General features: G+C 32.5%; 10 protein-coding genes across 14 annotated transcripts; 3 read left to right on the forward strand and 7 right to left on the reverse strand.

The window, feature by feature from the left end:
* Positions 1–20,229: 20,229 nt before the first annotated feature.
* Positions 20,230–56,429, reverse strand: LOC143912608 (5-phosphohydroxy-L-lysine phospho-lyase). 2 transcript variants are annotated; one of them, XM_077431902.1, is made up of 10 exons: positions 56,290–56,429; positions 55,869–55,991; positions 55,667–55,785; positions 35,467–35,701; positions 33,223–33,316; positions 30,979–31,190; positions 30,663–30,882; positions 28,690–28,934; positions 21,175–21,364; positions 20,230–20,811 (listed from the first exon to the last, which is right to left on the reverse strand). In XM_077431902.1, exons 2-10 carry the CDS (start codon positions 55,928–55,930, stop codon positions 20,698–20,700), a joined length of 1,491 nt encoding a protein of 496 aa, XP_077288028.1. In that variant the 5' UTR covers positions 55,931–55,991; positions 56,290–56,429; the 3' UTR covers positions 20,230–20,697. The 2 variants fall into 2 exon arrangements, with proteins under 2 accessions (XP_077288028.1, XP_077288034.1); XM_077431908.1 differs by lacking the exon at positions 56,290–56,429 and adding an exon at positions 56,148–56,176.
* Positions 56,430–75,449: 19,020 nt separating this feature from the next.
* On the reverse strand, positions 75,450–99,934 carry Dora (zinc finger SWIM domain-containing dorado). Its single transcript, XM_077438605.1, has 21 exons — positions 99,901–99,934; positions 98,345–98,890; positions 89,082–89,333; positions 88,833–88,996; positions 88,431–88,741; positions 88,156–88,351; positions 87,767–88,042; positions 87,413–87,694; positions 85,515–85,679; positions 84,542–85,441; positions 84,158–84,469; positions 83,880–84,086; positions 83,695–83,802; positions 80,260–80,525; positions 80,053–80,188; positions 79,806–79,968; positions 79,184–79,725; positions 78,891–79,096; positions 78,392–78,622; positions 78,171–78,320; positions 75,450–78,084 (listed from the first exon to the last, which is right to left on the reverse strand). Exons 1-21 carry the CDS (start codon positions 99,932–99,934, stop codon positions 78,018–78,020), a joined length of 5,514 nt encoding a protein of 1,837 aa, XP_077294731.1. The 3' UTR covers positions 75,450–78,017.
* Positions 99,935–100,565: 631 nt separating this feature from the next.
* wuho (tRNA (guanine-N(7)-)-methyltransferase non-catalytic subunit wuho) lies at positions 100,566–102,111 on the forward strand. The gene is made up of 2 exons (XM_077431943.1): positions 100,566–100,650; positions 100,744–102,111. The coding sequence occupies exon 2, from the start codon at positions 100,769–100,771 to the stop codon at positions 101,858–101,860; it is 1,092 nt and encodes a 363-aa protein (XP_077288069.1). The 5' UTR covers positions 100,566–100,650; positions 100,744–100,768; the 3' UTR covers positions 101,861–102,111.
* Positions 102,112–102,310: 199 nt separating this feature from the next.
* On the reverse strand, positions 102,311–112,893 carry LOC143912587 (uncharacterized). Its single transcript, XM_077431881.1, has 14 exons — positions 112,437–112,893; positions 109,876–110,080; positions 109,604–109,800; positions 109,271–109,520; positions 109,003–109,195; positions 108,739–108,875; positions 108,170–108,650; positions 107,848–108,080; positions 107,451–107,749; positions 103,851–106,212; positions 103,512–103,759; positions 103,337–103,433; positions 103,087–103,256; positions 102,311–103,011 (listed from the first exon to the last, which is right to left on the reverse strand). The coding sequence occupies exons 1-14, from the start codon at positions 112,562–112,564 to the stop codon at positions 102,834–102,836; spliced, it is 5,178 nt and encodes a 1,725-aa protein (XP_077288007.1). The 5' UTR covers positions 112,565–112,893; the 3' UTR covers positions 102,311–102,833.
* A 1,620-nt stretch (positions 112,894–114,513) lies between these two features.
* LOC143912664 (zinc finger protein 830) lies at positions 114,514–124,393 on the forward strand. Its single transcript, XM_077431963.1, has 4 exons — positions 114,514–115,210; positions 115,966–116,051; positions 123,911–124,080; positions 124,157–124,393. Exons 1-4 carry the CDS (start codon positions 114,787–114,789, stop codon positions 124,305–124,307), a joined length of 831 nt encoding a protein of 276 aa, XP_077288089.1. The 5' UTR covers positions 114,514–114,786; the 3' UTR covers positions 124,308–124,393.
* Positions 115,408–118,469, reverse strand: LOC143912655 (ATP-dependent (S)-NAD(P)H-hydrate dehydratase-like). The gene is made up of 2 exons (XM_077431954.1): positions 118,168–118,469; positions 115,408–116,958 (listed from the first exon to the last, which is right to left on the reverse strand). The coding sequence occupies exons 1-2, from the start codon at positions 118,444–118,446 to the stop codon at positions 116,206–116,208; spliced, it is 1,032 nt and encodes a 343-aa protein (XP_077288080.1). The 5' UTR covers positions 118,447–118,469; the 3' UTR covers positions 115,408–116,205.
* A 1,701-nt stretch (positions 124,394–126,094) lies between the features above and the next one.
* On the reverse strand, positions 126,095–211,433 carry jus (EB domain-containing julius seizure protein). 4 transcript variants are annotated; one of them, XR_013260648.1, is made up of 8 exons: positions 211,225–211,433; positions 202,168–202,378; positions 136,386–136,520; positions 132,113–132,253; positions 131,830–131,944; positions 128,661–128,848; positions 127,960–128,083; positions 126,537–126,713 (listed from the first exon to the last, which is right to left on the reverse strand). XR_013260648.1 is itself a non-coding variant. In XM_077431974.1 (7 exons), the coding sequence occupies exons 2-7, from the start codon at positions 202,250–202,252 to the stop codon at positions 126,568–126,570; spliced, it is 810 nt and encodes a 269-aa protein (XP_077288100.1). In that variant the 5' UTR covers positions 202,253–202,378; positions 211,225–211,433; the 3' UTR covers positions 126,095–126,567. The 4 variants fall into 4 exon arrangements, 2 of the variants coding, with proteins under 2 accessions (XP_077288100.1, XP_077288106.1); XM_077431974.1 differs by lacking the exon at positions 127,960–128,083 and having other exon boundaries at positions 126,095–126,713; XR_013260649.1 differs by lacking the exons at positions 126,537–126,713; positions 211,225–211,433 and adding an exon at positions 126,783–127,870.
* Positions 211,434–222,468: 11,035 nt separating this feature from the next.
* Positions 222,469–223,895, reverse strand: LOC143917185 (reelin domain-containing protein 1). Its single transcript, XM_077438619.1, has 3 exons — positions 223,691–223,895; positions 223,406–223,619; positions 222,469–222,559 (listed from the first exon to the last, which is right to left on the reverse strand). The coding sequence occupies exons 1-3, from the start codon at positions 223,893–223,895 to the stop codon at positions 222,469–222,471; spliced, it is 510 nt and encodes a 169-aa protein (XP_077294745.1).
* A 6,543-nt stretch (positions 223,896–230,438) lies between these two features.
* On the reverse strand, positions 230,439–236,057 carry Tbcd (tubulin folding cofactor D). The gene is made up of 17 exons (XM_077431893.1): positions 235,621–236,057; positions 235,034–235,193; positions 234,848–234,971; positions 234,527–234,777; positions 234,291–234,451; positions 234,010–234,217; positions 233,712–233,938; positions 233,335–233,604; positions 232,956–233,256; positions 232,615–232,881; positions 232,208–232,534; positions 231,977–232,136; positions 231,611–231,896; positions 231,373–231,541; positions 231,151–231,290; positions 230,918–231,073; positions 230,439–230,846 (listed from the first exon to the last, which is right to left on the reverse strand). The coding sequence occupies exons 1-17, from the start codon at positions 236,005–236,007 to the stop codon at positions 230,718–230,720; spliced, it is 3,723 nt and encodes a 1,240-aa protein (XP_077288019.1). The 5' UTR covers positions 236,008–236,057; the 3' UTR covers positions 230,439–230,717.
* Positions 236,058–240,980: 4,923 nt separating this feature from the next.
* Positions 240,981–257,482, forward strand: LOC143919815 (alkylglycerol monooxygenase-like). Its single transcript, XM_077442357.1, has 10 exons — positions 240,981–241,055; positions 243,830–244,205; positions 246,503–246,630; positions 248,563–248,714; positions 248,809–248,912; positions 249,190–249,352; positions 249,432–249,583; positions 251,634–251,768; positions 254,528–254,641; positions 256,881–257,482. The coding sequence occupies exons 2-10, from the start codon at positions 244,005–244,007 to the stop codon at positions 257,148–257,150; spliced, it is 1,419 nt and encodes a 472-aa protein (XP_077298483.1). The 5' UTR covers positions 240,981–241,055; positions 243,830–244,004; the 3' UTR covers positions 257,151–257,482.
* The last annotated feature ends 30,876 nt before the right edge of the window (positions 257,483–288,358 follow it).

The following is a 288,358-nucleotide window of genomic DNA, read 5'->3' on the forward strand; positions in this document are numbered from 1 at the left end:
CTTTTGGATCAAATTAAAAATAGAATTCCCATATATTTATGAACTTGCAGTGAAAACTCTTTTACCATTTGCATCAACTTATCTTTGCGAGACTGGTTTCTCAACCATGAATATAATTAAAACAAAACATCGTAATAGTGTGGATATTTATGATCCATTGCGTGTGGCATTGTCTTCGATTAAACCACGACTGGATAAGTTATCTAATGACAAACAAGCTCATATGTATGTCTCATTAGTTTTTTTTTATTTTCATTTTTTATCTTTGTCTAATTACTGTATACATATTGTACTTCTTTGAATTCAATAAAATAAATTTCACTACTAAGATTTTATTTTATTTTTATTTGTTTACTAGATTTCAACCATATACTTAAATAACCTTTTTATTTTAAAATATGATGCTGGTCCGTGAGAATTACTGAAAAATATATACTGGTCCACCAGCTGAAAAAGTTTGAGTAGCACTGCACTAGTATGACATCAAATAAAGCTTAAAAAATTCGGGTGTGACCAACCCATGACTGTATCTATGTATTTGAGGAATATAAGAAGGTCACAAAACAAAATTCGATATTGAACCGTACAGACACATCCACACATACCGGCAGCATTATGAAATACTAATAGCTATGACAGCATTTTCGATACAAATTGAGCGCAAATGTATGGAAACTTACTCATTTAAAATCACTATCAGTATTATACACAATAAATATCAAGAAGACTAAAATAATTTAAAAGGTCAAAATGAAATGATGAAATATTTAAAAAAATACTACTTCCGGTTTACGAATTCTGACCAAAACCTTATCAGCTCCAAGTTAGTACATAAAGAATACAAATACAAATTTTCATCTTGATAGTTTTAGGGGTATGGACAGAATCGTGAATACAACATTTTTGACCTTTCTAAGAGGAAAAAATCCCACTTCCGGTTTATTAAATTTAGTGATTTTTTTTATAATAAAAGAATTATAGTTGATTTTTTTCGTGAAGAACACATGTGCTTAGGGGTCGAAAAAAATCGTGGAAGAAAAATCGAACAAGAGTAAACTACCACTTCCGGTTGAGGAATGCTTACCAAATGTTATACATAACTTGGTATTAAGCTTAAACTTCTAGATATGAAATTTCAGTTCAATAAACCAAAAGGTTTCTGAGAAAAAAAATAAAAAACCTCGATTCTCTAGAGTATAAGTACTACTTCCGGTTCAGATAAAAATATTCAATTAATATAAAATTATAAAGATTATTATTTTTATTGCATGTAAAAAAATTTCAGTCCGATGCAGTTGGCGGTTTGGGAGATAATTGAATTCAAAATCTTAAAAAAAGTGGACACCTATAAGGAGAGGTACCATTTCCAGTCAACTTAAAAATTTACGTCGTATCGATAAGAATTTCAGTAACCGATACTAAGTTTCAGTTCGATAGGACTAACGGTGTTCAAAAAATCCCCAAAATACACAGACACATATTTTTTCTAAATCATGAAAACGTGATCAGTAATCGATTCTGAGTTCGAATCAGTCAAAATTTCGAGTTCGAATTTTCACATGATCACAAAACTTCATCTATTGTTACTGTAGATAAAGTAAAAACACGTTCACTTTATACCGATCGTATTATATTTTTTAACACGCGATGCAAAAGTCATTCTTTGTTGAAAACTTGCTGAAGAGGTGGCTCTTTAATCTGCCCGTCCCGAACGAGCGGGTAGCTCGAGTGGTTCCCACTTACCCTTAGAAGTGCTTTCAACTGTAACAGTCTCAGCACAACCCCTGCAACTGCAACGAACACGTCCGACAAATTTCCTAGAGAATCTCTTACGTCAATCCGATATTTTGCTAGTAAATAATTTATACACAGGTCAAAATGTAGAGATGAGAAGGCTACAGTTCCGGTTTGTTGTCTCTGATGTGAATCGAGGCGAAATGCGCCACGTAGACCGACTAATACGGCGTTGCACATATTAGATGTTAGATATACATACATATATACATTGTGTAGATATTTCCAGGATGGTAATTTTGAGATGCACTTTGCCTACAATCGCTTGCAGCTCTTGCATGATTTATATGCACGTTCGCCGCATGACCGCTACTTATCTTCCCATGAAATACTTCCAACTCACGTTAAAACTCATATGATCATGTTGTTATTATGCCAATAATGTAAATTTGTGTGGGGAATATCTAAACTTACTCTCGATACATTTGTAACATGTTCGCACCATAATCGATCGTTTTTGATATCTAAAATATCAATATTAATATTTTTTATTATTATAATATTAAATTCGGCTCATTTGAAACATTTTATCCATGGTTTTCAAGATTTAAATTAATTATATCTTACTATTATAATCCAATTCGTTGGTTTTATATGACAGTTGCTTAGACAATTGCAACTGCAATTCATTTCCGAAAACCAATAAAGAAACCTTTGTTAGTTTCTCTGAAAATCCTTGATTGATTTTTTTGTACGTTTTAATTCACAGTGATCGTGAGTCATACAAATGTATCTTAGGTATCCGATTTTACGTTAGATTCGATTACTCTTGGCCTTTCATTACTCAATCCGAATTTCTTCGAATTAAGGAGCCCTCCTCTCCCTCCAGAGAGTTCAATTAATTATTTTTTCCCGTAGCTTTGCGGAAAACTATACGGTTAAATGTGTTAGCAGGCTGTACTGTGCAGTAATGAAGATCATTCGTTTGGATTAACTGCGCCTGCTGTTGAGGTAACGCGATCAGCCCGCGGGGGACCACAGTTTTCCTTCAAGGTTTTTCCATTTTCCTGACCCCCATACCTTTTTCCATTCAACCTTGGAATAAACCACAAATTTCTTTGTTTAAAAAAATACATATATAATTTTTTTCTATATACAATTACACCCTATACAAACTCATACCTCTACTTACATAAGAGACCACTTTCGTAATGCGAAAATTCAGTCAACAACTAATATAATACATACAATTATGAGAAAAAAACATAAAAATAAATATTTATTGTATTTGTTAATGTCCAAGCGTACATTAAATTATTTCATGAACATATTAGTTTGTTCATATATGAGCAAATCTGGCCAGTTTTAGTGCACACAAAATAACAAATTGACAAACAAACTAGTTTATTCATGCACAAACTATTACGCATAAGTTTATATATTCTCAATCGTTGGTCCCGTCCTCTATGTACTACATATATATACAATGTATGCTTAGCCTAGGTAACAAATATTTTTAATACTAGTGGAAACGAGAATTATAGCAACGTCCTAATTCGGTTCCATTTCAAATTTTTTAGCTAAGTTTTTAACATCGAGTTTTAGCAAAGGTTTTGATAGCTCAAAGGCTTATAAAAAGTCAACTAATATATTCATGAACGAACCAGAGCAAATACTTGAACTATACATTATATTATACTAAATCACTACTGAACTATCACTATTGCAAAACAGCATGTGACCAAATCACGAAGCATTTTTTGAAAAATATATGATAGTACACTTTTAATTTTTTTATATTACAACAATATATGTAGATAAAATTAGCACCATAATTTAAATTAAAATCCTCTTATTATCATCTGTTGGGCGCCACTGTGCACCAGTACCTGACCGTAATACAATACCCACTATTTTTCACGGAGTTTGCTTAATTAAAATAAATATAAATGTGACTGCTCGTTTTCGGCCAGCACGCTTAAAAATACATTTCACCGGATAGCTTAATACGAGGGATAACACAAATTATTCGAGAGAATTTACTGGTCGTTCAGTAAATCACCAAGACGGTACTGCATTACGCCACTGTATATTGTATATTACATAATATGTTTAGTTTATACTTTGCAGTGAGTTACGACGTCGACAATAAGTCAGTTGTCTAACTCGGTTTAAGATTAGATAACGATACGGAGAGCAGTGGCCTCGGCTACTTATGTATGTACATTTCTCCCAGTTGGGAAATTGCCCCAACCGGAAGTAGACTCCGACCTTTAAATTGACGTTTCAATAAACGAAAACTACACTAACGATACTGAAAATTTACTTCTATTCGAACATTATATTAACATGAATGTATAATAAAACAAGAATTGTGTCAAACATCTCTTCACTATACAAACATATGTACATATACATTTATTTTTGCTTGAATTATTCCCAATTCAAATATCAAATAATAAATTTCGATTTCGAACTTTTTTTACATCGCAATTCCTTCATAAATGTTTGAGATACAAAGATAACTTTAAAGGCGTGTTTTAATATCGATCTGTCGAATAGTTTGTTAACAATTAATCAAACTCTTTAGACGTTTAGTTCTAGCAACGTTATTAGAAAACCGTTCTCACCCAGTGGAGACTAAAACTTGGACAAGTGCCATAGCACTCTCAAAAGTTTTACAAACGACAAAACTTAATCATTTCTCTAGAACATTTTTACGATTGTGCACTAATGTTACAACCTTTCGCACTTACGACATTGTCGACATTGTGCGAAAAATCAGGATGGATCCAAAACATCGGCGAACTATTCAATATAAGTATTTATTTAATACATAATTAAATGTAATATTTAAATTTATAATTTTTTTTAAACACATGATCATGATGATGATTTAAACCGCAATAAACAGAGAGGATGAAGAGAATTAAATAATTATTAATGTGTGCATATAAATACATACCTACATATATGTATGTACATACATACATATATGGAAAACAACATGTGAATTATTTTTAATGAATTTTGGAATTTTCTCTCTGATTTTTCTAATTCTGCTTAATTGGAACACGTAGCGGCAAATCTTACTACATATAATCTAATTCACAGTCAGCATCTATTTCTAACGTAACAACTTATTTGGTACTTGAGATGCTTTTCATTATTCGTTCGGTTAAAAATCTACGTGAGAGGAAGTTAAAACTTTCCAAAAAAGCATTTCGCTAGTAGAGTAGCAAAATTTACCACAATTGAAGTCAAAAGTCTGCTTGACGACACCTGCACGGATTGAATCGACTTCAATTTCCTGCGGAAAGCGTGACGGTTGGGTTCGTTTCTTTATTTGTCACTTCAACTACATACATTCTAAGCTAGGATAACTTTAACAATTGAACCGTCATCTTTCCAATTTAGAATGTGCTGCAAAATTTCAGTCCCAAGTTACATACTTTATTTAAAAATAGTATTGTGTCTTCGAACAATGCGCAAATATAATTAATTGGTTCGCATTTACAGCTTTGTGAAAAGAGTTGGTTCGAGGATGTATTGTATTTTTTTCCGTTTATTTGCAAACGACAATAGGAACGCCACTGCGCTGAAAAAAAACAAGACATAATGAATAGACGTCCTTATCGGCAGAGATTGTCAACTCATCTGTGTGTGATAAATGAAGTGTCTGCATTCACAATTTCCACCAAAGTTAACTTGATATTTAAACATGAATTTTTGATTAATCTATTACATAACTAAAACAAATTAACATTAATTTACTCATCATCTAATTTCATCTACAAATCGTGTAAAAATCAACTCTTACCTTTAATTTAGTATGTACATAGGTAGTACTACGATTACTGTTTTACTTGTATATTGAGGTGATTAAATTTATAATTAATTATTAGTACATTTTTTTTCTAAATTAATCTCCGTTTATGATCTCTGACCCCAAAATCTCTGATCTCTGAAGAGTCTCTAATTTCTCGTTGTTAACTCAATGAACCATTATAAACCACTAGATAGTACACATCCATACGTAGGTAGTTAATATTTTTATGTGATTATTTTCGAAATGAAATACTCTGCCATCGGCAAATGTAGCATGGAGGAAAGCTTTCCTTCATTCTTATGTTGAGAAGTAATCGAGTTTTCTAGGGCTTTCCATTTCGGAACGTCAACTGCAAAGTTGCCGATGCACTTTGTTGTTAAAAAGCATGTGCAGTCGTCTGGTGCACCGCACCACTTAAAATTGTCAAATTCGAAGCTCCGTTTATCGGTATATTTTGTATTCGAAGTATCGTTTAAATTAAATATTTTTATTCTACTTATGTACATTGAATTATATTCTCATATAATAATTTTGCCTTGGCATTTTAATTGGCTATTGAAAATTTCCAAGAGTATCGCATTATACTACCTAAATATAAACATTTTTGATACGGGAAATTAATTTAGAGAATTTCGTCATAAACGGAAAATGTGCCTCAAATTCTTAATTCCGTATTTCACTTTGTTTATTTTTGGAGTTGTTTACTATTTGTTTAATTCAGCTTATTAAAAATATCTAAACAAGCAATAATATGTATGTATATTTTCCCTCAATTTACGGCATAAACAAACATTTTCGCAGAAAACACGCTGTTATATCTTTCATATTTAACCGGAATTTTTTTTTCATTACATTATTTACTACATATATCGAAGTATTGCTGTATGTACATATTTTTTACATGTACACATGTGTTTGATTTTTCTAATAATTTCCTTCGAGACGTGTATCACGTTAATGTGCGCATAATATAATAAATATAAGAATATTTCCACGCTCGGTTCAACGTAATTCGAATATTTGTATTCAATTTCTCGATTTTCCGAAGCCGGAAATTCTGGATCAGACCACCCTTCGACGACTAGGAAACACAATAGGGGTAGAGAATAAAAAAGTAATAACTGTCCGCGACATCGTATGCCGATTTGACGATACGACTGTCGATATTTCGACCTCATGTCGATTCCCACCAAAGGAGGGGAAAATCCATTCTCTTATTTTCTGGAAAGCTTTACAAAACGAGCCTGTGAGGTGGCCGGAGTAGGAGGATCTGATTTTATAGTTTTAGTGCGATTCTCGCGTTGCCAAGTCGCTGACGGCGTATAACGCTAATGGAATATGGCCACCGACTTATTTATGCCGCAATAAAATGAATATAAAAAGGTCATTACGGCACGTCGGCTACGCCAATGCGACTTCCTACTGAACATTTCATATTGTTCTGTGAAAACACATCTACTGTATGGCACTAAAGGATGTGTCAGAGATAGCCAAGAGAACCACGTGGATATTTTCTGCTCCTCGACCAAAAACAACACTTCAATTTAAAATTGCCAAATTTGCTATACTATCTCATAATTAGAGGTAGGATAGTCACAATCCTATCCATTGTTCCATTGTTGTAAATTCTTTGTAAAAAAGGTTCGGCAAACCTTTAACAATGCATTTACAACCTTTGAACAATACGCGGCACCTTCTGGGTCCGGTGACTACTCATAATACTCTAAATTCATGACTAGACCAGTGGTATACCAGTGGTTTTCAGGCGAAATTTTACCGTGGCCGCACAGGTGATAATAGTGGTCCCATGGAAATGTCTGGTGGCCGCACCAAATGTAATCAAATAAATTAAAGTTACAAAAAAAGTGGATCAATTTATTCATAAAATAAAATAAATTTTAACATTTTGGTATCTATTTATTTAATAATAATGGAAATGGAAATTGCTCAATACTCCTTTCTTCCAATGCAAGCCGCATTGCTGCTTCTAAGTTTGCGTCTGTCAGCTGGTTTCTAAACTTGTTTTTAATAAAGTGCATTACACTGAATGATCTTTCGCAATATACGGTAGTGGGAAAAATAGACAATATTAATAAAGCAATTGTTGCCAAATATTTATATTGGTTTGTTTCATTGTCAACGTATATTTCCGACCAAAATTTTTGAACCGAAATATTATTAAAATGGTTATTAAGTACTTGATCATGACTAATTTCTAATAATCCATATTTTACGTTAGCCCAGTTAATTAATCTCAATACTGAAAATGATTTTAATCTATTTTGTTGGACTATGAAATTTTCATTTGTTATCATAATAAAAGGGGAAGATACAAAAGAAACAGTTTTAAAAAAAATCAATTCTTCGAACCTTTTATCAAGTTCCAGATTCAGAGATTTAAGACACTCTATTATTTTAAGTTTTTATTTTAATTTTGAAGTTGTGTCTGTCATCTTATCTATCAAATCACTAACAGAAGATAAAATTGAAAAATTGTCATTTTCAACTTCGCTATATTTTTTAGTTTGTCAATGATGACCATGGTTTATATTATTGTTAAGTTACTTTTTTGTTGTTTTTTAAATATATTAAATTTTTTTTAAATATTAGTATTATTTACTATCGTTGTCGCTGGTGGCCGCAGTAAAACGCACTAGTGGCCGCATGCGGCCACCGTGACCGCACTTGAGAACCACTGCTGTAGACGGTTTTTGAACATCCCAAGTGGGGATTGATTTCAAGTTCCATGCGACACTTTCGGGAAAAGTGGCTTTTTTTATCCGAGCAACACCGGACAATTCAGTTTAGTATGTACATACATATGTATGTATGTACATACATCCGTATCTTACATACGTATTTTAACTATGTATATTGTATTTATCTCAATTCTACCGATTGAAATCATGTCGTATTATTATATTTGACGCTTTGATAACTACTCAAAAAATATAATGTGTAGAGACAAAATTCGTGTGAACATGTAATATTTATCCGAAATATTCATGAATACATTACAACACCATTTGAGATGTCACAATATGAAATCAAAGTAGGCAAGTCTCGAATATCACTCATACAAATATCACTCAGTAGAAATTCAAAATAATCATAAAACAAGTAAAAATTTTATGACACAAAAAAATAATGACAAAATAACAGCTAATTAGAAAAACATAAATATCTTTTAAAACCATAAAGGAAGAGATGAAACTCAAAATTACCCCCAAGAAAGTGAGACAAAAGACTAGGATGCATAAAAATCGACATTAGAACATAAACAACAAATAATTTTAGCCATTTTTGACATTCGTCATATTTGACATTTAAAGTTAAAATTAAAGTCTCTTGTGAATGGCGGTCTTTGTTCGGCCCGCTCCCACAATTAGGTTTTTACATCCTAATAATTGACAAGACACCTGCATGAGTGATATCTTAAAAGAAAAGGCAATAAGCAGGCATATTTTTAAAAAGGTTTTACCATTTATAGAATATTTAATTATTTTTTTTAATACAAAAAAATATCAGTTTTTTCGAAAATATTTGGAAAACTTATTGTGCCTCTAATACTTTTTTCTGTTGACACAGATGGTTTTATTTGTTTTTATTATAATTGAAATAAAATAAAATAATAGTTGACTAACATAGCACTTTTAACGTGGGCAGTATTAGTAATTAACTGTGAGATTTTGGTGTTTGTACTAAAAATATTTACAAATGAAATTAAAAAAGAACCATAAAACTTTGTAATAAGGTATGTGTGGCTCAAAATGTTCTAAATAATATGAGCTATCAACCCTTTATGGCTTTCCACTTAGCTTCATAGCACCTGTACATATATGAATAATTTTTATTAAATAAAGTTGAACTATTTCATTTTAATTTTTCGTCCAAAATCACGTGCCGTCACGAATATAGCAATGTGGATTTTAATTATATCAAAATACTGAAATATGTAGCTGACATCATTAATTATAATTTAAGAAATCAGAAGTTTTCTCAGATCAATTCGAATCTCAATTTACACATATACTTTTATTAATAAAGAAAGATCTTTCTGAAACAATAACCATAAGGCAATTTTCAGAATTACTTATTACCAAGTAAAGTTGTTTGGAGAAAAATTTTTCATAAGTACATATATGTATGTACATACATAAATTTATATATACCGCATTCATGTTATTTTTTACTCTTCCAGTAACTGTGGCTAGTGTAGAAAGAACATTCAATACAATAAAAAAAAAATAATTAAAGATTACAAAATAAATTCGATCAATCAAACCAGACTCAATGAAGTATCTTTTCTTACAATTGAGAACAAAGAAGCAGCCAAAATGGACCTCAAAAAACAAATTCATGATTTTGCAAACAGTAAGGTTCGAAAGAAGAAATTTTTAAATAGTTACGGGAAAATAAGTTTCGGCTCAAACGAAATTTGACGCGCACGTGCCGCTTTCGAATGCTACCAAGTCACCTGTGTTAAAGTATTTTTGGTCTAGAAAACTAAGTTCCTGAGAAATGCCTTTTTTAAATAGTATTTTACTTTATTTAGAAAAATTAATAATTTACACACTTTTTCTTTGAAAAATTAAATTTAAATTAAGAAAATTATATTATGTACCTACATATTAAAAGTAATTATATTTACATACTATATTAATACTGCGTTGCAAAACCAAAAATTTGGTATTTCGATTTAAAAATTCAAGAGGGGGGGGACTTGATAATTTTTTGCTTACGGGCCCAAAATTGCTAGTTACGCCACTGATCACTACCCAATGTTTATAGCTCAGAATATTCGATGACTGGAATAATTTCAAATGAGAATTGAAAACAAAAAGATTTTATTCGCATTTGAAAGAAAAAGTGATGAAGACTGAATCACTGACGGAGATACGTACATACATATATGTAAATATATGTAACATAACGGATCACGAAGTCGGATCACGATGCTAAAAATGTTACAATGACATACATGCATGTATGTACATAAGTATAGGTATATACATACATACATATGTAAGCACTGAATAATTTTTCGTACATGTTTGAAATTTGAAAATATCACAATTTTTACTTCACGACAAACGTTCCAAACCATACAGAGTTGCAGTTGAAGTTGACGCGCAGTTTGACACCCATTTTCTAGAGTAAAAAATTGTATATGTATGTATGTATGTATATGTATTACACCTTGCGCAAGTTGCGAAGCAAACTACCGAATAATAAATATGTGATTTTAGGATGTTTTCATCTTGACTTCGGCACGGTCGGAAAACGTCATAATGCGGCACGGTTAATCTGCGCCGGAAAACTTTTCACGAGCTTCCGGTCCATTCGAAGCTCTCCCTCGTCTAATGAAGTTAGCTTTTTAAGCGCGAGCTTTCCGACAGGCTTGCGCGCGCGCACCAGCCGCCCCCGCGGGCCACCGCTTGATTTGCGACCTTAAGTTTCCACTCACGTACTCACATAAAGCAACTGGAGGGTATTCTTTTTACTTGGTGCTATGGGCCGACCATCTCCTCCTCTCCTCCCCATCGCCATTTTCTCCTCCTGCTCCTTATCCTATCACCACCCTTTCCACTCTTACCGTCGGTGGAGGCAGCAGACAATCGCTTACGGGAAAATAAGTTTCGGCTCAAACGAAATTTGACGCGCACGTGCCGCTTTCGAATGCTACCAAGTCACCTGTGTTAAAGTATTTTTGGTCTAGAAAACTAAGTTCCTGAGAAATGCCTTTTTTAAATAGTATTTTACTTTATTTAGAAAAAAATAATAATTTACACACTTTTTCTTTGAAAAATTTAGAATTTTAAAACATTTGTTTAACTAGGAATATATGTACATGTTCAGAAATACGTGCTAATAAATTAAAGTTCTTTCACGAAACTACATATACAGGATTAATTTAATTAATTTAAGGGGGACCACTAGTGTGACCGCACGAAAAAAAGGTGATTTTTGGGAATTAAAATAAAAAAACTACTAGATGGAATTTTTTATCGTTTTATGGATATATTTATAAATATAATATATATACTAAATATATAATAAAATTGAAAATTCTGCGAGTTATACGCACTCTTCCAAGGCTCCAAAAACAAAACTACCCCCACTGCTGCAGTGATAGTGACCTTCACAGTGCCTGAAATCAAAAAATTCAAAAAGTGTATTAATCTAGAAGATATTTCCCGTACCATGAACTTCGATCAAAAAAAAAATTGAAATTTAACAAAATGGCGGAGTTTTTAAAAAAAAAATCTAATTTCGCGCATAAATTAGTTGATTTTTGTCCAGCCAAAATTACATTTTTTATTCAATCGGAAAACTGGAGGTTCATGGCACGGAGAAACATACATATATAAAAGAAGCTGAAAAAAAATCAAATCGATCGGATGATTCATTCTCGAGTTATAACTGCAGCAAATTTGAAAAATGTACATAGTTTCGAGAAAAACGCGTTTAAAGTTTAAGTTACTGATTTCGTGGTTATAAATCAAGAAATATCATACCTACTGCTAATATGCTATTCCAAGCCCATACAATGCACCTTCCTCTTCTTCGAAAGACAGCTGTTGGGCTGCTGAAGCTTTTCTTCGAGCTGATCAGCCCTCTTTCGAAGCAGCTTGTTGACGATGATCTGCTATTGTCAGCGGCATAATCGTTTGCTGCAGGTCCAACTATTAATCCCCATCACACTGAACATTTTTAAAATAGAAGAATAACCGTCATTGAATATTGACGTATCAAAACAATTGGATAATTCTTTAATTTTGAGACCAATGGAGTTTATTAATTAATTTGATAGTTATTTTTTATGTATCCTTGCTTTTTCCTCCTAAGGTCTTATCAACGTTCTTCAAACTATGGCATCGTGATCCCATTCATTTCTTTACATGTAGACAGCACTCAAGTTTTTGTATTGGAACATCATATGGATTCAAATCCAACAATCCTTTGTAAGTGGCACTATCACCATCGCCAATATACCGTGTATATTTCGCTGTAACTCAAAAACTATTCGAGATATGCACTTGAAATTTTAGTATGTTATTTTTAAAGGTATAGACTATTGAAATATTTAAAAAAAAGATTTTTTAAGAATGTCACACTAGTGGTCCCCCTAAAATCTGGGTTCAAATTGTGACACACGGAGATACATGGAGACTTTTTTTTTATTTATAAATATAATCAGTGGCGCACTGTCCATACAAGCGACATTGCATGATGGCAAATGGGTCCCGCTATCTGTTAGAAAATATGGGCCCTTAGTAAAATTAAATAACTTTTTAACTATTTCATTTTACGAGTGTAAAAAATTAAAAAATATATTGCAATTTGCGACATAAAATTTGGGTATTTCAACGAAACAGATTTCTTAAGATATACACAAACAACTAATATCTGGTTTAACAGCCCAAGGATCGGTTAAATTTTTTTATAAGAGTCGAAATGTATGTAAGCTTTCAACATTTGCGTGGGCCCATTTCCAATCTCAAGATTATGTATATACATACATATACATATGTACATAAGAATCAACTACCTTCTGAAATAAAAATGGGAATAAACAAATTTCCGCGAATAATATGAAATGAATTGCTTAAAACAATTTTGATAGGACGATTCATCATCAACCAGCGATTTAAATTTACTTCATACTTTCAAAATAACATTTGACAATATAGTAAGATTTAAATACACAATTTTAAATAGTTTCCGAATATAAAATCTATTCCTAATCTAGACACATCCATATATTTAGAAATACATATAGAATAGAGGCCCCCTCCCCAAAAGTCCGATTTTCGATTAATATTAATTGAGAATATTATACATTGTTTTCTACCGAAAATAAAAGCCACTTTTTTAGATGTATTCTATTTACCTAGGACAAGCGTTAAAATAACTATACAATGTAATTTATGGATCTATTTCACTTTTGCCATTTTTTTGTATTTTTGTTATATAGGGGGAAGGGAGATACATTTATTTAACCCTGGGTGAGCCCCCTTTGATTCCTGGCAAGCTCTGATTTCAGTCCCAGACCGCCACTGAATATAATTCATATATAATTAATAAATATATCCATGATGTCATGGGCCAAAAATGTCTCAAATGAAGTTGTCCTCAGCATGATAGGGAAAGACAAGAAACTTGTTGCTGTCATCAAGCGGATAAAGATGGAGTACCTCGGACACATGGTACGGGGTCCAAAATATGAATTTCTGCGTTTGATAACCATGAGAAAAATAGAAGGTTGGAAATGGATTGGCGAGAAAAAGTTATCTTGGCTTCAAAACATGTGCATGTGGACCAATGTGAGCGCCGAAGATCTGTTCCGAACCGCTGAAGACCGATGCGGATATCTGCAAATATAATCGACAAGGTGGCCGCCAACGTCCGGATGCGGACAAGCCATTAGAAGAAGAAGAATGATGTCATTATGCGGAATGCCCCTTAGTGACATCTGTGGTATTTATAGATTATAAATTATTTTTAAATAGTGGCGACATACATTGGCGGTCACATAAATTGCATCACTTTGAAATTTGTTTTTTTCGTATTACGGGCTCCTTTCATTTATAATCCCTATTCAAATCGATTTGTGGTGGAACATATCCCTGTGAAACCCTACTGTAACAATTAAACAAAAAAGGGATGTCGTAAAAATTTTAGGGACCCAATTTTAAGATACATGGTTTTGTGAGAGATTAGGATCGTCATACATGAAAGATAATTGAAACAATACTTTATTTGTTTTCCGAACTTTTTCATTTTAATGTCAATTATCACTTCACCGCAGTCTGTTTTTCCATCGATGGGACAAAACTTTCCTCCAATATTGATTTGTACATCTCTTCATTCACAAAACCATTTTTAAAACAAAGTTCTCCAATATCGTAATATGAAAAACACCCTCAAACCGTTTTTTGGCTGTGAGGGTGCTTCACCGTTTTGACAGTATAATTTTAGTTGTATCGTTCTCCACTTTTGCATCGAACATACATATGTACATACTGTAATCCATCCGATCCAAAGAGGTTGAAATTGGAATCATCCGAGAGTATCACTTCCTGCCAAAACTGTCCAATTTTCATATGTTTTGGCCCATTGAAGACGTGTCTCCTTCATTTTATTTGAGAGTAATGGCTTTTTTGCAGGTGTCCGAGCGTAAAAGCCACCGTCTCTCAATCGTCTCTGCACAGTTTCCACACTAATATTAATTGAAAAATCTTCTAAAATGTCTCTTCTTAAATCTAAAGCAGTTTTGAAAAGTTGTAGAATAAATTGGTGGGTCAGCAAACGATCTTCCCGTGAATTTATCTTCCAAGTCAGTCCAGTGCCTTTACGTCGGTCCACACTGCCTAAAAAAAATGGAACCCAGAATGGGGTAGAGCTTTTACGACCTGAAAGTCATAAAATTCAAAGTGATGCAATTAGTGTGACCGCCAGTGTAATTGTTGGAATAGTTTTGATCAATTTGATGAGGAACCGTTTCAACAATAAATAAGCAAATCTTGATAGGGGATGACTGACTTGGAGTCAAAAATATAAATAATAAATAAACCGACCGCTGTACTCTGTGAGGTGAACTACATGCCATCTCGCTTGCACCAACGCTATCAGCGTCACAAATGCTTAAACAACGAAAGTCTTTCTACCGAAACTACCGCTCAAGTTAGTGCGTTTAAATAGAAATATTGAGATAGAAAACCAATCTTTATAAACGTGGTGAAATAAAAACTGGCCAAATAAACGCAAAATACATAGCACGGAGAAAAAATCCATAAAAAAATATATTTATGACTTTTAAAATTCGCTAGACAATTAATTAGAAGTATTTTAAAGCAATGAAATATAACAATCAATAGAAAAAACATCTGAATATTGATTCCAATACTCACTTTGAGCACAGCAATACTAAATTTTGCGTTAAAGACCGCAAAAGCCGAAAAACTGTTAAAATTGCGCATTTTTTAAACGCTCATATCTCGTAAACGATTGTGAACCAACAAAAATCATTATCATATTCGAATTCAGTGAGTCAAACTTAGTAAAGATTGATTGGTCTCCGCTCCGGTAATTTTTTTTTGTTGCTCAGTGTAATTAAGATTTAATATTTGAATGTGTGAAATTTCATTTTTATATATACACATGTATACTTACGAATATAACATGTACATATGTATGTATGTGCGTGGGTATGTACAGTTATGCGGTTTTGCGCTGTTGCGCTATGTACATATGTATAGGCCTACATACATACACACTACGCGACTTTCCCTCAGTTGTCCCACGGCGCTCAGCATCTCTAAATCCGCGGAAAACTCAGAAGGGAAACAATTGGAGTGTGGCACAAGTGTGAAGATCACATCCGTTGGTTTCGCTCGCGGCATTCCAACCTCGAACTTAATAACGTGAAATATGAACCGGCACAGAATTCGCATCAAACCCTCGCAACCAGGATACAAAACGGGAACGTTGATAGGGGAGACGGGAGTAGAAGAATGGGGTGGCTTAGAGGGGAAAGGGAGTGTTAACAATGCGACAATGACGACAGGAGGCTTTTCAGGCGTCAACCGCAACTACATAGACACACGAGTCAGTCGTATGAAATAAACCTCCTATAGAATATTTGTATGTATGTATGTACGTGTATATGTGAGAACGAGCATATATGCATACATATATCTTAAAAATCCGGTGTTTATTGTGATACCAATGCATATGTACATATGTATATGAGAGATTGGGTAGAATTTCATGGCGTTAATTGTATGCTAAGATAAATTTTAAAATTCTAAAATAATGTTGAAAATGATGATCCATTTGATGAAGAATTCTTGAAAACGAAAAATAAAAAACATTTGTAATGTCACCGCGAGTTGAAAGAAACAAGACGGGTAGCGGTACGAGGTGTAAGCAAGGGGGTTGACTAGAGCGACTCTTTTTTTTTCGTTACACCATTTCCGTAACCATTTTTTTCATTTATGTGTCGCTAAAAAAGTTCACACTTAAAGAAATCTCGAGTTCGAATTTTCGCATGATCACAAAACTTCATCTGTTGTTACTACGTAGAAAAATAACTATTTTATTTAAGTCGATAAAAATATAACATTATTTAAAAGTATTATTATGAAATGTAAAAATAAATGTAAACACAATCACGTTTTACTGTACTGCAGTTTGAAGTACCTACGCGACTACGTTTTTCCATCAAATTCTTACTACGACTACAACAACGACTACGACAACGTTTTACCACAAATGTGTATGTATGTATGTACATAAACTATTTATGAATTCCAAAATTTACCTTAATGCTATTTTTTTATTTACCCTAATATACTGTATTCAAAAAAAATTATGATTTACACAACAAATTTAATCAATTGGAGACGTACATACGTATATTTTGATATTTTACTTACCTAAATATAAAAAATGTGTACATTTTAATAAACATATGTATACATTAATTATTTTAAAAACGTTCATATATACATATATTAGAATGAACTCAAGTCCAAAAGCATCCAAATATGGTTTAAAGTTACGAACTAATTTAACTATACGTTTCAAACTCGTAACCATCTTAAAAGTAAGTTAAGCATGTGTGATCAAACGTTGCAAATTTTATCCCGTTTTGCTGTAGCAAACTCTACATGAAAAACCATTAGTGGAGATAGTCGTAAAGTGGAATTTAATTATGTGAAAAGTGCCGGCCGCTTGTGCAATAGTGGCTAAATTTCATCGCTGTAATCTAATATAACCAAACAACAGATTTCATTCTACATACCAGTAAAATGCTTTTTACAAGCTATTAAATTCTACGCATACATAAACTATACATATGAATTTTCATTTTAAATTTTGTTCAAAATTTCAAACAATAAAGCTACAACGAAGTTGAATGTCGATTTAAATTATTGTTTGTGTATATATGTTACACCGAATCCGTGAAATTGTCTATTACACGCATTCGGCAAGAGAATTGCCGAATGCGTGAAAAATGCAAGCATGTTGCCCAGTTCACGGATTCCGTAAGAATTTATATTACATTGGTCAGAATTTATATAAAACGGTCAGAATAGTAGAACTAAAATAGATATTAAATGGTCAGAATTTATATTGAATGGTCAGAATTTAAACTGGATTGGTCATAATTTGTATTAAATGGTCAGAATTATGTTGACAGATGGTCAGTTGGCACTAGTATCATTACTAGTGCGTGCAACGTTGAAGATTGGTACAAGTGGTCAAGAGGACCATCGAACAGCCAAACTTCAAACGATTATCATTCGCATTCGCGCGCATCTCGACATTGACAATTCGCACGCGGTACGCGCTCACGCACTATCTACATACAACCCTCTTCAACAAAACATTTATCAGACCTTAGCTACCACCCACCGTGACCCACGATTATCCACGCTCTTTGACTGAAATCACTAATATACACGACTTTAGGCATTCCCAATCCGGACAAGATTATTTTCTTTAACAGAGGAAGAACTAATCAGCATGAAAGACTATTGTCTATAAAGATTATTGTTATTAAATATTATTGTCGATTAGAAAAAAAAGTGTATGAGATAATTATCGATAAATAAAAAATTATAATACTCTTTATGTTTTTTTTGTTTTCCTTTTTTTGGGTTATATCTAATGACTACAGGTGTTACTAAATTCTTATTCTTATCGACACGACGTAAATTTTTTTCAAATTTTTAAAATGACCGGAAGTGTCTTCTTTTTTTAAATTTTTGAATTCAATTATCTTCCAAACCGCTAACTGAATCGAACCACATTTTTTTAAGTGTAATATAAATTATAAATTCTATAATCCATTATTTTTTAAATATTTTTACCTGAACCGGAAGTAGTACTTTTACTCTAGAGAATCTAACTAACCGAACGAACATTTCAGTTGTTCATGAACGAACCGAAATGATTACTTGAACTTTAATATGTACATATGCATGTACTATGTATAGGTATATTTATTATAATTATACTAATCGCATTTATACAGAAATTATTATTATGTGAATGTATTTTTATGTGTACTTTTATTATAAAAAGCAATTTCAATGCTTTCTAATGGAGAAATGTTTTAAATATTTTAAATTATATATATATATATATATATATATATATATATATATATATATATATATATATATACACACACACACATATACATATACATATGTATATGTTATAAATTTAAAAAAAAAATTTCATAATAAAGTTAACTGGTTACGAATATTCGCAGTCATTAAAAATTAACTTACTCTTGATTTAATAACATCTTGGTACATATATCAATAGCTTTTGTTCAAATATATCTAGACGTGAGCATCTGCCTCGTAAAATAATCACAAGACTCTTTGCTCCTTTTACGATTCGTTTAAACGTTGAAGATATGCCCCCGACCCATTTGTTGCTCCTTATCTTTGGTTATTATCAATCCAGGGAAAGACGTTGCCCGTCAAAGATCACCCGTATGTGAGTAATAATTTAGTATCTGTTACTAATCAAATTTACACTAGATTCGGTTGAATTAATTTAAATTTAATACAAGTTAAATCATATCTCAAATAAAATTTTATATTTCCCGTAAAATAAATCGAAAGGATTTATTGGAGGAAAAGTTGATGACAAAAGGATATTACATATGTATTTAGAGTAACAGAAAGCAAGGAATAATTCCTCAATTCAATAGACCTACTAGTTACTGAATTATCTAAATGAATTTTTAAGACTATCGAACTATTATCGAATATTAAATAGAATAAATACGATGCGAATACGAAATTTTCAATAAATTTTATAAAATCAATCTACTTTGCGATAATATATATGTATATATGTATAGCTAATTTGATGGTTTTTAATTTAAAACTATAGTTTTGCATAAAGACAAAAAAAATTCAAATTTATATACATATGTATTTATTATATGTAATATAGAAGAAAAATAAAACAATAGTTTCCATTGAGTATGTTAATAATTTTATGGCCAGTTTCTCAATGAAACAAAATTTCACCCAGCAAATCAATAATTGAGTTCGAATTCTGGGAAAATTTAGCTGCAGATTGCTAGCAAATTTTCCGCTTTTCTCTCCCCGTCCCCCCCTCATTTCTGTTTGTGAGGGGAGAAAAGAAACGCAGCATAAAAGTTTTTTCATTAATAGTTTCCCATTGGACGACTTTTCCGTGGTCGCATACATCCGTACCTACATATGTATGTATAATACGGGCGATTTTTGTAGCTTTTTTAACTTTCTCTCTTTCTCCACTTTTTTTCGTCCTCAATAAATATCATTTTTCACCTTAAAACCGAGTCCCAGATAAGTCTTCTTCGCTCTCGCTCTCCAATTTTTCCCGAAGTGCCGACAAAGTTTTCCCTCGAAATGGAATTCGGCGTAAATCATTCACAAATATTTCACTCGATACGTACACTGTTCTCAGCTTGATAATAATTCATCTTTTCTGTGTAAGAAAAAAAATATTTTTCGTAGATTTTTTTTCTTTACCGGTTTCATTAAATATCATGTGATTTATCATTCGTTTTTCGTTCATTTTCAAATTAATAAATTAATTTGAAAAAACCTGAAATATTTTTTTACTAACAATACATAAGTATGTTTACTATACGTTTATAAAAGTAATAAATAGCATAGTTTTTACATCACATTTAATGTAGATAGTATCAAAATAAATATAATATTGTATACATACACATACATACATTCACGAGTTAGAAATTCATTCACAAGTATATATGAAATATGGCACAATGTAATTTTTTTTCCTTTAAAAGAAGCAGTATGGTTATAACAACAAAAATTGTGTTCCATTTAAAATTATAAAAAAGATATATTATTATCATATTAAAATTATAATTACCTAGAGATTTATATACAGTATTATGACTTTAAACATAATTCACACAATTTACATTTCATAATAACATACAATTACTTATAATACGACCTTAATACATTTATATATTGTAAAAAGAAAAAATAATATATTTTCAATTATTGCTTTATAAATATTTAATACATATATTAGTAACATACAAAATAAGTCTTCTGGGAAAAATATCTGATTTTTCAAACTGATTTGATTACTTGATCTTTTAATTCTATTACGTTGTTTGGAGAGCACTGATTAGTCGACGTGCTCGTTTGAAGGACTGACGAGGCATCCAGTGCCGTAACGGATACCTAAAAACATTTCATTTATTATGCATATATTTCTTTATTATTCATTAAATTAAATTAAATTTATTCAATTAAATTATCTCCGAAAGACTCGAGACGTAATTAAAACGCTGTCGTCAAACTTAATTTTTTTTCCCAACTGATAAAAGCTATCAAACGACGGTTTTAATATGAAAAATATAATTAGCTTTTCAATGGCAAGTTATGGCAAGTTTTTCAATACGGTCTTGATGAGATTGCACGCGCTCAATTTGATAAGTTTATCTCCTGCGTTTGACAAACTTGCTAATTAAGCTCTCGGACGTGAAAGAGAAGGGACTAATAATTAAGACTTGTTATATAAATATATATATTTTTAATACATACCTCCAATGTAATAGGTGATGGTGACGCATCTGTTTCCATCTCCATACCTTGCTCCACTTCGGTTAAAATACGATCCAAAATCGACACGACTTGATCGACATTTTCCTCGCTGAAGACCATAGGTGGCTTAAACTTCAAAACATTGTTATCAGGTCCATCTGAACTAATCAATATATGCTCCTCTTTCATTCTGTAATAACAAAAAAATCCAATTTTCAGTTGACGTATATATTTCAGTAATTTTTTGGTTATTTCAATACACAATTATTTATTTTCATCAATTTACATAAATTAATAACCAAATGATCGCAATCAGATCAGAGAGCGCAGTAATAATTAGGAATAGAGAAGAGATCATAGACAGAGTTTATACGTTCTATGCAAAAATTTACGAGAACAACAACGGTCAATTTCCCGTTCCGGAATCGACACACGGCCAAAAGGTTCCTGCAGTATTGCCTAGCGAAGTAGAGGCTGCGCTAAAAACTGCAAAGAACGGTAAAACCCCAGGGGAAGATAATATTCCCATTGACTTACTAAAATGTGGCGGCCCCCCCCCCTAATTAATATCTTAGCTAGGCTTTTCAGCAAATGCATCCAGAACCAAGCTATACCAGAAGGATGGAATAACGCAACTATCATTTTAATACACAAAAAAGGCGACAAAAGCGATATCAAGAACTACCGACCCATTAGTCTACATACTTTCAGCGGTCTACAAGCTCTTCACGAAGGTTATTACAGAAAGGCTGAAGAATATCCTCGACGAGAACCAACCTATAGAGCAGGCAGGGTTTAGGGCAAATTTCAGCACAATGAACCACCTCCAAGTAGTTGGCGAACTAATCGAGCGCGCCAACGAATATCAACGGCCATTGTGCCTAGGTTTCGTCGATTTTGAGAAAGCCTTCGATACAGTTAGTCATAATGCAGTACTTAACGCTCTAAAAACACAGGGAGTGCCGGAACCCTATGTGGGACTGTTAGCTGCAATATATAAGAATGCCACAGCTTCGGTTAAAATTTTTCAGGTACAGATAGATTTAGCATAGGAAAAGGAGTAAGACAAGGAGATACAATCTCGCCCAAGTTATTCAATGCGGTGCTTGAGGGAGTTTTCAGGAACTTGGATTGGTATACAGCCGGAGTAAGCATCAATGGTCGCTTTTTGAGTCACCTTCGGTTCGCAGACGATATAGTTTTAGTAGCTCGTGATTCAGCTGACCTACTTATCAGACTAACACAGCTGGACAGGGAAAGTAGAAAAGTAGGATTAAAAATTAACGTAGATAAGACTAAACTAATGTTCAATAGTTATTGCATGCCTGATAGCATCCCCTTAGATGATAAACCAGTAGAAGTAGTAAATAATTATTTATATTTAGGTCAAATAATTGACATGTCTGGTAGTAAAAATGAAGAGATAAAGAGACGTATGAAATTAGGATGGAGTGCATTTGGACGGATGAATGCTGTTTTTAAATCAAAAATGCCACTCTGCCTGAAGAAAAGGATCTTTGATCAATGCGTTTTGCCAGTGATGACGTATGGATGTGAAACTTGGACACTGAACGCCAAGATGCAAAATAAAATCCAATTCACTCAAAGAAGTATGGAACGCTGTATGCTTGGCATAACGAGGAAAGACAGGAAGCGGAACACGTGGGTGAGAAATATGACAAGGGTAGTGGACATAGTGGATAGAGTGAAGAGATTGAAATGGCAATGGGCGGGTCACGTAGCTAGAAGGATGGACGAAAGGTGGACAAAAGAAGTGCTTGAATGGTACCCGAGAGAAGGCAAAAGAGTAAAAGGAAGACCGCAAGGAAGATGGGTGAACGAAATTAGGAAAATGTGCGGAATGAGATGGATGAGTGTTGCGCAAAACAGAGACGAGTGGAAGCGTGTTGGAGAGGCCTTCATCCAGCAGTGGATGGCGAATGGCTGTAAATGATGATGATGACATAAATTAATTGAATTCAAAAACATAAAAAAGAGGACACCTATAAGGGAAGGTACCATTTCCGGTTGATTTAAAAATTTGCATCGTATCGATAAGAATTTCAGTAACCGATACTAAGTTGCAGTTCGATAGGTAGGGTTGCCATAATTGTCAATCATTGATACGGGACATTTAAGTGCTACATAAATAAAAAATGGAAAAGTAGGTAGGTAATAGTTTATTTTAAAAAATTAGTCTTTTTAGCCCAATCGTATTTTAACGATGATTTAACTTTTTTAATTAAATCGTTTTCCTCTTTTACATGATGATCAAGTTGGGCGCAAGTCATTTTAAAATTATACTGGCAAACCAAAATTGCCTCAACTGTCTCAACTGCCAGTTTATTTCTTTCATCCGACCATTATGTTGAGATCAGGGAAAATATTCTCTCCACATTGGCATTTTGGGCTGGAATGGCAAATATATACTCACATAGTTTTATTAAACATGACTTCTGTTCAATATGCTTGGTATCTCTAAAAAACTTCAGCCATTTCTCTTCCATAATCAATTTCAGCGTTGTCTCCCAGTTTTCATTGATATTATTTTAATTTAAATAATCTTTTAAAGAAGCTAATTGTTTCCAACATCGGTTCTCCTTACTTGCAAATATTCAACGGTTCGTTCTATTTCCCCCCATTCAGGAACTTGCTTGAGAGTCATCCAATCGAAAGCATTAAATTTGTTGAATGATTGGGACCACTTATCAATGTATTCCACAGCAGTGTTAAAGAAATTGACAGTCTGTTTTTCGAAAGTTTCCACTTTGGCACTGTTTCCAGAATCAAGCTTTAAGAGAATCAAGATTTTTTTTGTCGTCATTTCAATAATATTGGATTTTTTTCTCTCGATCATATGTCGTTTTGTCTCTTCTAATAAAGACCTTGCTTCCAGGACTGTGATGTTTGATTTTTATATTTTTTTTTTATTTGAGATTCAAATGTATTGAGCTGTGAATGCAAGAAGCAAAAATAAGCTTCACTCATTGGATCATGAAAGAAATCTTTAAGGGCTTTTGGTGGTACAGATTCTTGCCGCGCCGATTCTCTCACGCAGAGCTTAGGGAGAAAACGGGACAAATACGGGACAAATTGTAATACGGGACCGAGTAGTGAAATACGGGACGTATGGCAACCCTATCGATAGGACTAACGGGGTTCAAAAACTCCCCAAAATTCAGACACACACATTTTTTGTAGATCATGAAAACGTTATCAGTGATCGATTCGGAGTTCGAATCAGTCAAAATCTCGAGTTCGAATTTTTGCATGATCACAAAACTTCATAAATTGTTACGACGTACATAGATAAAGTAAAAATTAGCTGTTTATTTTCAAAATCGATCAAGATAATATATTTAGTATGTACATAGTAATTTTACAAACTAGTGCGTGCAAATATATTTTATAGAATTTTTATATTATTTTTTTCAGTTTTCCCCTTAGCAACTTTTCCAAAATTCAATTGTACATTGTAAATGAATGATTTTTCCTCATTTATGTATAGTTATATGTACATTCATTAAAAACTAAAACTTAAAACATTTGATCTTAGCATTGAATTACTACATTATTTGCTTGTGTAGGGAGGAATATTGCGATACATATTGTAATGAGCTGGAGGTTGAAACATCTTAGAAAGGGATTAGATTGTTCTGTGTAGTCGTTCTGAATTGTTAGCTTACACATGCGTGGATTCGACTTGTATACCACAACTGAAGGCCTGTATTTATCCCCCTCCGCGAAAGCCCAAAGGTACGAATATGTAACTAAATACCCATTTTAGTTAAGTGTATACTTGCTATAAGCACTTGTGACGGAAGCGTCTCAAATTTTCCAACCGAGGCCATTTTTAAAATTGCGTTTTAATCTCCATTTTTGCCAACTTCTCAAAAGTTTGACATCCACCGTTCGAGATCGAGATCCTGCAGTTTCTTTGGAGGGTAATTCAAAAAACGTACGTGCTCTGGGTAAAAATATATCACAGTGCACTTTCGTAGTAGAGCCTTGTACATACATACATATGTACAATGTATGACTCTTCGCACACCAAATTTCTCATTGTACAGTTTGTTAAGTTGAATACATGCATAGTTGTGAAAACGTTTTAGTATTAAATACAATTTTTTACAATTCACTGCCAAATGTAGACCACTTTGTCAAAGTATTCTTACCTATACATACATACAGATGTCCAAAATACTTCTTTACTTTTGACTGCTATTTACATATGTACATATGTAGCATGTACATTCTAAATCCTCTTAGTAACCATTACATCGTTTTTTCGTCTACTATATGTACATATGTTTTTTATATGTTTGTTATATGCAGAGTGGGCTCGTTTGCGTATGCGAAGTGATTGGCAGACACAGGCGCCATTAGAGAAAAGGCGACTAAAATATTTCGATGACCAAAAAATTAAACATTAATAAACAAAAACATATAAGTCTTGTAAAAATTACCCTTATATGAGAATAACAATTTTAAAGTTTTACAAATTTTTTTAAGTTCTCTATTGAGTGTATTGAATATTTTTATTCTGTATTGCATTTCATTTTGTATCAATTTATGCATTTTAATTTTGTATGGTATTTTATTGTGTATATAATTTTATCAATTTTTTTTAGTCGTAATTTTTCGTCAAGTGTCAAAAAGTCCACGAGCTGGCTCTGGTTATATGTATACAAATAGCGTAAACGTTTCAAAATGTTTCCTCACTCACGATTTTAATCCACTCTATTATCGGGTGAAAGTCTTAAAGGCGCAGACACACGTGTACATTTTTTACTTTATCTATGTACGTAGCAACAATAGATGAAGTTTTGTGATCATGCGAAAGTTCGAACTCGAGATTTTGACTGATTCGAACTCAGAATCGGTTACAGATAACGTTTTCATGGTCTAGAAAAAATGTGTGTGTGTGTGTCTGTGTGTGTGTCTGTGTATTTTGGGGATTTTTTGAACACCATTGGTCCTATCAAACTGAAACTTAATATCAATTACTGAAATTCTTATCGACACGACGTCAATTTTTTTCAAATTTTTAAAATGACCGGAAATGGTATCTCCCCTTATAGGTGTCCTCTTTTTTTTCTCAGAAACCTTTTGATTTATTGAACTGAAATTTCATATCTAGAAGCTTAAGCATAATAAAAAGTTATGTATAAAATTTGGTAAGCATCCCTCAGCCGGAAGTGGAAGTTTACTCTTGTTCGATTTTTCTTCCACTATTTTTTTCGACCTCTTAAACATGTGTGGTCTTCACGAAAAAAATCAAGTATAATTATTTTATCAATGTAATGAAAATAAAAAAAATCATTCAATTTAATAAACTGGAAGTGGGATTTTTTCCTCTTAAAAAGGTCAAAAATGTTGTGCCCACTACTCTGTCCACAGCCCTGAACGTATCAAGCTGAAAATTTATATTTGTAGTCTTTATGTACTAACTTAGAGCTGATAAGGTTTTGGTCAGAATTGTAAGCCGGAAGTAGTATTTTTTTAAATATTTCATCATTTCATTTTGACCTTTTAAATTATTTTAGTCTTCTTGATATTTATTGTGTATAATATCCGATATTTGAACAAAATCCCACAACCGGAAGTAGAAATTTTGACTTGTGAAAGTTTCCATACATTTGTGCTCAATTTGTATCGAAAATGCTGTCATAGTTATTAGTACTTCATAATCTGTCTGTACGGTTCAATATCGAGTTTTGTTTTTTAACCTTCTTATATTCCTCAAATACATAGATAAAGTTGGTAACATCCGATTTTTTTTATTAATAGTTTTGCATATGTAAAAAGCCGTATGATGTCGTAATCCGGAGCAAAACTTACCCCCTGGTGTGTTTCGTATTTTATCTTTGAATTGAGAGGTTTGACATCGATATCGGCGATTCCCCTATTTAAATAAATTTAGGAGAAACTTGTCGAAACAGTTAAATTGTATGATGAAGTTATTTTATTTAATTATGTTGAATAAATATTAGCAGAATAAAATCATTAAAAAGTCGTACGAATTAGCAATTATATGAAGATACGCTCATCACAGCTAGAAACCATGAGTACGTACATGCCGTACGATTCAGTGTATTCTTACCATAACAAACTTCCGCCCTTTCTACGTGTGTTTTTAAAAATGTATGATGGTATGTAAGTCTTCGTACATGTTAATGTGTACTCAAAACATTAAATGCACTGAATCTTAATAGGAATGTGTGAGAAAGTTAACAACCGGCGACTCATACATATGTACATACATATTTACATACGTATTATATAGGTATACTATTGATAGACCCGATTCATTTTACTTATAATATACCCAGGTGTATTATAAGTAAAAACTTCCAACTTACCTACATATAAACAATATAAAACAGTAATTTTAAAAATTAATTTCTTAATTAAATTATTTTTAGTAGATATACTACATATGTATATACAGGTTTTTTCTTGATTCTACTACCCAAACCATACATACATACATTAAACCTTACAAAGTGTATTTCAAAATTATATATTAGACTAGTGTTATGTCATATGAAATATCATCGGATGAGTCATGGCATATTAGACTATTAATTTAAAAAAAAATTAAAAGAAATGAGTCGGTCCTGTGTTCGATCCGCACGTTGTCGTATTTTTTGCAAATATATTTTAAATATATTTAATTTAATATTAAAAAAATGGTAAAAACTACTTACTTACCTACATACATATAAATAATATAAAACACTAATAGAAAAATTAATTAATTAATTCAATTTTCAATTGTTGGCGCTAAATGCTCAGAGATGTGTTGCCCTAGAGGAAATATTGGAAGCAAACAGTATATTTAGAAGTTTTTTGTTGATTTCGCGCCCTGGGAAAAAAAATTCGGGCCTTATAACAAATTTCAAAAAATATCTAATAGATATATTTTTAATATGCGAAAAATCTATCAGAATTATTAAAAAAATACCTATATTTTGGTTGTTTTTAAAAATAATTGAATGATAAAGGTAAGGATAAACAGGTACGATTTCGGACACGGGGCCCCTAGAGTAGCCTGGGTCCTCGAACCTTACCCTGGTTCCCTCCCCCCCATCTCGGCGGCCCTGATTATATTCGTATTAGTTTTGTTGGCAGTGTTTTAGCTGTGACGCACATACATATGTCAAATTTAATTGACTATTATAGTACGGCGAGCGTTATACATATACACACACACACACACACACACACACACACACACACACACACACACACACACACACACACACACACACACACACACACAGAATAGCGATATTATATTATTAGATTATGAGATTATATATATTTGATGTACATATATCACACGTCTTTGATGGTATACGAATATTCCATCTACATATCGAAAGCCGTAATATGAACCTAGCATAGTATACAGCACGTCAATAAGATTCCAAAGTCCGTTAGATCGAAGTTTCGCATTGAAATATTGAAAGGGGGATGTATCGTTGGACGTCAAAGAATATAATAACTCACCTGGCAACTACGTGTTCTGCTTCGAACGTGGCCGGCTCCCTAGTAATCCTATCCCGTACCAGTTCAATTCCCACAAAGAGTCCCAAGCCACGCACATCACCAATGAGAGAATGTGATTCAGCGAGTTTGCAAAAAGATGACAGCATCTGTGCTCCGACACGACGCGCGTGCTCGATCAATTTTTCATGCTCGATCACATCGAGCACGGCGTTGGCAATCGCGCACGATACAGGATTACCGCCATACTGAAATCGGAATGAAATCACTTACATACATAGGTTGGAAATGGAAATAAATCTATTTACATATGTATAGTACATATGTATGTGCTTATTTGTATGTAACGGGGCTTGTAAACACAGATTAGACGGTCGATCGGCGTAAGAACAGCTTATGGTTTTCCGCAGGCGCTGCTCTCCGAGCACGTTTTTCCGCGGTGAATGATTTGTAGGGAAAACGTGATCAAAAGCTGTTTACTTTTCGACCCAGGAGAGGGGTGATTTGTTTGGCATTAACCACTGCCCGGGAATAAATTCCCCTCTACGCCCTTGGATTCCCATTCGCCAAACACGTGACCGTGCGCGAACACGTAATTATTATTCGACAATAACAGAGGGAAGCTAATAAAACGCTTGTAAAATAAAAATAACAATATAATTAAAAAAAAAAACCAGCTCCGATTATATACACACATTCGTTATATTATGTAATTGCAATCGACAATAATGTTCGAATATGAATGCAATATGGGAGTGACAACTTATGTATGTATGTAAGTGACAGAAATATATAATAATCATACGATTATGATAGTTGTATTGCGCCAATTTTTTTTTGTTTTGTTTTGATTCAATGCTCATTTGGAAATAAATAAAAAAAAATTATTTAATTATATCGAATCAATTGTACCTGAGTAGACTAAAATCATAAGAATACCGTAAATAAAATTATATATGTTTTAAATTCCTTATATGTACAAATAAAAATTCTATATTTGAATCAATTTTACATATAAACAAATCTCTTAAAACATTATGTAATTATAATGAGAAGGTTTTTGGGTCAAGAGTAAATTTTGATTTCATTTAAAATTCACATATCACAATAGTCTGATATGGTTTGAACCTTGAAAATTCGATCAACCTAAAAGACAAATTAAATTTTTACAATTTGTTTATTAGATAAACGCTATCCAGGTCAGGATTCGCATCATAAACTTTTGTTTTGAAAACTATTTTTAAACACTACTTCAGCGCAATAACTTCAGCGTATGAAATATTGTATGTTCACCAAGAAAAGAAGTAATTTTTAAAAATATTTTTTCCGATATTTTTTGTAAAAAGAATATATGTAAAGTGAGAAAGATTAATCATTTTAATGCGAAGTGGGTGGAATTTTAGCAAATACACAATTTCAATATTATTGAATTAACATATATTACTGTACATATTCGAAATACAACATATTTGCTGTACATACATGTACATATGTACAATATTACCTAAAAATCTATCGAAATTTTATTTAATTATATGTATGTACATATGTAAACCATAATTAAGAACATTATACTAATAGAAAATATAAACCCGTATGATGTGGTTCAAATAATCCGACTAACATACAATGTACATACACACGCATAAGTCATAATCTCATTCGCGACATCTTTAATGAAATTAATCAGCTCGTCAACATTAAGATAAATGTACATACACACTAGGTACTCGAGACAAAAAAAAATATCTTTCACGTGATATTAATTGAAACACGTGAACCACAATCATCATAGTAACTAATAATCTATGTACATATATCGTAAAAAAACATTATTTACAAAGTCCAAGGCAGCTCCGCACTGTCATTAAACAAACACACGCTTATCGGCCGTACCAGAAATAAAATAATAAACCTCGTCGATTTTAGGTCAAGATACTCAAATCGAGATAATTCCAATCGTCGCTCCGTCTTACCGTGTTAAAATATCTGACTCCGGTATCTCTAAAGCTGGCCGCTATCGCTTTGGTGGTGATAACAGCAGCAACCGGATGACCGTTGCCCATCGGTTTCCCCACCGTCACTATGTCCGGGATGACACCTTGGGTTTCGAAAGCCCACATGTGTGTTCCGACCCTGCCGAATCCAACTTGAACTTCGTCCGCAATGCAAACTCCGCCGGCTGCACGAACATGTCTGCAAATCATAAACACATGTAGTTGTACTACTTGAGCGTGTAACGACAATTTTGGCTAATTTGTTATTATAGCTAGCTAGCGTTTAAATACGTACTCGTAAACTTTGCTAAAGTATCCTTTGGGAGGGATGATCTGTCCTCCACAACTCTGCAGACTTTCAGCTATGTATGCACAAACCCCCCTGCCTCGCTGGGTCAAGTTGTGGCAAATTTTTTGAACTTCGGACGCGTACAGTTCACCCATGTCTTCTTCTGTGCGGATTCCGTCATAGATGTGCGTTCCGCGGTAAGTGTCCGGCACTGGTGCCTATAAATTTTATTTTATTAATTAGTTTTTTTTTTAATCATTGAGCGTTGATCGATAGCATCTCGACAATTTTACAAACAGAATCTATAATGTGAAGGAATAGTTGTATATAGTAGGGTGTCTATATGGTTTGGTACAAGACTGGTCAAGGTTAAGTAAAATGTTTGTAAAACTCGGACTGCGACTTTATATTTTGATTCGACTCCGACTCCGACTTGAACGATTTTAGTAAGATCAAATTTTCTTACCAACGTATAAGATTGTTAGTAATAAAAATAATATCAATTTTTTAAATTTAAAAAATTAAAGGAATTAAAAAAAACACTAAAAATTGACATGTCATCCAATTTATTGAATTATTGGTAATGAAATGGGTATAAATAGAAAGTAAATTCATTCATAGTGTATGTGTGTATTCATTTCAATGTAATAAAAAATGAGACGGAGGAAAACAAAATCAAAATACATGCAATTCAACGATTTTATTTGTAACTAGTGAACAGCCCGATGAAATATCATCGCATGGGTATAAAATTATTATATACCCGTATAAAACTAAAAAAAAAATCCGGAACCGGAACCGTTATTTTCGTAGACTCTCATAGATAGTTTTCAATTTTTTATTTGTAATAATTTTCAATTCTTAAAGTTAACGTTAACAAAATGTAATATTTTCCGATTATACACAAACGGTCATTGACCTCGTAACGTTGAATATTATTATTACACATAACAAATTACGTGCATATACATATGATGTGTATTTACAACACGTATTCTGGGCGAGGATATGGCGTGCGACGCGAGCTCATGAGGACATTGCGTTTGGATCGGAGGGTCCGAGGTTCGATTCCCGGCGCCCGCGGTGAATGAAATCAATTTTTTTCTCGAATATCGTCAAAATATAAATAATTTAAATTATAATTATAATTTAATTGAAAATAAATACATAAAAAATGGTTCAAAACCTCGCTAAATGAAATTATTAAAATTACGTATTTTTATATGGCGAGAAGGAATATTTCAAAAAATGTTTAAAAAAAAAAGGCGAAATGAAAAATTGGATTTGGCGTAATGTCCGAGACCATTAGCTCAATTTAGACCCATATTGAGGCTATTTGGGGTGATCGGTTCGAGTCGCGACAAAGTCGTCTCTTCGAAAAATGAATTAATCGATTTTTATCGATTCGTTCATTATGTTCGGCGAGAGCTAGGACACACACACACACACACACACACACACACACACACACACACACACACACACACACACACACCCACATACACAGATTACCGTCTTTATATATATGATGTAATTTATGTAGATTCATGATTTTTATATAAAAAATACATTAATTTTCATTTTTTATTGGATTTCCTTCAATAAGTCACCAGGGCCGCCGATATCATAATATATGTTTGTGAAAAATATATCAGAACTATTAAAAAATACCTATATGTTGATTATTTTTTCAAATAATTGAATAAGAAAGTATTATATAACATGTACGATTTCACTTGGACAGAAAGAATGCACGGATCGTAAAATAATACACATTTAGCATTAAATGTATTTTAATATATTTTGTGTAGTTTAATATTTTAATATGTATTTTTATGTAGAATAAGATAAAATATCAATATTCGTCAGCCGGACGTTCCGACTCCGGAGCCCTTCGACTAGTCCGGAAACTGGAATTTTATCACCAGTCCCCCCCCCCCTCTCGTCGGCCCTGTATGCCACTATAACTATTGAGAAATGAAACATTAATTAACAAAAAATCACTTTTTTTAGTTACCAGACCGGAGACTAAACAATCTTTACAAATTATTGAACTCAAATATGATAATAATTTTTTTTATTTGCTTTCGTTTATGAGATATAAACGGTTAAAAAAATGCACAGTTTTTTGGCTTTTGCGGTTTTAGAATCCGATTTAAAAAAATGGTAGAGACATTTTTTACAGACTGGCATCACCGTCTCTAGCTACTCTTGTCTTATTTAAATAATTATGAATAAACTTTTACTTACAACGTGGACCCAATCTCGTTGCGGAGGCCCCCCGGGTAGCTTAAATTTGTATGGGGAGATGTCAATCATTGTGTTAAGGTGTCCATGATAAGCACTGTAAAAATACATTGCAGGTGACAATACCTACAAAACTACTCTCAACAGATATACATACTTATTATAAGCGAATAATTAGATGGAATCGTCCTATAAAGAAAATTATTTTTATCTCAGTGGAGAGTCTTGCACGAGTTCCACTTTCGGTTTTTCGGTGGACGACGACGAATCGAAACAAATCAGAAAACATATTGGAAAAAAATATCATCCTCTTGGTGCTTTCATTGGCAATGAATAGATCCATCTGTAAAATAAGTCTGATTATAATCATTTTTACCGCTTAATCAATTGCCGTTGCTTCGTCGGTCTTCTTTCTTGACAGTTGATAAAACTTTCGGGACAGTGAAAACACACTAATTACATATCAAAAATAAATGCGACACATGCTAGGATTACACATGTTATATGTATGTAGATATTTTTAGTGGGATTCGGTGACGGTAAGCCTTTACGAATTGTAGGCCTTAATCGGAGCCATTTCTGTAAAGACGAGCTGATATCTTGACGACGACGATGCCCAAATACTTCCGGTGTGGTGTAATGATTAGTGTGATAATTATGAGCTGAAAGAAAGAAACGCAAAAAGAACGATATTAGACACATCTCTGTACTCAGGTTGGCACATGTATTCCACATCTTACTCTAAGCTAAAAATATTATTTCAATTAGATTGCGTGTTTCGTGCAGTTGATGACTTTTGTATGAACCAAAGTAGGCAATAGGAATTCGACTTATCATTTAATACGTATATGTATAGTATGAGATAATAGATGAACCATTATATCCAGAAAAACGGTAAACTCTTGAAGTAAAAATACACACTAAACTCTCGGCTACAGATATCAAATATTGTACACGTTTCATGTCAAAAATCTTTAGTAAAAAGTTGTTTGTGAAAACGAGAAATAAATTAATTCAAATTATAATCGTTTAAGTTGAATGTACCTATACGTACAAATGTATGTATGTATGTATGCTAGCGTCAGTGATTTTCTAAATATTTATTTATTTATTTATTTGGAAAATTTACAGTTTATTAAGTTACATAGATTGATAGTAAAAAAATATAATTATGTTAAGTAAACCATTAATAATTTTCACATATAGGTAAAAAAAAGAAAAGCTCAAACATTTAAAATAAGAAACAAAAATGATAATAGAGTAAGATAGTTAAAGAAAACAAAAAAAGAAAAAAAATAGAAATAACAGTATAATAAAAATATCAAAATAATAAGAATAATAATATGATAAAAATAATATAATGGTAAATCTATACCAGGGTTTCTTTACTTACGAATTTAATGCTTTTAACAATATATTATATTTATGTAAATTCTTTGTTCATATTCTTTTCTTTTTTTGGTAATTAATTTATCTTTTTTCTCAGTTAGACTTAAAAAAGTTAAGATACCCTGATCTATACATACATACTTGTATTAATTAATGTATATGTATACAAATATAAAATAATATGTAATACTCTCAAAAGACTTAGTCTATGAGATGAACGTTCCAATTGTTGGATCGCTCATCTCATCCTTATTCTTTTAGACGAAAATTTTTATATAAAATGTGATTCTACTTAACTTATACATAGTTGATACCATTATATTCATACATATATTTCAATACAAAAATCATCAGAGGACCAATGAAAATATGAATGTTAATATCAATCCACAATTTACAAGTAACATATTATGTATTATACATATTTACGTAGAAATTTTAATAAAAAAAGAGATTTTCAGATGCTTTTTCGTCAGATTTTCTAAGCTTTTATAAACTAACCATTAAATTTATTTTAAATTTAGCATTTAGTTCAAGTTTTTAATTGTAAATAAAAACATAATTAACTGATATTTTTATATCACCTTTAAAATAAAATATGTAAAATGGTAGTAATATTTAAGGTATTATTTCATATGCAAATAATAAGTTTTAACAGTTATTCTCTAAATGAAATTTTTTATAACGAAAAAGCGCTGATACCAATCAGAACAAATTTTTGATGAAAAAAAATTTTAGAAACAAAATTGTTGATTGCATTTTAACGATAATGAGTAAAAGAAAATGTTAGAAGTTGAAACCATGGTTCGTCCAGGAAATTCTAGGATTGCTGTAGTTTGTCGTTAGATAATTACTTACTGGTCAAGTGTGATGACATCTTCATTATTTGTATAAATTCTTGCAAGCCTCAGTGCCAAATCGTTCGCTTCTGAACCAGAATTGACGAGGAAACAAACGGAGAGCTCTTCGGGCATGGTGGCCGCTAATCGTTGAGCTAGAACCACTAGTTGGTCATGGAGGTAACGGTTGTTGGTTGAGATAAGTCCCATCTGCTTGCAGCCAGCTTGCACAACATAAGGATGACAGTGACCGACTGAAAATAATGGAAATATACAAAGTTTAGCGTAATTCAAAAAGGCTTTGTAAGAAAGTGGACCAAATTATTATACTAGTGAATTTACAATTAAAAGTTATGGAGGACGTTTGCGCTCGAGCAGTCGTGTAAATAAATTTCATGGCTGTAATTGCCAGTATTTCGGTACTTTTCTTTATCCTCATTGGAGGGAGGATCTGGAAAGTTTCCTTCTCAACGACGTTTTAAGTTTAGAAACAGCCTTTCAATCCTAAGAAAATATTTGAGAGAGAAAACTTCGCCATTCACGGGAAAATACCATACAAAATCATTTGACGCAATTCAACTCAATTTCAAAGTAAGTAAACAAAATTTCAAGGATTCAATTACTTTTATTATAATTCCATACCGTTAACAGTACAAATAGTTAGCTAATTTTTTCAGAAACTACATTTATAGGCATATATACGCATGTACATACATATAACTGTATGTTACAGTTAAAGTGTGTTTTCAGTTTAAATATATTCCAACTGGCGTTTAAGGTCAATCTTATTCGAATATAATTCAACTTGTAAATTATAACTCTACAAGCGCAAATATACTTTCAACAACGTGCACCAATTGTAATATTATATCTTTGACAGTTGAGTTTTCATGTTTTTACGAATGATTCAGAATTCAATAATGCGTTAATATTTTATCGAATTTTTCATCGAGATAAATCGATTGTTAGGAAGCCCAGTACATTGCTTAATTAAATGCTTTTTTCATAACGCCTCGAATACTAACCTTTCCAAGCTTCAAATAATACAAAATAAATCCCTAAAAATAATTTATAATACACCTACTAACTTGAAAAAACTGCATGCCATATATAATATAATATTCCGTTTGTTACAGACATTACTAACAAACTAACTAGTAGATTCTATGACAGAATCACTAATAACCATACTAACACACTTGTGAAGAGTCTCGGTGATTACAACAAAATGTCTATACCCTTCAGGTATAAACACAGATTACCTAAACACAATCTGCTTTAGGTCATCGAATTTAGAGAGTCTTTAATTAATATTATGTATTAGATGTATTATGAGCATTTATAAGAATTGTAAATAGGTTTTTGAGCTAATTTTCCTATTACGGTGTACATTAACATTATAATAATATAATACTATGATTACTAACAAAATTAAATTAAAATTGTAAAATAGAAAATGATCAGTAGATAGATATAAGATGTATTATAGTAGTAGCTATAGATATAAGATGTATTGTCAACATAATTTAGTAATAATAAAAAGCATTTAAAAATCAAAAAATTCGCGTTTTTCACTCCGGCCTGATACACAATATCTGCACACTTTTCTTTCTATGTGTATGAAGGAAAAATATCTTCAATTCATCACCAAAACCTATTGGAAAGTTCAATCCTAGATTTGCAGTAATTCTCGACATAGCTACTCATTATCTGTACTCGTATTAGGCACAGTTCAAATTCCAATAATCCACGTCAATTGTGAAAGTCGGACTCACAATTCCACGAACGCATACACGCGCACCAAAAAGCATGAGAGGATGAACGAGCTTTCCCATTTTTGCATCATAAATCCCAGTACGGGGGCATAAATCCCTAGTGCGATCGCTAATCTCCGACGGGTTTTTTCATCCGTAAATTAGATTTATGGACGTTATCGACCATCGTCCAGCGGGAATCGTCCATTATCTTCGGCGAACCTTGTTCCTGCCACGAGTTCGATACCAGACGAAATGTCCAACTACCGCTATCACGGCTAAGTACCTGCACGTGTCTTTTATTACAATCCATACTTCTCGCACAACAGTGACGCAAGTTGCATATTATAATACTTCAGATAATTTGTGTGTACTAATAAGATTCTAATTATAATAGTTTGTCAAATTGTCACTTACAAACTATGTGTTCATTGGAAACAACCCTCCAAAATCCATCTACGGCCTAAGTTAAAGTACCATGAGATAGTTGTATACCAAATTTGGTGGTCCTATTTGTATAATACGTACATACATACATAAAGGGCCGCCGAGAGAAATCCCGGGCCCTGGGGAAAATAATTTCAGGCCCTATGACGAACTAAAAAATATCTTATAGATATATTTTTAATATAATAATAATAATAATAATGATAATAACTTTTTATTCCAGGCAATAGGGAGAATAGTGCAATCCCCAACCCCCATATAAATAATATATACATATATAATAACATTATTGAAAAATAATAATAATAAAATTCTATTGCGAAAATCTATTGCGAGAATCAGAACTATTAGAAAAATACCTATATGTTGATTATTTTTTTTTTTAAATAATTGAATAAGAAAGTATGATATAACAGGTACGATTTCACATGGATACAAATAATGCATGTATATAATTACATGTACTTTTATGTAGAACAATATAGAATATCAATATCGGTCAGTCGGACGTCCCGAAACGGGACCCCTCAAGAAGTCCAGGTCCTGGAACGTTGCCCCGATTCCCCCCCCCCCCTCTCTTCGGCCTTGTGTACATATATGTACATGGGTTCGGTGATTACATTCTAAATGTGAATCACTACCAGGATAACCGTTGCTACGAAAATCGCTCGCAGGGTCTCCTGTCGCACGAAAATTCGTCTCACATGAAAATTGTCGTACAGAAAACTGCCCAAATATTGCTCAAAACTGCCCAAATCTTGTATAAAAAAGCATTTACTGAGCAATATTTGGGCAGTTTTCTTTACGGCAATTTTCCTGTGCAATGAATTTTCGTGTAACAGGAGATCCGTGCGAGTAATTTTTGTACAGGCGATTTTTGTAGCATAAATATGTGCGGTAACCCGTTTACCGTACATATTTATATACAAACAAACAATCAATTACATAAAGGCATTTTTAATAGATGCGTAGAATCAATACGCCAGCAATAAATATGCTTGCTAGTAAATCGGTTTGACCAAGTGATAATATCACAAATTGCATTACTCCCATATTTTATAACAAATCAAGCATATAATAAAGGTGCAGATCGGCAAAAAACACCAACACGTGTGTAAAAAAAACACTGACATGCCTAATCTATACTGTCGCGATCCAGGGCAAAACTCCTCCCCTAGAGTGTTTTCAGTGACATTTTCTGGATATAGGTGATCCTTGTACTGACATTCATAGGTTTGACAGTGATTCCCATATTTGAAAAAATGTAGAAGGAACTTTTATATATTAGTATAATAAATAGTAGCGCAATTTTACATCTATAAAACATCTGAAATTTGGGGTAATTAACAACCCCTAAAGCTAAGCCATTCGAATGTATTTACATAGAGTATGTTCCAATAAATCGTCGAGTATGACACATCAATTGCAAACCGAGCTCTAAATTAAGAGGTCAACGCAATCTGTGTTGTTCAACAATTTCCTCGTCAGCATCAATCACCGCTCATCATCAGCTCTCTCGACAACTCGCCCTTCTATTCATCCCACGATTGCACACAGCTGATGAATCGTCCCGTTAGTTTCAATGCGTGACTTATAAAGATATAAACTAACCCAATCACTCATACAATGATATATTATAGTATTATATATCAAACTTAATTGAAAATCGTAAATTTAAAAAAAAAACAGAATCATACAATAATTCAATATTTTATGTTGCGTAAATGTATTGTAAGATTTATTTATACAAAATGCAATTGTATATGTGAATTTCTATTCTTAAATTCATAAATATTTGTGCATGCATGTACATATGTACATGTTAGCCGTTATATTTGAAAATGGCGGTCCAAAACTCCAATTTTCAGCTCCAAAAACACTGTTTCTGTTTGACTTAATTCACGAATTGCTATCACTTATTTTAATTTGATATATCCAGAAACTTGGAAAAGCAGAACAAACTTATCACAGGCCACCGGTATTTTTAAATATTGTACACGCAAAACATTATATTTAATGTTTTGCGAAATATTTATCGAAATAAATAAAATTGGACTTACACCAATTTCAAATATAACGACTCATATGTCACACTTTAAGGACCCATACACGATGAGATACATACATATGAATCGTTACATGTCTCAACATGGCCTTATCTAAACACGTTCATATGTAGTACAGTAGTTGGCAATTTGAAAATTTGATATGATTAAAAAGCACGAAGCACAAAACTTCATCGTATAAATAAGTAAAAACAATATAAAAATATTGAACTAAAAATACGAAATAACGAATTCAAATTCTAATCATTATCATCATTTCGAGCCGATCACCATACACTACTGGATAATGGCCTCTCCAACACGCTTCCATTCGTCTCCGTTTTGCACAACTTTCATCCATCTCACCCCACACATTGTTTTCTAGTTTCGTTTACCCTTCTTCCTTGCGACTTTCCTTTCACCTTTTACATTCACTTACCACTTTAGCAATTATTTTCTCCACCTTTCCACCCATTACCATTTTAATTTCTCCGATATCTCCAATATATACACTATCCTTGTCATATGTACTTCTCATCTACGTATTCTGTCTTCTGTCTTTTCTCTTTTCTTTTAGTGCATTGGAATTTTTCTAACATCTTGGTGTTCAATGTCCAAGTTTCACATAGGTTTTTATTAGTTTCACTTTTTCAATCGGTCTGACAAACTTCCTATATTCTTGCGATTGCTTTGAAACTTTGTCATTTTGCAAGGTTTGGCCGCTGATAGAGATTTTAATTGCTTCCGCTAGTTCGATGGTGAAATATTATCGTAATCAACATGTTTAAGAATCCTAACATTTTGGAGAAGGTGATAGCTCACCCACTGTCCATGGCCAATAGCTATTGTTGTCATGGACCTCTTTGTCAAGAATTAGATTAGTATAAGTCGTAGAGTAAGCAACATTATAATAAACGAGATTTATTAAATATTGATTGATAAAAATACACATCGAGTTTCATCACGGAGTAGCGTTCCACAAAATGCTTGGTGGCAGCGAATATAATCATAAAGAACAACAACAAAATATACATCGATCGCGAATGTAACACTACATTTGTTTGACTTTTCACCCCCCCCCCCTCGTTTTGTCAGATTTTAATTGTTTTGATTTTGATTTTTAAATGCTTTTTATTATTACGAAATTATGTTCACAATACATCTTATATCTATTTTAATAGCTACTGATCTACTGATCATTTTCTATTTTACAATTTTAATTTAATTTGGTTAGTAATTACAGTATTATATTATTCTAATGTTAATCTAAAGCATAATAGGAAAAAGAGCTCAAAAACCTATTTACAATCCTTATAAATGTTCATAATACATCTAATACATAATATTAATTAAAGACTATCTAAATTCGATGACCTAAAGCAGATTGTGTTTAGGTAATCTGTGTTTATACCTGAAGGGTATAGACATTTTGTTGTAATCACCGAGACTCTTCACAAGTGTGTTAGTATGGTTATTAGTGATTCTTTCATAGAATCTACTGGTTAGTTTGTTAGTAATGTCTGTAACAAACGGAATATTATATATAGCATGCAGTTTTTTCAGGTTAGTATATATGGGTGTATTATAAATTATTTTAAGGGATTTATTTTGTATTACTTGGAGCTTGGAAAGGTTAGTATTCGAGGCGTTATTCCATACAGGTGAAGCATAGGTTAATAATGGTAATATGAGCGCGCGATATAATTTTATTTTATTTAGCGTTGATAAAGAACTATGGCGATTAAATATTGGATATATTGAGGATATACCCCGCATCGCCTTGCATTTCGCTGCCTCAATGTGAGGTGCCCATCTCATTCTTTTATCAAACGTTACTCCTAAATATTTTATTACTGACTGCCATTTCAGACTTTCTCCAGAGGGGATTTTCAGATCTGAACTTGGCTTATGTTTTCTAACACTAAAGAATATGGCGTCTGTTTTGGTTTGATTAATTTGAATTTTCCACTTAGTGAAGTGTTCAGTCATTGTTTTAATTGCAAATTCAAGATTTTTAAGAATAGTGTCTGGTTTTTTGCTACTTGTGAAGCAAGCTGTATCATCTGCATATAGGGCTATGTGACAGTTTTTTGGAATAGGTATGTCATTTATATATATGGAGAACAAGAGTGGGCCAAGCAAGCTCCCCTGCGGAACGCCAGCTGCGATTATTTTTGGAGACGATAATTCATTATTTACGCTAACCACTAGCTTTCTACGAGTTAAGTACGATTTGATGATGAGAATTAGGTAGTTTGGTATTTTGTTAATAAGGAGCTTATGAATGAGTCCATCGTGCCAAACCGTGTCGAAGGCCTTTTCTATGTCGAGACATACCATTCCGGTACTTCTCTTCATATTAAAGTTCTTCGTCACGTGTTCAGTTAGTCTTGTTAGTTGTTGGGTCGTGGAATGTCCAGTGCGAAATCCAAATTGTTCATTTATTAATTTCTTATTTACGACTTTAAGTAAACGTGTGTAGATTATTTTTTCCAGAATTTTTGAAAGCGTGCAAAGTAAGCTAATGGGTCGATAATTGGCCGGGTTTTTTGAGCTTTTATCGGGCTTAAGTATGGGAATTACGTTGGCTGTTTTCCAGTATTCTGGGAAATACCCGGTGAGTAAACATGCGTTGAATATTTTAGATAGTGAGACTAAAGCTTTAAATGGAAGTTGTTTGATTATGATGTTATCTATTGAATCTCGCCCAGGTGCCTTTTTATTTTTTAAATTACGTATTATATTTTGGATTTCACACGGATGCACCAATTTTATATTTTTAGTACTGTTAGTGGGAGTTTTTGTGATGATTTTAATGGACCGGTTGACTTTATTATGCGTTGGTATGTGATTGTAATGTTGTGTGAGTGTGTGATGTTTTTGGAAGGATTTTGATAATAGTTCTGCTTTGTCGCAATCACGCGTCACTGAGATTCCTGCATCATCTAATGAAGGAATCGAGTTTTTTGTCCTGCGAATCGCTTTAGCTAATTTCCATAGAGAGCCATCAACTGAGCTCAATTTTTCTAATTTTTTAGACCAAGCTTCATTTTTGATTTCTTTGATTCTAATTTTAATTTGATATGTGAGCTTATTAATTAATGTTTTCAATGCTGGATTTTTTGATGTTTGCCAAATTTTACGGAGTTTATTTTTACTTTTAATTAGATTTGCAACAAAGTCAGTTATCTCTAATTTGTGTTCAATGTATTGTGTCTTAGGTATGTGAAGGTGTTTGGATCGAGTTATTGATTCCGTTAGGTGTATTATGGAGCTGTCGATTTCGGTTTTGTTTGTGAGTGTGGTTGAAGTTAGAATGGTTTGGTCATTTATGTATGACTTGAACTCTCGCCAGTTAGCTCTCCCGTAATCCCAACTATGCTTGATGATTTCCTCGGGTTTCCCGTCGATTGAGAAGATTATCGGGAGATGATCAGACGACAGGGTTTGAAGGGCATTTGGTGTCGATATTTTTGGGCAGTTCTTGACGAGGACAAGATCTAGTGTGGATGGTTGTGAGTTATTTGTGGGATAGTGTGTGTATGTATCCGGATAAAGTAAGATTGTATCTGTTAGTTGAATGTATTTATAAAGAGTTGTGCCTTGTAGGTCAGTGTTTACGCAACTCCATAACGGATGTTTGGCATTAAAGTCACCAGCTACCACTACCGAACTACCAATGTTAAATATTTTGTTAAGATCGGATGCCAATAATCGTTTTTGGGGAGGATTGTAAGCGGATGCTACTATGTGATGGGTGTTGTTAATTGTTAGTTCGATGGCGGTTAGTTCTAAATTTTTTAGTGGCGGGGTTATTACGCGACAATGTTTAATTGACGATTTTATAAAAATGGCAACTCCCCCTCCATGCTGTTCTCGGTCTTCGCGATAGCAGTTAAAGTTAGGTAGGTTAATACGGATATGAGGTTTTAAGAAGGTCTCGGAGATTAAAACTATGTCAACACAGTACTCACCGATCGCCGACTCTAGTTCGTCAATCTTATTCTTAAGTCCACGAGCATTCCAAGCTAGAATGTTCAGGCGCCTCCCGTTTAATTGTTTAAACGCCTACAACTGTATCATTTTCTCACTATATCTCATAAATTTTGCATTATAGGCTCTGATTATCTTTCATATACATATGTAGATATATTTTTACTTTACTGATTACAAAAAAAAGTTTGGCTAAAAAAAATAGTTTGACATTCTTTACAATGAAATTGCCAAGTTGCGTATATTTCTTGATGGGTCATTTAAGTTGTTGCGGGTTCTGTTCCCCACAGGTCATAGGTTGCCAAACACTTTGAATCGCGATCATAATATTATATAATATTTGCAACATGTAACGTTACCATTTCTCTTCGTGTATAGGGTCTCTATACATGAAATTGTATTGTTAACTGCCGTTTCAGAAATTATAATTAGAATCCTTTTCTATGCATTGACTGTTGATGTTTATATTATACTTTCGTATAACCATGTATGTATTTGGTATCCCTTAGAATTCAAACGCTCTTTTCAAATGGAAAATGTTTGAAGCTATGTACATATTGACAACAAAAGGATATATCATATATTATGTGTTGTTATTGTACGTATTTATGTAGACGATACACAAGATATGTGTGGGAAAATACATATCATACCAACCCACCGCAGAATCTACATACATACATATGTATATCTATGTATATGTATATCTATCTTATAATGGCTATTGCTTAACTGTGATGTTTGCCCAAGAAGCGTTCGTATTAAAATAGTTTAGCGACAGTTTCAATTCAAAGCCCCCGGTCAAACAAAAAGCTTTGCCGTTTACGACGTAATATTCCAAAGTAAATACTCTAACAGTATGTTTTATCTGTTGTTTACGAGCTAATTTTACACAGCGTTATTGTTTGGCTTATTTACTCCGAGACACAATCAAAAGATTGTTAAATCTCGGTGTTTAATCAACCTATTCATGACTCTCGAGCTTCAACGCGTCATAATTCCATCAAGTTTTGCAAACAAACGAATTTCTTTTCAAAGTAACCACTGAAAATATTTATGTAAGCTCACGCGTCCTGTTCTATTCAGGCGTACTTCTGTTTACTTTCACATTACTTTTATCTTTCAGATTGTCTTAATGATTCTGTTGGTGTTGTCACCACCGCTACTATCTGCTATCACTAGGACAACCATTTATTTATCGCACGTACATATGTATGTACTTATTTGCCAATAAAAAAATTGCAAATATTTGAACAATGCGCCGCTAACGAATGTGTTTGAATAAAACAATTTAATAGAAATACTATCAACATAATAAATACTAAGTAAACATGATATTATACGCATGATATAATTTTACGGACAACCGTTTTTCAGTTACTAAACATAAAGACGGTCTTTAATAATTTCAAAAGACGGACAAACAAATAAAATTTGGTCAGTCAGTATTCGTAAGAGTGGTCAGTAACAAACATTTAACGGTCAGTAAAAAACAATATTTTTTAACTCGTGAATTCTCAGATTCCGGTATCTCGGTATGGTCCGAACACCACAGTTGTGACCAAAAGTATTTCGATACATGTTTTTTTAATGCTGTCAATTATAGTATTTTATAGTTGCCCTTTCCAAAAAATAATTCATGTATTTTTATAGGAAAGTTTAAATCGTATAATGATTTGATTTCTGTTTTCATTTTTTTCAATTATCTTAATGCTAGCTTTTATATAAACTGACCACAAACATACTGACCAATGAGTAGACAAATTATAATACTAACTGACCATTTCGATATATTACTGACAACTTATTTAATTTACTGACCAAAAAAGAGAATAATATATATATTTATATATACAGTGGCGGACTGGCCATACAAGCGAACATGCCCGATGGCATGTGGGCCCCACTATCTGTTAGAAAATGTGGGCCCTCAGTAAAATTAATTAACTTTTTATATTTCACGTATGTAAAAATTTATAGGACTTTGGGACTTAAAGTTTGGGTATTTCAACGAAATAAATTTCTTACGATATACACAAACAACTAATACCTGCTTTAACAGCCCAAGGATCGGTTAACTTTTTTTATTAGGCTCGAAATGTAAGTTGCGTGGGCCCTTTTGTTGGGCCCATTTCAAACCTCAATATTATGTATATACCAATACCTATGTAACAACTACCTACTGAAATAAAAATGGGAATAAACGAATTTCCGTGAATAATATAAACTGAATTGCTTAAAACAATTTCGATAGGAAGATTCATTATCAACCAGCGATTTAAATTTACTTCATACTTTCAAAATAACATTTGATTATGCTTCGACGATATAGTAAGATACACAATTTTAAACAGTTTCCGAATATAAAATCTATTCCTAATCTAGACACATCCATGTATATAGAAATTAGGGTTGGGGGCCCCCTCCCCAAAATCCCGATTTTCGATTAATATTAATTGAAAATATTATGCATTTTTTCAGGGACATAATTTGGGGGGGCATAGGGGGGCACTCGCCACCCTAAATTAAGGAATAGTGTGAATTTAGAAAATATTATGAATTAATGATTAATGAGATACTATAAATCTATGAATGCTACGTTTATTTCTTATGTATGTTACTTTTGGGTAACTAATAAAATAATCGCTGCTATGTGCTTTGAAAAAAAAAGATTTTATTATTTCGAAACAAGTATATTTTGGTTTTTAAGTGGTATGCCTTGGGTAAAATTCTTAAAAATTGTTCATCCTATGGAGCGAATCGTTAGAAAGGTCCCCTTTACTTTATTTTGTCTCAAAAACAGATGTGTAACGTTTATTTTTCCGAAAGTTCGTATATTTTTTGTTTTCAAGAAAGGTTTTACTGAATTGGTTCAATCACAAATGATTTTATTTCTCGAATTTTTATTTTATTTGCAGACGTCCATACTCTCACAAAACAACGAATGAGATGAATTTAAACTTCATGTGTATAGAATTCGGTCCAAAAAAAGTTTTAGTTATTTAATAAAATTGCTTTCTGACCAAAACTTAATCAAATTTAGTACATAAAGAATACAAATAACATACAAATACAGTAAACGTGAAAATTTTCGCATGTTCACAAAACTTTATCTATTGTTATTACGTACATATGTACATAGATAAAGTGAAAAGACAGTCGGTAGAAATTAAGTTAATTGATAGTTTTTTAGTGACTCAGTTAGATGGCCGATTTTTGTTGACCATGTGAAGATTTTTGGAAAAAAATCTTCGCCTGCGGCGCTTTTTTCACTTTTTACATAATATTTTAAATAAATAATATAAAAATAAGCTTATTTTTTTCATATTTTATAACTCAATAAGGTGTATGCAAAGAAAAAGTGTATTTATTACATACCTCTTATTCTGATATAAACAAGATTTTTTGAAAATTATATATATATATATATATATATATATATATATATATATATATATATATATATATATATATATATATATATATATATATATATATGTATGTATGTATATATGTAGATATAAACACATCAATACGTATATATTTAAGTCCTAAAATGATAAATCGTAGCATTTTCATAAACAACATTTAGTAATAAACCGCAAATTACTATGTCCCTTTCGCAAAAGCAATATTTTGTATCAATAAAGTCAAATTCCAGATTTTTTACGAGATACACAAGTTGGCAATCAAATGATTATCGCACGATATATCGAGTTCGATTTAACCAAGTTTTGTGTGATGTGTCATCACGTCAATCTGATAGCTAAGCCGTCGATCTGTATGGGGGTCAAATCTGGAAGTGATTCAGAATTGGCGCACAAATTTACATCCAAGAAACCAATCTAGTAAAACTAAAAAAGTGTCAACTATGTGAGCAGTTTTCATGTGACCAATTTCCCATGTGGGCGATTTTCGGTGGGACCAATTTTCGTGTAACAGGTGTTCCGTGTGGATGATTTTCGTGGAATCGATCGCCATATGAGACCCGATCACCATTCAAACTGCATAATTTACTTTTTTTCATGAATTAGTTGTAATTGAATAACGATTGCACAATCTATGTATGTAGGTGCGATGTTAAGTTGCGACATAGCTTACGACCCCGTTTTAACACTAATCGTTCGACACCATTTACTTGGCGCGTTTTTACACATGGTAAACAGCAATTTTCATAATTGTCGACACGCCCCGTTGCTTACAGCCAAATTGAACTAATCAACCATGAGCGGTGATGTTTAAACTCAAACCGGCCTCTTGCAGTAAAATAATTTGATTAAACTATTGGATAATGTGCCCCAGTAAAATGTTGTTTACCTACTCTTATATAACATTATGTAACGGATAAATTCAAACAAACAAGAACGATTTTATCGGGGCAAATGGTATAAAAATTTAATCATAATTTATTAATTAATTATTTGTTTATTGAACCGTGAACGATGAGCGATAGTGACCGTTTTACGCAAGTGTTTGTTTTCGCATGTGAGTATATGGCCGCTGAGTGCGCGCTTTCAGCCTCGGTGTGAAAACAAAGGCGCGTCAAAATGGCAACTAACGTCAACAAACCGGTTTTCGCCAGTATATGTACATCTCAATGTTTGCCCCCCTATTGAAAATATTTGTCTTGTTCTCTTGATGAGACTTTTTTTACATTGCATACACAATTAAACAGATAGCAAAGACCTTTATTCATCGATCGAAGAGTCGTATATATCAACCATTTAATATTTAGAACAAACATAATTAAACTACTAATTGTCATATGTATGTACATACATACTGGGGGGCCGTAGGATTTCAAATGTGTGTTATAACTGTAAATTATAAATTTATAAATATGTGTATTATAATTGTAATAATTACTGCCAAATAAACCTTTTAACTAGAGAAAATTTTTTTAGAGGCCGGAAATTAATTCTTTCAGATTTAGGGGGCTGTGACATGAAAGTAATTGGGAAGCACTGAATTAAACCATTCAATTCGAAATACATCATCTTCTATTACGGATCTTGGTGTAATATTATACTTAATAATAAACAAGATTTCTTTGAACATATTTCCTTCATTACTAACAAAGCATCTATGTAAATCTCTTGGATTCCTACTCCGCGCAACAAAACCCTTTAATGATCATTTTGTACTTAAATTACTATATTTTCCCTTGTAAGGTCTCACCTTGAATTTTCCTCAATTATCTGGTCACCTATTTATATATCCCATATTAATTGTATTAAAAACGTCCAACTAAAATTTATTAAATCCTTACTTTACCGTTTTCCTACCTACGCCCATACTATTTTTCCCGATATTTTAAAAATTCTATCCTTTAACAATCTTTCTGTCAGGCAACGATTCACTGATGCTGCATTATTTTTTAAGCTCCTAGATGGTTTCCTTGATTGTTCTGATTTACTGAATAAGGTTGGTTTCAGGATCCCAGTTAAGTATTCTAGACAGGTTGCACTCTTTTCACCTAATCCTTTCAAAACCAATTCCCTAAAATATTCCTATCTACAGCGTGTTTATCGTATGCTTAAGAGGGTTGGACACCAGCGCCTTGTCCATACAAACGTATTAGACTTCTCCCTTCCTCAATTATGGCACTAGAGAAATTATTTTTTAATATGCTATGGATATCCACCATTGGGTTGCATTTATCGTTTTATTTTTTTTGATAAATAATTTTTATAGCAGCTAGGAGCCACCAAACATCAATAAAATCGCCTCTTTTTTACACCCACGAAAAGAGTCCAGCGGTCAATTTTAAAAAAAGTACGCACATAGTTACACAGAAAATATCTTTCTCATACCGATGATGAATTTTTTTTTTAAATTGGTCCAGTTTCAGAGGAGAAAATAGGAGAATACGAAACCTCAATTTTGTCAATTTAAAATACGTTTTATCTGGTCGAAGCGCAACTGTCGCATTCACTCAATATATATATTGTCGCATTCACTCAATTTATACATTCACACAATATATATATATATATATATATATATATATATATATATATATATATCGAAAAAAGGAACGGCAACAAAATTGAGGTTACGGGTGTACAGCCCTCTTAACGGGGAGCTGAATGAGGTTGGTCTATTCGGTATTTCCTTATATCAATTCAGGACTGCCATCAGGAGAGTCTTGACTGATTGATCCATTTCGATTTCTATTTCTATTATATATTATTTTTCTGATTATATTATATCACTTTAGTTTATACAATTATATTATATCATTTTATGTTTAATTATGCATTGTCCTATTTATTTATGTATATTTTATTCTTTTATTTTTCATTTGTTTGTCTACATGTACTAGATATATTATGTATTTTGTAAAAATCTATAATTGGGCCCAGATGTTATTTTGTTATGTTTATTCTTTGTTTTTATGAATTTCTACATCCGAGTCCTGTTGATTTTTCAATAAATAAATAAATAAATTAAATTTAAAAAAAAAATAACCTTCACGGATACTTGTTACATGTTCAATTGGCCGGGAATTATCAATTTAATGACATATTTTCAAAAAGGTTTAAAAAGCTATTGAAAACTATTGCTAACTTCAGAAAAAGCACACACTTGAGCAAACACGACCTCAATTGACTACAAATTTGAGGTATATATGTAGCTATGAGTTATAAATTTGCGTTTAAGATGGAATAGGACCGGAAAATGCGCACAAAAAATACAGTTCGTTATAACTAGAGGTAGGATAGTCACAGTGCTATCCATTGTTCGGCAAGCCTTTAACAATGCATTTACAACCTTTGAACAATACACGGCCCCCTCAGGCTCCGGTGACTAGTTATAACGGCGAGGATCAAGATGTTGTTAACTAGTTGACAACCTCATTAAACTAACGATAACAAGACCGTTGACTTCAATACATATTATCTATAATTCATCTATTATCACATCAAACACTCGTAATTTAGTCTATTTCTGAAGAATATCTCATATCGCACTGTCCGGGACCCGGGTTGTGGGGTATCTTTAACAATTACTTTCGAAAAACAGCCGTTGAATATCAACAGACAAAACTATAATAATTGTCTAATTCGTGCGGTGCACGAAGTACTCGCTGTTAACACCATGCTCCGTCACTATTTCTCCCCTTGGAATCGGTATATCGTGGAAAGAGACGGAGCTTGATGAGTGTTTACGAAGTACTCACTCATCATACTCCGTCTCTCTTTCTCTCCTTGGAATCATATATCGTGGAAAGAGACGCGGCATATCACTTCGTTCATATGATCGGCCGACAAAAACAAAAGATTTTTTTTAAAGAAAATTAATTTAATTTTAAGTTATTAATTCCATTGATCCGAATTGCGATATTTTACCGAGTGCACAATTATGCTCACACAGGCTACTAGTACCTATTTATATAATGTTTATAGAATAAAGGTGACATTGAAATTAGTTAAATGCTTATTCGAAATTTTTGCAAAATGAATACTTGAAAAAAAGATAGATTTTATTATTTAAATAAGTTTTAAACCAGTGCTTGAATTCTTCAGAATAAACTAGGCAATATAAAAAAAGAAGATGTCGAAATTTCTCATTACCACGAAACTTGTTCTATTTTTTTTTAATTATATTTACCATGGTGTCATTACGGATTTTATCCCTGGGTGACACCTATGCCCAATTTATTTATTAATTTACATATTAGCCACAGTGACATTACAAAATACTCACAGCGTCATTGTGACCAGATATGCAAGCATAAAATAAATACTATACATATATATAAGAAAATTAGCGAGACATCTATATTCTAGAATCTAGACAATAAAATTTTAAAATCATATTCAAATAGTGGTGACATACATACATATATACCTGTAGTCGTATATGTCCAAGGTCTAGCCAGCAACACCGGGCCAGTGATCTAACCCATGACCCCTCAGTTGATTGCATTATACGCTAACCACTGAACTATGTTGCTGGTTTATATAATATGTAAATATGTAGATAAGGTAATAGTTTTTTTTTCAATAATAACCATAGATCGCTTTATCAAAATGTAAACAGCAAATTTATATGGTGAATGACCGCTTTTATAATACAGCATTACACATACTCCGAATCTTATCATAACACATAAATAATAACAGCAATAAAAACAAGAGTGAATGCTTAGATTACGCTTATCAGTGCTGTCATCGTTTCCAAACGTTCGTTAATGTCAATAAATGACTAGCATACAAATAGACAGGGCCGACGAGAGGGGGGAAAGGGTATGCGAATAACCCGGGGCCCGCCCCCCCCCCCCCCCCCAAATAATATGTACATTTTTAGCAAAATTATAAAAGCATTATTAGGCCTTTATACTCTTAGGGTTTTTTGTACACTAAGCAAAATGTTATAAATGTTTTCGAGTAATGGATTTTACCTACTTATGGCATAATAAAATTTAGGGAAAGATCTGTTCTGGTGTTCACAATGGTCAGTTCCCTCGTCACAATATCCAAAACAAATTAGTAAAATAACCCTTGGCCGATAAAAGCAGGTAACAAGTATAATTGCGAACGGTAGATTAGATTTAGAATATTTCAAATCAAAGTTAGTTTTTAGTTTCAAAGTTAGTTAGTTAGTTTTTAAATTAATAATACTTTTTGTTTACGAATTCATTTTTATTATTCAACTGTTTTCTGTTATGATTTTAATTATTATTATTTTGATTATTTTAACCCATAATAACATGTATCATGTACATATATAGGAATGATTTTTAAACGAGCCGTATGTGTGGTTGGCCAAACTGCTAGAGATAAAGTGTGTGTGGTATGCATGGGAGAGACCGGATGCGTGTTGCTATGGTCACTTGTTGAAGAACAGGCCGGACGATATGTTATAATAAATAGTTCTGACTGAATCTGCGCGTTTCACTTGGAATCCTTCACATCCGGATCCTATATGTATACGTCATATATAGAGACATTTTAAAAAGCTCTCACAGAAAAAATCATCCCAAATTCAATACATTATAACTTACTACATACCTAAATATGTACCGTACCTGCTTTTCCATAAACAATAAAAGTTGATATTTTTCGGTTTTTTATTTTATATAATAATATATGTTTAATTTTTATTTCATGTATGACATCATTATTTTTTTTAAATGAAACTATTTTTTAACGTGTGTATACATATGTTTTAATTATTTAATTTTTCATTTTATGTGTTGTTATAGTTTATTGGTGTATTTAATTAAATTCATTTGTTTCGCTGTATTGTATTTATGTAAATATATAAATTAATATGAAATATATCTTTAAATAATAGCAACGATATTAATTAAAATACCCGCATCACTTTTTTTTTACATATATTGAAAAAAAATTTACTGAATGGGTCAAGGGGGGGCGGATTTTCTCTCTACGTCCCTGCATATAGAAATATGTACATATGTTGATGTACACAACATCAACAACTTACGAAGATCGACAAAAAATCGACGAACATTCCACAAAGAAAGCTAACTGGAGAAAACGTGATCGATTTTCCGTAAGTGAAAACACGTTTGATTGACATTCCACGTGCGATAAGTAACAATAATTATTCATACCTAGCAAACATGACTTTCACGTGACATCGTAATGATGCCAAGAAGTTTTATTGTACTACTATGTAAATACATACATACATTATCGCATGCATGCAAATCGATTTTGATAATCATCTAACATTTCCACATGTCAATGTCATAACATACGACACGTGTATCATACATATATAAATGTATGTACATACATATATACATATATACATACATACATACATATATAAATGTGAACATATGTATACATACATTTATACATACATATGTTCACATTTTTATATTGATAAATTCTATTTTAAATTACGTTCTTGAAGCTTGCCAATTTGGTCGTTTTAAAGGCGATAGTGAGTATACATATGGATGTACTACATACATACATGTGTTCACGCTTTATATGTAATTTTATGAGTGGTTTAGTGGAAGTTGATGTGATGAAATATGTATGAATATAAAAATTGCATTTTGATTTACAACTATTGTATTGACCAAATCAGCGATTCCCAAACCGGGTACACGTACTAACAAGGGGTACACAAAAATAAACCAACAATGGCGGATATGCAGTAGGTCTTTTTTTCTGATGTTAACGAATTATGTACATTATTAACTTAATCAAACTCTGTATGTACATTTACAAAAAAGTGACAGTCAGTAGCGTAGCTACATAGGAGTTTCATGCAAAATTTATCCAAGACCCCCTCACTAAACCTGATTTTTAAAAATATGAGATGAAATAATTCAAATTATTTGTTGATACATATTTAAATAGGACTATTAGTATAATAATTCTACAAAAAATAAATTTAACTTAGCTCACCGATTTTAAAAATTCATCTTTCTTCGCTTAAGATTTGTAAATTTTTCGATTTTTTTCATTATGGATATATTTAAAATTAAGTTTTTATTTTAATAATGGCGTGATTAATTATCCCACTTGAATCCAAATGGCTTATATGGTCTGCAACGATACACGCCCAAATAGTTTAAGGTCTTTTTACATTTCTGGGTCGTAAAATAAAGTTGAAGGAAAATCTAATATATAATTTCGAAAGAGACTTTGTAACTATGTATGTACGTACAGATGTAAGGTTTTTTGGTATTATCAAAACAAATTAAAGTTTATATGACGACGATATCGACATCGTTAAATATAATATTTTTTCGATTCAAATAAATTTAATAAAAAAACAAATAAAAAATAAAACGTGCTCGCACGCCCTTTGCTACTCAAATGATATTTATTTATATTATAATTACAACAAATTTGAAATAATAGCAACTTTTTACATGAAATACAAATATTTTTGTAATATGGAAGGGGGTATAGTTTAGTGCGGTCTCCGTGACGGGCCCGAATGTGAAACGCCCGAAAACGCAAATATCGAAAGGTCTTAAGTCGAAAGATAAAAAAGGGTGTATGGTAAACGGTACATACTCACTTAATTTGCGCGAGCAGGATACAAGAGGAACAGGCTTTTCCTCCCGTATTAATGTGCGCGCGTAGAATACGGGAGGAAAAGCCTGTTCCTCTTGTTCCTGTTGTATCCTGCTCGCCCAAATTAAGTGAGTATGTACCGGTTATCATGCACCTTTTTGATCTTTCGATTTTCGATCTTTGCCTTCCGATATTTGCGTTTTCGGGCGTTTCACATTCGGGCCCGTGAGGTAGATCCAGTTTAGTGACATGAGCCGCCAAGGGGTACGCAAAAAAAAGTTAGATACCGATGGACTAAATAATGATTCCACGTTAATGTAAAATTATCTTCTGGCCACGAAAAGTACGGTGGATTCATTCATTTAATTTAGGTTGCCTAAAAAATTATACCAAAAGCAATCAAAAAATTATTTTGAAAATTTTTGCAAAAAAGTAAACATTTGATATTTGCACAAACAGTACGAAAATCATAAAATGATACGAAATAGAAATACTGAATCTATTTTTACTATGCAGAACTAATTGTACAATTCATGAACAAACTTTTTGTCATTGAAAAATTATTTTTCATAAATCGCTTATTATTCACAAATAAAAAAAATCAGGTTTCATAGTTCATACATTTGAAATGATTATATGTAGTTTTCGAACGATAAAAATCTAGGCTGAATTATGCATTGTTTTAACATACTTATCACGTAGATAAATTCAGGCTTTATAATTCTTAAAAAAATATCTATCAGATATCGACATTAAAATACTTACAGACAAACAAAAAATTGGTTTTGAAAACATATGTATTCATCATTAAGATTTAGATAAGGCAAATATGGACGCAATACAAAAATCAATACATTTATTTCGGTTTTAGTGTTTGCGGCCAGTTATTTGGTAATTGGCCAAGCCTGAACTATTTTAGGATTGTTGTGAAAAATTGTAAAATTAGATTTGTATTTATCACTCACCATGTGCTACGTTGTTGATACAATCCAGGTACTTTTCACCATTTTCGTCGTACATATACTGTGCTTCACCCTTGACGATCTTCAATGGGGAAGAGTCGAAAAACAATTGACAGGAACGTCTTTTAAATGAAGACAAATCATAGTATGTTAACACGGCTGTATTAATAGATACAAAAAAATAAATTACATATGTAGTGTTTACCCGATGTGTTTGTTTCTCAATCGGATCGTTTCCCCTTTAGATATTTGCTCCAAAGAACTCATGTCTGAAACTGTCAGTCGAGACCTGTTCAAATTTGAAGAGCAACGAACGAGAAAACTTGTCCTGCAAAATAAAAAATAGTTCCATAATAAAAATAATTAAACAATAGAATCGTTTTACAAGATCCGACACCTGAAATCAATTCGAAATAATTTAAAAAATATCATATTGTATTGTATGTGATATAAGTGCGTTGCCGATTGTACAGAGGATACTGACCTATCGCGAATTATCAGACTACTGAATGAAACGTTATTCATTTATGATATTTATACATTAAAATATGTGCATAAAAAATAAAGGGGCAAATATTTGGCATGTCAACAAATACTGTTATCGTGCTAAGTTGATATCACAATACCTGTTAAACTTTCAAAGGTCGACTTGTCGAAAGGAAAATTCGTAGTCGACTGGTCGACCAGCGTGTGACAACAGATAAACTTGGCTCACAATTGTGACGTCAACTTGACAACGTACGCCAACTTATATAGCAGCGTGTCTGAACTGGTTCGAGATCAATGTGACAATCTAACGTTTAACCCTTTGTCGACTAGAGCAGATTAATCACCGATTAGACATTAAGTCTGATATGTATGAGGTGACCATTCGTACTGATTTTACCAATATAATACTGGTTTTTTTGGGTGTGTTCTGGTTTTTTATCTAATGCATAAATGGACTATATATATATATATATATATATATATATATATATATATATATATATATATATATATATATATATATATATATATATATATATATATATATATATATATATATATATATATACAAGGCTTTTTGTGAAAATTACATATGTATCCTACACAAATATTGGCAAATAAGTCGAAAGTTTTTACCGGGAACAAATGCGCCTGCCAAACAGTTTTTTTTTTTATTTCTTTGGTGAACAATATGTGGTCCAGTGATAAAACGCAATTGAATGTTGAAACCAAATGTTTGATAACTGAGCATAATTTTAAACAATCTTGTATAGAATTTTATAAGAGAATTCAATGAAATGGATAAATTTTTTAAAATAATTTGTGACCATGATTCTTTAATGTTCGTTTTAAATAATTGAATTAAATTGTATTTACTTTATCTATGTATGTACGTAGTAACAATAGATGAAGTTCTGTGATCATGCGAAAATTCGAATTCGAGATTTTCACTGCTTCGAACTCGGAATCGATCACTGATCACGTTTTCATGGTCTAGAAAAAGTGTGTGTGAATGAGTATTTTGTATCGGTGACCGAAATTCTTATCGATACGAAATCATTTTTTTCAAATTTTTAAGTTGACCGGAAACGGTAACTCCTCTTATACATAAGTGTCCTCTTTTTTATAAGTTTTTGAATTCTGCTAATATCGCTAACCGAATCACACATAATTTTTACTTTATTTTTACATGTAATAGAAATTATAAATTTTATAACTTAATATTTTTATCTCAATCGGAAGTAGTACATACTTGTAATCTACAGGATCGAGGTATTTTATGATTTTCTTGGAATACTTTCGGCACATTGAACTGAGATTTCGTATCTATAAGTTTAAGATTAATTTTAAAAGTTTGAATAATTTTATAATTTTAATAGTTTTAAGTTTAATATCAAATTTGGTGAGCACCCGTCAACCCTAAATGGCAGTTTACTCTTGTTAAATTTTTCTTCCACTATTTTTTTCGACTCCTTAAACATGTGTACTCTTCACGAGAAAATTTAAGTATAATCCTTGTATTAATGTGATGAAAATAAAAAAAAATCATTAAATTTAATAAACTGGAAGTGGGATTAAAACCGGAAGTGGGACTCTTAGAAAAGTCAAAAATGTTGTGACCACACAATTTTTTTCACCCTATCAAACTAAAAATTTACATTTGTACTATTTACATATGTACATACCAGATTGGAGTTGATAAGGTTTTGGCTAGAACTCGTAAGCCGGAAGTAGTAATATTTTTAAAACAATATTTCATTATTTTATTTTGACCTTTTAAACTAATTCGTTCTTCTTGATATTTTATGTTTATAATATTCATAGTAATAATTAAGTAATAAAAAAAAATAAAACAAAATCCGACAACTGGAAGTAGAACTTTTGTCTTGTGTAAGTTCCCCTACATTTGCGTTCAATTTGTATCGAAAATGGTCTCGTGACCGGTATGTGTAAACATGTACATATGTATGTATGTACTTTGAATTTCAAAAAACGATCACCTTAACTACGTATCAGTTCTTTATTTGATAGCGAGACTTCGCTAAAAAGTTGATACGATGTTGTATTATACATGGCAGGTATTCGAATTCCGTGATGACGCTTGTATATAGAATAGACATCAAAACAGATTGGGTTTAAAAATATTGGTTGCCAAGAGACAAAAAGATCCCATCTACAAATATAAAGCTGTCGTTTAATTTTTATAAGAAATAAATAAAATTTTCAAAAAATATCTCAGTTTCTTAATTACTTGTGTCAGACGGACACGTCCATGATTTATATATATTTATTTATTTATTTTAAACAGACCATTGTGGCATAACAGGAATTCCTAAAGCGCCACAATGGTCAAAAAATATAACACAAAAAAGAAACAAAAACAAAATAACAATTAAACATAAACATAAATACATCCATACATACATAAAAAATAGCATTTAATAATAACAGATAAAGTAAAAATATCAAATAAAATATAGCATAAGGAATGCCTTGCACCTACAGCCAGTTTCAATAAATATGTAAGAAACAACTACAAATACAAAACATCCCTGTAGGCCCAAATGGAAGAGAGTTAATCAAAATTTCACTCATAAATCACAATCAATCATGAAAACAATGATGAGCGCAGACTACCAGATAAATGGGTTAGAGTAATTTCCGACAATTTACGCTCACTAAGGTGGAAAATATCACATTCAGTCTCGGCAGCAACGATTTCATTAAGAAGTCGGATAGCTCTTGGAATAGGAGCCATTCGAAAAAGGACTGTGCGGGCAGGAGGTACAGCCAACAAATGATGATGTCTACCACGCACATAGTGATTAGGGACATAAAGCCCCAACTGCTCCAGCAACAACGGGCATGACGTATTACCACGTAAGAGCAGGAGAACGAAACGAATTAATGAGAAGTTTCTCCGAAGTTCAAGGGAATTATACCCAAGCATGCCCAAAAGGAAAGGAGTGGGGTAGAGATATGGGTAATACCCATATTCTTTCCTATATAGGAAACGAAGAAATGCTTTTTGCACTTTCTCAATCATCAGAGAGTAATTTGCTTCATGCGGATTCCACACAATCGCATTATACTCTAGCTTACTTCTCACAAGCGAATTGAAAAGCAAGCGAGAAGACAAAGGATTGGAGAATAATCTTGCATATCTCAAAACAAATCCAAGTCGACGAAAGGAAACGTCAGCCACTTTTTTGATATGGTTGTGAAAGGTGAGCTGAGGATCAAAAGTGATACCCAAATCGACAATAGATTCCACACGCTTCAACAAGACGGATCTAATGGAATATCCGTGACAATAGAGCGAATGTGCACGTCCATAGCTCATAATTGCACATTTGTTTAAATTAAGTTCAAGGCCTAAACTAGAACTGAACTCCAAGACAGCGTTAATATCAGCTTGAAGGAGAGAGGCTTGCCTCTCATCCTTGACAGCAAAAAATAATTTAACGTCGTCAGCAAACAAGAGACATGATGCATTACATAAAACTCTAGGGAGTGGACCCCTGAGTAACACCAGATCGAGTAAAAAATGAAGGAGATTCATAAAGACCATATATGAATATATGAATATATATATATATATATATATATATATATAAAATGCAAGATTCAAACAGCAATCAAATCATATAAATTGATTAAATAATTCAAGTTCAAATGATAAAAGTTTGGAAATATAAAAAAAGTGGATTAAATTGTGTTACAATAACTTATTAGTTATTATATACACTTACTTATTCATAGATCTGACACGAGTTTCAAAAAATATTTAACACTTCTTATACAAGTTATGTATATGTACATACATTACTATTATTATAAAAATAAATTGCAAATAAATTAATCGCACAAGTAAGCCTGAACGTCGGTTTTGAACCAAATTTTGCTTCGAAAATTTGCAAATAATAAAATGTATACAAATTTATAATTTTAAAAGCATCACCCGAGTTTATTATCATTTGCCAATAGCCCTTAAATATACTATGTACTTCAACTTTGGTGTGAAAAAGCACATTCATATTTCAATTAAAATAAAGTTTGTGTTTCCATCCTTAAAGATCTGTCTTGAGATAAGCTTTTGCAAACAAAAAAAAATGGGCTGCCGTACGATGAACGATTATCGGTCATAGCAGGTATAAAAAAAATGCACCACTGAGAAATCAACAAGAAAAAACAAAAATAATCGAATTCCAATGTAATATATTTTAATCAGTCTGGTTACTTCCAGACACCCCAAATGCCGAGCAGGTAGTCTGACCGCTGTACTCTGTGAGTTGGATTATATGCCATCTCGCTTGCCCTAACATATTACGCGATACAACCATATATACAACGAAAGCATTTAAATTGCAATTACCGCTTTAGTTAGTACGTTTAGATAAAAAAAATATTGAGATAGAAAACCAATCCTTATTAACGTGGTGAAATAAAAAAATTGCCAAATAAATGAAAAATAGCACGGAAAAAAAATCCGTAAAAAAAAATATATTTTTGACTTTTAAAATTCGCTAGACAATTAATTAGAAGTATTTTAAAGCAATGAAATATAACAATTAATAGCGTAAATTGAGCGTAACAATCCTAAATTTTGAGTTAAAGACCGCAAAAGCCAAAAAACTGTAAAAATCGCGGATTTTTTTAAACGCTCATATCTCGTAAACGATCACCCACCAACAAAAATCAATATCATATTCGATTTCAGTGGGTCAAACTTAGTAAAGATTGGTTAGTCTCCGCTCTGGTAACTCAAAAACTTTTTTTTGTTGCTCAGTGTTATCGATTGAATAACTACAGAAAATTCTCGCGTTAATTTGATTTGATCTGGTTTTTCTTCTGCAAAAACATTTGATAATTAATAAAACGGAATAAATTAATAATTTACGAATTATTAAATCAAAATTATAATTTTTAAAACTTTAAAACAAATTCCCAAACGTGCCACCTCAGGCACGCGTGCCCTAGGTTCGCCATCCCCGATATATGTATATATATTATATATATATATATATATATATATATATATATATATATATATATATATATATATATATATATATAATATATATATATATATATATATATATATATATATATATATATATATATATATATATATATATATATATATATATATATATATATATATATATATATATATATATATATATATATACATATATATAATTTCGCTATTCCGTCTGTGTGTCTGAGATAACGTTCGCCGTACTATAAGGGCGAAATCACACAGTGCGGTATGTGGGATGTTTTTTATAGATAGTTTTAAACATATATAAAAAATGTGGTATACCTGGCACGTATACAACGACCGTCTACCACGAACGACCGGTACGCCCCGCCCCTTTAGACGTTTTTCGGTCAAATTGTATGGTTTTATTTATCCTTCCTTGAAAGTGATCGATAACGGTTTTAAGAAATATAGGAGAACTTGTGGACGTACCACATACCGCATACCACGCTGTGTGATTTCTCCCTGAAAGTCGTTTCGATTCGACATACATTTGTACGTAAGCTAGAAGCGTAGTGTTGGAAGCGTCCAACAAAACGACGTACGAATGCAATACGAACAATAACAACAGAAAAAATTTCTATATATACTTTTCGATGCGAATATTTCGAATAATATCTTAATATGCCATAACCCGTGCGATGATATTTCATCGGGCACAACACTAGTAAAAAATATAAAAGTTCCAGGTCTCACGGTGTGAAATTGGCTACTGGCCACATGCATGTGACTCACCAGGCATGTGGAAAATATGCGACTGGAGAAACTTTACGGAACAAATCCAAAATAGGTACTTGGAACGTTAGAGGACTCCTGAATCCTGGGAAAACACTGGTTGTTGAGAAAGAGATGTACAGTCATGGGCTAGATATACTCGGAATCTCGGAAACGCACTGGAAGAACAACGGCCATTATAAAACTTCAAATGGAAATACGATATATTTTTCTGGTAACCAAGATTCGTCACATAGCGGTGTCGCGGTGATCTTAGCATCTAAATTAACCAGTGCACTAATTGGCTACAACCCCATAAGTGACAGACTTATACACTTAAAACTCAACACGCATCCGTATAAACTCAACATCCTTCAAATATATGCTCCTACTGCAGATGCCGAAGATATTAAAATAAATGCGTTCTATGCTTCACTACTCGATACATTGTCAAATATCTCAAACAAAGAAATGACCATCATTCTTGGTGATTTTAATGCCAAAGTCGGTAATAATAGCAACATTGATAACATAGTAGGTAAATATGGATTGGGTATTCAAAATGAGAGAGGAGAGAAACTTATAAGTTTCTGCATTGAAAATAAAATGTCCATTATGAATACTTGGTTTCAACATCATCCTAGGCGATTGTACACTTGGATATCTCCTGGGGATCGTCACCGCTACCAAATCGATTATGTATTAATAAATTCTAGATGGAAATCATCGATACATAACGTCAAAACATATCCAGGTGCAGATTGCGGATCGGACCATAACTTACTTGTTGCTAAATTTCGACTGAGATTGAAAATGATTAAAGGACATCAAAATAAAGCAATTAAACTCACCAATGATGATGTAATTAATTTTGGCAATGTAATCAGAGAAAAAGATGCAGAATTCCAAATAAATCCTAATGTAGATGTAGAAGAGTCTTGAAAAATTTTTAAAGATATCATAATTCGGTATGCCAGAAAACATCAAACACCGCAAAATGAACATCGTAAGTCTTTTATCTCTGATTCAACTTGGGTTAAGATAAAAGAACGTAAAAGACTTAAACAAACTGGCATAACATCTACAGAATATCTTGAAAGGTATGCAATATTACATAAAGATATTCAAAGGAGTTGTAGGCGGGATAAAGCTAAATATATAAATGACATATGTGAGGAGATAGAAAAACACGCATTAAAGAATCAGGCAAGGGATATTTTTCACAAAGTAAAAATCGTCACTCAAAAATTTTCACCCAAAACTTGGACAATAGATGATCAATTTGGAAACACGCTTACAGATATTGATGTGATACTCAACCGATGGAAAGAATACTGTTCGGAATTGTACAGTGGTAGTTCGTCGACCTCAATTGTTTCCCTAATTGATGATGTCAGGGAGCCTGACATCTTGACATCTGAAGTTGTAAATGCCATAAAGAAACTGAAATGTAAAAAGTCTCCTGGCAGCGATGGTATACAAGCTGAACTTCTGAAAGAGCTTGGTGAAACTGCAAAAAAGGCGCTATGTAATATGTGCAACAAGATCTGGGTAAACGGAGTATGGCCGACAGATTGGGTCAATTCAATATTCATTCCCTTACACAAGAAAGGATCTACAAAAAAATGCGAGAATTACAGGACCTTAGCCTTAATATCGCACTCTAGTAAAGTATTGCTGTATATAATTAAAGATCGTTTGAGCAGTTACCTTGGATGGCAAATACCGAACGAACAAGCAGGGTTTGTAAAAGGCAAAGGGACGAGGGAACAAATACTGAATATACGTCAACTCATTGAAAAATGTCGGGAGTTTCAAACTCCAGCCGTTCTTTGTTTTATAGACTATAAAAAAGCTGTTGACTTTGTGAACTGGGACTATCTGTGGAAAGTTCTACTGGACATCGGAGTCCCCATGCATCTTGTAAAAATAATACATAACTTGTATAATGATAACAATGCAGTAGTTCGAATCAATTCGCTAAACTCGACAAATTTTCGAGTACAACGTGGAGTAAGGCAAGGGTGTATATTATCTCCAGACCTATTTAATATATATGGAGAGTATATAATGCGTAGAGCACTGGATGGTTGGAAGGGTGGAGTGTCCATTGGTGGAAAAAAACTATCCAATCTTCGGTATGCGGATGACACAACGCTCATAGCTAATAATCATGAAGAAATGGCCGAACTGATCCGTCGTGTTGAGACAGAGAGTAATGTGCTTGGCCTCCAGATAAACCGCCCCAAAACAAAAATTATGATAATTGACCGTCACCAACAGCTGCAAAACAACAACTCAGCTTTAAACGGTATAGATGTGGTTGATAATTTTGTCTATCTGGGGTCACTCATATCTAACAACGGCGGCAGCGAATTGGAAATACGGCGCCGGATTACATTAGCAAAATCGGCAATGTCACAACTAACGAAGATTTGGAAGAATAGAGCCATTACAACTGCTGTCAAAATCCGTCTCGTGAAGAGTCTCGTTTTTTCTGTCTGCCTTTATGGTGTCGAGACGTGGACCATGAAGGCGGCGGATAGACGGAGAATCGATGCCTTCGAGATGTGGTCCTGGAGACGGCTACTGCGCGTGCCTTGGACCGACAAACGCACGAATGTGTCTATTCTTGAAGAATTGAAAATCAAGGATAGATTGTCAACAATATGCCTGAAACGTATATTGCAGTTCTTCGGCCACATTGCACGAAGAGGTGAGGAGAGCCTGGAGCGGTTGGTTGTGGTTGGTAGCGTCGAAGGCAGAAGAGCCAGAGGCAGATCCCCCGCACGCTGGACTGACCAAGTATCTGCAGCGACGGGCGCTTCCACGGTAGCAAGTCTTCGCCTGGCCGAATTTAGAACTGAATGGAGGCAGCTGGTTGACCGCACATCATAGTCACGATCCTCAGTGATGAGGGAACCGACAGCAATATATATATATATATATATATATATATATATATATATATATATATATATATATATATATATATATATATATATATATATATATATATATATATATATATATATATATATATATATATATATATATATATATATATATATATATATGTATATATATATGTATATATATATATATGTATATATATATATATATATATATATATATATATATATATATATTTATTTATTTATTTATTTATTTAATAGTTTTGGACCATTGTGGCATTACAGGAAGAACCTAATGCGCCACAATGGCCTACATTTGAAAAAGATATAAAAAAATGATATAAAAACAAGTATACTGTAAATAAAGGAAAAAAGCAAAAGCAGAAAACATGGTAAAATAAAATAATAAAAAAAAGTAACAAAAGGAAAATAATACCTCATTCAGAGAGAAAAAAAAAATAACAAAAGTGTAAAAATTAAAAATAAAATCCATAAATCCCATTCTTTGTTTACACTGAGCCAAATTAAAATAGTATATAAAAATGTACAAAAGAGAAAGAAAAAATAAAATAAAATAAAACAAAATATGAATAAAAAATAAAATCACAGTGTGTGTGATTTCGCCCTTATAGTACGGCGAACGAGACACACAGACTAAATTATTATTATAAATTATTATTATTATTATATATATATATATATATATATATATATATATATATATATATATATATATATATATATATATATATCATCATCATCATCATTTACAGCCATTCGCCATCCACTGCTGGATGAAGGCCTCTCCAACACGCTTCCACTCGTCTCTGTTTTGCGCAACACTCATCCATCTCATTCCGCACATTTTCCTAATTTCGTTCACCCATCTTCCTTGCGGTCTTCTTTTTACTCTTTTGCCTTCTCTCGGGTACCATTCAAGCACTTCTTTTGTCCACCTTTCGTCCATCCTCCTAGCTACGTGACCCGCCCATTGCCATTTCAATCTCTTCACTCTATCCACTATGTCCACTACCCTTGTCATATTTCTCACCCACGTGTTCCGCTTCCTGTCTTTCCTCGTTATGCCAAGCATACAGCGTTCCATACTTCTTTGAGTGCATTGGATTTTATTTTGCATCTTGGCGTTCAGTGTCCAAGTTTCACATCCATACGTCATCACTGGCAAAACGCATTGATCAAAGATCCTTTTCTTCAGGCAGAGTGGCATTTTTGATTTAAAAACAGCATTCATCCGTCCAAATGCACTCCACCCTAATTTCATACGTCTCTTTATCTCTTCATTTTTACTACCAGACATGTCAATTATTTGACCTAAATATAAATAATTATTTACTACTTCTACTGGTTTATCATCTAAGGGGATGCTATCAGGCATGCAATAACTATTGAACATTAGTTTAGTCTTATCTACGTTAATTTTTAATCCTACTTTTCTACTTTCCCTGTCCAGCTGTGTTAGTCTGATAAGTAGGTCAGCTGAATCACGAGCTACTAAAACTATATCGTCTGCGAACCGAAGGTGACTCAAAAAGCGACCATTGATGCTTACTCCGGCTGTATCCCAATCCAATTTCCTGAAAACTCCCTCAAGCACCGCATTGAATAACTTGGGCGAGATTGTATCTCCTTGTCTTACTCCTTTTCCTATGCTAAATCTATCTGTACCTGAAAAAATTTTAACCGAAGCTGTGGCATTCTTATATATTGCAGCTAACAGTCCCACATAGGGTTCCGGCACTCCCTGTGTTTTTAGAGCGTTAAGTACTGCATTATGACTAACTGTATCGAAGGCTTTCTCATAATCGATGAAACCTAGGCACAATGGCCGTTGATATTCGTTGGCGCGCTCGATTAGTTCGCCAACTACTTGGAGGTGGTCCATTGTGCTGAAATTTGCCCTAAACCCTGCCTGCTCTATAGGTTGGTTCTCGTCGAGGATATTTTTCAGCCTTTCTGTAATAACCTTCGTGAAGAGCTTGTAGACCGCTGAAAGTAGACTAATGGGTCGGTAGTTCTTGATATCGCTTTTGTCGCCTTTTTTGTGTATTAAAATGATAGTTGCGTTATTCCATCCTTCTGGTATAGCTTGGTTCTGGATGCATTTGCTGAAAAGCCTAGCTAAGATATTAATTAGGGGGGGGCCGCCACATTTTAGTAAGTCAATGGGAATATTATCTTCCCCTGGGGTTTTACCGTTCTTTGCAGTTTTTAGCGCGGCCTCTACTTCGCTAGGCAATACTGCAGGAACCCTTTGGCCGTGTGTCGATTCCAGAGCGGGGAATTGGCCGTTGTCGTTCTCGTATGGTTTTGCATAGAACGTGTAAACTCTGTCTATGATTTCTTCTCTATTCCTAATTATTACTCCGCTCTCTGATCTGATTGCGATCATTTGGTTTTTGCCTAAGAAAAGATCCTGTTTGCACTTTTTCAGGCTACGGTTATTCTTAATGGTATTTTCTATTAGCTTGCTGTTAAAATCCCTGACATCCCTGACTATTCTCTTTTTAATTTCCTTATTTACTAGATTGTATTCTTGCTTATTATTATCCCTATCTAAATTCCTTTTATGCTTAATTAGGTTTTTTGTTTCCGCTGAAATTTTGCTTAATTTAATCTGTTTCCTGAATCCACCTAATTTCTTACCTGTTGAGGTTAGAACCGAACTAATTACAGTGTTCAATTCCTCGATGTCTGCTTCTGGGTTTAATTTCCCGTATCGATTTCCAAGTTCGAGTTCGAACTCCTTTTTCCTAGACCTTAGTTGAGCGAAATCTGGAGAGTTACTGCATCCTTTTATTAATTTCCTTCGTTCGCAATTTATATTAATGGCCATCTTGGCACGGACTAATCTGTGATCGCTACCTATATCTACTTTACTTAAAACACTAACGTCTTTAACGGAGTGCAGGGCATTTGTTAGGATGAAATCGATCTCGTTTCTGTCTCCTTTAGGACTCTCCCAAGTCCACTTATTGGTGTTTTTCATATATATATATATATATATATATATATATATATATATATATATATATATATATATATATATATATATATATATATATATATATATATATATATATATATATATATATATATATATATATATATATATATATATATATATATATATATATATATATATATATATATATATATATATATATATATATATATATATATATATATATATATATATATATATATATATATATATATATATATATATATATATATATATATATATATATATATATATATATATATATATATATATATATATATATATATATATATATATATATATATATATATATATATATATATATATATATATATATATATATATATATATATATATATATATATATATATATATATATATATATATATATATATATATATATATATATATATATATATATATATATATATATATATATATATATATATATATATATATATATATATATATATATATATATATATATATATATATATATATATATATATATATATATATATATATATATATATATATATATATATATATATATATATATATATATATATATATATATATATATATATATATATATATATATATATAATATATACATATATCGGGGATGGCGAACCTAGGGCACGCGTGCCTGAGGTGGCACGTTTGGGAATTTGTTTTAGAAATTATAATTTTAAGTTTTAAAAATTATAATTTTGATTTAATAATTCGTAAATTATTAATTTATTCCGTTTTATTAATTATCAAATGTTTTTGCAGAAGAAAAACCAGATCAAATCAAATTAACGCGAGAATTTTCGTTATTCAATCGATAACACTGAGCAACAAAAAATCACGTTTTTGAGTTACCAGAGCGGAGACTAACCAATCTTTACTAAGTTTGACCCACTGAAATCGAATATGATATTGATTTTTGTTGGTGGGTGATCGTTTACGAGATATGAGCGTTTAAAAAAATCCGCGATTTTTACAGTTTTTTGGCTTTTGCGGTCTTTAACTCAAAATTTAGGATTGTTACGCTCAATTTACGCTATTAATTGTTATATTTCATTGCTTTAAAATACTTCTAATTAATTGTCTAGCGAATTTTAAAAGTCAAAAATATATTTTTTTTTACGGATTTTTTTTCCGTGCTATTTTTCATTTATTTGGCAATTTTTTTATTTCACCACGTTAATAAGGATTGGTTTTCTATCTCAATATTTTTTTTATCTAAACGTACTAACTAAAGCGGTAATTGCAATTTAAATGCTTTCGTTGTATATATGGTTGTATCGCGTAATATGTTAGGGCAAGCGAGATGGCATATAATCCAACTCACAGAGTACAGCGGTCAGACTACCTGCTCGGCATTTGGGGTGTCTGGAAGTAACCAGACTGATTAAAATATATTACATTGGAATTCGATTATTTTTGTTTTTTCTTGTTGATTTCTCAGTGGTGCATTTTTTTTATACCTGCTATGACCGATAATCGTTCATCGTACGGCAGCCCATTTTTTTTTGTTTGCAAAAGCTTATCTCAAGACAGATCTTTAAGGATGGAAACACAAACTTTATTTTAATTGAAATATGAATGTGCTTTTTCACACCAAAGTTGAAGTACATAGTATATTTAAGGGCTATTGGCAAATGATAATAAACTCGGGTGATGCTTTTAAAATTATAAATTTGTATACATTTTATTATTTGCAAATTTTCGAAGCAAAATTTGGTTCAAAACCGACGTTCAGGCTTACTTGTGCGATTAATTTATTTGCAATTTATTTTTATAATAATAGTAATGTATGTACATATACATACATAACTTGTATAAGAAGTGTTAAATATTTTTTGAAACTCGTGTCAGATCTATGAATAAGTAAGTGTATATAATAACTAATAAGTTATTGTAACACAATTTAATCCACTTTTTTTATATTTCCAAACTTTTATCATTTGAACTTGAATTATTTAATCAATTTATATGATTTGATTGCTGTTTGAATCTTGCATTTTATCATAAAATTTCAAAATGATATTATCATGACGAGATTTGCAGTGAACAGCGAACGAGTATGTAAGTGCTTCGTTGCAAGGTTTGTTTACCTAAAATTTCTTAGAATAATTGTCTCTGAACTAATACAGTAATAAAGTAAAGTAAAATAACACAGCATATCTACACTTGGGTAAGGGCAGCGATGGTAAACCTTTCGGAATTTACGGATCACTTCATTTATAATTTTAAATGCCGTGGACTACTTACATATATATGAATAAATACATACATTTGAAAAATAATGATCATTTAATCTAAATTAAATAATCTTAATTTAACAAAGGAGTATAAAATTCGAATTTAATCTTATTTTTCAAGGTAATACCGGTACCGAGTTATTTTATTTTTTGGGTAGGTTATTTAGTATATATAATTTTTAAGATGACAATTATGTAATGTTGAAAATTGAATCAAAACTGATAACTTGAGTTCTACATAGTACCCAGGGAAGAGACTTTTTATGTAACTATGTGCGTAAGGTTTGTTGGGAACATCGAAAACAAATCAAAGTTTCTATGAGTACGATATCGACATCGTTGAATTTTTTTTGAATCGTCAAACCGGGAACGGGAATGGCATGCGTTATTGTGGCATTATAACTTTATAACGTATGCCGGGTAGGGATCCCAAATATTTGTCGACTTCAACTATTCGAATTTTGAATAGTAAATCAAGAGCTATTCGAATATTCGAATATATTTGAAAATTAAAATAAAGGTAATTACATTTCTACAAATCATAAATTATATTATATTTATATATAATATATTACAATTAATACATAATTTTAAGAAAATTGAAAAAACATATAAAACTAAAATGCACACATAAAAATTTATAAACTCCTTCACCTGTTATTAAATATGCACTATTCTTGTTTAATTCTTTGATTGTGGTTTCAACGGGAGTATGAACATCAATTAAAATTTTCAAAATATCAATTTCATTCTTAGAAACAGTATTGAATTATTAATTAAGTATTAATTATTATTTTAGTGCTATGTTTACACTTTCGTAAACTTGAATAAATCGTCTTATCATAGTTACCATTGAATTCCACCTCGTTTTTACATCCAATAATAATTTCAATTTTTTATTTTCTTTTTTCATTATGATTTTTTCTAAAAATGTATATTTCGCCGGTGATTTCTTAAATATTCGGTATATTTTTCTGATGCTTTCTAAAATTTCGTAGAGATTATTATCGATCGAAAAGTGATTTTTTTCAAACATTTCTGTATTTAATAAATAAAAATCCATTTCTTCTTCCTCATTATCTTCATTTTCATCACAATTATCTCCATTACATATTTCATTTTCTTCATAATCGTCTTTCCATATTGATTTTGTGTATTTATTTTATAAAAAAATATACACACGAATCATATTCGAACAGTTGATGAAATAACGAATGGCTAAAAATCAGACGAATAATTCGAATACTCGAATATTCGATTGGGATCCCTAATGCCGGGTTCAGCTAATTCTTCATTCATTAAAAGCACATTCATATTTCAATTAAAATAAAGTTTGTGTTTGCATCCTTAAAGATCTGTCTTGAGATAAGCTTTTGCAAACAAAAAAAAATGGGCCGCCGTACGATAAACAATTATCGGTCATAGCAGGTATAAAAAAAATGCACCACTGAGAAATCAACAAGAAAAAACAAAAATAATCGAATTCCAATGTAATATATTTTAATCAGTCTGGTTACTTCCAGACACCCCAAATGCCGAGCCACTGGACAGGATACGATGATATTTGGCTGATATTAATTTCACCGCTAATTGTTGTTTAAAATACAAAATTGAAAATCAACTAGAATGTAAAATCGAATAAAAAATATAAAAAAGTAGTAAGTACATATGTTAATATTATAGTATCCTACCATAAAAATACTCGGCTAACTATAAACCACACAAACTAGTGACGAGAAAACAAACAAAAATTCACGTGTTCATATATGTATGCCTTAGGGAAAAATTTCGGCGAGTGCGAAAAGTATTTCAGTTGAACTTTCAATGGTGTGTATATGGCGATAGGTGGGGATGGGCGATTGGGACAATAGTATTTCAGTCAAATTTGCTACCTGCGCGTACGAGAGTTTGTGGGGACGGGCGAGAAGTCAACCCGGTTTGTGTGCGTATCGCAGTGGCGAGTTATCCATAGTGGGTTGCGACAATAGCCAAATTTTCCCGTGTGGGTACCGCTTTCGAGCAACCTTTCCGGGAACCGCTGGGGCACGCCACACAATCGAGAAATAATATTTAAGAATTTTTGGCACGCGGATGATATATATGATTCGTTAACTCTCCTAATTCCCCAAATACATGATGAAGAATCATACAGGTTACTCGATATTGTGAATCATTTATGTTTAAAATTTAGGAAAAACCTTTGTTGATTTTGGGAGTGCGCGCTAGATTCTGATCGGTGCGCGAGGGAGGGGGGGGGGGAATTTTCCGAGCTGAAGTTACGTATATTTTCATGGGCTTCAAGATCTTGTTACTGCCCGGTCTCCTCCAGTTGATCCCGAGCCGTAAATTGTATTATAAATGTATTTTATCACTACTGCGAAATGTGCAAATATGGATAGTTTAAAAGACAAACAAAGATAGTCACTAAGAAACAGTCTAAAAGTGTTACCTTATCTTAGTGAATAGAGCAAGTAAATATTTAATCATATTTAGCAGCAGTTGAAATGTTGTAATTAGCTTAACTTTCAATGAAAACAAGATTATTTTTTAACTGTGTAGATTCTGAAACATCAATATGTATTATCAAAACCGAAGCTTAATGTCCCTATATTATTTTATATTGCATACAAATTGCAGAACACCACTTGACTGAAGTGTAATCGCATTATCCACATTTAAAATAAACTACATCACTCTTCAATCGTCACTATCATTTGATCAACTTAATAGGGTTAAATAGGAATACGTAAGAGTGTGTGTATGAATAGTTACATAATATTTACTACATATATTATGAGTATTATATACTTGTGTTTATTATCAAAAGCAGAAATGCAAAACATGTTACAAATTGTGATCCAATCATTTTATCGTGTTCAAAAATAAGCGGCCAATAACAATGAGAAACAAAAAAAAATACCAGAGCGGAGACTAGCCAATCTTTACTAAGTTTGACCCACTGAATTCGAATATGATATTGATTTTTGTTGATGGGTGATCGTTTACGAGATATGAGCGTTTAAAAAAATCCGCGATTTTTTGGATTTTGCGGTCTTTAACTCAAAATTTAGGATTGTTACGCTCAAAGTGAGTATTGGAATCAATAGTCAGATATTTTTCCTATTAATTGTTATATTTTATTGCTTTAAAATACTTCTAATCAATTGTCTAGCGAATTTCAAATGTCAAAAATATATTTTTTCTTCAAAAATATATAACAATCCTAAATTTTGAGTTAAAGACCGCAAAAGCCAAAAAACTGTAAAAATCGCGGATTTTTTTAAACGCTCATATCTCGTAAACGATCACCCACCAACAAAAATCAATATCATATTCGAATTCAGTGGGCCAAACTTAGTAAAGATTGGCTAGTCTCCGCTCTGGTAACTCAAAAACGTGATTTTTTGTTGCTCAGTGTAATTAATATTCATAAGGTTATTTCAGATTTGAAAAACATAACTGTTGCAAGAATAATAAAAATAAATTTCGTACACAAATGATTTATATACTAATATTGTATTGATTTATATACTAATATAATGATTTTTATCCGGCTTCGCTCGGTATTTGTAATATAAACCACTTAAACATGGATAATCTAAAAGTAAACATTTTATTAAATGTATTTGAATAGTTTTATTTTATTTGAATATTCATTTGTTTTTTTATTAAATTGAACGTCACAGATTTTACAAACCAAACAAATATACATACATAGTCTCTTTCGAAATTATATATTAGATATGTATGTATATATATATATTTAAGTCAGGTATAATCTTCACGTAAATAACATTTATAAGATATAATATCTATTTCGAATAGCTACTTCCTCTTGAAAACGTTGAAATGGCAACGCAGATTTGTACGTAATGTACGATTACATAATATGCAGGATGGAAGGATAAAAGTGGAATTAAAAGTTTTTAAATTTTTTTTTTATAATTTAATTTAAATTCACTCGACACCAACATTTAAAAATGGATCAAAGATCAAAAACAAGTAAAATGAGCCAGGACTAAATATGTAAAATTAAAACAATAATCAATTCAATTTCGTTTAGTTTTCCACACAACTTCCTAGTATTTAAACGTAAATAAATTTTTATGCAATGTGATTAATGCAATCTTATGAACACTATTCAATATGCTGTTTTAACACGTGTGTGAACAATTTGATAGCGCACAATATGGAGATGAATCACAAGAAAACACAAAGATGACACAATTATCACAACCAAGGTATGAGCGAACAGTTTGCAACAACAAGTGTATTTCGGGTCAGTAATATGTATATCGATAGTTAAAAGGTGTTCGTCTTTAACATTACACATAATATAATACCTTCCAAAATGACTATCAAATTTATATCCTGGAACATACTAAAAACCTCGCCAATGGAGAGCATTAAATCGTAATATTTGTCAACTACATTTCAGTCATTCTAAATAGCCTAAAAAAAAGGGTATTTGAGACAAAAATATGAAAAAACGGCAATTCTGGTCATAGAATTGTGCCATTGAAAATCCACATAACAATTTAATATGAACAGCTATTGGGGTCCCAAATGGACAATAATAGAATGAAATATTTTATTATACATTTATCTGAAGTGTAAAAATAGTTTTTATATAATAAATTATGCAATTTTCAATGTGTATATAAATATATATATATATATATATATATATATATATATATATATATATATATATATATATATATATATATATATATATATATATATATAATAATAATTTATATTCATGTGGGAAAAAACCTGGAATATTAATACGAAATTTCAACGTGCAAGCGAATCCCAAAAATCAACTGTAAATTTATGATTCATGTTGATTAAGTATTTGTTTTTTTTGTTTTCAACCTAACTAGCAGACTACAATTTTCTATCTATAATGCTATTAACACATCCATCTTACAATATATTTATAACTATAATAATATGAAGAATCATAAACTTAGGCAAATGACAAACTTCACCCGGGCTAAATGACCGTCCGTCGCAATAGTGTGCTTTTATACACATATACAAAAAATAAAGGTGACCGAGGGATGAATAGGCTGATAAATTTATATTACGCATTCAAGAACATATGAAGTATATCGAGTACGCAAATCAAACAACAAGAATTACATTTAAGTGAAAATGTTGAGCGCACACAACCGCAAACGAATGGAGAGATCATTTTATCAGTTCTGGGGACTATTGCTAGAGCTACAAAATGTTAAGTGACATCAAATACTAAAGAGTTTCAATAAGTAACCCACACTAACAGAATATGACATGTTTATGCTCTTCCACAGTAAACCTAGATTAAAAATTTCATGCACTTCGTTTCAAAAGATTTATGACATTGTTCACAATACAGAATACACAATATGTATAAAACGTTGAGTCAATAAACATTGGAGGCACTGTAATGCAATGAAGCAATGGAAAGAGCTCTTCAAATTGCCGAAAAAAAAATACGAAAAAAGACATGTCTCGAAACACCAAAATCAAGGCAACTAGACAGCTCTTTTCATTGCTTCTTTCTTCATATATTCAATATATGGATTGAAACAATTTTTCAACTATGAAAAATAGATTAAGCCTAAATTTCTTACGATATATCTAAATAAAATAATAATCAGCTCTTATTCCTCTCATTTATGATAGAAATTTGTGAATAATTGTCACAAATCCCTTAATAAAATCCTTAATATAAAAGTTTCAATTAAAAACGCCCTAAATTAAATACATTTAATTAATAAAAATGGGAGTCAAAATTTGGGATCATTATTTTTTATTAATGTGATATGTACAAAACCGAAAAACTCGGTGCTTATGAAAAAAATTAATACAAATAAATTCGATTCAAGCGATACCATAAAAACCTACGAAGAAAAACAAAATTTGATGAATTTCTTAATACTTTCAGTCGCAAAGTGCGTGTTTATTTAGTCGCAAAATTATTGATTATTAAATATCTATCAACGACACTAATGAAAACTACTTATCACGACTCCAATTATTTAATATTAACATTAGACAGAAATCAATGATTTCAAATAGCAATTTATTTTACTCTTTGAACAGAGCTGACTATGGACATTGACAAAAGGCAATATGAAAAGTCTTCAATCAATAAACGTGATACATACATATATTATTCAAACCATATGTTCTTTTAAATTGTAATTATAATATAAAACGGCATTTTTTTTTATTTTGTACAGATATTACCTTAACACACATATATTTGCACTGTTAATAGAGTATGAATGTCGTTTAAATTTAATGGTTAATATATAGGCTATGCTCATACCTACAATCTCAGTGAACATATTTATTTCTCCATGAATATTTGCAAACACATAATCTGCAAGGTGATTTATGATTATTTCGCTTATTAATAAAAATGTACAATTGCGAATGAGAAGTTTATCACCTTGATATAAAAATTGTTTAAGTGTTAAAATGTTTATATTATACAAATTTTTTACTCCAATGTGTATACAATATACCAACAAAAATATTTAAATTAAATATGTGAATGCAAATGTTACTCTTTAAGGTAAAAAAAAATACTGAGCAGCAATAAAAACATTCCACATATTTCAGTCTCATAAAAGGAGTTAATAAAAAAATCCCTCCTTCAATTATATTCCAAATGACCATTAATTATGAATTTAACTAATACATAGTGAACAACCGCAAGTCAGAGTACCACATTTATATTTTCATTCAACTCATTCGCATTGTCCAAAATGTGAATAAAAAGTATATTTAAATGTGCGTTTTACATATTGAATTTAATATTTTAATTATATTTCATTTAACACAAAACAAATATGTATTGTATTAATCAAATGAATGTTAAAATCGAATATTATGATTACCACCAGAAAAGAAAAACAAAAAAATTATAAATACCCATTTGGGAGTTTTAGTAAACACCCAAATCGAAAAAGATTAAATATTTACTCATCTTCCCGGTTTAAATTTTTTGTGGTGTTACAGAATTCACATCCAAGTCAAAATTAAATTAGAATCATGTCTCAAATACTACAGTTAATTAGTTTTACTGGAAATATGAAGAATTTCCTAAGTGATACATAAATGTAATATAAATAATAACTCAAATTATCATTCAGCCCAAATACATAAGTTTATATTCGAGCATTTATCTCATAATGATAAAAAGAGAAATATTAAATGTAAGAAATCACTCGGACTAATTAAAAATCAAGTTGAATGTACTAAATAATCAGGTATTCTTCAATTGAGGATAATTCTTCGATACCGATCCTTGCCACGGCTGGCTACCACCCTGACACTGCCTGACTCTACCCCTACCGCCACGACCTCCACGCCCACCACGCCCTCGCATTAGCCCTCGATCTGCCATTTCCATGCTTGAATTTCCTCCACCACTCTCAATTCTCTCCCGACTGTCTTTAAGCTCAGAAACTAAAATATAATCATTATTTCTGTGAGATTCTTGAAAAGAATTTTCAATCTCTTGTCCATATTGTGATCGATACAAATACGAAGTTGAACAATCAGAAACTATATTGTGAGAAGACCTGATAGACTGTAAAATTTCAAAGTTTTGCATGTTATTATAAAAGCCTTTGCAATGTTGCTGAATGTCCAGACCTTCTGGTCCCTCAGAGCACGATTGCAAATAAACAGGATCGGAGGACGGTAATTTGTCCCCCACATAATCAGGAGGAAAGGTCACTTGTGGTGGGGCTCCTACATTCTGAAGAGAAATAACATTGCTCTTAGGTAAATAGCACTCAGAAGAATCACCAGAAGCTTCAGCAGGTGTAGGAGACGCTGTAGGGGAAGGAGCCCCAGACGTGGAGGGCGGGGAGCGACCAACCCCGCTGCCACTCGGCTCCGAACACCTTTGTCATTTACTATTGGCTTGTAGTGCAGCAGTTATTTTTGTCCAGAGGTCTTTGTGACAGGATTTTGATCTAAAAAAAATTAATTAATTTCAACCGTTAACAAAGCAACTATTTATGTAATAACGTACAAAATAAAATAATGATAATATATTAACCGTCTAATACATTGCAACCATTCTTTGAACTGGTTGGTACCCTCGGGTGTCAAATGTAAGGCAGTTCTGGCTGATACAACCACGTTTGCAAAATCTTCATAGTCAGATATTGGTAGATGGTACAGCATTTGATGCATACATTGTATATACCTAGAAATTAAATTTAAACTTAAAATCTTATACACATACATTGATGATTTCCAATGAACTGCAATCCTTACATCTGCTGACATTTCTGTACCAAAGGAGCAAGAGGACCTCGCAAATGTTGCATAAAGAGTGTATGATTATTTCTCGCTAAATATTCAGCTGATTCCATTGCCAAATCATACAACACAAATGGACTAATCACTGAATTTACAGCACATAGACAAAATTGGTGAACATACTGGGTACCCAATTTTTTAGATACTCTGAGCAACCATTTCACATTCTCTCCATATGGGGGCGTTCTAAAACATGGAAAATATTTAATGGAAAATACTACGTGAATAAAAAAGAAATCTAAATAATTCGAAGTCAAAATAGTAATGATTGATAAATTTATTATCTTATTAAACATTTTTTGTTAACGATATGAAAATAAATTAATTTACTGTTATTATTGGGATAAAATATTTAAATACTGACCCAATTTCAATGAAATACTAATAGAATTTAAAAAATGGATTGTCCCTATTCCTATTAAAGAAAGCGATTTGATTTCACCTAATCAAATACCTGCTGTATTTGTTTTGAGGACGATCATCGTGCACCCGTCTGGCTTGTGCTTCTAAAGCTAACATTCCAACTCTGTATGCAGCTAATAGTGCACGTAATTGTTGTGGATTATACTGATGTGGTCGTGGTGGACCCCTTGGACTAGCAGCACGTACAGGTGCTGCAACAACATACTGTACTGGAGCTCCAAAGGGTACACCATAAACCTAAAATATTATAGAAATTACATTGAATTAGACCATAAAATCATATACAATAAATAAAAATAAAATTTTCTATAAAAATAAAAAAACCTGCATATGATGCGGTGGTGGAGGCATAGGTGGTGGATGATGAAACTGAATATGCAGTGGATGATATGCAAATCCATAAGGTGCCATTCCTAGAGGCGCGATTGGAGCTAATGGAAGTGGGGCAATTGCGGTCAGTGGTTGCATTAAAGTGGGTTCTGGTTCAGGGTCTAAATCTCTATCTACTTCTCCAGCTGGAGCGTGCCTCAAAAATAATTCATACCAATATTTGGCAACGGTAAAAAGCACTTCTGGAAATACGCCACCACCTTTAGATGCATTTTCGACGGTAAGGCAAGCCCTCTCGAGCATAGGATCACTTTGCTCTTTGCATTGTAAAACAGCACGTTGAATCTCGTTGTGATTGAGAGCATGAGCGTGTGGTAAACACGACAGAGCTAATTCAGCAGCTGCTCTCACTAAAGCAGGATCACCACCTTGAGACGCGCGATCAGCAATGCTTGCAGCCTCTGGTGGTGTCAAATGACTATCCCATGTTTCAATTAAAAATGATATAGCAGGTGCACCTATATCCATCGCTTGACCTTTTGACATAAATAAATAGTTAAAAATACTTTGCATATTTATCGTTGAATTATTCTGAATATGTTCAAAAAGGACATACCATTTATCCAACTAACGTGGGATGAATAAGTTCTACTGAGCCAATTAGCGCTGACGCAATTATGTAAGCCTAAAGCATAGAGACCAAGCTGAAATGCTGCCATATGCAAACCACGGTGAGGCAGGTGATGATTGCGACCTCCACTTGTCGATGCAACAGCAGCCTATCACAAAATAAATAGCGATTAAAATGCGTTTCTAAAATGATTCAATACTTACAGTCCATATAAAAAAAAAGCGATGCACACCTGTGTAAATAAACTAGTACTACTAGAACCTCCTGCTTTAGAAAGAACAGATTTAGCCAATTCAAACATGAAGTGCGCACTTGCTTCTGAAGGTTGATTGGGTATCGAAGGATAAGGTCGTTTCCCTTTAGTATATCTAAAGAAAATCATGAATGTTAATTCACGCATACCAATTTATTACTAAATTTTTCAATTAAAAGATCATACCTCATCATGTGGGCTTCCTTCTGTCTGGACATTGTTGTTTGTGGTGGTGGAGGAGCGCAGGAAGGTCCAGGTCCTTGTGGAGGTAATAAAACTGATGGTCCAGGGGGTTGTGATGGAGATGGTCCCAAAGACATCATTGCAATATTCATATCAAGTTCCATACTTGTAGAACTTTGGGGACGACTGGTGCAACTGACTCCCCAATCTTGCTGCGGTGGTGTAGGTGCCTGCTGACCCATCATAGGAAATCCACAATGCTCTTGCATCTACAATTTCACGAAAACAGTACCCATTTTTAATATTAGCTACATGTACATATAATATATTAAATTTACTTTAGTAGTTATCACATTGACCATAACAAGCAATTCGCTGTCCAGGCATCAGCTACATATGTGAAATTCTGATTTCTACATAATTATATTTTATTAACCCGTTGGGTGCTGACGACTCGCCTGTTGTGCTCACAAAATTTCCGTAGCCGCGCGCGATCCACCGAGCGTGTTTTGTCCCTTTCCAACAGAAAGGTACAAAAAACAAATACGCACTTGCTGTACTAACGCGGGAAGCATTCCATTTTTTCGCCTAAAGGTCTACACACTCTATTTTAAATAATGTTATTTACTGTTTTTTTTTTACATTATTCAAAAAGTATAATGTTTTGGTGATTATATTTTTATACAAAAAGCTTGGTAAATATTACTCACCAAATTGATGCTAATTGTAAATGTAAGTGAATATACTAAAATGTCTAATGGGTGATCCAAATATGATGCTATCACTTTACGTGTAAAAATTCCAATTTTTTTTCAATTTACCTGCTTACCGATAGTAGTGAGTCGATTCCTGGAAAACATCATGTAATACCTTCCAGGCAATTTTGGACTTTTACGCTACCTTTTGGAAATAAGGGAAAAACCACAAGTTCCTTTTTTACGGGATATCATAGGAAAAGTACATTCAGTCTTAGCTCAATTTTCGTTTGAGACATTCATCCATTTTCACATTTATCTGGCCTGTTTTTTTTTATTAATTCGTGGCTTCGCAACTATTGAACCAACTGCTACATATATAACTACGACCTGGACCGTCCTTGGATTTATCACTTTACGACTTGACTTACATATCTACTTGACTTTCCGCTACACATCTAAAACCTGGACCGCCCTTGGATTCATCTTAGAGAGTGCATTAATGTATATATATCATTTCGAGTATACAAATCGAGTAAACCTTCGAGTGTTGTTACTATTATTTTTTTACTTTATCTATGTACGTAGTAACAATAGATGAAGTTTTGTGATCATGCGAAAATTCGAACTCGAGATTCCTCTTTTTTTTAAGTTTTTGAATTCAATTATCTCCCAAACCACTAACTGAATCAGAATGATTTTTTTTTAAATATGATAGAAATAATAATTTTTATAACCTTAAATTTTTTAAATATTTCTATCTGAACCGGAAGTAGTACTTTTACTCTAGAGAATCGAGGTTTTTTATGTTTTTCTCAAAAACTTTTTGGTTTATTGAACTGAAATTTCATTTCTAGAAGTTTAAGCTTAATACCAAGTTATTTATAAAATTTAGTAGGCATCTGTCAACCGGAAGTGGCAGTTTACTCTTGTTCGATTTTTCTTCCACTATTTTTTTCGACCCCTTAAACATGTGTGTTCGTCACAAAAAAATTCAAGTATAATTCTTGTAGCAATGTGATGAAAAGAAAAAAAATTATTAAATTTTATAAACCGGAAGTGGGATTTTTTTCTCTTAGAAAGGTTGAAAATGTTGTGCCCACTACTCTGTCCACATCCCTGAACGTTTTAGGCTGAAAATTTATATTTCTATCCTTTATGTACTAACTTAGAGCTGGTAGGGTTTTGGTCAGAATTCGTAAACCGGAAGTAGTATTTTTTTTTAAAACAATAATTCATTATTTTTCAATTATTTTATTTTGACCTTTTAAATTGTTTTAAGCTTCTTGATATTTATTGTGTATAATAAAAATTGTAATTTTAAGTAAAAATAAAAAAAAATCACTTAATTTAATAAACCGCAAGTGGGATTTTTTTCCTCGTAGAAAGGTCAAAAATGTTGTGCCCACTACTCTGTCCACACCCCTGAACGTATTAAGCTGAAAATTTATATTTCTATCTTTTATGTACTTACTTAGAGCTGATAGGCTTTTGGTCAGAATTTGTTAACCGGAAGTAGTATTTTTTTTTAAAACAATATTTCATTATTTTATTTTGACCTGTAAAATTATTTTTATTTTCTTGATATTTAATGAGTATAATACTGGTAGTGATTTTTGGTATTAAAAAAATTTGAACAAAATCTGACAACCGGAAGTAGAACTTTTGTTTTGTGCAAGTTTCCATACATTTGCGCTCAATTTGTATCACTATAGTCATCAGTTCAATATCGAATTTTGTTTTGTAACCTTCTTATATTCCTCAAATATATAGATAAAGTCATGGGTTGGTCACACCCGAATTTTTTTATTACGTATTAGTATGGAGAATATGTATGACACTGACGTCGAGTATGGAACAGAGAGTGAATACGAAATCGACAGCGAATTGGAGTCTGATAGCGATAGCGATAACAACGAAAATGTCGCTCCTTTTTATATTTCTCAAACTGTGATGTCTTCTGTTGTACCTTCAACTTCTTTAAACGGGTCAACCAGCCAGCCTTCAACATCAAGAACATGATCGAATACAGCTGTGCAGTCAGGAGATTTCTTTTACGGGGAGGCCAGGGATTAAAGTTGCTATTCAGGGAAACAAACCCATAGATTTTTTAAATTTATTATTAGATCAGGAATTTTATAATCTTGTCATTGAACAAAGCAATTTATATGCAGTAGAAATATTAGCTAGATCGAATTGCGAGCATAGCCGTGTATCACGCTGGAAAGATATAACAGTCGACGAATTTAAAATTTGGCTAGGACTTTTGCTGCACATGGGGACCATACGATTGAATCGTCAAAGTGATTATTGGAAAAAACATTATTTATTCAATCTCACCACATTCTCCCAATTTATGTCTCGTGATAATAAATTAAAGTGTTTTATTTTTAAATATCGTTATATTATTTGCTAATTATACGAACAAAAAAATTCCAGAAGTTTTTTTTTACGAAAATAATGAATAAATATAGGTAATGTATAGCGTGCTTTAAGCAAGGTGCAGGTAGACGCGCGTTCGAAGAAATGTCTAGACGCCCACACTGTCAAAACATTTGAGAGACAGAGCTATTTTATAAAATAATCAGCATGGCACGAAAACAACAGATTTGGGCTCAGCATTGAAAGTGTTAAGAGTTAAAAAAAACAACCTAGTGCAATAACTGGTAACAGTTCATTTCAGAAAAATAATTATTATTTTCAAATGTAATTGAAAGCAAAGATAATCTAAACTCATAATTACCTCTGGGATACCTTGATATGAAATAATGCCCCTAATTGGTGGATTTCCAGAATAGTAAACGCTTGTCACAGGTGACTTGATTAATTGATGAACATCTCTATCCAGTAACTATAATTAATAATCATTAAAAAAATTATACGATTTATTTTCCAAAATGTACATACAAGAAAACTAAAAACAATTACTTTGTTCATTATGCAAGCTAATTTTTGAGGATCATCTTTATAATGACTGAGAAGAGTAAGTGCTAAGTCCCCCCGTTGACGTCGCATCCCTTCACAAAGTAAGGGATGTTCTGCTTCTGATACGTTAGCTTTAAGACCAAGTGCTGCTACGGCAGCCTCAAATCCAAGAATTTCATCGGAAGGAAGTCGACCATTCGACAAAAATAGCTAAAACAAAACACAAGATATAAAAAAGAAAAATTAAAAATGTAAAACGAAAAATAAAGAAAAAAGCTTACAGATTTTCGCTCTTCACCGACAATATTTGGACTAACAAGGGCATCAAATACAAATGTAGCCAACATAATAGGCAACAAAGCCGGTCCACGACTGCGGAGCGTTCCGTCTGTAAGCTGTTCAGCACGCAAACGTGTAAGACTCAATTCTTCTGGTCCAGGTGTGATACGTCTAAGTAATCCCATCAATTCAGATTCTTGATTAGCCAATTTCACTTCCAAAGGTTTTGTAGTAGCAGGAGGACGTGCCATTTCCAAACCGAAAAGACCAACACGAAATGCCAATGAAGAATGTTCATTTGTCTCAGCCAAAACCTGATATAACATTAATAAATATATTGAAAATTCACAAATACTCAAAATTTTCTAAAAAATCAAAAATCTTACAGTACAAAGAAATGCACATCTAGCCAACGTCGCTGATGCAAGCAGACTCAATCGATGTGATGGAGGATTTGCACTAAAATGATGATGACGACGCCCCTTGCGTCTTGCAGATGTGTTACTAAAGGGTTCACGCACGCATCCAGCTAGATCTGGAGGTCTCTGTAAGAGTTCTCTTGCCAGTCGAACACCCAAACGTCTAGCTTCGCTGCTATGACCATGAGCATATAAACCTTCAGCTCTCGCAAATAAAACTTCCCAAGCATCCGATGGTAGCTTTAAACCCGACTGAACTGTGCCTTTATCGTTATCAGAATTTCCGACCCATGCATATATAGGTTTATCTTTATCCAGAATGTACTTTTCTATATTGCTTTCATTAAGCGGTTGTTTTTGATCATAATAATACACATTAAATTCATCACCAGACTGCTGAGACTCGGAACTAGAAATACTCTCATCTTTAGATGAACGTCTTAAAAGATTACGGTCTTCAATATCACACGATGTACTTGGAGCATCCGTTATGCACTGTTGGATATTAGTATGTTGATTATCTTCCGAAGGCATTTTAACTCCAAAGCTGTCATTGTATAATTTAATATTTTTAATCAGTTTGTAATTTTTTGATTTCTTCATTGAATCACTACTTTCTTGGCTATATTCACCACTTCTATTTCCAGAACTAGAATTGCCTTCTAAATTGGGTCCACCTGAACTAGAATTTGTGTCACTTCCACCACCTTCTTGGGAATCAGTATCAACATTTCTAGACATACCGGGCAATCTAATTAAAGAATCATTTAATATTTCATCTTCATTTTCACAAAAACCTTCGCTAGAAACACTTGAACGATTACCATCTCCACAACTTTGATTTGCACGGATATGGGAACTCATTACCTAAAAAAATCACAAAGAAAACATAAATTTCGATCTTAGGCACTAAAATCACAGAAATAATTTTGTGACATACTTCGGGAAAACGTGTGGACAACATTCGGTGACTAGATGTAGATGTTCGCATATTTCCTGATTGTTGAGTAACATGACGAACACGATGCGTATTGTGGGAACTAGCTCCTGGCATTCTGTATGTAACACTCAAATCATTATTCAACACTGGTTTGGAGCAATTTACCTTAAATAATAAAACTAAATATAAACATTGTTGACTCATTAATTTTTAATATTTCATATTTCTTGAAACAAATATTATATGTACATATATATATGTATGTACACCAGCAGTCACATAAAACGGACCGCTTGTGAATTTTACGACTTCGAGGCAATAAAAGGATTATCCCTTTATGTGTAGGGTTTTTAACGACCAAATATTTTAAATATGATTGTTTTCTAAGATTCGAGTTCAGTTTAATGTGGGTTTTCGAGGATAAAGCATCAAATTCGAATTTTAGCACGTCAACATGACAAAACGCGCTCAGTTATCATTGGAGAAGAGTGTAAAAATCACGACATTAGTGAGTTCAGGATTTTCCTGTCGGTCAATTTCCAAGAAAATGGGATGTTCTACATCGACCGTTTCGAGAATACTGAACAAAAAAAGAGAATCTGGAAGTTTTGATCGTAAGAAGGGGACTGGACTGAAAAGATGCACATCGAAGAGGCAAGACCGTGTAATAACCAGATTATCTTTACAGCAGCGATTCAAAACTGCTGTAGAAATAAGAACAGATGTATCGTCACAATTTTCCATGGAAATCAGCGACTCAACAGTAAGAAGGCGACTCAGAGAAGCTGGACTCTACGGTCGGAAAGCTGCAAAAAAAAAAAAAACCACTACTAACCAAGAGAATGAAAAACAAACGATTGGAATGGGCGAATGCACATGAAAATTTGAGTCCATCAGATTGGCAACGAGTGATATTTTCCGACGAATCAAAATTTAACCTCTATAGTCCTGATGGTTTTCCGATTGTCCAAAGAAAAGTTGGCGAATGGTATAATGAAAATTGTACCCTTAACACTGTTGAGCATCCTCCAAGTCAAATGGTCTGGGGATGCTTTTCGTACCATAGTATTGGACAATTGGAGTTTCTACAAGATGCCATCGATGGAAAAAGATATAAAATTTTTTTAGAAAAAAGCTTCGTCCCATCGATGGAAAACCACCTTTCATATTCCGATGATATAATCTTTCAAGATGACTCTGCCCCTTGTCATCGAGCTAAATTGGTGAGTATTCATTTTATTTGATAGCATTGAATATAAATTACAAAATTTCAATAAAAAAACTGAAATAATTCTTTTTACTTTTTTTAGGTTCGGGACTATTTACAAGAAATGGGTGTAAAGACACTACCATGGCCTGGCAATAGTCCCGATTTAAATCCAATCTAAAATTTATGGATGTGTATCAAGTACAGGATAAGGAAGAACAATGTTACTACTCTTAAATCGTTGAAAGAAATAATAGAAAAGATATGGTACGAAGATATGGTACTTAAGTAGATTCTATGCCAAACCGAATAAAAGAAGTTATAAAATCGAAAGGAGCCGCTACAAAATATTAATTTCTTTTTTATAATTTGTAGATAATAATATGTGACTGTAATAAAATTTAAAATGTATATGTATAGTGTTATTTTCATTTCAAATTTCATTTAACTGTGAAGTAACGGTCGTAAAATCTGCCCTCCATTAAATTTGTTCTTAACTCATTTTTATGATCTTTTTTTTTCACGTTTGGTGTTATAAGAATGCACTATGGTACAACCTATTATTTAAATGACTTTCGGTTTTGGTTTTATATAAGATTACCGAAATTTCACGCAAAAACATGTTTCGCTTTAGTGTTCCATTTTATGTGACTGCTGCTGTATGTATATTTAGCTTTGTATTTGTTAATACCTGGTTAGTATTAAAGTCTTTGTTACTATCACCATGACGAAAACACGTGAATGGGCAATGAAAAGCGGGACTAGTATCGGTACTGTAAGTTACGCCTAGTATTGGATAGTCTTCCCAATCTAAAAAGCAGGCTTCCATTGCTGGTCGTAAACCTGGAAAAACTTCAACGTCCACAGAAGTTCTCGGACTACTTCCAGCACTTCCGCTTCCCGGAGAGCGGGCAGCTCCAGAGTTGTTTACGTGACCAACTATGCTTATATGAGAAGAGCGTGATTTTGCCACCTAAATGCAAAATGAAAATTAAAACAAAAAACGATTCAAGATTTCATTAAAAATGTCTCACAAAAATTTTACCTTTTCCAGTATTTTTAAATGCCAATTAGTGAATTGAGCATGAAATATATCTCGTTCTCCTGGAGCTAGCCCCGGATTCAGAGCAGCGAGTCTCCAAAGGACAACAATTTCATCACAAAGAGATGAACAAGCATGTTGAGAAGCATGAGAATTTCCACCCCCTCCACCACCTCCTTGTCCTCGACTTCCTCCACCAGAACCACCATTACCTGTTCCTCCCAGACCATTGCCCCAAACAACCATTGCTGCTTTAGTATTATACCACCATACAACAATCTAAAAAATATTTTTAAAAAAAAGTCAATCAAATTGGATCCATCAATTGTAAAGATAAATGTTTAAGAAGAATAATTTTGCAATATTAATAGTAAGAAATATATGATATCGACCTTTTCACAAGCGATGCACTCATCGGTGATGATTTCTAAGAGTGGTACGGCATTGCGATCTCCTCTTTTAAACATTTCTCTAACAATTGATAAAAGATTCCACATGCCTTCAGGTTCTCTACCCCTTAATGGTCGTAATAGCGAAGACCATTCTGCGGCTGCAGGTGGAGCAGTGGTACATAAATAATTTACATCACTATAAACAAAGAAAAAATTTATTTATTTATTATTAAACGAAAATTTAGATGCAAAAAATAATACATTTATAAAAATACCTAAATACAACTGGGGCAGGAACACAAAACTTTATTAGCATTTTTTTAATATTATCATGCAATGTCTTTTCATCTAGATACCACCATGTCTGATCATTAGCGGATGCACCAGCTGTAGGATCTGGTGCTCCACAAACGGTATTGATAGCAGTCGGTTGTGCTGATAGTAATTCATCCAAAAGTCTTTGTGCTGTCGGTAAAATTTGCTGGGGCAGTTCTGATATAAGATATTGTGCAAATTTTTGAAGTTGATCTCTTTGTAGACGTTGTAAAGATTCGGATACCGGTGCTCGTAGAGTGACACTGTTTGACTAATATAAAAACAATAATATTCTAATTAATTGTACATACACTTTTCATATCGGCACACATACATAATATATGAAAGACAACTGAAATTACCAAATGAATACGATGAAGACAGACAGCAACAATGTGAGAACACCAGTAAGCAGTAGATTGACAAGTGCAATTGCAAGATGATATTCGCCGTCTATCAAATGTAACGGCAACATTGAATACATCTCTCGGTTGTGGAGTAATTACACTTGCAGATAAGTGAAATCCTAACAAGATATTTTTTTATTTTGAACTTTATTTTAAAAATTACTTCATTAATTATTTATATTAAATCTTATAAAATTAAATTACCAATTTGCAAAGGATCCTTAACAGCACATGTCCGGAATAGTTGTTCACCGCGATGAAATTCTTCTGCAGATCCGTTTGCCAAACACGAATATAGTCGAATATCCTCTTCATTGTCAGCAAAGCTCCAAAATGCAATTCTTAGTTGTAATTGTTCTGGTACTGATGGATAAACTTGTTCAACTAGTTCAAAAGGAATATGAGATGCAACACAACGAGCAGCGAGTTCTGTTAATGATTGAACCACAATCTTTCCTAAAAATTTAAGTACATAGATAAAAATAGATATCGAGTGTAAAAAAAATATATATATTTATATATATATATATTTTTTTTTCTTCATTTATCTATCGATATGTTGCATAAAGATATGCTGGTATGATATCTATGAATGAGGTAGAAACGAATTCTTTTAAATAATACTTTTCTACTTTATCTATGTACATACATATGTAGTAACAATTTGGGATTGCAATACCGAAAGTACCGATACCGGTACTATCGGTATTTTACCGAAAATAAGCCTTTGGTAACACCAGTATTAAAAAAATAAATACCGATAGTATCGCTTTTTTTCAAATGTTTACATTTTATTTATCGAAAACGATATCTCCATGGCTAAAATCTACGATTTTGCATACGTGATATATTGAGCGAGTTATTATTTTATAAAGGCAACAAATTAAACGGTCAGAATTTAAATCATTTTTGGGTCAGAATAAAAATCAAATTTCGGTCAGAATTTTAATAACACCACGGTCATAATTATATCATTCAGGGTCAGAATAAATAATCAATGGTTAGAATAAAAATGGTATATGGTCAGAATAAAAATGATAAATGGTCAGAATAAAAATGATAAATGGTCAGAAAAAGTAATAATTGGTCAGAATGTCGAAAAATGATAAATGGTCAGAATGTGAAAATTAATAAATGGTCAGAATGTCGAAAAATAGTAAATGATCAGAATATTTAAAAATAACAAGCAGTCAGTCAGCATAAAATAAAACTTTGTAGAAAATATTGAAATGAATTAAAAATTAATATTAAATTTTTAAGTAGTTCTTCTATTAAAAAAATAATATGGTAAAAATAATAAAAAATAAAATTCAATTACCAGTAAACCTTCAAATTTATCGCACACAAATTATTTTGTTATATACACTGGCGGTCACATAAATTGCATCGCTTTGAAAAAACGTGTTTTTTTCGTATTACGGGCTTCTTTCGTTTATAATCCCTACTCAAATTGATTTAGAAAGTGGATTATATCCCTGTGATATAGCTCGTGCAGCGAAAGCTGGCACGTACCAATACAAGCACGTATATTGTGTGATTTTTACTACACTACAGAGTGATTTTTTCCAGTTTCACTGGTCAGTCACCGATCAACCCCCACAAACTGACGTAATGCGTTCTTATATTGTTTGTAAATTGGTTAATTCAAGTTAGTTCATTATAATTAGTGGATATATGATAATAAATTTGTGGTGGCTAATAAACCGCCAACATCGCAACCTTCAATATCGGAGCCATCAACGAAACAACCTATATCTTCAGAGTCATATCTTCCTATATCTTCAGCCTATATCTTCAGAGTCAAACAACCTATATCTTCATCAGATCCAGCAGCATCCACATCTTCATCGACTGTGCGAGTTGTTTTAAGGACACCGGGCAAAAATCGTGTAAGGTTATCAAAAATAACTACAGTGGATAGTTTTGATCAAGAGGTCATCAGGCGAACTATCTACGATTTTCATCTAGTTCATAAGACATTTCCGACCCTACAAAAGTTATTAGAAGTTTTGAAAGATAGTTTAAAATTTAAAGGTGCAATTTCTTAGTTAAGAGTTATCGTTCGTAGGCTAGGTTTCAAATGGAGAAAGATGAAAAATAATAAACAAATACTTATTGAAAAAAGTGTAATTCGACTGAAGAGATCCATATATCTTTCCAAATTAGAAGAGTATAGATTGCAAGGCCGCCCTATAGTTTACACGGAGGAATCCTATATAAATAGCTCACATACATACGATGCCAAAATCGTGGTCCGATGAAACTAGCAAAGGTTGCAGAGTACCGATATAAGGGTAATATGCTAATAATAGTTCACGCCTGTTCTGAAAAAGGATTTATTCCAAATGCGTTACTTATACATCCATCTAAAATTAAAACCGGAGATTATCATAATAATATGAACGCGATTAATTACCAAAAATGGATTAAAGAAAAGCTTGTTCCAAATTTACAACCCCAATCTGTAATTGTTATTGATAATGCGTCGTACCATAATGTCATGTCAGAACCTATGCCCACATCTAATTCGTACGTACGTACGTTCGTTTTACTTATAATTAAAAAAAAATGCTATTTATCATTTTATTCGTGGCACGTATTCAAATATTAAATAAATATGCCATCCAAATTATATCATAGATCTTAAAAACATTACACGATCGGTTGAAATAAAATATATAAATATTAGCGTGTTTCTTTCAACAGCCTGTATATGAAAAATGCATTTGTGTGAGTACTGTGTACGCGCCTTCTGTAGCTAATATACCTATACCTTATTGTAACGGTTAAACTATCTTTATCTATCTATCGGGTTCATATCGGGACTTTTCCAGGCCATGGTAACGTCGCAACTCCCATTTTCTGTATATTTTTTTTTTACCAATAAAAAACCATTTAATTTTTTTTAATTTTTTATTTTTAAATTTCATTAATAACATACATAAGCATAAAATAAAACATTTCTTTACCGTTTTTCATCGCTGGCATGGAGCGGATACGTCTTGGAATATTACTTCACCGAAATATGAAACATGTTTTTCCATCGATGGGACAAAACTTTCCTCCAATATTGATTTGTACATCTTTTCATTCACAAAACCATTATTTAAACAAAGTTCTCCAATCCCGTAGTATGAAAAACACCCTCAAACCATTTGGCTGTGAGGGTGCTTTACTGTTTTGACAGTATACTTTTGGTTGTATCGTTCTCCACTTTTGCGTCGAACCTACTGTAATCCATCTGATCCATAGAGGTTAAGCTTGGAGTCATCCGAGAGTATCACTTTCTGCCAATACAAAACTGTCCAATTTTTATAAGTTTTGGCCCATTGAAGACGTGTCTCCTTCATTTTATTTGAGAGAAATGGCTTTTTTGCAAGTCTCCAAGCGTAAAAGCCACCTTCTATCAATCATCTCTGCAGTTTCCACACTAATATTAATTGAAAAATCTTCTAAAATGTCTGTTCTTAAATCTGAAGCAGTTTTGAAAAGATATTGAATAAATTGGCGTGTCAGCAAACTTTCTTCTCGTGAATTTATCGTCCGAATCAGTCCAGTACCTTTACGTCGGTCCACACTGCCAATTTCTCGTTCTTTCTTCAGTATTATTGAAATTGTTGATTGAGAATATCCCAACTAACTTGAAATATCTCTTGTTGAAAGTCCACATTTCGAAAAAGTTAAAATTTTCACTTTGTTCTCCGAAGTTGTTTGGTGGTGTTTTGACATCACTATTTCTAGATTAAGAATAACGCTGCTTCCACTTCGAAATCACACTTTAAAATGAGTTCAAAATATCGAGGAGGGTATATTTAAACAAAAGCCTAAAAAAAATTAGAGCCCAGAATAGGGTAGAGCTTTTACGACCCGAAAACCGTAAAATTCAAAGTGATGCAATTTATGTGACCGCCAGTGTAGGTACAATAGTAACACCTGTAGTCATCAGATATTACTTTTTGTTATTTTTTTTATTTGAATTTTTACAATGGGCGATTGTTGTAACATGTGGCGTGAACTATGTGTCAATGCAATTGATCGTATTGAGAAAAGATTTTCATCCTTAGAGCAGTTAATACGAGGCTTGAATTCTCCTGTACTTATTAGAAGTGTTGTGCCTTCTCCTTCTATTTCTCTCGTTGCTGATGCAGCCGTGAAGATGGGCAAAAAGAAAAGAAACAGACGTAAATCTAGTCTGCGAATTAATCATGAAAAACCTGGACAACCCGCATTACCTGACCGACCTTCGGCTGAACAACCTCCACTTAGACGTAAATTTGAGGTGGGAGCAGCAGCTTCTGGAATTATTGTTTCCGTCAAAAGGAATGTCAATATACATATATGGAAGCTCTCATTAGACACTTCGTGTGACGAGGTTTTGACTCACGTTAGTGCCATCTGTGGATTAAAGGATGGCATTGTGGTTTCCCCTCTTAATGCACGAGGATCTTATACATCCTTTAAGGTATCTGTTCCTGCTTCTGTCGCTGGCCTGTTATTTTCTGCTGGTTCTTGGCCTGCTGGTATTCATTTTGGTAGATTTAAAGATTGGGGAATGAGCATTAAGAATAAAAAATCGAATACAAATACTACTTCTATTTCTGCCACTGACGTTGTTTCATCATTAGAGCTGCGCCCAAGTGTTTCATTTGCTGATGTTTGTACGGGAGCTGCTAGATGTTTGAAGCCTGATATTAAAACTACGTCTGCAAGTATTAGTGAATCTTCTATGGAAACGGTCGCAGTGACGTCGATGTTTGCCTCTTCTCCTACATTTGCCTGCTCAAATGGTCCTGATTGTCGTGATTCTGTTGTGACTGTGTTGGCTTCTTCTTCTGCTTCCTCTTCCGTTTCGTCTCCATTGGCTCAACCTCCGTTGGCTCAATCAAAACTGCCATTTCTTGTCTCAAAGAAAGTCACGCGCCAAACTGGGAGACCGAAAATTGGTAATTTATTACCAAAATGCACGAGGTCTCAGGACAAAGCTGGCTGCGTTTAATTCAGCCGTTTCTACTACATATTTGTGATGATATGGTAGCACTAACGGAAACATGGTTGACTTCATCATTTTTTGATGCTGAACTTTTTGATTCTTCCTGGAGGCTGCATCGTCGCGATAGAGTAGATCGACGTGGTGGTGGTGTATTATTTGCTTGTCGTGATTGGTTTCGGTCAGTCCGGATGACAAATTTTGAAACTCTATCTGGTGAGGACTTATAGAATTCATAACTTGAAAATCATAATCGAGAAAGAATATTACGAAATACAAAAACCTTGTAAACATAGAATGAATTCAAGACGATAAACGATATATAATAATAATAATTATTATTTTTAGATGTTTGTGTAATATATGTTTTGTTTTTGTTATGTCTAATTTATTATTTTGTTTCTTGTCTTTTCTGTTATATTTTTGACCATTGTGGCGCATTAGGAATTCCTGTAATGCTACAACGGTCCAAACTTTAAATAAATAAATAAATAAATAAATTACTCAAAAAAAGGAAAAAAAAAAAAAAGAGTATTATAATTTTTATTTATCGATCATTATATCATACACTTTTTTCTAATCGACAATAATAATCTTTAATAACAATAGTCTTTCATGCTGATTAGTTCTTTCTCTGTTAAAGAAAATAATCTTGTCTGGAATGAGTCCAGTCAAAGAGCGTGGATAATCGTGGGTGGTGGGTAGTAGCTAAGGTCTGATATACGTTTTGTTGAAAAGGGTTGTAGATATATAGTGCGTACTACCGCGTGCGAACTGTCAATGTCGAGATGCGCGCGCATGCGAATAATACTCGTTTGACGTTTGACTGTCGTCCTCATGACCACTTGTACCAATCTTCAACGTTGAACGCACTAGTAATGATACCATCTGTCAACATAATTCTGACCATTTAATACAAATTCTGACCATTCAATATAAATTCTGACCAATTAGTATAAATTCTGACCATTTAATATTTACTCTAGTTTTAGTATTCTTACCGTTTAATATAAATACTGACCAATGTAATATAAATTCTTACCAATGTAATATAAATTCTGACCAAAAACGGATTAAAATTCTGACCCGAAAAATACGAGCCTTTTATAAATTCTTTTCGATATCTTTATTTTATCACTCCACACGTCTGTAAAATTGTTTTAATTTTTACTGTTTTCCGATACATATCGTTAAATACAATGTTCGGCAACATTTTCGGTATGGCGGCCACCTTACAATGCGTCTCATATTCGCAAACAAAGCAATTTTAATTTAAATAACAAAAAGTTTACTATACAGTGCCGATTTTTTTAAATTACGTGCATACATTCAAAATGTGTTAAAACATATTATTTAGTACATTTTTCAATACGATATATATGTACAATGATGATAAGACGGCGACTAAATATAATTAGGAAAAAAAATATAATTTGTTTTTCAACAACAACTAATTCAATAGCTGATGGTTGACTCTTCGTTTGCTTCTCCAGTGAGCGATGATTGGGTATCTGATAAGCCTAAATTGGAATTGCAAAAAAAAATAGCACACATTCACATGGAACTGCAAAAAAACACTAGTTTATACGAAACATTTTAATCCTTAATACCTGGGACGTACCTACTTTACAGCTTTGTTCCCGAATATTTGAATGTTTGGGTTTCGCGTATTTTTCAATAAACATGTTGAAACATGCAAGCGGTGCTCCAGTATCGAAAGCAATATTTTTTTCAAAAAAAAAAAACCGAAAGTACAGGTAATATCGGTATCGTTCTTTTTTTTATTTCGATAATACCGGTATTTTTGAAATCCTAGTAACAATAGATGAAGTCTGGTGATTTTTGTAAGAAGTTTGGAGCATTTAAAAACCGCACAAATTGGCAAAGTTTCAATACGATTTGAAGACTAGGAATTTTTTAGCTCAATTTTTTGCGAAGTGAAATGTAGAATAGGCTTGTAAAAACACACACGTCGTGTTTACAGCTTTCGAATGAAGTTTAATTAAACCAAAATTTATGTGTTTAGGGTGTAGTTCGTTGTTTTCAACAAATATTACAATAATAATTTGGAACTACCTAAAAAATATGTAGAAATTGAAAATTAAAATCATATAAAATGTTGAATATAGTTAATTGCTAGAATAATCACAATAAGTAAAAAATAAGCAATGAGAGACATAGTGGACTTCCATTATTATGGAAATAAATTTTAAATACCCAGAAAATATAAAAAAAATTGGAATGAAATATAAAAAAACTTAAAAAATCCAAAGTATTTAAATTGTGTGAAGTACATACACAAAAGTTTGTCAAAATAAATTGAACATGTGTTATCCATGTAAATGTGTGTGTGTGTGTGTATGCAAGCTACAAAGAACAAAAGTAAAACCACAGAGTGAACACCTGCCACAGGTACATAGTTGCCCACAGTGCATTCACCCACACAAGAACAAAGGACTTGACTACTTCCAGAATCATACTTCTTCACTTGCTGGCTTACATTGCTAATCTTTAATACTCAATATTTTATGATTATTATCAATATTATATCTTTTATTTTTAACATTCATTTAATTTAACACACTAGTGAATTGAACTAACGATTGAACTATTATCAGTAGGTGGTATTTGGGCCTCTTCAAACTGGCAAAAATGACTCACTTTTTATAATGATTAGATTATAAAAAAAAAGTTAGGCCCTATTTATCAACTTGAAAGACGATGTAACGATATAAAAATAATCTTGTATCTTATGAAAGAGCCAAAACATTTATTGTATTTCTATATAAAATTGCACAAATAAGTATGTGTTTGCTTTGTTTAAAATATACTGTAAATCTTTTTAAGATTTAAAAGGAAATAAATTTAAAATTATGTTTAAAAAAAAATAATATCAAACGTGTATAAACGAAAATATTTAAAAATTAACCAATTGAGAAGCTTACAATGTATGAATGCAACAAGTGTTAACATAAAAAGGTTTCCTAAAAAATGTGAAATCTATTTAAGCAAACAATATTATTCAATAACTATTTCAATAATAAATTGTAGATCAAAAAAAGTTCAATAAATGAGTAAATTTTTAATTTAACACAAAACAGGCGCAACTAGTATGAGGGGATATAGGGCTTAATTATCTCCAACGAAGGAAATATTTGAATAGGCTATGCCTTTGTTTGTTCATAAATGGAGACAAAGGAATCAGATTCAATCCATAACTTATATGATCATGCAATTAATGTGAAGATGCTTCAATATACACCTTTCACCAATGATGCATTGGAATTGTCATTAAAAAAAACTTGTAAAAAGAGGAAAATGGGGGAAAAAAATCAGAAAAACGGGAAAAGAAAGCAGAAAAATTGTAAAATAATGTTTATTGTTTTAAACCAACTCTTTAAAAATTTTATTCTGACCAGTTATTAGTTTCATACTGAAAGTTTATTATTTTTAGACTGTCCGTTTGTTATTTATACTGACATTTAATAACATAATACTGACCGAAAACTGACTTATATACTTAAAGACATTTATTAAAATACTAGGCAAAAAAAAGCAGTAATTTTTTTATTGTAAATATTTGTCTTCTATTAAAATGAAGTTTAATAAAGAAGATTTTACTAATTTGTTACATTAAGGCAGGAAACGTTCAATCTATACACGTGTAAAAATTTGTTAATTGGGTAATTTAACTCTATACATGAGTTTTGCTAATGTCGACATCTATATTAATAGATTTTTTGGGTTAGAAATGGGTGGGAAGAATAGTTTCATCAAAATTGTTATAAGATACGATTGACGAATATATATGTAATAACAGCTCGTACATGTAATATGTAGATTCACAAAGTATTTTTTGCAGTTTATTTGTGGGAGATCTCTCAATAACTGTTGTAAAATGTTTACCATTAGATTGGCCATGTTAAAGCGGTTTATATTACAAATACCGAGCGAAGCTGGGTAAAAACACTAGGGTAAAATAATTTCAGTTCTACCGATACATGTGTATGTATCTGATATTGAAAACATCACGTTGATTTTACAAACAAATGAAATATTTAAATTTTTTTATTACAATTTTTCTTTTAATATAAACAAGTGAGATTGTTTGAATTTTTCAATTGTTTTATTATGTACGTACTCAATATTATCATTTGAATTATTGGTTTGTTTTTTACATATGTAACACTGCATGTCGGATGCGCTGTCAGAACGGAACACACGATAAATGCGATACAAAATAAAGAAAGAGAGGGGCGAGGAGGGGTACAAAAGAAAAAAACGGGAAAGTGGTGAAAATTATAGGGGTACATGGAGTTTCGTGCGCGCGCACACGAAACGATGGGTTATTGTTGCGATTCCTTTGTCAGTAGTATGTATGCATGGTGGAGAAAGACGCGAGCCCATTTGTTTACTATGCGTGCATACGTCAAGCGGGTGGGGGTGGGGGTGGGGGTGGGGGAGGGGGAGGGATACTCACTGTTGTCCGAGGGCTGGTGTCCGCTGGCGCTGGCGTTGGCGTTGGCGTTGGCGTTGGCGTTGGCGTTGGCGTGCGAGTGGGCGGAATGGGCGGAGTGGGCGTGCGAGTGCGGGGGGTGCGGGGGGTGCGGGGGGTGCGGCGGGTGCGGCTGGGGGCGCCGCCAGCCGCGCCAGTTGTTCCAAAGGCTCTCGGGCTCCGAGCTCCAGCTGCAGAGCGAGTCGTCTTCGAAGCGGTCCGAGTCGTCGAAGTAGAGGGGCAGCCGCTCGCCCTCCTCCCAGTCGGAGGGCAGCAGGTCGTCGGGGGGCGCAGGGGCGGAGGCCGAGGCCGCGCCGCGAGCCGCAGGACCGGCCCCCGCCGCAGGCGCGCTGCCGCCGCCCACCGCCACTGCGCCGCCGCAGCATCGCACCGCCGCGGCGCCCCCGCCAGAGCCCGAGCCCGAGCCCGAGCCCTCTTTGCCCCCCCGACCCCTCGCCACGTCTCTGCGTGCCTCCCCGCCTCCCAGTCTCGATCGCTCCACCGCCCTTCCGCCCTTCCGCCCTTCCGCCACTTAACCACCAACGACTAGGCAACCAACGAAGATGACCGCCCTCCGCTCACTGACCCGCCACTCAGTGCTCGCTGCTCGCTACTTGCTACTTGCTAAGCCACTACCCCCACCCACCTGCTCTCCTTCCCCCCCCCCCTTATTTTCCCCTCTCCCTCCTCCCACCTAGCTCTTTAACCCTCTGCGTCCCTCAGGCCTCCGCTGACCCTAACCCTCGCTTCTCTTAGCTTCGCAATTTTTCATACATATATAATTATTGCAAATATGTATGTCTACTTATCTACGCCATTATAAGCCGTATATCGATATGACGTTCAGCTTTCACATACTATAAGAATGTTTCACATACTGATAAATAATATAAGAAACGACTCTTTACGAGCTTTTTTATTATATGGCAATATTTACTTTTCAATGGGGCCATCCACACCAATGATATTATTTGTAATATTTTCCATTACAAATAATATCCTGCTCGCGCAAATTAAGTGAGTATGTATCGTTTACCATGCACCTTTTTTTTTGATCTTTCGACTTAAGATCTTTCGATTTTCGATCTTTGCCTTCCGATATTTGCGTTTTCCGGCATTTCACATTCCGGCTCGTCACGGAGACCGATAAAAATTGGACCGTTTCCCGGCCTATGGAAATTCAGTTGAATTTTGAAGAGGATTTTTATTACTCAATTAATACAGGCGTATTTGTATGTACAGCGAAGTAGGTAGAGGATTCACTGGAACGAGTTAGGTCGAGTTCCTGAAGCTCACTGGCATCTGGGGACGATGCACTGGTTTATAAAGGTGTTGCTTGAGCAACGCGTAGCTGGGCTGGTGAGATCACGTTCTGGAAGATTCCGACGGGATCGAGGTCTTCCTTTGTGTTCTATGTTTGATGCGTAGTTGCGTAGCTCCTTGGGATTTCCCGTGTACTCGTGATTGCGTATCTGGAGCGAGTCGAATCGCCTTTATGGGTAAGCTCATAAGCTGGACAAAGTATTTCGGCCACGGCTAACTTTCGTGTATGAGAAGTGAACGCGATGATGTCATTTGTACAGATTAAGTTCGATGAGGGAATAGGTGATATCACTAAATATACATGCCGTGCTATATCTCTACAAGTCGTGCTATATCTCTACATATACATGCCGAACCCTATTCGATTCAAATTTATAACATTTAATACTAACTATATGTATGTATTGGTAAATGCACTATTTCGCACATTGCGATCGCGCACACAATAATCGTTGTGAATTAAAAAATTGTGAATACGGAATATCCGGCACTCAAATATATGGCACTCGGTGGATGAAATTATCGGGTGCCAGATACTTCCTGACCGAGGTTTTAGTAACGTATGCCAGATCCCTTTGTGCGGATTAATCACCGAACCGTATGTACTTACCAGTAACGTACCGTGGAAATCTCTCTAGTCTCTAGTGACGTTATGTAATAGTCGATAATGCTTAGTTTTAAATTATACACCAACCTCATTCTCCAATTGACAATAAATTAATATATTGCTATTATATCAGTTATTAGTGAACGAGAACACCATTTAAAGAATACTCTTAAAAAGATCTATAATTAACTTTAAAATCCAAACGATTGAACAAAAACAAAATACTGTTTACTAGCGTAAATAATAATAAAAGCGGATTTTTTTTAATCTAGCAACACTGTAACCGCGTGTATTACACTGACACTTTGACAGCGACTGCTCAACTGTCAAAAATCGTTATATTGTTTACGTTGATATTTAGGTTTGTATCCTATCTCAATACTTTGAATATACCGAATTTATTAATATTGAGAAATTTCGTATTGTAATATTTACCCAATCAATATATTTTCAGGTTTTTCATTTAAATAACCTACATAATGAGACAAATGTGCACATATGATGGAGGTGTGTTGGCAGCGTCGAATGGACAAGTATGGAAACTACAGATGGGAGCCCCACCTCTCTCAGTAATTAAACTACCCGATTGTCGATCTAATGCTGTGACGATCGGTATATCCGTTTCCCCAGACGGGAATACACTGGCCGTGTTGAACCACAAAGTGCTTTGGCTGTACGAAACTGACACGTTAAACCGACGACTCAGTATAGACCTCCCTCGAGCTGCCAGTGAAATTCGATTCACTTTTGATTCTCAACATTTACTCGTTGCAGATAAAACTGGCGACGGTTATATAGTCAACACTAACTCTGATGGTGATTCCATCGTTAAAATCGTCGGCAATCTAAGTATGCTCCTTGATATTCTGATGGACGATACCAAAAATTTTGTTATAAGTTGCGATAGAGATGAGAAAATCAAAGTTTCGTGTTATCCTCGTACATATGAAATACAATCGTTTTGTTTGGGTCACAGAGAATTTATCACCTGTATTGATTTCTTACCTCACGATAAAAGATTCTTAATTAGCGCCTCTGGAGATGGCACTGTTAAAATATGGGACTACGTCATAGGAAAAGAAATTCTCTCAATTGACGTTAATGAGCATTTAGACGGTGATTTAATTTCAAATTTCAAGAAAATCATGAAAAAAGATGACGTGGAGGCAGATTCTCTACCTATCAACCATATGACTGTTTGTAAAATAGACGAGACCTCCTCTTTCTTAGGGGTATCTAACTATTCAGTGAAATCTATATTGTTATACATCATTGAAGGAAAGAATTCTAAGCTAACGTGCAAACTGGTTTCTATAATCAAACTAAGAGATAGCCCTCAATGCTTTGTAATAGACAAAAACAGGCTATGGGTTTATTGTCACTCTACCGAAATATACGCACAGGAATGGGATTTGAACAACACAGTGGAAATATCTTCTCATGTTTTGGTCAGTTCAGAGAATTGCAAAGCGGCAGATAATGATTTTCTCACTTTGTATAAACGCAAATTTGACAACTTGCAAGTGTACCAAATGAGAAAGAAGCAAAGATTAGATGGACATCAAAAATAAAGATTCAGTGATATTTTTAAACAATTTATTTTCAGGGAAATATCACCAAAGCATTCAACAGTTTTATATATATATATATATATAGTTTTAAATATTACAAATACTGTGACATTCATCGTTAATTTACAAAACATACAAAACTAAATATACATAAATCATTTAAAGTTTCTTCAAAGTAGAAGGTGCATTATTTAACATGAAAATCTAAATTATAATACAGAAATATTACATGATAAATGTGGCACATATTTAAATAAATTATAATAATGCAGTAAAATATGAACTTGCATTTCATATGGTTGTTAAATCCCGAAAACAATACTTTTAAAGAGTTATAAAACACAGGACAATAAATAAATGACTAATGATTTTTTGTTGACAAAAAATGCTTATTTGTCCAAAAAAAATTATGAATATTTCAGGATTAAACCAAACAATGGTATTTTAAGAAAAAAAAGTAAAATATGCAGATGTAAAGTATACATACTATACATGTGGTATAATAATGGAAGAAATGATTGATGCATTCAGAAGGTTATGCTTATGAAATTTAAGCAAAATACTTGTCATGTAAATTTAAAAAAAAAAAAGTAATCACCAAATCGTCAAATTATAATTTTTCTAATCGTAATATCAGATTGCTGGACTTTAAAATGATTACAATTTACAATTTATAATTATAATTTGAAATTATTGTAAATGACTTATCATATACTGTAACAGTAAATTTATTGAAAACAAAAACATTTGTATATTTTTGTAATTAATGTTAAACTGTACATTAGGTATGCTGTAATTAAAAAATAAATAAAAACTAAACTTAGGAATATTAACAATTTTTTAATTGCAATAACAAAAATAAACAAAGCCATAAAGAATACTCGAAACGCCACATTATTTTATTTATAGAAAATGATATGACTTAAATTAATACTTCTGAAGCAGAATAAAATAATTATTTAAGACACAGCACTTATTTTTGCTTCAGTATGTGGTCGAAAGTTCGTAACTGAGTAGCTAAATTAGTTTCTACACTTCTAATAAATTCATCTAAAATATCTTTCAATGAAAGCAAATCGGGTATACTCGAACAATCTTTCACATTCAACAGTGGTGTGAAGATTTTATCCCATATTTCCGATTTCATATACCTAAAACAAAGTAAGCATGATTATTGGTTATTTAATTTTTATTACTATTCAATGGCGACATCGAACCCAACAAACCTAGGCCATTTTTTTTCTACAGTCCACTGGCCTCCTCTTTTGGCAGTCTGCATATAATTTCCCATTAATATCACATAAACAGTCCCAGCGAGACAATACAGATCCGTTTGAAAAGTCCAAGGCCGGCCATCACGCATTTCAGTACAGGTGAAGCCATCAGTCGATATCACCTAGAAATTCAAACATGTCGTGATTGTCATTGTCGTGTAACATTGCGACAATGAAAATTAGTACTAAAACAAAATTTTACTTTTTTAAACGTCGTTCCTTCTGGAAAAAGTGACATGTCTATTGCACATCCGAAATCAATAAGCTGCAATGAGGGTGCTCTTGATTCTGTTTGAGGGCTTTAAATATAAGAAAAAAAATGATTAAACCAAAATAAATGATTAAAAAAACCAAATTCTCAATATCATAATACTCACGTTTTCATCACTAAGAAATTATCAGGTTTTATATCTCCGTGAATGATATTAGCTTTATGTAAATGATGTATAATAGAAAGCATTTCACTAGCCATTAACATCACAATAAATTCAGCAATACACTTAGTAGTCCCAGCTCTAATTTTATTAGCTACATCCAATAAGGATCCATATACGGATAGTTCTGATACAAATACACTAGCATTGTCTCCAAAGAAAGCGGCACGAATATCCATGTACCCAGGAAGCTAAAAATAAAAAAGTATCTCAATTATTCATCTTGATTTCGTTGTCATATCATATTTATGTAAACAAATTTCGATATTCATTTTTACATACCATGAATGGATCAGTTATTCTGGCCTTTATTTCCTGACATATATAATATTCCCAAGGATGGCCAGGTTTCTGATGTTTCAACGCTACCGATTCATTGCTGATGTTATCGAATCCTCGAAACACACTACCAAATGTACCCTTTCCTAACTGTTTTTCCACAGTATATCTGTATATATCGACAGATAGCATAGTGCCATTTTGAAATTTAGGTATAGACTTTAATTCATAATAGCCTTTGTAATGATTTTTGTTGGGGAATTTGATATATTCCAAAAGCATATTACACAATTCAATATTGAAGGGGTCAATCACTTTTGGAAAATCTATATTCGCAGGCATTGGAATGTCTTGAGTTGCAATCATGCTATTTGAACAATTCGAGTTAAAACTAATAGTTTGACAGTCCATGGAATTCTCACTATCCGTGTGCATCGAATGATTAGATTGTCTCGAATGCACGGATAACATGCGACATTCTTTGCCAGCCGAATCTCTGCTGTCCTCTGATTGGATTTCAGTCCTATTCTCAAAATCAAGTTGTCTTTTAGATTGCTCTTTATATTTTTCTTTGACATTTTGAATACTACGATTTTGGTTCAACAACGTTTGCAATGCACTCTCTTTGGATATGTCAGCGCTATTTATCTCAGTATTTGGCGGTACTTGGGCTTGTTCTGGACTAGATACATACAGGTTCTTATGCATTTTTTGCGATATAGTAGGACTGTTACTGAACTTTGGTGTATTAGCATTATCTTTAGGTTCATTTCTAGATGTCATGAATTGAAGGTGCTGATTAGAAAAACCAGGAGTTTTCAAATCGGCATTTGGCTTAGCACCCATATGCGGTACTTCGTGACGTACACTTCGTAATTTTGAAGTAGGACTTTGGTATAAATGTTTCTGAATTTCAGACATATGTGGTGTATATTGTGGTGATTGTATTTGCTGCTTATGAATGTGATTATTGAATTGGCTCTGTGAATTGGCATTTGGTAGATTCCGAGAGATTCCTTGGTGAATGTTTGGTTGATTTTGAATAGGTTCGTGTGAATATTCTTGTGATACCTGTATGTTCTCATGGTACTGTACTTGAGAAGTGTTAACATTCTGAGGATTCTTATACATCGTATATGTTTGTTGATTATTTTGATAGTTGTTGTATACGTTTGCTTGAGGTTTCATATGATTTTGAGTTATAGGAGTATGGACAGAACTATATTGATTGGGATTATAATGAGTGTGACTGACATTAGGATAACTACTTTCTTGATTTTGGTATGGTGAGTGTAAACTATTGTTTGGATAAGTATATGAATGTTGTTGAAAATGTTGATTGGTCTGTTGTAAAGCTGAATTTGAAGCATTCATATAATTGTGACTAGGATTTTGAAGCGCTTGATGCGAGTTAGAGTATGTTTGTGGTGCCGTTTGAAACTCTGTTGGTTGAACATGAGGACTTGCATAAACTTGATGTGTTTGTTTTTGATACATTTGTTGTTGAGTATTAGCATAGCCCTGATGCGGGCTAGTGAACCCCGGTTGAGAATTAGTATAAACATGTTGTGGACTTGTAAAGCCATGCTGGGGACTAGTGAAGCCTTGCTGCGGGCTTGTGAAACCCTGTTGTGGGCTAGTAAAACCACGCTGGGGACTCTGGAAGCCATGTTGAGGACTCTGGAAACCATGCTGTGGACTTTGAAAACCATGTACAATTTGCTGAGAGCTTTGAAACGCGTGTTGAGGGCTTTGAAACGCTGGAGGAACTTGAGGAGGACTTTGAAATCCAACTACAGCACTGGGACTTTGCATACTCTGTTGAGCATTTTGATAGCCCCCATGCGAATGATATGCCATTTGAGGACTTTGATGCAACATCTGGTAATTATGATTAGTGTTTGAAGAATGTTGATATGCTATATGATTCTGATATCCATTATTGTTAGGTACTGCAAGGTGTTGACTAGCACCCTGATAAGTTTGAGGAAAATTTCTTTGCGCATTGTACCGGTTGATAGTTGCACTATTACTTTTATGATATTGATGATCTATGGTATGATATTGACTTGGAGTATTTAAATTGTTTTGCGAAGCCAAATGAACCCTGTTTTCATTGTTTGTCACAAAATTATTTTTGTGCATAAGACTATTGCTAGCAGCGCCTTTCAAATGAATCCCATTTTGCCGCTTGGCGTAAGCGTTCAAATCCTGATATGAATGGTGGTACGCCGAATCTTGATTTAAATTTTCGTGCATTTTTTCATTAATTACACTTAAAGGTTGACCAGTACTTTCTCTTGCTGTATATCCAAACATTGTATTTCCTGCAGTTTGATTACTCCCAGAAGAACTTGAGCCCGATCTGTTGAAATTACACATATGTGCAAATGAACAGTACTCAACAATATATTATAGATAAAAACTGATGCACATACAAAAATATGAATGGAGATATGGATAAATACGCTAATTAATTAATTAAAAAAAGTTAAGATAAAATTTCATATCTCTAAGACATAATAAATAATCCTTTTATTGCCAGTGAACCGATATTTCAATCTATTACGTTTGTGCGAAGACTGCCATGGGACGATGTTTATACTATATTCTTTTACGCACTATTTTCAATACTACAACTATTTTTTCATTTATAGGCTTTGTATCAAATACACGTTGACTGGATTTTTGAGATTGTTTTATTTTGCATTTAAGCAGTTACACAACAAAATATCAGTCATTCATAATTCAAATATCATTACTGTTCACAATCTTTATTATAAAATTTAACCATTTGAAACCAATTTCATTGACTTTGGTATATATATATATATATTACAATTTTTGTACAAATGCAAAATATTTATATTCAGCAAACTATAATGTAAAATATTGCAGTTTTCACACAAATCATGAAAAGGTAGCTGGCAGTAAAAGGGTTAAAACGTGTGTACATATGTTGATGGGTTGTAAAATTTATATCATGTAAAATGCGTTGTAAAATGTTATATTATCTCAATTATAAACATTTAAAATATAGTTGAAGTACCACCAACATACCTACACAGTTATCATTATTTAGTAGTGCTGAATTAAAAGCCCATTTAAGAAAGTTGAAATGATGCAGAAAATTAAAATTAACGAAAGAAAAACAACTAAATGACACGTATATAAAAGCAAAAATGTTTTAACACTTCCAGGCATGGAAAAATATTGTGTTTTAAGGCCAATTTAACTTGAGTGATAAAACATAATAAATCGATATAATTAAAACATGAATTTTATTAAAAAAAAAAATTTAAAAGACTGCATATAAGAAATGAATAGTATCTAGTCAATATAGAATTTCGGTCCCGTATTTAAAATTAAATTTATATTGAAAAACACCAATTGGTGAAATAACTTGCGAATAAAAATACTTAATATACGCGAGCCATTTCTGGTGAGTTGACCAAAAGAAAGGTAAAAATAAAACTCAAATTGAATGGACTGTAATAACAAAAAGTGTTTACTTTATTGACATCAAAACAAACTTATATGAACATGTATATTAGAAAAAAATACATATCCCCCTACTACACAACCTACGCATTTTTGACGAACCTGTATTCTTGCGTTGTTTCCATTAATGTATAAAGCCCATCGTTTCCCCCTTGGTTTGATTCTGTAATTGCTGCATCTCCAGCCTTTAAGTAACCTCCTTTCAGTGCATAACTATTAGGAGTAGGTCTTTCTTGAGCAGTTCCACATTCACCCAAATCAAAACTTCTCACATTGTTTCTCTTAGTGGCATCAATGAATTGAGGTTTCTTAAATTGATTATTACAAGGTGTACTTGATGACATCACATTGAATGTAAATATTTGAGTTGATTCATCAACTTCTGCCATGGTTTGTTGATTCTAAAATTTAAAAACAATAAAATCACAAGTCAATAAAAATTAACAGCTGACACCTTCAAAATTATGATAAAATACACATTTTTAACACAGAAACATACATTTATTTGGGGCATATCTTCTCGTGGAAAAAAAACAGGATCTCCACTTTTGAATTGTTTATTTTCTATTTCATAACCGAAATTTTTGGTTAGTCTATCATCGTCAATGTTGTCACACGCCTTCATATTGGAATTTGAATTAACTTTGGCTTGCGCTGAAGCCATTGTCATGGAATGATCTTCACGAATTTCAAATTTCATGTCATCAAATTGAGAGATTTTTACTCCAGAGTCTATGAATAAAAACACGCAACACAAATATTATTATATAAAATAAAAAGAATGTCAAAATACATCAAATATTTTTTTAAATCATATTAACCATTATCGGGAAAGAGATTGAGTTCTCGGTGAGCTTCTTTTGTGTGAAAAGTCATCGAGTCGTTTCCATGAAGATTGGCCAATAAACTTTTATTGAAATCGGCAACAATTTTACCTTTGGTCCCATCGTTACCATAAGCAACATCGTTAGTCAAGCAATTGTAATGGTCTGGTTTTTCATCCTTTAAAGTATCAAATAATGGTTTATTTGACTTTGCATACTCTTCGTGTTGATCTAAATCACCATTTTGTGGGTCATCAGCATTTAATATAGAATTAGACTGTGCTATGACATTTTCAAATTTGAATTCATTTTTCATAGCTGATGCTTCACTGAATTGACAATTAGAATCCATATTAACAATAATTTTCGGTTCACTAGGCGATTCAATACTTTGGGTTCTAGGCTTTGTTTTAAGATATTTCCGTGCCCTAATTTCTTCAAGGCTGTACTCTAAAGTAGAACCTTCATCTTTATAAACCTGAAATAAATATGTCAATTAAATTGCACATCGATGAGTAACAAGGACAATCTTGTAAATCAACTTTCATAATGAAATAACTATTTACCTCCTTCTTGCTATACATGGGTATCTTAGTTGAGTCATCGGGATCTGGTACACAAATACGAACACAAAAATCGGTCAAATCTTCGATGCAGTATGGAACATGATTAGGCGGTAACATTAATCTATCATCTTCAAACACTAATAAAAAGGAAAAAAATATTATTATATAACAGTAAACAATATATACATATGCAAAGGTAACCTTTCAACTTAACAAATGATTTTCCTATTTCATGATTCTGTTTTTGTAAATAAAAATACTCACGTGTAAATGTGGTGGGGTTTACAATCGTAACTTTTGAATTAATTTTTTCAGTCTTAGTGGATGAGTTTGTCCACAAACCAACTTCTTTTTGATTTTCTACAGCACTACAGCTTTGCAGTAACGATGGAATAGGTGCCGCAGCAGACTCACTTGCCGGGAGATTGTCGGGAACAGACGATGGTCCTGGTCGGTCCTACAAATTGCTACATTAGTAAACATCACATAACCTTAAAATAATTCATAAATAATCCATCACAAAATAACTTACAACATAAACGCTAACAATGACATTACTGCGAGCTTGATTAGATCCATCTGAATTTTGTCTTAATGTTCCTGGACCAGCACTGTACACATTATCTCCAGTACGCTGTGATGGAACTACAGCGGTGTTTCTACGTTTTACTGTACGCAATGTGGTCAAAGCAAGTCTTGTTTCAGCGAGTGCCGAAGCAGCTTTTCGTTTGGTAGGTGAATCATTGTGAATCCATCGTTGACTGCAGCTCGTTTGGAATTCTCTACAATTTTTTTTAAATAGTAAAAATGCAAGCAATTGTAATAAAAAAATACATAAGAAAACAAAACAGTTCATTAAATTTACCTATATGCTTGATCCAACTCCTCCCTTGGTTCGGCATTGTATTGCATACCTAATTTGTATACATGATCAGCTTTAGCATAATCGGTAGCTTCTTCACAATAGCACGCCCAAGCCCTGTAAAGTTCCGAACAACTAGTGCCTAAGCCTCTATTGTACAGCATTTGATAAAATTCTAATGGATTATTAGAATAGTCTATCTGAAATACGGAATTTTTAAATTAAATTATGCACTTTGTTTAAATACTTTCAAACAATAATGAAAAATTGCTTACATATTTAATCCACAGTCGTAAAAATCTTCGATCTTGGGTATAGCGCTCGTCATTTTCAAATTTTGCTAGGCATTCTTTTATTAACTTATCAATGTGACCTTCGTGACCATGTTTTGGAAAGCACTGTTCTACCCATTGAATATAATTAAACCACGGTTCGAGAGGGTCTGGCCCATTGTAATTATTTATAAGCACTTCATGCTCCCTATTAAAATAAAAGTAAAGATTAAAAGTTTGTCAACAAAAATAGTATGAGTAAATTATTTACGGTGTCAATTATTGACATTTACATATCAAGATGGATGAAATATTTTGTTTGAGAGAGATTAGAAAGGAACAACATGGAATGTTTGTTTATTTTTAGTAATGTTATACATACATTACTGAAATATATTTATACATTAGTGGTTTTATCCGGCTTCGCTCGGTATTTCAAATATAATCTGCTTAAACATTGCAAATCTAATAGTAAACATTCATTTGTTTTTTTTATTAAATTTATTTGAATCGAAAAAAAAAATATATTTTACGAAAGTAAATCAGAAATGAATTACACTACACACACACACACAACCAATTATTTTTTTATAGGGAAACCAGAACTGTAAAAGGATTCCGGACCTGGAACTAAAAAAGGAATCCGGAATCGGGAATTATAACGAAAATCGGAATCGATATTTTCGTCATAGAAAATTATACTTTTTCGATAACGTCACGGATTCTACGAACCAAACCTTACATAGTTGCATACAAAGTCTCTTTCGAAATTATATATTAGATTTGAAATCACAAATGACAAAATAAGATCCTCACAGAGGTATAACAAAAAGAAAAAAATAATGATTTTTATCAAGAGAATTTCGGTGAAGAAAATCATCATGATTCTCAGAAATTAGGATTTTGACAGATAACCTACATATATTGGACTTTCTGGACATTCGAATTTATAGTTTGATAAAAAAAAAAGCCCCCTTTCAACAGATACATTGGGTCTCTTTCCGAGACCTTAAATTTTAATACAACTGGATATGATAAACAAGAAAATTTTTACGTTTTGACTAAACGTGTTTTTCATATTTGGATTTTGCTTCTCCATAAATGACCATGACCATGACCAATCATTGAAATGGGGATTAAAGTTCTATTAAAAAAAGATGGGTTCAATTGCCCGAATTCAATGAATTTTTTCTCATGAAAGTCAAATCGAACTATTGGTTTAAAATCAATATGCAATAGTTTTATGTACACTTTGCTAGAATCAACAAAATATTTTGATCTTCTGAAAGTGAAACATAATTAGGTACTTATTGGCGCATCAGAGTATCCAATATTCACAAAACAGTTTTAGCAGTGACTATAATTACGATAAAATGATAAAATATCGTGTTACGGCTCATTAACACATGAAAAGTTATTATGTAGCGGCATATACCTAATATGAAACCAAGGTCCATTTGAAGAGATTCTCTCAGCAATAAGATAATACTAACCTCCACTAAAACACATGTAGGTGAAATTCAGACATATAATACCTATAACTGAACTCATTTAGCAAAAAAAAATGTTGGCGACACCTACAGGCCATTCATGCAACTGTTGTGTATTTGTATGTGTTAGTGTGTGTATACTCAATGTTTGGATGCGCCCATATAACCAATAAGTGCCCTTAATTCTTGGATATTTAAAATGCAAACGAAATTTTATACACGTTTATGTGTATAGAGACCATTAAGATTGGCAAGATTTAAATCTTTCAAAACTCGTTTTAAGAAATAAAATTGATTTTTATATTATGATCATTTCTAAATTTTCGCACCAGAGTACATATGTATACCTATTAACGAATATCTTAAAAATTTAATTAAAATATTAATCGATTTATAGCAATGACACAAATGCAAGTGATTTCCTCTCATTTCTATTGTTGCTTTTGATGGAGGCTACCAAAGTCGAAATGGTAATCGTAAGTTTTAAAATGCTGTCTGGGGGGGCGAAGCGAGTGAAACGACGGTGTGGTTTAAACATAACGATTAGCTGTGACAGGCTGGAAGGAAGAAGAGTGGGATCGAACAAGATGCTCGAATTCGTAGGATGGCAACCCCGGTTCGACCATGTCGTAGGGTCCCCACAGCTGTTTATTCACAAGCGGAACAAAATTTTAAAACGTCCGTTCGCAACTGGGAGCTCTTTCAGTCACGTGCATTATGGAATCGAGGGACGAAAAAAAGCTCCCACAATAACGACGTATGCAACAACAATACTCGATCGCGCGATTTGTACTTTGCGTAAATACGTTTCGAAAAATGTGGCGAAATATGAGGGAGCGCACGGTGATCCGTATGTGACATGGCAAAAGCTGTCGAAATTTAGTAGGCGAGGACCTGGACGCAGAGTGCAAGCGATGACGGCGCTTAAGTACTCTGGCAATAAGGGCTATAGTCGCGTGCGGTGCGGCGAGGTGAATTAGCGCGCGCTCACCTGTCAGTGAGCGGGCGGGGCGTGTGGGGTGGGGTGGGGTGGGGTGGGGTGGGGTGGGGTGGGGTGGGGCGGGGCGGGCGTACCGCTGCTGGAGGGCGAGCTGGTTGGCAGCTTCGGCGTCCGAGTTGGCGTTGAGCGCGACGCCCAGCTGCACGGGGTTGCGGCCGCCCCTCAGCGGCTGGATGTTCTCCTTGCTGCGGTCGATGTCCATCGGTGGCCGCCGTCGAGCGCTCGCTGCGCCCCAACAAGAGCTGGTCGCCGGCCACTGGTCGCCGATCGCTGGTCGCCGGTCGTCGGTCGTCGGTCGTCGGTCGTCGGTCGTCGGTCGTCGGTCGTCGGTCGTCGGTCGTCTGTCGTCTGCCGCCCGCTGCCTGCCGCCTGCTGGCCGCTGGCCGCCACTCCGACGCGGACCCGCCGCCCTTCGATGCTCGTCGGCTGCGGACTGCGCGCCGCGACCGTTAACCAAACGTAACTTCTTTCACGGCCATGCTCCGCACATCACGCTGCGATCGAACTGGTTCGGTGATTACATCCCAAAGTGAATCGCTACCAGGTTAACCGCCACTACAAAAATCACTCGCCCGAAAATTCATCGCACAGGAAAATTGCCGTACAGAAACCGTGCTCAAATATTCCTCAAAATTGCCCAATTTCGTAAAAAAAAACATTTGCTAAGCAATATTTGGGCAGTTTTCTGTACGGCAATTTTCCAGTGCGACGAATTTTATGGCGATAGGAGATCCACACGAGAGATTTTTGTAGCGGTGGCTATCTTGTTAGCGATTCACATCTGGTATGTAACCAGTAATGTGCTGCTATGGGTTCGCATCGGCTCTGTCGAGCTGGTTGCTACAATGATTTTGGTTCGGTGATAAAAATACGGATTTTTTTTTTAAATTATTGTAATTCCGAGGTCGAATTTTTACACGATCACAATCCGATATGGATAAAGTAAAAACTTGCTGCCGTTTTGTGTACAATTTTGTTGGCATATATCTATGTACATTTGGTAATTGGATTATTAGTCACGTTGCGATCGCTCAAAAGACAATTTTTGCCATGAAAATCGCGAATATGGAATATTTGGCACTCGAGTTCTTGTTAGTATGATAGTTATCGTTAGTATGATGGACTTTTCGGCTGCCAGATGTTCCGTTATAGAGATTTGAGTGACTTTTGGGCGAGCGCTTTGTGATCAATAATCACCGAACCTAATGCTAGCCTTACACCCTATGGCGCCCTCGGGCAATTTTTTTAAGAGCCCCTAGAAATTTTTATGTAATGTAAATAATTTTGTAATGTATGACAAAAATATTTTTTCTTTTGATTTGAAAAATCTAAATAATATCTTGTGGCGGCTCACTTATACGACATGGTCGAGTTTGGTTGCCTTCCTGCGAGTGGGGACCAACTCGGTTGGGTTCGGAGAGCCGCTACTCACTCTGCCTTCAGCTGTCATAAATAAAACACGTGCATTAACATGCCAGTCGTCTCATTCGTTCATCCCCCATAATCTCTATAATAATGGGGGGGGGGGGGGTGATATAATTTTAGCAACACAGCACTGGATGTAAATGTAACCCTTTTATCAAATAGTCATACTCAACTACGTTTTCGTTGGTAATTGGATTATTCGTCACATTGCGGTGGTCACAAAGACAATTTTTGTTAAATCACGAATACACAACATTTAGCACTTAAGTTCTCGTTTATATAATAGTTATCGTTAGTATGATGGACTTTTCGGCTGCTAGATATTCCGTTATAGAGATTTTAGTGACGAATCCTCTGTGACCAGTAATCACCGGACCTTTTCTTTAGAATCTGACTCAACTTAAAATACTATGCATTTTTGTGGTAAACGGATTATTTCGCACATTGCGATAGCCGTTGCCACGATGATCGCGAATACGGAATATCCGACACTCAAATTTTCATATTATAGTTTGCATGGGTAGCGCTCGATGGATTTTCAGGTGCAGATGTTCCGTGGGTTCGGTGATTACTAGTCAAATGTGAATCGGCAATAATATAACCGGTCACACTAAAAATGGTCACACCCAAAAATTGGTTACGAGACAACTGGTCACTCCCAAAAATTGGTCACGAAAAAACTGGTAACCAGTTTTTTCGTGACCAGTTTTCTTGCGACCAGTTTTAGTGTGACCGATCTAGAGCGACCGGTTATCCTGTTACCGGTTCACATATGACTAGTAGTCCGTTTACCGTTCCGTGATCGAGATTTTAGTGACGTGTGCGAGACCGAATTTGTGTCTATAATTTGAATATGGCAATCATTTTCTGAAATTTAGTTGTATAAATTATAGGTTGGTATGCATGACGTGAACGGTATGCGGGTTGTCTGTCAGTGGTTGACAGGGATACATAACCCCGTAGTTTGTTTACGCTGCCGAAGGATCTACTAATGCCAAAATGTCGTCGGTGTTTCGACTGGCGAAGTCAAAAGTGAGTCAAGAGGAGCTGAGACGTTTGATGCGCTTGAAACAGCAAGAGCAACAGAAGCAACAAGAGACTCGTATAGAATCGCCTTTGGCTCGCTACGAGGGCAGTCAGCTAAGTTGCGGAGTTTGCAGAGTGCCGGTAGCCCCCAAAGCTTGGCGCGCACACATTAATTCTTCCAAACACAACCAGCAAGTGGCTGCAGCCAAACAGTTACATCAACGAGCTCTCAACCACAAACGACCTGCTTCACCTCCACCGTTGCCAGATCCTAAGAGAGTCAAGGGAATACTTAAAAATGCACCGGCTAGAATTATTGATCCTATTGATGACAACGTACAACAACCACCTACAGTACATTTTGCCACTGAACCAGAAACGGCTACACCCGACGATGGTATGTATCACCACAATTTTGACGATTTTATCAATACTACATAGAAGTAAATGTGAATGTGTATGATTATTATTCTCTCATACACTGACGTGATTTTGAAAATAAAGGATCTAATTGAGTAACGGTACGAGTAATATTTTGTTGATAGCAACTTTTTTAAAATTATCTAATAAAAATGTACTTTTTAATTGTTTTTTGTAAAATTTTGCTCATATATTAATTATTTTAAGAGTTATATCTAACTGAATTCACAAATTAGCAAGCATTTTCAATGTTATATTTATTTGGTTGCTAGAAAAATAATTGCGGTTTCTGTTTTTTTAATTAACCATTAATTTAACCAATTTTTTTTCAATGAAAACTTCGTATCTCGCGTTCTTGTTAATAAAATGTATGTTTCGGTCTGTATTTTGGTTGGAACTCAAATTCGTTTTACTATCAATTATTTTACTTAAAATTTGGCTATTGAATTAAAGACGGAAATTACAGCATTGTTTGTGTTTAAAACGTGTAGTATAAGCAGCTCAAGCCCCTTGTAAACTAAACGATGCTTTTGATGTGGGTATTGTTAAGGATTATGCAGTGTCACTCAGTCATGGAAGTTTTCCGAGTTATTGAGTTAATTCGATAGCCTGTCTACTAGGATTGTTAGCAATTTAACAATTTATTTCAATTTGAATATCAAAAACCGCGAGTATTTTCCTAACAACCTTATACTGAGATTCCATTACATATAAATGAAATATTTTTTTCAGAAAATAACAAAAGTGATTCGAATAAAGCAGAACCTGACGATGTAATTCCAGAAGGATTTTTTGATGATCCTATAATGGATGCTAAGGTAATATTTATCTTATTTCAACATGATAATTCATTAGGTCTTTAATTTTAAGATCTTTTTTTTTGTCTTCATATGTTCTTAAAAATGAAAATGAGTTGTGTTTGTATGTTAATTTATTTCATATATTTTACAAGATGTTTTTTAATTATAATATCTATGAAGTTTCATATAATTCTTTAAAAGCTTCAGATATTTTATCAATCATGTTAGTACAAATCATACTGCGTCCTTCAATTGCGAATGCCTTTTCGTTACATAGTCTGGTCAATCTTGCCGCTGCGTGAGTTGCTATAGCCGCAGGCACCATTGAACTGTCCTCTGGATTGTTTTTCAAACACCAAAAAAAGAATGTAGCAGTGGTTCCAGACAATATGTCACCCTGGCCTCCGCAACGTCTTCCCGAACCACCTTCACTATTCGACCAAAATGTATCATTATCGATACAGAACGTTTGATCAGTGCCGCCCTTTTTTAAAATAAGGACGTTCTTCCCCAATTTATCGTAATCGATTTTGATATATTCATCGTCACCATCGTTTGCTTTTATAACACTATAGAGCCTCTCGAATTCAACGTTGTTGGGCGTTAAAATCACTCCTGGAGACGGATAATCTTTTATCAAACTCAAATTTTCAGTTATCAAATGAAGACCATCTGCATCGATCACTAATGGTTTTTTTTGCTCTTTGCAGTATCTAATTATTTCCTTGACCATGTCTAAAACTTTGGGATTTCTTCCTAATCCGGGACCAATCACCAATACGTGAATTCTATTTAACCATGTTTTGATTTCGTTCATATTTTTTACATCGCTCAATAGGGGGTGAACTATTAATTCAGGGCTGTACGACTTTATGACTGTAGATGCTTCTTTAGTACAAAATACATGTGACAAATCTGCACCCACCTGAAAATTACATTAGAATTAGTTTTCAATTGCAAAAGGTAATTTTTAATTCATACATTTTTGTAAATTTAATCATGCAATGGCTTTAAGTTAAGATCATGCTATGATATGATTTTTGGCCAATATCCCCCCCCCAACGTATAATAATTCGACTAAATGTGTACTCAGTGCTGGCTCTAGGGGTCCCGGTGCCCCGATGTAACTTTCTTCTCAGCGCCTTTGTAATTTTTTTCAAAAAAAAATCCATTTAAATTTGTTACTCATGTATATATGTATAATTTAGTAAAAAAAATGAAACTAAATTAAATTTTAACTCAATTTTTTTTTTTATGAAATACAACTACAACCGCGTTTATATGAATTTTGAGCCCTTTTTTATTTTTAATTTAATTTACCCATAGTGCTTTATGTATATGTATAAGCAATAACCATACCTTTATTAAATGTTATTCTGATTTCCATTTTTAAATTAATTGTAGATTTTTTATCGATAAAAACATAATTTTGGCGCCCTGATGCGGCGCTTCTTTTGCTTACTGGATAAAGTCAGCCCTGTGTGTACTTGCATAACAGTAAAATTTAAAAAATCATGTGTCTATAAACTCTTTTGACACTCCAATGACGCGTTCCAAACGCCTCTTGGTAATAAATAATTTTATATTTCTAAATAGTTTCGCAATTTGCGGTCATGCATACATAAATTTACATTAGTTTAGTCATATATGCAGTATAGTTACGGGTCGATTACAAATGACGTCAGATCTAAATGTAGGGAAGGGGATCTGATGTGTGGCGATTTGCAACAAAGGGGAAAACATTTCGTTACAAAGCTAACAAAATGTGAGTTCATTTTAAAATATTGCGTGAAAACATTCCGAAATCGATTATTCTTTCGCTAGAACGAAAGGGGAACGTCAAAAATATAATGAAATTTGCACGAAGGGGTAAAAGGCCATCACGACGAGGAAGAGGATGGAGGGGAGGGGGGGGGGGAGAAATAAAAAATAGCAAATTCATGTGACGTGATGTATGAAGAACATTTAATCGATTGGCTTTTGTTTGTTTTTGTAATAATGCGAGCGAGCTATGGTCGATTTGCGGGTGGTTAGGGGTGCGCAGGGGTGATGGGAGTGGAGTGGGGTCGGCGGCGGCAAGTTCGAACATTGCGCATGCTCGCGGCTTTGTCTTTGGAGTGGAGTGGAGTTTTACTTTGAGAGCGCTGATGGCGGCGAAGAAGGGGGCGCCGGTGTAGTCGAGGGAGCCCCCGACGACGGCCACGCGGCCAGCCTGACCCTTGTGGAAGTGAGAGTCGCCCGAGAGGGGCGGCACGGCCGAGCGCGCCTGCTGCTGCCACCACTCGCGCGACATCTTGCCCCCACCCCGATCCTCTCCACACTGATTTCGGCAATGAAACTTAATTGCTACATTCGCACGCAACGCTACTGCTGTTGCTGTCACTCGACTCCTCACTCCCACCGACGATAACATTTGGTCGATACGCGCTATCTCACTGCCATAAACGCATCTCGGCCACATACCCACATCCCCACATTGTGCAACTTGTTTTTATTTTCTTTTCGAAACTTTATTTTATCGCCATACGTTGCGGTCAGTCTGAAATGTATTTATCGCACTTTATTCTATTCCGATTTCGCGATTAACACTTTCAATGCTGAGCTAGAATCCATGCTATGCTGATATTTTATAAAATAGCTCTGTCTCACAAATGTTTTGACAATGTGGAGGTTCTTGGAAGGCGCGTCTACCTGCATCTTGCATAAAGCACGCTCTACAGTACCTATATTTATTCATTATTTTCGTAAAGAAAAAAAAAACTTCTGGAAATATTAGAAGGAGCGACATTTTCGTCGTTATCGCTATCGCTATCAGACTCCAATTCGCTGTCGATTTCGTATTCACTCTCTGTTCCATACTCAACATCAGTGTCATACATATTCTCCATACTAAAACGTTATAAAAAAAAAATAATAGTAACAACACTCGAATGTTTACTCAATTTGTATACTCGAAATTATATACATAAGTTTATTCAAAATCTGCACTCTCTAATGGTGCGTACGCACCAAGCCAACGAACGGCCCACAGGCCAACTTTTAAAACCAGTAGCGTACAAAATATCGAAATAAAAATTAAATTTAAAAATTGAAATTAAATATCAAAATTAAAACTATTATTATTATTATATTAAAATTAAATTCAAGTATCAAAATAAAATTATAATAATTATATTAAAATTAAAATTAAATATTGAAAGTTAAAACAGAACATGCACAATTTAAATAAATTTTCGAGATTGACCTAAAATTAGATCATCAACAATCACATACAGGTAATCCTCGACTTTTGTTTTTCGAAGATGTTTTGATTTACGAAGATACGCACTAAGATCGAAAAAAAATCAAAGGGGTGTTGTCGGTCACATCAAACGGATTTTTTTATTCTTCAATTGTTTCTCTCGTCGAAATAAATCAAGTAATTAAATCATTTCAGAGGTAAAATTTATCGGATAATGTGTGATTATTAATTTTATTTCGACGAAAGAAAAAAAAACCCTTTGACAAATCACCGACATCCGACACCGCGTTTTTTTATGAATTGTTTTTTTTTTATCGATCATCCACGTGGAAATACAGTAACATCTCGTGACGACTTTAACAATATTTTTTTTTCGTTCGTAAGCAGAGAAATTATAATATTTCTCTGGTTTAAAATGCGTATCGTCGTAATTCAATATATTGTTGTAATTCAAAACATCAACGATGATCTAATTTTAGCTCAATCTCGCTCTTTAGCTTGATTTTGATATTTAATTTCAATTTTAAAATTTAATTTTTATTTCGATATTTTGTACGCTACTGCTGGTTAAAAAGTTGGCCCAAAATCGTCGTTGGTTTAGTCTGTAAGCACCATAAGACGCTCCAGGTTGTAAATGTGTAGCGGAAAATCAAGTAGAGGCGGTTTCAGACTAGCGTATTTTTCTGCGCGTATATCGTCGTTTCGGCATACGCGCTCTACATTTCGCGCTTCAAAAAACCGGACTCGCGTACACGGGCTTATTCCAGCGTGTTCGCTCCAACCGGTAGTGGTGATTTAGTATCAACATGGATAATACGAGCTTATTAGCGCGTCTAAGCTCGTACGATTTGCTCGTATGGAAAACGACGAGCCTATACGCGCCTACATGCACTTCAAAAAACGAGATTATACGCGCGTATAAAACGCTAGTCTGAAACCGCCCTAAGTCAAGTCGTGAAGTCTCAAAGGACAGTTGAGCTAAGACTGAATGTACTTTTCATATGATATCCCGTAAAAAAGGAACTTGTGGTTTTTCCCTTATTTATTTCCCTTAAAAGGTAGCGTAAAAGTCCACAATTGCTAAAAGGTATTACACGATGTTTTCCAGGAATCGACTCACCATTATCGTGTAAGCAGGTAAATCGAAAAAAAAATTGGCATTTTTACATATAAAGTGATAGCATCATATTTGGATCACCCATTAGACATTTTAGTATATTCACTTACATTTACTAAGAGTAATATTTACTAAGCTTTTTGTATAAAAATATGATCACCAAAACATCTATATTTTTTGAATAAGTTAAATAATAAACAGTAAATAACATTATATAAAATTTAAAATAGAGAGTGTATAGAGACCTTTAGGCGAAAAAATTGAATGCTTCTCGCGTTACTAAAGCAAGTGCGTATTTTTTTTTTTGTACCTTTCTGTTGGAAAGGGACAAAGCGCGCTCGGTGAGTCGCGCGCGGCTACGGAAATTTTGTGAACACGACAGGCGTGTCGTTAGCACCCAACGGGTTAAAGGTCTGTTCATACCTAGACAGCACGTACCGACTTCAGCAGGTATCTGGCCGTACGAAAAGTATTCTTTGGTACATTTTGTATGGGTATATTCATACCAACCGTCTCGTTTACGCCACGGCAGGCTTACAGCAGTACCCGACATTTCCTGTTCATACCTTACAGCAACATCCGTCAACGTATCGTATCCGTTTTTTTGGCCATCGTGGAAATATACACGCGAATTACGTGCCATGAGTCAGCCGCTATGCTGTTTTGGACCAATTATCGATAGTGACAGTTGACAGCTGTTCAATCTTTCGACATGGTTTCGGCGCAAATATTTAAAAAAAAATTTAATTTTTTACGGAAATATTTAAAAAAAATTTGTCCATCATCCACAAGCTCCTTATACAGTGTCCAAAACTCTCCTTCGGTTTTTCTATTTTTTAACATGGGATGCACATCAAAACGCCTCCGTGCTTTTTTATGTGACTGAAATTTTTATCGACACGACGTTAATTTTTTTCAAATTTTTAAATTGACCGGAAATGGTACCTCCCCTTATATGTGTTCCCTTTTCTAAGTTTTTGAATTCAATTATCTCCCAAACCGCTAACCCAATCAGACTGAAAATGTTTTACATGCAATAAAATGCACGGAAATTATAAATTTTATAATTTCCGTGCTTTTTTATTGCCTTCTTGAGCTTCTTCTTCCAACAACAGCGCGATTATACATAATTTTTCGTTCGATAAACGTCGAAACATTTTTGGTGACTTGTATTCTGACGCGTAGCTACGAATGCACGTGTATGCATTCATATTGCAATTACTCGACAATACGACGTAAGCAATATTGCGCCGTATCGTCATGGCCTCTAATGTATAAGTAAGCCGATTTTGCCTTGCACTCGGCCAAATTGCTGTAAACGTGACGTGACTGCGACGTGTAGGTAGATATGAATAGAAATGTAATAAAATGACATATTTGAAACGGAGTCGTGCAGTGCTGAAGCCGTGCAGTGCTGTTAACCCTTTGGCTGCTACGAGGTTTTTCAATGTCCAAGCGAAAAATGCTAACATTTGTAATTATTTTGAAAAAAAAAAATATATAATATTTTTTTTTACATACTTACTTCGCCGAACACTCGTAATTTTTATAATACTTTATATACATTTTTAAGAAGCAGTCGTGGACTCGTGCTCTCTCTTTCTGTCTTGCTTTTACATGCGTGCGTGCGAAAGAGATACCTACATATATACACTAAATAAGTTTTGACGATTGTTTTCCGAGGCTTTATTCTTTTCAATAATCTATTTTTAGATATCGATGTATCCTTACAACATGCGATATATTCGAAACAGGTAGCGGTCTCTCTCTCTTTCTTTCTTGGTTTTAATTGTGTACGTATGAGCGAGACACACAAGGATGCGAAGTTTCTAATAATCAAATAATTTTTCAACATGTATCATAAACATTTTGTATGCATTTCAGTTGCATTTGATTGATTGCACGAATTCGTGACGTCTCGTGACCTACATAATTGAAAGCGGATTTCTATTGTTTTTTGCCATTTATTTTAACTCTGCAAAATGATATCGGACAGTGAAAGTGACGAAAGCGAAATAATAGCTCCTCGCCGAGGAACTCGACAAATCAGCAGCTCTACTGATTCTGAAAATGAATTTATCGACAATAATCAATTCCCAAGTAATAACTCCTTATATGACTTTGACAACGAACCCGAAATTTACTTTGATGATGAACCCGAAATTGAAGAGCTTTTAAAAAATTGATAAATATTTATAAAGCTTGATTGAAAAATAAATATAAATACGTATATAAAAAAAATGTTTCGTGCCACTGATGCGCTGGCAAAGAAAGTAATGAAATACGACAATTAATGACGTCAACAACGATCGTCGTAGCAATCTTCGCCGATTTCAAAACAACGATTTATCGTTGTTGTAGCAGTCAAAGGGTTAAATTATTTTAATCTTCATATTCACTAAGAGTATGCACTAAGGAGTACCAATTTACCAATTTATCGATTTGCCGGTAAATTACCAGATTTTTCAATCTCAAAAAAAAAGCTAATTTTTTAAACTAAATATATTTAACCAAATGCTAATAAACGTTATTTATTACTAACCTTTTCTTAGTTCATTATATACTAAGATATGTTGCCCAAAAAAGTATGTGTGGTAATGAATTCGTTATAAATTAATATTATATAAGGACTAAAAAATATTTATTTTTTAAAAAATTGTAAAATGTATATATTCAGAATATCGTCAGATAGTTTTGATGTACTTTTTTTATTCTAAGCAGTTATTTCAGTTTTACTTTTTCCTCAAAATTTCCTGTTTTTAAGATAAAACAAAGGAGAGGAATTTGAGAAAACGCAGCAAATATGTTTTGTCGATTTACCGGTATTTAATTAACAAGCTATTTTTCGGGCTATTCATCAGCAATGGACTCCCTAGTATGCACCAATACTCTATGTATGTATGTAGATCTGACGCAGTGTCTCATCTTTGTCTTTTTTTCATATTCAGGTCAAATTGAGGAGAGGTATGATATTTAACAAATCTGTTACACCAAATGTGTACATTTTACAAATTCATAAATAAAAAATACAAAATATTCAAAGAAAAAAATTGTTTGAAAGTTATTGATTTACATTAGCTTACTATATGAATATATGTAAATTTGACACCCTACATATATATGTATATGAGTACTCCAGAGATATTCAAAAATTAACCCAATGGGAATAAAATGAAATTTTACATTTTTCGATAGTCAGAGTTGGATTGTGGGAAAATGTCAGAGTTAGTAGTGTTTTTTTTAACGATTCCACAGCCCTGATTTATTGTGAATAAACAAATGTGTATTTTTTTCATTTGACTGAATTGGGTATTGTTCCAGTGGGTGCGAAATTAATTATTGATAAATATAATTTTAATTTCAATTGTTAAAATGATCCATAAATATTGCAAGTATTTATGTATGTATGAACATGTATGCCAAAGGTCTTATTCGAATTGAAATTTGAAATTCAAATCAATTGCATTATACCAAAATTCTCAATTCACATAATGAAATTTAAATTTTATATGAATTCAGGCGAGAAATATACAATACAAAAATCCAATTGAAGAAGAGTGGGATAAATTTCAAAAAGAAATGAAAGAAGAAACCGATTTGTCAGCGGCTATTATAGCAGGCGAACAAGAAGAAGCAACTGCCGATAGACAAATTGACGAAATCGAGGAACAAATGAGAAATCTATCCAAGTATAATTGTTGCCAATGCTATGTATTTTTAAATTTATATTTTAATTTTTGTTATAAACGTTATTGTAAATTACAGAGTGTTGGATTTAAATCGTAAAAAAGAAGAAGCAGCCAGTCAAAAAGCTTTGGAAGCTACCACTTCCATGGATCACGATCAAGGAACCTCTGATGAAGATGAAGATTTTGAAGAATATTTGGATTGGCGAGCGAAAAAGTCATACAGATAATTAGACATACATATGTACATGCCATTATTTTATTAACATTCGTTTGTAATTATTAAAATAAAAAGAAAAAAACATTTTTTTATAGAAGTAAGAGTTTTATTAAAAGTTGAAATCATTGCACATATTTAATTATCGTGAATACATCAGACAAATTTGCGATAGACCATTGAAAATTGTAAAATCAAAACATTATCAATCTTTTTTTGGCAAAAGTATACAATAAACATGTTAATACATACATTGGTTAGTAATAAACGAGAATTCATCATTTTTTTCAGTACAAAAGCACGAACAACAATCAAGTAATTTTATTAAACAGGCTTAGTAAATGGCATATTTTAATTTCTTCCCCAAAATTGAAATATGCCATTTATTAATATTAAATTTGTAAATAAACGATTTAGTATAAAATTTGTGGAAGCATTCAATATTTGTGTACACACATATAAGAAAAATGACTTTTAGAATACGAAAAACTATCCTTATCAAATATAAAGAAATTGAATCTACTAATTCTCCTTAACAATATCGATTACAGACAGTTTCTAGAAGTAGTTGTGATTTATAATAAGAGTAATTTTATTTCCTCAAAGCTTAATTATTACTGCAACCCTAATAATATGTTTATATAATGGATCACAAACAAAGAGTTTCGAAAATTTATATATATGTAAATACTTTTTTTTAAATAGGTTACATATATATATAAAATTGTAGAACTGGACGTATAACTGAGCATTGAAGTGTTCAGAGTATATAAAAATGAAATTCATTCGGTAAATACTCAGTTTGTTTTTAAAATGAACCATATCTTCCCCTTATATCGTTCACTTTAAAAACAACACTTACATCTATGTATATTATTTGATTCATATTGATGCGAGTTGACTATATGTAAGTGCTCATCTTATTCATTAGGCGGACGTGTATGTAATTTTACACAATAAACAATGAAAAAAGTTCACAGCATTAAAATACAATATTATCTTCTTTTTGTAGCGTTATCGTTAAAAGGCATACAGAATATACATCGTCATATATATATATCATAATACGTCTCAATGAATTTCTAGCCTTATATGAAAATGCTGTTTTCACCAAATGTGAAACGAAATCGGATGAAAAATGAGCGTGAAGAAATGATTAAAAAATAAGGCTTCCATGAGATACTTAGAGCGAAGTTTATAAGGAAGGGTCACACCTTATAATTATTAATTATTTGGGCATTTTTATTTTTATTTGTGTTAGAAAATTTTAATACTCAGTGCAAAAGACTGTGGATCACAATTCAAATACTTTGTATAGTATATTGTGCTTTGTTAGAAGTTAGATTATTAACAATTGAAAAGTTTATCAATTTGTATATTTGATTATCAAGCAACAATTTTACTTTCCTCACTTATAACTATATATTGAATTTGCACTACACTTGAAAATGCATATATTTAAAATTGTATGATAAAAATTTGAATAATTAAAGATTTTTGGCTTCATCTATAATGCCATTGATACTTATGACTAATATAAATATATATGTATATCTAGTTTAACTTGTTTTCATTTTAATATTATGTTAATTTGTTATTCATTATTCTAAATATATTTATACATACATATAAATATATCCAGATATCGCATAAGCTAAAATGCTAGAGTACTTATATATTACAAGTTTGTCTATAATTTAGTTGCCAGATTTAGCAGAAGGTGCGTACATGCCTCAGCTGTTATAGAACAAGCAAGCGTAGATTGGTGGTCCCTAATTCAATAAATTTCATCACAAGGGTAGGATCAACCTCTATAATTTATATTATGTTAAACTACTCGGTTGAAAGAATACTCAGAGTGATCATTATAACTTTACAATTCTCAAACTTAAATGACTACCTACCGGTTACTCCACTATATTTGTCCTATTACACCTTTCTATCGTCTCACACCAATTTATAAAACAATTTTCTAACTAGTTATTAAGCAGCATATGTGAGAAAATTGAAAGGAAATTCAAAAATTTTGAAATAACTGAATTACCGTCTTCACTATGTATGTATATATGTACTATTTACTAAATAGTTTTCGAAATATTTTTGAAGCTCTTAAAGGAAACTTCGATACATGTATAATATGAACATTTTCATTTTCACAAATACACCATATATATTTAGATTTTATTTAATGCACATAAATGATGCAATAAAATATGCCTTAATGACATGTGATTTTTCATTTAGTTATTTTAATTGGCTTTTTGTTAAGTTGTTTAAGCTTTAGGCTCTTGAATTTCAATTGTTACACTTTCCAATTTTGGAGATGTGGGATTGTGATTACCCTGGGGTAATGTTGGACTTTTATTGGAACGCGTAGAAGCTGCGGATGCATTACTGCTGGCGCGAGATCCTTTTCGTCCTGAAATAAAGTAAGATCTATAATGTACCATAAATTAAATTTAAAATCAAGTGATATTTTTATACATACATATAAGTAATTTTAATGTCATTCCTTAAGAAAAATTACCATGAAGTGAAATTTGTAAAACGGATATTCGTCAAATTTATTACATATACTTTTAGATTATAGACATACTGTAGTTATTAACTAAAAGTTTAGTCTACGCTGTAGAAATATGTAAAGAAGATGTATAGTTTAATAGTACAGATTTATCAAGCAAAGTGCAACAAGCAAACAATTTTTTTATTACAACACTTCGAGTTTTATTTATATTATGTAATATTTACATGCATTTTCCATAGTATTTATAAAAGTTTGAAGAAATATTAACAGAACCTAAGAAATAGATGTATTTTAAGTTCATTCTCTATCTATGATTCTAAGAAGATATTATTAAGAAATCTACATATATGTACATAGGTTAAATCAAATAAATAATTTCATTAAAATGTTTTAAGTGTGTAATTGAATATTAAATATATCTAATTAGCTGTAAATACATATATCTACATACTAATATTTCCAAACGCTATTTATTTTAATATAAATAATAGTTGGTGGATTAATATTGAATGGGCATAATATTCTGTTGTTATAATATAATGAATTTCCAACACTTCAATAATTGATACATTATTGAAGTGTTGGAAATTGAAGCAAATACATACATAAAAAAATTAAAATTAAATGACAATTAATGTTTCTGTGCACAAAACATTGTAATATTGTAAGAAGTATTCATTCAAATATATGTATTATACATATGTACTATGTTCATACATATATGCATATGTATACATATTCGAATACATACATACTTACATACTATGCAGACGTACACTATATTGTAAATAAATACATATAAAAACAATCTTAACGAAAGTATGTATTAGAAGAAAAATTATATATTTTCTTTATTACCATGTGAATTCATAGAATGAAATTTCGTTAAGATTGGAAAAATTCGATATATGAACTTATTTTATATTTACTTGTTTTTTTTTTGCAGACGTGGTGATATATTTTGTATATGAAAATATATTCTTAGTGTAAATATAATTCTACTGATTTATATTAGAAAAAACGAGTGAGTATTCAAACGTGATCGTAGAAATCTAAAGAAGAGATAAAGAAGTATAATTACTGAGTGCTGGAAGTGCAGAATTGGAAGGATATGTTTTTTTAGTATATTCGCGTGTTTTACCTTGAAAACTAGAGCATTGTTTATGGTCCATTTAAATTTCGAAGATATCTTCGGTGTATATAAATTTGATAATGCAGAAGTATGTTCACCCATGCATCAGGAAGTTAGCAAGCTGTCATCAGCGCTAGGGGATCAAAAGTGAAAATGATTTTGTAGAATTCACAATGTGGTGCTTTACCTTGGTGTGACACAAAGATTGCGGAGAGAAAATGAAAATGTGGCCGTAAGCAGATTCAGAAGAGGGTATATGTGTGGAAAGCAGCTTTAAAACGATGCGATTACTTAATTTCACCTCTTAATGATTAATTTATTACACACCTATATTATAATATATTGCAATTCGATTATTCAGAAAGCAAATCTAGTGATTTTTATGTAATTTTTAATAAATTTTTTAGCTAATTTTGAATTTAAATATTTACGATTTATTATATTTACTAGCATTATTTGATCGTGATTATATTAAATATTGCAATTGTATGTTTACAGCATTGATTAAGAATAATTGATTATATTTTCTATATATGTATGTACATTTATATCTTTCATCACGAAGCATAGTATCTATACATGTATGTGTATATGTAAAAAAAATTATTATAAAATAAATAAAATTATTTTGGTAAATGTTTTTGGGAATAATTTAAAGTGTAGAATGAATATTAAGCAAGGTATATGAGGTATTCATAAGCCGTTGGTACCTTGTCCAGCGCTGGGTGAATGTGGTCTCAACGATGCTACGCTTGGTTGACGGGAGGGTGCTCGTACACTTGCACGTGATCCACGCCTCTCCTGGCCATGTAATAACTTGCTGTCCCTTAGAAGTGACACATTCATCAGTCGAGGGTTGGGTGTGTTGAAGATTGTACGATTTTCACGCCATCGAGCTCTGCAATTGTAATGGCATAGTACTATAAAATATATAAATACAAAGTACAGCAAAAATCCATTACTATTTAAATACATATATGTATGTAACGTTTGAATGAAATGTAATGATCAAAACAAATTTTTTTGAAACAACAGTTTATTATAATGTTTGAAAAATTATATTATATTGCACCGGTCTCCGTCACGGGCCCGAATGTGAAACGTCCGAAAACGCAAATATCAGAAGGCAAAGATCGAAAATCGAAAGATCTTAAGTCGAAAGATAAAAAAAGGGTGCATGGTAAACGGTACATACTCACGTACATACTCACTTAATTTGCGCGAGCAGGATACAACAGGAACAAGAGGAACCGGCTTTTCCTCCCGTATTAATGTGCGCGCACATTATGACGTACCTATGAGTATGTACTCGACGTGCACCCTTTTTTTTATCTTTCGACTTAAGATATTTCGATTTTCGATCTTTGCCTTCCGATATTTGCGTTTTCGGGCGTTTCACATTCGGGCCCGTGAGGTAGACCCGTAACTTTTGAATGAAATGTAATAATCAAAACAATTTTTTTTGAAACAACAGTTTATTATAATGTTTGAAAAATTATATTATATTGCACGTAGGAGATAGCATTTTTGGTGTTTCCTGTGATATGATTTAAGGTTTTCCTGAACGGTTTATAGCTTACTAGTGTTTTTACCCGGCTTAGCTCGGTATTTGTGATATAAACCGCTTAAACATGGTTGATCTAGTAGTTTACATTTTATTAAATTTATTTGAATAGTTTTATTTTATTTAAATTTATTTCTAAACTTATTTTACTTTATTTTACGAACTAAACAAACATACAAATTCTCTTTCGAAATTATGTAATACTAGTTGTTTTACCCGGCTTCGCTCAGTATTTGTGATATAAACAGCTTAAACATGGTGAATCTAATAGTAAACATTTTATTAAACTTATTTTATTTAAATTTATTTGAATATTCATTTGTTTTTTTATTTAATTGAACGTCACGGAACCTATGGACGAAACAAACAAAAATGCATACATACAAAGTCTCTTTCGAAATTATATATTAGACTAGCTGTATTATCCGGCTTCGCTCAGTATTTATAATAAAAACCGCTTAAACATGACTAAGCTAATAGTAAACATTTAATTAAAAAAAAAAATTAAATTTAAAAAAAAAATCAAAAAAAAAAATCAAAAAAAATCAAAAAAAATAAAAAAAAAATCAAAAAAAAAATTAAATAAAAAATCAAAAAAAAAAATAAAAAATCAAAAAATCAATTTTTTTTTTGCCTTCCAGGGCTTCGCCCTCGGCCCCCCCCTGAGCCTTTGCCTTCTAGGGCTTCGCCCCTCCACGCCCCCGTGAGCTATTGCCGTTTGCGGCTTCGCCCCCATGATCAGTTGCCTTTTGGGGCTTCGCCCCTCCACGCCCCCATGATTAAATGCCGTCTAGGGCTTCGCCCCCATGATCAGTTGCCGATAAGGGCTTCGCCCCTCCACGTCCCCATGGTTAATTGCCGTCTAGGGCTTCGCCCCCATGATCAGTTGCCTTTTAGGGCTTCGCCCCTCCACGCCCCCATGATTAAATGCCGTCCAAGGCTTCGCCCCCATGATCAGTTGCCTTTTAGGGCTTCGCCCCTCCACGCCCCCATGATTAATTGCCGTCTAGGGCTTCGCCCCCCTTAGTTTATGCCTTTTAGGGCTTCGCCCCTCCGCGCTCCCATGATAAATTGCCGTCTAGGGCTTCGCCCCCATGATCAGTTGCCGTTAAGGGCTTCGCCCCAAAAGGCTGCGCCCTCCTGCGCCCTCCTGCGCCCCCTTCGGGGCCCTAAGGGGCTGCGCCCCCTTCGGGGCCCTATGGGGCTGCGCCCCCCTGCGCCCCCATGCGCCCCCATGCGCCCGTTTGGGGCCCCATGGGGCTGCGCCCCCCTACGCCCCCTTCGGGGCCCCATGCGGCTGAGCTCCATAAGGCAGCGCCCCAAAAAGCTGCGCCCCATAAGGCAGCGCCCCATAAGGCTGCGCCCCATAAGACTGCACCCCAGAAGGCAGCGCCCCATAAGGCTGCGCCCCCTTTGGGGCCCTATGGGGCTGCGCCCCCCTGCGCCCCCATGCGCCCCCATGCGCCCGTTTGGGGCCCCATGGGGCTGCGCCCCCCTACGCCCCCTTCGGGGCCCCATGCGGCTGAGCTCCATAAGGCAGCGCCCCAAAAAGCTGCGCCCCATAAGGCAGCGCCCCATAAGGCTGCGCCCCATAAGACTGCACCCCAGAAGGCAGCGCCCCATAAGGCTGCGCCCCCTTTGGGGCCCCATGGGGGTGTGCCCCATGAGGCTGCGCCCCCTTCGGGGGCGCAGCCTCATGGGTCGAAAAAAAAAAATCGAATCACGTGTTCGATGACGTCACCGATCTACGGACGACGAAGGATACATACATACATATATACAAAGTCTCTTTCCAAATTATAGATTAGATTAATCAGGGCATAAAATGTTGTGCTGCTCGCGTTGATTTAATGTCATAAAATTTCTACGGGTATTGATGTTAGATCAACTATTTTTTGAGAAACAAGATTGTGATTATTAATGACGGCCTCCCAGAGAAAATGCGAAGAAAAACTGATATTTTTGAAACCCCCTTCTTTTTAAAAAATCCAAAACCATGGTGAAGAAAAATTAAAAAAAAAAAATATTATCACAAAAATAAAAGTAAAAAAGTTTTTATTTTTTATTTAATATTTATTTTCTTGAAAAAATTATTTAACAAAAGCTTTTCGCGCTTGAGCACCAACAAAATTTGATATTATTTCAGTTTAAAATTGTGAGGCCAATGGCAGCGCCCTTTATGCCCCCCCCCCCCTTTCTCTGGTATCTATTTATGTATAAACATCTTTTTGTTTTCGAATAATAAATTTTTGTTAAAATAGCACATTTCCACTTGTACAATGCAAATTTTAAATACAATAAATAAGTCAACTGACCTGCTGAATAGTCGCAAGACAACACAGATGATGACGAACATTAATGCCATGCCGACAAGGACTCCGATCATTGCTGGATCTATGTATTTAATTGGCTGAGGTTTTTCACTTATAGCTGAAATATACGACGTGTAAATTAATATGATTTCAAAGTATTTTAATATATGTAATATGTAGACACAAGAAATTATATTATACAGTTCAATTATGATGTACATATGTATATGAATGTCATTTTTTTGGTTATAAACCAAGGAGATATAAACCAAAGAGTAATAAATACCTATACATTCCTCGGTGCCATCAGCCTTCATTATTGGAGTCATTTCGAAGCGACAAGTACAACGACCATCTCTGCATTCCGTCTGCTCGGTGACTGCTTCACATTGTTCATTAAAGAAACATGATCCATTTACTTTGGCCCCTACAATGTCAAAATAGTATACGTATTTATATTTCGTGGTAATAAAGACATAATAAATTATTTACATACATATATTAAAAATATAAGGTTACAAAACAAAATTCCATAATTAAACATATGTATGTACATACATAGATGTTCACACATACCGGCCATGAGAGCAATTTCGATACAAATTGAGAGCAACTGTAGGGAAACTTACACGAGACAAAAGTTCTACTTCCGGTAATAAAATTTTTTTTTCATTAATTAAAATCACTTTAAATATTATACACCTTAATATCAAGATAATAAAAATAATTTAAAAGGCCAAAATAAAATAATGAAATATTGTTTTAAAAAACATTACTACTTCGGGTTTACGAATTCTGACCAAAACCTTATCAACTCTAAGTTAGTACATAAATAATACAAATATAAATTTTCAGCTTGATACGTTCAGGGGTGTGGAAAAAATCGTGTGGTTTCTCGTGAAGAGCATATGTACATGTTTATGAGTCGAAAAAAATAGAAAAATCGAACAAGAATAAACTGCTACTTCCGGTTGACGGATGCTTATCAAATTTTATACATAACTTGTTATTAAGCACTTAATATTAAAACTTCTAGATATGAAATTTCAGTTCAATAAACCAAAAGATTTCTGAGCAAAACATAAAAAACCTTGATTCTCTAGAGTAAAATTACTACTTCCGGTTGAGTTAAAAATATTAAAAAATTATTAGGGTATAAAATTTATTATTTCTATTACATGTAAAAAAATTTGATCCGTTGAGTGGTTTGGAAGGTAATTTAATCTAAAAACAATAAAAAATATCTTTAATATTTAGTTAAACGTTAGTTTTCTATTTTACAAGATTCTGTGTCTTTCAGTTTAATATTTCATACATTTTTCCAAAAACAATGAAAATGTTTTGAAATTACGTATGTATCATTAACCCTTTGACTGCTACAACAACGATAAATCGTTGTTGATATTTTCGCATAATAAATATTAACGCATAATAATACAACGATATTTTCGCATAATAAAGGTGACCTTAAAATCACCAAAAGGCAAATGGAAAACATATAATAATTTTTGTGTTATTTATTTAATGCTTACATTTAAACGGATACGTATCTACAAAGGTAGTCTGTAATCAATAAATACCTAGTAACACGTAGTAGACTTTTTATATCGCATTTTAATAAAAATCCCATTTTTCGTAGCACAATAAGGTGATCGATATTCAATAAAATGTATTTCAAACAAAAATTTCTGACAATTAATCACATCAAAATGTATTTGATGGCATTTTCTGCGTAGTAAAAATTATTATATGTAATTTCATAGCATATTTTCGCAGTGAAAATACGATCGTGCAGTTGGTGTTAATTAATTAATAATAAAAACAATTTTAATCACGATGCATTTCAATAATTAAAAAGTGCGTATCTACTCTATCAAGGGAGTGACTTTAATATTTCCAATTTAACATAATTGAAAATAGCAACGTACTAATAACATCAAATACCATTACAAAGAATATAAATTGAAATACGAAATATGTTATCATTGCAGTTTTTGAAATTTATTGATCAAGAATTTGCATCAACAAAATTTAAATTTTCACCCGTTTCACCACCAATTATTATTTAAAATTAATTTTCCACTTGAATTCAACGTACGAAAATCTCCCCTGGAGAAATACTCTCTAACCCAGCCCTGAGAACGGGTCGACAAATTAATCCACAACGCAGATTAAAGCTTGAATTCTTTATTAAGCAGTCAGGTGGGATAAAAAATAAACATTTTTGCCTTCAAATTTACTTTTGAAATTTAATATTATGACGTCTATACTCAAAGTTTATAAATACGCACATACTACGAAAATGATTCAACATGATACATTTTGTATATTGTTAAAAAAATCCACATTGGTTACTTAAGAGGGCTGGACACCAGCGCCTTGTCCATACAAACGTATTAGACTTCTCCCTTCCTCAATTATGGCACTAGAGAAATTATTTTTTAATATGCTATGGATATCTATCAGAGGCATGTTTCTGTGGTTTTATTTTTTTTTGATTAGTTATTTTTTATAGGAGCTAAAAGCCGCCAAACATCTATAAAATCGCCTCTGTTTTACACCTACGAAAAGAGTCCAGCGTGCTTATTTAACGGTTGATTTTTAAAAAAATACGAGCACTATGTATTTATTTTTAAATTGGTCCAGTTTCGTAGGAGAAAACTGGAGAATACCAAACCTCGATTTTGTCGATTTAAAATACGTATTATCTGGTCGAAGCGCAACTGTCGCATTCACTCAATATACTCGTATATATTGATATATATTGTCGTATTCACTCAATATATACATTCACTCAATATATATATATATATATATATATATATATATATATATATATATATATATATATATATATATATATCGAAGAAAGGAACGGCAACAAAATTAAGGTTTCGGGTATACAGTCCTCTTAATTTAGGTATTCATGGTGCAAATTTTTCTTGAGCATTCGTTGTAGTTATTTAAGTATTATAACTAAGCTGTCTCGAAACCTAGCTTATATAGGGAAACCACTTAAAAGCTTCCAAAGTTGTTTCAGCGATATGGACCGTTTGCCCCTGGTGAGTCTTGCTATTAAGAGACGGCTTGTTGACCACCCTTCTCACTCGACCGACTACAATTTTATTATTAAGCTTAAGCGACTACATTTTCTTGTAGTTCTGTGTAATCATTTCATCTAAAAAAAGTTTTATTCGTTTCAATATACATACAATTGTACATAAATAAAACTGGCTTAAAATATATGTATGTATGTAGGTATGGCTTAATAAAATAAACGGTCGGTAAACTTCGGCAAAAATTTTCCCTCTATATAGGCAAACTATGACGTTTGGCCTTTGTAAAAGCATAACGGAAATGTGACCTGCAGTATCGTTTTCGGAATAGGTTCCCGAAAATTCGATTTAGTAATGTTCTCAGCAAGCCTTTCGACCGAGTTTTCAAAGTATTGAAGATCCGATTTCGATAGCAAGAAATATGTATGCATGTACATTTAATTACAACATATGTACCTTAAAATACTTAATACATATGCAATTTTATCATCAAATATATTATTACTATTTCGCTACACATACATAAATAAAATTCGTACTTCAAGAGTTGAAATTTACATTTAAATATACACATTAGTGTATAGATTTTGTGTATTTGTGACAAAACATTAGTGTATAGAATTCACGAAAAGTGAACACGTCACAGTTTTCAACACGGGACTATCAAATTTGATATTATACTGTATCTTACGCTACTCTAGCTTAGACTATGATTGGGTTTTGGAAGGACTTGGAGCCCAGGATTAAAGGGCACCCATACAAAAATGCACGGGTTATGCTGGGCGGGTGAGTTTTTCCGCCGTGCAATTTGAACATTTTCAATATAGAACCGTTAAATTTCATATATGTATGTAAATATGTAATGGTTCTCTAACTTAGACCATAGACGTGTATTGGAAGGGCTCCGAGCCCATGATAGAAGGGTATCTATAAAATTAATATAATTTAATAATAATTATAATCATTATTTACAGCCATTCACCATACAATGCTGGATGAAGGCCTCTCAAACAAGCTTCCATTCGTCTCTGTTTTCGCAACTTCCAATCATCTCACCCCACACATTTTTTTTTAAATTTAGTCTACCCATATTCCTTGCAGCCTTCCTTTCACCCTTTTAGACTTCCTCGGGTACCATTCTAGCACTTCTTTCGTTCATTCTTATAGCTACGTGACCCACCCATTGCCATTTAAATCTCTTCACTCTCTCTACTATATCCACTACCCTTGTCATACTTCTCACAAACGTATTCCGTTTCCTATCTCTCATCATTATGCCGAACATACAGCGCTTCATATTCCTTTGAGTGCATTGCACTTTGTATAGCATTTTGGCATTCAATATCCAAGTTTCAATTCACATCCATACGTCATCAATGGCAAAATAAATTGATCGAAAATCTTTTTCTTCACGCAAAGTGGCATTATTGATTTAAAAACGGCGTTCATTCGTCCAAATGTACTCCATAATCTAACAATAGTTGACTTTTATTAAAATCTTACCTGTGCCACATTTATCTATATGGTTGGTGACTGGAAGGTCTGGTGTGCACTGACATGATTTCATGTGAGGGTCACACACAGACCCTTCAAAGCTGCATTCCGAAGAGATGATACACCGATCGCCGAATTTCTTGCCTGAAACAAAATTTTCACGTTAAAATGTGCCACTAAAAATCATTTAATAGTTTTCATATTTTAAATAAAATATATTACACTACATACAATTTATATTATATTTTAGAAACACGGAGCGTTTAATCGCGAATTGATCACTTACGTGACTTGATAGATTGCCCGGATAGGCTTTAACTCCCCGCAGGATAGATCAGAAACACGAGAGCTAAAAGCTTCGGAAATCTGGGTAGACGGGTGATAGAATTATTGTTATCTCCATTTATAATACGCGTATTAATACTGTAAAGGTAAGAGATTTAATGAAATATGAAACGAAAATTTTCTAAATGATCTTAAAAAATCATCATACATTTTATCAAGCACATACGATATTTTGATTGGTACAATTTGTTTTAAGGTTAATTTATTTTATAAAATAAAGTTTTTAAACAGTCTTTTAAAGCGCCGACATATGACGTTGAATTTATGGTACGATTTCATTGCTGAAAATCGATACAAACTTGGCAGTCGCGACAAGTGCGTAGTTTAATGCGCCAGTTTTGGGTGAAAATGTTGCCATTTTTCGAGACACTTTCACTTGGTAATTTACGCAAACAAATTTCGCGTAATTAATTCGACAAATATATAGGCCAAAGGTAAAACGGGGCCGTTTTTAAATATGCCGCGTTGACAAGAGGAACGGCTTCATTATGAGTTTGTAAAAATATCTACGCAGAACGAAATTTATTTACCGATTTGAGTGGGCATGTCTACATATATAATATTCATAAATTTTAATTAAAAAATGTAGAGCATCAAAATGGAAAATTTTCATTGAATATTATGATACTTCGATAAATACAGGTATTGTGTACAAAACATGAAGATAAATTGTTACTAAAGATCGAAGCGTTTCTAATATTTAGACGTGTTGCAAGACAAATGAATTTCTCGTTAGCTCATTTCCTAACGGTCAAATCGTTAAGATTATGAAGAAGGATGTCGTTTAGATGTATATCAGAGAATATTTTATTGGCCTGAAATTATAGGCGTTGGTTATTATCCTAGTGATATGTACATACATACGAGGTGTGATCAAAAATCCGGTACAAGAATAGGTTCTACTAATTCGGCGTCTTGAATATTTTTCGTGACCTTTTAATGTATTTCAATTGTCTTGGGATGAATCTTAATGTTCCATTCAATTTATTGATATTCATCATCAACTTTTGAAGACTATTCATGGGTTTTATTCTTTTTTTTTAATGCACATGGCCATTCCAAAAACTTTTTCGTACATTATGTATATAATGGTTATGCACTTAAAAGAATCACAAAAAACTCGAGGAATTCCATACTACAAAATAGTGCATTTTGTAAACGTTGCTATCACATACTAGAAATAATTGTTCATGTTCATTTGCAACTCTCCAGTGTAAAATGCTTTCTTTTGTGTGAAAAACTCATGCATTTAAAAATATAATAAGCAAAAATGTAAGAAGTTTAGTGTGATTTAGTGAGATTTTACAACTATTTTTTGTATTAAAAAATATTATATATTTTTTACAATGGCACCATTACTGGTTGCCCCAAAGCGACATCTATGGCTTTTTCCATTTGCACATATGTATATAAATTTTTTATTCATTATAAATTTGAAAGAATGTTAAAATAGTGGTGATAAATAGCGGTGACAAATAGTGGGTAGGTTGGTTACCAATTTGGTGAGGAACTGTTTTAACAATGAAATCTGATAAATAGATTGGGGTCACAAATGTCCAAGTCTGACCAGCAGCACTGCAGAAATATTCAGAGTATATTCTTTTCAATCGAGGTCAAACCAGGGCTTGAGCTCAGGACCTCTCGATGGCTTACACTAACGCAGCCACAGAGCTATACCTAATACTGATTATATGTATGTATGTACTACTTGATTATAAAAAAAAGTAAATAAAAAAGTAAATATCAGATATTTTTATTGTTAATATAATATCTGAAAGTTTGATTTATGAAATTTATACCATTGTGAAACACAATATCATATCATAATTATTAATAGTTTTACTGTTTAAATTGAAACAAATCCACTTTGATTTCAACAAGAGGGCGCCATATACTTAAGCTCACCATACGTCTTTTATACCTTATATTTAAGAAGATAGTCCTTTATTTCACTGCTCTGTCCTTAAGATGTATTTATTTTCTAAAATTGCTGTTTTGTCCTTTATTTTGTAAAATCATCATTTGTGGTATAAAAAGTTTTATCACAAATGAAAAGATCGAAGAAGATGGCGACAAAATGACAAGTTCTGCCAACATATGCAGGTGGGTTGAAATTTTTTATTTAAAAAAATGATAAAAAAGCCTCTTTCAAAAACATTTTAAAAATCTTTGAACTTTCCTCATGTCTCCTCGGATCTTATTATCCCATTTAACGATTTTTTTCATTAGTGAACAATATGTGGACCAATAAAAAAGTCCAATTAAAAATGGACATGCCAGAAGCATGTACATATTTATACCAAATGCAACTTCGAAATGAGCTGTCTACAATTTCTCCATTTTTTAAAGCACGAACCTGTGTTATTAAAACAAGTTGACTCTTGTGAAAAATATCAAAATTAATGTCATTTAAATATCAATAATGTGTAATAAATAAGATTGTTTGAGATTCTAATATTTGTATGCTAATATTTTATAATAAATGTTATAAATTTATAAAGCATTTTTTTTAGTTATAGAAGGATTCTATGTATACATATATGTATTTATGTACTTTATTTTCTCCATAAAAATATGGTCACTATACATATGTATGTACATACATACATATATCAACAAGGCACCTCACTAGTTCTATTGGCCTTCAAAATACAAGAAGCTGTAAGGGAAATTTAACTCCAATGGATTATTTTCTTTTTTGAAAAGTTAAGTATATTCCAATAAACTACATTCAACATCCTTTTTACTGAAAATTTTGAGCATTAGATGATTGCTTCTAAATTATTTGAGAAAAACTTCCAATATATGTATGTATGTATTATATGGAGTATGTAGCTGTTGGATCTCCCGTTGTACGTACACGAATACTTTTTTCCAATACCTCCATTTACCGCGTTTTTTTAACACACCTCGATTATCTGGACTGTTTAACAAGGTACGCGTGTGTCGCCAAAGTTAATAAAATATTCAATTGAATTCATAAATTTCCATAAAAATAAATAAGGGCATATATGTACGTGGAGCCTTGTTTCAGATTTCAAATAAACACTATACATAAATCGATTAGGTAATATAAGATGTAATATTACACAATTTGACTTAAAAATTCTGCACACGTACGAGGCAATACAAATATAATGAATGTATGATTTTCGTGGGTTGCAGAAACAAAAATGGGAAAATAAGAAACTCGACACCAAACTTTGAACTTCAAAATCATGAGGTTTATCGCTAAGCCAACGAAATTGCGCAAAACAGAACTTGATACTTTATTACAACAGAGCAAACACTCATTAATATTGATTTTTATTTATTTTTAAATACATTCATATGTACATATGTATATTGAAGGTCACAAAACTACACAAGTTATACATATTATAATACTTATATGTACTGTTCTATTTAGTCATGTTTTAGTTTTCATTCTTTTCTTTTTCATTTGTTTGTCTCTATGTACCATTTTGTATAATTTGTAAAAATCTATAATTCGGCTCGGATGTTATCTTATTTTTTTACTTAATCCTTTATTTTTATGCGTTTCTACGTCTGTTGTTTGTTGATTTTTCAATAAATAAATTTTAAAAAAAGGAGGTAAAAACTACAAAACCATTTTAATATATATGTATGACAATAGTTATTTGTTGTGTTGTGTTGTTATCTAATATATAATTTTGAAAGAGGCTTTTAGCAAGTTTGTAAGATTTGGGTCTTAGAATCCGTGACGCTATCGAAAAAATCTAGTTTTCTATGACGCCCATATCGATATATGTAGATTTCGATTCCGTTTTCGATTTAGATTTCGATTTCGTTTCCGATTTTAGTTCCGATTCCCAGTGCCAAATTTCAGTTCCGATTCCTTTATATATAAAAAACACCATTCGTTTCTGATTGGCTGTCGTTAATTTGTTTTTTCGATTCATATAAATTTAATAAAAAATCAAATTAATGTTTACTATTAGATAAGCTATGTTTAAGCAGTTTACATTACAAATACCGAGCGAAGCCGGTTAAAATCATTAGTAAGAAATACAACAAAAGTAATATGAATAATGTAATAAATTGATAGAACATCAGAATTCACATTATTTTAAGTGTCATTTTGTTTTTTTCCGTTCAAAATGCGTAGCAATTGAAAAGAAAATAATAAGGCGCGCATTTTCCAACTTTTTTTATATGAAGCTTGGGTAATTAGAACAAGCTGAAAATAAAAAATCTTTGAGAGGTGGGTTTAGAGATGGCGATGAGAAAAAGTTGCTTAAAGAACCGGTGACCGGAAACTTGGAGGGGTGAAAAAATGTATACTATATCCAACTCGATTCATTCACCAAGTGAAGGAATTCCCATTTTTTCCACAGACTTTTCTTTTATGTCGAAATAAATTTTGATCCATCCATGTTAAAGACCATGATTGTGATTAAGAAGCAAAAGTGCTTCTTAATCACATTGAAAACCATATGCAGATCCAAGGGGGGTGCCATGGGTGCTATTCCTTCCTCCCTTGGACAAATTATTAATGTTTTAATTTTTCACATTTAAATACACTATTCACATTGATTTGTTTGACTATTCACTTTCAATTTTAATTTTAGATTATTGCACGATTGCTTTTATTACGATATTTCCAGGTAGGTGAATCAAATGGGTTAATAACCGTTCGCGTTATTATCTATACAAAAAATAAATCTTTAGAACTAATAGCCTAGTGATTTTCTACTAATTACTAATTTCTACTAATACTAATTGGCGCCCTACTTTGTGTTTTACTACTTGAATTTTTTATTATTTATCCGCTACTATTATAATGATTTAGTTTTTTTATCATTGCGTTTAAATGTATTTTTGTTTGTGTATAAATATACACACACACACACACATATATGTATGTAAATATATATATATATATATATATATATATATATATATATATATATATATATATATATATATATATATACATTTTTTTTTTTATTCTCATCTCTCTGTATTTTTTTCGACTATTTTTGTAAAGCCATGATGTTCCAAACTTAATACTTGGATTAATACGTAATACTAATTGGATATGATGTATGTATTTTTCGATTTTGTCTATTTTGATATTCTTCGATTTGGGCCTCACGGGGATTTTTTGTGTTCACGGTTGGTTCTCATATAATAATATACATACATATGTATGTATATTGGTGCTGACTGTTGATACTAGACATTCCGAATTGTTCTCCTTATATTTAATTATTATTATGTATATGTTACATATGTGACTAGATCTATTATTGCTTGAACTTTTGTATTTTATGAATTGTGTATATAAATATGTACTTAATTTCTGTGTAGTTAATTCATTTTGTTTCTTTTCTGTTATATTTTTTACCATTGTGGCGCATTAGGAATTCCTGTAATTCCAATTGTCCAAAATTTAAATTAATAAATGATTGATTTTTTAAACCAATTTCACATCCACGTTTATATGTACATATGTACATGCATACTACATAAATATGTACATATGTAGGTTAATGTTTGTTCTCGGGAGAATTTGCCTGAATGAACTGAAGCTTTGAAGCCAGCATCCTGACAAAGCCGTCGACCGTTAAATCCGTCCAGAAATTGCGCCATTGATAGCAGATAATGATACAGCGATTAGTTAACGTGACTATTGAGCTCAATACGTTGATTGATTGAAAGCCTTTTGTTCTGCGTTCGGTTATTATTGTTGACCATCAATTTTACTATTGCAAAATGTGAATGATTGAAATGAGAAAATATCTCACTCTATTCTAGTAAGTACCCAAGTTTATATCTTGGTTAGATCGATCGTATAGATCCTAATAAAGTTTTTTAGCAGAAAGCTTTAAGTTAAAAAATATCAGTTTTAAAACTTACATATAATGCAACTCGGTAAATTTGAACACGCTCTTTGGTTTGAAAAAAAAAGCTGATTAAATATTCGATTTGGTTTATTGGAGACTTTGCTACAATAGGCGAATGTAAATCTTATATGCATGTACATATGTATATGTATGTATGGATATGTACATACATATGTGTATATACTGATATACATAAGTTGAAAACGATATTATTTTACTTATGCAATATTTTAAGAGTCAATATAAAACAAATTGTACCTATTCTTTTACCTATGTACATATGTACATATGTATGGATATAGGTCAGCGGTTCAGTGACCTATGTACTATTTATTGTACCTGGAGCTTTCGGGCACGCGTACATCGTTTCCCATGGTAGATTTTCAGAGGGAGAATATATTTGAACTTTGGATTAGATCGTGTGCACTTAGGAAAATCCACTTGTCAAAAGGTTATTTTATTTTTGAAACAGACTATTCAACAAATTTTCAACAACTTTAATTTGAAAGCAATTTGATATTTTTTATATTGAAAACTCTATTGTTTTTTACAGCTCAAAGTGAGGTTATGGCTAGAGGCTTTAGTGGAACATCTGTGTTGATAATATTTAAGTGGTAAAAATTCAATTCTTCTATATCAGAATACATTTTTTGAAGTGGGATTAATTTAAATTTATTTTATTTTTGCAATATATTTTGTTCAGATTGAAAATCATCTCTAACCACTTCGTCACTGTGTGCCCACCGGTGGGCACATGAGATACATAGGTTCAGAGTTGCCACGCGTCCGCCCGTGAGTACATAGTCGCTTCATCATAAACGAAGCTAAGCTTTTATTTTATGTTTTATTTTAATGTTATATTTTAAACTATTTTTTATGAAAAATAATTATTTATTTTATAAAAACTATTCATTTTTTCACTATTATTATTATTCATTTAAAATTATTATAATTTTACAGCATATTAAAATAAAACTAATGGTTTAATAATATAATATATTTTTTTAATATTATCGTCATAATTTTTCCCCTTGTCAAAAAGAAATACGAGTTTAATATTTATATTTTTATAAATTGCAAGATCATCTCACCACCAATATATTTTTTATTATAAACTTTTTTATTAATAACTTTCGGTAAAAAAGAAAAAAAATTATTGGAAGTTGAACATTGAAACAAGTGCTATATTATACAATTCAAAAAATTCACAGCTTCAGCTTCAACATCATATGAATTGAATTTATATAATACTTATGGATTAAAAATTGATATGTAAATTTAAACGATACGTGCTTACATTACCGTAGGGTTACTGTCGTAGAATCTTGAATAATGCAAAGATTTGAGTAATGAGAATAAAATAATCTACTAGATGTGGGCACTGTTTATACTTGAAAAGCGACAAAACTGATGACGAATATCCTCGGGAGTCACATTGTCTCGACAAAATATCCAAGTTAGATAGCGTGCATACCGTCTGGGGAGCTAAAGTTTTCCGCATCAATATTTAAAGAGTCATTCATTCGCGAGTGGCAACTGGAGACAGACACAGATGCCGAAGACTGCTCCATTCAATGTTTATAATCTAAATTTTTCAAACGGAAATATGTCTGAAACGTTTTTCCAGACGTCAGAAAACAAGTCACCGTGAAAAGCAATCTAATGGGGGCGCTTTCGTTTGATTGAATGTTTTATTGTTTGTCACTTTTAGCTAAGTGCTAAAAGCCTTAAATATACATACATACGTATGTATCTGAACTTAAATAGTATTACATTTTGTGTTTTAAAATGCAATATATTAAAATAGCCTATACCTATGCAATGGGCACAAAAAACCTTAATTAATAATTTCATAATTGAAACCCATTGATAAATCTACTGCGATTCATACATCATAAATAAATTGGAACATTGTTTTCCAATTTTGACCATAATCATGTTTCATCAAGTGACTTTATTATTAAATTTTTTACATACATACATATACATATGTATGTATATACCAGGAAGGCTTAACAAGTAAACCCCAATGCGCCTTCATGGCCAGTTACAAACATGTACAATTTTTAGAATAATTTTAACAAAGAATCATAGAGACATCTATGGATAAACGTTGGCAAATTTTTGTCAAAATGTAAAATTTTTTTGAACTTGCATTTTCGGAGCATTTTTTTAATATAAATTGTCAAATTTTGAGATGCCGAAAAACTTGAAATTTGCGAAACATTTATGGACAAATTTGCAGCATTTTTATACGAATCAGTGAAATTCGAGATGCTGGAAACTCAAAAATTGCGAGAAATGTGTAAAAGTTGCTAATTTTTTGGAACCGTTTCAATACAAATCAGATAAATTGGCAATCCCTGATAGGAAACGATCGACCTGAATTCACAAACCAAGGTCTGGCCGTCAGCAACCTGTGGGACTCGAACCCGTGACCACAATGTTCGAAAGCATATATGTTAACCTCTAGTCCACGCTGCTGGTTACATATTTACAAATAAATTTTTGAATTTATTTGTAAATATGTATTTTGTATTGGCTTATAAAAATACCAAAATAAAATAATTTATGGCGCCCTTTTTCTTTTAGTATGGAATATTCAAGACTTTAAAACACAAGCTACATATGCTACAAGAGATTTTACTGTATAAAAGCTTTGTGTTATTTGAGAATTAGCGTTGTATTATATATGTACATTAAGAGATTAGGGTAAGGTAAAATTAAGATGGAAGGCTTTTAGAATAATTGAGTCCCAAATCTATTGTGTTGAAAGCGATTGCACCATATTATATGTTCGTTTAATATATTCGTATAATATTCGGTTATACATAAGTATAATATATTCGCCAAGACTTAAAGGTATAAACGTTCATAATTCATATTTTCAGTAAGTACTATTTGTTTGCGTAGAATTACTTAAATATTTGAATAGAACAAATCTATAACAAGATACATACATACATTGTACATGCCGTGAAAGTAAAAAAGCGTAAAAAAAATAAAAAGTGATTATGTCTCAGAAAATATGCAAGGTATGTATATTGCACATGTAGGGTGAACTCTGTAGAATATTGGCCTAAAATGAAAAGAACAACAAAAGCCCGGGCGAAAAATCTCGTACATTCATGAGAGAACGTGCGAAAATATATGAGATTCTCATGAAGAGATTTTTTCCGTCGCGCGCTTGTAATGGGTTTGTTTTCTAGCCAATTTTCCAACAATTTTCTTCACTTTTCCTTGACACGTTCAAAATCAGCGATATCATAGCTGTAAAATTGACGGAAATACTACAGAGTAATGACTAATTCAGTCCCATTATAATGATAATAATTTTTAAATGACGATCGTGCTTTCAAACGCGACATGGGTGCGGATCGCGTGTAATATAAAAGCTATATGCAATTTCACATGTCTGTAACGAACTCTTTCCTTTGACGTATAAAAACACACGACTGTTTTATCGAATCAATTTACATTTTAATATATGTAATCCTACTCGTTTATTACAACCAATGTAATATTTGTTCATCGCAATTGAGATGAGAGTCGAGTGTTTTTCATCCACTTTTCGGGGTTATTTTCTTTGGTGGAAGTGGAGTTTCTTGGGACGCTGCTAGGCCTGCATAATTAATGGGTTCTTCTCTCGATTTTGTGGCAAGCACCATTCACGTCCATCAAATATGTATTGTGAGAAAAGGCCGAGCTGAAAATTTATCTGTTTCCATTTTCCAAACCATTTTGCACTATAACTTCGACGAATAATCTACGTACATTTGATGTCAAAATAGGGCAAAAGTATTTGCCAAATCTTGAAAATAATGTATATATATATATATATATATATATATATATATATATATATATATATATATATATATATATTCTAAGGTAATTGGATTATTAGTCACATTGCGGTGGTCACAAAGATATTTTTTGCTATGAAAACCGCAAATGCGGAATATTTGGAACTCAAGTTTTCGTTAGTATGATGGACTTTTCGGCTGCCAGATGTTCCATTATAGAGATTTTAGTGACTTTTAGGGGCGCGCTTTGTGACCAATGATCACCGAACCGTATGTCCATACATACATACATACAATTACAACGTACGATAAATCTGGTCGAGGATTTTTGGCCTACGAAAGATATTTCTATAATGAATCTTTTCTATTAAACATATGTATGTATGTACATTTTTTTATTTTATTTATTTTTAATACACAAGTATACCACTGCGCGCGCACAATAATATGGGAGGAAAAGCCTGTTCCTCTTGTTCCTGTTGTATCCTGCTCGCGCAAATTAAGTGAGTATGTACCGTTTACCATGCACCCTTTTTTTTTGATCTTTCGACTTAAGATCTTTTGATTTTCGATATTTGCCTTCCGATATTTGCGTTTTCGGTAATTTCACATTCCGGCCCGTCACGGAGACCGGTATATATTAGTCCAGTCAATCTAGACATTCAAAGATACATAAATTTAGAACAAGCTGAAAGGGAGTAAAATTGTTCAAAACATAATTATAAATGACATTTCAAAACTCCTTATCGTTCTGGTGCTTGGAAAAAAATTTACTCGAGGTCAAAGGTAAAAAATATGGGTTTTTCGCGATTTTCAGCAAAACGGTAAGTTTTATCATAAAATTACTTCCAACAAAAATTGTAGATCATAAAATTATCTATAAAAAATGTATCAATAATTTTTTTCCTAAGAGCCACCGTTTCTGAGATATAACGATTCAAGAAGTTGTGATTGTCATAATATGTACACGTTTCCACGCCAGGTAGTGTACTTAGCGCGTTTTTTAACGTTATTTCCCCAGTAGGCCTATTCCACAGGTCTGTTCTGATTCTGTTTAGTTTGAAACTATTGAATAATAACAGATATTAGCAAGGGATGGAAATGATAAAAGCGATGGAAATTAAAAAAAAGTAGAGAAATTTATTCATCTGATTCATAACCTTCAAATACTTCTTCTTGTTCTTATTCTTGATCTTCTTCTTGATCTTCCTCTTCTTCTTCTTCTTCTTCTTCTTCTTCTTCTTCTTCTTCTTCTTCATTCTGGGTGTAAGTAAATTGCGCAAAAAGTGATGTATCGCATGTCTCCTCATTGATATCAAACGAATCCTCTACTGTTGGTGATTCAACATTAGAACACGACCGGTCTTGACAATTTGTACATGCGAGAGAACAAAACAGTCCAACTTTTTTGCAACCACATTTAGCACTGCATCCCTTTTTACAGTTGCAAAAAATAGTATTTAGCAGTTTTTCCGATGCAGGTGGGAGTAAAGTCTGAATTGGTTCTAATGTATTCTTGACCAACTTCCAACCCCAGTCTTTTGAGTCTAGCTGATAACCAAGCCACACTTGAACTTGGTAATATACCCGAAAAAGATGTTGATGAGCAGCAGCTGCGGTTGGAGGAAGACAAGCTAAAATTGCACTTGTTTTTTATTTCGAGTGTTTTTAAAGAAACATCCATATCGATACTTATCTAGGCAGGTAGTTTTTTTAGGAGCTCCGTACATAGAAAGAAGAAAGCGCATTCCGTTGGTGATAACTTATTGTGGAGTTGAATTACTGTTTTTAAAAACTTCAGCATATTGAAATAAATCTTGTTTTTCAAACATTTTAAAAACTGTTGTTTTACCTCTCCTGTAAAATGCAGATGTCGTATCACAGCCAGTTATTGCGTGTAAAAATAGTACATGATTTTGACACTTTGCAGAAGTAGATAAACTTTTCGATGAATATATTTCCGATTTATGTTGAGCTTTTCCAGGTTTTTAGAATAAAATAGTTTTTTCAGTTGGAGTTCGAGCAGTGAGTAATACTAGTAAGTCTACATCTTCACCAACAACAATAGTTGTATTTGTCAAATTGAATTGCTCCATTGCTGTTTCAATAATCAGTACATCAGCATTAGATTGTTTTACCAATATATTTTCAGCAGTAAACATTTCTTTCAACATTGAAATGAACCGAGACTTGTATGCTACAATCACCGATGGAAAAATATTTTTACTTATATTACAGCTTCAGAGATGTATGTACATATGTATTTACGTGGCGTACTTTTGCATATTATGACGATTACAATTTATATATATATATATATATATATATTTTTTTTTATTTTTTTATTTTTATTTTTTTTTTTTTACATATATACCAGGAAGGCCTTACAGGTAAATCCCAATGCGCCTTCCTGGCCAATTACAAATACAAATACAGCATTTTTATTATAAGTCGTTGAATTGCGAGACACTGAAAAAACTCGCAAATTAACGAGACATCTATGAATTGTACATAAATTTTTATTGTACAACAATCAAATTTTTCAAATAGTGGTGACATAGTAGGTAGGAAGGATTTTTTTAGCCAATTTTTTTTTTCCGGGAACCATTTCAACAATGAAATCAGAGAAAATTGGCAAACTCTGATAGGAAACGATCAACCTGGAGTCACAAATCCAGGTCTGACCAACAGCATACTCTGAAAAATTCATTTTCATTCAGGGATAGAACCCGGCACCTTCTTGACGGTAAGCAGAAGCTTAACGTCCGAGCTATGCTGCTGGCTATATATATATATATATATATATATATATATATATATATATATATATATATATATATATATATATATACATATATATATATATATATATATATATATATATATATATATATATATATATATATATATATATATATATATATATATATATATATATATATATATAGTCAGCAGTTTGGCTTAATGGTAGCGTATATATTTAGCACCACTGAGGTCGGAGGTTCGAGTCCTCGTCAAACTACTGGTTAGGTTTGGGGGTTTTGTGACTCCAAATCGATCGTTTCTCTATCAGAGTTTGCCAATTTTATCTGATCATTGTTGAAATGGTTCCTGAAAATTGGTATTAGATCATTTCCTGTTGTCACAAAATCTGTGTGTATAATTTGTAAAAATTATGCACAGTAATCTGAAATCTATAGACATCTCTATAATTTCGTGTTTATTATATGTATAAAAATTGTACACAAAAAATCTAAAAATAATCCATAGATGTCAATGATTATTATTTCTGTACTGATTAATTGTTATATGCTATGTATTCTGCTTGTACATGTATTATTGTATATCTGACCGTTATCGTACACTCGTCGCATTGGAGCGATCTGTAATGACGAGTGTATATTGATTGTAACAATAAAATATACTAAAAAAATATATATATATATATATATATATATATATATATATATATATATATATATATATATATATATATATATATATATAACATATAAATTTACTTTTTTCGTGTTTCAATTATTTTTCGAAACCACCGTTGAAATCAACGGGCGTAACAGTAGTTTAAAAATATTACTGTAAGATTTGCTGTTCATAACATGACGTTGACAATTACTTTTACCGTCTAAAAATATAAATTTCTTTTAATATAAAATATACATATATGTTTTGCATAAATAAATTAATATCAAAAACTTACGTATTTTATATTAAATATTTATTAGTATAAATATTTAAAAATACGAAACACGAACATTGTTGTATTTATTGAACAAAATGCAATGCGAAATTGAAACGAAATGAAATTGGCCATCGCAGGTCGAGTGGGGGGTGAATGTTATAGCATGTACATTTTACGTAAGTCTCATGCTAGATCGGTTCTACTATAATTGTAAATATATTCTAGTTTTACATTATTATTGAAGATACAAACGTTGAAAAGTCACTCTTTTTATGTTCTATACTACGTACATATTATTCTTTTTATTATTGAGCTTTGTAAAGGCAATTAATCAAAGTACTACGTCATTTCAAGCTTTCGAACACGAATATATTGTCGATTTTTAGTGAGCTTGTTAAGTTGCGTGCAAATGACACAATTAAAATAGCACATCAATCATACGAGCTCATTAGAAACGATGTACACAATGCGTATGGTACGTACTATGTACATAAAGTACATACAACACGAGGAAAGTCACTCGACCTAAAAATTCATTAAAAATTAAAATAAATTTTACTTCACGTCAAAGGAAATTAACATTTATGTATATAATTTCCGACGCGAGAGCTGTCGGATGGTGCGGTGTACCTACAGAGAATAATTAAAATTTTTAATATTCTATCAATGCTCCGCGAAAAAAATGGCTTAGCTTCGAAGCTCTTAGAAATAAATTATTCATACCGTTTTAGTACTACCGGATTTGCCGACGTAACTAGACAATTCGTTACGTATTTTGATATGCCGTTGTCTTGAGCGGATCGAACACGAGAGATTCGGAAATTCGATCGTATATTAAAGGCTAATGGCGGTCGGAGGTCGGATGTGTGACGGCGGAACCGGAAGTTGGCGCCGGAAGTCGACCCATGACAGCCTCAAATTTAATATGACACCGAAATTATTGCAATTATAAACGCGTGTCCATAAATACGACGATGAACGACAGTTTCACCCTTCAACGGTGATCGAGTTTTAATTGGATGCACTTTAAAAGTTTACTTGCAACTAACTCTGTGTTGCATTTTCTTCAAAAGTCTGGCTGGCACAAAAAGTTTTGGTTTTCAAAATTTTCTCTCGACATAATTATCAATTGGAAACTTCTCTCAATTAAATTGAGTAGAAAATTAAAATCGAAGTTACATAATAAATTTAACAAATTTAATCTTGGCGCATATTTAAACTTTTCAGTAAATATTTTCAATTATTAAATTGGCTGATTGCATAAATTAATGTTATATATATACAGTCAGTGGTGAAGTCGGGGCAGGTCGCCGCCCTGGCACTTTGATTTTTATAAACATTGTTTTCCGAGTACAATTAAAAAATATTTTGACTAAAATATCACATAAAATTTTGTATTCCAAATATTGTGAGCAGAATCTCGTTCTAACCCTCGATAAACACAATCGAATAGTAATCTGAGAGCACATTCAAAACTTAAAAGACGTTTAATGAAATTTATTGGCTTTTTATTCTAAAACCACCCAAAACTTCGAAAGAAAACATTCTTTGAAAACATGAGTGAACTCAGCTAAAATAAATAGTCATCTCTAAATTTACATGTTAAAATGTGTGTTAATTCACATGTTAAAGTTTTTTGACGTATGTACATACAATTTATACATGTACATTGTTTTAGCAGTGTTTATTTTTTAATTATTATTTGATTTTTTATAAATATTTGAACTACCAATATGTATTAGTAGGATACAACTTTTTTTTAGTAAGGAAAAAATCGGGGGGGGGGGGGGTCGTAAAAATTGCCGACCGCCGACTTGGTTCTTTTTTATTTAGCACTACACCACTGTATATAGTATACATATATAATGCACTAGTGTTTTTCTTCCCGAGTGTCCTTTCCGAAGCTACGCGTTCAACGGGTAGCTTCGGAAAGGAATTGATACACGAATTAAAAAAGTAATAAAGTTATATGAAATATATAAATATAATGTAAGGTAATTTATAGGTGCCTTCGTGTGTGTGTGGCTTCGTGGATGTGTGTATGTGTCACCCATCGCTCGGCCTGACGTCACATGACGCTCCACACCCTCCCCTCCACTACCTCACTACCACGCTTCCCCGCGTCTCCTCGACCACTCGACTCTGTTTGGCTGTCTCCACGGTCCGGCACATAGCCAAATACCCACAAAACCACATTGCGTCATCACTGGCAAAACACATTGATCGAAGATCTTTTTCTTCAGACAGAGAAGTATTTTTGATTTAAAAACAACGTTCATTCGTCCAAATGGACTCTATCCTAATTTCATACCTCTCTTTATCTCTCCATCTTTACTACCGGACATATCAATTATTTGACCTAAATATAAATATTTTTTTACTACTTCTACTGGTTTGTCATCTAATAAGATGCTATCAGGCATGCAATAACTTGTACATTAGTTTGGTCTTATCTACGTTAATTTTTAATCCTACTTTCCTACTTTCTCTGTACAGCTGTGTTTGTCTGTTAAGTAGGTCAGCTGGATCGCGAGCTATTAAAACTATATCGTCTGGGAATTGAAGATGATTCAAGAAGCAACCGTTGACTTTTACTCTTGCTGTGTCCCATTCCAAGTTCCTGAAAACTCCTTCAAGTACAATATGATTATTATATATATAATAATCATTTTAAACAAATATCCACAGTGACATCTATGGAGAAATTTTTTGCAACATTTTTAATCAAATTGGCGAACCTCAAGACGCTGAATAACTTGAGATATTCAAGATAGATAGGAAAGGAGATGCCAATTTTACAGGAACCATTTCAATGAAAATCAGATAAATTGACAAAATCTGATATGAAACGGAGTCACAAATCCAAGGTCTGGCCAGCAGATACGAGTGAGATTTGAACCCGTGAACACTTTGTTCAAAGCATTACATATATACTAACACTGGTCTATTAGTTATGTTGATATTGATCAATGTTTTTATTTTGTAATGACATAATTCGAATCAAAGTGGTTTTAATGAGGAATACATACAATATTAATAATTATATTTGGTCACTCGCTATCCATCACAGTGAAGCAAGTGCTAAGAAGTGATTCATTAGATTTCCAAATATTGATTTCAACATGGAAGATCAACCCCTATCTGGATGGCCTTCCGCCATTGTGAGTGCCTTAGAGTATAATTACATGACAATACTTAGAGTTGAAGAGATTAATCCTTGGGGATGGACATCCAATACTAAAGCTGCGTTCAAATTAGGATACACGGAGACACAAGGTGCTCACGGAGGCATACGGAGATTAGTTCATGCACAGGGATGTGTCTCTGTGACCAGTTTAGGTTTACGTGTGTCTACATATATATGTATGTATGTACATATATGAATGACACGTATCTCCATGTTTTGCAGGAAAATTTCGTTTCGTTTCGTCTTAATTAGATATCTCCGTTCATTGGACACGAGGCGCGCACCTTAATCTGTCTTCATGAGCACACCTTGTATCTTAAGGGCGAAATCACACAGCGTGGTATGCGGTATGTGGTACGTCGACAAGTTCTTCTATATTTCTTAAAACCATTATCGATCACTGTCAAGGAAGGATAAATAAAACCATACAATTTGACCGAAAAAGGTCTAAAGAGACGACGCGTACCGGTCGTTCGGACGGCCGGACGATTGTGGTATACGTGCCTGGTATACCACATTTTTTATATATGCTCAATTTGTATCGAAAATGCTGTCTTAGCTATTAGTATTTCATAATGCTGCCGGTATGTGTGAATGTGTCTGTACGGTTCAATAAAGAATTTTGTTTTGTGACTTTTTTATATTCCTCTAATACATAGATAAAGTCATGGGATGGTCATACCCGATTTTTTTTTAAACATTAATTGATATTTTTCGTTCTCGCCATATAAAAATATTATAATAATCTTATTTAGCGAGGTTTTGAACCATTTTTTTTGTTTTCATATTAAACAATTAAATATACATATATTTTTAATTGAAATTAATTTATGTATTAACGATATTTGAAAAATTAAAATTAATTCCAGATCGCGGGGTCGAACCCGGGCTGCTCGGTTGTTTGACTTCTGGTTGCTTTAAACCAGTACACCACGGTGGCCGACAAAGGAAGCGTTCTAAATTTAAAATATATGTTATTTATAACATTTAAGGTTGCGAGGTCAATAACCGGTGTTTGTTTATACAAATTTATTTTAAATCTTGTATCGATCCGAAAGCACCCATTGAAATTTTAACGGACATAAAACTAGTTATATAATGAAAGCAGATGGTATTACCGGTAACCGAAGAACTTTGCTGTTCGTGGGATGAGCTTACTGTTTCGAGAGAATGAGAGAGAGAGAGAGGGTTGCATATTATATTAAGACCATGTCAAGAGATCTTCTTTACGTACCTGTGGCTGAATATCTTTAATAATTGAATTTTCGGCATTTCCTATGCCACCCAGACGTACAATAGAATAAAATCGAAAAATATGATAAGGAATTCGTAATGTACATAAAATTTTTGTAGACTTGGAAAATGTGGCTCCAGATGTTTGTATGTATGTATGTACAATATTCAAATAAAAGTGACTTATTTCGTGGAATTCTTATGTACATTCGACTCCTCCCCTTTCTAATATCCACCGTCACGCGTCGTATAAGTTTTAGAGCTCTGAACCGGGCGATGCCATGTAACCTTAGTAATGTGACAAAGCGTGAGGGACACACATTACCCTAAAACGATACCGGCACACGAATGTTTTGCACGATGCCGTATTTCATGGCTTACACTCCAATTCAATGAAATAGTAGAAATTCGATTATTCAGACGGAGAGAGATTGAAAATCCAGGGCAAAGACTCGCTATTAAAGTAATAATCTTGTCTCAATATTTTTTTTAAATTCTAATAGCGCCTTTGGAACTATTCAAACATTTGTCTTCTAACTTCTTCTACATCTTCAAAATGTTTTCTTTTCATTTAGACAAAAAAAATCACATGATGCTAGATCAGAGCAATAGGGAGGTCAACCGTTTTTAGTCAAACATTGCTGCACATTTGATACAACTGCTTCAAAATTTAAGATTAAATTTCTGATTGAATGTTTGCCCAGAAGAAATGAATTTCGAATGTACAACTTCTTTGATATAAAATACGCAAACCAGAATGGTCTTCCATATGGATATCAGGCACCTAGAGTTTGAGGCCAACCAGAATCTCTGAAATGTGACACGCACTCCTTAGAATTTTTGTATAAACATCCCAAGTTGAGCGTCTCGGAAATGAAAATCGGTAACGCTCAAACTTTCTCATATAGAGATAGTGCAGAAATTTTCTCTGAATCCGATTGAAGTAATAGAACTGTTTGCATTTCGTGCTTGTCTTTTGTTGATCGCCATCACAAACGACTTATGAAACTTTGAAACTATTGTGAAAATCGAATGTATTTTTTCTTAAACTACCAGAAGGTGACCCCAGGAATGATTTAGTTTTCGGTGGCTGTGTTGCATTTACACGCATTGTTAATATATATCACCATACAGATGCACGTGGGACTCGCCTATGAAATTATACACGCATTATTTTATCAACACGCATCCGAGTCAGTCGTTCCAAAACAGTGGTGCGTTCGAGGCGCCGCATTTCCTGCATCAAAAATTTAAGCGACACGCCGAGCAGTCTAATGACAGGGAGTGTGCATGTGCTTTTTTACGTTTTCATGAATCACCATTGCCAACCGACCACACAGCGCATATTTTCCATAAGTTCCGTTTCCATCGATCGTGTGAAGTTCAACAACCGCTCGCCGTAGTTTTGTTGCTCCGTGTCGGTGCACTGGCAGAATTTGCAGCATGGAATTCTCCAAATTGTATTATTTTTGAAGTGTCTACATGTATCGGTATCAAAACATGTAATATTTGATAAATTGTCTGTGTTCAATGGTGTATGATTGCTACATATATAATGTGTATACAACTGTCTTTACAACATTATTGAAGAAAATGTATACTTTCTCATACTATGTATATTCAATACATACATATGAGCTGTCAAAATAGATAAATTACTTCTCAATAAAAGTTCTATTGTACTGTTCAAAGAATATGTGAATTGTTTGTTACAAAAAAAAAGTGATAAATTCGGTTTTTGAAACGAAACCGAAGAATTGATGTTTTTTATAAGTGGAATGAATAACCGACGTTTATAGATTTTTTAATAATAAATCTGAAATGTGATCCAAATTTTCTTCGCTTAATTCGATTTAAGCATTTGAATAGGAAGTATTCCTTAAAGATATCTGTGTATGCTAAGAAACTGACAGTTTTATAGCTTGAATCATTTCTAATAAAATTAGTTGGAGTGTGCTAATTTTTCGTCCGAAGAACAAAATCTTTATACTTTTTTAATTAAAATAAAATATGAAACACAATTAATATTCATGGTCGTAAATTCAATGTACAGTGAAGTTTATAGCGTAAATGTTTGATAAATTAACAAAAAACAATTAATTTATTTATTACTTCATTGCATTGTGTAAATTGAGCTGTGAACTACACACATATAAAATACAAAAAAAATGTCTTTGAATTAATGTAAATCAGATTACACGATAATACAAATGAAAATAAAAAAAGCATTATTTAAAAAAAAAAAAAATTTATGACTACAAATATTATAATTGAATTCCAGTCTAATTCACAAGTGAAAATTAACATCCATTGAACAATAATGTATATTTTCCTTATTTTTAAGGTTGGATTCATTTCAAAATACACAGCTAGCGTTGACATTAAATTAACTGACCAAGACAAAGGATTCAATTCTTCTGAATACCGAATCATAATATTATAATATACGAGTGTAATTAATTACATAATTTTGAACACTAGAGCTTTGTATGTATGATATTTTCATGTAAAAACATATTCATTTTGCTACATCATAAAATGTAAGAATAATGTTTATTTACAAGTTAGAAAGATTACATTGTCTTCGCCCCCACACAAAAGAAACACAACAAAAGGATATTTTCATTTTCGATACCGGGAAAACTGGGAAAATACGCAAATGTGAAAGAAGTGTTTCAAAGAAACAACAACGAGCATTATAAAGTTTATCCTCTCCTCTTTGAATTGTTTATTAAAAATTAAAAATTTATACAATTTTACATTCGAGTTCAAAACAATAAGATAACACGATTTCTCAATTCGTTGAAAGCGATAAATCTTTCTGTGAACTGCAAATCCTTCTCATCCACTCGGACATTTTTACTGATTAGTTTTACAAATGGAATTCTTCGGAAAAAAAGCATTCTGCACACAAGATTCAATAAACGGTTTTCTCATCTATCACGGTCAGTAAATAGCAATTCAATGAATGGGAAAACCCTCGTCAACATTCCGAGTCCATCAAGTAATATTCTCGTAATGGAGTAAGAAGTAAACAACCGAAAAATGAACATTTTTTTAAAGTCACCAAATAATACACATGTGTTTGTATTTTATATAAGTTGAAGCGATACTTCTCGGAGGACATCTCATTTTTACAGAATATTAGGAAAATTGTGCCCGTTTACGACGGGTCACAGTAATGGAGACCTTTTGTCATGTTCGACAAATGTGAGCGATGAAAATGTCCAAAAATATTCATCGCAAGGCCCGTGCTTTACGTAACACTATATACATATGTACATATATATGTATATGTATGTATAATATGTAGAGCCAAAATATTCTCATAAATGTGTGATGTTCTACTTTAAAAAAATATATCGCTGACACTATTCTTCAGGCCAATTTTTTTAAACCTGCAGATCGTCTTAGTTAGTATTCAGGACAACTTTCGGCCAAATGACGCCTATCACTGTAACGTTGAAAGCTCGCTTTGAGATATCTCGGTTTCAGATTTCACAAAAGGGTCTTTCGACAAAAAAAATGTAAGAATGGCGAGCTTTGTAAAAAGAGCGAGAATTATTTTATGTACCACGTGTCACAATCCCTTCAGATACAAACGATTATAAATGTTTTTAAATAGTGAAATAAATTATAACTACTTATAAATAAATTATGGCTACTTACTAAATTGGCTTCAAGCTCCCGCTAACAATTTCCAATTGAATTAGATCAAAGATCATCAGTATCAAAAATACTGTTCAAATCAAATTCATCAGTATCAAAAAATATCAATATATCAAAAAATATCAAAAATATAAAATATAAAATACTGTTCAATTCAAATTCATCAGTATCAAAAAATATCAAAGACAATCCAAATAACTATTTGTCATAATTTTTTTTTAAATTATTTAATTTTACCATGGTGTCATTACGGGATTGCCCTAAGGTGACCCCTATGGCCAACTTTTTAATATAAATAAATTTATAATATTATTGTGAATTTGAAATTAAATTCAAATTATTGTGAAAGATGTGGGTAGATGTTCAATTTGATAGGAACTGTTTCAACAATGAAATCAGATAAATTGGCAAACTCTGATAGGAAACGATTGACCTGGAGTCACATAGTATATAAACAACGACTGTACAGCAAAATTGGATTAGGGATCGAGCCCACTACCCCTCAGTTAGCATTATACGATAACCATTGAGCTATGTTGCTGGTTGCTGGTATCTGTAACGGAAGAAGCTGTATACCGTTAAATGAAGATAAATGAGCAAGTCTGTACACATGTATGTACGTATATAAGTAAGTTTTTATTCTCGATGAACATAATGAGCATCAATTTGAATTTTATGTTGAAGTTAAATTTTACGCAATTTTTTGTCAAACTTTATTTTATAAATCATTGAAACTTTATCTTTTTTGAAATTAAAACGCATGTAAATTTATCTTATAAATAATTAAAACATTTTTTGTTTTGACCCTTATGCACATTAATTAGATTTATATTAAATATAATATTGATGCGTAGAGGTGGGTGGGTTCAGGATCCAAATGAAAGGCCAAAGTCACTTCACAGCATTTATTCAACTATTCTAGAAGTCCACATGACACCACCGCTCACTCCAGAATAATCTGTTCTACCGTGTATACCTCCTTATAAAGGACAAGTTGCACAGCATAGCTTCCCCGATCCATTAATGTGTCTATTTTCACGTAGTCTACCCTAGCGAGTCACACGCACTCGCCGGGTTTATGAGAACTCCAGCGTATCCTTTTTTCGGGCACTTACTGAGTCTCGTCAGCCTGATTCGGGGGTCTCTACACTCACGAATGCACTTAGACTGTGTAAATTCTCTTTCATGTTCCCACGTTACAATATGTAAAATTTTGTTGTGTCTACATTGTCATTCGTTAGTAAAAATGTTTGTAAAAATGAAATTTGACTAAGTATTTAATCAGACACGTGACAGAATCAAATCATTTTTTCCATACAAGGACGACTAAAATAAAATAATTCTACATGTGAATAAGATTAATTATTTACTCTCAATTTTATAGTTTTGGACCATTATGGCATCACAGAAAGAGAAATAAACAATAATACATAAAAATGAACATAAGCAAGAAATAAAAAAAATACACAATAAAAACAATAAAAAAATATCAAATAACAGAATACATGGAAGGGAATTATCAATTCCAAAATAACTAATCAACAATTCATATGCGTGATGGCTTCAAAGACACCATCAAATGTCCAGAACCGACCAATCACATCCAACGATTACATTTGTAAAATTTAAAAAATATAATTTCCGAAATATGTAAACCTCATGCAAATCCACAGGGGTTATAAAAATAATCTAGTCTCTTTTACGGGCCGAGAGATACTATCGAATAAATTTTCACTTGTATCCCAGGAGGGTGCTTCATTATTTCCTCTGGGGAATTTCCATATTTTGGCATTATTTGCCCTCGTGACAACCGCTCTCGTTTATCTGAAAATTCCGGCTCACCTTGTACGCATTTATTATAATGTTCTTTCTCTTTACGAGATTCAATTTTATTTCCTTTGTTTGCTCACTGTCATTCGTGATAATTTATCATTGTGCGCAACCGAAATTATGATTGATACAATATTATATTATTCCTTATAAAAAATGCGCTTTTAAAATGGTATTATTAGTATTATATATACATACATATATGTATACAACGTAAACGTATTTTCATCAGTGACCCAGAACCCGTCACGTTTTCTTACAATTGCGAATAAAAGTTATTTGTGTTCAACTTTAATATAAAATTATCTCAAAAACCAAAGCATTTATTCATGGACTTAATTTCATAATCAACTGAATAAATTGTAATAAGTATTGGATAGTGGGATTTATGAAAAAAATATGAAACGAAAGGCTGAAAATGGTCCAGATTTCATGTATGTATTTCAGTATTTTTAATCAATTAAGTTAATCAAAATAAAATATTTCAAATTGAGAAAGAAAAACCATATGATTTCATTGAACAGATTGCTAGATTTTTTTTCTCAACCTATCTGAGACCGAAAAAATGATCTCATCATATTTTTTAATTTATTTTCGTCAGATAGCGTACTCGGAAGTTTGAAATGCTTAAAACAACCTGTCAGTTAGCGCAATGAGAACATTTGAGTTTAATCTCTGGCGGCTATATCACGGTTGACCCAAATGAACCGTGCAAATTAATCACTGTGCTCGAGTGGCATGGAAAATTGCGGCACATAATTAAATATTACACTTATCCGTCGTACTATCTATCATTTCAAATCGATACGTGACGCAATATAAGCTCGACGATTTTCGATTTCCTCTTTGAATTAGTGGAAGTAAGTCGCTGAGCGATTGCTATCCAAATGTGATCGTCACGTGAAGGTTTAATAAAATATTTCAATATCAATTAAGGGAAGCGAAAACGTTGATTTTCGGTTGTTTGGATTTTGAATTTTTGGATGGCGTCACGTGACGAAAATTATTTGCATTTTCACGCATCGTGTTTTTCCGTGGGAATATCTTGAAAGTTAATCGATCCCTCGAAATCAAAATTAAAAACAAAACATACACATTTGAAATTAGGCATTATATTGCTAATTTAATTAAGATATGCTAGATTATTCTCCAACCTCTTGTCTTCTCGCTTGCTTTTCAACTCGCTTGTTAGAAGTAAGCTAGAGTATAATTCAATTGTGTGGAATCCGCATGAAGCAAACTACTCTCTTATCTCTTAAAAAGTGCAAAAAGCATTTCTTCGTTTTCTTTATAAGAAAGAGTATGGGTACTACCCATATCTCTATCCTACTCCTTTCCTTTTGGGCATGCTTGTGTATAATTCCCTTGAACTTCGGAGAAACTTCTCGTTAATTCGTTTCGTTCTCCAGCTATTGCGTGGTAATACGTCATGCCCGTTGTTACTGGAACAGTTGGGACTTTATGTCCCTAATAATTATGTGCGTGGTAGACATCATCATTTGATGGTTGTACCTGCTGCTCGCACAGTTCTTTTTCGAATGGCTCCTATTCCAAGAGCTATTCGACTTCTCAATAAAATCGTTGCTGCTGTCCCTGAATGTGATATTTTCCACCTTGGGGAGCGTAGATTATCGGATATTATTTTAACATATTTATCTGGTAACCTGCGCTCATCATTACTTTCTTAATTTGAATGTGATGAATGAGTGGAATCTTAATCTACTCTCTTCCATTTGGGCCTCGCTGTGATTTTATTTTTATTTATATTTTGTTTTATTTTATTTTACTTTTTCTTTCTCCTTTGTATATTTTTTTACACTATTTTAATTTTGTTCAGTGTAAACAAAGAATGGGATTTATGGATTTTATTTTTAATTTTTACACTTTTGTTATTTTTTTTTCTCTCTGAATGATGTATTATTTTCCTTTTATTACTTTTTTTTATTATTTTATTTTACCATCTTTTCTGCTTTTACTTTTTTCCTTTATTTACAGTTTACTTGTTTTTATATCATGTTTTTATATATTTTTCAAATGTAGGCCATTGTGGCGCATTAGGTTCTTCCTGTAATGCCACAATGGTCCAAAACTATTAAATAAAATAAATAAATAAATAAATTATAGATTGGTTAGCTTTATTATTTGATTATCAGTTTCATGAATACATTTATAGCACTTTTAGAAATACATTTAAATCCTGACTATTTGCAGATGACAGATCAACGGCCGGAGGACTAGATTATAATCCTGTATGTACATACATATGTACTTGATGAATATCATGTTTGAACATAGAAGTAGAATGTATAGAATGGTCATTGTTAACAAAAGTATCGTCTAAAAACGAGCCATCGAAGAGAGAGACGGAAAGTCAGAAGAGAGACAAGAGAGAGAGAGACGAAGTTTAAGCAAACAATGAGCAAACAATGAACAAACTCTGCCGCGCTGAGTTTTTGTAGCAACATTTTTGGAGGCTGAGAGCGATTCTATGTGTTTGAACGAATTTATTTATTTTTTTATTTGAAATATAATGGCAGACATACATAATAAAGATATAATAAAAGAGAACTAGAACGAGAGAAAAATATAAACATGTATAAAAAAGACAATAATTTAATTCCTATTAAAGTGAGAACCCCATGGTTTACATCTTTTCGAAAGAGACTTTGTATTTTTGGTACAAAAACATACTAAATATAAATCAAACAATGAACAACCACAGATTTGCTTCTTCACTTTAGCCCTACAAGTACTGATTGAAATAGAGAACCAATTGGGGAAATCATCTATACAAATCGTAAATACGTCATATCTGGGCAATTGTACCATTTTAAATGAAATATTAGTATTAAAATTTGGTGAATAAAAAAGTTTTCAACATCTAGTGAATCGAGTATTAATATTCAAATTAATATCTGGCAAAACAGATATGTCAATAGGACCATATATTAGAAACCATAAGTAATATATCAGAAACTTTTCTGCGATAAGACAAACTTATGATCTTAAAATGAAAAAGTCTATCTTTATAGGTTGGCAGCAATCTAACTAGACTAGCCTCATGGGATAAAAGATGCAGAAAACGCTTCTGAGCACTATCTAAGCGATTTATATGACTGGTAACAAAATCAAACTAACACAAACCTTGTAAAAAAGGAGACCATATTACCGAAGCATACTCCATATTACTGCGAACTAGACTGTTGTACAGCAATATGCAAGTATGCGGATTCTTAAAATGCTTCGCAACTCGGCAAATAAATCCCTACAGTTTGTATGATTTAGTGACTGTTTATGTAGTTAAGGTGACCGGAAAAATGCACTCGAGATAGTTGCACTCTCGAGATATTCAAACTTTCAAAGATGCTTAACGAGAACTAACGCAATAGAATTCCACAAAAAAGCGTCAAGGGGTATTTGTATGTTATCCGAGGGTGCTTACCTTTTTCTATGGAATTCTAATGCGCAAGTTCTTTTTGAGCGCCTTTGAAGGTTAGGGCTTCTCGACTACTGTGCTACTATTCAATGCAGTTTAGTGGATCTTTCCGGGAACCGTAGTTAAGATGCTCGTTAAATGAAAATTTATAATCAATAAGAATGCCCAAATCTTTGGCACGGTTTTTCTTGATAAAGTTTACGTTATTGATGTTTTAAATTAAATTAATTAAATGATGATTTTTGGAAAGTGTCAGTGAGAAAAATCTTGAGATATTGAGATACATAAGACTTACACTACACCATTCGAATATCGTATAAATGTCTAATTGTAATTTTAAGTAATCTGATACACTATTAATAAGATGGAAAACTTGATCATCAGTGTAAATTAAGCACTGACACTTCAGAAGACATTGTATGTTCCAAGGTGTGAACCTTGAGGAAATTATGATGGAATTAGTGTGGGGCTAGATGAAAAGCCCTTTATAGAATGTGATATAATTTTGATAAAATTGTCATAAAGAAAATAATACTTTTAAAGGATCAATGAAATTATTCTATTACATATATTAAAATTTATTAATAAAATAATATTTCAAGTTCTCATATAGTTCAATTTTAGAAAAAAATTATATTGGACAATTATAGGACCGTATATACATACATACTATGTACATAATTTCAAAATATAATACATTCTTATACGTTTCCAGTGAACTTTCTCATAAATTTTATATAAAAATCGATCCAAGGTCACTTACGGTTCAAGTCATTATCAGGTATACTCTTTTTTCCAATAGTTATTGTATTGCATTTAGTAGTAACGTTTCGTGTTTATGTCACGGACAAGGCTAACGAGTTCACCGATATCATCAACATCCACATGCTAGGTTTGTAACCAAAAATTAGGCAGTCGACAGTTAGGTTACATCTCTGGTGATTTTATTTTCACAAAGCATAGTGTTTCTTCTATGTTCAAATTAGCCTTTCATTATAATTTCTATCATTTATCAAACCAACAATGAAAAGGATGCTTTTGCTTAATGTAAAATCGCGTCCTTAATTTTGAATATAACAACCTTTTTAAAGGCATTTTCTTTGTTACATTGATATATTTTCGTACTTTACATTCTTTTCAGTTGTAATCATCGCGTGAGAACAAAACGCTAGCCTTTCGACCGTGCAATACAATTCAGAGCAGAATCAAAAAAATTAGGGTAAATGAATTAAGTCTTTCGACTTCGATTTTTGTGTTTAAATCTGAAATTTTCACTGTTAATAATCATATAGTACTACCAATGAATAAAAATATAAAACTATCACACTACGAGTAAACCTTGATAATTTTATTTCCTAAATATTGTACGTTTTAAAAAATTATTTCAGTGTCAATCAGCGTGATTAGATTTTTCATGTACCTCAGAAATTACTCTCAAATTTGTTGTTGTTATTTTTCTCTTTCATTGTAAAGAGCATTGTGTTGACAATCATGCGATATTTTTTAAGAAACTCGTTCGTGTGCCGAAAGTGAAAAAAAAACTGAATAAAATAAGCTTTTCGCGGTTCCGTTGCGACATTTCCTTCTTCTTATGTAATTACTGCGCAATGCGTACAAAACGATAATTTCTTGCTATTTTCAAAAAACAATTGCTTTTCTGCAAGGCTCGACTTTGAACATGCATATCTATGTATGTGTGTGTATTCATTATTGCCTAGAAAAAGCCGCCAATATTACGCCTTTTCAATTTTCTCGAAAAGAATATCTTAACTGGGTCACACGTTGCTAAAAAATATTCCATATTTTTTGTTGAAAAAAATCACTAACATTTTACGACTCTTCGTATTATAAAAATATACCTACATATACATATGTACATACATATATAAACTAGGGTTTTTGACCCGGGTCGTCCCGGGACAGACATTCCCGGGAATTCACGGAATTTTTGTTGTCCCGTGTCCCGGGAATTCTTAACTCGAATCCCGGGAGTTGGATTTAAAAAAATCTTGAAAATATACAACATTTTCACGATTGCACGAAGGGAAATAATAAATCAAATACACAAAGAATCGTAAAATATTCTCAAAGGTTTGTTGTTTAGCAGTAAGTACAGCGCATTCCCCGAACGTTTTATGAGCATAATGGTTCTATGCGTTTGGCCAAAATCGTTTCTTGTAATTCTATTTTGGGAAAATCTCAATACCGAAGGACTTGACCTTACCGATGTATTATTCTGAGAATTGAAAATTAAAATCGAAGAAAGAAGAAGCCTAAGCTCTGAAAGAGATTTTCTTGGAAATTTTTGTACCAAATCTAGAATAGGCTTTCGAATTTTCATTTAAATATTTTAGTATTCTTAAGAAGCTACTTTGAATAAGATTACTTTTATAGTTACATTTTTTACAGTTAATAGATATATTATGTATTGTTTACTTTTTTATATTTTGTAAATAAATATTTTTTTTATAATAAAAAATATATTCAATTGAAAAAAAAAGTTTTATTCATTTTGTCCCGGGATCCCGGGCTCCGTCCTGCGTCCCGGGAATTGAAAGAGTCCGGAAAATCAGAAACCCTAAAATAAACAACACAAAGAAAATGTTCACGTAATATTCTATACATATGTACATTGTTCCATAATATGTTATTCACACATGTTTTGATTACATATTAATAGTAAATGAAGAATGTACAGATATGCTACCTCAAATTACTATAACTTGCCACAATGAGGGGAACTGAAGAGACATGTACATACACATGTATGTATGTATTTTTGAATATTCTTCTAATGTATGGATCCCCAGTAATAATATTATGAAAATAAAAGAAATTGTCATAATGCAGAAAATCGCAAGCTTTTAACGACAAGTAACAGTAGTGTAACTGAAATTTCGTATTCAGTAGATACTTTCGTATTCAGTAAAAGCCTCGCGCTTCAAATGTTACATTTCAGTTTACAGAGCATGGTGTTTCTGCGACTCGTGCACCCGAAATGCATAATTTTCGCTGCGACAAAGTGTCTTTGACAATGGGATCAAATTTCACGTCGAAGAAAAGACCCAATTTCTGAAGCTATTTCGTATTAGCGATTTCGAATTACAGTAGCCTCAGGTTGACGCGTTCAGGAAATTGTTGTTCACAATGTATTATATTTAACTGCTCGGTCATGCCGTGTAATGTTGAACAGACCCCCAGATAGGGGTTCGACGTAACTTCTGTTTGAGAAGTCTAAACGAACCGATACATATTCTAGGTATACGTCGACTTGATTGAGTGCTCCTGATGAGAAAGTTAACTGGGAAAATCACTTAAGGTTTTCACTAATTAACGCTAATGTGAAATTCACTAGATAATGTTAGATTGATAAACGCAATTTGAGAAATGCGTCTCTAAATTGTACGTAAGATGCGTGTATAATATTCGAAATACGATGAACTTTTAAGCCGGCCTAAATTGTAGATTCATTTGGCCTAAATGTACATATATGTATGTTGATGGAAAACCATCATCAATTCAGTACGAATATTGCGCCATCTGATTTGATTTTAGCTTGTCCTGAAATCAAGCGAATTATAGAAGCGCATGGAAATTTTTAACTAGGTCTCATCAAAATCATCTCACAATATCAAAAATGCTAGTATGTCAATGGGAATTATTTTGAAAAATACATAATTTATGACATAATATTTTTGTTATTTTGATATATGCACGCGCACATACATTTTAATCAGCTTATGAAAAAAATATGCTTACAATATTCTCAGTATTTTATTGAAAAATAATACCCTTGTATTATTGAAATCGACATATGTCGAACGATGTTTTTACAGACATGTTTATTTACGGGCAAACAAAGGAATGTGTATATACATATACTTATATATGTACATATATACATAGGCTTCATTTATTTAAAAGAACAATTTTCGTACATTTTTTTGGTTTGAGAATATTGCACTGTCTCAATTATTTCTTTTCTTGACACGTGTTCCATCGTTTCTTCTATAAATATACATATACATATGTATATTGTATTTCTTCAGTCTGGTCATTGTTTTATTTTATCAGTCTGATTCAGGCGCGTTTGGCATTATTCTCCATTCGATTTCTCTCTAGATGAACAGTTCAAATCAGTGAGAGATTCGAATTGCGCTGACCCGTTTCCCATCTCTCGTCAGTCACTGGCAGTGAGATTTTATTCAATTAGCGTAGTCACTGAGCGCTAGGGGTTAACGTAGTTAGTCCACTTTTCACACTGTCTGTATATGTATGTACATAGTATACATGTATACGACCGTATCAACTTCACACGTTTAAAATAGTATTAGTATCGAGCCAGCTGAGATCAATGTCGAGTGGTGAATTAAAAAAAAATGGAAAAAACTCTGACCATATTTCGTTTACGCTCTGTTTGAGATACATATTTTCCGCAAGTTTTCATCGTCGATCTAAAAAAGAGAAAATTCTCGGGAAATACTGCACACGGTTCCGCTGGGGGAAATATTTTAATGATGACTACGGCGTTGAAAGATCTTCAAACATAATAGACGCCATCTACTGCGGTACATTAAATATGTAACGGAATGCACGAAAGGCACGGAAAATTTTCAACAATACTACATCTTCCGTAACAATTTTCTGAATATATAAAAATAAAAATGACACAAGTATTTATACATACATATTATACATATAAAGATGGACGTTTGTTTGCCGCTATGCAATCTACAGTTTTCAATTTCGAATTAGGATATTTGGTATATTACATAAATACATTTAGGTATTCTATCCTAGATAGTATGCTAAAAAACATCCTGAAAATGATGTTTTAATTTTCATTCAACCTAACATGCACGGTCATTCGGTTAGAATATTATATTTACTGCTCGCAATTTTGTATCTAATTGAACCATTTCAAATATTCTCAAAGGAGTGTATTTTTTATCATTGTTACTCGAGTACTGAAAAGTCTCATAAAGGAATATTTTGAAGTACTTATTTTATATTGTGTGATTACTAGGTAAGTTTATTACAATTTCACAGTAATACTGGGTAATTGCAAACAATTACCTTTTGAGGAGACATTTTATAAGCCTGCTATTTACGCTTGACCAATTGAAGCATTGAAAAGATATAATTTTTTTATATGTAAAGGTTTTATGTATATATAAAAATGATATGGTGGAAAACGACTATTTTTATGATCTAAAAAGATCAGTTCTATCTTTATTTTACTGCCATAATAGCGTCTCTAAAATCGTTCGATTCTGTTATATAATTAACACTATCGTGAAAATAGAATAATATATGTATTTACGGCAACTAAATTTTTATCGGTTATGAATTGTAGTTGGTCAGTAATTAAATAGCCAGTAGTTATATATGCATATACGCATTTGATCAGATAGCACGTTTTAAAAAAATGATCAATTTTTACAGATTTTTGACTTTTGCAGTCTTTAACTAAAAATCTAGTAATTCCGTGCCAAAAGTGAGTATTGGAATCCATAGTCTGTTGTTTTTTATATTGATGGTGATTTGTTATTGCTTTAAAATACTTGAAATTAATCTCTAATCTCTCTTAATTATCCAGTGAATTTTAAAAGTTTACTCGCCGCATGAATGAAACCCATACATAAGTGCATACGCAATTATATATGTATACAAGATATGAAATTTATATTATTTAAATTATTCAGCGGACAATGCTTTCAAAAGACATAAAGTCTGATGATATATGTACATACATATATGTATGTATGGTAGGTATTTACACACATATATTTTATCTATTTCGAATGCACTGTACTATCCAAATTACTCTTATTATCGTCCAATCCACTCCCGACAAAATCCGACAGATGCAGTAGATTCAATTTTATTCAAACATTTCCCGCATCGTTACACTTTTCCACTTGAGACTCTTTCGTGATACGATCAATCAATACGCACGTGCGTCGTAGCGAAATTTTGACATCTATTCGATCTTCACCACCTTTTTTTGCAATAGGGGATGATTCAGAATTTCATCTAGAAATTGGGGCAATGGGAGGTGGAGGAGACGTTTTCCCCGTTCGTTCTAAGAGCTTTCGGGGCTCATGGTAACCGCCAACCGTCGCGACACAGGCGCCCGAATGGCTGGTCCCCAGCCATTCTACCCTCGAACCACCCCCCACTACCACCCACAAAAGCAACAGGAAACCAGAAGTGTTTTGTACACACCCTGAAGCGACGACTTGGCTTATGAACTTGATCGACCTCGCACTTCATTCTGTCAATTAATATTATAATAAAGAAAATACCCGTCTAACTGCACACATTCAAATGTGATAGCTCCATAAAACCTAATTGTTCAGGCTAGCATTTTATAGATTGCAATAAGACTGTCTATAGAAATAATAATAATCAACTCTAATTAACTATCTAATTAGAAGCTAATGAGAGGTATTTTGAATGTTGGTAGATTAAAAAGTTTTTTTAAATCTTAGTACATTGTCATCTGTTCATAAGTTAGATCATAAGTTATTACCTAAGTATTATAAGGATTAAACAATAAGAAATAGAGATATCCATAGTTATTATGCTAGAAATAAGAACAATTTAGCTGTTGGTGGAATGAGGAAAAAGAAGTCAGCTGATGGTGTTTTTCACAGGGGTGTGGTCATGTACAATGCCCTCCCCGAGTGCGTCAGGTCTTCTAAGACCGTGGATGCATTCTTGCGAGGTGCATGGAGACACCTCTGTGAAGGATAGTGCATATCAATTTATATATAAAATTTTAGATTTAATTAATTAATAATGTATTTTTAAATTAGCTAAATAGCTAAAATTACATAAATAAAATAAAAATAAATGAATTAAGTATTGCTCAATACAATAATTGTAGAGGTAATATCTTTTTTAAAATCGATAAATTTATTTGATTTTCATTCTTGGCGACATTCAGATGATTGCAAAATCCAATTCGATTTTCTTCTGCTAGAGTTTGCTCATTTTATTTAACATTAATTGTTCCACACGAAACTGGCAAACTACAAAAATCATGATTCATGTCTATTATCAATTTTTCGATTTTTACTTTATCTACATAATATGTACGTAGTAACAATATGAAGTTTTGTGATCATGAAAAATTTCAAACTCGAGATGTTGACTGATTCGAACTCAGAATCGATCACTAATCACGTTTTCAAGATCTAAAAAAAATGTGTGTGTGTGTCTGTGTTTTGAACACCGTTAGTCTTATCGAACTGAAACTTTGTATCGGTTACTGAAATTCTAATCGATAAAGAGCGGACCAACATTGCGCTGTTCATTGCTCATTGTTCACCGTGCATTTTTCATTCTTATGATGAACCTTTTTTTTCTGCACTCTAGCTTTGTAGTTTACTCTGTTTCCTGGAAAATATACCCAAAACGCCCTGTTTCCTGGAAAAATCACGCTTCCGGTCCTACATCTACTTATCGACATGACGTAAAATTTTTTTAATTTTTAAGTTGACCGGAAATGGTACTCCCAGACTGCTAACTGAATCGGACTAAAATTATTTAACATGTAAAAGAAATTATAATTTTTATAACTCAATATTTTTACCTGAACCGGAAGTAGTACTTTTACTTTAGAGAATCGAGATTTTTTATGTTTTTCTTAGAAACCTTTTGATTTATTGAACTGAAATTTCATATCTAGAAGTTTAAGCTTAATACCAAGTTATGTATAAAATTTGGTAAGCATCCATCAACCGGAAGTGGCAGTTTACCCTTGTTCGATTTTTCTTCCACTATTTTTTTCTACCCCTTAAACATGTGCTCTTCACGAAAAAAATCAAGTATAATCTTTGTATCAATGTAATGAAAACTAACTTAATAAAGTCACTAAATTTAATAAACCGGAAGTGGGATTTTTTCCTCTTAGAAAGGTCAAAAATGTGTGGCTACTATTGAACAAAATCCGATAACAGGAAGTAGAACTTTTGTCTTTTGCAAGTTTCCATACATTTGCGCTCAATTTGTATCGAAAATGCTTAGTATTTCATAATGCTGCCGTATGTATGAATGTGGCTGTACCGTTCAATATCGAATTTTGTTATGTGACTTGCTTATATTCCTCTAATATGTATGTACATAGATAAAGTCATGGGTTGGTCACACCCGAATTTTTTTTTTAAACATTTATTGAAATTTTTCGTTCTCGCCATATAAAATTACGTTAATTATAATAATTTTATTTAGCGAGGTTTTGAACCATTATGTTCGGATAGCGTTAGGATACACACATACACACACACACAGATTAGCATCTTTATATATATGATAATATGAAGACCCTGCATTCAGTAAATTTGGAGAAATAATAGAAAATTTAAGTTCTGGTCACTCGCTATCCACCACACTGCAGTAAGTGAGCTGCGCTGTGACTAGTGAAATTAAATACCTTTCTCAAGACAATTTTTCTATATATTTTTTCTATATACTTTTCTATATATTTTCTATATACAACTTTTTATATACATATATATAATATGAAGACCCTGCATTTAGTATATTTGGAGAAATAAAATAAAATTTAAGTTCTGGTCACTCGCTATTAGGGATCCCAATCGAATATTCGAATATTCGAGTATTCGAATTATTCGTCTGATTTTTCAGCCATTCGTTATACGAATATTTCATCAACTATTCGAATATTATTCGTGTATATAATTTTTTATAAACTAAATATACAAAATCAACATGAAAAGAGTGATGACGAAGAAGCCAACGATAATGAAGAAAATTAAATATATAATGGGGATAATTGTGATAAAAATGAAGATAATGAAGAAGATAAAATGTCTACATGTGAAGAAACAGATTTGTATTCATTAAATACGGAAATGTTTGAAGAAAATCACTTTCCGATCAATAATAATCTTTACGAAGTTTTAGAAAACATCAGAAAAATAATACGAATATTTAAGTCACCGGCGAAATATACATTTTTACAAGAAATCATAATGAATAAAGAAAATAAAAAATTGGTAAATTATTATTGGCTGTAAAAACGAAATGGAATTCAATTGGCAACTACATATGATAAGACGATTAATTAAAATTTTTGCTTGGTACTTATGTAATTACCTTTATTTTAATTTTTGAATATATTCGAATAGCTCTTGATTTAATATTTGATATTAGAATAGTTGAAGTCGACGAATATTTGGGAACTCTACTCGCTATCCCCCACACTGCAGTAAGTGAGCTGCGCTGTGACTAGTGAAATTAAAAACCTTTCTTGAGACAAATTTTCACTAAACGGCAAATAGTACAAGTGTTTGACACGGACTCAGCGATGTAGTGCTAAATGTTAAACGCTCAATTTCGCACAATTTTTTTTTACAAAATTTGTTGTACAATTTTTACAATACATGCATTTTTACATAATTGATTTCGACTCTACTTAAATGACTCTAAGGTTGAAAACACTGCATGCCGGAATCTTCTTTGTCAGTACTTTTAAAGATGATTTAAAAGGACTGTTCGGTAAGGACCACGAGAAGGTCCCAACACCTTACCGGGAAACGAAGCAAATGGAAAAGGGAAGTTAAGTTAGAAGCAGGAATGGTATTAAAAATTAGTAAACATAACGATACTACAAATAAAAAAACAAGGTTGGAAACATGCGATTCATTATTACTTTAATTTAACAAAGAATAGTGACAAACTCAAAGCTACAATTACTTCCAGAGTTCATTTTCATTGACATCGTTTTTATTTACTAACTTTCACATTTTTTTCTATTAGAAAGCACCATTATTTACCGAATGCTTTTTTTTTTCGCAGCCATTACTCCTTAATTTATTGCGTAACTTCTTGTGACCATACAAAAAAAATTAGACCTTTTTTTGCATTATGCAAGAAATACATCAAGTGTATCCTCAAAGCAATCTTCGAGCGATGAATGTATCCTTCAGTTCATGACACAAAGGCGTTTGTTTGTTAATTCATTTGAGAACTACCTACCCTCATGTATCGATAGCACACCCTAGACAATGGTTTGAGCCGTCATAAACAAAAAAAATGTCCCGAGCCCATTTATTTGGTTAATGGGGACCAATATTTATATGTGCTAAAGACACATCTGGTGGCTCACATAAAGTCTGGTGGTATCCTTGATCCTGACAAGATTTTTATGCACGACAGCGCTCCTTGTCATCGAGCTTGGGTGAGAAAATTGATCAAATTGTAAAGCCATCTCTGTGGAAACGATATACATATGTATGTATAGGTACATACATCCATATCTTCATAATACTCAAGTAATGCAAGTCATTTTATAATAAAACATCGCGTGCCACAACCGCGACAAAGTGAAGGTACTTATTTACACACATATGTATATAATACTTCGTCGTCCATTGTTGGACCTATCGCTACCGAATTAAATTGCACACACGTGCTTTATTGGCCTGACGATATTGGTCGAAATTGTAAAGGATATTATTAAGGGGTACGTGTCAACAGGTAAGGGGCGTTAGTTTCGGTGCGAACGCTTTTGCGAACAATGGTTAAATTTAACCCCCATATCGATTCAAATAAGTGTCGCGGTGAAATTGAACCGTGTCTATCGGCTAACACGCCACCGTCCTCGTTTTCAATATTCATATAATATGGATGGTTTTGCGTAATGGACTTAAGCGTAGTGAGTATTTTAACATCGAATTAAATCTATTCGTAAGGTTATCTAATGTATGTATGTATATTGGCAGTATCCGTATTTAAAAGTAGTATAATTTTAAAAATTCTGCAGGAATGATCTTTTGTAACAATAATAATGGGAACATTTTATAAAATAAATGTGCATTTAAAAAAAAATTTGTACATTAAAAAAAGTTCTTTTGCATTACAAAAAAATTGTGTGCATTTCTAGATGACTGAAATATATTTGCTAAAAAAGCGGATGAAATATGCATTAAAATGACAGATGAACTGTATCGGCAACGTCGCGAATACCAAATTACGAACCGACAATGACCAACGCTTCTCTCTACTGGATTCCTTATTTTTTACTATTCGGCTTGCAACCTTCGACACCTACGACCTTGGCTTTGACTCTACGACCTGACATCATCTTTCATATTCATACGTAATACGTAAACAAAAGTAAACACTTTTGAAAGTTGACAGTTGTCAACAGCGGAAGACTGCAACGTCGTCACTTTTTGTACCTATTCTAATGCTAAAATCTATTTTTTCGAATAATCGTTTCATATTTTTTAATGGTCACTTTATAATGCTAAAATATTTTACTCGATGCACAATACGAGATTATTTAATGAACCGAAAATAATGCAAAATTTTAATGCACAAACATTTTTTTAAGATACAAAGCATTTTTACAAACCTCCTTTACGTTTCACTTATCCTCAATGTACAGTTAAATCGCACCCAATAATAATTAGTTGACCTGTTGATTTACAATCAACAGAACTATTATTGGATCAAAGTTCCAAGTAAAAATTCCAAGCAAATGCTGGTGTACAGACCGGTACGTCCGGTTTATTGACCGAATTGACATTTGGCCGACGGACGTTAAACCGACGGAAGTTAGGCCGACGGACGCTTGGCCGAACGGACATTTGGCCGATTTAAATTTGTAATTTAGTTTTAATCAGCAATGGATGGCAATTGATGCAAGTAGTCTTTTCCATGCAATGTTGTGCAGAGCTTTAGGTGGATAATATAGACGAACCTTAAGCCGTGTTAATACTTTGCTCAACGCTATTTTTTCATGTTTTTTTAAACAAATCTGGAACCCTTCAACTTTTTGTCATTTGGTTTGAGTGTATTTGAATATTCTAATAGTAAATTGTAAATAAGCACTAGCTCAAAACGAATAAATGCGCACTATTTAGAAACATACAGATAAATATTGAAATAATAAAATTTCATATACATACATACATATAGGTATATGCAGGGCTGACGAGAGGGGGGAGGGAAAGAATATGCAAATAACCCGGGCCCGGCTTTCGAAGGGGGCCCGGGCCCGGAATAATATGTACATTTTTAGCAAAAGTATAAAAGCATTATTTGGCCTTTATAGTCTTAGGGTTTTTTTAACACTAAGCAAAATGGTATAACTGTTTTCGAGTAGCAGATTTTACCCACTTATGGCATAATAAAATTTAGGGAAAGATCTGTTCTGGTGTTCAGAATGGTCAGTTCCCTCGTCACGATATCCAAAATAAATTAGTAAAACAACATTTGGCCGATTCAAGCAGGTAACAAGCGGACAGTTAAAAGTACGAGATTAGTGCATTTTTACATCGATAAAGATAAAACATTTCACATTTACCTACTTGCAAATATGCTATAAAACTTTTAACTTAAATTGCAAATGTGATGCATGTGCTATTCCTAGAATAATTTAACAGAAATATACTAATAGATGATTGATTTTAATCGTTAAAAGTATCCGTTTGTCTTTCGACTTTAGGAAAATACGCTATTCAAACATGTTAAAATTTTGCTGTATAATTGCGATCGGTAGACTAGATTTAGAATATTTCAAATCAAATTTAGTTATTAAATTAATAAAATTGTCGCTTACGAATTCATTTTTACTATTCAACTGTTTTCTATGTTGATTATTTTAACGCATAATGAACATATATCAATCTGAAGTATGTATATGTATATGTATAGAGACATTTTAACAAGTTCTCACAGAAAAAATCATCCTAAATTCTATACATATATTACCTTCTATGTACCTGCTTTTCCATAAATAATATAAGTTGATATTTTACTACGGTTTTTTTATGTTATTTATTTATTTATTCATTATTTTTATGATAATAATAACAATAATATGATCAATGTGACCTGACAGGTTGCCTCAAAGTGTCACACCAGTCTTACAAAAAAATAAAACAACAAAGAAAAGAACAATAAAAATGACCAATCATTCATCTCATTCAAATAGACTTGTGTTGAATCTCATGAAACTGACCAGCTCATAAACATGACAATTTAACAGGTCCAAATGTTCATCTATCACATTAAGGAACCGGAAAGCCTTTAAAAGAGACGAGTTATTGAAAGCAGACGTTTTCGCAAGAATAGGTTGGAAAAGAAAATGATGACGCAAGGCTCTACCCCATTTAGGCGCCGAAAATTTTTAAATTCCAATAAAATCGAAGGGTTGTCAATTCTGTTTTTTAATACTCCAAAGAAATATTTGGAAGTGGCAATACTTGTTCTCAAAGATAGTGAGTCAAAGCCTAGCATACCTTGTAAAAAGGCAGTGGGAAATAAATAGGGGTAATATTTATATAAAGGCATCTAAGAAACTTTTTTTATATAAAGGCATCTAAGAAACTCCAAATTACAGACCCAAACTCTAATATGGACTCCGGACAAGCGAAGAATAAAGCAACACCATTAAACTTGGATCTTGGAAGTAGTGATCATTATCTGAAATATGAGTCACTCCTAAACAGTATACAGGTATTCCTCGACTTAGGACGGAGATACGTTCCTGAACCTCGGTCGTAAGTCGAATCCGTCGTAAGTCGAGGAATATATTTATTTTTTTTTTTCTGTGATTTTACTTACTTTTTTCATATTTAAATTTAAAAAAAATTAAACATCTACATCATCCGTACTTATTAATTATAAATTATACATCCTCATCACTTATCACATAAGTACAATCCATTTCTTCATCTTCAAAAAACTAATACGACTGTATCTCAATACAGTCGTATTAGTTTTTTGAAAAATGTGTCTAATTTTGTTTAAACAGTATCCTGTTTTTTTTTCTCTATATATTTCTTGGTAGCATGTGAGATTTTCTTGAATCCTGCGGTTCACGTTTGAAAATCTTTCACTGTCTGGGTCCATAATTTCAAACTTTTGTATTCCTTGATTAATTAAATTAAAAGCAGCAGCCATTTCTTTAAATACAAATTTTTTCAGCGGTTCCGCAGATGTGATTCATTCATTTTCATCAATATCCTCTTCTGCAACCATTTGAGTTTCAAGATCTAAAAATTCTGAATTGGTTATATACCTTCTGAATCATTTTCAAGAAGTTGGTTGATGTCTTCGTTATCTACGTCAAATTGTAGACGTTCACTAAATTGTACGATTAGGTTAGTAATATCGTCGACATTTTTTTTCTTTTTCGTATATTGAAAGAGAAACGGGTTCAAATCGATTGGTGAGTTTTTTCCATATTCCGTGCATATGTACGTGCTGAAGTAACTTCTTAAGCCGTTAAAGGGTCCATCCCTTATCTATATTTCTTATAGCATGAAGGATATTGTAATTTTTCCAAAATTATTGAAAGTTTTTCCTTCTTCTATTGCTTCAAAGCCTTGCGCAAATGTAATTTTTAAATAATGATTTTTAAGAGACGCAATGGAATTCGCTTTTCAATCTTGTCATCGATCCAAATCACTAGTAATTTTTCCATTTGTTGAATGGGTCCGAGTCTTTTTTTATTTATTATTTTAGATTTAATTGACAAGGACCCTTTAACGGCTTTACGATTTTTTTCTTTATCTTTTAAAATAGTGGAGACCGTTGAATGTGACAATTTCAAATTATTTGCCAAGTCCATCACTTTTTTACCACTATCATATTGTTTTATCACTTCAAGTTTCATTTCTAAGTCTATCAGCTTTCTCTTTTTTTTACAAGAGTTTCTTTATCAGTCATTATCACGTTTCTTTATCACACATTATAAATGTTCTTATAAATAAAAATTTGAGCACTAATCAACACGAAATTGAGAAAATAAACATCCTAAAACAATAACGAACAGTTATGTAACAAACAGTAACGACCGTATGAGTTTGTTACCATCGTGCGACTGGTGACGAATCCCAAAGGAATGAGAAATAGCTTAATTTTTAAAACTACTGCGATGTTTCATTTCTTCCGAAAGAGAATTCCCCGTTTTCATAACTCACATCCGCTTGAGATTTATCAATCAATTTTTGAAAAATAATTAATTAATAAAAAATATATAATTTTTTTCGGTCGTAAGTGCGAACCGTCGTAAGTCGAGGACTACCTGTATAATGTTATATTTAATTTTTATTTCTTGTATGACAGCATTATTTTTTTAAAATGACGGGCTGAAAACCAGACTGGTACAAGTGACATTTTCAAAAAAAGCTGGTTTAAGTGCTAAAATAATAGCATATCATATATGCTATTATTTTAGCACTTAAACCAGATTTTTTCAAAAATGTCACTTGTACCAGTCTGGTTTTCAGCCCGTCAAATGAAACTATTTTTAACGTGCGTATACATATGTTTTAATTATTTAATTTTTCATTTTATGTGTTGTTATAGTTTATTGTTGTATTCACATAATTAATTTCATTTGTTTCACTGTATTGTATTTATGTACATATATAAATTAATATGAATTATATTTTTATTAATTAGCAACGATATTAATTAAAATAACAACATCACTTTTTTATATATTTTTAATTATTTTTTTATTAAAATGGATCAAGGGGGTGGGCCCGGATTTTCAAATTTGCACTGGGGCCTGAATTTTCTCTCTACGGCCCTGGATAAAAAATGCGTTGTATTATTCAAAATCTTTCACCACACTTCACCCTGTATTCTCATCAAATACGAGATCTTTGTTTTCCAATTCCTTGTATCAACAATATGTATGTATTGTCCCGAACCCAAAGTGCCCGCTTTATTTACTTTTTGAATGTAGGATATATTATATGTACATATGTACAATATACTATCCTGGTTTCTCGCTAGTAGACATGCATATATGTATGTACATACATATGTATGTGTGTATATTAAGTAGGCTATAGTGTGATGAAGTCACGATTTGGTCGAGAATCGCGCTTGGTATACACAGGGTCTGATTAAAAGCTCCGCATCGTGTCAGTATGGGGATGTATCACCCCCTCCCTCTTTTGCCTTTCTGGCAGATTTCCACGGTATCCAACCATTGTAAGGTCGTGGCCAATGGTTCCTGCAACGCGTGCTACCCTCCCCCATGTCAGGGTTGAAACTCTCAGTTGTTCTGCTACAAAATCACCCTAGACACACGGCTGGGGTCGATTTTGGCAAACAGGCCGTTACCGACCCACTTTTAGTTTTCCAAAAACGCTAACTCGCAACAGCTGCCTTTGCAGACCTTTGCGGTTAGGAAAATTCAAAGAATTCTTAATGAACTCATAACTTGAACGTTAAAATTCTATGAGTACATACGTATGCGATTGTTTCATCCAATAAAATTTTATCTACTTAACTAGGTAAAATTTCATTTTATATTTTAAATAAACCAAAATTAACTCATGATATATGAAATGAATTTATTATCGCAATCAAGCAGAATTTTATTATCATATACAAACAGTACATTATTATTAATCAAAAGATTAGTTAATCAAAATTGATTTCAAAAATGAAAATGAATAAACATATGTATGCATATAGCGAACAGTATGGCTCGGTGGTTGCGTTTATGTTAAGCACCGTGAGGCTACTGGGTTCAGGTCAGACTTGGATGTTTGTGACTCCAAGTTGATCTTTTCTTATCAGAGTTTGACAATTTATCTGATTTCGTTGTTGAAACGATTCCTCCATTAAAAAGGCAAAAATCATCCTACCGGCTGTCACAAATATCTGAATATGATTTATGTACAATATGTAAAAATGTATGTTCAAGTCTAAATCCATAGAATTAATTAATTGTTAATTTCGTGTTCTTCAGCTTCTCGAAATAAAGCTATTTTTGTAATAAAAATGCTGCAATGTTTGTAATTAATTGTATAAGAATTGTCTAGGCGCATTGGGGTCTACCTGTTAGGCCTTCCTGGTATATATCTATGTAAAATAAATATAATAAAAAATATGACCATATTTGGAAATACATATAATGATAATGTAAAATTACAATATTGCTAAATAACTATTAATTTATTTCAGATTTAGATAAATATCCTAGAATCATAAACTGAAAAAAGTATTCACGTGCTCCTTTTTCTTATACATATATTGAAACATCTGGAAATCAAGGATATTGAGATACAATCTGATATTATTCAGACAGATTTTCCACATAGGAGAAAGAAAATACGTGGGAAAGTCAGTGGTGACCAGAAATGTGAAGGGACTGTAAGGAAGTAGTAGATCTCGTTCCAATGATAAAGTGAAGCAAATGTTCATAAAGGAAAATTTGTATGTTGAAATTAAGGTAGTGTGGAAATTATTGCGCCATATACGAATACATAACTCATCGAAAAATGTTGAGCGATATTAAAAAAATTTTTTTATGAATTGTACATACACAAATTGTAGATACGTGATCTATTAATTTTAATATTAAAAAAAATTGTATACAAAGTATGCTTAGTAGAGTTATGGTTATAGATAATACAGAGAGGTAGAGAGAGAGAGAGAGAGACTTAACACATCTTAAGTATTAATTTTATTTTAAATTTATAAATAACAATTGAAATTAATCCATCAAAATCGGTGGTCTTCTTCAGTATTCATATTTCAACATTCTTCAGTGGACTGTATATGAAATTTATCATAAAAAGATCGGCATGTTGGACTTCGTAAGTTCTAAAATTAATCGAAATTCTATTCAAATCAAACAGGGACATCTTTATGGATCTGGAGAAGTGCGAAAGAGTCGTAAAGTAAAATTTAACGGACAATATTCCGGATTCGGATCACGAAACGGTCGGCATTCTTTGCCATCACATACGAACCGAAACAATTCAATTTTCCGTCGCTGACAGTGTCCCCCTTTATTTTCTTTTTTTACTGGCTAAACGACCATCTTTAATGAAAAGGAATAATGATATAATAACATGACACGTTATACATACAATAGAAACGTCAGCTATCCGGAATCGATTTCATGAAATCTATCAATGATTCCAAGCAAACATATAAAACAAAAATTATATATTCGTTTGATTTTTGCAAAAATTATCGACCAGTGAAAACGATATAGGAATTAAAATAAAAATATAAATATTTTCCAAGTGGTGTTTTGGCAATGTGATCAGACTAACTTTTTATTAAATTTGGAACAAATTTTGATACGTTGAACGAAACACACGAAAGGAAATGCTCAAAAAGCCCTTGAATAAATCAACATCGAGTTTCAAACGGATGAAAGTAAAACGTGTTATCCATCAAAAGCTTCCGAGTAAAATTACGAAATTCGAGTATGTACGTACATACTTTTGTTCTCTAAACAAATCCAAAGGACTTGTTAACGGAAAGAAAAATATGAATTTTCAGCTTGATACGTTCAGGGGTGAATAGTGGGCACAACATTTTTGACCTTTGTAAGAGGAAAAAATCCCACTTCCGGTTTGTTAAATTTAGTGATTTTTTTTTTATTTTCATGAAATTGATACAAGAATTATAATTTTTTTTCGTGATGAGCACACGTGTTTAATAGTGGAAGAAAAATTGAACAAGAGTAAACGGCCACTTCCGGTTGACGAATGCTTACCAAATTTTATACGTAACTTGGTATTAAGCTTAAACTTTTAGATATGAATTTTCAGTTCAATTAGACAAAAGGATTCTGAGAAAAATATAAAAATCCTCAATTCTCTAGAGTAAAAGTACTACTTTCGGTTCAGTTAAAAATATTCAAAAAAGAATAGGTAATAAAATTTATAATTTCTATTACATGTAAAAAAATTCTGCCCGATTCAGTTAGCGGTTTGGGAGATAATTGAATTAAAAACATAAAACAGGGAACACATAAGGGAAGGTACCATTTCCGGTCAACTTAAAAATTTACTTCGTGTCGATTAAAACTTCAGTCACCGATACTAAGTTTCAGTTCGATAGGAATAACGGTGTTCAAAAAATCCCCAAAATACACAGACACACAGGCAATTTATAACATTTATAACCAGCAGCTTGGATTAGTGGTTAGCATATTATGCTTTCGAGAAGAGTGGTCAAGGGTATGAGTCCCACTGGTGACTGCTGGCCAGACGTTTCCTATCAGAGTTTGCCAATTTTCTAATTTCCAATCAAACGGTTTCTGCAAAAATGACATCTCCTTTCCTATCTATCTTGTAAATATTAAGTTATGAAATACTGCAAAATTTTATCCGTGGATTATGATCTATAAATTCGTATTGTATAAATGCTTCTATTGCTCGTATTGTATAAATGCTTGCAATGTTTGACCATAGATGTCGTATATAATGTATAAATATATAATCATAATAATGTAAAAATATATAATTTAGTGTTTCTTGATCTGTATAAGTACACTCGTCGCTTTGGAGCGATCTGTAAAACGAGCGTACATGATAGATTAAATAAATAAATAAATAAATATATCTGTAAATAAATAAATAAATATGACATTTGTATCACAGCTTTTGAAATGGGATTTAGAAAGTTATGATTATTTCATAAATATAGGTAGCATTTGGGTAATTGCATTTTTATGACATGTTAGGAAAAAATTCGTTCATACATACATATGTACATACAAAATTTAGCACTGAATGTGTTTCAGCTGCATTCGCAACTTAACATAAATGCAAATTTGATTGATGACACTTCCGGAATTAATGAACATCCAAATCTGGATTATGGGTAGCTATTACTATTGATCAAGATCTTGTTTACAGTATACTTTCGATGATTCGAGCACCGATAGGAAGGGAGGCATGGATAATTAAAAATCATGGGTAGTACGAGCTGTTAATGTAGTTTTTTCTACATTTTAAAATACGATACCATTATCACATTATCAATACATATTTTTATTTTATTTATACATATATGACAGGTTGCCCAATGGCAACACTTACGAACAGATTTATTGTACATACATACATATGTACATATACATATACTAACAATTCTAAACATTACAATAAAATTATTTCTACAATTTGCTATACAACAATAAAAAATTTCGATATACAGCGAATTTGCGAGAACACATTTTACATAGGTAACGTATTTATAAAAATCAACAATTTCGAGATGTTACAAACTCGAATTTGCTAGAAACTGAAAGTGAATGACGATTTATTGGATGCGTCACAAAAATTAAGCAAATCTTATCGGCAAAAATTAAGCAATGATTATCGGCAAATCTAACAGGAGATAGTCGATTTGGGTTTAATAACCACCCAGATCTTGCCTGCAGCGTAGGTATATGAATCGAATAATTACTCGAGTCCAGTCAGGACTTGAACCCATGACCTCTCTACTGATATATAATACAATAACTCTAGCAGTGTGTGTTATGTACGGGTATACGTGACGAGACAGAATGTTAAACGTCAGAAAACGCAAATATCGGAAGGCAAAGATCGAAAATCGAAAGATCTTATGTCGAAAGATCAAAAAAAAAATGGTGCATGGTAAACGGTACATACTCACGTATATACTCACTTAATTTACACGAGCAGGATACAACAGGAACAAGAGGAACAGGCTTTTCCTCCCGTATTAATGTGCGCGCGCAGAATTCGTTTTCATACTTTGCCATATTGCTCATTTTGGCCATCAATATAAGTAAATGTATCCTCCGCCATTACGATGGAGAAAAAAAAATCGTTTTATGGTGCTTACGGACTAAACCAACGACGATTTTGGGCCAACTTTTTAACCAGCAGTAGCGTACAAAATATCGAAATAAAAATTACATTTTAAAATTGAAATTAAATATCAAAATCAAGCTAAAGAGCGAGATTGAGCTAAAATTAGATCATCGTTGATGTTTTGAATTACAACAATGTTTTGAATTACGACGATACCGCATTTAAAACCAGAGAAATATTATAATTTCTCTGCATACGAGCGAAAAAAAATATTGTTAAAGTCGTCACGAGATGTTACTGTATTTCCACGTGGATGATCGATAAAAAAAAAAACAATTCATAAAAAAACGCGGTGTCGGATGTCGGTGATTTGTCAAAGGGTTTTTTTTCTTTCGTCGAAATAAAATTAATAATCACACATTATCCGATAAATTTTATCTCTGAAATGATTTAATTACTTGATTTATTTCGACGAGAGAAACAATTGAAGAATAAAAAAATCCGTTTGATGTGACCGACAACACCCCGGGTTAGCAAAAATCGTTGGATCACCCATACTAATACATGATATATTCTCAGTAACTGCGCATTACGGGGAAGTAAAAATAATAATTCTTTGATTTTTTTTCGATCTTAGTGCGTATCTTCGTAAGTCAAAACAACTTCGACAAACAAAAGTCGAGGATTACCTGTATGTATGTGATTGTTGATGATCTAATTTTAGGTCAATCTCGAAAATTTATTTAAATTGTGCATGTTCTGTTTTAACTTTCAATATTTAATTTTAATTTTAATATAATGATTATAATTTTATTTTGATACTTGAATTTAATTTTAATATAATAATAATAGTTTTAATTTTGATATTTAATTTCAATTTTTAAATTTAATTTTTATTTCGATATTTTGTACGCTTCTGGTTTTAAAAGTTGGCCTATGGGCCATTCGTTGGCTTGGTGCGTACGCACCATTAGACGCGTTTGAAATTTGAATTTCTGAAAAGTGCCTGACGTTTATCCAGTTTTTAGTTTTAAACATAGATGGCGGTAGTAAAATAAAATTATTGGTATTTTTATTCAAAATAATACTTTTATATCAAAAACCCTTGTATCGTATATTTGATGAAATAATTCGCCGATTCTCGATTTGAATTAAGATCGCTTAATATTTTGCTCACACACTCGTAAATTAATCTTTGATAATGCGTTTTTATATTAAAATAGTTCACGGGTAAAAAAGCATTAAATCCATTTACGGATAATCGAAAATATACTGTAATTGAACGTAGTCGAGTGCGAAAGTTGATGAAAAGCTTATGAACGGGAAATTCCTATTACACGGATAGCATGCACGAACGACTCCATTCAATATGTACGTGAGTTGCACAAATGCATACGGAAAATTTGTACTACATAATTGTGAAAAAAAATTAATCATCTTATTTTTTCCAACATATGTACATATGTATGTATGTAGATATACCTACATAATTTGAAATAATCGTACGACCTAAATTCGTTATGGAACGTTCGAAACGAGGAAATTTCCCAGTCACATTATCCGATGATGAATTTACGCGATACAAAACGCAAATTGGTTACTTTGCGTTGAAAATTTATACATTATTACAGTTTAAATTAACGCGCCAGAAGCACGCGGCAGGATCGTTTCCTCGAAAACTTGTTATCGTGTTCACCCAGACACGTAAAACATTATCTCATTCCTCTTCGGCAGCCAAGTTTTCGGAAACTGGCGTTCAGATGCACAGATTAAGCCTATACAATTATACACACGGGAATACACGCCGCATATGAGTTCTACATAAATGGCAACGTTTTGAAGAAATCTTCTCCTTCACTATCAAAATATTAGCTGTCACGTCAATTAATAGAGTTCAAACATTGAATTCGAGCTTGAAAATGTGCAAGTTGAAGTAATTTTGACAACTCTTCAACATGCTTCCATTCGATTCTGTTTTGGGCAACTTTCATCTCACACAATTTTCTGACTTCATCAACTTATTTATTTATTTATTTATACGGTAAAAAAATGACCATTTTACAAAAAGAAAAGAAAAAAATATACAATACAACACAAATAAAGTTAGTAATAAAAATTTAAATAAAATATAAAGACAAAAAAAATAAACTACAACGTGTTAAAAAATTTTTAGATAAATCGGAATCTAGCTTACATCTACTGACATTAAATAAATCAAACATAAATGTACAGCTCATTACCCAATCTGTGCAATCTTGACATGGCTGAGTTCGATGAATAATTGGTGGTAAACCTGGGCATATCAAGAAGATGGCTAATTCTAATTGATCTGACCGGTACATGGAATCTGATTAAGCTTATCACTCATCTATTCGTCTACCCTGTGGCCTTCATTGCGCCATTTTACACTATCTCGGGTACCATTCAAGCACTTCTTTCGTCCATCTATTGTCCATTCTTCTAGCCACGTGACCCGCCCATTACCATTTCAATCTCATTAACCTCATCATTAAATTAACCACCTTGACCTAGATATAAATATTGTTTGGCTACTTCTACAGTCCTTTTGTATAAAGTTTGATCACCTGATATGTAATATATAATTTCTAAAGAGACTTTGTATTTATGTTTGGTTCGTAGAATCTGTGACGTTCAATTTAATAAAAAAACAAATGAATATTCAAATAAATTTAAATGAAATAAAACTTCAAATAAATTTAATAAAATGTTTACTTTTAGATTGGCCATGTTTAAGCGGTTTATATTACAAATACCGAGAGAAGTCGGGTAAAAACATTAGTTTATAATATTTTTGAAAAATAATCAAATTATATGATTTTTTTATTTTTTAATCAACTTGTTTACATTTAGTTGGTAGAAATATGTATATTATAAAAATTATATTTTAGTACACAAAAAAATGACAAAATTTCGTAGTTATAGGTACGGTACATATATTCGTTTGAAATAAACTTACAAAAATGTCTATATAAGTAGTAACACATTTAAAATTCAACGTCCAATTTTGAATTTCGATGAAAATTTAATGTAAACGTTCGTACGGAAATCGGATTGACATAATTTAACGTATGCCTAGTATTTCTTTATTATAATTTATGTGAAATTGCCACCGAAAGTTTCTTAACGCGATTCTTATCTGGGTCACGACATCAGTTTGGCCATTTTTTACATCATTTTCAAAATAGTCAAAATGTAGGTGAAAAAAAAACACATCCATTGTTTGGACAAAACTACAATGACGAATCTAAAATAGACGGTAGATCTGGTGTAGATACGACAAATACAACATTGATGTTTATACGTTTGCTTTGACGCGTTGTTTGCGTTTCGTTACGGAAAAACTTCTAAATAGAATATGACATGTATATATATTTACATGTGTACATGCATTATATAATACAATATTGTTAAAAAGTTCGTAACATTTAATAATCTGGAAGTACGCACACTAATTTTAACATTAAATGAATAATAGATAATACGTATGGTGTGAGCAGTGCAAAATGTAGGGAAAATCGGGAACACGGAAAATTCACACATATGAAAAAAAGTCGATCATTATATCGACGTGGATTAGGTATTAATAAATTTAACAATGTTTCCTTTATTCAGCTTCAGAATAAATTCGAATTTATGTATATTTTATTTGGGCATTGTGAAGGTGATGATAGAATTTTATCTCAAGGCAAAAATTTGTTTAAAATAGTATTTAAAAAAAAGTGAACAAAAAAACTGGCCAAAGTGAGAGTTATACTTTGTCTTAAAGAGAATGCTTTCAAACTTTGACTACGGCCCAAATTTTCCGAACTCTGCTAAAACTTTTGTTCCGCAAATTAAGCTCGTTTCAAAACATTAAAGAAAAAATAAACTTTAAATGAATGAAAAAATAAACATTATAAAAAATGTAATCAACATCAATTTTTATCTAAATTATTATTAAAGTTGTCTTAACGATCAATTCCTTGTTAATAATGATTAATGATTTTCCTCGGGCATTTTTTGTCATTAAGAAGAGAAAATTCTTAGATTTACCCAAATCGGTTAAGTATAAATATCGTCACGTAGTTACAAGTTTGATGACATGTTCATCAATTTATCGGCGCTGTTTTCTTGCGAATGGAGTGTATAAAACTTACCGCAGAGGGACTCATTTCATCCACGACAAGACAATTATCGAGCTTCCATTGGTCTCCATTTCCTTTGGGAGCAATGCTTCGTATACTACATATACCTATGTATTTTACGACCACCAAAAACACTCACATTTTTAAGGCTTTTCGGGCTTAACACACGCACACACCCTGTGAAAAATTTAGTTGAAACGGCAATAGATACCGTGAAGTTTTCGCCACACAATTTCGAATTCAATTTGTAAGAGTGTCAAAAAACCTCTTGTCATCAAAAGCAAACATCGTTTCAGCAAAATTTCATATAAAAATTACAAACGGGAAAATTTTGTCAAATAAGTAGTCAGACGAACGCCAAAACATTTTATAACCTTTAGTTGCGACCGTGTAAAAAAGTATATCTACATCCATGTGTATGTATGTATGTATGTACATAATGCCTCATCACACTACATATGTATTTATATTTACATACATATGTACATATAAATAGAAATAGCCTTTCAGACAAATAATCATACAAATGTTTGATGGAGTTTAAAAAAATGTTTAATTGATTTTTAAAATCACGTAAAATATGCGCTATGTGATAATTTTTTAAAGCTATTAATTCGAAATAGAAAACTATTTGTTGTTTTGCTAAGCATCTCGAATTGTTCATTTTAACGCCCAAAAATAATATTTATTTATTTATTTTACATAAATATATAACAGGAAAGCTTGACAGGAAGACCCCAATGCAGCATTTTAATTACATAAATCACTGTATTTCGAGAAGCTCAAGAACACGAAATTAACAATTAATTAATCCATTGAGACATCTATGGATTTTTACTTGTGCACAATTTTTTACAAATTTTACCTACATTAAATACAGAAGATTTGTGACAGCCAGTAAATTTAGATAAATATGTAAATTTAGATATTAAATTAAATTCATATGTGTATTAATTCATATGCTACATAAATTATACCCGCTCATTATGTTCATATATAAATATGTATTAGACTTGTAGATGAAGTGCTAACAGCAATTTCAGTAGAGAAGACACACCTGAACATATTCGATTAATCTTTATGATACACATAAATTTATACGAGATGAATGAAAGTACAATGAATTTCAAATATGATAAAAGGAAAATAAAACTCTTCACCATTAAATTTTACAATATAAAATTCAAGAAAATAAACCTAAAATATAATATACGATGAAGTTACCTTATCTATGTATGTGCATATATGTACAAACAATATATGTACATACATAGATATCACATCCTAAGACCACAATTTGGCTAAATTGAGTTATTAATGCAGTTTGGTATGTTTCTGTAGGTACGCTGGTAACTTTTCAAAATAACGTCCTATTTTATTTTTTTGCCAATACAAAGCTATTCATTTTAATTATTAATTTAAATCACGTAAATCAAGCTTTATATAATTTGACCCACTAAGTTCCAGTATGACAGATTTTTGACTCAAAATATAATTCAGGTATTTTTTCTAATGATTTTCATTTTTTTGCTTTAAGATACGTATAAATGATTATTTAGCGAGTTTATACATATATATTTATAAAAAAATGTAGATAGTCCATTTGCGAGGAACCTTTCCAACAATTTGATCAGATCAATTAGCAAACTCTGAATGGAAAACGACCGAGTTGGAGTAGCAAATATATAATAGTAAAAACACAACTCAAAAGCGCGGCACGGGACGCATACGTGGACTTTGGCAGTGAGAAGCGTATCATAATGCTATATTATGTAACTCGTACGATCTTATTATTTCGACAAGTTCCTTCTAAATTTCTTCAAATATTGGAATCACCGATATAGATCACTGTCAAACCTACATATGTCAATACAAGGATAAAATATCACTGAAAACACTCCATGGGGTGAGCGATTGCGAAAGGACGCGAATGGTGCATCGGATGCAAAAATACTACAAATCATACAACGTATAATTCTGTACAATCAGGGTTCGAATCCGGGACCTCTTGAGTCGCTATCGAAATGAGCTATATTTCTGGCTAATTGATTTGATAAATATTTTTAAAATAATATGCTGCGACTTTCAGTGTTTGTCAATATCGATAATTTTCCCTATTTGACTTTTGCTTAAAAAATATCCCAATCGCCGAAACATATGTAGGGGACACCGGGGCCAAAAGTAACACGGGTCAAAAATAACAGCGCTAATATCTCTTAATCTTTGCACTTTTTCGAAGATTCGCGAACAAACGTATTGTCCCCTTTCCCTCGTCACCCTTTCTCCAGAAGCTCGCCGGCGTCGGCGTAAAATAAACGTGTGGCGAGCGACATTTGTGTTTTTCTAGAACTCAAGAAAGTTTTTTGATTTTTTGTATTTTGTATAACCCGGGTATTCGAGCTGCAGGTAAAAAAATCAATTTTTGCCACGTTAATCTATTCTTAATTTTTTAGTATTATAAAAAATACTAAAAAAATGGTTGGGGAAAATTGTATGCACTGCGCTTTAAGGACACGATATGTACATACATAAACGATATCCAAAAGAAAGACAAGTAAAACACTTATGTACGCATTATACTGTGGACATTAACGATAATTAATTCACCCACAGAAATGTTTAACAACATTAATATTATACATACCATATTTAAATGCACGGAGGTCGAGAGGCAAAAGTCAAAAGGTAGCGATGACGTCACGAACCATACATATGTATGTACATACATACATAAATACAAACTTCATAATGCGTAACTGGCTGCGTGTCTCCGTAGCGAGTGCACAATTTAACCTTCTTTTTCAACCCTCCGCCATAAAACCACCCCCTCTGCAAACCCCATGCAATAGTATCACGCTACGACACCGACCGACTAGCTAGCTTCGCACAAACAAAAGCCTGGCGCTATCCGCTCATACCAAACAAATATCATAATTGAATCTTTTTACAGATATATGTATACGTTCAAAGTAATCTCTCTTTTTTACAACATCGATACTCCCCAAGCCTATCATTCACGCGTGTATATATGTATGTATCTTATCGTGTATATTTTAGCTTTTGTCACCGTTAAATTTCATCAAATCCCGACGGAGGCAAAAGCTTATTGTTTCAGGCGTACATACTTCATACATAAGTATTATACGTAACTTGGGTAAATGTTAGCCGATGGATGCTACGATTAAAAACACGCTTGGTGTTTTAATTCCGGCATATATTCTATTCGTGTATTGATATACATACATACATAACTATGTTTTTAATAATAGTATTTGTATGTGCAATAGAAAGTCAGTCGACGAAAGTTACTGAATTTATTTGTGCTGGAGAATCATAGTGGTGTGAATGATAGGGATTGCAATATCGGTTAAAATTTACCGGTGTTTACCGTAAAGTATTTTGTCGTAAATTAAATACGCGCATTTAATTGCAGAATATTACATTAAAAATCGATGTAAATGGCGTATTGTAGATTAAGTTGTCTGGAATTTGTTTATTTTCAGTATTTAATGTGGCAATTTTGAATTGATAAATTCACTGGCAACCAGTGGTGTCACCCTAATGGTTTCCATGGGTTTCCGGAAACCTGTTGATAAAAATCAAGTTTCCGGAAACCTTAATCTAAAAATTCATTTGATTTTTGTCAAAAATTATACAAATATTGAAAATTTATGTAATAGTGCCTTGAACGAAAAAAAAAGTATATTATATACATATAATATATATATTTTCAAAATAAAATTTTTGCAAAAAATTTGGAAACCCATTGTTCCAAAATTGAGGTGACACCACTGCTGGCAACACAGACCAACCAAATTTTAATAAACGCGATCAGACGGTTGTTTCAATTATGAAACTTTCAAAACTTTCGAAACTTTCAAGTGGTCCAAACTTTAAATAAATAAATATGATTGGTTAAGAGTAAAAAATAAAAAAAATTAAATTTATTTATTGTTATGAATTTACTTTAATGCATTTATATGTCATTATTCACTTGAGATTTATTTATAATTATTTACGATTCAATATAAGTTACGTTGTTAGGAAAAGTAACCACATATATGTAGTTATCTATCTAATCCACGGTTTTTTTTTCAAATCTAATCCACGGTTTCCAATCAAACAGGTTTTTTTCATCTACCGGTAAATGCCGGTATACCGGTAGTGGAATAAATCATTTACTGTTTATCGGCTTACGAAATTTGACGCTAAATTGCAATCCCTACTGAATGATCAGCTCGAGGTTCAACACCATTGGTTGTTCTTGATGATATATGTATGTTCATATGTATATTGACGGGCTTTTCACACTATTACAGTCCAGATGACTTTGATATAATAGATAACTTTCAGTATACTCTCTTGTCATATTTTAAATTGAATATTTCACTTGCGAAAAGTGACGTCCCGGAGACATAAGTATTTAAGGTAATATTATGCAAATTATAGTAGTGTTACGTACGCCGTGGATTGAGCGAATTGTACTTAGACCAACGGATATCTGTTATCGGTTAACTAAATGCATGCACTTACTTCCAAAGATTATATCTGGACTCTAAGTTCATTTAGGCTAAACAATGACCGATATTAGTTATTTCTCAGAATCGGTACGGGGAGACCCAATATCGGGGAAATACATATCCGAATACGTGACTATACAACAGGTAAACAGATTAGGCGTCCTGAGAGATCTACCCTTTATAAGGCGGTACGTAGGCGATATAATTCATTCTGGACTTAGCAGTGACACTGCGTGTATCTCCTGAATCATCAATAAATGCTGTGAAACGACTGTTGGCCTTTTACTTGGATCCTCCACCCACCCCTGTACGCAACACTGGTGTCAGAAGTGGGATCCAAGATGGGCCGTGGAACAAAGTCACCAGCGAAGGAAGAGAAGCTACAGCGAAGCCATCCTCGGGAGCTGTAGGAGAGAGTTCGAGCCATGGAGACACGAAATAAAAAAAATGCAGTTTTCACTGCAACACACAGAATCGGTCATCACATATTCGGTTGTCGAATTGCAGTTATCACTGCAACTCGACTTTGACATTATCGGCGATGGCCGCCGAGAATTCATCGGGATGACGGAAGGAGGTTACGAAACGGGAGGTTTCGTACAAGTGCTGCCGGGAGAGGACAACTTGGGGCGCTGTCAAGGGCAACATCGAGGAGCAGCATCCGGCAATTGCAGAGTCATCCAAAGGGCGACCGGGGCGAGTGCAGTTCGCCAGTCTACTTACGCCGCAAGTAGCAAGAATTAGAGGCTGTAGGTGACGACGATCCACGGGAAAGCATCGTCGTCAGAAGAGGAGCGGAGATCGACTACAACTGAGAGATGTCGATTACAAGCCACTATTCCCTTCAACTGTTTGTTGACGGCAGATGTCAACAAACTGGAAAAAAAATCTAATTGGAAACTAGTCGAGTCTAATTGGAAGAGTCGGAAAGTAAACGGATTGAAATGGAATTCAATCGGAACCATGCAACGGCAGAGAGGCACATTTATCAGATTGAATAAATGTTGGTTGGTCAGTCGGCGGAGTCAATCAAGTCACTTTTGGGAGGATAGAGGCATCGCTTCAGAGGGAATGGCAACGGAAGCACGTTCTGGGTGGAACGTTGGTCTGCAGCAGGATGCTGGGCCACATGACTGGAAGACGGGGCCACCGCAACAAATTTGGACGTTGGGGAAACGAGCGACTTGGATCAACCACGTGAGGGCATTTGAAACCGAAGAAACGCCAGATCGCGACTTCAACGAGAGAGAGCGGAACAATTGATATACGTCAACATCGAAAAAAAATCTAGTTGGAAACTAGTGGAAACACGAGTACCTGAAAAAATACATGGACAGTTGCAGCAGTGTTTAGATCATCTCGCAGATGTAACGGGAAAATACATCAGAAAGAAATGGATTTCAGTTGGGTCAATGGAACGGAAAAGAAGCACATTCAACAGAGTGGCAGACTGTTGGGTGCACATTTACCAAGGTCAATGGAACGGAAAAGAAACACAACCAGCAGAGTGGCAGACTGAGGTGTGCACATTTTCCAGGGTCAAGGGAACGGAAACGAAGCACCACCAACAGAGTGGCAGACTGAGGGGTGCACATTTTCCAGGGTCAACCGTCACTTTTGTGAGGATGGTGGCGATTCTTGTGGGACATGGCTTTGGAGCACGTTCTGGGTTGAACGTTGGTCTGCAGCAGGATGCTGGGCCACATAACATAGGAACACTGGGCCACCGTAGCAAATTTGGACGATGGTGACACGAGAGACATGGACCAAGTCACTTTTGTGAGGATGGGAGCGATTCTTGTGGGACATGGCTTTGGAGCACGTTCTGGGTTGAACGTTGGTCTGCAGCAGGATGCTGGGCCACATGACAGGAATACGGGGCTGCCATAGCAAATTTGGACTTTGGTGATACGAGCAACATGGACCAAACACGTGAGAAATTTTGGACCGAAGAGCTAACAAATAATGATTTCCAAATGTAAAACATCGGATGACTAATTTTAGGGGATTAGAAAGTTTACTGTAATTGTTTCCATTGTAAAGGTGACGTAAAGTGAAGTGTAATGAAAGTTTTTATGTAATTGTTTCAATTGTAAAGGTGACGTAAATTGAAATGTAACGAAAGTTCAATGTAATTGTTTCCATTGTAAAGGTGTCGTAAATTGAAGGGTAACGAAAGGTTAATGTAATTGTTTCCATTGTAAAGATGACGTAAATTGTAGTGTAACGAAATTTTAAATGTTTTTGTTTCCATTGTAAAGGTGACGTAAATTGAAATGTAACGAAAGTTCAATGTAATTGTTTCCATTGTAAAGGTGTCGTAAATGGAAGGGCAACGAAAGTTTAATGTAATTGTTTACATTGTAAAGGTGTCGTAAATTGAAGGGTAACGAAAGTTTAATGTAATTGTTTACATTGTAAAGGTGTCGTAAATTGAAATGTAACGAAAGTTTAATGCAATTGTTTCCATTGTAAAGATGACGTTAATCTAACTGTTACAGAATTTAAATTGTAAAGGTAACGTTAATGTAACGGTAGTAGAAATTAAATGTCATTGTTTTCATTGTAACTGCAAAGATAACGGTTGTAATTGTAAATGTAACTGTGACTGATATCGGAGATAAATGTAACTACTGTAGATTTATCAGTTATGATTTGTTGGTCAATCGGGACGATTTGACCTAAGAGGGAGGCAATGTTACGTACGCCGTGGATTGAGCGAATTGTACTTAGATCAACGGATATCTGTTATCGGATTAACTAAATGCATGCACACACTTCCAAAGATTATATCTGGACTCTAAGTGCATTTAGGCTAAACAATGACCGATATTAGTTATTTCTCAGAATCGGTACGGGGAGACCCAATATCGGGGAAATACATATCCGAATACGTGACTATACAACAGGTAAACAGATTAGGCGTCCTGAGAGATCTACCCTTTATAAGGCGGTACGTAGGCGATATAAAGCATTCTGGACGGAGCAGTGACACTGCGTGTATCTCCTGAATCATCAATAAATGCTGTGAAACGACTGTTGGCCTTTTACTTGGATCCTCCACCCACCCCTGTACGCAACAGTAGAATAAAATTTATTTTTAGTACAGCTAGCAATAAATATTTTTCTCCACATTTTCGAAGAAAAACCGTTAAAAAGTAAGTACATATATAAATGGCTGTAAGGTAAAATTATCCTGCGCTATTTAGACTAATATCTAACTGGAATGGATCATGTTACCGACATATGACCACTGTATTTCCAGAAGCTGAAGAACACGAAATAACAATTAATCCATTGAGATATCGATGGATTTTAGATTTGTACATATTTTTTAGAAATTGTACATACAATAAATACAGAAGATTTGTGACAACATTAAAGATGATTTTTTGCCAATTTTTAGGAACCGTTTCAACAATGATCAGATAAAATTGGCAAACTCTGATAAGAAACGATCGATTTGGAGTCACGAATACCCTCAAATCTAACCAGTAGTATAGCGGATCGATCCCACTGATCACTTGGTGCTAAACATACACGCTAAATATACACATTGAGCCATACTGCTGATTAAGATACTGGTAGGCATTTTCTTGGTATTAACAGCTACTACTTAATGAAAAAATGAGTCGTATCTTCCTAATAAAAGCGGCTTTTATGGATTATGTACAATATAATTTAATAAATATTCTTAGAAATAATGAAATAATAGAAATTCTCAATCAATGACTTTCCAGGGAGATCTTATCGTTGTGACAGAAATACGGATGCAAAATTAAATTAACCCTGCAATGTTTCGGTAATAACGAACAGTTGCTCTGCTTTATTACTGATTTGGAGTGGAGGCTGAAATTGAATTGCAAGCGACACAAATTAAATTCTAGATTGTATTGAAAATTTGAGCTCGCATTTCAACGTGATTATTAAATGATGAATACACATAATATAATCCATACGTACATACATATATGTACATATGTATGTATGTATGTAAACATTCAACGTAACCAAATTCAAATTCCGCATGAATGGCCTAATAAACAACCGAAATTGATATAATACATAACGAAGGGAAAGAAAGACACGCTTTGCTATTATAAAATCCATTTTGACGAAACGGCTATGAGATGTCAGTGACACAGAAATATGTAAGTACATACATACATCAGTACATATGTATGTATTTATGTACACAAAGTGTTCAACTGTGCTGCGGGGTGAGTAATAAAACTTCCTAGTTTTGTATTATGTATTATTTGAACGCGTTACCCTTCTTCGACAGAGCGGATTAAACATTTATAAGGGAAACACACACACACACTTGAGTATGTTCTTTAATTTTTCACGCATTTATCGTTCAATAGAATGGGAGATTTTTACAATGATATACATATGTATGTTCAATATGTACATACATTTGCATGTATGTATGTGCATATGTACATACATACATACATACATGCATACCCACGTTGGATTCATTTAAGCTTACAAATTTACGTACAAAAATATGTTTGAAGTCCACGGTACAAAGAATAGAAATACTATACCCTCGCTGAACAGATACGTCCAACAGAAGCCACAACAATAGCGCGTAAAAAAACTGCACCGAAAAAACCGCGAGGAACAAAAGCGCCCAGATCCGTCCAATAAATGATTCATAGTCACGGGTCAGGAATCTAATATATAATTTGGAAAGAGACTTTGCATATATGTATGTATGTATGTAACCTTTGTACGTAGTTTTTTTTTTCGATTCATATGCGCCGATTCGATTTTTTTCGATTCAAAGGATTCGAATTTCCTGGTGGCGAAGGTGCCGAGGACGAAGCCCTTCGCGCCGGGGGCGAAGGGGGCACCGAAGGCGAAGCCGTCTTCATGCCGGGGGCAAAGCCCTAGGGGTCGAAGTCGCGGGGGCGCAGGCGCCGGATTCTGGTATACATATAATTTCTTATACATATAATTATTTATAAGAGACTTACTGTATATGTTTGTTTGTTCGTGACAGTCAGTTTTAATAAAAAAAAAAACAAATGAGTATTCAACTAAATTTATATAAAATAAAATTATTCAAATAAATTTAATAAAATGTTTACTATTAGATTAGTCATGTTTAAGCGGTTTATATTACAAATACCGAGCGAAGCCGGGTAATACCGTTAGTATCATATATGTATTATAAACCCCAATATTTCGAAAAAAATATTAAACATTCAGAGAAACGATCAAAATAACCATTTGGAAAACCGTTAGTCCTATCGAACTGAAACTTAGTACATAGAAATGAGAAATTTCATACATAAAATTTTACTAGGTGGTACTTTTGCTCTAGGTAATCGAGATTTTTTTATGTTTTTCTCAAAAACCTTTCAATGTATTAAAATGAAATTTCATATTTAGAAATTTAAGTTTAATATCAAGTAATACACATATAAAATAAATGAAGATTCGTCAACCAGATATGGCAGTTTTTTAGTTTTTTGACAGCATCTTGTTCGATTTTTCGAAATAAAAAAAATCATTACATTTAATAAAACGGAAGTGGGATTTTTTCGTTTTATTAAATGTAATGATTGTGGGATGTATATATATAGATATATGTATATACGTTTATGTATATACATATAAATAAATATATTTTTTAATTTTTTTATTATTTATTTATTTATTTTAAGCGACTCGTAAAAATCTTAATTCTCGCCTCATGATTCTGTTTTTTTAATCTTAAAAGTATACCAGTTGATAACAAAGGTTCATTTTATTTGAAGACTTTAAATGTTTCCTAGGGCTGGCTGCGACCTACCACTTAAGTAATAATTGGTTTAATGTTTAAATTAAATATATTCGAATATTCCACTATGTAGCAGTAGAAGTCGGACAAATGTGCTAATTGGCTCACTATCAAAAAATTGATAACTCCTTGCACTAGTGTGGTTTGAAAAGAGTGGTGAATTAAGTAGCCGATGTTTATTTTCGAGTAATGTATCAATTATTCGTTCAATATTGATTAATTGATTTATAACGTGCAATTTTCATACCGCACTGGAATTGACATACACGTATAATAAATTCTCGAATTATACAAAGTCATGATATTTTTATAGCTCAGCACATACAATATCCACCTGCAATAAAATCGCAATGAAAGCGCGCTCACATCGCGAACGAAGTTTTCCCTCGGCAATAATCAGGATGATCGCAATTAAAACGTCGTTGACGTTTCAAAGTAAATCAGACAGATAACGAATATAGCTATTGATTACGATAGAATATTCAAAATATTATGACGAAACCAACGGTCAATATCATGCGTTTCAACGGACATTGTGATGGTAAAACACAACTCTTGCTCCAAATTGGTTTGATCGAGTCTATCCGAGTACGCGATTATATGTAGTTATTACATAATATATGTATGTACATATGTACATGTATATGCACACTACCAGATCTTGGTATCTCGAAAAGAAGACTGAGCTCTAATAATTAAATCAATCCAAAGATATTGATGTAAGAGGTGATCTTATAAAGCAATAACGCATTTATGTATGTATGTATAAGCGAAAGTGAGCGATTATCCAATAGCAAAAAACAATCGAAGGAGTATAAAAGTGCTTGTTATTTTTAAATTTTGTTTAATAAAAACACATTACGATCGAATTGTCGTGTGTAAAATTTGTATCTCATTTGTAGGGTGACCAGACAACTGAACACATGACAAGAGAACACTCGCTTATTAAACGCACGAAAACTGAGCACATTATTATTTAGTACAGTGACAAGTGTACTTATAGACTACTGAAGACTACTCGCCAAATTTTTAAAATAGTATGAAATACAAATAAAATGAATTATAAAACACTCATGTTCTTTTATCATTTGGAATATACTCATATACGAAAGTATATATGAACATATGTATGTATGTATGTATGTATGTATGAAGTACATACATTTGAGATGCTATTTATTTTTAAATATCAACAAAAATCTAACTCAAATACTTTAAAGTTGTACCACACGCGAAAATTTCAAATAAGAATTTTTTTATTAAAAATGTAACCATAAAAAAAAATTCGGGTGTGACCAACCCATGACTTTATCTATGTATTTGAGGAATATAAGAAGGTTACAAAACAAAATTCGATATTGAACTGATGACTATGATAGCGATACAAATTGAGCGCAAATGTATGGAAACTTGCACAAAACAAAAGTTCTACTTCCGGTTGTCAGATTTTGTTCAAATTTTTTTTTTCACTAAAAATCACTATCAGTATTATTATGCTCATTAAATATCAAGAAAATAAAAATAATTTTACAGGTCAAAATAAAATAATGAAATATTGTTTTTAAAAATAATACTACTTCCGGTTTACAAATTCTGACCAAAAGCCTACCAGCTCTAAGTTAGTACATAAAGGATAGAAATATAAATTTTCAGCTTAATACGTTCAGGGTTGTGGACAGAGTAGTGGGCACAACATTTTTGACCTTTCTACGAGGAAAAAAATCCCACTTCCGGTTCATTAAATTAAGTGATTTTTTTTATTTTTACTTAAAATTACGATTTTTATTATACACAACAAATATCAAGAAGCTTAAAACAATTTAAAAGGTCAAAATAAAATAATTGAAAAATGATGAAAAATTGTTTAAAAAAAAAAAATACTACTTCCGGTTTACGAGTTCTGACCAAAACCCTACCAGCTCTAAGTTAGAACATAAAGGATAGAAATATAAATTTTCAGCTTAATACGCTTAGGGGTGTGGACAGAGTAGTGGGCACAACATTTTCAACCTTTCTAAGTGAAAAAAATCCCACTTCCGGTTTATAAAATTTAATAATTTTTTTTTATTTTCATAACATTGCTACAAGAATTTTACTTGAATTTTTTTGTGACGAACACACATGTTTAAGGGGTCGAAAAAAATAGTGGAAGAAAAATCGAACAAGAGTAAACTGCCACTTCCGGTTGACAGATACTTACTAAATTTTATATATAACTTGGTATTAAGCTTTTACTTTTAGATATGAAATTTCAGTTCAATAAATCAAAAGGTTTCTGAGGAAAACATAAAAAACCTCGATTCTCTAGAGTAAAAGTACTACTTCCGGTTCAGATAGAAATATTTAAAAAATATAAGGTTATAAAAATTATTATTTCTATCATATTTAAAAAAAATTCAGTCTGATTCAGTTAGTGGTTTGGGAGATAATTGAATTCAAAAACTTAAAAAAAAGAGGACACCTATAAGGGGAGGTACCATTTCCGGTCACCTTAAAAATTTGAAAAAAATTACGACGTGTCGATTAGAATTTCATTAACCGATACTAAGTTTCATTTCGATAGGACTAACGGTGTTAAAAATATCCCCAAAATACACACACACACAGACACACACACAGACACGCACACAGACACAGACACACACACACACACACACACACACACACACACACACACACACACACACACATTTTTTTCTAGATCATGAAAACGTGATCAGTGATCGATTCTGAGTTCGAATCAGTCAAAATCTCGAGTTCGAATTTTCGCATGATCACAAAACTTCATCTATTGTTACTACGTACATAGATAAAGTAAAAATTAGACGAAATGCACCGTAGGTAATTTTTTTATTGCGATATTTAAGTTTTTTAATAAAAACTATACATACCTATGTATGTATAAATTTATATAAAAAAATTAAAAGTCAGATTATTTTAGACGAATTTCCCCCGATTAACTACGTACATATATATGTATATGAATGTATATATTAGTAAAAATCATAAATATTGAATAGTAAAAGTTATGCAAGGTCGATTTGCAGAAAGGCACGATTGTCTTAGAAGAATTTCTTTATATGACTAAATATTATATAATATAAAAGCTTGAAGCTTAAGGACATTTCAATATCACAATCGCCAACAAGCTCCTAGCGAAACTAATAAAAAGCTTTTAAAAATAATGAATTTTAGGATAGGCTTCAGTTTTAGAGCACTCGCTCTTCAACTTCCCTGTGTCTAGCAACGTCACTATATTTCTCCAGCGCCTATAGGACGGAAGATATCGCCCACTTTGGCAAACAGTGATACAACGGTGGATTATTGGTCGAAAATATGCTTGGCCGACGGACGCTTGGCCGAACGGACATTTGGCTGTACAGACATTAGGCCTAATTTTTAATTGTTTAAATTTAACAAAAGTCCTCGTACGGATATAACTGAACGGAAACCGGATACAAAGGCGATTATATAAAAACACCAGCTAAAAGCACATTTATTTATATTGGAACAAATGTGTCGACAACAACAAATATATCTTTGTTGTTGTTTGTCAGAATTGATCCATTAGTACATATGTATGAGTACGTGCAAAGAAAGTTTTTTTTACGAATATTAGGTATTTGGGGTTTTTGATGTGTATGATATATTTTGATGGTACTGACCGGTATTTGTGGCCTGCGCATGGGCCAGCCGCGGTGCTAGCAGGGCGACCGCGGCCAGCATCAGCTGCAGCCCTGCTACCATCATCTTGATGCTGCTGCTGCTGCTGCTGCTGTTGCTGCTGTTGATGTCGCTGCTGCTGCTCCTGCTGTTGCCGCTGCCGCCTCTCTACACGGTACACACGCACACTATCGTCACATGCCTCGACGGATCCTGCAAGAGAAAACTTATCAGAAAAAAATTCGCACAGTATCACCACGCAATTTTAGACCCGTAATTTAAATTACCTAATATGATCGAAAACAATTTTTTCGGATTTGTACGGATCATTCGCCCGGTTGTCGGTATTGCTATGTGCGAATACATTGACATCCTTCCAATTTATTTTATGTGAGAAGGCTGACTATAATTCCTCAGTGGAAAAGTAGACGTGTAGTTCTAGGACGTCCCGGGGGCATAGGCTAGTAAGGCGGTATCTAAGGGCGGCACATTTTAAGGGGCGGCAAACCAAAGAGGAAAAATGTGTCAAAAGTAATTGTAATATACATATAATATTCCGTTTATATTTTATTATAAATAATATTTCATTCAAAAATGAAACCCCAACTCTCAACTGATCTAGGTGCGTCTTAATTTATTTCATTAAAGCATGTATGTATATATATACCTATATGCATATATGTACATATTAAAAAAAGTCAAGATATTTGTGAATATTAACTTATAAATTTATTTATTCTATTAAATTAATTTATTACTATTTTACATCGAAATAAATTATTTTTTTAGAAAGGGCGGCTTTTTTTAACTTCACCTAAGGGTGAGGCTTAGTCTAGGGGTGTCATTGGTATGGATAGCTTATTTTTAAAGAATCCGTAGGATTACTTTAGCAACTACCGGGAAGCAAGTCTGTCAAGAGCTCAAAATATTATTACGAAATGAATCAGATGCTTCATTCCGTAATATATATATATATATATATATATATATATATATATATATATATATATATATATATATATATATATATATATATATATTTATATTATATCTATGTCAACTCAAAATTTCATTTTACAAAATAATATTTCGTCTAATCAAAATATCTCCAAAACCAAATATGCAATTAAAGTTGTGTAATTTGGCGTAGTACAATACAAATATCGTAGTTATCGATCAGGAATACTATATACATATGTATGTACATATATGAAATCAAATACATCGGCCCATATTTACATACATATGTACATATATCACTTTCGATAGGCAGTAAAAAAACCGATCTCTATAATGAAAAATTTTAATTCGCGAAAATCGAACGAATATTTACACTCAGTGATAATACACAGGCCCATATAAAGAAAATGATTTGAATGTGGCTATTTATTACGATCCGATTATGTGGCTTGAAATTTCATTTCAAGTTTTAGTACCTACATACACATAATTCATACATACATACATATGTACATACAAATATACCCACACATACGATGAATTCACGATTGAAATATAAACTACATTTGTATATTACTTAAGCATTTTTTTATCTGATGTTATTAAGTGCTAAATTACAGAGGTAACAGAATATCACGCAAAATGTTTGGAGTTCCACGTTATTTAGAATAAAAAAAGTTTATTCTTTTATTTTAATAAAATTAAAAAAAGGTCAAAGGACATGATTATCATAACAAGTATACCTTTAAGTATGGGTGTGCTTTTATAAAAATGGAATTTAGAGCCTTATGTAAATTTGACCACTTAAGAATATGTAAAGGAACAGGGTCGATTCTCTATAACCTACATACATATATATATATATATTATATGCAGTAGGTTTTACAGTTTAATGTAAATCGGAAAACCCTTTTTCATACCTGTAATATCTAAATATTATACAGTTTGAAAGTATACGTATGTTGTTTTATTTTCGAAATGTTTTATGTAAAACGACATTTATTGAATACAGATAATAGCTATACAAATTTATAAATAAAATATTTTTTTGCCATTTGTTAACAATACAAGAATACCTATGGAATATAATAATGATTTTCAATAATTTCCTCAATTATTCCTTACATTGTATAATCAATATATTCAATTGAAATTTAAATATTTGTGTACACAAATGTCTCTTCATTTCCATGGATATTTGTCAGAGCCAAATAATACCATCGATCTGCGGGATTCGAGATTCAAAGTAAACAATTGAATGATACTCATTGAATCCAAAGGACGTTTCATACTGTACATTTCATTTAGCTTAACATGTGAATAGGACTTGAATTTTCGAGGAGGTAGGTGTTTTGCGTGTGTGCATTTTTTTCGCCTTGCAACTTTCCACGAAAGCATAATTGTGTCAACACCATCAAGCTTTTCATTTTTCCGAGTAAACGAAACAAAGGAAGGTTAAACGTGCTTACGTTTTTCTTTTAATCACTATTTACATATGTATCTTGTATGTTGCAAAAAGTCGGTCGATTAACAACTGTGCCACCGTTTATAACCGTCACGATAATATAAATAAGTATAATCACAATCGTGACCCAGACATTTGGTGTTATCTTGTCTAATTATGACCCTAGTGAGGTCGATTTATGGGAACCGTTTAAAACAATGATAAAATTTTCAAATGCACATGTTCACATTTGCGATTTTAAATATGTGCTTAACTATAGTTGAAAGTATGCAATTGTATATTAATTAGAATGTTTTCAAATGGCAGTATATGCATGTTTGTACATTAATTAATATTGAAATATAATACCTTGGGTTATTGTTATCTATTATCATCACGTTGGTATTTCAACCATTTAATTGATGGTATAATTTTTTTTTAATATCGACGGAATTTTATCGCCACAACTTTTTTTATTGGAATACCTCGTAATAGGTACAAATATTGGAAGCCTGAAAAATTATACGATAAATAATAAATAATAAGCGATAAATTCTTAAGAACAATATTGTAATAGTACAATAGTATTGGGGAAAAGTTTCGCTTTGGAAACTTTATAAATTAGCTTTTCAGATATAATTGTATTATATACAGATTGAGACACAAATAATGGAGCATTCTGTTTCTACATATAATAACTTTTGATGTATCCAATATAAATTATATTTCATTAAAATTTGTATGTTAATTATTATGATAAATTTCAATTAAATTTTTATCGTTTGCGTAAAAATGTGATGCTAGCTTTAAAAGTCTTTGGATCATGTTTGAAGTCGTGTTGTGTTGTTAAGAAGAAAAGCTATATGAAGTTGGTGACATTTGCTGTCCTCAAAATTGACCTACATGTTGAGGATATAAATATAAAATTTATGTTTATTGATATTTTAATATTTAAAGTTTGTGTAAATTCTGCTGAGATAAGTTGGGAGTAGTCAAAAAGATAGTACTTAATAAACTTTGGTTTTGTTTTAAACAATTTCGAAGCTATTGACAAAACAAAGTGTTCCGTTACTTATGATTTACTCTGTATGTATTGTATATGTACATGTGTATGTAGTATGGGTGGCCACAATGCGGATAACTTTCAACCTACAAAGCCTTAAGGCTTTGTTTCCCTCGCAATACAGTTTACCTGCATCATTTCAGAATTAGGCTTTTGGCTGAAACACGCACGTGTCGTGACACATACATACACTCACTTCACAATTATTATTGTGAATTTAAATAATTTCCAGGAATGCATTTTATTACTTCAGACGAAGAGTGAATAAGCGCACTTGTCTGGGAAAAACCCGGGAAAATTATCACCCAAACATGCATACGTAGGTATATTACTTTTTTATTTTGGAAAATTTAATATATTTTGTTTAAAATGAACGTCACACACGTTATAATCGTTAACGATTTGATTTTCGCTTATGGTTTTTTCCACTATTAAATGTACTCTAAACGCATGCATAGTTATTATTTGCTATAACGTGGGCTGACTCGTATCTGGTTAATTCATCAAATTCTAAACGACACGCACCAGCGTGACTACCTTCTTATTTATATGACGTGAATTTGTGAACGTTTCATATGTGCGTTATAATATAAAATAAAATTTTATTTTATCTGTATTTTTCATCGTTGTATGAGTTTTTTTATTGTGACTATAAAAAAAAGACAATAAATATGCATATAAATATGGTGCATTAAAATATATTTTGTCAATGCATTCATTAAAGCCAATTTACAAACAAAGCATCTGAGAAACTTGAAAAAATATAATTTAACCAAACCTGATTAACCCTTTGAATGCTGACCAACGCCAATCGGCGTTTTGTCAACAAGTTCATGAGCCTGAAATACGCCGATAGGCGTTGTATTTTGAATATGTAAAAAATAAACAAGAATACTACCCGCTAAGACTTTCCAGGTAGCATTAAAAAAAAATGCATTGAACTGTAATCCGTGTCAAAGACTGGTTTACACCAGAATTTCTGAATTTATAACCATAGCAGAATTTCTCGATGGAAATCGCTAACTGCTGAGTTTTTTTCTTTTTTAGATTGTGGCTTGGCATTTAGATTGTGAGCATTACATTTTAACAACAATGTAGAAGATGGAACTATGTAGTTTTGGAAAAATACATTCATTAATAGACTTCTTTTGTTTATTTGATATTGTTGCAAGATATATTAGAGAGTCTAAACACACCTTTACAAAACTTAAAATCCTCGGCGGTAGTTGTCTAGGGTGTGTTTGGATAAGCTACAATTTTTATACCTGCTTTCTATTGGATTTCTAAATAATTCTAGTTGGAAATGTTGGCGAAATTTTCAGCGTGGCGGGCTTTCAACATAAAATACGTCAGCACTCGAAGGGTTAAAATGTTGCTATACAACATTCAAAGGTTGGATAGAAGTAGTTGCACCGAGTATTAAAAACATAATCTTAACCGCAATTGATAATATGATACATACATACTTATATTCAGGGCACCGAACCGGAACTGAATTGAAAATTGGAAACCATTACTGAACTGACAAAAAAATCGGTTATTTCGGTTCAGTACATGTTAAAAACACGCGTGTTAACATAATTCCTCACTTCAGTCGTCTGTCGTCGTAAGCGCAACACGGCTCACACCTTTCTTTAAATTATATCATGAAATTTGAAAATATGCGAGTTATTATTAATACCTTTAAGGTTGGACAGCCCTAGTCATTGACGAAACCACCAATTCGACAAGCACATATGTATGTATGTATACGAAATAAATATGGTGTTGTTTTTCATTTGAAATATGTGTCAAATTCAAGATTTTTTCAAATTTTTAAGTCGACCGGAAATGGTACCCCCCTTATACATAGGTGTCCTCTTTTTTATTAGTTTATAATTTTTTGAATTCAATAATCTCCCAAACCGCTCAACGGATCAGACTGAAATTTTTTTACACGTAATAGTATTTTTACCTCAACCGGAAGTAGTACTTTTATTTTAGTTTTTAAATGGACAACTTTTAGTATGGCTGCATTTTTTGTTTTAATAGAAGTATTAAACTTAATGATAAAACGTTTTTCGTCATTAGCTCAAAATTATGAAAATGGATTTTTTGGGTTTTGATATTAAAGGTCACATATAATATTCGTAGACTTCATTGAGATAAAATCATAAAATAATTTAAAAAAATACATTTCCTATGGTTGAATTTGAATTGTAAAGTGTTAAATTTGATTTTTATAATGTTGATTTAATACATGTTTTTTTTATATCATTTCAGAGACAAAAAACTCAATTTATACATCCATCGAATACTCGAAATCTTGAGTTTTTGATTAATTTGTACCACGTTCAAGGGGGTATTCTAGTCTAGAGGGACAAATTTTGGGCGTTTTTAAAAATTCAATAAAAAAAAAACTAAAAACATTTTTGGTATGCATTTTTTTACTATATGTTTATTAATATTTCAATAATACATAACAAAAATGAAAGAAAAAAAAATTAAAAATTGAAAAAATTGGTTTTAATAATGTGCGCCGTATTAATGTGCGCGCGCAGAATACGGGAGGAAAAGCCTGTTCCTCTTGTTCCTGTTGTACCCGGCTCGCGCAAATTAAATGAGTATGTACATGACTATGTACCGTTTACCATGCACCCTTTTATTTTGATCTTTCGACTTACGATCTTTCGATTTTCGATCTTTGCCTTCCGATATTTGTGTTTTCTGTAATTTAACATTCTGGCTCGTCACGTAGACCCGCCGTAAATACATATTGGGCTTAATTTTCAGTATTGCATTTTTAATATTGCAAATGTATAAATATTTTTACGATACCATAAACTGGAAGAAGACAGATACTAGGATTCAGAATTACGACATACGACACTTTTCTTCATTTTGAGAAATAATTTGCAAAACATTAAATAAAATGTTTTGCGTTTAACAATATATGAAAGTACTGATGGCCTGTAATACGTTTATTCTGCTTTTCCGAGACATATCGAATTATAAGAAGTGATAACAATTTGTGAATTAGTCAAACAGAAGCAGTGTTTTTGGAACTGAAAATTAGACTTCCACCACTTTAACGGCCCATATGTACATATGTACAATGTAAATACATATGTACATATAAATATCATTAAAGGTGTGCTTTTGTGTAGTTTTTGAATGTTTAATGTCGAATGTATTCTCTTCGATTGGTGAAAATATAATAAAATACACAAATAGATATAGTTGACATTTAAAATTGATACAGTTGACTTATAATAAATGGAAATACATATGTATATTGTGTTGTAAATGTATTAAATTAAATGTAAATGTATTGAAGAAAAATTCACGCACATAGATAATCAGGACAACATTTTTACAGGACTACAGAACAGAAGACATTCCCAGAAGGATCCAGTAGATGAAACCTTTATGTATTTGGTGAGTATTACAATACTAAATATGATTTTTTTATTTTGAAATGCTACCGAGTAGATTATAAATTCGCTTATTTTCACGTGAAAAAAAAAACAAATGAATCATTTTATTTTATTTAAACATTAATTATCTTAATATATAATTTCGAAAGAGACTTTGTATGTAAGGTTTGTTGGGAATCGGAAATAAATCAAAGTTTCTATGACGTTGACATCGATATCGTCAAATATTATTTTTATTCAATTCAAATAAATTTTATAAAAAAACAAATGAATGTTTACTATTAGATTGTTTTGCCATGTTTAAGCTGTTTATATTACAAATGCTGAGCGAAGCCGGGTAAAAACACTAGTTATTTATAAAAATAATGCTTTATTTATTCGATTAAGAAAATTTAACATTTTATTCAAGCATAATGTAACAGGTACTTAATCTTAGAAAATACATTCATAAATACGACAGTGTCGTAATAAGTACGATATTTCAAATCATATTTTTCCAACACATAAATAAAGATCAGTAAAAATATATATATGTGACAATTTAAGTATTCATTCCGGTTCGTTCATGAACATACTAGTTTGTTCATACACGAAGTGCAAAAAGTCAAAATATTCTTCAAATACCAGACTTTTCGTTGTCTAAGCCTCTGAAATGTTAGAACGTCTAGTTTTTGAAATGGGAAATCCTATATAAACCACATTACAACGCTTTTATAATTCCCGTTTCCGCTAATATTAAAAATATTGCAACTCAGAGTAAGTATACGTACAAAGAGGATGGGACAAATACTTATGCCTAATAGTTTGTGCATGAACAAACTAATTCGTTTGTCATTTTTTTTCTTTTGTGTACTGTATAACTAGCCAGATTGGTTTGTGTGTGAACAAACTACATATGTATGTAGTATGATCAAGAAAGAACGAAATGTACACTTGGACTGTAACTTGTGCACTTTCATAACCGACTATATATATTTATTGGTATATATGTACATACACACATATGTACATATGTACATATAGTGCTAAATTTGTGAAATTGCCTATTACATACATGAAATAGGGAATTGCTGATTTCGTGAAAAATACAAGCACGTTAATTAATATCTAAATAAAACAAACTATCTGCCAAATACGTGAATTTTTTATCTGTCGACATGACAGCTTAGAAATTTATTTTGATATGACATCAAATTATTATTTTTTTAAATTATTATTATTATTATAATATTGAAAGAGACTTTGTATGTATGTATGTAAGTATTTTAGGTTGGGAAAGTTTCTATAACGACGATTCGATTTTTTTTTTTCGATTCAAATAAATTTAAATAAAAAAACAAATGAGTATTTACTATTAGATTCACCGTGTTTAAGCTTTTATATTACAAATACTGAGAGAAGCTGGGTAAAACGACTAGTATATTATATGTATGAGTAGATACTAAAAAGCGTTTCGATTTACATATATCATATTGCTGTGAATATTATTCAATAATTATTATTTCAATTGATTGAACATATCTCAAATTATATGTATTATTTTATGTTTCTAGACTCTGATAGGAAATACTGATTTAACAATAAGTTACTTATAATTTCACAAGTGGAAGTTGTGACTACAACTCACGCATTCGGCAGATAATATGCCTAATTCATGAATTAAGTAACGGGCTTGCATTTTTCGTGAAATCGGCAATTTTTCGCCTATTTCACATAAAAGACAATTTCACAAATTGGGCGTGACATTCATACCGAATGAACAGTATTTGCAATAGTTACTATGTAATTATTAAGATTAAATTTTTATTATTATTGAATGTATGTATGTACATATGTATGTCAAACAATTTGGAATTCATGTGATTGTATCTAATTTATGAAACATTTTTTAAATTCCGTCGCATTTTGAAGGCAGCGGCAAACTACCGCAGGATAATCAATTTCGAAACAACATTTGAGTTCATGAGAAATGAAGATAAACAGACCGAATTGATACAATTAATTATACAATGGCGTTTGTTTATAGCGGCATCAGGCAGGGAGGGGGAGCAGACGCGGCGTTGTTGCGCGTTGTTGCGCGCCACTTTCAAACTAGTGGGATGTCGCGAACGAGCAAAGCTTGCAATTGAGGCACGATACGATGGGTGCGACTGCGGCAAAATAAACGCACACAAACCATGTCATTTTGGGCCGTTCCCAACGGAGGGTCGGCGCCAAGGGTCGAGCTGGGTGTCTGTCCCCGAGGGGCGGTGGGTGCGTCGGCTCACGTCCTGGTGGCAGCGTCTCAAGGTGCCGCTGGTTCGTCCATGCCGCGGATAGTCTGCGGCTGATTCAGGGTTGTCGCTCGCCGCGCATGGTGGCGATGGTGGTAGGCCGGCCGCTACTGGCCCCGATGCCGTATTGTGCACCAGTAGGGGCGGCGGCAGGGCGCATGTGCTACGCCGCGCCGCCCCACCCCCGCCCACTCCCCCGCCCACCCCCCGGTACCACGGCGACCGCTACGACAAAACGCACTCCACATACACACACTGCCCACTGCCCACTGCCCACTGCCCACTGCCCACTGCCCACTGCCCACTGCCCACTGCCTCTGCGTCATTCGGACTCGTCTTCCCAAGCCCCAAAATCGGTGTTTATTTACATATGTATGTATGTACGTAGTAACAATAGACGAAGTTTTGTGACCATTCGAAAATTCGAACTCGAGATTTTGACTGATTTGAACTCTGAACTGATTCTGTTTTCACGATCTAGAAATAATGCGTGTGTGTCTGTGTATTTTGGGAATTGAACACTATCGAACTGAAACTTAGTATCGGTTACTAAAATTCTTATCGATACGACGTAAATTCTTGAGTTGACCAGAAATGGTACCTTCCCTCATAGGTGTCCCCTTTTTTTAAGTTTTTGAATTCAATTATCTCCCAAACCGCTAACTGTATCGGACTAAATTCATCCGTCCAAATGCACTCCATCCTAATTTCATACGTCTCTTTATCTCTTCATCTTTACTACCAGACATGTCAATTATTTGACCTAAATATAAATAATTATTTACTACTTCTACTGGTTTATCATCTAATGAGATGCTATCAGGCATGCAAGAACTATTGAACAATAGTTTAGTCTTATCTACGTTAATTTTTAATCCTACTTTTCTACTTTCCCTGTCCAGCTGTGTTAGTCTGTTAAGTAGGTCAGCTGAATCACGAGCTATTAAAACCATGAGGTTTTCTAGCTTTTCTGTCCGTCACTCATACCTATATATATATATATATATATATATATATATATATATATATCCCCCGTCCCCTGTCCCCATGTCGTCATAGAATCTTTCCTAACAATTCCCAACCAACATTACATATTTTCTTACATACATACAAAGTCTCTTTCGAAATTATATATTAGATTATTATTTATATGTTATATTATTATTTATTATGGCCCTAAATATGGATAGCCAAAGTAACAGTGCAAGTGAATTTATCGCCGTTGTTAGTAATAATGTCTATATGAAATCGTATTTGTTATATCATATTTTCTAATACAATTATTTAAAAAAAATAACAACCAGCATACATATATGTATGTAGGTATTTTTTAATAGTTCTGATAGATTTTCGTAAATTAAAATTTATATATCAAGATTTTTATTTTAGTTTGTCATAGGGTCCGTAATTTACATATTTTCTCAGAGCCCGGGATTCCTCTCGGCGACCCTGTTTGTATGTACATACACCCAGCGCAAAACGAAGCTTATCAGTCACAAATTTTACCGGAATGGCCCATTTTTCGCCCTATTGGGTCTCACTTTCTGGCAATTTTGTTTTTATACTTTTACAGTTGTTTTCAGCATACCTCAACGTATTGTTGCCAAAAACTTTTAAAGTCAGTTCCCCCAGACTTTCAAGTAGTGCGTGTCTTTTTTTAGTGTTGTGAGCGTTGAGCGTAAAATATGAATTTTTGTCGATCGCCGACAAATCAAAAATTGTCACTTTTTGGGAGGAAAATTATTCTTTTGTGGAAATTTATCGACGAACTTGGACGTATTCTACCTACAATAACTATATTTTTTAAGAAGTATAAAAAAACAATGGACATAACACCTGTCGAAAGAGGAAAAATGGCAAAAAAACTGACTTCTCGAGACGAACGGATTTTAAAGAGAATTTTACTTCAAAATAGTTTCAAAACTGCGTCAGAAATTAGGTCTGAGTTCATTGAAGTTGGAAAAAACAGTAAGCCTTAGAACAGTTCAATATAAACTAAATGAACTTGGTTTATTTTAACGGGCCGTGCAAAAAAAAACCCTCCTCACGAAGAAAATGAAGGATACTCGTCTTTGGTGGGCCAAAAAGAAGAAAAATTGGACAGTTCTAGATTGGGAGACGATTACTTTTTCAGATGAATCCAAATTCAACCTGATTGGATCAGATGGGATGGCGCAAGTACGACAAAAATCAGGCAAACGCTATAAAGAATCGTGCTAAGCGCTGACTGTTTAACATTCGCCATGGTATGGTATTGGGGGCCATCACACGGTATGGTGTTCGGTCAATCGTTAAACTAGATGAGATAGTCAACTCACAGGAGTATAAAAAAATCATCGACAAAAGCGTTATTCCTACATTAGAAGGCTTACCGGAAATAGTTAAGGATCTTGTCTTTCACGATGATTCAGCACCGGCGCATCGTTCAAAATTTTAGAGTATTCAAATTGTTTTCACAATTAATTTTAATTATTTTTAATGCATTGGTATATCACCATTTGTTTTTTTTTTAAATATCGATCAAGATAAAGATAGTTTATGTATAAACTCCATTGAATGGCCAGGAAACAGCTCGGATCTAAATATAATCGAAAATATGTGAAGCAAAATAGGCAAAAAAATGATAGGTAAGAAACCAAAAACGATAAAATAATTCAAATACATTATTTATGATGTATGCTACAATGAAATTAGTGATGAACTATTAAAAAAATAATATGAATCACTACTTAAACGAATAAAACTATTTATTAAAAACAAAGGGGGTCCCATTAAATATTAAAATAAAAAAACATTTTTATTTGTATTCCCTACTATTATTTGAAGTCCCCTTGATATCCGTTTTTATCGATTTTTTTGATTTATGAAATCAGGTATAAAAAAAATGATCATTTTTACTCAAATTTACAATGATTCCCCTCATAATGTTATCTATTGACGAACTCGCTTTTTTTTTTGCTGCATATTGATGAAGAGGAGTTGTAGAAAATAATACGAAAACTGTTATTTTAAATTCCTTTCCTAGTCTTTTAAAATATATCGTTATTTGCATGTGAAGCAACTAATAAGCATCGTTTTGCGCTGGGTGTACATATGTGTTGCTTGTTCACCGGCGCCGGCTGCATGGAGCCGGTATATAACTAATATTAGTTTTGTAGAGCTGGTTCCTAAAACACGGAAACTGATATAATTAAAAAATCAGTCGATCCATTTGATCCGATGTGTATAAAATAAAACTTGTGGCTGTTTGTATAATAGTGTTACGTACGCCGTGGATTGAGCGAATTGTACTTAGACCAACGGATATCTGTTATCGGTTAACTAAATGCATGCACTTACTTCCAAAGATTATATCTGGACTCTAAGTGCATTTAGGCTAAACAATGACCGTTATTAGTTATTTCTCAGAATCGGTACGGGAAGACCCATTGTCTTGGAAATACATATCCGAATACGTGACTATACAACAGGTAAACAGATTAGGCGTCCTGAGAGATCTACCCTTTATAAGGCGGTACGTAGGCGATATAATTCATTCTGGACGGAGCAGTGACAGTGTGTGTAACTCCTTAATCATCAATAAATGCTGTGAAACGACTGTTGGCCTTTTACTTGGATCCTCCACCCACCCTTACGCAACACTGGTGTCAGAAGTGGGATCCAAGATGGGCCGTGGAACAAAGTCACCAGCGAAGGAAGAGAAGCTACAGCGAAGCCATCTTCGGGAGCTGTAGGAGAGAGTTCGAGCCATGGAGACACGAAACAAAAAAATGCAGTTTTCACTGCAACACACAGAATCGGTCATCACATTTTCGGCTGTCGAATTGCAGTTATCACTGCAATTCGACTTTGACATTATCGGCGGTGGCCGCCAAGAAGTCATCGGGATGACGGAAGGAGGTTACGAAACGGGAGGTTTCGTACAAGTGCTGCCGGGAGAGGACAACTTGAGGCGTTGTCAAGGGCAACATCGGAGAGCAGCATCCGGCAAATGCAGAGTCATCCAAAGGGCGACCGAGACGAGGGCAGTTCGCCAATTCGCCGCAAGTAGCAATAATTAGCGGCTGTAGGTGACGACGATCCACGGGAAAGCATCGTCGTCAGAAGAGGAGTGGAGATCAGGAATGGGGAGGAGCAAGAATTCATCGGGATGACGGAGGGAGGTTGCGAAACGGGAGGTTTCGTGCAGGTGCTGCCGGGAGAGGACAACTTGAGGCGTTGTCAAGGGCAGCATCGGAGAGCGGCATCCGGCAGTTGCAGAGTGGTCCAGGGGGCGACCGGAACGAGGGCGGTTCGCCAATTCACCGCGGGTGGCAGGAATTAGCGGCTGTAGGTGGCGTCGATCCACGGGAGGGCGTCGTCGTCAGAAGAGGAGCGGAGATCGACTACAACTGAGAGATGTCGATTACAATCCACTATTCCCTTCAACTGTTTGTTGAGGGCAGATGTCAACGAACTGAAAAAAAATCTAATTGGAAACTAGTCGAGTCTAATTGGAAGAGTCGGAAAGTAAACGGATTGAAATGGAATTCAATCGGAACCATGCAACGGCAGAGAGGCATATTTATCAGATTGGATAAATGTTGGTTGGTCAGTCGGCGGAGTCAATCAAGTCACTTTTGGGAGGATAGAGGCACCGCTTCAGAGGGAATGGCAACGGAAGCACGTTCTGGGTGTAACGTTGGTCTGCAGCAGGATGCTGGGCCACATGATAGGAAGACGGAGCCACCGCAACAAATTTGGACGTTGGGGAAACAAGCGACTTGGATCAACCACGTGAGGGCATTTGAAACCGAAGAAACGCCAGATCGCGACTTCAACGAGAGAGAGCGGAACAATTGATATACGTCAACATCGAAAAAAATCTAGTTGGAAACTAGTGGAAACACGAGTACCTGAAAAAATACATGGACAGTTGCAGCAGTGTTTAGATCATCTCGCAGATGTAACGGGAAAATACATCAGAAAGAAATGGATTTCAGTTGGGTCAATGGAACGGAAAAGAAGCACCACCAACAGAGTGGCAGACTGAGGGGTGCACATTTTCCAGGGTCAACCGTCATTTTTGTGAATGTAAAACATCGGATGACTAATTTTAGGGGATTAGAAAGTTTACTGTAATTGTTTCCATTGTAAAGATGACGTAAGTCGTAGTGTAACGAAATTTTAAATGTTTTTGTTTACATTGTAAAGGTGTCGTAAAGTGAAGTGTAATGAAAGTTTTATGTAATTGTTTCCATTGTAAAGGTGACGTAAATTGAAATGTAACGAAAGTTCAATGTAATTGTCTCCATTGTAAAGGTGACGTAAATTGAAGTGTAATGAAAGTTTTATGTAATTGTTTCCATTGTAAAGGTGACGTAAATTGAAGTGTAACGAAAGTTTAATGTAATTGTTTCCATTGTAAAGGTGACGTAAATTGAAGTTTAACGAAAGTTTAACGTAATTGTTTACATTGTAAAGGAGGCGTAAATTGAAGTTTAACGAAGGTTTAATGTAATTGTTTCAATTGTAAAGGTGATGTTAATCTAACTGTGACATAATTAGAATTGTAAAGGTAACGGTAGTAGAATTTAAATGTCATTGTTTCCATTGTAGCTGTAAAGATAACGGCTGTAATTGTAAATGTAACTGTGACTGATATCGGAGATAAATGTAACTACTGTAGATTTATCAGTTATGATTTGTTGGTCAATCGGGACGATTTGACCTAAGAGGGAGGCAATGTTACGTACGCCGTGGATTGAGCGAATTGTACTTAGACCAACGGATATCTGTTATCGGTTAACTAAATGCATGCACTTACTTCCAAAGATTATATCTGGACTCTAAGTGCATTTAGGCTAAACAATGACCGTTATTAGTTATTTCTCAGAATCGGTACGGGAAGACCCATTGTCTTGGAAATACATATCCGAATACGTGACTATACAACAGGTAAACAGATTAGGCGTCCTGAGAGATCTACCCTTTATAAGGCGGTACGTAGGCGATATAATTCATTCTGGACGGAGCAGTGACAGTGTGTGAAACTCCTTAATCATCAATAAATGCTGTGAAACGACTGTTGGCCTTTTACTTGGATCCTCCACCCACCCTTATGCAACAATAGTTTGCGTTCGTTGTGATTCATCATTTCGATACGTGCGGAGTGGAGTAGTGGTAGGGTTGTCAGATTTCATGCAAGTCAAACCGGGACACCACCCCCCCCAAAAAATCAGATCTTTAACTTTTCTATAGATATATTTTCAACCAAAGTGATAATATTTAGAATATCAATAATCGATTTTTTTCCCTTTTATTTTTAATATATGTAAATGAAAAGTGTTACAATTACAATGAAGAAACCATGGATAGACTTCACTGAGCGGATTAGTGAAAACATTTAATAAGGTTTTGGTGCTTTTTCTTCAGCTAATAAAAAGCTTTTAAAGCTTCAACTAGCTTTAAAGTGCGTTCTATTGCAGGTAATAGTGATAGCCAGCTAGTTTTTGAATGTGAGAGTAGATTTTTATATTCAATATTAGCAAAATCGCAGAAACCTTTAAGGCTTTCTGTTCTGACGGTGTCTATTCCGCGTCTGCGTGTGATGAATCATTCTGAGTGTGAGATCGATTCAAGATAAATCGATTGATGCCTAATACACATTTTTTGTCTCCTTTCTACACATAGTTCTCCAGAAAGTATAAAACAGAGACAAATAGTTCATTGTTGAATATTGCTGCAGTGTTTACCAGACTGTCTGGTCCAGACATCGACTTTTTGTTTATAGTTTATGTTAATTCAGAGTTAAAAACTTCTGTAGAAATTGAAAAAGTAGTAAACCGGGACATTTGGGCGTCCCGAGAGGTTTTTTTGAGACCCCGGGACACGAGAAAACTGGTGACAATCCCGATTAATCGGGACGCCTGACAATCCTAAGTAGTGGGCATAATTTGCTGGAGCGGAATTATTAATTATCAATTGCAGTTGCATATATTTGTTTGTGATAATTATTTGGAGAAGCTACTTATTATAAGCCTTTTTACACAGTATTCATAAAAATCATCACAACAATAATGAATCGACAAACACAAAGTTTTGTCTACGTTCATCTCAAAAAAAAAAAAATTAAATTGATGAAAATTTAAATCGTTATAAGAAATAACCCTATAAATTTAAATTAAAAAAAAATCATTCTGGAAGGGGGGTAATGTTCGCTAAGATGAGAGCTGGTTAATAGGATTTTAGCAGCACTGACTAGTACAAGTACTTATACATACTAATACGTACATACTAATAAGTATGTACATACACGCAGGCCTTTTTTTGAAAAAATAGGTAACTCACTTCTTGTCAGGTTTTTTATTGAAAAAGATATTCGTTCGAAACATAAAAAAAGCTGAGACAAAAAGGTGCCGGAACGTCGTTCCACCGCGTTAAATGGAAAAAAAGCTCTGGTATATGTACATAGTTAAAGACTAAGCCATCCGTTCTAAAATTTTATTCTAATAATGCACCCGATGATATTTCATCGGACATTTACTTAGTCTGTAAATATTATGATGATATGATTATATATTAAAAATATATATTTAATTAAAAATTATATTAAGAAATAGATTTGCAATATAATTACATTTTTATTTAAAAATTATTATCTTGGTATCCCTAGTGAATGATTCAAATTACTTTATAGGTTAATGCTTAAATGGCATTTAGCAAAATTCCACGATTAATTACGAGCCAAGGGAATATTTTGATAAATTGTTTGTTCAAACTGATAAATACATTTTATACAGATATTTTTCTCACATGCAATATATCTGTATGTACATATATCAAAGTTATATTATTTAGTTATGAAAATTAAATTTCTTCTTTTTCATATAAACTACAGTTACATATGTACATACATAATTATTTTAAATATTATTATGCTATTATTTATTTAATTTAGATTCAGAATTTTCTAACGTTTTGTAATTTTGTCTCGATTATAGTCAATGTTTAATATTATAATCGCTGTAAATTAATTTCAAGAATTTGTTATGGCCCGTAACAGAATTTCTTTTGAAAGTATGAATAAAATATGAATTCTCTTGTAATAAAAAGAAAAATAAAAGTTGGCAACCAACTATGTATATCCCTCATGGTAATGTTATTGGTCCCTTGTGTAAAAAGTTTGACCTTCCTTCAACGATCTTAACCACAAACAGGACTAGCTAAGCATCAAGAAAAAAGACAACAGTAATATCGTTGGAACATGCAATTCGTTGAGATATTATAGAATTGGAAAAAAAGTTACATAATAAGTACAATGTACTTACATATATGTAGTACATATACATATATGTACTCATATAAGCATCCCGTATCACTCAAGTCAAAATTATTCGGTTTTGTGAATTGTATAATTATTACTTAATCTACATACATATGTACGTAGTAACAATATTTGAAGTTTTATTTTTTATTTGACCTCAACATCTGTTAGTCAACAATAATTCTCAGAAAATTTAAACTTTTTTTAAAGAACATTACGTGATAATTAAGTGTTATTAAATATACATTTTTAATACAGTTTTAAATGGTTTTCTGTCAAGTGTTAAAATTTACGCAATGTTCAAAGCATTTTACAAAAAAATAGGTTAATGTTTGTGAATACATTTTTCACTGTCAATTTTAACTTTCACGCTTTTCATTCACATTCGCTAATTCCAATATACAAGTGTATGTACATTACATACGGGTCTACCTCACGGGCCGGAATGTGAAATTACCGAAAACGCAAATATCAAAAATCGAAAGATCTTAAGTCAAAATATCAAAAAAAAAAGGTGTATGGTAAACGGTACATACTCACGTACATACTCACTTAATTTGCGCGAGCAGGATACAACAGGAACAAGAGGAACAGGCTTTTCCTCCCGCGCGCATATTATGACGTACCTATGAGTATGTACTCGACGTTCACATTCCGGCCCGTCACGGAGACCGATTACATACATATGTACATTTTACGTAATATTTAATGTTTGTATCTTTTGTATGTTTGTATCTTTTACATCTTTTGCTTAGATATAAAATATTGATTGATGTACAAAGAGGGATAAATGATTGATGTCATAATATGCACATATATAATTACATACATATATCTATAATCATATACGTATATATTTAAATGTGTTATAATACCAAAAGAACATATTTTATGTACATATATATAAATAAAACTTGTTTAATGTCCGTTTGAACCCATATTTTATTTATTAATTGTTTTCATGTATTACAGATAAAATCAAAATATTAAAAAATTATAGTTTTTGTTGATTCGGAAATATAATAAAACACATTTCAATTTTGAATTAAGTATATTTCATTCAAAACCAGTAGGAGAGCAATATATGTAATCGTTCATATATTATGTAATTGCATTTTATAAATACATACATACAAATAAATTTTAGATATATGGGGATAGATTGAAAATGACAAGAAATGAAAAAGATAACATAGATATTTTGATCTATAGATAATAGACTTGATAATTTGACTTGAAAGACTTGAAATTAGAGTTGATAATTTGTAAGTAAGAAGTAGAATTTATATGAAGAAAGTACAGAAAAATAGAGAAGTCGGAAATCAATGATAGAGAGAAATATAAAATAAATTAAAGAATAAATAGGTTAATTTGGGAATTAGAATGATAAAATATATTATAAAAAGAGTACAGAAAGAAAGTACAGAAAAAAAAGAGAAGACGGAAATCAATGATAGAGAGAAATATAAAATAAATTAAAGAATAAATAGGTTAATTTGGGAATTAAAATGATAAAATATATTATAAAAAGAGGATAAAATAGATAAGCAAGAAAAGTGAAAGAGATTAAAAATGAAATGAAGAATAAAAAAGAAAGAAGAAAAGAGGATACGTAGAAGAAAAAATATAAATAGAAAAAAGGAAACATTAAAAGAAAGAAAAATAAATAATAGGTAATAAGAAATAAATTTGAAAAGAAAATAAATTAATACATAATATGCTATTTAAAAGTGCAATTTAATATTGAAAAAATACATAAAAGGTAAAAGAAATCTAAGAAAAGAAAATCAGTAAGAAATTATTAAAAGTGTAATTACATATTGAAATAATACAGGAAAGGTAAAATAAATAAGAGAAAAGAAAATCAGAAAGAAATGAGAGACAGATCTAGTATTAAAGAATTGTAAAATGAAAATAGTTCAGTGTTTGGAAAATGAAGTATTATATATTAGTTAGATAAGTATTTAATTGAAGAGGAATAAGAGATAATTGAAAATAATCATATACAAGAAATATTTTAAAGAAGGAATGCAATTTTATTAATCCTAATGTTTGAAGAGAACACTTATGTTTTTAAAAAGTCGTGATATGCAAAAGTGCTGTTGTGATGTGAGAAGAAGAATTGATGATGATATGATTGAAATAAATAAGTAATAAAAATTGATACCGAAAAAGTAAAGGGGGAAAATATGGCAATATGTAGAAACTTTTAAGAAGAAATGTAAGTATCTACATACATAAAATAAAGGATTGAAAGATAGAAAGTGAAATGAAATAGTATATAATTGTATAGTTTAGAAATTTCCTAATTTGATTTCATTACCGATAGATATAATGTTTACTAAGAATGTTTATGTTCATTAACATAATAAATTTAGAAATCAAATGTCGTTAAAAATATTTTTGAATGAGAAAAGAAATAGGGTGATATAAATATATACACAGATGGAAAGATGAAATATGAAATTAATTAATTTCATTTAAAGTGAAAAAAAAGTTACAAAGAAGAAGTAAGAAGTAAATGGCAACAAAAATATTCTTAATGTAAGAAATCATTGAAGAAAAAATATTTATAGGTAGGAAAATCATACTTGAAATATCACAGACAATAATTACATAGGTAACAGTTTAAAGTTACCAGTGAACTTTACCGACAAGCACCTTAAACTCAGTTGTACTAATCACGATATAAATTAAAAGTATATTATAAATAAAAACGATATGAAATGGTTCAATTAAATTAATAATATTATACTAGAGTTGTATCAATTGAAGGAATGATTAATAAAGTGATGATGAGAGGACGATAATTTAGATGCATATGTACAATATGAGACGATGATTAGTGACGTTCATACAAGTCGTTCTCTTGTTGGGCCACCCCAGCAACCAAGTTAGACCAGAAAGTCCCATAGTCTTTCAGCACAGTACCCCTAGAATAAGAAACGAGATCATTATTTCGATTGATACGAGAAATCGTGTCAAGGTTCATGAGTCGCGTTTACCAGTCGAGTCGACGAACCTAACGGAAGTTGTATAATACAAAACCTCTCACTTTCGTACCGGGTCGCCATACCGGTTTATATGTGTTAATTTTGTAAACGAGAGTATTTATTATTTTATGCACAAAAGCCTTTCAGGACGTTAATGGTCTTTTAAACGACTAAATGATTAGCGGCAACTGCCGCACAGACCTGACCAGCAAAATTCATAATGGCAATAATTACATTGTGGTGAATTTTCTGTTTGTACCAAATTTTTTATACAAAAAATAAAGTTGTTGATCAATTCGTTGCGAAACTGTCACACATTTTATATAAATAAATAAACAGTTTCGTAATCCGAAACTCGTTTTATGTTTTGTCTGAGATGATGTCCTTATTTGGTTAAATGAAATCAACGTCTGATCGTTAAAGCGTTTTATAATCGGATTCAAATTTTGAATTTTTTTATGGACTATGTTTACATCGATAAACATTTGTGGTTGTTTCAACGAATATGGAAAATTGTATATCGAAAAACACTACCTAAACCATTCTAATTGTTGAATGAAAGTTTTGGAATTCAAACCCTTTATAAAGTGTAGGAAACTGGAGTCTAAATTATATTTTGGATGACGAAGAAAATTGAAATAGACAAAACCATTAAAATGTGGGTCGAAGTATCGAAAAATAGCGCAAAATAACATGAAAAGAAGGAAAATAAAGGCAACGTCTTTTTTCCGTGTACTTCTATGTAGTTTTTCATGGAAATCCTTAAAAAAAATACAAAGTACTTACGTGAAGTAAACTTCTCCTGGCGGAATGTTAGCTGGCGCTATCCATACGAACGTAGCCTGCTGTTTCTCTTTAGGATCAGCATGCGTTATGGAAGCACATTCGGGATGAATGGTCGTATTGGAAGTGTGAAGCCATTCTCCAACCCAGTTATTAGTTGCCACATCCCTAGCCTGCAAGAAGAATCCTTTAAACGGCGCCAAACCCTGAATAGCCACTGAAAAGTAAACCGTCATACAATACAATCACCATCAAAAACTTCGTCGTTTGAAATATGACTTTTACTACCAGTTATTTTTGAACCAGGTCCATAATGGGAGTCCGAAGCTACCACTTGATAAGGCAACGTCTCTGGAGGCTGCGGCTTAGCTTGTCCATGGTAAGGTTGGTTTGGTCGCGGTTTCACGCAAGCGTCCACCGGTGCACCATCGGGAAAACCCAAAGATGGTGTTGTTACATATACTATGAAGCATATGCTCAGCAGCAACTTCATAATCACGCACTTTATGTCTTCTCAGTCTGCAATAAATCGTGTTGTATAATTTCAGGTAGGTTAACTTTCTATTTGAATGACCTTTTGTTACATAGAGATAAAATTTGTACGGTATGAATGTATTGTTTCATAGTTGAAGTCCTTTATTATATTGCATTACAATATAATAGATAAGTGACTCAATAGAACATAGTTTGGAGTTGTTTAAAGTAGAGAAGGGCTACTTGTGATATATACATATAATCTACTTAAATGCTTTGAACTATAAATTTGAGTATATTTGACTATTCAAGTATTATATGTATAGATATTGTAGAATAGTTCTGTTGGTAGCAGTTGTGAATATCTAATAACAATTCAAGTCGTGATTTCTTTTTTATATTCTGCATCTAGATTGATCCTTATGCGTCTGAAATTTATAAGAACTGAAGACAGTATTAGAAAAAGAAGTACCATATAAAAGGCGTTGCGCTCTTGGCGCTCCAGTGCTGCTGGTTAGTGTCGTGTCGAGATTGGAACTGGCCAACATCAGTTCGCTGTTCGACCACGAAACCTCGTACTTCGGATCGCGAATACGTTTTCGTTAAAAGTGAACGCGGTTCAAGTTACATAAAATTGGACGGCGACTACGTTTAAAACGAATCGTTTCCAAACTGGGTTGCGCGACGGTAAAAGTCTGTATTATCTACCTCTAATAAAAATCGTCAAAGAAACTTCCGTCAGACACCGAAGCGGAATCCTTTCTCTCTTATTTAAAGATGTATACAAATATTAAATGTAGTATATTGCATCATGAAAGAATCAGATATCCGATTCCGGTTTGGTATTTATGCTTACAATTTAAACTGCCCGAATGCAAACTGCATAGCAATTTTGAATCAGGCGCTCGCCCAAACAATGGGCAAATGTATTATTCTTAAAAAGTAATCTTGGCATAACGAGCAGAGATACAAGAATACGTGGTTAAGAAGTATGACAAAGGTGGTTGATGTAATGGTGAGAGTGAAGAGATTGAAATGGCAATGAGCAGGTCACGTATAGATAGACGAAAGAATTGTTCGAATGGTAACCGAGAAAATGTAAAAGGATGCAAGTAAGGCTACAGGGGAGATCTGTGGATGAAATCAGAAAAATGTGTGGGATGAGATGGATGAGAGTTAGCGGAAACAGAGAAGAATGGAAAAGTGTTGAAGAGGTCTTCAAACGGTAGTGTATGGCGAATGGCTGTAAACTATATTACTTGTACATTCTATGAAATATTTTAAGTAAAAAATATAATAACAAGCAGGGCTGCTGAAAGGAATCCCAGGCCCTGTGAAAAATAATTTCGAGCCCTATGACAAACTAAAAAAAAAGATTTTACAGACATATTTTTAATATGCGAAAAATCTATCAGAACTATTGGAAAAATATCTACATATAAGTATGATATAAGAGGAACGATTTCCGACACGGGGCCCCTTGGGTAGTCCAGGCCCTGGAACTTTACCTCGGCTACCCCCCCCCCCCCCCGGTGATCGGTGATCGATTCTGGGTTCAAGTCAGTCAAAATTGTATTTTAAAGAATTTTATATATATGTAAGTAGATAAATCGAAAAGTAATATTTTATTTTATTTGCAAAAAATGAAAGTTTGTTATTCAAAGTTATTTTAAAGTAAACCCTTAAAATTCATTAACGATAAAGGACAGCTGCAGAATTATTATTTCCGCCAAGAGCCAGTTTTGGATATTGATTAATGACATTATTACATACGTATGTACGTACATACACACGTCTATTGGCTATTGGCTATTCACATGGATATATGGGGCTATTCACGTCTTCAAAATAGTCGCATTGCTATCGAATATCTCAACGTTCAACGTTTCTTTAACTTTCTTTTATTAATAACTAGTGATTTTACCCGGCTTCGCTCGGTAACTATTATATAAACCGATTAAACATGGATTTTATTAAATTTATCGAATTAAAGAATCGAAAAAAAAAATTACTAACAGCCAATCAGAAATTAATGGCTTTTTTTATATATTATATATAAGTGAACCGGAACTGAAAAAATAATCCTGATCCGGAACTGAAACAGGAATCCGGATCCGGAACCGGAACTGAAAAAGAAATCGGGATCTGGAACTGAAACAGGAATCCGGATCCGGAAATGAAACAGAAATCCGGATCCGGAACTAAAAATGGAATCAGGATCTGAAACTGAAACAGGAATCGAGATCCGGAACTGAAACTGTAATCGGGATCTGGAATTGAAAAAGGCATCCGGATACTGAACTGAAACAGTTTTCGGGATCCGGAACTGAAACAGTAATCGGGATCTGGAACTGAAACAGTAATTAAAATCCGGAATTGAAAAAGGCATCCGGATTCGGAACTGAAACAGTAATCGGGATCTGGAACTGAAACAGTAATTGGAATCCGGAACTGAAACAGTTATGGGGATCCGGAACTGAAACAGTAATCGGGATCAGGAACTGAAACAGTAATCGGGATTTTTAAGGATCGTTTTTTGTGGTAGTTTTATCGAATTGTATCATGTACATCGTGCACTGTCCCTAAAGATAAATTCAATTCGCTTTTCGCGAGTACTTACCATTTATACCGTCAACTGTTGAATTCTTAATGAGCGTAGGAAAGTAAGTCTGCATGAGTGAGATTATCTGTAAAAGCATTAATAGGACACGAAACGCGGTTGGAATATTCAACAACCACTGCTTTCACCTGATCAACAGAACGATTCCATTACAGAGACAGATCAATTTACAGTTCTTCCGCTCGAGTATTGCCTAAAAGCTTTCCTGTGGTAGATATACATATATGTATGTATTGCGATTTTCTAACGCAAAAAAAATCCGTTTCAGTCGTACCGATTGAAAATTTCAGTTTATTTACAGGTTTTGATAAAGTTTAACAAGCGCTCAAGTAACTAGAGCTTTTTCTAATATCTCAAAACTTTTAATGACAACGATAAAAAAGATTATACTTACACATAGACGCCAGGGTGTGGCTCAATTTTTAAGGTTGAACGTTTATCTTGCGCAACGTTGAATTTCTTCTAATCATAGTGTCAGTGTTTTCGAACAGTTTAAATGCTCAAATGCCTTCGGCTACTTTGAAATGGTCAGTGAAACCAATTTCATATTGATCTATTAAGAACAATGTGCTATACACAATACTATTTTTATGGGAGCAAAATGTTGAGAAATATTTCACCTTTTCAAGTGTTCTATTCAAATAGATAAATTAGTAAAATGTAATTACTCATTTGTCAATAAATTTTTGAACGTTTAAATTTATTAAGAAACGTGCGAAAATAAAAATGCTCCATCTACGAGTGTTACGCATTGAAAGAACATTTTAGGAAAAAATAAATTAAAGTGGGTCAAATGTAACGCTGCATGTTTTCAAGCTGCATATAAAATAAATGTGCAAGCGGCTAGAGAACAACTCCGATTATTATTATTGGTATTGCACTTTTGTATAGAGTTACTACTGACTTGTTTTTTTTTTGTTGTTTCATAAATTTTCAAATTCTGTAATACGACTCAATCGCCACTTTTTAAAATATTTGCAATACATTGCTGCTGTTTCATACTTTAAATGTACACTTTTATCCCAAAAAACCATAATTATAATATCTTTTAATATCATGTGTTTGTAGTGCACAAATTATAATATGATCTTTAATAATCTGAGTAAATATAATCATTATTCAATGATATTAAATTAAGAAATAAATCGATCAATGTTTCTTCATTATTTTTTTTATTTTTGCTTGCCTTTGGGCAATGCTAAGGCACTATTGGGATTTTCTCTTTTCTATTATACGTTATATACAATCATTATCACGAAGCCTTTCTCAAATATCGCGTTTTACGATATTTGAGAAAGGCTGCCAAAATTGTCTTACATAACATATCCATGCTTCTGAAACCTGATGTTTTGGGCAGCAACATACATATGTATGTACTTCCTTGTTATTTAATACCACACACATAGCATCGTATACAATATTTAATAAAACAAATAAACGAATTTCCCCATGTTAAATAAATAACATTAAAAGCACTATTATGAAATCATATCGGTAAATTCGTGCTAAGTTCGATAAAACGAGTTAAGTAAAATTAAAATATGTACATATGTACATAAATATACAAGCACTAATCCTAATACAAAAATTTTATATCAAACACTAACTTTAATGTTCTTTATTGTTTTCATTTTTTTTTATTAACAAAAAATAACACAACTTTCAGGGAAAAAATCCAGAGTAACAATTAAAGATTACTTGTGCCACTTTCACTTTAGTTTTATCACTTTTATACAGAAAACTTTCGCCGATTTGATCAAAAAACAAACTATTATATTATATTTCACAATAAATTTTATGTGCTTCTATTTTAATACCAATATATACATATATATATATATATATATATATATATATATATATATATATATATATATATATATATATATATATATATATATATATATATATATATATATATATATATATATATATATATATATATATATATTATGACAAATTATCTGTAAAATACATAAACTTATAACTAAAGAAAGTGCGGTAAAAAAATTCTCTCTACTCTAAAGTAATTAAATCGTGCAACAACAGTAATTAACTGAACAAAAAAAATGATATGGCATTGCTACAAATTTCAACCAATACTTTATTTCCCAATCTGCAGAAAAATTAAGTTTCATATCCTCAAGTGCATTTAATGTATTAATAATGGGTCTACCTCACGGGCCCGAATGTGAAACGCCCGAAAACGCAAATATCGGAAGGCAAAGATCGAAAATCGAAAGATCTTAAGTCGAAAGACAAAAAAAGGGTGCATGGTAAATGGTACATACTCACTTAATTTGTGCGAGCAGGATATAACAGGAACAAGAGGAACAGGCTTTTCCTCCCGTATTAAAGCGCGCGGGCAGAATACAGGAGGAAAAACCTGTTCCTTTTGTTCCTGTTGTATCCTGCTCGCGAAAATTAAGTGAGTATGTACCGTTTACCATGCACCCTTTTTTTGATCTTTCGATTTTCGATCTTTGCCTTCCGATATTTGCGTTTTCGGGCGTTTCACATTCGGGCCCGTCACAGAGACCGATTAATAGTACATACATATCCATGAAAACCAACTATATAGTACATCATATGCAATAAAGTTCAATTGTGAAATCTACATATCAGACTAATAAAGTGTGTGTATATGTACATATGTGGTGAACGAGAAGACTTAATAGGGTAGTGTAAATATGGAGTTCATTGAAAATGTGGTTCCATGTGACAAGTCGTGTGCTTTTATTGCCCCACATGAGTTGTGCAATTTCTTCACTGAGAGAAGTGAAAGTGGTCCAGCTCATTCTCATAGTTGTGATTAGTACAACGCATGAGCCACAACTGGGCCGAACTTTACGCAATTACCTGTCGATACATTAAATCATAATCGTTAAAAAGTCTTTAAGAACTCGAATTTATTTATTTGTAATTTTATTAAATTAATAATATTACACTCGCAACAAAATAAATTTTTACTATAATTGAAAATGCAAGAATAATAAATTAAATAACAAGAAAAAAATCCATAAGAAAAAAAAAAATATTTTTGATTTAAAATTCGCTAGACAATTAATCATAAGTATTTTAAAGCAATGAAATATCACAATCAATAGGAAAAACATCTGACTATGGATTCCAATACTCACTTTGAGCACAGCAATACTAGATTTTGAGTTAAAGACCGCAAAAGCCAAAAAACTGTAAAAATCGCGCAATTTTTTAAACGCTCATATCTCGTAAGCGATCACCAACCAACAAAAATCAATATCATATTCGAATTCAGTGGGTCAAAGTTAGTAAATATTGGTTAGTCTCCGCTCTGGTAATTTTTTTTGTTTCTCGGTGTTATTAATTCCATTGATCCGAATTGCGATATTTTACCGAGTGCACACAGACCAGTAGTGTATGTACATATGTATAAATAAAAATATGCACATATGTGTATCATAGTTTACGGCCGCTATCCTTAGCTCTATCCTAGTGCCTACCTACTGGGAGCACTAGGTTACAATTCTCTTGAGTCACGACGTAGAGTATATTTGGGAAAAAATTTAAATGAAAATAAGTTACTGGTTGGTTTAGTGAGGAATCCGCAAATTCTTACAGAATTGAGATTCAGTGTTCCCTGCCAACTCAGGTACATTAGATGTTGCTGTTTGTTCTCTTCTCCTGTGGCACGTACCAATCTGATGGCTTCATAATCTGTTGCAAGAGGCATCAAGCTTCTCAACCAGATTTATTTCATCCCAAATATGTTGATCTGATTGAGAAATTGTTTAATTTGAGATCGTAAATGTGCATTCATACTTATTGTATTTTTTTTTTTGTTTAGCCATAGTGACGACTTGGAGCTATTCTATAATATCACATTAGCAAAATTATAAATAAATATGAAAATTGATAATAACACTTATATGAATAGAGGATGGGTAAAACAAAAAACAAAATTATTAGTAAAGATATTTATTTTTAATTTTTGATTAGCGTAAGCGATTTTATTATAAAAAAAATAAAAAAAAGAATGTGAATGTTTTAGACATAAAATATCACAATGATAATGTATTATTATATATTAGATATAACAGAGTTTTATTGTTTCGCTTAAAATAGTTAAAGCTATTCAATTAATCATGTCAGTGAATTTATAAATAAGCTTTATTCATTTTAATGTGAATGTGCACATTATAATATGTATATATGTATGTATGTTTTAAATGCTCGATCAGATCAGTTGTTAGCAGCCTTTTTAATGGGAATTGGGATCGGAATACCCATCAATGTGCATAATGAGTTTCTAATTGGTTTTAATACTGAAACTTCCATTTCCCAATTTGTTTCGGCTAACTGAGACATGGCCTATAATAAAAAAGACAGACTTTGGAAATGATTCGCTGTTAAAATAAACACAAATAATGATCAAAACAAACCTCATCAAAATTTTCTGGAGGAATTGTAGTTGAATCACCATATATGAGAAGAGCATCATACAATTTAGTAGCCGTGGCTTTTCTAACATATTTATCCATATGACAAATACATATTGTTAGCTTTGCTAAAGCTTTACGGCAAACTTCACCACCGACCTATGGACATACATATGTATATATAATTAAAAAAATAAAACGATTACAAAAAATAAATGAAACTATTAAAAAAATACCTGTATTATTTGACACAAAACGCTAATCGCATCCAAAAGTTTATAAATGTTGCGACAATTTTTGATTTCAATTTTGACATGATTTGAAACGTCATTTGCGAAGCTACAATCTTGATCTTCCAATACAGGATTAATACAACCTGGAATTGTGTAAATTCTATGTTTGTATGTACATATATTACATATGGACATTCGAATAAAAACTTGAGCATAAATCTGTACCTGAACTTAATAGACGATCTAGAAACTTCAGCATGGGTATCACTACACGATCAACGTTGTGGTTATCTTCAAATACTTTCACTATAGTGTTGCATATTATTTGCATTCTGGGGTAGTTATCGTGCAAAGACGACATGTATGAAAAAAGTGCAGAAGTAGAATGTTTTACCTAAAATATAAAAAAAATATTATAACTAATGTTTTCACAACGAAATTTAAGATAAATTGTGTAACTTGCCAAGCTTTCAGTCATATCTCCAGCGCTCACAGTCAGTCCCAAGATAATATTGTACCTATATACGTCCCATTCTAACAACTTGATAAACAATGGCATAGTATGTTCGGCGAATAGCCAAAGCACAGTGGGCTTATATTGCAAAACTTCTTCGGGCACGTCCAACACGACTTTTTTAGAATTTTGTTTTAAATCATCATCGGAAGATACATTTTCATTATTATCATAGAGATGCGGGAAAATAGACAATAGCTCTTTGTGATGTGGAATATGGGGTATAGTTGGTGTACTATAAATCGCGATAAAAAAACATCATTCAATTACAAATATAAAATTTGAACAGTTCAAAACGTAAAAATAATATCATACCAATATAGTAAAGCTGTGAAAGTTTTACCAGCATGAGCCCGAGTTCTGTCAATTTTTTCAACCGACTGTTGAGCGATTCCAATCATTATACGTCGCACCAAATCGGGAGTGAATATTGAATCATTTTCTCTCGCACATTGTTTGCACAATGACAAAATTCCTGTCATAATAAACACACATATTGACAAAAAGTAAAATAGAAAGATTTCTAAAATGGATAGGTAAGCAAACCTGCAATACTGGTTTCTCTAACCCAAGCGCCAATATCTCCTCTCATTTCTATTGTATATTCTGACAAGCATTTTATGAAACACTCAAAGATATCATAGATGCAATTTTCGGTTTTGTCCCAATTGCAAATTTTATACAGATCCTTAGATATTTGAATATGTTCCATTTTTTTCACACCAACAGTCTGGCACAAATTTGTCAATCCTTTCAAACCGTCTCTTCTCGATTCGGCCCACTTCAGAGTTGGTTCACTGATTTGCGCGCATTCGATTAATGATGATATGGCCAACGGAAGAAATTCTTCAAGTGTAAAACTTGGAAGAGCACCTATATAAAGTAGAATACGAAAAAAAAATAAATATCAATTTATATTTCAAATAAGGAAAATGCTGTTAACTTATGTTTACCAATGGCTAATGTGTATCCCATTCTAATTTGTAAGCCGGTAGCGCCGACATTTTTTAATTGACCACAATATTTTGTAACTAGCTGTTTTCGTTTGAGATATAAGGCATCCTTTGTGTCTTTATTATCAATATTTTGATACATAACAATTTTCACAGCATCATAATTCAAATATTCATTAAAAACTGCTGTGAGAGCGGAGACAGCTTTGTTTCTAATTACAATTGCTTCATGAGACAAACATTCCTCAATAAGAGTAAGCCAATCATCTATGAAATAAATAAAACATACTCTATTATATGTACATTTAAAAAAAAATACTTATGTAGAAATTTATAGATACCGATGATATTATCCTCATGATATTTGACTTTGGCTAAGGACAGATTTTCAATGCACACGCAACAAGCTTGTCGCATAAGTTCACCACCTAAGCCTCTAAATTGATATCTGCTGTTCAATATCGGCACTATATTCTTTATGACTTCCAGTAGTTTGGTCGATAATTCTATATTGCTGGTGAGATGTAATGCGTAAATGATTTCGCCGATTGCTAATATTGAACCATGTCTGGTATTTAAGTCATTGGATAATGTCTGTTCAGTGAGTGTTGGCAAAACAGTTTCAGCCATATATTTTGCATCCTGTAAGTATTTATAAAAAAATATTCAATATAATAAATGAAATACTAATTAATCGTATTGTATTTTCTGATGTACTACCATTTTAGTCAACAAATGTAAAGACTTGGATGAAAGTTCTCTTATGTTAATATCCCAATGGTGTACTTTTTTCTCTACTAAATGATCAATTAACGGTTTCACATATGTTTTTGTTTTTGCAACAAACGGTGCAGCACGAAGAAAAGCTGAGTTACGAGGACCAAGATAAAAGTCTTCAGAGGATATGATCAATACATTTTGTCCATAAGGATCGCAACATCGACCAACGATTTCTTCAAATGCCGCTTTACCAGCCATTCTGCAGTTAATCTAAATAAAATAAATCATTACTGCAAACTTTTCAAACTACGAAATGTGATAAAACTAACTAACAAATAAAAATCTTTAAGCAATTGAACTAGAAATAAAATAAAAACCTCTCTATCAAAAAGAGCCGTGACCATTAACCCAATTAACAAATCATTAATATAAGGCACTAGATCATCTGAATAAGCTCTAGCGAAAGCCCAGCAAACGAAGCATGCCGCATCTCTGACATGTTGCCCTGTCGGAGTGTGACCTCGTATTTCTTCAAATTGCAGAGCCAGTAACACAACTGCCACTGCATCCGGAAGATATTGAGGTAAGAGTAAGCCTCTACGACCTGAAAATAAATTAATATGTAACAATTTCATGCCTATTTCTTTCGATAATATAGGAGAGTTACGAAATTACCTAATTCAGCAAGTGCAAGACAACCTCCGTGCCACGCTCCGTCACCTTCATGAGGGCTAAACAAATCCATCAAACCCGATATTATATCACCAGTTGCCGAGCTGCTCAATCTGGCAGCTACTCGACCTAAGCCTTTGGCAGCCGACCACCTCACAATATTGTCACCATCTCGTAAACCTAATAATAGTTGTTCGATAATATCCTCAATCTGAAAAAAAAACAACTATGAAAATGATGAATTTATAACGTTTTAACATACTCAAGTTTTTAATAAAATTTACCAATTCTGGAATATCTAAATCTTCATCGTTCATTTCAAGTTCGAATTCGTCTTCGTCGACACGATCATTAGCATTGGAACCGGCCTGTAAATTTAATGCTAAAGAACTCTTCTTACGTATATATCGCCAAGTTGCTAAACGAGGCTTCAATAGCACTAATCCTGTAAAATAAAACAATTTTTATAATAATGTGATAAATAATTATAATTTGAATACATAACAAATGAAAATTTTACCTATTCTTTGAATAATCTTAATACCATACTTTCTAACTAATATGGCTTTGCTTTTGTTATAATTCTGTTTTATAATCCATTTGAACAAATCATCGGCGTATGGTAAAAGGTCTTCACGTTTTCCATGCTTAAGAACGGTAGCAACGCTTGCTAAGACTCCGTAATTAATATTGTCTTCTTGTCTAAGATCGGCATTTTGACAACAAGACCACTTAAAAAACTCTCCCAAATAAATTTCAATAACATCGGATCTACAAGCAGAATAAAATAAATATAATATTTGCAACGGAAAATAGTATTTTTAAGTGGATTTTAATATACCTTGTTAAAAACTTTGAAGTCAAAAATGCACCAGCTTCTGAACAAGCATCCGTAACTAAGGAATATGTCTTACAAATATCATAAATTCTCTTCATCGTCGTCTTTCTTACCACACCTTCACAGTCTAAAATATCAAATAATTAAAAGAGCTTCATTAGTTTTTATAAAAATTAAATGATTTTTTACCTTTGTCGCCAGAGGTGAAGCCGTCAAGCCTCGACATATGGAATGGCATAATAACAATAATGGACAGCCACAACAATAGGATAAACCTACTGTGCCAATTATCTCGATCTTGAGGATCTTCACTCTCTAAAAACTTGAGAATGGGAGACAAATCTGATACCTGAAAATGATCAAATAAACGCATTTTATTTTTTAATTATTCCAAATTGAAAAAAAAAATTACGTAGTTTTGTATAATGGAACTAACCCACATAAAATTTTTGACATTCTAATTTAATTATAATATATAAGTTAATGTATAAAATTAAATTATATAAAACAACAATAAGCCTAATCCTGTTCTTTCACAGTAGATACGTTCTAGAAGATTCCATATAAATTTCCAAAAAATATCATAAAATAAAGAATACAGTGGATATGAGAAAATTGTAAAATTATGAGATATTATGTATAACAAATTTGGTAGTTCTAAATTGAAAATTGCAGATTTGCATAGTAGAAGAAAAATAAACACTCCACCTTTATGCATATGTATAGTAGTGGGTTATTCTATAAGAAATTTCTGGTATATTCAAACACATTCATACCTCATGCGGCAAATGAACAATGGCGTGTTTGTATCCTCTGACTCTGAGCACATGGTACATGTAAAGCAGAGCAGCCCGAGTGGGCGGGCAAGCAAAAGGCTGGGCGGTGACCGTGGCCACCAAAGGAGAAAGCAACTTGGGCAGATGAGGCTCCAGCAGACGAGGGCGTTCACAGTATTGTCTCAAGAGGAAGGAGAGCCGTTCGGCGGCGGCCTCCACAGCAGTTGCAGCCCCTTCCGGTTGGCTCGCTGTCCCACTACATTCAACACATAGTCGAATAGCCTCTTGCAGATTTGCCAATTCGGTGGTTTCGCTGCTAACCTCCATGGGGCCTCCACCACCCCCTCCTCCTCCCTCTCCATCTTCCATAACATCATCGAGCGACATTTAGCCCACAGACGACAGCCGGTTCTGACTTTGACAGTTGAACCGAACGTAAGACCACTCAATACGGCCATCATATTTGCGTACTCTGAGTTTGCACAAATTTTGTTAATTTACATATTTAAAACGCTTAATATAATTATTAATAATAAAGTAGACTATCTTCATTAATTTTAATTTCAAAAAATAAAAAACAAGTTTAATTTTCGATTCATTTTTTCATCAGAAAAATACAAAAATCTTTTCAAACATGAAGAAGAGATGAAATTCAAAATTATCACCATGGAAGTGAGACGAAAGACTCTGGCATGCATTAGAAATCGACATTTTAGCATAAACAATAAATAATAAAAAATGAAATTGTACATTAACAATTTAATTAATTTTAATTCTAGATTTAATTCATCATATTATAATAATTTCGGTATGAGATGTTTAAAAATAAGCTAAAAGCCGTTTTGAAATGAAAATAGTAAACTATCATAAATTCTTAAATAAGATTATTGAATTATTTGGTCGTGTTTAATTGATAAATCACACAAATTATCAAATACAAAAAAAAATGAAGTAAAATGAAAAGGAAAATATGTATCAATGGCAAGATCAAAGATATTTTTCTTCGGGCACAGTGGTGTTTATTTACTACAAATTTTAAATGATTTTAGCAAAGATAATATAACAACAACAAAAAAATTTGGTGATTTTATTTTTATTTTTACTTAAAATCACTATCTTTATTATATACAATAAATATCAGGAAGCTTGAAATAATTTAAAAGGTCAAAATAAAATAATGAAATATTGTTTTAAAAAAAAAATACTACTTCCGGTTTACGAATTCTAACCAAAACCTTATCAGCTCTAAGTTAGTACATAAAGAATACAAATATAAATTTTCAGCTTGATACGTTCAGGGGTGTGGATAGAATAGTGGTCACAACATTTTTGACCTTTCTAAGAGGAAATAATCCCACTTCCGATTTATAAAATTTAATGATTTTTTTTTATTTTCATCACATTGATACAAGAATTATACTTGAATTTTTTCGTGTTTCATCACATGTTTAAGGGGTCGAAATAGATAGTGGAAGAAAAATTGAACAAGAGTAAACTGCCACTTCCGGTTGACGGGTGCTCACCAAATCTCTTCTCTAGCTCTTCGTGTCGATAAGAATGTCAGTAACCGATACTAAGTTTCAGTTCGATAGGACTAACGGTGTTCAAAACACAGACACATTTTTTTCTAGATCATGAAAACGTGATCAGTAATCGATTCTGAGTTCGAATCAGTCAAAATCTCGAGTTCGAATTTTCGTATGATCACAAAACTTCGTCTATTGTTACTACGTACATACATAGATAAAGTAAAAAGCATTACGAAATTCAAACTTTGGTGTGCAACTCAGGAAATCGCAAATGAGTGTCTCACTTATGAGTGATAATTTGCAACGAAATTTATTTTATGAAATATCGTCGTCACAAAAACAGTGCTAACACTCAATTAACCTAAATAATTTCATCTTTACGACACTTGTCAATTAAAAATACGGCCTTTTATGTTTTTGGACTAAAATGAAAAATTTTTACATTAAAAGGATATTGCAAATTTTATAGATTAAAAAGAAATTTTATATCACATAATTTAAAATAATTTTCAGTGTCGATGCGATGGAATTTTTTTTCAATTTGTTAAGTTATCCTACTGGACGATATAATATAAATTTATCGGCACTCTCCCAAATTGGAAGCTTTATTTTTAAAAATTATGTCTTGCATTTGATTATTTTTATTACTAATATGTATGTACAATAAAAAAACGTATGCGCTACGTTTTTTTATTGTATGCATAATTTTAGATTTTAAACCAATAATAATGATCTTACTAAATAATCTGCTTTTATTTCATCATTCGATACCAGTACTTTTCCGCGTTCTTCAAAGGACACGTTCACTTTTCTGAACCTATTTTGAATACATTATTAGATGCACCTGTGCTTATGCAATATTTCTAAGATTATCATAACCCAAAATTTTAATAGTATTTTGAGCTTACGTTTTTGACCTATAAATTATTATGTTGTTATTATGATAAAAAAAACACGTTACCATTTATCGTAATCGGATTGAGATCATATTTACAGATATATGTATATGTAATATAAACTAATTGGTTGAACAGCTTAGCCCTCTAATAATTCTATTGTGGCGATGTTAAGAATAATATATTTTAATATAAAAATGGGATTATTGCATTAAGGTAAAGGTCCGAAATTCTTATAAAGTTCTATACCGTATATATGTATTTAAACCAAAGATTAAATTTATTTTACGTAAATATATAAAATGTTAAGACAAGCTTTGCAAAAAATAGTCATTATTGTTTACATCATTCAATTTATGAATTAAAATTTGATTTATTACATTTATTTATGTTAAAATTTATCATTATTTATGAATAAATTATATAAACATTTTAAATCATAATATAAATATTTTATATATAGAAATTAAGCTTTTATTTATTTATTAACATATCCAAAAAAGTGTGGCATGGGACGTATAGGTTGGTCTTCAGCTGTGATAGGCGTGTCTTCATATCATTGTCAATTCGTACGATGTTATTATTTAGATTAGTTTCTCCTACAAGTCTTCAAATATGGGAATCACCGTCATCGATTACTGTCAATACAAGGATAAAATATCACTGAAAACACTCCAGGGAATGAGGTTCGCGATGGTACAGATTTGACCCAGCGGCTTTTTTTGCATGTGCGAAATCTATCTAAGAAAATTAATTAAATTATACCTTGAATGCCGTCAATCATAAAAATTTTATAATACCTTCCATCACAAACTGTGGTTTAATCTTGAAGTTTGGTCAACTGGATATAATAATTGGGTCTACCTCACGGGCCTGAATGTGAAACGCCCGAAAACGCAAATATCGGAAGGCAAAGATCGAAAATCGAAAGATCTTAAGTCAAAAGATCAAAAAAAATGGGTGCATGGTTAACGGTACATACTCACTTAATTTGCGCGAGCAGGATACAACAGGAACAAGAGGAACAGGCTTTTCCTCCCGTATTAATGTGCGCGCGCAGAATACGGGAGGAAAAGCCTGTTCCTTTTTTTTTGATCTTTCGATTAAAAGCCTCCCGTTTTTTTTTATCTTTCGACTTAAGATCTTTTGATTTTCGATCTTTGCCTTCCGATATTTGCGTTTTCGGGCGTTTCACATTCGGGCCCGTCACGGAGACCGATAATAATTATACCTAATTGAATTTAAAATTAACGATGTTGTAAATCTATATACATACATATGTACATATATATAAAAACCAATGTTTGTCTGTCTGTGTGTCTGTCACGTATGCGTTCCTATAGCATTAAACCGATTGCGATGAAACTTACATGAGTTGTTGTGTGCATGCCCGTGATGGTTTCTGTAAAAAAATCGCCCAAAAATGGGATCGGGAACGGGAAAACCGAAATGAGTGGCATTGCAACACAATGATTTCAAATGTGTTCGTGTCGCCACCTGCGTTGTAAGGGTAAAATAAACAAACAATTGAATAATTTCAAATGTATTCGCCGCTTGCATTTTTCCGACACATTATCATTACTGTAATTTAATTTGATTATTAATTATTAATTTGAAACTGAAACATTCACTTATCGAAACACATCGAGAAACGGGAACGGGAACGAGAATTAAATGCGTTATTGTGGCATTGCAACGCATGCCGGGTTCTGCTAGTTTATTATAAAAATGAGACTAAATAATATGATTTATTTAAATTTTAAGTCTATTTCCCGCGAAAAACTAAAATACTGGATCACATGGTATCTACATACATATACATATATACATGTACATATGTGGGTTCGTGTGAATGTATTTTGATTAATGTGATTAACACCGGTTTAAATTTTCCGGTTTTTCTGGAATGCATTTTATTACTAATCATTTTTGACCGTTATTAAATTTTAACGAAATAAAAATGATTATCAAAATACCATGTTTAATTTTTCTTACCTTCAAATATTCCCTTGTCCATATTTGTAATAAGTTATCTTAAGCATTATCGATGTTTACTAGTTATTTCTTAATGTATGTAATGTTCTTCTTAAAAATATATACATAGGTCTATAAAAAACTGTTTATTTTCATTTAGGTATTCATTACACTTACAAGCAATTTTTTTCGATCATATTTTTTTCTAAATCAATTATAATTTCGTATATTTAGCGATACAAACAAGGTCCAATGAGTTTCGATGTTAGCCAGATATTGTTCTTTTTTATTATTTGTATATGTATGAACGAGTATGTTGACAGTTTTTCTTAATCGATTCAAAATCAATATACATATATGTACATTGATAGGGAATTTCAACCTTTTTTTATTAATGTCAATTAATTATAAAATACGTGTACTTTATTTTTCACATCTAACTACTTCATTGAGTATTGAACATTTGGGAAATTTAAGGATACAGTTTTTTTAATTAAATTCAGTAGTAGCTAGATATTTTATATAATAAATAAAAGTCCATGTTTAAAATCAGAAATTTAATAAAAGAAAACACGAAGAAAAAACAATTTGTGTTTCACCTGTCAATGCTGTGCTTATTTTGTCATTTAAAATAAAATTCGGTATATTATATTACAAAATTGAACGGTCACTGAGTTCAATGCTGTTTTCGTTTGTGCCATTAACATATATGTACATTTTATCTACAGGATTTTATAACCACATTATAATCAGTTTTTTTTTAATTGTATTTTTATTACGTTTCATTCACGACAATTTGATAAGTACCATAACAGGAAGCGATTGACACATAATATATAGTTTTGAAATAAATAACAATTCACAGAGAAGTTACGAATCCCACGATTGACCATCTCTGATATGTCTCGAATATATATTTGGACTTGGCTAGCGGACAGTTCAAGATATTTTTACCCTCCTTCAGTACCGGTCGCTTCATTTTGAAATTACAATTCCATCTTATCGAGTTCAACAAAGTGAGAACTGTATTAAATACGTATGTCTTTAAATTTAATATTAAACATAAATGTATTCTATTACGGCATAAGATTGGATCGTGTGTCAATCCATCTTACTCCTCAAAGAGCTTATTCAAAATAAGATATATTTTTTAGAGTGATTGATAGGTAAAGAGGTAAATAGATTGATTACATTTCGGAGTTTAGGGATTAGCCAGAATTTAATATTAACTTCCCTCTGTATGTAATACATATTTATTTTATAGAAAAATTACAGTTTTGAAACATTTTACAATTTCTATAATATTTTTAAATCAATTTTTTTCACTAGATCACTATCTCCAAAACTGTTTGTATACATAGATAATATTTCATAGTGGTAGTTTATCGCATGGTAAACATTTACGATATACCATACTTATATACATATGTACACATATAATGCACTTGTGGGTTGTCCGAAGTGTAACGTTACTTGCGCAACTGAGATGTATCCAGTTACCAGGTGGTAGTCTGACCGGAAAAGCGACATAAATGTAAATTAGACTACATCTCATACTACTTATCATCTCGAAATCGATATTTTATATAAATTTGCATAATAGAACGTGTCCAAGACTATGTAGATTGCATTAGAGATGATCCTTTGAATGTCAGTGCACGTGTATTCGTTCACAATCTATAGGTACACATATATTTGGTACTCGTATTAATATGATTGCGTAAGTTCTTGCCCGTTTGTCATTAAATAATGCATACCGTCGCTTATGAAAATCGGGCATGAGTTTATGCAATAACTAATACTTTATTTTTATTTTTACTATAAATTATAAATTGTAATATTTCTTGGTAATTATAATAATGCACAACGGTCAATGTTGAGTCGTTTGCCATGTCCTAAAAAAAATTCTAGCTAATTTTCCTTCGGTTTATTTATTATTAAATTCGCAAACACTTCACTAGAAGGACGCGCTTAAAATCAGGGCAATTAATCAAATTTATGTTTCGACACGCGTTTCATTGACACGTATTCCAAAATTTTGGAATTAATATTTCCGTATCAGATTTTCATCTCCGATGCTAATAAATTAATTTCCAAATTTCGCTACGCTTCAAATAGCAAAGTTTGCGAAATTCTACCAATAAACATCGCAAATATGAAGCTGTACAAAAATTTTCTATAGAAATTCGCTACACTTTATATACAACAAGGTGGGCACACTTAGACAATACCAATCATTATAATACGCATTTGCACATAAAACTGGATGGTAATACTCCATGACATGACGAGGGTGGGGTGCTCCGTGGCATGACAAGAGATTTTGCTCAGTAAATCTTCTGGATATCGGTGATTTCACTGGGAAAACTAATTTTATATTTATTATATTTTCGTGGCGGAAGCCAAATTTTCAGTTCCAAAAACACTATTTCTGTTTGACTTAATTTACAAATTGTTATTACTTCTTTTAATTCGATATGTCCAGAATCTTGGAAAATCAGAATAAACGTATTACAGGCCACCAGTATTTTTAGATATATTGTTAAACGCAATATATTATATTTAATGTTTTGCGAAATATTTCTCGAAACGATGAAAACTGGACTTATGCCACTTTCGAATATAACGGCAACATTAATTATGATTGAATCGATTAATTCCATGGGTTCGGTGATCTCACGCGCGGCACTAAAATCTCGATTACGGAACATCTGGCACCCGAAAATTCCATCTATCCGGAGCCACGCACGCGAACTGTCATACTAACGAGAACTCGAGTGCCAAATATTCCGTCGTCATGATTTTCATGGCAACGATTGAACAATTATATGTAATGTTTGTTGATCGATGTTTGTAATTGGCCTTGAATAGTACTTATGTAAATGTTATTCAAATTATATCTACATATATGCCCAAGGAAGTTCGTGACGACTTTTATTTTCAAAATAGTGATGAGACCATGATAAAAATGACGATTTTCTGAAAAGAACGCTTCCGCCATACAAATGTTCGTTGTAAGCGTGGCGCGCTCTGTATGAGAGTTTCTGGTAAAACGACGACTTTGAATTTTCGTTAATCAGTCAATACTTATAATAATCGATCCAAGTAAATTGAAATAGGTGAATATTGAGCATTCATTTTTGTTTTTATAAGACAAAAAATCGAAACTATTTTAAAAGAAAAATATATTTGAAAAAAGCCCACTTTTTCGAAATAAACTGATTGGTTTGGAGGCACATGATATATGGATTATAAAATTTGTGATTTTTTATTTAATGTTTTTTTGACAAGACGCAACTTTTCCACTAGGCGCATTCAAAATTTGCGTTTTTCGCTCTGGCCTTGTAGATTTTTCGAGCCATCCTGGTATAGTTATAAAAGAAAACCAGGAAAATAGAATTTTCAAATACGTATTTCATTCCTATGTATTTAAGCTTGCTACTTCTTCCTTTTTTACTTTTCTTTGAAGAAATATCAAAATTCGTATGCACAGTTCAAATATCATTAAAAATTCAAATCGGAAAATAGACAGAATTTTTGCTTACACAGCTGAAAATAAAACGACATGAGATAGGTATCTGCATATCATATTATATATGATATGCAGATACCTATCTCCATTGATATAATGATAAAAGTAAATTAGGCAAATGTTTACTTTACGTACATACGTATTAGGCGGTGTAACGACCTTGCCATAAGAACCTCACACACTCACGATATTCACGGAATGTTTTCAAAATGATAAACACGATCGGTGACCGATGTGTATATACATACATAGTTTATATATAAATGTAACAATTGCAGGCACGATAGCACTTGTGCAGTGACAGCCACAACAGTGACCAGTGACCAGTGGACGTACCAGTAGGGGGGACTAGTAGTATTGTATATATTGTATGAATGTACATACATATGTACATATAATATATGTATAATCGATCGACAGCTAAATGTGGTGAAGTAGAATCAGTGCAAAAAAATGTGGGATTCAGAAGAGGGTTGGACCTCTGAAATATTGGACATAGTGCGAGAGGACATTGAAAATACCACTAGGTATTATGCGCTAGAACGTGGACAGTTTTTGAACTTTGCTAAGGGTCTAGGACAGTTTTTTTATTTGATCGATCACAGAGAAACATCTTTTGAAGACACGACTCAAGTTCCCAATTTCTTTAGACAGGTAAGAGAAAATTCTGTCTATATTCCATTATACAATATTATTTATTATTTATATAATATATTATATATATATATGATGTGTGTGTGTGTATGTGTGTGTGTGTGCATGTTATTTATTTATTTAAAGTTTGGATCACTGTGGCATTACAGGAATTCCTAATACGCTCACAATGGTCGAAAAGAAACGAAATAAATTAATTATGCAGAAGTTAAAAACATATTTATACATACATACATACATACAGTTAATAAAAAGCAAAAGTTCAAGCAATAACTGTAATATAATATATAGTAATGTGTGACTGTAAAATTGTTTTTTTGTTTCCCTTTTTTAATTTTTACTTTAAATGATAGAGCTATAGAGATAAAGTTAGAGGTGCAAATAAAAGATACGAAAAATCAGATCACAGTAAAATATTTACAAACAGTGGTACATATCTTGTATAGAGTTTCGGTTTATGTAAATATTCTAATAAAAAAAGAATTATTCGACATTTTCAACTAAAAAATAATATTATAAATTTTACGGTTTCTGAAAAACATAAAAGTGAAGTTGTTTTGATGTGAAAAATTAAATAACACTACATATAGTTTTGGATCACTAATTGATTAATTTAGCATATTAAGATTTTAATTTTAAATATATAGATGATTTATTATATTCCGATTTTATTTTCGTGTCGTATGTTTTAGATGATTGCATAAGTTCGTTCCTATTTACATACCTTTGAAAAACGTATGAAAATCGGAAATGATCTTATGCAACCATTCAATATGTTCGATTAGAAATTCAATTGAATTTTAAGTATATTCCCTGTTTTAAATTATTCCAAGCTGATGAATTTCAAGAAATAATGATGTATAATAAGAATTTATGATGTATAAAAATAGAAGTATAAAATATTGTAAGAAGTGAAGTTAAAAAATACCATAATTATTTAGAACGATTTTTTAAAATACGCTTTTGTAATTTATACATAATGAAATAACACAAATAAATTTCACTTTACAGTCAAATTTATATCAGATTTCATAGCATTTTTATTTACGTAAACATAAAATTTTATTACGTTATTTATTTTTCCAAATAAAAGCGATTCAATTCACGTTGTTTACCAATTGATACATACATACATGTACATATGTATGTACATACGTACATACATATGTAAAGGTATATTTTCCTTAATGTCGCGCAATAAAATATAATATCACTCTCCGTAATAATAAAAAAATACTTGGTAAATACATTCTTTGTAGACATGTAAACATAATATAATTGATCGACAAGTAACAAGTAAACAAGTTAATTGCGCAAAAAGGACACGCTCGATGTGTTTTTGAAATTTATTAAGAGCAAGGATAGGTACATTGAAATTGTGTATTCAATTATAAGAATCGTTTTCATAGCTTGTTTTTTTGATATCTAAATGTATAAATGTGTGAATTCGATTAACCATAGGTATACACCAGTTAATTTTTCGAACGAATTCACAAAATTTTATCATTAAACCAATTAAAAAAGTAGCAGTATATGTATGCTTGAGTTTGCGTGTTAAAAATGCGTTAAAATTTTTACCTGAACTTATTCGGTTAAATATCGTCGACGTAATCGCATCAAGGTTAAATGCATCAACTACTTTCATATCACTGTTTATTTTTACAAAATTCGCCCGTTATGTGCCTCTATACATGTAGATACATATATAAAATACACACATACAAAAATATCAGAACGTTCTTTGAAGTTGTTTTTTTTCCAGATTTTAAATTCGACCATTAAATCTTCTTTCATAATCGTCCATGCAAAGCTTGCACATGCTTTGATTGCAAATTTAATGTTTTGACGAATTTTACATATACATATGTACTTCCTTCTGTATTAAATTAACATAGAAAACCTATCACGTCTATTGTCGTGCTTTGTAAATAATTCATTATTTTAAGAATGAAATTCTTTATTCTATTTAAAACATTCGTATGACAAAGTATGTTTTTTCTTTATCTATTTTTGCATGCATACATATGTACATATAACGAGTCATGTTGGATTTACTTAACAGGAAATTCTTCGACATTGTATTATTTTAAAATGTATATATTATATTATAGATAAATATCACGATTTCACTTGGAAGTGACACTGTTCTGTATCGGGAAATAATATATTAATGTTTCAAGTATAAATTAATAACAAATGAGATTCAATTTTCCTGCCGACTTATTTTATGTTATGTCTTTTGTTTATTTTTAATTTCGTGTCAATATTTAATGCATTGCATAATCTTTTTTTTTAAGTCATGGCCTTACTTCATCCTCTTCATTGTGCTTGAAAATTTAATTCTTATTTTGGAAGGAAAGCCGTCAATAAGACTGAACGACACAATCACCAGCCTATCTAATGGTCTCATACAAGAATGTGGAAGGTCAGTACATATATACATACATACATATACTATTATATGAAATCGAGTGCAATTTGTAAACATTTATGCAATACGATGACGTTTCAACGATAGTATCGTACTTTACGCAACTAAAGGGTGAAAGAGAATTAGTAGAGGGTCAAAAATTTTTCAAATCTTTTGCATATTGTAATATGATATGTACATACATATGTATTATTTCATAGATAATTGATATGCATGTATGTGATTTCTTTCATAGACTATTGGTCAAATATATATCGTAACATTTACAATATGAATTAATACATCGCATAAAGATAAGAACATACTCTAAAGTGAGTCGTGGCACGTCTAGTTAGACTCTAGCTGTGATAGGCATTTCTTCATGTCACTGTTAATTAGCACGATATTATTATGGGTGCGATTTAACTGAACATTGAGAAAAATACTTTGTATCTTAAAAAAAAATGTTTGTGCATTTAAAATTTACATTATTTTCGGTGCATTAAACAATCTCGTATTGTGCATCGAATAAAATATTTTGACATTGTAAAGTGATCATTAAAAAATATGAAACGATCATTCGAAAAAATAGATTTTAGCATTATACAAATAGTGGCAACGTTGCAGGCAACTGTCAAAAGTGTTTACTATTGTTTACGTATTACGTATGAATATGAATGATGATGTCAGGTTGTAGAGTCGAAGTCAAGGTCGTAGGTGTCGAAGATCGCAAGCCGAAGAGTAAAAAAGAAGGAATCCAGTAGAGAGAAGCGTTGGTCGTTGTCGGTTCATATTTTGGTCATTGTAATACACATTTAAGTAGCAAACATCCGCTTTTAAACTAGAAATTTTTTTTCAATTATCAGAGCAAAGTTTCTAATAAAATCTGTATCTGTAATTTAAAAATGTACACAATTTTTTGTAATGTACAGAAACATTTTTTTAATTGCTTTTTTAAATGCACATTTATTTTATGGACGTTTAAATTGTTCCCTATTATTATTTCGACTATTTTCTCCCACATTTCTTCAAATATGGGAATTTACGTTATTTTTACTCTATAATATGCTAGCAGCGTGGATTAGTGGTTAGCATATTATGCTCTCGAGCACTAGTATATGTTGGCCAGATCTTGGTTTGTGACTCCAGGTTGATCGTTTCCTATCAGAGTTTGCCAATTTTTCTGATATTCATTGAAACGGTTCCTGTAAATTGGCATCTCTTTTCCAATCTCTCTTGCAAATCATTCATTAGAACAACGCTGTGGCTTATCGATCACTATCAATCCTATGTCAGTACAAGGATAAATTATCACCGAAAACACTCTAAGGGATAAGTTTAGTCCTAGATTGTCATAGCATAGATCAGGCGTGCTAGCGTTTCTTTAAACACGTATTTTTTTTACACATATTGTTTTTATAAATATTATTTTATCATATCGCTCCACAATAGCTAAATAAAGCAAATAATTATTTTCTGTCGGTTTTGTTTAAACCGCAATGAGGAGAGTTGCGGAAATCGGGTACGCGTTTCTGATTTACCTATATATGAATTTATATGTACAATATATATAATTTAACTTCAAATTTTGAAATAAGCATATTATATACGCGTGTAATATAATACGAATACAGTAATGATATATGTAGACTATGTACATCATTCTAAATATATTTTTTTTACCGGGAATGTGAAAAAATTTCTTTGCGCTTTTCACTTTGCTTCATATTGCGTAGCATTTGAATCTCTACTAAATTGTTGGCTGGAATTCTTTGTAACAAAATAGCCCTACATATTTGTATTTGTAAACTTAAAGAGTCAGCTCAAGTATTAAGTGAGCAGTTGCTAGCAGATCTAAAAAATTAATTCAAAATAAAACAAATTACAAATTCAAGACTGCGCATTTATTTCTGACGACTTTTGAATTTTAATATATATATATTTCAGATTGTTGTTTAGAGGTGGAGAATCTTTAGCATACGTTTTCATCTACAACCACTTTCGAATTGTTGATCTAAAATGGGATTATGCATTAACGTGGTATGCTGCTGCTATCGGGGTAGATTTTTGTTACTATTGGGTACACAGAGCAAGTCATGGTAAATATTTATTGTTTCGATTATTTGTACTAAACACAAATATTTATTTAATACACATGTTTTAAAATTGATTCCAATTATTACGATTATGTAGAAGTGCATATTTTGTGGGCGCAGCATCAAGTGCACCATAGTTCAGAAGAGTTTAATTTGGCTGTGGGTCTTCGACAATCTGCTCTGCAAGGATGGTGTGGATTTGTATGTATTATTATTTTTTTATGCTCAATCGTAATTTTTATGTTTTTATTTGAATTATATATTTATATACTAGTGTTGTACCCGTTGAAATTTCGACGTTTGGTTTATATATATATGTATATATACATATATACATGTATATATATATATATATATATATATATATATATATATATATATATATATATATATATATATATATATATATATATATATATATATATAATTGCATAAGAAATGTTGAAAATTGATATAATTTTGAATGAATGTATTTCAGATATTTTATCTTCCGATGGCTTTCATCATACCCCCAGCTCACTTTCTGACTCATCAGCAGTTTTCATTGCTATACCAATTTTGGATTCACACTAAGGCCATAACCACTTTGGGACCTTTGGAATACATTTTCAATACACCACGGCATCATCGTGTTCATCACGGTACAAGAAAAAAAATCAATTCTATAAATAACGCATTATTAATCTATTTGATATACGAATTCGACGTTGTGGATTTCAGGATGTAATAAATATTGCTTGGATAAAAATTACGGAGGCTTTCTCATTATTTGGGATCGCATGTTTGGCACGTTTGCGCAAGAACGCGAAAAAGAAGACATAGTATACGGTTTGGTTTATAATCAACCGTCATTCAATCCTCTACACCTTCAGGTAAATCAATCACAATTAAAATACATAATATATTTATTTTTTTAAACCAGAAAATTGTTTTAACGAACGAATCAGAGATGTCGCTATTTCATATATATTTATGTGTTTCTATTATATGCATGTACATACATACATATGTGCACATCATCAGTCGATATGTATAATAAGATCGTATAAAAACATTTTTTAAATCATATAGTTTTAATGTTTTTTTTTCATGTCTCGACTATTGGAATACTCGTCATATAATCACACTGATATGGTAAATCTTCTATCAACTCTTGTTAATGATTGAAAAAAAATCTAAACTAGTCTCAAATTAACTCATAAAGTATTTTCATCGAAATTATTTGTATGTAGGTACATATTTGCAATATTTCAAGTAAATTGGCTCGGTCAAAATTTGTTGCGAGAACTATTTTTAATGCATAGTTTGGTCAAATTGATCAAAATCATTAGTAATGACAATTAGCGGCGAAAAGCATCCTACTAAATTGATTTGACCCATCATTGAATTTTATAGTATTTTATGATAAAAGTGGGCACGTGTAAATAGACTTTCAAATATTTTTAATCACATATTATACATGCAATTAGTGACACTCGCTCATCTGTAATGCAAATTTAAATCAATTTGCATAACATTCGCTCAACGAGAAAAACCCTTTCAGGCCGTATTATTGAATTAAAAATTTTCATTTCAAATTTTATTAGTGAAATGAAAATGTATATATTTATACCTGCATACTTTGCGGCTGTACTTTTGACAAAAATAGCAACAATTTGATTAAACTACGTATGTATATTATGTTATTCAACACTGCATGTCAACAGCTTGGCACAGCAATGCACGTAAAAAAACTTTAATTCATATTATAAAGCACCGACCAAATCGGCTTACATATATGTACATACATACATACATGACAGAGTGTGACGATACGGTGTAATATTGCTTGCGTCTTTAGTCAACATTGTCACATATGACAATAAACATTCTCATATTGTGACAATGTTTAGTCAACATTGACACATTATGACGTTTCCAAAAATATTCATCTACACATGGCAACACTTACGGTAGTACGGTTGCACTCACCACTATGACATCTCATCCAAAGAATAAACAGTTCTCCTTGATACGTTTCGATGATTTGTATGTACTGCTGTATAATATGAGTAGATCGTGTCGGCTACCGCTGCTTTGGTACGTCGCACACACATTACAGAGCATACAGAGCATGTGTCCATATAGAATGTACTAAATCACACATATTTGTCGTACCGCTCTTTTACGTGCAGTTTTGTGCTGCACTTTACTGCACTTAAGGTGCTGGCTTGAGCTGTACCGGTATAAACGAACCTGGATGTAAATTAAAACATATTTTCAACATTCAAATATTGCACAAATTCAAATGTACATATGTATGTGAAAGGAATTAAAGATTAAGTATTAAAAATAAAATAAATCAATGTTCTGTTATGCGGCAAAATTTTTACTTAACGCTTTATTCTCCGTCACTGATTTAATTTTGGGGAAATTGTGCCGCTTATTTTAATTAAGATTTCTCCGAGAAAACAATTTAACGGCAACCTGAATTGAAGCTTTTCGACAAAGAAAATTTGTTCCCGAGCGTTTAATTCAACTGAGCACTCCTGCTCATAAAACAGTAGATATTTTCCATAGTTGACTGTCGATTATTTCTTTACTCAACAAACAGCGTCTCGCCGGTCGTTCCAATAAATCTCTAGCACTAATTTCCCAATAGACGATCGTGCCGTTTTGCACATTTCCATCCAATCAGAGAAAATTACGTAGTGTCACTAGTATCGGAAATAGCAACGTACATCTATCTCCATTAGATATGTATGTAAATACGTGCGAAAACTAGTCTCGTTCATTCTCCCCTGTCGGAATATCCAGGACGGCGATAAAAACACTTTAATTGAGTTTTCCAATAATGGACCTCGATGCCAAATATCCTAATGTTTTTCCACACCTACGAGTATGTATATTTGATCATGTTTTTTTTTGTTAATTTTGTTTCAGACGTTTTATACGGTGTACGTGATGAAAGCGATCGCATCGTACAATTATTGGTGGTTTCGTTTTGCAGCTGCATTCGCTGGACCGAGTTGGTCCCCGGGAAAACCGAGACTGGGCGAGGAAACCGAAAAAATGGATGTGAGTTTAATATAATATTCTTTCATTTCATAGCAGCAAAATTGCGAAATATCTAACAAAACGAAAATCATGAAAATTCCCAGAATATCAGGATCTAATGATATTAGTACTTAGTGGATAATAATATTAATAATGTTAATACTTAGTAACAGATAATACTGTTAATATTAGTACTTGGCGGATTTAATCAATTTATTCGTTAGCTGCGATTTCTATTCACTTAATTTGATTTCCGGCGGAATGTAAAAATCATTATTTTAAATTATTAAGCGAGCGTCACAAATTGTAATGTGTCATAATTAAATAAATAATTAGACGTATTGTGTCATAAATTTAAGTAAATAATTATATATTTTCATATGTACATGTGTACGTACATTCTTAGAGAGTGATTCGGTACTACCGGTAGTACTAAAATATAATTATTTAAATTTTGTTGAATTGTTTTCAATTTAGAAAAAAAACGTAGTATCCGCGAATTTGTTTGGATTAGTCGAAAAATGAGTCAATATCATCACTCACTGTCCTTTTTGACCTGCTATTCAAAGAAACCTCTAAGTATATCAAAAATTTTAAATCAAAAATTAAATACAAAACAGATAAAAACACCCTAGCTAAATGTGCATTATGTCACAATGAACACCCAGCAAACTACATACAAAGGCTGCAATGTCCTACCTGTAGTGACGGAGGAAGGAATAATTCCAGAACACCAATTTGGGTTCAGAGCAAACCACTCCACAATCGAGCAGGTCCATAGAGTGGTCCAAAAAATCCGACAAACTCTGAAAGATAGAGAATACTGCTTTGCAGCCTTCTTAGACATAAACAGGCATTTGGCAGAGTCTGGCACAAGGGGTTGATATATAAGGTCAAAAAGGAGCTCCCACACACTTTATACACAATTATTAAATCGTATATCGAGGACAGAATATTCCAAGTGAGACAAGGCGAGGCGTTTTCAAAGCTATACAAAATCAGAGCGGGAGTACCACAGGGATCCATTTTGGGACCAATATTATACACGATCTACACAGCAGACATCCCAACACCAAACAAAAATGTCACAGTAGCAACGTACGCCGATGACACAGCATTCCTAACAAGTAGTAGCGACCCCACGCTCGCATCGGAAGTGCTACAGGATCAATTAAATGGCTTTCAAGAGTAGATGAAAAAATGGCGAGTGAAGGCTAGCACTGGCAAATCTGTTCATGTCACATTCACACTTCAACGAGGGAACTGCCCAGTAGTCAGACTGAAAAACGATGAACTGACTGAAAGTACCGCAGCAAAATACCTGGGTTTCACCCTTGATAGGAGACTGACATGGAAAGATCACATCAAAAATAAAAGACAGGAACTCACCCAGCGGCTACACAAAATGAACTGGTTGATAGGAAGAAAATCCAGTCTAATATTAGAGAATAAAATGTTAGTATATATGTAAGTCAATCTTAAAGCCAGTCTGGACATTTGGTATCCAACTATGGGAAACGAGTAGTAATTCTAACGTAGAAATCATACAACGATTCCAAAATAAAGCTCTTAGAATAATAAAAAATGCCCCATGGTTTGCGAGAAACATTGAAATTCATAAACATGTATCTATACCATTAATTAAAATTGAAATAGATATTTATACAAAGAACAACAAGACTAGACTCGAAACCCAATCAAACGAGCTGACAAAAGCTCTTATAAAGTCTAGTGCAAAAGACACTAGACTAAAGCGCCGCAGAGTGCTTGAATAATTGATAAAAAGCTGGCAATTAAAGGATTGCCAAAACTTTTAAAATAAAATTGACCAGTGATAAAATTTGCTTATTTGGTCGATTGCAAATATTTATAAAAAAAAATAGAAAAAATATTGAATACGTGTCCGGACATTTCATCACAATACCATTTCATCGCGGGGACATCTCACTGACAGATTTCATGCAAATATTTTTTATCCACAATATTAATCTTTAATTTTTATTTTGACTATACTTTTAAAAATGTTTATTGAAACTGTTATTCAAATATTTGGAGCAATGATTTTTTGAATCGTACTATGCAGTTACTCTTTTTTAATCAAATTAATTGAAAATTTTCTAGCTTTCTTTTATCAACAAAACAATGAATTAAATATTTTGTTCAAAAAATTTTATTGCCGTTTAATATACATAATTAAAAAAAATAGTTGCGAGAAATCTGTCGGTGAGTTGTATAAGAGTTGTACATATAAGACAATAAGAATCCTCGTTTCGGAAACCTATCTTTTTAACTTGGCAATTATTTAAAAACATATACATATGTACATATAATATTTATGAGCTAAAACAATCCCTTTCGCACAAATATTCTTCAAAGCAAAAATGTATTTACTCTTTTTTTGAGGTTAATACGCACTGTGTGGAAGGACTAAAATGATTAACCAACAATAAATCTCAAATTAATGAATCAATATTTTATTAACCATTAATTTTAATTTTATTGCACTCATTGCGTAAATAAATCAATACCGGTACTAGCGATAGTAAGAATTTTTCCTCGGTAGTACCAGTAGCGACAAATTTCTGTATTTATGGAATCCCTAGACCAAATAAACGAATATTTGTTAGTAAATATCATGCGTAATATATGTATGTGCATATATGTAAATGTATTTATGTATTTGTTTTGTTTACATTTAAAAAATATATGATATTGACATTTCAAGTATAAACAAGTCAGAATTCTCATAAACGCTTTTAATTCAAATATTTATTTTCTAGATACGACATCGCAAAAAGTACGACGTTGTTCTTCCCGTCTGGTGCAATTTTTACCTTTTAATTCACTTTGGTGTGGTTGTATATGGATTTCAAGAACTCGCAATAAGGCACATGGTATGTTATATTAAATTTTATACATTAGTTCCGATTTAAACAATTTATTCATGTATATGTATATGTATGTATGTAGATGGACGTGTGCATATATGTACATACATATTTTCATACATACGTTCATACATGTATGTATGTTTGTATGTATGTACTCGTCCTTACTGATCCCTGATTTATTGAGGAGCTTACAAATCCAAGCATACACATCTAAGGTCAACAAGGAAGCTTGGTAACCCGGCTTAATATTTAATACTGAACCTTTTACTATATAAACGTCCTTAATCCAGGGCCGGCGTTGTTTCGATCATAACAATGTTATTTACGTAACTTTTACACGATAAAACGTTTAAACAAAACCACCCGCTGAAGAATTCGCTTTGACGACTGTTGAATATACTTTATAAATTTACAAATTATTTCCATTTGTAGTAAGAAGATGTTTACGATATGCTGAAAAATGTATACATTTCAATTTGATATTTTCGGATTATTTCCATTGTACATATGAATTTATACCATTCAATATGTACATACATATGTGCATATGTCCTTACCGGTCTCCGTGACGAGCCGGAATGTGAAATTACCGAAAACGCAAATATCGGAAGGCAAAGATCGAAAATCGAAAGATAAAAAATAGGTGCATGGTAAACGGTACATACTCACTTAATTTGCGCGAGCAGGATACAACAGGAAAAAGAGGAACAGGCTTTTCCTACCGTATTAATGTGCGCACGCAGAATACGGGAAGAAAAGCCTGTTCCTCTTGTTCCTGTTGTATCCTGCTCGCGCAAATTAAGTGAGTATGTACCATGCACCCTTTTTTTTGATCTTTCGACTTAAGATCTTTCGATTTTCGATCTTTTCCTTCCGATATTTGCGTTTTTGGTAATTTCACATTCCGGCTCGTGAGGTAGACCCGTCCTTACATAGGTTGAATTCTTTACTTGAATTCCGGGGCTTAAAAATATATATATATATTATTTTGTTAGATTAATTTAAGAAACTTTATATTGCTGATTAATTAATAGTTCAAATTTACATATTTACATAAAAATAGAATTTTTAAGATTAAACAAACAAGTTAATTCTTAGTTAAAAATTGGAATGAAAAGGACTTAATATACGTTTTTTTTACATATACGTACATATATAGCTTTTTAGTTTATTAGCACCATTAACGTAAATATATTTTGAAGATTATAATAATACAAAATTTTATCTAAAATCTCTTGACTGTATTTTATAATAATGGTTTTAACTATTAAAATAAAAACTAGTTATTTTTTGTATATTTTACCATGATGCCATTACGGGTTTTACCCCTGAGCTACACTTATGCTATATATGTATATGTACAATATGTATGTACATTTAAAAACATTTTCAAATAGTGGTTATAAATATAAGTTAAACATTTAGGATGATTTTACCAATTTGATGCTAAACCGTTTCAATAATGAAATCAGATAAATTGAAGTCACAAAATCTGATGAGAAATGATCGAGTTGCAGAAAAAGTCTGGCCAGCAGCTCGCAGAAATACTTTAATATAATAATATTATTATAATAATAATAATAATAATAATAATATATATATATATATATATATATATATATATATATATATATATATATATATATATATATATATATATATGTACATATGTACGTAAGAGTTTAATGGAATCTCAGTATCGTATTATTTCAAGTTTTAAACATGTAATGTATATATATATATATATATATATACATATATATATATATATATATATATATATATATATATATATATATATATATATATATATACATTACATGTTTAAAACTTGAAATAATACGATACTGAGATTCCATTAAACTCTTACGTACATATGTACATACATATGCGTGAAATAAATTTCCCTTTATTTTATAATCAAATTTTACTCGTCGTCACGATCAATTTTCCATTAGGATAATGAAGTCGCTTTTAAATGAAACTATGAATAAACAATAACTTTTATTCGAACATCCTTCTACAATCTCGTTACGAAGTAATCTAATTTCACGTAGAATAGCCGAACTTTACAAGTACATATGTACATATATGTACATACATAGTTAGCAACTCGAAAGTTAGATGGCAACTCGGCAACAAAAGGCCCCCAATACAGTGTTGTTTGTTCGCTGTGTACACAAACGGCACTACATACATACAAACACATCTATTATATACGTTCTTCTTATTTTATTTTCAGGGTATGACTCCACTTTCAGTCCTATATTTCGTCATATATATATTGGCATCTCTCACCGTAATGGGCATGATGTTCGATCGGCATCCAGCAGCAATGCTTCTAGAACTTTTCAGATGTCTAGTTTTTGCATATATGAGTAGAAATTACGCTTTTGAAGGCTGTGACAAAACTACTATGCTCTGCTTTCAAATTTTCTACGTCACGTCTGCCTTATGGTGGTGCTTGTACGAGTTTCGAGTCATGGAAATCAAAGAGAGGAAGATCAAATGAATCAGTTATTTTTATGTATTGTATTGTACTTTTAAAACAACAGTATGTAATGTAAATATTTAACAATTTAACTGTTATGCAATTATTTTAATGTTATTATAGTATGGTTGCCCACCGATTTAATGTGTACTTTGTATATAACACAATACAAATTCTATTTTACGTTGATAGACTGTTAAACTTTAAGCTCGTAGTTAGTGTACATACATACATATGTATATATTAAGATGTATTATATATAATTGAGTGTTCCTTACATTCTGTTAAATGTATTTTGTAAATAGTAAAATAACGGACTGTTAAATTTAAATAAATATATGGTTTTAAAAGTTATGTAGTTTTATTTCATTTTTTAGAATAGTACACTTTTATCTGATTTTTTGATTTTTAAATGCTTTTTATTATTACAAAATTATGTTCACAATACATCTTATATCTATTTTAATAGCTACTGATCTACTGATCATTTTCTATTTTACAATTTAATTTAATTTGGTTAGTAATCATAGTATTATATTATTCTAATGGTAATCTACAGCATAATAGGAAAAAGAGTGTATTTATACCTGAAGGGTATAGACATTTACACTTTTATCTAAGGCTGGTCCAATAGAAGATTTTCTCAGATAATATACATATATCGGAATAATCGGATAATAATAATAATATATATCGGAAATCTTAATGGGATAATATTTTTGGCACGGCTGTAAAATAAATTACACGACATGTGTCAAAAAGACATTTAATGTCAAATCAACATCTCTAAAATTGCTCGCACGACAGATTCGCTGTCAGCCCGGCAAATCAAGCATCAAATTTGACGTTTCAGTGAAATCATAACCAGTTATATTTTCACTAGGTATAGTTCATTGAAATCATACCCAATTACATTTTAGAAATTATAATTTTTGACAGTTGGTTTATAGCGCGTCGCCCCGCTCCTGTCCATTCCAACTCTTCTCATGGTCCACACATCGAATATCTTCGTATCTTGGCAGCCAACACTTATTTATTTAAGGGTTAGGTTAGGTTAGGTTAATTTAGGGTTGGTTTTATTAATTTAAGATTAGGTTATTAGGGTCGGTATTTATTTTTGTCAAATTTTATTTTTGTTACGGGCAACCCATTTGACATTTGATTTGCGGGCAGACACCGAATCTGTCGTGCGAGCTATTTTAGAGAGGGGCACTCTTTTTATTTGCAGGAAGAAATGTTTCATTTGTATATAGTGTCGTGATAAATACCTACATAATTTGTCTGAAAATAGGGCTATTTTGCCGGGCCGATAAATGGTATTCAATCTTAATTGTATTTAAAAGTTTAATTTGTCGCAACTTTATATACGATAAAATATTAAGTTTGATTTAGAGGAAAATATCCAAATATCAGAATTTTGATTACTTTCAAAAGAAAAGTGGATCATTGGTATTATTGCAGCAGGAATGTGGTTCTCCAAAAGGGTCAAATCGGATAATTTTGGAGGACAATTTACCTTGTTGTTTTTGGAAATGGAACGAATATGCGATCATTGAATTTCGAGAGCAATAAAATGATAATTTGGTGACCTGCATGGGGTGTGGTAATGAATTGTTGAAACTAGTGCTGATTTTCAACCGTTTTATTCAATTTTTGTCGTAATAATTCTGAATTTGTGTTAAAATTGACGATAAAATTGGATTTTCAAGAATGTCTAGTCCAACGTTCCAATATTGGATGAAGATACAAATTGAAACTCTTCTATAACAGTTTATTCGAATGGTCGCACTGTTCCACTAATTCCCAGTGATAATGTTGTCCAAAATAATTATGAATTGTATAAAATGTACCTACTTCTAATATAACGACATAATGATGACTTTTACGTATTTCTTGGGTGTGAAAGTCTTCATGTCTAAATTTCTGCAAAAATTATATTCACTGTGCGTGTATTGTACATATGTATGCCAGATAATGACACTTAACATCAACGTGATCCGATTGGTCATGCTTTATATACATATATGTATGTGAGGTACTGAATTTGGCTTTATTTTTCTCTGGCGAAAAATTCATATTTTCTTGGTAAAAGGAAAGCACACATTTCATACTGGAGAGTCCATTATCATCAGGTGAACCCGGTTCACGTATCAAGCGAGAGCTTAATTGGTCTTTGTGGAGGTCTCAGGTATCCGTGCACGTCACTGGGTCTCGAACTGGGTGTTCCAAGCTTTCACACTCCCACACTGTTACTAATTAAAAACGTCGAATTACATTCCACGGGGTGAGAACAGACCCTCACGTACAGGCGGGCTACTATCACTTCCCAAATTAGCAACGGCCTTTAATAAAGGATTTTACCTGTGTAATTCACCTTTAGACGTTTTCACAATTTGCCAGTTAGTCACGAAAATTTTGTTTTTCATTTTTTAATCTTTCTTTATATCTTATCTTTCAAGTAAAAAATTCGGGTGTGACCAACACATGACTTTATCTATGTATTTGGGGAATATAAGAAAGTCACAAAACAAAATTTTATATTGAACCGTACAGACACATTCACACATACCGGCAGCATTACGAAATACTAATAGCTATTGACAGCATTTTCGATACAAATTGAGCGCAAATGTATGGAAACATGCACAAGACAAAAGTTGTACTTCCGGCTGTTGGATTGTGTTCGATTTTTTTTTATTACTTAAAATCACTATCAGTATTATACACAATAAATATCAAAAAGATTAAAATTATTTAAAAGGTCAAAATAAAATAATGAAATATTGTTTTAATAAAAAATACTACTTTCGGTTTATTAATTCTGACTCTAAGCTCTAAGTAAGTACATAAAAAAATACAAATATAAATTTTCAGCTTGATACGTTTAGGGGTGTGGACAGAATCGAGGCGACAACATTTGAAAAAAAATTAACGTCGTGTCGATAAAAATTTCACCGATACTAAGTTTCAGTTCGATAGGACTAACGATTTTCCAAAAATCCCCAAAATACACAGATACACAGACACACTCACATTTTTTCTAGATCATGAAAACGTGATCAGTAATCGATTCTGTGTTCGATTCAGTCAAAATCTCGAGTTCGAATTTTCGCATGATCACAAAATTTCATCTATTGTTACTACGTACATATATGTAGATGACGTAAAAATCATTTAAATTAACAGGAAGGGGGAATTTTTCCTCTTAGGAATTTTATGACCACACGATTTTTTCCACACCCCATATCAATATTTCTTTATTTTATTTTGACTTTTAAAATTATTTCTATATGTTTGATATTTTATGTTTTTTAATATTCATAATGATTTTAAAAAATTTAAAATTTTTGAACAAAATCCGATAGCCGGAAGTAGAACTTTTGTCTTATGTATGTAAGTTTCCCTACATTTGCGTTTAATATCGAAAATGCTCTCATAGCCAGCATGAGAGATTGTGTATATGTAAATGTTTCATTATCGAATTTTGTTTTTATGCTTCTTATATTCCTCAAATACGTTGTGGGTTGAATCAGCATACTGAAATTTTACTTTATATCCAAGAGAATTTACCGTCTCGCTCGACATTCAGATTAATGCTTCGGACAATGTAGAGTCAATGCTGCACACGTTCTCTCCTATCCCGTCGTTCTCCATCTGTCACCGTGGACATTTTGCTGTGTTTACCCTCGTCTTCATCAGAAGAACGTTTCCAGATCGCACCATACACAAATATAACTGTAAAATAATTACACCCCCTGTTCTTGTGACAAAGAAAATTGTACCGTTTGTTCAGATTGTGTGCTCATTAAAATTTCGGCCACTCAAAAGATATGTACATATATACATATGGATTGTATTAAATTCATATGTAACTTTCATTAGAAAATAGCTCGACGTTTCTGCAGCTTGTATAGAATTATAGATATTGATTTCCTTTGAAAAAACTATTGTACAAAAATACAAATTAAACACAAAATGTACATGTTACCTTTACCGCTTTTACAATATGTAGAATTTCAATATGTCAAATTCAGCATTTGATGGGTGCTCGGCGGAATTTATAATTCCAGCAGATATATATACCTTTGACCTGTTTTCATCCTGTAGTCCTTTGAATTTGGTTTTCACTATTGACTGAGGATATTACGAGGTATATTTGAGGTCAACCCTATCAGCTTTGCGAAATTAAACGGAACGAAAGCTATCGTCTAATATACTCGATCCGAAGTCGATTTCCAGTTCAATATACCTACGAGTATCCATTCAAAAGCTTCAATTAATTTGCTAGAACAAATCTAAAAGCCTAAAAATCAATACACAGTAGAGTCCGGAAATGTACGTAATAACTCAGTATAATACATATGCATACATACATATGTATGTATGTATGTACATCCATTTCATACACGTGCTGAAATTTTGTTCCACAACGTGGAATTAATATACCTTTGATCACTGATTGAATGCATTGAGATGCAATGTGTTTATTTTAAATATTATATGAACATACATACATGTGTATATATATATATATATTTATTTTTTTTGATTTTTAAATGCTTTTTATTATTACGAAATTATGTTCACAATACATCTTATATCTATTTTAATAGCTACTGATCTACTGATCATTTTCTATTGTACAATATAATTTTATTTGGTTAGTAATCACAGTATTATATTATTCTAATGTTAATCTAAAGCATAATAGGAAAAAGAGCTCAAAAACCTATTTACAATCCTTATAAATGTTCATAATACATCTAATACATAATATTAATTAAAGGGTCTCTAGAGTCGATGACCTAAAGCAGATTGTGTTTAGGTAATCTGTGTTTATACCTGAAGGGTATAGACATTTTGTTGTATTCACCGAGACTCTTCACAAGTGTGTTAGTATGGTTATTAGTGATTCTGTCATAGAATCTACTGGTTAGTTTGTTAGTAATGTCTGTAACAAACGGAATATTATATATGGCATGCAGTTTTTTCAGGTTAGTGTATATGGGTGTATTATAAATTATTGTTAGGGATTTATTTTGTATTACTTGGAGCTTGGAAAGGTTAGTATTCGAGGCGTTATTCCATACAGGTGAAGCATAAGTTAATAATGGTAATATGAGCGCGCGATATAATTTTATTTTATTTAGCGTTGATAAAGAACTATGGCGTTTAATTTTGGATATATTGAGGATATACCCCGCATCGCCTTGCATTTCGCTGCCTCAATGTGAGGTGCCCATCTCATTCTTTTATCAAACGTTACTCCTAAATATTTTATTACTGACTGCCATTTCAGACTTTCTCCAGAGGGGATTTTCAGATCTGAACTTGGCTTATGCATTCTAACACCAAAGAATATGGCGTCTGTTTTGGTTTGATTCATTTGAATTTTCCACTTAGTGAAGTGTTCAGTCATTGTTTTAATTGCAAATTCAAGATTTTTAAGAATAGTGTCTGGTTTTTTGCTACTTGTGAAGCAAGCTGTATCATCTGCATACAGGGCTATGTTGTATGTATATATATATATATATATATATATATATATATATATATATATATATATATATATATATATATATATATATATATATATATATATATATATATTTATTTATTTATTTATTTATTTAATAGTTTTGGACCATTGTGGCATTACAGGAAGAACCTAATGCGCCACAATGGCCTACATTTGAAAAATATATAAAAACATGATATAAAAACAAGTAAACTGTAAATAAAGGAAAAAAGCAAAATCAGAAAACATGGTAAAATAAAATAATAAAAAAAGTAACAAAAGGAAAATAATACATCATTCAGAGAGAAAAAAAAAATAACAAAAGTGTAAAAATTAAAAATAAAATCCATAAATCCCATTCTTTGTTTACACTGAGCAAAATTAAAATAGTATATAAAAATGTACAAAAGAGAAAGAAAAAATAAAATAAAATAAAACAAAATATGAATAAAAAATAAAATCACAGCGAGGCCCAAATGGAAGAGAGTAGATTAAGATTCCACTCATTCATCACATTCAAATTAAGAAAGTAATGATGAGCGCAGGTTACCAGATAAATATGTTAAGATAATATCCGACAATCTACGCTCCCCAAGGTGGAAAATATCACATTCAGGGACAGCAGCAACGATTTCATTGAGAAGTCGAATAGCTCTTGGAATAGGAGCCATTCGAAAAAGAACTGTGCGAGCAGCAGGTACAACCATTAAATGATGATGTCTACCACGCACATAATTATTAGGGACATAAAGTCCCAACTGTTCCAGCAACAACGGGCATGACGTATTACCACGCAATAGCTGGAGAACGAAACGAATTAACGAGAAGTTTCTCCGAAGTTCAAGGGAATTATACCCAAGCATGCCCAAAAGGAAAGGAGTAGGATAGAGATATGGGTAGTACCCATACTCTTTCTTATAAAGAAAACGAAGAAATGCTTTTTGCACTTTTTCTATAATAAGAGAGTAGTTTGCTTCATGCGGATTCCACACAATTGCATTATACTCTAGCTTACTTCTAACAAGCGAGTTGAAAAGCAAGCGAGAAGACAAGGGGTTGGAGAATAATCTAGCATATCTCAAGACAAATCCAAGTCGACGAAAGGAAACGTCAGCGATTGTCTTGATGTGGTTGTGAAAGGTGAATTGAGGATCAAAAGTGATACCCAAGTCGACCATTGATTCCACGCGCTTCAACAATACGGATCCAATGGAATATCCGTGACAATAGAGCGAATTCGCACGTCCATAACTCATAATAGCACATTTACTAGTATTCAGTTCAAGCCCTAAACTGGAACTGAACTCTAAAACAGCGTTAATATCAGCTTGAAGGAGAGAGGCTTGCCTCTCATCCTTAACAGCAAAGAATAGTTTAACGTCGTCAGCAAACAAGAGACATGAAGCATTGCGTAGTACTTTTGGGAGGTTATTAATGACTATTGTAAATAGTAAAGGGCCTAAGGTGGACCCCTGAGTTACACCAGATCGCGTAAAAAATGAAGGAGATTCATAAATACCATATCTAACAAATTGCTTCCTATCACTAAGATAAGAAGCAAAGAGTTTAAGAAGACGTGGAGAAAAGCCCACTTCAGCTAATCTGATCATAAGAGCGTCATTGTTGACAAGATCAAATGCTTTTCGAAAGTCAAAGTAGGCTACATCAACTTGTTGTCCACGGTCAACTTTAGACATGGTATAATATGAAAAGCAGGCAAGATTAGTGGTAGTGGAACGACATGGTGAAAAACCATGCTGCTCATCACACAACAATCTTTTGAACTGCAAAAGAATCAAACGGTGAAGGATATTATCGAAAATTTTGGGAATAGCCGAGATGATAGCAATAGGTCTGTAATTTTCAACCTCATTTTTAGAGCCACTTTTATGAATGGGAATGACTCTAGATAATTTCCATTTTTCAGGATAATTACCAGAATCCAGAATAAGGTTAAAAATAAACTGAAGAGGCTCTAAGAGCGAATTACAGCATGCCTTTAATACGTCAGGGGGCACACCGTCAGGCCCAACAGACCCTTTCAGCTTCAAAATTGCTATCCTAACATCTCCAAGCGAGACCCGCGGAATGTCTATAACAACACCTTCAGTACCAATTTGGGAAGCCAAATTAGCATCAAGGGATGGTGATCTCTGATCAAATACAGAGCTAAAAAAACTAGCAAAAGCTTTAGCGATCTCAGGACCGACACAACTTTTATTATTAAATGAGAACGAATGCTCAAGGCCATGTGAAATATGCTTACTCTTAATAAATCTGAAAAAGTGGTGAGGATTACTTGCGATAGCACTCTCCATCTCTTTGAGATAGAGGGTATAACGCTCACTCACACCACGTTTCACGATCTTCCTAAGAATCCGAAATTTCTCATATTCACGAAATGATTGGCTACGTTTCCATCTTCTATGAGACAACGATTTTGCACGAACATCAGTTATAAGTTTGGACCCAAACCACGGTGGAAAAACCCGACGATGTAGTTCTAAATTAGGATAACTGATGAACCGAGGAACATAACTGTCAAAAATATTATATAGTTTGTTATACAAAAATTCAACAGCATCACCAGTATTCATGAGGTACATTTGGCGCCAGTCCATAGAACGAACCTCATTATAAACCAATTCAGAATCAACGCGAGCAAAATTCCATCGTGATGAAGGAACCCCAACAGATGAACAAGCTGAAACAGGTCTCACAGAAGACAAAAACAGAAGCTCAATTTGTAATGCATCATGATATAGGTCCTCAGGGATGATCGCAGTTCCTTTTGGGCACAGGATCATCGTTGCTGACACATTGGATTCATTCACCAACATAATATCAAGCTTACTTGGACTAATGGGTGAACCAACCTGTACTAGGTCGCAATAGGAAATTACAAAATTAAATTTATTGCGGACATGAATATTGGCACTAGGCATATTAAAATCACCCATTATTAATAATATGTCACGTTCATTTATGAAATCACGTACATTCATCATATTTGCAAACAATAACTCATATACATCGTCTTTCGCAGCGGGCGGAATGTAAACAACACAAATAAAAACTCTCGCAAATACAAAATCAACTCTCACCCATAAGTCCTCGCCAGAAGGAGTTTCAAAGTTCTTCAACCTGACAGACCGCAACCAGACACGAGAAGCAAATAAAACACCCCCACCACGTCGTTGCTCTCTGTCCCGACGATGCACTGTCCACGAAGAATCAAAGAACTCCGAATTAAAAAATGATGGCGTTAACCATGTTTCAGTTAACGCCACCATATCATCGACAATAGAATAAATCGCCGTATTAAACGCGGCCACCTTGGTCCTGAGACCGCGTACGTTTTGGTAGTAGATTGTTATTTTTCGATCTCTCAGTCTGGCGCGTGAGTCTTTTTGGAACAAGAAATGACTGATTTGAAGTCGCAAGACTTGCCAGCGGAGATATATATATATATATATATATATATATATATATATATATATATATATATATATATATGTATATATATATATATATATATATATATATATATATATATATATATAAATATGTTACAGTCAAAGTTTATTACCAGTTGTATTCAGTGGCGGATTAAGCGTTTCGGAGGCCACAGGCGCAACGTAATTTAGAGCCCCCCCCCCCCACTTATCATAAAGTGACTTTTTTTTTCAATTGTGAAGTGTAGGTATGTATTTACATAAAAAAACGTGTGTTATTTTGTATTTTGTTTATTAAATAATATAAATCTATTTACAAACTTATACAAACAATCAAGAAACAAAGGAAAACATTTTAAATTGGTACTTTTCGAGCTTTTGATGCCGCAAATTAAAAATTTTATCACAATCTAATAAATGCACCACATCACTTTCAATAAACATCATCGATAAATTATTTAAATTGTTTTGATGTAACCAATTCCTTAAACTATTTTTAACTCGCTTTAAAACTGAAAACGGAGGCTTAAACACTAAAAACAAATTAATAATTTGTTTTTAAACCTCCAATTAATAATTTATAATTATCGACAGGATTCGTAATATTTTCGCTTTTGATATGTGTCAATATCAATGTTATATTTTGAAATTATTTTTTCAATACATTTAACTTGTTTCAAAAATAAAAAAAATTGAAAATCTGCAAGTAAACTATCATAAATTGAGCTCCTTCTTGATACTTCTGAAATGAATGCATCGCAGATAATGTTATGAATATTTATTATGAAGTTTTCTTTTTGACTAAAATTAACTTCATCGCATATCTCTCCAAATTGCAACTTTCATTTTTTACATACCTCCTTTGCATTTCACATGGCTTTCGTGTTAGTGGTCATTTTTTATATCTCTTATCTCTTATCCAATCGTTTTCATACTTTGCATTATTGCTCATTTTGGTCATCAATATACGTTAATGTATCGTCTGCCATTACGTGTGAGATAAAATATCGTATACAACGCGTTTTAAAAACGGGGCCTGTAAATCTTCCTGACGTTTAATAAGCGTTCGTCCCGTGTCTTCCAACCTGTTCGCGTTGATATGGCCATATAAGATTTTAATTGTTTAAACGCCTATAATTCACTCTATATTTTTTTAAATTTGCTCTATAGGTTCTCGTTATCTCTAATATTTAAATATTTATAGTTTTAGCTCTCATATGTATGTATATATAAATTTCAAATTTGGCGTCTAGCTTCATGTAATGTAATTCACGATATATATTGATTTTTGGCCAAATATGTCAGATCTGACATTTCACTGTATATCTCCTCAGTCGGTTTTATCTGCGAGATAAGTATTCAATAAGAAGTTATGTTGTATCTAATTGTTAATATGATTTACAATAAGCTTACATACATTTAGTTTTTTACAATAAGATTATTTACTTCTAGCGTCTTTGTATTTATGATTTTCAGTAAGAATGTTAGCATCTTTTTCAATTTCACTGAATTCATTTCTCGTATTTTGAATAAATTCTGAAAGGGATTTTATCAATCTTGTTCTCAACAACAAATTGTCTCATATTTTGTAATAATTTATTGGTAGCATTGATGCGCTGTAACAATTTATCTCAAAGAGTTAGTAATGCAGTCTCATATTAATCGAAATAAACTGCCAATTTTTTTTGCCTCCAGTTTTCCCATAGGTTTTTAAAATACGGACGTACTAATTTTAATAAGAGCTCGTTCGTTCCTTTCAGGGAGCTGCTCTCCAGTTATTTCAGAAGACTGTTCTTCAAGTTGTTCCAATATTCTGGCATTTTTATGTAATTAGTTAGCGACTTTTTATGTAATTGGTTAATTACATTTTATGTAATTAGTTAGCGAATTCTTTTGTAGCAGTGAAATTTATCTAGAAAGGCCAAACAATCTACGACGGCGAGAGCAATTATCGCAAAGCTTTGTACTTTACATAAAAAAAGTAGTCGTAAATTCCAATATTTTATGGAAAAATGCATAGGAATTTCTGAATTATAATTTTTTTCAGAACGATTTGGAGGCCCTTTGTATTTAGAGGCCACAGATATGCGCCAATTTTGCTGTTCGATAGTCCGCCACTGGTTGTATTGTATTTTGACTAGTTAATATATTTCATTTATCCCACGTAGCTATGTACATATTTCATAAGACACAATGGATTTACAATCTGACTAGTCAGAATCAGGATAATCAGATAAATTTATTTATTAATGTTTTTATATTTTATCACAGCACATTTAACTATTGAACTTTTCCAAATATCCCAATTTTTTCTGCAATAAAATGTTCAAAATATATATGAAAGTTTTAAAACATCAATTTTCTATTCAACCCCAATTTATTGATATTTTTAAACACTGCCCTGAATCATTGAATGTCTATTCATATAAGCACAGCACAGACCAGCAACTGCACATAACCAGCTAGAAGTACTAGATTTTTTTGTAACATTCTATATATGTTTATATATGGAAGCATGTGAATGCGTGAATGCGCATACGCCAATGAAATACATGAATGTTTCCATATATGTACATAGGTGATCATTCCACACAATGCGATCTCAAAATATCTCGATCCCAGAACATCCATCGTGACACGTGAACTGCCGTATTAACGAGAACTCGAGTGCCAGATATTCTGTATTCACGATTTTCGTGGCAACGACTATCCTGTGGGCATTCGCAATGTGCGAAATAATCCGTTTTCTATATAGAATGTAACAAAAAATAGTTTCCATACTTACGTGCAGTTGCCGGTTACGTGCAGTTGCAAGTTACGTGCAGTTGCCGGTCTGTGCTGTGCTTATATGAATAGACATTCAAAATGAATAGAAATTAAGTCTTATGGAGTTATTTATATAACGTTGGTACAATATAATATTGACCACTCATAACGCGTATTTATTCAACCGATTTAATTATGAAAACTATTTTGTAATAAAGCAGTTAATGGGAAAAATATTTACTTTCATATGACTGCATCCTGGCTTTTCAAGTTTAATTGAATTTCACCTCTCTCTCTCTCTCTCTCTATCTTTCCTTCCAATTTATACCCTTTGTAGTTGGAACAGCAACTAACATAGAATATTGAGGTTGTATTTTTTGAAAATAAAATGAATTGCCTTAATATCAGCCATATCACGTGACTCGGAACAAAAGCTCGTTTATGTGCTTAGAGTAATATGCAACGAACCGAAATGTCTTGGGGGAAAACATGCTCGAAAATCTACTTGGCTACTATTATAGTAGCGGTTGGACTAAATGGAGCTGCTGAGCAACAATTGTGAACACCAAATACATACATATATTTATGTATGTATATATACATTAAAAATTCAAAAATGTTCGATGTTCATCCACCAACTCATTTTTCAGCTTATTCATAATTCCCGGGATTCGAGATAAAAATTCCCGGGATACGGGACAACAAAAATTCCTCAAATTCCCGGGAATATCTGTCCCGGTTCAACCCGGGTCAGAAACATATGTATACATATGTAGATGTGCATATCATTTCGGTATATTACAGAATAAAATTATGTATCAAAATTTATTGTACACTGTCATTTCGTGCAATTATGAAATTTTATAGAAATAATAATGAATGACAATGCAATTTTCGTGTCAGATATTTGTGAAGAATCGTCGATGCGTCCTTTTTGGGCACTTTGTCCCTAGATTGCAAAAATTTATTCCGGCAAATTGGGTCACGATCTGAATTTTTACATCCCGGCCTTTTCCACATTCTGAGACGTGGATAGAATCCTTTGAATAATGAAAAAAGTAATGATGCATATTCGGATCTTCTCGGACGGACTGCATCGCACATTAAATGTAGCTTTGGCTATTTAATTCTACCCTAAAGTACCCGCCTTTGACGCGACCTGAAAACGGGAACGAGGGACTTTTCGATAACGGAAAATTTAGTGGAGCTCGTAGAGCTCTATTTAACTCTCGGGATTTGTGGAGCACAATTAAAATTTAATCTCTATATAAAATTCCACATGAAAATGAGCGTGTACACTTCCATAGAATCAAACAAGTTCAACTAAATTTTTTTGTGTTTATATTTATTTTTTTATGAAAATATTATATTTTAAGAATTAAATCTAAATAATTGCTTTAACCACTTATAATGACGTATTTATATGTACAAACATTTTGTTTCATCTGTATCTTATTAATGTTAAAAAAGATACAGTTTTTAATAAAAAAAAATTATATGGGAAATACTGTTTTTTGTCAATAGCAACAAATTTCATGGTAAAGCTATTCAAATTAATTCAAAAATATATTATTAACATAAACTAAATAAAAAGCATTACTGAATAAATCTTTCTGACCAAGATTTACCAAGTAAGTCAAATTTACGTATGTACAACGTACGTCGTAGATACATAAACCTCACCATGTTCATAATCACTTCGACCCATCTCGTATAATATGTGTGTGTGTAGCCTCTTGTCATTATTTGGAATATTAGGTAGTTGATGTAATCAGAAATCGTCTAAAACGCATAGTCATGAAAATTACAATATTGCTATATAGAAATTGAGCATACTGTTTAAGACAAATTAAAACGTTCGATTCAAAAATAGATTACATACAAACGTTTGTGTACGTGAGTGTATGTACATAGTACTACATGTGCATATGTACATACATATATCGGTGAAATATTAGCGGAATTTTCATGTGGTATGTTAATGCTCTCCACATTCTCGGATTTTTTTTGCCTCGGGTGCGTGAAATACGTATAAAGAGTAATGATCTTCGTCTAGCAAAATGGGAAAAACGTAATGTAAATGAATGCAGAAAAAGTACTGTGAAACAGTCAAGATTCACGCTCGACATAAATGGCGCAAATCATTGCCGAACATTATTCACGCGAGTTGGTGAATTTTCTTTGATAATTCCACGAAGCGGTTTACGTTAAAGCTCTTGAAAATTCGACAAATAATTTACTTCTAGTATCGTTGACTGTCGTCATGTTTACGTACATAAATGCGAAAACAGATTATATTTCGCCAAAACTGGAGAAATGAAGATGAATAGCATTATGAACGATTGAAAAGTCACAAGTCACAATTAAACTCAATTTTATTTTTCGATCTTCAATTTAGTTTATTATGATGAGTATAAATAATTTGGAAACAAAATTAGCATCAATTATTAATTCAACTATTTAAAATATGCCAACATGAGTTTTCGAAGAAAATATACATAGGTACATATAATTTGAAGTGATTCAACTAGAATGTTCAAATTACCAGATACATAATAGATTGGTTCATATTTAAATTACAGCTTTAATCAAATAAATACGACTATACAGGATTTGGATTACTTAAAGCGCACTTTTTTATACTAATAAAATACACAGGTATATTTATACCTGTGTATTTTATTGGTATAAAAAAGGGTACTTAAAAGGGATATCTATCCCTGAAGTTTTATAAAACTCCCAAATATTTTTGATCATACCGTATCGACGTCGAGAAAGCTTTCTCGTAGCACAAGATACACATGATACGTAATATGTATACTACCTATATATATATATATATATATATATATATATATATATATATATATATATATATATATATATATATATATATATATATATATATATATATATACACTAAAAACACTCGGCTCTATATATTTTAAAGTGATTTTCTATGCTGTCAAAGAGAGTATGCGAAATTTTGACGGAATCCCTTTTGATTTATGGATCTAATCCACTCTATCGCGATCTCTCGATAAGATGCTCTCGAACTCTCGAAAACATTCAGGCAAAAAGACGCTTGAGTATCGCAAGAACCTGAATGAGTTAGGCCCTCATAAATATTTCTTTATGTATGTACACACTCGTACATCAAGCCAAAGATTCGGAGATATAAAAATGGAAATGCTTAAAATTAGCTTTAAATAATATAGATTTTTATCGACTTTTTGAAATTTGCAAACATATTATGATGACAGTATGAACATAATTATATGTACATATGTATGTGAACCGTTATATTTGAAATTAGCACAAGTCCACTTTTTTATTTCGAGTAATATTTCGTTTGTTTTGTTTTGCGTTTAACAATCTTTAAAAATAATACTGTTATCCTGCATATATTCATATATATATATCCTGCATATATTCATGTGTATATATATATATATTTTTTTTTTTCCGAGATTTTAGACATATCGAATTAAAAGTAGTGAGAGCAATTTGTGGATTAAGTCAAACAGAAATAGTGTTTTTGGAACTGAAAATTATATCGCCATTTTCAAATATAACAATTCATATGTATGTATATAATAAAAAGGATATTAAATTTAAAATGCTGCTCGTTGTCACAAGTATCTTTTGAAACCTTTGGAATTTAAAATTCATAAGCCGTTAAAATATTCCAAGCTCGTTTGATGTACATATACACATAGTATGTATGTATGTACATACATTTAGATGCATTGTATAATACCACTTAATATATTACTAGTAACAGCTTTATTTTGTTCAGTTTTGGCGTGTTTTGTAATTAAAGGACTGGAAATAAATGCGAAAGATTTCCACAAAGAATATGCTGTCCTTTGTTGTTTTGTTCACATGGAAATGAAAGTTTCGAGTAGAGGAAAGTTGGCCAAAAATCAAACATTTTTTTCAGTCGGGAAAAACACAAGATGTTAAAATATAAAACAGAAGAGTTTAATATTTTGACGTTTTTTGTGGATGAATTGTCATTTTCTTTCAGACATGATACCCTCAACATTGTCAGGTCATCCCGGGCGGCAGTCGCGTCGGGACGCTCGGGTCGTACAGACGCTTTCCGTAAAATCGGATGCTGTATATTTGTGAATGTACATATGTATATTGTACTCCACGGATACTGTATCTAAGTGAAAAAAATTATAATAATAAATATAGTGTAAAAAATCAATCCCTCGAAAAAAAAATCATACAAGTAAGGTTTATTTTAATTTTCATACAAGCAAAATTTTGAAATTAATGTATTCGAATTGTAACTTGTTTTAATTTTTAATCAAAAGTGTTTTTGGTAAGAATGTAAAAACAATTTAGCTTCTAAGTAATCTAATTTATTTGAATTAAATACATCCACAAGTGTATTTGGTTTATTTCTTCGCGGAAATTTTTGATTAACTATTCTAACAATTTTTTGAAATTATACTATTTCTAATATAAATTTCTTTATTTCCAAAGAAAACTCGACATTAAATGTATTTTCCTTCCTCTTCTTTATCACATTTTGAACCCGCGTGAAGTTTTTCGTTACACTAAATTCCATTCTACAATACATCCAATGACTAAATGTTTATTTTTGTACCTAACATTGTACATATTTATACATACAATATTATAATGCTAAATTGTGCAATTATTTGAATTTTACGGATTATCTCATGCTTTTTAATAAAATTTAATGGTAAATTGGAGATGATAAATTAAACAAGCAAATTATAAAAATCTAACGCCACTTTTCTTCAATTTTTTAAATTATATTGGAAAACACAAATTATGTATTTATCCTGATTTTTTTTTAATATTAAATACTATATTTTTCTATAACGATGTAAAAATTTTGAGATCATGGAATAATACATACATATGTACTTAAAATAATTGAAAAATGCTAAATGTGCCAAATTAAAATACGGATGTACATATGTATAAGTAATTATTCTTCTTAGCATTTAAAATATATGTTTACATACATATATGTATGTATAAATATTAAAATATATTAAAAATCGACATATGTATACATCTACATATGTACATATAGTTTTAAGCTAAGAAGATGGCTGAAAATATTTAATCAACCTATGAAATAATTTAAAAAGATAGTTTGGTTTAATAAGTATTCCAAGGAGATCCAATTAAAATTTAATCCATATGTACATAGTTGTGGGTAATTGTGAATAATTAAATAACGTAAATATTACACAAGTATATACATATGTATTATATGTTTATTGGAAACAAGGCAAGTCTGAATACTTAAACATAAAGCCAATATATGTAGGTAGTCATCGAATAGGCAATATACATATGTAGGTAGTAAAACATACAACAAATTTTTGCTACTTTACTTGCATTTGAGACGATTTATAAGACTGTTGACTTGATAAGTCTGAATATAAATTGTGAAACACCCGTATAACGTTTATGTTCTACCATTATTTGAACCGTTCGGCAAGGACGAGTTCGATTCCGCATCCAGTCCCACCCATACGACATAAAAAAAAACCAAATCGAAACAGATAAAACTCCTTACCGAGATAACGCGCGAGCGCAACATGCAAATGACAGCGTATTCTGGCGCGGTTTTGTCACTGAGCGGTTTTTTCTGGGGTGGTATTGTCGGTGCGCGGCTGTGTCTCTGCGTGGTTATGTCTGTCGCTTTTTTGGCTCTCGCGGTTTTTTCGCGGCGCGGTAATGTCGGCGCGGTTATGTCGGGGCGCTTATTGACCGAGCGATTTTGACTGGACACCATAGTGGAGATATTAAAATGGCAATGGGTGGGTCACGTAGCCAGAATAATGGACAAAAGGTGGACAAAAGAAATACTGGAATGGTACCCGAGAGAATGTAAAAGGGAAACGAATACCGCAAGATATGTAGATGGGTGGTCGAAATATGAAATATGTGGGGGGGGGGGGGAGATGGATGAAATTTGCGCAAAACGAAGACGAATCGAAACGTGTTGGAGAGGCCTTCATCCAGCGGTGGATGATGATTGATTGTAAAATATGATATATGTACACGTACAATATGGGGCTTAAAGTAGGACATCATGAATCAATTAATGAAAAAACAAAAAGATTTTCAAATATCTTTGTAGTACAAATATACATATAATATGCACACATTATGTATTAAACGAGCAAATTAAATATTAAAATTGGTTCTAAGTTTTCGATGAAATGTACTTAACTACGTACACAAAATACCGATCAAGTACCATCTCAACGTTCGGAGTTTCTAAATATTTATCTGATTTAATTTTATAAACGTTTAAAATAAATTTTAAATACATATTTCGTTGTTTCGAAAATCACTTTTTTGTTCGAATTATATGTAAAATGTTTAAGTCCTTGGCATTATTTTACAAACAAGTGTTCAGTTCGACAGATATTCCGATTACGCTTGAATTTATATTATCTTTTTTTAATTTATCTTTTAATTACTCGTTTTTTATGATTATGTATAAACTAGTGTTGTAGCCGATAACATATGTATCATCGCATGGGTGTTGGGGTTGAATAATAAAAATAATAAAAAATTTAAATAAATGAGTCGTAAAAAATGGGAATAGTTAACAGGATGTTCTTGTAATGGATGCAGAAATAGAAAGCGGTCATTAACGGTACTTGCGCCGAAGTTGAGTCTATGTAATTTATGAGGGTCAGACTATTCTTACACCATTTTTGTAGTTAGATTTCTAAAGCTAATATTCCTTGTGATGTATTGAAAAGACTTTTTGAATAAAACTACTTTTGGATAATGTTATACTTATTATATGTATTTTAATATTTCGTACTGCCGACTCGATTTTGAATAATCGCCAATTATATGCGTTGATTTCTTTAATAATATGCTATATAATATAATAGTTGATTTGAATAATATGCGTTGATTTCTTACAGTGAATTTAAAAATTCCATCGTAATATCTTTCTCCCAAGTTTCGGTTATATTTTTACGTAATTCTATGATATCTGATGTACGTCGTTTTGCCATTTTTCTCTTTAAAATAGCCCATAGATTCATCTGGATTGTTTCCCGGCCATTCTAATGATTTGATGCCCAGTATATTCTTAAATTTTGTGATCTGTAAGTGATAAACGATATTATTAATCATTTAGTATAAGATTTAGACAAAAAAAAAAATCGAAAATGTACTTCCGGCTCGAGCGCGATGACACGTTGCAGAATCACTTGATAAATCGGATTTTTGAATGTTGCGTTATTTTCTCGATCGTTGGAATTATAAAATTTAAAAGCAAATTTTTGTACTTTTCTGCATTCGTTATTCCCTCAATAATGGTCGGGGATCCTAAACCATATGCGGTCATACACCCTTAAACCATTAATTGGGGTGAATGCGCAACGACCGGAGAAATGCATTCCGCGCGGAATCTTTCGCAACTTTCCGACGAACCATGCACATCCCATCCTGCCCAAAGAAATTGAACTTTGATTTTTCAGAAACTAAAAAACCTTTTTCGATCATCGACAGTCCAATGCCTATGGTTCTTAACCCAATTTAGATCATTTTTTCGCATTTTAAGCGTAGAAACGGCTTTTTGGCAGGGTGGTGTGGCCGATATCCATGCTCCGAAAGTCACTTCCTCAATGTTTTTATTTCTGAAAATGTCACATGATCTGATACATAAAGCTCTGCCGGAATTTCTACCGCTGTTTTGAATGGATTTTCTAGTATTATGTGCTTGATACGACGATCTTCGAGAACACTAGTCACACGTCATCTTCCGATCCCAGGTTTCCTCCCCTGAGTAACACTGTCTCGATATTTTTTCAAAAATCGACGAACTGACCTCTCTCCAAATTTCACTCGACGAGATATTTTACGTATAGAAAGATTTGCTTCTAATAACATAATAATTTTTGATTTTAAAACAATCGACATCTGTTTCGATTTATCCATTTTTTGCGAGATGTTTCGCGTGATGACGCCCAACAAAAAACTGTCGAACCTTAAACACTTGCGAGTACCTGAAGTGCGTCATACCCAAAAACAAAAAATGAAAACAATCGAGACAGAGTTCTGAGAAAAAAACCCGAATTGAATGTACTATGTAGTCATGTGGCATTTTTTATGTCTCCGAGTATGTACATATTCCACTTGAAAGCACAATCGTTTTTAAATTAAATAAAGAGGAACAATCAAAACGAAGAAGAAAACCCCCATATGTATAAATACATATGTACATACATATGTATGTCGTGGAAATTTTCACTAAGCGAAAAATAAATTCATCTTCTACAAATATGAAAACTGATGGCCTGAAAATTTCATGTAATAATTTGTTTGTATTTCAATCGCATATTAATCTGTATTGTATAATATGTATTGTGTAATCTGTATAATATGAATATTGAAGCAACTTTATATCATATTATTACATCTGAATTGAAAATGAGTTGATTCTATACAATGATTATACATAATTCAATCATTTTTTTTTTATTTCTATTGGATGTACTTGAATGCTGGAAGGTAAATTTAATACTGCGTACTATGGACTCTTTTAAATGAAAAAGTAATGACTATATAATCCGATGGCCAATAAAACAATTTTTACTTTTTTTGCATTTTGCCTCTTTTAAATCATATGTACATACATACATACATATGAACTGTATCGGGTGAATTTCACTGTGTTTTCCACTAAAAATCCATATTTTGAAAGTGACAGAATTCTCTCAACCAATCAATTCGTTATTAAAGTATTGATTTGATACCAGTTTAATTACTAATTCATACATACATACATACATTAGGCCTACCAAATATCCATATTATTCGAATAACGAATAGTAAGCTTTAATTTATTAAATGAAGCATTAGAAGGGTCAAGATACTTTTTAAAATTCAACAGAATCCTAATCTGGTACATCAAATAGAATCAATTGTGCTGTAAATCCATTACAAAAGTCTTCAAATACGCACATTTGGTATCCAAAATATAGGTATATTGTACACGCATACAGACACTGAAAATAGTTGTGTGTTAATATTGTTTTCTAGCTATATTTTCTACACATACGGATTTAGTTGTGTGTACATATGGATCACTTTGATTAATTGATATATCCGTACATATGTGTGGGTATACATGTGATACATGATTCGAAATTTATATTCGACGATGTCTAATAATAATTTGAAATATCATACAATATTTTCATATTAAATGTGTTGATGTTGTGAATCGCGAATAACTTGGATATTTGGAATTTTTCATGTATGTAATATAATATTATTTCCAACCGAACAAAGCTTTTTTCGGCTTCAGATGTTGTTCCTGCAACAACTGCTACACCATACCCTAACAGTGTTTTATTAGTTTTTCTTACATTTGGCGCCTAGCAAAAGTGAAAATGTAATATAAAGCACGCACAATAAAATTTATAACCTAATAAGTTATCTTATTGCAGACAGTTAGAAGCACAATGGCGCATTAAAACTCAAAACCATTTTGGCAATTTTATTGTATACCAAAATTTATTGCACCTAAGTTTATCGCGATGAGTATGAAATATACATGAAATAAAAGTTATATGCAAATACGATTCAGGTCGTATAGGTACTATATGATAATCATTGCAGCATGTTCATAGCTTATTATAAATTGAGAAAATTCTTTTATTCCAATAATACATAATTGAGCATTAATTTTATTCTACATATGTATGTATGTATGTACATACAGTAAGCAAACGGTGTAATCTCAAGATTTTTTGCAAATCTTAATTTTTTTGATTTTTAAATGCTTTTTATTATTACGAAATTATGTTCACAATACATCTTACATCTATTTTAATAGCTACTGATCTACTGATCATTTTCTATTTTACAATTTTAATTTAATTTGGTTAGTAATCACTGTATTATATTATTCTAATGTTAATCTAAAGCATAATAGGAAAAAGAGCTCAAAAACCTATTTACAATCCTTATAAATGTTCATAATACATCTAATACATAATATTAATTAAAGACTATCTAAAGTCGATGACCTAAAGCAGATTGTGTTTAGGTAATCTGTGTTTATACCTGAAGGGTATAGACATTTTGTTGTAATCACCGAGACTCTTCACAAGTGTGTTAGTATGGTTATTAGTGATTCTTTCATAGAATCTACTGGTTAGTTTGTTAGTAATGTCTGTAACAAACGGAATATTATATATAGCATGCAGTTTTTTCAGGTTAGTATATATGGGTGTATTATAAATTATTTTAAGGGATTTATTTTGTATTACTTGGAGCTTGGAAAGGTTAGTATTCGAGGCGTTATTCCATACAGGTGAAGCATAGGTTAATAATGGTAATATGAGCGCGCGATATAATTTTATTTTATTTAGCGTTGATAAAGAACTATGGCGATTAAATATTGGATATATTGAGGATATACCCCGCATCGCCTTGCATTTCGCTGCCTCAATGTGAGGTGCCCATCTCATTCTTTTATCAAACGTTACTCCTAAATATTTTATTACTGACTGCCATTTGAGACTTTCTCCAGAGGGGATTTTCAGATCTGAACTTGGCTTATGTTTTCTAACACGCAAATCTTAATGGAAATTCTGAAATGGTACGATTTTAACAAAATGGGGTACGACTGGGTGGATGTACACTGCGAAAAATTCAATGAAATATTAGAGATATGTATGTTCCTGTAACATGTCTGTCTCGTTTTAGAGATGTTGCCTGATCTTCGTGCTCACCTGATATTTACCGTGCAATTTATTCCTTTGGGAATATGTATATTTATCTACCTCATACTATCCTAAGCGTTAAAGAACAACATTGGTGAGAAAATTCAACGAATGTCGGAGATTATGTAAGCGATTGACAAAATTTTATGTACTTAAATAAGTGACACCATCTTAAGAAATTGAATTCGTGACACAATGTACATATTATATAATATATAAGCCGTTATAGTTAACGTGGCATTTTTCTTCATTTCTAGAAATATCTCTTAAAATATTAAATATACTGTTTTGTGTTTAACAATATCTAAACATACTGGTGTACTGTAATACGTTTATTCTGCTTTTCCGAGATTCTGGACATATCGATAAGTCATAACAATTGAATTAAGTCAAACAGAAATAGTATTTTTGAAACTGAATATTCTACTTCTGTCACTTTCAAATATAACGGCTCATATGTAGTTTGGCTTAATTAAACAAAAAAAATCATTTCGAAGTGTTCCTTTTCAAAATATTAATTGTCCAACTGTTTCCATGACATCACTTTTACATAAACATTTTCATATTGAGTGAAATCTCATATTGAGTCGATATTGTTTCAATATGAGATTTCCGAGAATATTCATATGCACATGGCAGCACTCTCGTAAGTAAGGATGCGCTCGCCACTATGACGTCACGTAATGCATGATTATTTCCACAGTGGTCAAAAAAAACCTGTTCTGTTTGATACATTTCGATGAAATGACTGCTGTATAAAAGTAATAGTTTATGTTGGTTGTTGCTGTTTCGGTACGTACACATTACGGAACATATGAACATATGAAAGAATATTTTTCCTAATGTTGTTTACGTGCAGTTGCAGGCTTGATCCGTTCTGTATAAACGAACCTTTATCCTGCATGATTGAATAAATTGTGAAACAAAAAGTGCTTGGTTATCGGAAAAAAATTTGGGAAGCGCTCAGTCATACATAGCTAGAGACTAGCACAATTCATGCAAAATGTGCGAAATTTGCGGAGTTGGGCAATATTTGATCGTAGCACCGGTAATTCAATGTACTTGATGAAGTCTGATGTGTGCTCCACAAGATCTGCGAACGCTTGTTAAATTGGTTTAATTCCCAGTAAGGTGAGAGAGGGTTGTTTCCCCCTCGGGGCGGAACTTCAATGTACAAAAGGCAGACAGACAGAAGCTAATACTAATTACAATCTAGCTTCTAGCTACTGCACTAGGGAAACCATATACGATTAATATATTAATGTGTATATTGATTTCTCGTTATTAATTCAAAGGATCAAGTGATTTTCGTTTGAGTTATACCTAAATGTATCCAATTACATACATACATATACATATGTACATACACATTTATGCATGTACCTATTTTTGTACTTAAATAAATAAATTTTAGTTTAAATGAAAAAAAATGGTTTAAAAAATTCAAGTTAGTTCGTAAAGATATTCAGATTCAGTTACTATAATTTGAAATGAAGAAAATATTTCTAAAATAAAAAAAAACTTCTTATAAAACATGTATATTTTATTTTTATACCTATATAGATATATGTAATTAATTACACTGAGAATGACCTTTTTTGACATTCTAAAAATATATTATGGCTTACATGTGTACTATTTATAATACTTGTAATTTGAGATTTGAGACCTGAGCTTACGAGCTAAATAAAAAATGGTCATGGGCCGCAGTTTGGGAATCCCTGTTGTAGATGCATATATAAAATTGCTCAGTTTGAGGACCATTTATATTATTCAGCACTGCATATCAACAGCTCGGCACAACAATTCACGGAAAGGACTGCTTCTATTCATACTATACAGCACTACCCAGTTTCGGCACGTTCATACTTGTTTTGGACGATTGCAAGGCAAAGTCGACTTATGTACAGAAATATTCATATACACATGGCAGCACTTTCATTAGTAAGAGTGCACTCACCGTGCATGAATATGTCCGTGGTCAAATAATACGACGTTTTGGTGACATGTACTACTGTATAATATGAATAGATCATGTCGGTTACTGCTGTGATTACCAACATATTACGGAAAATATGAATGTGTACATATAAAATGTACTACAGAATATTTTTCGTACTTTCATACTTGCAGTTGTCGGCTTGAGCTGTACTGGTATAAACGAATCTTTAAACGTAAGCCTCGTGTTTTTATTTGAAAAATAGTCATAATTAATTCATCACGTGTATTGATTTTCTTAGAATATGGATGGATCCTCTCTTTCTTAATATTTTGATATGAGGTATTATTATATCAAAAATATAATAATGTTTTACATGTTTGTAGGTAAACCTGACTGTTTATCATGGCCAAAATCCATATATTGTTTTTTTAGGTGTCAAAACTAAATAAGCCTAAACACTCAACACAACGAATTGAATCACTTTATTGGTTTCGCAAATACAACAGTATTTGCTGTCTTCAGATTATACGTGAAACATGTTTACGTATGTACGTACAAAAAATAAAAATAAAACGAAGGTGGTCAGGTATAAAGTAAACGTAAAGAAAAATACATATGATTCGGACTAAAGGTGGGTTGATAGAATATGAACGAAAATAAATAAAAAGTCTTTGTTAATAAATTTCAGATATTTATTAAGATATATGTATGTACATATGAAATCAAATATCAAAATGAAATATTAAATTCCGATTTTGAAATCAATGAACTTTGAAACTGATTTCCATTCTGTCTAAAAAAACATGAACGATAACTTATTATAGGGATAATATTTTGGCACGGCTGTAAAATAAATTATACCACAAATGTCAAAACGACATTTAATGTCAAATTAAAATTTCTAAAATAGCTCGCGCGACAGAATCAGCGTTCGCCCGGCAAATCAAAAGTCGAATGGGTTGCCAGTAACAAAAATAAAATTTTACGTTTCAATAAAATCATAGTATCTTATGGTATGGTAATCGTAGTATCTTAGCAGCCAAAACTTATTCATTTAAGGGTTAGGTTAGGTTAGGTTAAGTTAGGGTTGGTCCTATTCATTTAAAATTAGGTTGTTATGGTCGATATTTATTTTTGTCAAATTTTATTTTTGTTGCTGGCAACCCATTTAACGTTTGATTTGCCGGGCGAAAACCGAATCTGTCGTGCGAGCTATTTTAGAGAGGAGCATTATTTTTATTTGCCGGGCCGATAAATGGTACCTCTTATTATATACATAAGTATTCATAACGATAGCTTGATGTACATAAAATTAAACTAATGACATTTTCTACGGAAATTCGCCGGAATACTGTAGTGATCCTATTAAATTAAGAATTCCATTCTTAAGCAGAATATACATAATTCAATGTAAACGTTATACAGATGAATATGAACGTATTTACATGCATGTATGTATGTATGTATACTCAGTGTAATGTAATACTATGAACTATGTATATAACAAAAATGTGTTAAAAAATAATCAGTTTTGTGAATTTCTAAAAAAATAATAGACATACATAATAATCTAAAAAAATAATAGACATACATTTTGTGCAATAAAAACAAGTGTAAATCAATCAAACATGGAAGAATTGAGTGTGGTAAGTATCTTTATTTATTCAATATTATAAAATAAAATATTTTTATGACAATAACATTTCCACTAATATAGAACATTTAAAGATATTTTAAAAACCTTTTATCATACTAGATTTTATAAGACATTTTAAAGTCTTTCTACTTCGTTTTTGTACTCCCACGTGTCGAAGATTTGATCTGTCAAAACACCGTTGTTGATATAGCGAAAAATCGAATAATGCACCACATATTTTGTAATTAAACTTGCTAGATGTGTACAAAAATATGTTATCCAAACCAGGCCCAGTGATTATTACGAACCTCCTTTACGTTTCACTTTCGATTACAATAATTTATTTTAGTTATGAACATAGTTCTTGCTAAGGAGTCAAGAATCGTGATGAAAATTTTATTTAATCACTTCTTTTGGAGATTTTTTATTTATTTATTTATTTATATAGCAAACTGCTAATACATATAACACAAAATAACAACAAAAAATTATAAATCATCTTCCACGAAGGTATCCACTAACACCCTTCAAGAAAGCATCAATGTTATTAGAACTTCTAATGCTTTTAGGAAGGGCATTATACATCGCATATTATGTTGAATAAACAAATAATATTAAAACATTTCAAAGAGACGATTATTCAACGGAAATTTTTGAAGTAGTCAAAATTTTCAAGCAAAGTGAGAATCATTCTACAGTACATTTTATATGTACATAATTAATATTGTACGAAAATTCGTAAATCGCAAAAAGGGAATTTCAATAAATTTTTTATTTCTCTCAATAATAGGATCACTCATTTTATACGTGCCATTGACTTTGACGCGCAATTTGAACGACGCATTAAAGGTAACCCGTACAGTATGATCTATCAAATATTTAAATTTAAATATAAAATTATTTGCAATGTAAAATTGTTGACTGAACTGTAAGGATGAAATTTTCCTTCACCCGGAAATACATAGCTAAAACGTGCCATTCCGTACCTATACGACGAATGTAGTCGAATCACACATACATACATACATATATATGTTCATAGGTGCATACTAAGCTCAAATAACTAGAATTGCAATTCAGGATTCCTTTGTCAGTATTTGCACTGACGTCGACATTAAACCGAACCTTCGGAATTGAACTCGAATTTTAATATTTTTATTTGCTTTATTCAATTTTATAGGTAATTGTATTGTCAACTATATATGTACATATTATACATACATATGTACGTAAAAAGAAAGAAAATTATATTTATTATAAAATAATGCAGTCGGTAAATGTATGTATGTATGTACATATGTACCTTGAATTTCATATTATGTACCTATGTACTTCCATTGGCTGTCAACGAAATTATATGTAAATGCATACATTTTCTGTCGAATCTGCATTGTATATGTACATATATGAAATTCACTGAAATGAGTTTGATTGTGCATAGTACGTGCTGCAGTTTCAATAGATTGTTCTCATTACGTATTCATCCCACTATAAAATAGCCAGTAGTATAGCTTGCGTTAATGCTAACCACCAATGGGTCCCAGATTCAAGTCCTGGCTTGAACTCGATTGAAAAGAATATATTCGGAGTGTTTCTGGAGTGCTGCTGCTCAAACTTGGATATTTTTGACTCAAAGTTGATCATTTTCTATTACATGTTGTCAATTTATCTGATTCCATTGTTGAAACGGTTCCTCACCAATTTGGCAACCAGTCTACCTACTATGCGTCATCATTATTCGAATATGATTTAAAATTTATATATGTATGTACAAGTTTAAAACTATAATTGTAAATTTGGGGCAGCCTGTAATGACACCATGTTAAATATATAAAAAAGTATATGTATGGTGTATTTTGTAGATAGACAGAACTTATTCAGTTGATATTTGTAACTATCAACTTGGATTCTCCTAGTTTAATCTGCAGCTATAAATGAATATACAGTCGTGAACAAATGTATTAGGCCGCATTACACTTATTATTTTGAAATAAAAACTAAATTGTACATTATACACAAATTAATGTTTCGACACGTTGTTTTTATTGTCTCCATTTCTGTTTTTTTTTTTTAATAAAGAGCATCTTATTTAATTGAATAATGCCAAAACACGGGAATTGAATAAAGAGAACGGGGGCTCATATCATTTAAATATATTTTCAAGGATCGAGATTAAAATTTCCAAACAAATTAAATAATCACAATTTATGTTCCAGACGACATTAAAAGGATACAGTGAAGTTGGTTCGGGGGAAAAAAACGGGAAGAATATGGAAAGAGCACTGCGTTAAGATCTTATTTTATCTACCATGTCTTTCAAAATCCCAAAAACGGACCTTCTGAGATAACGATAGAAATGAAAAGGGAATGAAATATAAAATTTTCTTCGCGAATCGAATAAAGACGTCTGATGTATGCTCGTCATAAATGTACTGTATGTACATTTACATACATACATACATATACAAATCTAAATATTAATGATTAAAATAAAAAAAAACAAAAGAGATTCACAATTCATTGCATAAATCATATACCGCAAAATATGTAATTATTTTACTAATTTAAATAATTTATCCCTCTATACATATTTACATATGTAGACATGCAGGTATATACATACATATATAATATGTAGTGTTAAGACCATTGAGATTGTAAAAATATGCTAATTTTCGGTATATTTTCTGATACGTCCCAAGAGAAACGCTATACAATTTTCATATATGTACATATATGTGCCTGTTTTCTCGAACTTCAGCAGTCTATGTATATCAAAAATTGCATTATTAAATTGCGAAAATTTATTTATAACATTAGGTAATGTATAAGATTATAAAACAATACTATTTCGTGATAATGTATAACATTATAAAACAATACTATGTAATAAAATAAGTGAAAGCTTAAATGTTAAATGGATTCGATTAATTGTTATCTAGTCAAGTATAGATTTTTTCATACACACATGCATATTTAATTTCATTGAAGGTTTAATTCAATTGTTTTAATATTTTATTATATTTCAAAAGAACTAATATTAAACGACTTCCTATAAATTTTATTAGAGATAGTAATATATGTACATATTGATATATGACAAGATCAATTATTTTGCTTATGCTGTCAGTATTATTTGATAACGGGATTATGTTTCATTCAAATTATTTGATATTGAGAGGATAAAAAAGCCTTGTGAAGACGAACGTTTCAATGTTATACCAATACGGTTGTTTCAAAAAAGCCCGATTTGAAATCTCTGCGGTCATGATCATGATCGTTTATGAACGAATATCATACCACTTTAAGGTGAAGCATTGAGTTTCAAATGATTATAGCTCCTAGCCTCATTCGTTCGTAAGATATAATAAAAATCGATTTTGTGCAAATATAACTATTCCGATGAATAGACAATACATACATATATATGTACATATCTAAAAAAAAACGTCGAAAGGCCGTATCCATCGCAGCGTGGTCATAAATAAAACAAGATGGGACAAATAAAAGTTTTCCCATGTCTCTGCAGCGCAGCGGTGCTGTAAAGGTATTCAACTTTTTCGTCGAATAAAGTTTTACGTTTTTCACTTTCACTTTTAACGTGTTCTCTGTTTTTTATGTGTGTTTGGAAATGCGTCTGCGATATTTAAATGCCAGAATTATTGCAGTTTTATTCGTGTTTTCCGGCGTCTAAATTTAATTCAACATTAAGCATTTGGACGTGTGTAGTAGTTTAAGAATAACCAGATCAAACAACGCTTTTATGTTCGAGAAAATTAAATTTTTCAATAAAACTATTTTTGTAATATATCCCAAACATATGCCTGTTACAGTTAAAGTGTTATTATCGTTAATGTGTAACACTCACTAGTAAATTTATAAGTCAAGGCACATAGCATACATTCCATATTTATTTTAACTAAACAATGTATGAATTAAACAGAAAGGGCGAAAGCACACAGCAGTGAATGTGACACATGATTTTTTTTAGATACTTTTAAACATGTGAAAAAAATGAGCTGTGCCATGCATAGATTCATTGAACGCCCGGCACGCCCCTCCCCAAAATGACCCTCTGAACCTTTTTCGGTAAAATTATATGCTTGTATTTATCCTTGCTTGACAGTGATCGATAACGGTGTATCGCATATTTGAAGCAATGTAGGAGACCACTCACAGCGAGGATCTATGCACACGATGTGCCGTTCACTGTTGTGTATTTTCGGCCTAAATGTATAAACTTGTTGAAATACGCCAGCTAAATCTAATAAACGAGATTTTACAGCATCCCGTTTAGTATGTACATATGTACATACTGTCACGTTCCAAAACACAGTTTATATATTTTTTAATTACTTGGTTAACAAAACCAAGATTTATTTATTATTAAAACGTTATATTCATCTTATTGGTAGATATATTCGAAAACTACAGATTTTATTGTGGAACGGTGAATTTAAAATGAGATAGGTAGAACTTTGTTTCACTAATTAACTTTGGTTCACTATTTAACTTGGGTTCACTATTTAACTTTGTTTCACTTTGTTAAGCTGCTGATGTGCTGACTGCCCACTGTAATTACCGACCGTCACTTGCGGCACATGGTAATCACCGACTAATGTGATCAAATCGCGATATACAAACGAGATACGTAATATAATAAAGAGCTTAAAATATTTTAAAAATAAATAGTATTCTATTTCATATCAAATGAGTTATTGTGATTGAATACAAAGCCGCCTTTTCGCCCTATAGAAAGCACGCCATGCTCGCAATGAGTGTTTGTTTGGGGAAGCGTTGTTTTCAGAAAATTTATATTTACTTTATCTTTGTACGTAGTAACAATAGATGAAGTTTTGTGATCATGCGAAAATTCGAACTCGAAATTTTGACTGATTCGAATTCGGAATCGATCACTGATCAAGTTTTCATGATCTAGAAAAAATGTGTGTTGCTGTGTGTGTGTGTGTGTGTGTATTTTGGGGTATTTTTTGAACACTAGTCTTATCGAATTGAAACTTAGTATTGGTTACTGAAATTCTTATCGACAAGACGTATTTTTTTTCAAATTTTAAAGTCGACCGGAAATGGTACCTCCCATAAGGGGAGGTACCTCTTATTTTTAAGTTTTTGAATTAAATTATCTCCCAAA

Source organism: Arctopsyche grandis, chromosome 1 (genome assembly GCF_051622035.1).
Source record: "Arctopsyche grandis isolate Sample6627 chromosome 1, ASM5162203v2, whole genome shotgun sequence".
Classification (NCBI taxonomy): domain Eukaryota; kingdom Metazoa; phylum Arthropoda; class Insecta; order Trichoptera; family Hydropsychidae; genus Arctopsyche; species Arctopsyche grandis.

Excerpts from the sequence above, each read along its gene's own strand:
- wuho (XM_077431943.1), top strand. The coding sequence starts at position 100,769 with ATGAGACAAATGTGCACATATGATGGAGGTGTGTTGGCAGCGTCGAAT.
- jus (XM_077431980.1), bottom strand. The coding sequence starts at position 202,252 with ATGATGGTAGCAGGGCTGCAGCTGATGCTGGCCGCGGTCGCCCTGCTA. Across the intron at positions 136,521-202,167 it reads TGCGCAGGCCACAAATACCG|GCAAGAAATTCGGCGATCGG; the intron begins GTCAGTACCATC and ends ATTTTGTTTCAG. Across the intron at positions 132,254-136,385 it reads TATAGATAAATGTGGCACAG|GGGCCAAAGTAAATGGATCA; the intron begins GTAAGATTTTAA and ends TTGACATTGTAG.
- Dora (XM_077438605.1), bottom strand. The coding sequence starts at position 99,934 with ATGACATCATCGCGTTCACTTCTCATACACGAAA. Across the intron at positions 98,891-99,900 it reads TTCACTTCTCATACACGAAA|TGGCGGAAGGGCGGAAGGGC; the intron begins GTTAGCCGTGGC and ends TTGGTGGTTAAG. Across the intron at positions 88,043-88,155 it reads AGTGCATCGCTTGTGAAAAG|ATTGTTGTATGGTGGTATAA; the intron begins GTCGATATCATA and ends AATATTTTTTAG.
- LOC143912664 (XM_077431963.1), top strand. The coding sequence starts at position 114,787 with ATGTCGTCGGTGTTTCGACTGGCGAAGTCAAAAGTGAGTCAAGAGGAG. Across the intron at positions 115,211-115,965 it reads AACGGCTACACCCGACGATG|AAAATAACAAAAGTGATTCG; the intron begins GTATGTATCACC and ends TATTTTTTTCAG. Across the intron at positions 116,052-123,910 it reads ATCCTATAATGGATGCTAAG|GCGAGAAATATACAATACAA; the intron begins GTAATATTTATC and ends ATATGAATTCAG.
- Tbcd (XM_077431893.1), bottom strand. The coding sequence starts at position 236,007 with ATGTCGCTCGATGATGTTATGGAAGATGGAGAGGGAGGAGGAGGGGGT. Across the intron at positions 232,535-232,614 it reads GGGATACACATTAGCCATTG|GTGCTCTTCCAAGTTTTACA; the intron begins GTAAACATAAGT and ends TACTTTATATAG. Across the intron at positions 231,542-231,610 it reads GAGATATGACTGAAAGCTTG|GTAAAACATTCTACTTCTGC; the intron begins GCAAGTTACACA and ends TTTATATTTTAG.
- LOC143912587 (XM_077431881.1), bottom strand. The coding sequence starts at position 112,564 with ATGGACATCGACCGCAGCAAGGAGAACATCCAGCCGCTGAGGGGCGGC. Across the intron at positions 108,876-109,002 it reads AAACCCCACCACATTTACAC|TGTTTGAAGATGATAGATTA; the intron begins GTGAGTATTTTT and ends CCTTTTTATTAG. Across the intron at positions 106,213-107,450 it reads GAAACAACGCAAGAATACAG|ATCGGGCTCAAGTTCTTCTG; the intron begins GTTCGTCAAAAA and ends TAATTTCAACAG.
- LOC143917185 (XM_077438619.1), bottom strand. The coding sequence starts at position 223,895 with ATGAAGTTGCTGCTGAGCATATGCTTCATAGTATATGTAACAACACCA. Across the intron at positions 223,620-223,690 it reads ACCTGGTTCAAAAATAACTG|TGGCTATTCAGGGTTTGGCG; the intron begins GTAGTAAAAGTC and ends TTTACTTTTCAG. Across the intron at positions 222,560-223,405 it reads CCAGGAGAAGTTTACTTCAC|GGGTACTGTGCTGAAAGACT; the intron begins GTAAGTACTTTG and ends TTCTTATTCTAG.
- LOC143919815 (XM_077442357.1), top strand. The coding sequence starts at position 244,005 with ATGTGGGATTCAGAAGAGGGTTGGACCTCTGAAATATTGGACATAGTG. Across the intron at positions 246,631-248,562 it reads CTCATACAAGAATGTGGAAG|ATTGTTGTTTAGAGGTGGAG; the intron begins GTCAGTACATAT and ends TATATATTTCAG. Across the intron at positions 248,715-248,808 it reads GGTACACAGAGCAAGTCATG|AAGTGCATATTTTGTGGGCG; the intron begins GTAAATATTTAT and ends ACGATTATGTAG.
- LOC143912655 (XM_077431954.1), bottom strand. The coding sequence starts at position 118,446 with ATGTTATCGTCGGTGGGAGTGAGGAGTCGAGTGACAGCAACAGCAGTA. Across the intron at positions 116,959-118,167 it reads CCGCCATCAGCGCTCTCAAA|GTGGGTGCAGATTTGTCACA; the intron begins GTAAAACTCCAC and ends TGTAATTTTCAG.
- LOC143912608 (XM_077431902.1), bottom strand. The coding sequence starts at position 55,930 with ATGAGTTCTTTGGAGCAAATATCTAAAGGGGAAACGATCCGATTGAGA. Across the intron at positions 35,702-55,666 it reads TATCAACAACGTAGCACATG|TCGGTCACTGTCATCCTTAT; the intron begins GTGAGTGATAAA and ends CATTATTTTCAG. Across the intron at positions 31,191-33,222 it reads AACGAGATTGGGTCCACGTT|GCACCAGTGCCGGACACTTA; the intron begins GTAAGTAAAAGT and ends TAAAATTTATAG.